Here is a 271,326-nt window from a genome sequence, read left to right on the forward strand (position 1 = left end):
ATTTAAAGCCCAATGTTTCTGCTGGAAAGTCCTTCTATCTTTCTCCTCTAAAGACTTTTTTTTGTCTTTAACTTCAGAGCACACATGAATAAAAGACATTAGCCATAGGGAGGTGCTATAAAATGTTTCTGGGAAGGGGATGTAAAAAAGGATATATCATGTTTTGTGGAGAATGCTGAAGCTGGTATTGTGGTTGGAAGAGCTGAATCACTGTTTTTTTCCATGAAGATGGGACTGTTTGCTAAAGCACTGAGATTGTGTGTTGATGATGCTTGTCCTCTAGGCTGAGCTCTAGCGAATGCTGATAAATTCCAGACTCTAATCAAACATCATTCAGAAACATTAACATTAGCAAAAAAACCCCCATCTTTTACACTTCTCTGTTCCAAGTAATGGATGTTTTTAACATCGTTTGTTAGCCTTTCTACAAAGCATAACAGATGGTCACTGCTTCTAATGAAATAATTACATTACCTAACCATTTCCTGGCAAAAGAAAAGACTTGGGCTTGATTTTTCAGTGTCTTATTTCTAGATTTCTGTCAAGTGTCTTGCATATGTAGCCAGTATTTTCTGTTAATGACCCTGATGACACCAAAGATAAGAAAGAAGGTTTTGGCTAAAAAATATATTGCCAGTTTTAAATGAAAGAATGGCTATTTCCCTTGGTATTGTTGTTTGGTTTGGTCACTCCCTCTGTTCATCAAATGTAATAGAGAAAGCTCAGTACAAAAGCCTGTGAAGAAGCACAAGAGCCAACAATGAGTGATGTGGTAGATCTGCACCATTCTCAAAGACAGATCTTGGGAGTGCACAAAAACACCTTTTTCTTGATCTGCCCATAACCCATCAACACAGTTGCTTAAAGGATTTAGCATCCATACCTTCTGGGTGTCTTCTCTCATTCTTGGTGATGGGCTAAGCCAGTTGGCTGTGTATTACTGAGGTATTGAGATAATAGATATGTTTATGTATGCAAGGAGCCATATGCAGTGGAAACTGTCCCCTAATTTAGGTTGGGTTCAAACTCCCAGGTCCAGTGTTTGTACAGAGATGGAGAACTGCCTGCTGGAGAGGTTATTCTGCTCTCTGAAACATGTTTGTCCTGCTGAGAACCTGAGCCCACTTTCAAAACAGACACACTGGGAGTGTTCAGGAGCACACTGGTAAGATGGAGCCTCCCTGCAGCACGATCCCTCCTGCCTGTGCCCGTGAATGGCAGAGTGAGAACAGAGACTCCTCACATTCAGAATATACTTGATTCCTAAACATTTCAAGAAACTATTTGGCCTTTGACATTGATGACATACCATAGATTGCTAATAATAGCATGCCTGAACTTGTGTTAGAAAAATAAGCACATCCCTCAGTAATTCCCACACTCCTAAGTTAAATCACCCCAATATTGTATTAGTGCCAGGACTGCTGAAATACAGAGGAATAGCAAAACCTCAGCTGAATAAAATTTGTTCTCCTTTGAGGAGTCTTTTTTATGAGACTGAAAAGAAGAACAATAAGATGTCAGATAATCATTTGTCAGCACCACTGCTCTTGGACACAGACAGGGGTGACAGGATGCTCTTGTCCTACCCTCTTCACAGGTGTCATGATCTTGCACAAAGCTGCTGATGTTCTGCTGAATTATTATTGCAAATGCAGTTACATTAACTACCCCTAAAATAAAGGAAGCATGAGTAAGAGTACGAGGAGGAATTCACCAAGTTAAGATAGAGGAATTCCTGGAAGGAAATACTATGAATAGATGAGCTGAGAGAGGAAGCTCAGTCTGAAGGTTAGGTTGGATTGGTTTTGTTCAGGTTTTGTAAAAGGAATAAAATCTGTCTCCAAGAGGAATTCAAATGTGAAATTAATTCTAGGTTGCATGTTTTCGGAACACAGAGGTAAGGACTCAGCCTGCTCATGCCCACAAATAGTAGGAAACTGATTATTCATGAAGAGGGAAATAGTGGGATTTGTGCCAAAATCTTGTAATATTTACTATTCATGCACCTAGAAAGAAATGAGTAATGGAAATCTCTGAGTACAGACAGGGATAAAAGTTCATTTCATTATGAGGAGACCTGATTTTTGCATGAATCTTGCAGGATGTAGTAATTAACAGAATAACATTGTGTCCGTACAGTCATTACATATAAAATAGATGCCCTGGTATTAAGCTAATTTTTCAACCTGCCTGGATATGACATTCAAAACAGTGTTGTTTGATATGAAAATTCAGTGTTTGGGCTTGCTGAGTTCGTGAAGGCAAACAAAAAAAAATTATGTATTAAGCAAGGAAAGACAGAAAGAATATGAAAATGAACAGGATGGATTGATATCCACATAATTTTGAGTAGGATGGCTTAAGTTATCCTGAGGTTTACTTGCTGGTGTTTGTACCCCCTTTATGCTGACTGTCAGGCTCTCTGCCTTGATGGTCAGAGTGCAGTGGTTTCACCTGTACTTTCACAAGCAGAAAACTTGTCCTCAAAAAACAAAAAATTCACCCCAAGGGGATGAATGCTGGGGAGAAAACGTATCATAGATGTCAGCTATGCAAACTCCGGTGGGCTTTAGACGGTAACTATGGAGAAATTACAGCGTAGAGACTGCACGGTGGTTGTGGCGCTGCGGCACGAAGTGTTAAGGTTGCGTACCTCTGGCGGGCAGCAATTAGCCGGGCTTTCTCCGCAATCATTCAAACTGGGAGAAAAATAGCTGCCATGTCGGACCTATGCTGTCTTACTTTGGCACGTAGCGATCACCTTCGTGCATCAGAAAGGTTTAGAAGCAGAACTTATGTCACACCTCAGGAACAAGAAGACTATCTTACGATGTTACAGGCGGCATTATCAGCAAGAATCAACAGAAGTCACTGCTGTACAGAGTTTTGTTTTGTTTTTTTTTAATTTATTGTACTATTGCTGAATTCGGATCCGAAGCCCAGCTAAGAAGCAACCGGAACTACCAGAGCTTCGGCTTTTGCAGTTCCTACAAGAAACCGGTGTCACGGCTGCCTCGAAGGGAGCCCGCGGCGCCTTCTCGCTTCTTTCCCAGAGAAATCGGGTGGGAAATCGAGAGCAAACCCTGCGAGCTGTCCCCGGAGGGGCGGGCGGGCGCTGGGCAGAGACGGGGGGAGCGGAGGGAGGGAGGGGTGGGGAGGAGGCCGCCAGGGGCCGCTGTGCGCCCGGACACGGGGCGGGATGGGGGCCATGGGCTCCAGGAGTGTGCGGCCTTCGCCCCTCCTGCGCTCTGCTCACACGGAGATCTCTCCCTCTCCCTCTCCCTCTCCTTCTCCCTCTCCCTCTCCCTCTCCCTCTCCCTCTCCTTTCTTCTCCATGCTGTGTCTGTGCTCTCCCCCTCCCGCCTCCCACCCTCTGCTCTCCTTCCACTAGCCCTGCACTCTCCTGGGGCTCTCCTGTGGGTTCTGCCCGCTATCTGGTCAATGGTGTTGGTTGGGTCAAAGAATAAGCGCTGAAGAGTCAATCCCAAACCAGCTCCTTGCTCCTGTAGGCTTCAATTTCGCCTGCTGCACTTTCTGGGATGTGCAGGGCCACAGAAGGGGTCAGAGGGCTGGAGCAGCCTGCCCTGTGAAGAGAATCATAGAATAATAGAATCATAGAATCAGCTGGGTTGGAAGGGACCTCAGAGATCATCAAGTCCAACACTTGATCCACTACCCCCGCAGCTACCAGACCATGGCACTGAGTGCCACATCCAGTCTCTTTTTAAATATCTCCAGGGATGGAGAATCCACTACCTCCCTGGGCAGCCCATTCCAATGTCTGATCACCCTCTCGGTACAGAAATTCTTTCTAATGTCCAACCTAAACCTCCCCCGGCACAATGTAAGACCGTGTCCTCTTGTCTTGCTGAGAGTTGCCTGGGAAAAGAGACCAACCCCCCCCCTGGCTACACCCTCCTTTCAGGGAGTTGTAGAGAGTGATGAGGTCTCCCCTGAGCCTCCTCTTCTCCAGGCTGAACAGCCCCAGCTCCCTCAGCCTCTCCTCATAGGGTCTGTGCTCGAGTCCCTTCACCAGCTTAATTGCCCTCCTTTGGACCCGCTCCAGGACCTCAATCTCCTTCCTGAACTGAGGGGCCCAGAACTGGACACAGGACTCAAGGTGTGGCCTCACCAGGGCTGAGTACAGGGGCAGAATCACTTCCTTGGACCTGACTTGCTGGCCACGCTGTTCCTGATACAGGCCAGGATGCCTGAGGGATCTTAGGGAGTTGGGGTTGTTTAGCCTGGAGAAGAGAGGGCTCCAGGGACACCTTACAGGAAACTTCCAGTGCCTGAAGGAGGCTGACAGGAAAGCTGAAGAGGGGCTTTTCATAAGGGGCTGTTACAATAGGATGAGGGGTAATGGCTTTAGAATAAAAGGATTGCAACTAGATATAAGGAAGAAAGTCTTTACAATGAGGATGGTGAAACACTGGAAGAGGTTGCCCAGAGAAGTGGTAGGTGCTCCATCCCTGGAAACATGCAGGGTCAGGTTGGACAGGGCTCTGAGCAACATGATCTACCTGAAGGTAACCCTGATCAGTGCAGGATGGGATAGGACTAGGTCACCTTTAAATGTGCCAACCCAAATTATTCTATGATTCAGTGATAAGAGAAAATTTTGTGGGGGTTGTTTTAATGAGCTGTGTCTCTTTCTGATCTTCTAATAGCTTTTGCAATTTTTATGTACTTACGAGTTCACTGCTCTGTTTTAATATAGATGTGCTTATTTAAGGGAAAACTTACATTTCTTTCTTTTCCCTCTTCTCTGTCTCATCATTTATCACCCCATCCACTTTTTCATGCTTATTCCTACAATCATTACGTATTCTATAAGTGCCTTAAGTACCCAAATACTGGAACAAGTGACAGAATCATTATGATAGATGATGTCTGCCTTGGTAAACAGAAGGTTATCTGTAGGTTTGGGAACAGATTGCCTTCAAATTGCTAAGTCTTCAGGTGTCTGACTTCACCGTCACCTTCAAACTTTACAGACAGGTTGACGTGCTGAGTAGCAAGGAGGCAACAAAAGAGATTCTTACACTTTGGAAAGGAGCCCAAATACGGACTGAGTATGGATGGGTTATTTTGTGGATAACAGAAGTGGTGATTGTAGAAAAAACATGACAATTTTACCTCTGCTGACTGCAGCACAGAAATGGTTCTCGCTGAATGCTTATTATTGTATTTGCAGATTGACTTCATATGTACCACATGTGTGTATTGTTGTTGCATCGTGATTTCAAGGTTTTATGAAGTGATAAGCCACATATTAATAGTTATAACAGAAGGTGCTCTAGTTGTTAACATGGTAACACCTTGCAAGAAGAATATGTTATACCCATTTTTGATTCTAGAAATATGCAACATTCTGCATTTCAAAATACATAGGGTAGGTGCCTAGTTAGTACTTAGATCTGCTCAATATATTATCTTCCACAAATTCCTACACTGTTGCTCAATCCTGCTATAAAAGTTTGCTGCCCCAGACTGCAAAATATTAATTCATTTCCCAGGAATCTCGTCGGGTACCAGCTGTGAAAGCGGATCTGGAAGTTGCAAGCACATTTGCTCTTCCTTCTTCTTACTCAAAAATGAACTGATTACTAATACTAGAATAGAAACAGGTGTTCAAATACATCTAAGTAAGTTATAACCCTAGCTTGGAGGAATCTTTGGGGTTTTTTCCCTGATCACAATTAGGTTATTAGTAGCATATAGGTGAAACCCCAGTCACGTTCAGCTCAGTGAAAATTATTTTGTTATTACTGAAAATGAGTTTCATAGCAGCAGGTTTCCACCTATGACTGCAGCTAATATCAATGAAAATTTTAAAAAGAAACCATCAGGTATATCATGGTCACAGTGGCCCAAAGAATGTCAGTGGTGATTTGACCATAATGAAAAATTGGTGGACTTTATGTTTATTTACGTGCTGGATATCTGAACAAACAAGGTAAAATTAAAAGATAAAGTATTAAAATTTCATTTAGCTGCATCACAAAGTGGACAGACAAGAATATAAATACCAAATTTCGTGTCTTTACAGTAACTCTTTTCAGTTTGCCCTTCTGAGTAGGCAGTGCCTGAAAGCTCTTGCCCATGAGTAATGTCTTATTACACTGTCATGATTTGATGTGACACATTTCTCTCCTAATTTGCATGCCCGATAATAGACTTCCTAAGTATCACCTTCAGGTCCATTGGAAAAAAGTGACCCAACCGAAAGAAACGTTGGATCAAATGTTGGTGATGGGACAATCTCAGGGCCCTGTCTGAATGTGAAACAAAGGGTCCAGGTCATTAAAAGCTATATGGTCTGTTGCCATGCTAATGTTGAGTTCTTTGTGTAGTGCAGGCTTGTTGCCTTGTAAACACGTTTCCATGACTCATTAAATCCTCTGAAGTACCTCTCACGATTCCAGCACAGTGGAGCAGTAATTTTTCGATTAATTATAAGCAGGGTAGGTAATGAGCTACCTAACTCGTCCCCTTTTTTTGAGGAGAATTGTTAATGACCTCTTGTTTCTCTAAACAATACCAAAATACACTTGATTTGAAAGATGGAGTGGAAAGTCTTTGAAAAAAAAGAAAGTTCATAAGCAAATGCTAGCTGGGCAACTAATATTTTACATAACAAGTAAGAATATTTTGTGTAAGAAGGTTTTGTGAACCTGTTTAGTATTCAGCTTAAGAGATTATAGTAACCATAGCAATCCCTTATCACCTGTTTGAGACACTGCAGCATCTTAATGAAATGTGAACCAAATGCCTCACTAATATTTGTGAAATGCTGACGATACTGTCTTTTAGAGTGAGCTACACTGCAAGATAAGTGTGTAAAAATGCTTGAGATTCATGATTCCCCTGTCTATTATCTGCTTTCTCCTTGCCTTTCTACTTTGCTTGAATGTATCAGTTTTATTTATCAAAAGGGGAAGAGTAATGGGTACAAGGAGTCACTGGGGAGAGCAGGGTGGTGGACACACATCACTTTTTACCCACAGCGTGCCTTTGATAAACCAACCTGTGCTCTGAAGGCTTTAGGGGTTGTGGTGGCCAGAGGCAACATAAAGGAAAAGGTTTTCAAAAAAGGGGTGAACATGGCAACTGATAGGAAGGCACCCAAAATTACTAGGTAAGCACAGATCCCTGCCTTCAAACAGTTACTAATTTACAAAGGCAGTTGTGTCCTTCACTTGATTGGTAGGCTTCTGAATCACATAAAACTAACAACAGTTATTTTTCTGGCTGTACTGACAGCTTCTGCCATTGTAAACTTTGTATTTCAGGTGCTCTCGCTTAATTTTCATCTTCCAAGATGCTTCAAATGGTCAGGGCTTTACACTTCTGAAGTTTAAAATATGGGTATGGCAGGTAAATTTTGGGGGGTTTATTTCTCTGCCCCATAGCCCCAAAGCTAAGGATGCTGGGACGACCTGCAGGGCTCCCCTGCTGAAGTGTCATCCCCTTTTCCCAGAGAACTCTATCTCAAGATCCCAAGATACATGAAAACTGGCTTTAGTCTCAGAAGTCTTTTGCTTCAAATATTCAATATGATTCTTGTTTTTCTCTTCATTATGAAGGGCTGTACACTCTGTAGGCTTCTGAGCACACATGTAGAAGGAGGGTAGCAAAACTGGTGCTTACTAAGTGGTTTTGTTGTCAGGTAACACAGCTGGAAAATTCAGTCTAGTTCCTCTCTATGTGCTGTGGAATCTTCATGTCCAGTTTTGGTCTGCAGCACTATGTAGTACCAAGTTCTTCACACTTAATTGCAGGTGGTAGACAGCAAACTGAGACTTCTGAAAGTGTGAGTGGCTGGAGCTGGAGCTGACAGGACTATCAGGACATTATTCCCCATTACCATCAAGGTAAGGGCCTTCTTGGTGCCCCAGAAGTATTGAAAAAGGCCTCTGTGAAACAGGAGTTAGGACCTTCACATATCATTGCAGCTTCATGGTGTATTACAGCAAAATGTGAGCTAAAGAAATGTTGGAACAAGAGAGAAAGAGAGTATGACAATATGTGACAAAGTATGGCCCTAGGGATTGAAATCCACATTAAATAGCTTAGAAGGCATGCACTGACTTCCACTCCTGGGGTAATGTGCAGCAACAGATACCTCTTTAATTCGTTTTTCCTGCTCTTGGTGCAAAATAATGTTGTCAGTGAGTGTGTTGCAAAGAGGCATTGGAATGGTTGGATGTACCTGTAAAAAACCCACATGTACCCATTAATATTTGCAATACCTGCAAATTTCAGCACTGACATGACAAATACTGCCTAATAATAAACTGTGGAAGTAAGAGATGCAAAAAATTAAAACCTAGTGGTAAGCATTTTATTTCTGTACTAGCCTGCATATGCCACAAATCTTACCTAAATCAGATTTTCTTCTTTATTGGATCTTCATGAAAAAGTTTAACACCAATTAAGGAAATACTGTTGTCATAGACCAGGCTGGTTTTTTTATTTTAGTATTTTCATAAGAGTAGCTAATGAAATGAGAATCAAAGGACTGGATTATAAAACTGGTTTGCCTGGAACCTGTAGAAGTATACTGTCTTTGCAGTCATTGTCTTTTATTGCCAGTGCCATGTAACAAAAAGGGAGGCCTGAAGAGGGGCCACATCTGGAAATGTGAGCTAAATAAAGTAAAAATTCTTTTGGAAACTGGTAAACCATAGTATATATGTCTGTAATTAAAAGGAACGATGTACTGTGGCTCATAAAAGTACCATCTGAAAATGCTTTAAAGGTTAAAAAAGGGCTGCTTGGTGCAGCTGGGAGGGTGAGACCCAACCAGACCAGTCCTCCCAGGGCTGTACTCCCAATGGGCCTATTTATAAGAGTAGTGTTTCAAACCCCTCCTTAGCTGGTGGACACATAAATAATTCTAAGCAATGCTCCCTGAGAGAAAAAGTCTTAATGCGACAATTTCTCTCTGAAACTGTCTCTTATTTTATTGCTGTGACTAATGCTTTCTGATATCTGCCCACATCCTTGAATTACTTAATTTAAAATTCTCAAGTAAGAAGGTTCTTTTGATTTTCTTCTAAATTCTTTGCCTGATTTTCTCATTTAAAATAGAAGAATGTGGGGGTTTTGTGTGTATGTAAAAATTCCAATGTAAATATATTGCATATTCAGTACCAAGGGCCTGGGCAGAGCAGTAGAAGGGATAGTCATTTGGTATTTCATAGGTAATCTGACCTTGATAGTAACCCCAGTGAACACCAGAAGCTTGAATCCAATTCAAATCATAAGTCACATACATTAGCAAATTCTCAATTGTATGAAGAGGTTTTTCTGGGCAGAGTCTAAGGACCAGATTTGGGATTAGGCTCATTGTTGTCATTCCTCAGCCCACCCCCCGCAGACCTCATCTCACCACAAACATTGCAATACATTGCTATCCTGTATAGGGAAATATTTAGCTTAGTTGTAGGGGGAGGCAATCTGAAGACTTCTTTCTTTTTAACAGAGAAAGTCCAAGAATATACATTTATTTTTACTTGGAAAATTTGAATATGTTTCCCTTACACATTCACGTATGCACACACAAACACGGTTTTCTAGTGTAATAATTCTAGTGAATTCATCTAGTGAAAATAATTTCAGTAGTCTACTTGTACTGTCTGATTAATACTATCTTTTCAACACTGGCTACTTACATTTAGCCCAAAATCTTGTATTCATGTCTACAAAGATTAGTCTTTTTTTTTGTGTCTGTTATTCCTGCTTATGGAATGCATATGGAATTCCTGCTTAACCATGCCTGTGCTGTCCTGTTTACTATTGTGTAAAGATGTGTAAAGATGTTTTCTTGATTTATTCTCTCAATTTTTATTGATTTATTCATTCCTTTATTATCCTCAGGAAAATAAAGGCAGCTTCAATATGCATTTGAGAATTAAAATGCAGGAGATTAAATGCCTTGCCAATGGACACACAAGCATTTCACAAGTTGTAATTTCTATTACTGCTGTTTAAGAAACAATCCCAAATCACTGTATTTGACAAGGTGTCCATCTGAACTTGTAGCTCTACAGCTGACAAATAGGTGACTTGTACATCTTTTGTCCCAACAGGCTGCCTGCTTCACTGAAGCCTTTTTGTCATGTGGCAAGCAGCTGGGAGGGGTTGCTGGGGCACTGGAGTGAAGAGATAAATATTACTGGGGGATTTCAGCTGCAAAAAGTAATTTTCTCATTAATTAGTTAGGTTTTGTGAGAAACTGCAGGTTATTGAAAACAATTTCTGCCTAGAAAAATGAAGCAAAATATTTTTGATTGACCTGAACTTTTAGACAATTTTGACAGCTTTGGCTCTGTTGATATGAGCTGAAACATCTGATTTCAAGTCAGTAAAATATTGGTTGGTTGCCCCTCCAATGGCAGCTTGCTTCATGCTATTTGTAGAGAGATGCCTGAGCTCCATTTTCATTTCAGTGTGACCCAGCCTGTGAAGTATCATCCCAGGGAAATACAGAACTTTGAAGTATTCAAAAATTTCTGATATCAAAACATGGAGGAGAAAAAATGGTGCAGAAATAATCCATTTCTTGCATTTTAATGCCTTGCCTCATCTCTGGGGTTGAAAAGATGTTAAAATATCTTGTGTCTTGGCAAGTTTTTGAACACAGAGTAGATCTCTCTAATTTTCCTGAACATGGCTTAGTCCCAGCAATGTTTATTATAAGTAAATATAAATATTATTATTTTATTATTATTTCTCACATCTAGAACAGACCTCTGAGTGGGATATGAAATATCTAACCTGATGTGCACAGGCTGAAGAAAAATTCTCCTTTAGAGCAGAAAGGCTTAATTGTTAGAATGTTACACATTTTTGGTAAACCTGTGATTGGGGGTTTTCATTTGGTCAGGAGGGGATTAGTAGGGTTTGATGGTCTCACTAATACATGGATAATGGGAGTTTGAGTACTTACCTGCTTGCCTCAGGTGACAGTTTATCAGCTGGGATTTTAATTTGTTTCAGTGCAATTGTGACCAGGTGCCTCTTCATCAAATGTGTGTGGTTATACCTTTGGATATGGCTCCTGGAGTAACAGAAAAGTGTTGGTTTTGACAGCTACTGCTTGATGTTTGGCTGCTAAAGGCAAACATTATACAACTTTTGCTCTTTGCATGATGTTTTATTTACTTATCTGGAGTGATTGCATGACTGATTTTTTGCAATTGGTCACTAATTAAGTAGTTGGTACAAAATGCAATTAAATTGCTTTTTTTTTTCTGTTCTAATAGGGGTTATAGACACATAAGGTAACTTCTGTCTTGTTACTTCATCATTCTTGTTTTCCTTAACTATTATCTATTAGTTTTAAGAATAAGAAGATGTCATTGTCACTGAAGTATCAAGTAATTGTAAAACTCTAGGAAATAAAATGCACAAACATTGGTAAACTAATTATGATTTCCATTTAGTCCTGCATGTGTATATATACAATAGAACAGATGTTTTAGAAACTCTGAACCCTTATAGCATCCTATTTTGTCAGTGCTTTTAGCTTACTATACTTCCATATGTTATTTTGGAGTAGGCCATCAGAGCCTTCTTATCACCGATTTGTTACACATGAATGTGCAACAACTTGTTCAGCCTAACAGATCAAGCATCCACCTTGTATATAAAAATGAAAAAACAATTCTTCTTTTGATTAGATACCTTAATCAGTGCTGTCATTAAGGCTACAGCAGATGTATTGTTTCTTATTGCCTGTTTGAGATGTGGATTACTTAGATTGCAGAAGCGATGGAGGGAGAAGTTTTTCTGAAGACATCTCTCGTGCCTGTGACTGGTGCAGCCCCAAGTGAGATCAGAGCAGTTTGAGGAATGCTGCAAATAACCAAGTGAGACTGAATAATTATCTAAGGACCACTCCTCCAAGAGGACTGTAGGATACTGTGACCTTTCTAATTTCTGCTTCTTTTGGTGATATCCTGCCAAAAAGCTAAATCATCTTGCTTCAAAGGCAACAAATTTTCCAGAGGTCTGCCTTAAGGACATCTTTGTGCTTGTCACTTTCAGTGTGCATTTATAAATGTAAGGATGTCTGTCTGACATGGCTGGTCTTATTTTTAAACTTCTGTTGGAAAACATGTGCATTTAAATACCCATTGAGTCAGACACTCTGCCAGGGTAATTAGTTTATCTTCATTGCAGTCACTGCAGCAATGTTGATAAAAGCAGTTAAGTACTGTTTTGTGAGACCCAGCTCTTCACGTTCTTATATTTAAAAATACTAAGTATATATTTTAAAATTACTCTGTGGCACTATCACATCTTTAGAACATCTTTTTTTCATGTTAGCACTCCTTCAGAGTTTTTACATTTTTTTATACTATCTCCAGAAATCTGTCTTCATCTTTCTACGTCATACTTTGTGCCAGTTCTTCTGGACATTATTTTTACATTCCAGTATTACCTGAGGTTATGAAACAGTATTTTGTCTTCTGGACATCCTGTTCTCCTTGCAGGTGCCAATTTGCAACTGCCAAGGGAAGGACTATAAAAACCATTAGAAATTAATATCAAGACCAATATGAACCAATATGCACTTCTCAAAGTGCAACAGTTTAGCTGCTTGTTTAGTTTAAAAAAACATGTCTGTATTTTTATCCGTTGTCTATATTGCAAATTCAAGACAATCTCTTTGTGATTGACTTCACGCCTGAAGATGCTGATTTGCAAGCTAGGTTTTTTTCTTCCTAATTTATGTGCTGGTTCATATTTTTACTGCTGAAATTCTTTCACTCCTACCATACAATCAGATCCTGTGGTCTGGTCTGTCTCTGCACAGCTCAGTAAGGACACAAAGTGGTTCTTCTTTATTTAGCATATATTGAATTCCCTGGGCTCAGAAAGATTTCCATGGCAGCTGGAATTCAGCTAATGAGAGAAAGTCCTTTGCTCCACTTCCTTTTCTGCACTTTCCCTGCAGCTGGTGCAGACCTAGCTTGGTCTGGACTACATAAAATTGTGTTGCAGTGAAAAAACTCCAATAACTGAATAATTCTGCATTAGGCAGCTCTGCATCTGGTCCACTGATTCAAAATTGTTCCTGTGTTTGATATGTTATTGGAAAGAATTAAGGAATTAATTAGAATTTACTGGAAACTAGTTAAGGAAGGCTGGGCTAACAAATTGGAGTATGCAAAAGTTTCAGGTTTTGAAACTGTGGTAAATTTTTGATATTGATTGTGGTCTTTGACTTATCGCTACTTAAAATCTTCAGACTTGCCATCTGCATTGATAAGCACTGAACTAAGTGTCATCCCACTAAACTTAGAGGGAATTTTCCAGAATGAGAGATGACATACATGCTGCCAGACAATGCACAACACCAAGTTTACTCTGTTAGTACAAATATACTTGTACATAATGTAAAGTTTGTAACTGGTATTGCACAGTGATGGTAGTATTTGCTGCACTTTTATAAGAACTCCCAAAGCTTTCTGGCTCAGGATACATGCTAAAATTACCACTTTATCTTAAGTAGAAATAAGACACAGGATTGTGAGTTAGCACCCAACACCCTGAGCTTTCACAAGTAGCTGATAACTACTTTTACAAGGTCAGGAGGGGAGCAGCATGGACCATGCTGAAGTACCTGCTGGCCAATGGTGCTGCTACTGGCAGCCCAGCTAAAGTTATCCCACCTTACCTCTGCTTTAGTGAATGGGGCAACGTGGTGTTTGAGGTGCCAGGCTAGATGGGAAGCCTCTGTGTCTGCCCTTTTTGCCTGGGAGGTGCTTGGTGTGTGATAAGGAATGTGGCAGAAACCTGGAGCAAGCAGCAAGGGCACAGCTACTTTGGTGCTTCTATGTCTGCTCTAGTCACACACAGCTCTGAGAGTAGCTTAACCTGAGGATTGATAAGGAAGATCTGATGATTACTACCACTAACCAGACTTCAAAGATCATAAAGCTGTCAATGATTTGGTGTACTTCTTGGCCATTGGTCTTTAATCTTGAATTAACCCCATAAAAATATTCCAAAACTATCAGGCTCTCAATCAGGATTTTGGTCTCACTTATCTGTGCTCCCAGTGATGCCTGAATTTACATCCGGCCCCACCTCCTCTGCCTGCACTTGCCTCTGTAGTTTCTCACTGGACAGACTGTAGAAGTTTCCTGCTTCAGGCACAGATTCTTCTTTCACTTCCCCAAAGACAGTGTGACCTTCTCATGCATGCGTGAGCACCTGGGTTATAGATGTGAAACTGGATATTCAGAGGAAGGTGTAAAAAAAAAGCATCCACCTTTTCTTGCGACCCAAGTGAAAGCTCCTATTCCTCACAGCTAGCTGTACCATTATGTCTTTGGACACTGACTGCCTTCAAAACCAATTATTCTGTGGACTCTGTAACTTCCTCTCATGCCACTCAAAAGACCTTAAAATGATAAGTGCAAAATCTGGTTGTCTAGTCTACCACACATGGTATAAAATGCTCTCATGGGGGCTGAGCACAAAGCACATTCTTCAAAGGTGGAAAGTGAATGGGGGAATTAGAGTGGGGGCTGTGACACTTGCTTATTTCAGTAAGGAAAATATTACCCAACACACCCTGAACCTGTGTCAGTGATGAAATGTTTTTAAAATGTTTCTTTTTTTCAACACTAAAATGAGTTTTCATCCTGTAAAACAAACTCATTTTTTGATGCTGCATTTTTTGTTTTCAGAAGAACACAATTTCTGTCACATCCTGTAAGGAAGTCATGTTGCATATGCAAAGGTGTGCATTTATAGAAAAGTTCTGAAACTCTTTATAATAGTGTTGGTGTTCTTACTGAATCTTTTGTTATGTTTCTATATGAAACTCTGAAACTGTCTGCAGAACCCCCTTCTTAAAGCTCTGAAACCAAATGCAAAGTTTTGGGGTGAATCCTTCATAGTCCTTCTTAATACTGTAAGTTCTGCAACCTTTTGCTAAATCACTTTCCCTGGGGAAGTTTATCCGCAAGGCTCCAATTATGAAAAACATTTTTATGTTTTCTTTGAATGCATCCTGGAGAGGGTTCTAGATTCGACCACGGTAAAAGTTCTTCACATTCCACATACTTGTTTCAAGTGACACGTGTCCACTGGGCTATGTTTCAGGAACAGAGGGACAACATTCCTCTTAAGTGCTCTTAATGCACCTCACTCTGTGCACTGCAGCTGCTTTGAGCCTTTGTGCAAGTGTGCAGGACGGGACTGTCACTGGAGGATCACTAAGTGGTCTCCACATTGGCTCGTGTAAATGGCTGGTCTTACCCCTATGCAATGGGCTGATTTAATCCCTGGAGATAGTTGGTTTCTCTTGTACATTAGGCCATATAACTGGATCCTTCCACCTGGGGACACAGACCAGGCAAGAGCACATTCTGCCCTGGATAAGTGTAATAGTGCTGTACCTTGCACTCTCTCTCCATCTATGCTTTGCTTCTGAGCCAGACTGCCAATATTACACAAATTACTTTCTTTGGTTGCACTTGCAAGAACAAGCATTCTTGTCTTTAAAGGGAAAGCAACTGAATAAATTTTTCAGACCCTTTCTTCTTCTCCCTGTGACATACCCAGTGCTGGGGCTTATCATAAGTTAAAAGGAAATATATTTTAGGAAGCCTTTAATTAAAATGCTGGCAGCACATCATTGTAATGTTTTTTTCCCTGCAACTCAATTCAGTAAGATTACTTGTACTGATAGGAATTTTTCTGGATGGTGACTACTTTTTTTTTGCCTTGATAGATAAATCCCTTGCAGAAGCAAATCCATGGTACTGGGGCTTTTCTTCAGACATCAGATTCGTCTGATTGTCCCCTGAGATCAAAAGACAGATTTCCATTTAGAGTGGAACAGAGAGACAAGGAGGCTTCTGAACTGATACTAAATTAGAAGCAAAGAATTTAGAGACAAGTGGGTTGTAATATTTTGCAGGTTTGTCTTTCTCTACATTTGTTTATATTTTTTGTTCAAAAAAGGTGTAACTCAAACAGCAATGGCACTTAAGATTTGGGATTTTTCTTTTTGGCTTTTGTTTGATTATTTTAATGAAAGCCATCACGGGGCAGCAGATAAAAGCTGATCTCATACAAATCTGAAAAATAAACAAACAAACATTTTTTCCTTAAGGTTGCATTTGGGGTCCAGTATTATCTTATACCAGTAAGCAAGCTTCAGGAATGAGGAAATCACCCTCCTTAAAAAAGGGAAAGCAGATAACACTGCTAGCTAAGGATGATTAAACATTTGCCACTGAGACAAATAAAGCTTTTCAACAAAAGATTTCCAAAGCCTATGGGTTCACACACATACTTCTGTTCCTTCCGGCAGCCAGGCACTCGCTCCTGATGTAGAGGGCAGACAGGATTTTACTACTTCCTACTCATGTCATTATGTAATTTACTTTTTAATCTGACGTGAGGAAATCGGTGCTTCTGGAGTGCATGTGGCTCCGACTAGTAGGGGATATTACCACTTTACCGGGAGGCTGAGGAGTGTTTCTGCGTCACTCTGATGTTCGTTTCAACCGGACATTTACATTTTCTTGCTGAAGTCCTGGGAGCCCGTTAAGCTTTAAGCAGACCCAGAGCAGTTTAGAAGAGAATGGGAATAATCTCTTACACCGCAAATTGACTTCCCTCTTTGTAGCCCTAGACACTGTTTCCAGCTGCTTTCAGTCTTTTAAATCCCTGAAAGCTTTCCTAATCCTCATGTAGGCAGCCTTTATGTTCTCTACCTCCCTCCCCTTCCTCCTGATTGGCGAGGTTATTTCATGGCCTAATTCAGCCAACTACTACATCCCTGAGCTGCGGTTTGAAATAGGAGCCAGGCGGACAGTTGCCTCCCCGCTCCCGACTTCTAATAGGCTGGGGAAGGAAGGTTGGGAAACTTGACATTGTCTTAAGAAGAGTTGTTCCCCCGTCCCTCTGCCCCCCCCCCCCCTCCCCCTCTAGCAAAGGTTAAAAAGGGGGGAGGAAAAAAAAAATAATAATAGAGGGAGAGGAGGGGCTGGGGGGAGAAACTTGCTTACGGTGGGAAACTTGATGGATTTCTGCCCTGCCGACAGCAGAGCGGTGGGAGCAGCCCCTTGCCGGCTGGATGGATGATGGGAATCTCACCATGAGGCAGGTAAGAAGATGTTGGCCGTCGGGGCTGGACGGGCGAGGGGAGCTCCTTCGGGTTGTCGGGGCTCCCCTGGCCCGTCCGGCCCCAGGTAGGATCGATACAGGGCATGAAAGCGGTTCTGAGGGCTGTAAATCAGTTTTGAGTTTGCCGTGGGTTAAAGGCATTGTGTAGGCTGTCTCTCAGCCTCTGCTTGTGACATGCGAAAGGAAAGGACTCGGCTGTGTTGTAAGCCTAAATATGCCAATAATTCAGATAATTCAGACCGGGGGTAATGTATTAAACAGCTCTGCATGAGTTCCTTGCCTGCCAGTGCTTTAATCTCCTGATTGTATTAAAAAGTAGTACTTTCAATCTTACAGCTTCACGAAAGTACTTTTAAGATGGGGGTTCTAGGGAATCCCCCCCTTAAGATGAGGTGGGTTTTTTTTAAGGCTTCTATTCACCTGAGGAGACAAAAGGAGCCTTTATTCTCTTCCTCGCAGTTAAAAGGCACGGTGGCAAAATGTTTTTTGATTCTCGTTCATAGTTTCACAACAACAATGTGTGGTTACAAGAGCCTTGTGGGAGCAAGGAAAACTGGCTGGGCTGTATCTTAAGACTGAATCGGAGATCTCTCCCAGTTTAAAAAAAAAAGCCTTGCCAATCCACTTCCGAAACTTGCACTTAATATGCTATTTTCTAGGTAGGCAATAGGTAAATATGAGGAAACGAAGGACGTTTTCTAGGTTCTTTTCTGTGGGGTTGTTATTCATTCAGCTCTCAGTGGGACTTCTATAGTCCGTGTCCAGGGAATGAATGTGTGAGGATTTTGCACCTGTAGTGCAAATAGAGCATTTGTTTTCCAATCACTTTCTGAAACCCTGGTGAGAAATCCCGGCTTCCTTACACCGGTATTCTCTAAGTTACGGGAGGTGGGGAAGGGTGAAGAAAGAAAGAATATAGGTGATGGGAGGAGGAAAAGTATTTTTTTCTCTCACTAGGGAAAACAATACTTTTATAACTCTTTAAAGAGAGAGAGAGGAATTCTTGCCCTTGCAAAGCAAAAAGGGCATTTTATATACTGTATATCTCAAGTTGGTCAGTTGGATGCACGTAGTCATCAGGAATCATTATCACCACAAGAGGGTACTTTGGCACAGGGGGTTGCCAACGAGGGACGAGAAAGCAGCAGCAATGTTGCAAGATGGCAATAATAAAAAGTAAAATGCTCCGTCAAACATGCGCTTTACTCTCCCGAAATATTTCTACCTAGGGCAAAAGGCTTCATGGGCAATGAAGAGTCATAGACAGCGGGTTAAAATAAAAATAAAATAAAAACTAATAAAAAACAAGAAACAAACAAAACAAAACAAACAAAAAAAGCAAACAAGGCAGAGAAGTCAGGATAGGGGAGGGGCGGGGTGTATGCGAATGTTAATGCCCACACGTACCTTCCTTCCCCCCTCCAAAAGGGGAGGGGAAGGAGACATTCCAGCCTCAGAAGAGGTGCAGGCACAGGCGGGCTTATTCCTGCAGGGCCCATCCCTTTCCCGCCGGAGCGCAGCGAGGGCTCCGCGCCTTCCCGAGGCGGGCCCACTCCCGATCCCCCCCTCCTCCCACCGCACCGCTGCCTCCCGGGGCGGGCGGGGGGGAGGCGGCTGAAGCTCTGCCAGAGTTTGTTTAAACACCTGTCTGTCAGCGCGGGTTTTTTTAACCCCCGTGCCAAGTGAACAATTTGGAAGTATTTCTCCGGGTTCGGTTGGTTTGTTGCGCACAAATATTTTGGGTTTGGCAGGCGCGCCGCCAGGGCCTGAGGGGCAACATCCAGGGAGGTGGCACTCGGGGAAGGAGGGGGTGGGGGAGGCGGTAGAATTACGGGGTGCATGGGCCACCGCAGCAGACTTCAGCTTTTGGTAGGCACCGAGCATTGTGATGAGCTGTGAACTAGCCGTACCAAATGTTTAGGAATCTATTACAGCAGACTCTTAGAAGCAGGGGAGTTACGTGCAGCTAGAGGCTTTGCTCCTGCTTCTGGGTTGAAATTGTTCCGGGAAAAGAGGAATATGCAGAAGGTGCATTTTCTGTTGGCTCATTTATTGCCCTCCTATTCAGAGAAACAAAGAATTTCTTTTTTTTTTTTTTTTTTGCCTCATTCCCCCCCACAACTTTTGCCCAGCAATCCTCTATCTCCACAGTTTCCTTTCTGCCCGTCCTACCCTCCTGGTGCTCCCCCATCTCTGCACTAGGCTGCTATAAGGTAATGAGGGACCGAGTTAACTCCTTGTTAACTCCTGATGTATCTCCTTTTACCAGCGTCTGGCAGCAACAGCTCCTGGATTGCAAGGCTCTTGGTAGGAGCTGTAGCTCAATTTGGGGTTGCAGACTTAATCATCAAGCAGGCAGAGCATTGCAGGTGTTGGAATGAAGCCATGTATTGGGCTGATGACTGATGTGGCCAAAAGGTACTGAGCACAGCAAGACAAATGCATTTCCCTATTAGAAGTGCAGGACTTACTATAAAATTGTAATATGCAGCCTGTGGAGTTGGTAAGATTCAACCTACCAGTGCCACTATGCTGGGCCCATAAGTCTCTAGCAGGTAGCGGGTCAGTGTAAATGTTGAGATTTGTTAATGAGATGGTATAAATAAGGAAATTTTATGTAGCATTTGAAAACCTTGGCAAGAGGTGTCTTCTTGCTGTCTGATAAAATGATGTTTCATATAAACCTCAGTAACCAAAATGGGGAAATTTCTGTTCTATTGCTGTGCATGAAACATCAGAAAGTACACCTGAAAAAGAAAAGTACACCTGTCACCCTGTAGAAGTTTAAGCAATCACAAGAAGTACACCCATTTGAGTGTTCTAGGGTGCTATAAGACTAGCGTTAGGAAGTAGTAGTGCAGGTTTTTAAAGCTATCTAGCATGGTCACAAGACAAAAAGCCCAACTTACCTGACAAGAAAAATTCCTTTGCAGGTAAAACATTTTCTGCTTTTCAGAGTACTTGGTACAGTTTCTTACTTAAAAGGAAAATCCTAAGTAAGGAAAACTGCAAGTGACAAAACTCCTGAGAAGATGCCAGTTTCATGTGGCTGGTCATGGTTATGTGGCTGGTTTCCGTTTGCTGCAGAACTGGAGAGGGCACTGTGGGCTCTGTTTTAAATTCCTCCTGTGAAGCCTACTTCACAGAAAATAAAATGTTTGAATTTTAATACTTCATTTTATTCACTTTTGCCCACAACATATCCCTGATGCGCAGCTTGTGGGAATGTCATTGAAGTCCTGTTGACTGTGATTGAGGCATGCTTGAGCCCTTTGTCACACAAAGAGGTTCAATAAAATGACTGCTAACTGACAGGCCACATAAAAATGAAACACTCTGTTTGTAAGGCACATAAGGCCATTACAGTTATTTATCATGACTGCAGTCGTATAGCTTTTATCATGCATATAATTCACTCAGTGAATAAATGCTGCATACAATATCAGTGCAAAACACATGCAAATTTCAAAATCATCCCCTTTCCTTACTGCTGTCTAGGTATCTAGCATGTGTTTCTTATTTCTTATTTTCTTTTGCATACAATTTAAAATTCTTAACGTGTTCTTCAGTAGAAAAACTGTATTCCAATCCTGAGGTACTGTATGCCTTAGCCTTGCTTCAGAAAATTCTTTTTTAAAGTTCATCCTGAGATGTTTTGTTGTTTGTTTGGCCTGTAAGGGAAGAATGTGCATCTTGGAGAAAGATGCCTTTTTTTGTGTGTGTACTGGGCAGAATAAAGAAAACAAGTGTACAGAGTCCGCAGGCTGGGAGTGTATCAGTTAATTAGTGGCTGGACATTGCTCTGTAGGAAGCCTGGCATGGTTTTTTGTGCGTGTGTGTATGTGTGTTGTCTGCTCCCTTTGATCACTTGTGTGGTAAATAGACATGCAGGGTAGCTATAGCAACATGTGCTGTAGGTTGGTGGGAACAGAGGGGACGAGATCCCCGGACAAAGGGTAGTTTGTTAGAGTGGTTGGTTCTGATTAGGAAAAGGTGGCAACAATCAGGGCATTTACAAACATCAGTTTTGCAAAACGCAAATGGATGTTACCAGTTTCAAAGTGACGTTTTTTTCTGTATCTCTGAAAGACCAGATCAGATGGAAGACTGGGGAGGAGGGGGGAGGGATAATAAAAAGCAGAAGCAAAACACTGTAACACTTCTGAATGTAAAAATGTGCACGCTGGATGTGCTTTTTCTGGTGTTGCTGCACCACCTTTGCATTTTGCAAGGAAGCAAATTACCTCAGATGATGCTACAAGTAGTAGTGTTTTTTAAATCTGCCTTTAAAGATGGAACGGTGATAACTTGATGCTATGTTGTACATCTGATCTATTACCTTTCTCCAGTTTCTAGAGGTCCCATGTACCATTTGTGATCAAAAGATACTGTACCCATTTCAGCATCCTACCTGTAGAGGTCAGACTTGAAGTTCTCAAAGTCGTCACTCAGAATTTCAACCTAAAGCGAATACTATACAAACAGCCATAAGCTACTTTTCCCAGTAAGCTCATTTTGAATATTCTTAAAATAATCTTGGTTTGTCAGAGTCAGGGTATTAAGTAACAGCGTTGTGCATTGATGGCAGTCTGAAATACATCAAATTTCAGCCTCGCCTCGGATCTTGAACAAAGCCAACCTAAAGCTTTTATTAGTGCCTGAATTATTTAGATGTGTATCTCCCTCTCTCTGATCCCCACCAGGTCTCCTACCTTTGATGAGATCTGTCTCCAGCTCTCTCCCTCCCTCCTGCCCGGGACTCTGCTGGGCTGGCTGCCGGCTTCCTCCCGCTGCCCAGTCCAAGGGCTTCCCCATTGGGGAGGGACTGGGAGGCAGGCAGGCAGCGGGACAGAGGGCTTCAACAACTTCTGAGCCCTGCAAAAAGTTGTCAGACCTCACAGTCCCTCGGCAGAGTAGCACCAGAGGTAAGGGGTCTGCTGCAGCCCGGGGTCGAGGAGAATGAACTGCTGGGAATGAGGAGCTGGCGGTGGTAAATGCTCAGGGGGTGTGCAGAAACTCAGTAAATGCTTCAGCGTGTGGAGAAACAATTTGATTTGGCTGAGGGTGAAGGCTGAGCTGTGGGAGAAAGGAGCAGACCTGTGTTCACATACAACCATGTGAATAGCCTTTTGAATGTGGGCTGGAGTTTGTTTGAACTGAATTGCAGGCTTCTTAGGCTACTCCTTTCTTTAGCCTGGTCTTGGGTTTGAAGTCCTTTATTACAGTTGTGCAGCTTAGAGCTTGTAATGCTTTAGCAAGCTGTAAGGAATTACTGTATATCCCCGAGATCCCTGGCTTGCAGTGCAGAATCCACCCTGTCTGAAAGCTGGGAAAGGCACTGAAGGGTAGGAAGCAGATTTTGATCTCTTTTCTAAACAATAAAAATAGCTCTTAATTCTTTAAGATCATTTTCCTATTTGCTGTCATGGTTGTTTATCGTTATATTTTTGTATCTTCCCAGGGAGATGAGAGATGCCAGAAAAGCTGGCAAATAGGCAATGTTTGTTCAGCCCTGAAGTATGATGAAACTTTTTTGGTTGCATAAGTGTTGAAATAGTTGAGTGCAAGAACAATTTTAAGATAGCAAAACAAATAAAAGAGAGTCGAGGCTTTTATTCCTGGCTTAGTGGGACAATAAATTAGGAGATCCATGGGGCTGATAAGATTTTTCATTGTGGTGTGATAGACTCTAAAGAAAATACTTCTGGAGGGGTATTTCATCGACCCAGGAAGGAGCTGGTGACAAGCTATGACAGTCTCTCCACATTTTGGGGCAGGGGGACCAATATGTTCCTCATGCTTCTGGTGGTGCCGACAGCCTCCAGTCACACTGCAGCCCCTGCACCTGCGGGCCCAGGGCATCTCCCCCCCTGCCTCTCTTCAGCATCCCAAGCAGGTGCTTATGAGTAATGGCATTAAAATGGCTCTTCTGAGCTGCAGGTATTTAATTACTGAACAGCTGCAGAAGGAGCACTAAGGAACCCCCCACCAGAGCAGTAGGTCATACTCATTTGTGATACTGGCAAGCTAATGCACTACTTAGATCCAGGTGAAGAGAGAGTTTGCTCACATGAGACCCTTCTCACCATCTCTGGGATGCCCCTTTCTATTGTTTTTCTTTTGTGTGTGTGTTTTTTGGCTGGTTGGTTGTGATGTTTGGTTTTTTTAATTATATTTTTTTATTAGAACCTTTATTCTGAGCATTACCCGAGACTGATGCTTTTCTTCCAAAAAATACTGAGAAATCAGCATATTGTATGGCAAAATGGTTCTTAAAAAATTCTATTCTTAATGGTTGTTTGATACAAAAGCATGATCCCTCTTTTTTTGCTGGTTTTGGTTGGTTGGCTTTTGTTTTGTGTATTTTCTTTTTTCTTCCTGAGAGGTAATTGGAGACCTAAAAAATGGAAGAAGAAAATAAAAAGATAAACACTACACACGTTCATATTAACATATATTAATATATATTTTTAGAATTGGACTTGCCAAATCCAACTCCTCTGTAAGAACATCTGTCAGCAGCCCAGTTTCAAGGCAGTCTTTATCACCAAATAAGATTCGAAAGTGTCAGAAGGGGTTTTATCACTGGAACATAATGGGTTTTCCCCCCTAAGGTTATGCTGCTATTGCAGATTCTGTGTGTTCATCAGAAAGATGTAAAATCTAGTGAAAACTTTGGCTTTTTGGACCACTGAGGTTTGCCTCTTTCTCCTCCCTCATCTTTTTTCCTCCTTCCTGACCAGCCTCAAGCTCTCAGGCTGGTCTCTGGTCCCACCTCAGCTCTAGAGGCAGGGATACAGTCCAGTACCACTCCTGCTTCTCATGTACCTATTGAAACAAGTGACTGTAAAGAGTTAATGGGTTAATTTCTAACTGGATAACCTCAGAAGTGTAGTCTAAGGCAGAGATTTCAAACTGGCAGTTAAGCAGTTCAAAAGTGCACTATATTGTTTTGGTCTAATTAACACAACATGGTGATAAGACATTAAAGAAGAATGACAACACTATACATTGATAACAGGGAACATTAATGCCTGCAGACACAGTCTACATTGTAAAAAGCTGAAAAAAAGAGCTTATTATGTTAGATAGGTCAATGTGATTTGACCTAGTTTTGCTTTGCTGCCTGGAAATTATGTCAGTATTCGTTATGTCATCTCCTTGGATGAGCAATTTAACATCCTTTTTGCATTTCGGTGTTGTCCTAATATTTTATATATATTTATGTACTCTCTAAATGGATCCTTCAGGCTAATTCTAGAGACCTGTGAAAAACTGATTCAAAACCTCCTGAAACTGGCTTTCCTTTTATTTTTTTTTTCCTCTGTGAATTTAGTCACAGAAAAATTATAGCTATAATTCTGAAAAGTATCTCATCCCTTTTGCATGTAGGAATCATTAAAGTTAATGAATAAAGAATTACTGTATTAGCTTACCTAGCCATGTATACCTTTCCCATGCAGGTTTTGCGTTGCTAGAAAACAGCATTTTTAACTGTACCTGGATGTGTATGTAAAATAGGGTGAATTATAAGAATCATGCTTTCCGTGTGAAATCAGTATTTCTCTTGGAAAAAATGAGGTATTTTTTTTTTAGTCTTCAACAAAATCGAAAGGACTTTCCTTCATGCTAATGTTTATGCTGGTTTTTTGTTTTTTCTCTCCTACCATCTGGAATTGTAAGGCAATACGTTTTGGTTGCCAGGACTCAAATTGTGGTACATCAGGGAACAACTAGAGGATTAAATGCACTGTTCTTTGCTCTAATGGAAAAATAATCTGTTGCTGTTACACCTAATTATAGTATTTTGGTAAGTGCTAGCAAAGGAAAGCTCTGTCTCTTCCTTAGCATTACCTATCTGTCTACAGCTGTGCCCCTTTACTGGTGTGTAAGGCATGTAGGGTATTGCAACCCTCTATCTTTTGCTTCTTAGATTTCCTTGATCCTAAGGGGAAGATCTGAAAACTGATTTTGCTTTTTCTGAAGTCAGTTCCAATGGGCAGGTGGGATAGAATCCTCCTTCAAAACACTGTGTTCATGTGTTTATCCAAGAAGTATGCCTGGGAGTAAATTCACACTTGTGAAGAATGCTAAACAGACCACATCGACAGCAAAACCAGTCTTTATTTCTTGGGGCTTTTTTTTTTATAATTTTTTTTTAATTAGAAATTTCTTTTCGAGTTTCAGCATGCGCTTGTTTCTTGCAGTGTTGAAATATTTTAATGAGGGAAGAGGTGTACAAGTTCCTCAACATTTCTTCACAAATACATCTGCAAAAGGTCCTACTTACTCAGATTTTTCAGCTCAAGTAAAATTTAAAATTGTAATAGCTATACTTTGGATGCAAATGCTTTATGTCCCTTGTTAGCCAGCTTAATTGGAACAAAAGCCCGATAAGAATGAGTGTTCAGAGGTGCCTCTTCTGTGCTATAACATTTACCCTTGATCCCTAATTAAGCCTCCTTACTGAAGGTTAAAAAATCCTCCCATAACATACCTCTCCTTGAATGTCCTGACTGCATAAGAAGCTGTCATGGGGGAAGTCTGCTATTGCCTCCCGTACTCCTCCACCCTTTCAAGCAAACTGAAGTGTGAACTGCTTATGAAAGTTTAGCAATGACTGGAAATAAATATCAGATATCCCCAGAGCAGTAGAAGCCTCATGCCTGTGGGAGAAGATGGTTGTGGACTGATATGACAGCCAGCAAGACTGTGCATGGATATAGGGATTCACAGAGTTCTGTTTGGACTTCGATGATTACCTGGTCCAACCTTCTCTTCAATACAGATCACTAAAGTAACTTAGAATCATAGAATTGTCTGGGTTGGAAGGGACCTCAGAGATCATCGAGTCCAACCCTTGAACTTAATCAAATCTGGAGCATTTCCAGCACACAAGAGTCCACCACTTCCCTGGGCAGCTTCTACCCATCTCCAGCTGCTCTCATGGGGGAGAATTATTTCTTTTTTGTGTCCAGACAGAATTTCCCTTGAAGCAGCTCATGCTGACTGCCTCTTGTCCTGTCAGCGAGCATCCTTGTGAAGAGAACAATTCCTTTTCCTCTATAACTAATTTTTTAGATATTTAAAGTGTGATTAGATCCCCCTTAAGCCTTCTGTTTTCCAGGCAGAACAAACAGGGTTCCTTCAATAATTCTTCATACATGAAGTTCCATCATCCCCCTGATAATCCTGGTAGCCTCTGCTGGATCCTTCTCAATTTCTTCAACTGGGGGGACCAAAAATGGCCACAGTATTCCAGGTGTGGCCTAGTAAGTGTCAAGTAGCCTGAAACAGCCATATTCCTTGATTTAATGACTGCTAGTGCAGTCTAGGAGACAGCTGGCCACCCTCTCTGTCAGGGCACACCGCTGGCTCCCGTTCAGCTCACTGCCTGACACTATTCCCCCCGGGTCCCTTTCAGCAGAGCTTCTCCTAAGCTTATCAATCCCCAGGTTGTGCTGCTGCTTGGAGTACTTCTTTCAAGGTGCAGGACATCACATTTATCTTTGTTAGAGCTCAAAAGCTCATGTCTGAATTGTGAAAGTTACTTTAGGGTCTCCAAGAGAAGCTCCCTGGCCAATGTAACAAAACCAAACCAAAACCAAAACAAAAACCTCCAAAAAAACCCAAACCTCAAAACCCCAAACAAATAAAAAAAACCCCACACAAAACCAAACTAAAACAAAATAAACAACCAAACAAAAAGAAACCAAAAAAAAATCAAGCAAACAAAAAAAACCCCACCAACCAACCCCTCCCCCAAAAAACAACCCCAGAAAACCCAAACTTTTTCTCCTTTAGCTTGGTCTTATTGCATGATTGGCAACAAAGGGCTTTAGTTGTTTCTCATGCATCATCTGTCTTTCTGGACCAGAAATCCTGAGGTATTAGATCATGGATCTTGTCTCATTTATCTGTGTCCATGATTTTTTTCTATTGTCTGTTTCTATGAACTTGTACCTGTAAATATTGTAGAGGAGTTAGCTTTAGGAAGGCAGATTGTGTCGTTGTGGTCTAGAAAATCTGGAAACTGTTACTGAAGGAAAGAGGTTTGTGTAGAAGTGCACTTTATTTCCCTGTTTATCTTGAGCTGATGGAGTAGATATGCCCCAAGAGAATCAATAACGAATGCTGATGATATTTCCCTTAGGGTTCCCGTGAGTTTTCAGACTAATTCCAGTACATTCTCCTAGTCCTGCAATTTTTTACCTCTTCGGATCAAGCCTTGCTGCCCCAGCCCTGTTGCTGTTCTAGGATTTCTATTACAGATGCCTCACTTTCCTGTCCCCAGTTTTTGGCTTCCATCTTTAACCTCCTACTCCTTTCCCAGACATCTGGACAACACCAGAGCTCACAGGAGCTGTAGGGAAAGCCCAGAGGGAGGAGAAGGGTCTTGAGGAAAGGGGAAATGTCACCTTAATCCCTCTCCTTTTTGAATGTGTTTTTAACCTCATCAGGGAGGTAGGTTTTGCCAGCCAGGGACTCTTGTGCAGATCAGTGTGCAGCTAGAAATTTGAGCACGACAAAGAGGAAAACTGGTAGCAATTTTTTTGTCTTCCCTTCCTTTTAACATTGAACTGGAACAGAACAAGAAAATTTTGCTTGAAAATATTTTTGAGTCTTGCAAAACATCTTTTTTTCTGATGTTTGTGCCACTGATTGTTGCTACACTGGAAGATAACTACATGGATTAGCCTTTTGAAGGTACTTGAGAAGAGGTAAAGAAAGGGTAGCTCTGGCTGTGTGTTACCCCCCCATAACAACAGCTTTTTTTTTTTTTTTTTTTTTTTTTAAATACCAGGGTGCATTCCTGAGACTAGACTGGGTTACTCAAAAATTGCAGAAGACAGGGACAGAGAGAGGCCCAGAGGGAAAACAATTTGTGGGAGTCAAGACCAGGAGGAGGAAAGGACAAGGACCAGGAAAGATTGCCAAAGTTTCTTATAGCTGTGTTACAAAAGTAAAGGAAGGAACTTTTATACATAAATCATGAATGAAGCTTTTTTGCAAATGTTGAGGATGAAAATAGGACTTTTCAGTGCTACGGAATCAGATGTTGCTTTGGCAAACACAGATGCAAAAAAAGAGGAATAGTCCATGAACTTAAAGAAGTTGGAGGCAAAGAGAAGGAGGGCACTAGACAGAAAGGTAAGGAAGATAAAGACCCCTGAAGGCATGCAAAGGAGATTAAACACAACAGCTGCTGCAATTTTCCATTCTTTTCTCCTTTAAACTGTGATCTATCTCTTCTTGAAAAAACTATTCCTGAAGGTACCTGTCCTTTATAGACCCCTTTGCTTTGCAGTGTAAAAGTGTAATGGGATGATCAAGGGAGTATTGTTTTATAAATCCTCTGGAAAAACATTTTCCTTGCAAGTTTTTCTTTCAAATGGCTATCGAAAGCCAGTGCAGTATTCTGGGTTGTTAGGTTTTTAACATCTTTAAAAGTAACTAAAAATATGAGTTTTCTGATCTAACTGCACAGTTTTTGGCTTTTTCAATCTTGAGGTCATTACCTAGTAGGTCTAAATAGATGTTTTCTACCAGGCACTGAAAATTTGCACATACCTTGTTAGAAGGCTACATAATCTGATAAAAAGTCAATGTACCTATAACTGTATGCATCTTCGTTTCTGGAGTTTGTAAGCCAGACTTGTGGAGCAACATTGCTGTAAAAAATTCTACATTGCTGTTAAAAAGGGCTTCATTCCACTTATAAGACCATTACCCTTCGTGTTCTTGTAGATCTTCCAGTGTATGAAACAAGACTCATCCTGCACAAGCGACAATCTGCCTGGACATAAAAACAAGCCCATGTTGCTTTATTTTGCAGAAGTTTGAAATTTTTGCAGAAGTTTGAAATTTTTGCAGAATTTATCTTGGTTTCCAAAACCAAAGTTTGTTCCACACAATGTTATGACTGCACTTATGTGGGAATACTTTTTATGACAAAGACATTTGATTTTGTGATACATCATCTCAGTAAAAAGTAAGATGAAAGATGTGGCACTAGTTAGAGGCTTATATGGCGTGGACCAGTACTATAGAATGCTGTTCTTTGGGCCAGGCATAAGTCCAGCAATTAGAGTTGAAAGGTCACTGACTTAATTATTTTTCTCAGCGTTGGGCTGTTTCATTTGAAAGTGCTGCTGAAAAGCTGTTTATTAGAGATTTTAAAAGTACATTTTAATGTGCTTTGCTGGGCAGATACTCACTAAGTGGTATTAGGATGGTAAATGCACTGTAGCAAATCAAGCGACCTTGAGGATTTAGTACTATTTACAATAGAGTTTTGTTTACTTACTCTTTTCTCTTTCTTTTGTTAGGTGAAAAGGTTATACATGTCTTCAGGTGATAATGGACAAATTATTTAATTTAATAGGGGTGGTTTTGCTCCAAATCGGAAGGTCAAGACTCTTTCCCTAGTGTGTGGGAAAGAATGATACTCAAGAGTGATTAACACTCGGAGGAAATTTCTCAGAGTTTATTTTGGCTGGTCTACAGTTAACTCCCTTGGCTAATGGTGTGTCTGACTCCATGTCAATCACCATTTGCAGAGCTTAACTCTGAATAGAAGTTATTGGTCACATATGTTGGCCTGTCGATTCTTGTTTTGGAAACTGGGTGCAAAAATGGCACATGGGTAAATTGTAGCGTTTCGGGGATTTTGTTTCTATTTTGTTGGTGTTGAAAGACTTCAATTTTTATAAAAAGGAAATATACTGAAATCTTGGTGGAAGTCTTCTTATATGAAGTAGGAGACTCTCCGTGCCACACAACTTTGTTTTGAAGGCAGGAGAAGTTTGAGAGAGGGGTTGGCAATAACTCAACAGATTTCCCTTGGCTGTTGCCACTTCTGCCTTGGCTGACAAATGGGTGCCATATGAGGAGTCTCTAATGTTATTAGAGATTGTATATGGATAAAAGTTATGACCTGACATCATACCTTTCATTGTTGTTGATAATTACTGTTGGCTAGGCTTGTTTCTGTAAAGAACTGGAGAGGAGGCTGCTTTTTTTGTCAGTAGACCATTAGCTGATGTGGGGTGAAGGGCAACTATGACATTCTGGTGTACTGCTGCCAAGAGAGTCTCAAGTACCACAAATCCTGTTAATCAGGAAGAGGAGCTGGACAATGACATACCGGAGAGCTTTTTTTGAAAAATTTTGTCATGCCTTGGTCTTATCTGAAAAGGGATTGAAAGATGTTTTGAAGTTTACTTGCGGTTTTATTCACAAAAATAAACTTGTGATATTGTTAATTTAAGAAGGCACTGGAGACAGCTCCTTACCATGGGGTTGAAATGTATACTGTGTCTTTATGGAATATGATTTTTTTTAATGATACTCTCTTCCCTAGCAATAGCCATTCTTTCTGTTCTCCATCAAAGGAGGAAGTGAAAAAATTCACATTAAAAAAAAAATTGTGAAATTTTATGTCAGGCCAGATAATATAAAAGAATCTTTATAAAACATAAAATTGAAAACTTTTTAATTTTATTAAAAGTAGAATGAGTTTCATTGTTGAAAAGCAAATCTCCAGTAATTAAAAGTGCTTAATCTGATTGGTTCTGCTGACCTCAGAAATAACAGAATTGGTCTTTTTTATAGCCACGGGATTACTATTCTATTTTAGCTATTCTGAAAAAAATCATAATGGGGTGGATTAACATCCTTAGCCTAGCCCATAGTGAGGATCTTGCTAGCTACCTTAAGGTAAACATTTCAGGTACCTTTGTTTATTCATAGGCTTTTATAACAAGATAGTTAACCTGTTTATATTTTACTTCTTCCCTTATGCCATCCCTGTGCAGACAGACATGCACATACCTTTCTAAGAAGTGAAGAAAAATGGCTTTAAAAGTTTCATGAAGCATTAACAGCAAGCTATGTTCAGATATCATTCAGTGTTTGTCCTGAAGCAGCTATCAACACAACATTTAGTAATGATATGTAGATAAGAACAAGGGAGCAATTCCAAACTGGAATGCAATTGCTTAAATATTCCAGCAATGATGTTCCAGTAGTTCAGAAAAGTACAAAGAACACCTATTCTCCAAATCCTCATTTTACAAGTAATGAAATGAGTCATAGTACCTCATAAAATATTTTAAGGAGATGGTATAAAAGATCAAAAGCCATAAAAACCTTAGAATGACTCAGAATGAGGGAGATAAATTACTACTGTCCTTGTGCTATTAGGAAATTCTTTTGGGGCAAATTGCACATAATACGAGGAGGTGGACTATGCTTATCCCAAGAATGGTAGCTCCACAAAATACACTCTAAATCCCCAAGTCTGTCCTGGGGAATGATGCATTATGGATTTAACTCTGAGAATGTAAAATGCGATGATCACATTTTCCAAATATTCAGAACATTTCATTTCAGTGAATGAAGTAATTCACAGATGTTTTATTATGCCCAAATTTGGCTGTGGTTTAAAGCATCATGTTCAAGGTTTGGTGCGTGACTGTATTGTTAATATTTTGCCTGTTTATCTTTTAAATGCAAGTATGCTGAGACAGGAAGCCTGGACTGGGTCAGTGAGTGGGTCTGTTACAATTTCATGTCTCTGTATGTCCATACTACATCTGAGGAGTTACTTATTCATGTTGTTTTGGTGGTGACCCCAAGATAACAACATAGACGTAGGTGTGAAGTTCAACATAGACCCCCAGTTCTACTTTCAGATCAGCCACTATAAATAACGTGTAGTGACCCCTGCTACCTCATGATGTTCAGCAAGGCCAAATGCAACATCCTACGCTTGGGTCAGGGCAATCCCAAGCACAAATATAGGTTGGCTGGAGACTGGATTGAGAACAGCCTTGAGGAGAAGGGCTTGGAGCAGCTGGTGATGAAAAGCTCAACATGAGCAACCAGTGTGTGCTTGTAGCCAAGAAAGCTATCTGAATCCTTGGCTACATCAAAAGAAGCACAGCCAGCAGGTCAAGGGAGGTGGTTCTACCCCTCTACTCCGCTCTCATAAGACCCCACCTGGAGTCCCGTGTCCAGTTCTGGAGTCCTCAGCACAGAAGGACATGGAGCTGTTGGAGTGAGTCCAGAGGAGGGCCACAAAGATGATCAGAAGGCTGGAGCACCCCTCCTACAGGGACAGTCTGAGGGAGTTGGGGTTGTTCAGCCTGGAGAGGAGAAGGCTCCCAGGAGACCTTATGGCAACCCTTCAGTACCTGAAGGGGCCTTCAGGAAAGCTGGGGAGGGACCTTTTACAAGGGCATGTAGTGATAGGACATGGGATAATGATTTTACACTGGAAGAGGGGAGATTTAAGTTAGACATTAGGAAGAACTTTTTTACTGTGAAGGAGGTGAGACACTGGCACAGGTTGCCCAGGGAAGTTGTGGCTGCCCCCTCCCTGGCAGTGTTCAAGGCCAGGTTGGATGGGGCTTTGAGCAACCTGGTCTGGTGGGAGGTGTCCCTGACCATAGCAGGGAGGTTGGAATTAGATAATCTTAAAAGTCCCTTCCAGGTGATCAGTGATCTGATTCTGTGATCCCCTGGTGACCTCAGGAGAAAAACACAGATTCAATGAGTTTATGCTGGTAACTCTCTAGTACCTGTCTGTACTTCCATCCAAGTGCGCAGAAGCTCAGGGATGCCTTCTGGTAATCAACTGGGAAGCATCATGGAGGAGTTCAGCTTCAGCTGGAGAAACCACAGAAATCTTAGAAACCAGACAATCTTAGAAACAGAAACAGGAATTCCAATCTGAACATTGGTGTGAAAAACATAGACTGAAAATTGTAAATACCCGAGTGAGCCCAAGTTTATCTACCATAGTAAGTGGATTTTACATGGCTGGCTCTAAATCTGTGTCTTTATTATTTAAACCAAGGAGTGGAGGGGATACATAAAAGACTGCTTCCAGAATTAAACCTTTCCCAACAAAACCTTGCATAAATAATCTTTATCTTCTGTGCATTCTTCAAACTATTTATGGGTTGACATCGTATGAGTTGAAGCATCCTGGTGTTATGTGGGATGTTCACTTTTACTTAAGGAAGAAAAGTGATGGGAAGCCTTTTAAGATATTGTGGTGAACTATTTTTTTTATTAAGCATAGGTGTGATCTAGGCAGAACAATACAGAATAATGGGAATAATATGAAGCATTGCTTCTGTCTGAGAATTCAGTTTTAGTGAAGGAGTGATGTGTTGGTGTTTCAGCAGCATCTAATGCAGTATGAGGGGGCAGGGTAGGGGAAAGGCATATCGAGATTTTTAAGAAAACAATAAGAAATTCATGCTAGCCTGAAATCCAATAGTATTTTTAGTTTTCAATGCTCTCCCCTCATACTTTTTAAAAAGATTAAAATTGAAGTGTTTTTTAAAAAGAATTTTTATTTAAAGAATTTGTTCTCTATATTTTTAAAAGAAATATTATTTACAGGAGACAGCAAAAGTCTTTACTGCCTATTAAAGACACTTTTAAAAACTGACAAACAGGAAATCTAAATGTGATCTTCTGTAGGTTTAAACAAAGCCATTTTATAAGCATTTTCATATAATTAAACATTTGCAAGAGATTCAATGAGCCATTTGAGGTGCATGAGGAAAGGTCAAATTCCCCTTGAGAAGTGGGCCAATGGGAACCTAATGAAATCAGGGCAGTGCTTGTATCAATATAAATTGGGTGATGAATAGATGGAAGGCAGCTCTGTGGAGCAGGACTTGGGAATGTTGTTGAATGAGAAGCTCAACATGAGCTGACAATGTGGATTTGTAGCCCTGAAAGCCAACTATATATTGGGCTGCATCAAAAGAAGCATGGCCAGCAGGTCAAGGGAGGTGATTCTACCCCTCTACTCTTCTCTTGAGGCCTTACCTGGAGTACTGTGTCCAGCTCTGGAGTCCTCAGCACAGGAAAAACATGGAGCTGTTGGAGTGTGTCCAGAGGAGGGCCACAAAAATGGTCTAAGCAATGTCTTCCACGAAGGCAGGCTGAGAGAGGTGGGTTGTTATGCCTGAATAATCGAAGGCTCCAGGAAGATCTTATTTCAGTACTTAAAGGGAGCTTATAAGAAAGATGGGGAGAAACGTTTTACCAGGGCCTATAGTCACAGGAATAGGGACAAGTGACATTTTATTCCCATACTGTCCTCATTCTAGCCAGAGCCTGAGGACTGGATACTCTCTAGTGGCAAAAAGTCATTATTAAGTGCTCATCTAGAGCTCTTCATCTGGTTACTTTCATCTGATCAAACATCACGTGCACCAGCATCAGTTAGCAATGTGGACTGAAATTTGAGTAATGGAGTAGATTGATAGATTGTTTAAAAATGTTCTGATCACCTCAACAAAAGCACTAGCAGGAAGACAAAACAGCAAGCACAGGAGCTTATGCTTTGCAAGTGCACAGATATCCTTGAATTAGCATATGCATTTGAACTGCTCATTTCCCTAATACTGCTTTCCAAACCAGGCTCATCCTGAGTACTGATGTTAACAATGCAGGTACAGTTAATGAGCAAGTCATGCTCAAACAACTCCTAAGGCACAATCGTTGTGATTATCCCTCAAACGAGGAGGTTAAGTTATATATGAGTGAACTTAGGTATTCTGAGCACAGTAAAAATCATGAAGGGCAGACTTAGCAGGAGGAAGATGGTTTGGGGTCATAGGAGTACTAATGCTAAACAGTGTTATAGTGCTAATCCTTTTAACCTACTCTCTGAGCTTTGTTGCCAGGCCCCTATTGCAGGCTGATTATTCAGACTTCTCTCTGTCTTCCCAGGCATCCATTTCGAGCAGAGCTGCCTCTTTCCATAGTTATCTGGGACCTGAATGGCAAAAGGCAGCTAGTGTTTCTTCAAGGTGGCAGACAGCTTTTTACTGTTAAAACGCTGTAATTTAACCAAAGGTACGGAATATCTGCTGGCCAAGCATATGAATGTCTTTTGGGAAGCTATACTGCTCAGAAGTATGGGAGTATTGTATCTGTGTTGCATTCTTTCTTATCTCTGCTAACCATGGAAGGATCTCTTCTATAGAAAAGCTCAGGAGTACATAAAGGCACCCTTGTTTCTTGGAGTTAGTGAAGCTATGAAACGCATGAACTTTACCCCTTGCCTCTACAAAAGGTCTGCCAGTTCTATGAATTTTAAATCCATGGGAATTTTTTGTTGCCCTCGGCTGTTGAGTTTCAATGGCTAAAAGTCTTTCTGAAGTGATGCTTGAATGCTGTTTTTCTTTATAGCCTCCAAAATGACACCTCATGCTTTTCTTGCATTCATAACACTGAGAAAAAGATCAACAAGTGTTCTCTGTTCAGATAACCATCATATATAATCTGGTCTGTTTGGCTGTTTGAATTGTTTGAATGTAGTGATTTAATGCCAAGTCCAAGAAGTACTAAAATGTGTTTAACAGTCTGTTGTTTTAAAATCTGGGGATAAAAAAGCTGATGTTATGATCCGTGAAGGAGCTGCACATACAAACTGGGCACAAGAAAACTGGAACTGTTTCCTGTGTAATGATCCATGCATGGCAAAGATTGTAAGGAATGGCTGGCATCAAAGAGCTATCTGCAGTGATGGAGTCATTTTATGTTCCATTAAGGCCTTGTTGTTTTAGTACTTCAGCAAAGTTACACTGCAGGAAAAAGTGGATCTGGTTGCATAACTTTGGGAAGGAAGAAAATCAAATTTCAATGTGTTTGGCTATCATTTAGAGGAATTGCATCCAGCAAATTCTGATTTTTAGCAGAGTGTTTTGGAGATGAAAGGAGGGAAACTTCAGTTTGGTAAAGAACTTGTTTCATACTTAGCACTGGAAATGTCAATGCACATGTTGGCAGATGCAAACACCACTTCTTTGGCTATGTGACTGCAATTTCATTTTTGCTTACTTAAGATGATGAGCAGAACAGCCAGTATTTCCAAAAGTAACTAGTGACACATTAAAAAGATCTAAAAGATTTAAAAGAGTACTGAACACTTATTCCTCTAAAAAACCGGTCACAAGCTGGACATAAAAAATGTATACTCTTGTATACACTTTTGAAAATGTAAGTCACAGTACAAAAAGGGAAAGGGAATGAAATCTGCTTTCAGTTTCCCCATCTGTATTAGAAAACAGTATCATAAAAAAATATTCCAACATATATGCAGGCTACTGCATCAGAAAACCAAGGATTCTAATTTGGAAGCTTAGATAGGTCTCTCCTACCCATATTTTCTTGTACAGGGAGTACTGTGACTCATGTCAGACAATTTATCCATCAATTCCCCATTGAGAATCCAACCTTAGTATTATGTAAACTGTCAAACATCCTTTAAATATATCCAGTAGAACCCAACAATAAGCCTTGTGTCCAGATTTCTTTATGCAGTGATGCATCCAGATTGAAGAAGTATCTTCAAAGAGACTGCTGAAACAAAAGTGTAGTTAAACACCAGACTGACAAAATGTGCAGGAACTTCTCCCCTTAGCTTCCTTCCAGGTTCCTATTGCAACCACAGCAACATCTTTCCTCGGCCAAGGAAACAACAGGTTGGGCAATGCTGTGGTCACTGGCTGTGTAGGTGACCCCGAGCAGCCTTTTCCTGGTGTAGATTGGAAAGACTTGATGTGAATTTGACCTCTGAACGTTTAGCTTTCAAACTGCTAAAGGTGTGATGATTAACTCTCACTTGTGTCTCTCACTGTGTGGCTTTTCAGGCTCCGGTTTCATGCAGAAAAGGAGCTGGGCTTTTTTGGCAGTGCAGAAATCCTTATGACTCCAAGTCCAGGAAGCACATTGAAATACTTCGCTATTTTATGTCAAATGTAATAAAGCAATAGCTTTTAAGTAATTTCTCTAACTCCCATTTCTGACTTCTGTGCATGTAAGGGCTGTAATAATGAGGCTCCTGTTGGCCTAGAGTGCTTGCCCTGCTGTTCTATGATGGGAAAAGGTGAATATCAGATTAATTCTCCCTGACAGCACTCTGCTAACTAAGTCACAAACCAGTTGTCCTGGAAAAGTCAGCCTTTTCCAGGTGCCATGTACCATCACACAATTCTGTTCTGCTCACTAAACAGCTGAGAGAGGCAGATGGGGAGCTAAAGGGAGGCTTGCTAATACTGACCATAAGGACTCCTCTTCCCCGTCTGTCTAAACTATGTCTTTTTAGTAAGTAATTTTTGGATATAAACAAATATCTGCCTCTGACATAGGTAAAATTAAAGGAAGACTGTGGCCCTGATTCTTTAATATATAAAGTAACAAAATAAGAAGATATATGTGAGATTGCTTTAAAAGATTGTGTTTTAAAAATGTTTAGTCCTAAGATCAAGCACTACTCAATGTACCAGAGATCTTTTCCAAACAAGCAATCCATCGTAAGAATTGGTATCTTTCATCTGGTACAATAGGGTGATATTTATCTTCAGACTAGACAGAGCAAATCTTCTTTCTAAGCCCTTGTGGCTCTTTGAGTACCAGCCTGACACAAAGTAAAGAGAGATATTTATTGCAGATTCTCCTGTGGACGGTGAAATATTATGTTACAAATGGTTTATAATGTCTTCTCTATTCTCTATGTTATTTTAAATTCTGTTTTGCTTTGCATCTTAAAATACGATGGTAGGATTTCCGTGTTCCCAATGCAACATGAAGGTATGTGACAGAGTGTTTTGTTTGAGTGTTTTGGGGGAGGGGTATTACAAAAATGCTGCTGAAAAATTATCATCACTCACTGATTGAAGGCTCAGATTTCATATGTCTGATTTTCACTGTTGGGTCCATTAGTGGTGGCATAACATGAATAATTCTGTTCATAATATTGTCAGAAGCTTTTTCCTGTTACTTGGGTAGAAAACCTGAATAACGTAATTTACTTCATTGGCTTCTAGAAGTGAAAATCATTCTAGGCATTGTGGTTGCTCACTTAAATTTGAAAATTTTCACTGTGTCATTGAGTCATTTTAACAATCTCATGCTTTTTTCTTGTATGAATGCTAATGTATTGAGTTTTCCACACAAATTATAGAGGTAACACCTAAAGAAGGGCTGATAATTAATACCATGTTGCATGGTGTTACACGGTAACATAATTCTAAACAATCTTGACCACATCTTGATTGCATACAAAGGGTCAGCCCACCTTTTACCTAAAGACGATTACAAACCTCAGTTTCACTTGTTATTAGAGCACTCAGAAAGACAAAGACTCACAGAGTCATGTTTAATACACTGGTTTCCAGAAAATGCTAATTCTTATAACTTCATAACCCCAAGTGTAAAAAGCCAATGCAAAGCCACAGATCTTAGTAACATACGTTGGATTGTTTTGAGTACTAGCACCTCAACATTTCAAAATAATTTACAGTAAAACAAGTGGTAAATGTAGCAGTTTCTCTTCTAAAGGCACTCTATCCTCAGCAGGTGTGTTACAAACCCAGCATGAATGCACAGCAAAATGAAGTATTAACTTTCTTTTCTTCCTAAGTGTTCAAAACGTTTTGCTCCTGTGGGATATAATGTAAGTGATTCTAGATGCTTAGTCCACAGTCTCCTATTCACCTTTGAAAAGCCTAGGTTGTAATCTGATTTAGGTGACAATTGAAAGAGCTCAGTGGTCTCAGTTTAGTTCCTTATTTATGAAACCACCTTCAGACATTTACCATGGTGCTGAGCATGGCAATAACAGATCCATTTTGAGGCACACTGGCTCAATTGCAGGGCAAGAGACATGGAGGATAAACTTGGCTTTTAAAAACATCCAACCAATTGATTTCCAGTGAACAGCACAAATTACTGAAATTGTGCAATGTTGAACTCACACCACTGGATGGGATGCCTTTATTCTCAGAGATGATAGACTATTGTGTATTACAAATGGCACAGCTTTTTTCACCTCTGGAAAAGAAATCCTCAAGAGAAGGAACAGGAGCTGCATTATGGTAAAAGGGATTTACACTGTTTTATTGAAGGTATCAGTATAGCAGAATCTGGCCAGATGGTACATTGTTAGGTGGCCACCAAGTCAGACACTGTACCAGGTTAAAGAGATGCTGACTCTGATCTACATCTTCAGCCATCTGTTTACATCTGTTCCATCCTGAAGTTGTAACAGACATGATAAGGTAGTACAAAACTCTGCAATAATAAATTGATTAATAAAATAAGTTTATAAATTAAAATTTGGCTCTAAGTGATAACATCGTCAAAAGAATTTCTTTATGAAAAGGGTGTTTCTCATCCTGCATTATTAAATTCTGAAAAGAAAGCTCTATTGTAGCTTCTGTAAAACACCATGACAGTTAATTTCATTTCTGTAATGAAGTATGGATGAAAAACTCAACCATCAGTAAAAGTTTTTGTGAGATACAGAGTAGACATAGAAGAAGAGGTCCAGAGTTTAGCACTTCAGGGGGCTAATGTGTGTTAAAGCTTCTTCTCGAATGGGCCATAGCTTAATCCTTGTGCTGGCAGTCAAGATAGTGATTAAAAATCACCCATCCAGGGAATTGCTTCTGGTTGTTGGTGTGCTGGGTTGTTGTGGTGGAGTTAAGTGGGTGGAGAAGAGGAGGGTTTATGTATGTATGGCTGATGATTGAGCAGCTGAATTTCAAAAAGAGGGAGGGGAAGAGAGAGAAAAACTTGGCTGGCCCCAAGAGGGAGAAAAGAAAGAGAACAAAGCTTCCTTCAGTAAATTCAGCCAGTCATATAATCATAATTTCTGAGTTCCTTCGAAGAGAGCTACCCCACTGCCACTGCTCTAAAGAGGAAACAAGATCGTGAAATCAAAAGACAGCACTGGGGAAAAAAAAAAAAAAAAAAGCAGCTTGTAAATAAGGCAGGATTTATGCTGAAATAACCTTAGCAGTGATAGCAAAGCTCCTGGTGAACCACTTGGTGGACTTTTACATCTGTCTTCTCAGATGCTGAGTTCCTACCATTTTTAAAGTAGGTGCTTTTTGTCAAAGGAGCTCAGCATTGGTGACAGAGTAACATATTCTCTAATGTGAATAGGAGGAAAAAAATACCTTCCCTCCTCTTTCCTTTTGGTAATTCTAAAATATAGATAATATCTCTATATTGCTTGCATGCTTGTTTTGTAGTCTGTTGTGGGGGTTTTTTAATCCAATTACTACTAAATGACTTTCAAAAATCAATGTGGAGAAAACACATTTGTTTTCTTGTTAACTAAAACAAATGAAGATTTGCCAAGGACAGCATTAAATCTTCTTTCAGCATTGAACATTTAAATAAGTGATGGCTGTGCTGCTGCCTTTTGAATTCACATGTGGCTGATAAAATATTTCATCTCTCAGGCTTTCTTGCACATCTCATCCATGCTAATGGGAGGAAAATGTGTTGGGTTTTGATCTTTTGCAAAGAATAGTTCATTGACTGCCTGGTACTCTCAGCTCCTCAGAGAGGGTAACATATTGCTGATGGCTTTAGGCCGATAGATTTACTTCAGATTAGCTGAACCACATGGAGTCCTTAAGGACCATACATTTTTAACAGAGAAAAGCAGCAGCATACCATAACTTTCTTTCCTCTGCCCTTTAGATTAAATTCCTTCACGAAAAGGGAGAAGAATTAATATCTTGCAGAGTTGAAAGCCTAATTTGGCAGCAAAGATCATTCAGAATATAGGATATAGTTGAATTTAGGATTATTGATAAGAAAAAAACAAGTCCTATCAGTTCTATTTCTCCCAGATTCATTTTTTTTTTTATTTGGTTTGGGTTTTAATTTTTTTTCTTTTCATTTGGTATTACTGCCTGAGAAATGGGCTGTATGACAGCTTCAGGGTATTCTACACATCTATGGCTACAAATCTTGACAGTTTACACAGGGTCTTTGTAAGAATAACATTTCAGAATATGGTCTTCCTTCCTCTTTATGAATACTGTTGTTTAATTGCTAAATTATAGGCACCTCAAGATGAGCTGGAAGATCTGTTAGGCTCTGCTGCTACCACTTTATCTTCCATATCTTGCTTCTCTGTTTTGGACAGGAGACCTGCCATGCTTCTCACCAGAGTCCTTATTTTCTAGAGGTTTGGAAGGAAAGCACCCCAGAAAATATCATACAATCAGTGTTTTAAAAACCAAGGGATTTATATGTGGCCTTTTGTATGTATGTTGCTGACTGAGTTGAAAGACAAGTGAAAAAATGGTAATGGCTTCTAGGAGGGGTTTTTCAAGACTTGGTTCTTAGAAGCTGGAAATGAGAGCTGAGGTTGACTTAATCAGTATTTTAGACACTGTTCAAAACTGGGCTAGGTAAGTTACTTAAAATGAACTTAATTTCTTGCCTTAGCTTGTGTGAGTACTTTTATATCATTAAGATGGGAGGTCCCCTCACCACTGCATCTGAGCATCTTCCAAGTGAATTTGCAAGGCTAGTGAAAAGGGGGAACATGCAGTGGAACAAGCTCTGCATGGATCTTTGTGGCTTAAGTAAATCCAACTTTTGTGAAAGTCTTGAGAGAATGCTGGGTCATCTATCTGTCATCCTGCTCGAAGGCAGGAGGGCTCTGCAGAGGGACCTGGACAGACTAGAGAGCTGGGCCGATTCCAACGGGATGAGGTTCAACAAGGCCAAGTGCCGGGTCCTGCACTTCGGCCACAACAACCCCATGCAGCGCTACAGGCTGGGCACAGAGTGGCTGGAGAGCAGCCAGACAGAAAGGGACATGGGAGTCTGGATTGACAGGAAGCTGAACATGAGCCAGCAGTGTGCCCAGGTGGCCAAGAAGGCCAATGGCGTCCTGGCCTGTATCAGGAACAGTGTGGCCAGCAGGTCCAAGGAAGTGATTCTGCCCCTGTACTCAGCGCTGGTGAGGCCACACCTCGAGTACTGTGTCCAGTTCTGGGCCCCTCAGTTTAAGAAGGATGTAGAGGTCCTGGAACAGGTCCAAAGGAGGGCAACCAGGCTGGTGAAGGGACTCGAGCACAGACCCTATGAGGAGAGGCTGAGAGAGCTGGGGCTGTTCAGCCTGAAGAAGAGGAGGCTCAGGGGAGACCTCATTGCTGTCTACAACTACCTGAAAGGAGGCTGTAGCGAGGTGGGAACTGGACTCTTTTCACAGACGACCTTCAACAAGACAAGAGGACAGTCTTAAGTTGTGCCAGGGGAGGTTTAGGTTAGATATTAGAAAGAATTTCTTCACAGAGAGGGTGATTAGGCTATGGAATGGACTGCCCGGTGAGGTGGTAGATTCTCCGTCCCTGGAGACATTTAAAAACAGACTGGATGTGGCACTCAGTGCCATGGTCTAGCAACTGCTCCGGTGGGTCAAGGGTTGGACTAGATGATCTCTGAGGTCCCTTCCAACCCGGCTAATTCTATGATTCTATGATTCTATGATGGCAATCAAGGAACCTGAGCAAGCTTTGACTGAAGTAATAAAGGATCTCAGCTATCTTTTCACTGTTACACACCTCTCTCTCTTACAGAGAGGACTGGTTTAGCTGTCTGAAGGTCAGGAACTCAGGACATCCTGGCTTTCTGTGAGTTTACAGAGGAAGAGATAGTTACTTACAAAGGGGCATTCATGCTATCTCTTTTGGGCATCTATCTCCAGAGGAAGATTTATCCCATGCTGGGGTGCCCGATTCACTCCATTTTCTAGGCAAAACCTAAACAGCTGTCTGAATTTTTTTCTGCCTTTCCAATGGCTAAGGTTTAATTTTTGTGCTCCGTCATGTCTAGAGGAACTTACCTATCAACCCTTTGACACAGGAAACCTAACTATCTATCTCCCACCTGCCTCTTTGCCCCATTTGCCCTTTCTCACACCTGTTTCTTGACAGTATAATCAGACCCATGAGAATCAGCTCATCCTGTCTGTGGCACTAAACATGACTGAGGTTACCTTCTCTTGACTGAAGATGGGAAAAGAAGCTTAAAGAATTCTAATCATGGAGTGAATGGGCCAGAGCGTGGATTTATATTCCAGGTGTGTGATTCCATGGGAGGTGATTCTTCTGCTGCAGCTGAGTGCCTGTATCGATGCTGGTGAGGAACTTGTAAGAGGCAGAAGATACTGCAAAAGAGAGTGGAGTAGCAGAGGTTTCAGCAGATCAGTCTTACAAGGCATACCAATTATACTTACTCTAAATTCCAGTAGCAGCAAAAATATTCTTTCTGCCATACAGCATCTACTTCTTTTCTACAGTACCTCAGGTAATGTAATTCTTCTTCATCATAACTTGTAGCTGGAATGAAGATGATGGGTGTTCATGTTCTGCTAGGGGATTTTCTTGGCTAGGACAAAAGCAAGCAGAAGAAAATCCAGCAGAAGAGAAAGGTGGTGAGAAAATGAAAGAATGTGACATTTACATTGTCACACTTACAAGTCTGTGGTTTTAAAACTGATACAGTCTCCTGCAGGGGAAGGGGGGAAGTTAGCTGCCAGCCAGCTTGGTTTTCCAGAAAAGAAGTTCCTATGGGCTAGCTGTGGTTTAATAAATGCCCTGTAGCCATCATTCAAGCTCCTGAGCAGATTTGTTTGTTTGTTTGTTGTGGAAAAACTTGAATTATTCTCTTTGTTACACAAAAAATCATTATGATTGTGAATTTACAACAGATTCGTGGAAGTTAGTGTGGAATGCTGCAAAGGTGGGTTGTTTGGCTTGGGTTTTTTGTTTGTTTTTTTTTTTTTTTTTCCAAGTCATTCTTGGATGTCAGGTAATGCTCAACCGGTTCGGTTGCTTTGTGAAACGTGGATGGACACAAGCTGCCATCTGGAGCAGCTACCTGGAGCAGCTGCTGTTATGTCTGACTGGCTCACAAAGCCACATTTATTTTTGTTTGGCATTAATTAGATTGTGAAGGTGGTATAGAAAAAGGGAAGAAAAGAGAAGTTATTGCATTCCTGAGCTGATTATACATACAGGACTGACAAGTGGAGAGGAAAATTGCAGAGCATAGCTGCTGTCTCTACTAGCAACTCAAAACTGAGCTAAGTCAACAAATGTGGCTAAAGAATGGCCTAATCCAGCCCATTATTTGCAGTGCAGTCACTTTATTTTTTCAAGGGACTTCTGCTTTGTCAATTTGACCTATAGAGAGCTAAATAGAATAAGTTAGTGATAGTTGTGGCAAATGTTACCTGGAATGGAAAACTGAAGTGGTAATCTATATTAAAATGCCATCAAATTTCATTGCATAGAGTACAACCAGGCATCACTTGTGCTTTTTTTGTTAAGTTATTACTTAGCAAGTCTAATGCTTAAAATGAAGAGTGTATCCCATTGCCATGGGATTTTATGAAGGCCCAAACTACAAAAGGACTCTTCCAGGAAAAACTTATATTGGATGGGCATATGGATGGTTGCCTGGTTGCCTGCTGTCAGCAGTAGAGTGGGTATCCTTGGGAGGGGTTCAGTCAGTAGCTGGCTGGTTCCTTATACATCTTCTATGGTAGATAGCCTGTCCATGGCAGTGGTGAAGAGGGACATTTGTTTAATTCATAGCTGCTTCCTATGAAAAAATATGGCAGAATTAAAAATCTGATGTTTAAATAGACTAAAATTATGAGCTGTAATACATATTATACTCAGCTGGTCAACTGGTGTTCTCTGTAGCATATTAGTATCAGTCTTGTATGACCTTCAGCTTTTGAAACATATTATTGAGTGTGTGATGGCTTCTTCACTGACAGAAACTTGAAATTTAACACCCTTGCTAGTTAAAGAACCTTGTCATTCCCGACTGGAAATTTTCATGCTCTCAACCTGGACATTTCATAACAATTCCTCCTCAAGGATATCATTTACTGCTTAAATAACAAGCTGTTTGTTTTGGGTTTTTTTTTTCCTTGAGTCACTACTAGAGTCTTTTTTCTTAGATGTATCTGCTAGACTTTGTTGTTATTTAAGCTTTTTCCTTTTATCTTGCCTGAGAATAAACGCACCGTTTCCTATTCTGGAACATATGCTTTTGGCTATAATTTATGTTGCAAATTATGATAGGTTCCAGTAGCAGGAGATTGTCTTGAAGACAAGCAGAAAGTAAACAGTATTGTATTTCTTTCTTTGTCTCTTGTTCAGCATTACTTTTTTTGGGTAAATTCATTTCCGTAGACTACCGTGATAGTAATACTGAGAACTGCAGGGGCCCTGGAGAGCCTACAGGTTCAGCAACAGACTCTTCTTTCAGGCTGACGGGAGCAAATACTTATGGGAGTCCTTAATCTGTAATTTGGCAAAGAGCTGTGTTTCTTTCTGTGTAGATGCAGGTGCACCACTATGAGGAAGATGCTTAGCAAGAGAATGAAGAGTAAAGAGGACAAGAGGAAGGTTGCCAAAAAATTAGAGATTTAATAATAAAAAGAAAAAAAAGGGTTGCTCTGTTACCCAAGATTGGTGCTCATATAATTTCTTGCAAATCATGAGTACTTAAAGAGGGAGAGTGATTGATGGGATAATTAAAGCTATATGTTTAAGAAGTGCTTCTAGGTATAATGGCCTCATTAATTAAAACCTGAGCTTTGTGAGAAAACTCTTTGCAATCTACACTGGTTTATGAATTCTCTCTTTTTTAGTTTTTGAATGGAGGGAAAATCAGATGAACAGGTCAGTGGCAGATAATATGTAATGCATTACAGTGATTTATTTTCTTTGGAGAATCAGAAAGACACAAATAGACACATAAATCAAGCATAATCAGCAGGACCAGCCTTTGTGGAGGTATTTTCTTTAGCAGTCTCTGGAGGTCTGTGTTTAAATTCACCTGTGATCTTCCATAAACCACTCTTTGAACTAAATGTAGACTAGGTATATCTTTTATGTTTCAGGCAATTTGCATTTCACTGAGAACGCTGAATATCCATAATCTTCTTCTTTTACATACTTGCAATGGTAAACAGTTATTTCTCTTCACTTGATAAACTCTTAAGAAAATAATATAAGGGTGTATATGCCTCTATACACATCTCAATCCTCTGGTCTTTTGCAAATGTAAAATCCACTTAAGTCACTCAACAGGCTCTATGCTATGTGAGGATTTGTGGTCCCTGATGCCTTACTTTGCATGAGTCAATGTTCTTTATTAAAAAGTGCAACTTTCTTTTACTAATACATTTCAAAGCCATTAATTTCAATTTGCCAGTGGTCCTAATTCATTTTTAAATATCCCTGTAAGACAGCAGATGTACCCTCAGGACTAAAGACTGTCGTAAGCATACACTTGCCTTAATTTACATAGACTACAGTGATAGTAATACTGAAAACTGCAGGGGCTCTAGAGAGCCTACAGGTTCAGCAACAGACTCTTCTTTCAGGCTGATGGCAAAGAGAAATGTAGCTGGACTTAAAAGTGAACATACAGTGTGTGCACCACTAAGGATAGCATACTATCTTTTAATACCAAGTCTAATTAGAGTGTTTCCTATGTCTGTCTTGATCACTTTTCTGAATTTTTTTCAGGAATTTTGAGTTGAATTAATTTTTTTTTAAGAAACCTTGACCTAATTCTGTATTCTTTGTGTGACTCAAAACTTGTATAATTTTCAACAGTGATGTTGGCTTAAAAAACATCAACTTGGTGCTTGCTAAGGCACTAGGACAGGGAAATACTAATTGTTTCCTTATTGTGCACAGAGCCCGAGCTTGCAGAGCTCTTAGAGAAACTCATCTTTTGATTTTTAGCACTGAAACACCACTGTTGCCTTCAGAAAACTGAGAGTTGGGCATTAGGCTAAAATATATATTTAATTACTGGAAGTGTAGATTTGTAATACGACTCATTAATACTACATAATCTTCCTGTGAGAATAAGGGTTATGTTTCAATGCTTAAGAATATAAATTGAAACTGGGTCCCTAATACAGTTCATAGTGGCTGCTTTATGAAAACGTGAAGAGATTCAGGCAGTGTTTCTCAGGTTTCTTAATGCAGTATTTGTGTGCCAGTCTTCTGAATCAGCAGAGCATGTAGAAGTCAAGTCTAATCAAATACCTTCTTTGTAAAGCACCTCCACCAAAGAGATTAATCTGCCTGTTATGCTAATTTTTTTTCTTTTAATGTGAAATACCCAGGGATTTACATATAGCCAGCAGCCTCAAAATCAAGACTGACCTCTAAACCTCCCAAAGTCTTAAGGCTTTGTAGGTTTACTGTCTCATTGTCCTCTGCAACATTTAGGATTGCCTTTCCAAATACTGTAGCAAAGACTTTTACTTCAGAAGACTTCTTTTGAAACTTCAGGCTTCATGTTTAAGAAGTTTCAGATCAAGTTTATTTTGGCATCACACAGCTAAAAACGGGGCTTACAACAAAGCAAAAGAAAACAAGTTTCATCTTTTAAGTACCAAACCTTTTCTGTGTGATGAGTTTGAACAGGTAAACAATCCTTTAGACTGTGCTGGAGGAGAAGACAAAAAAGAAGAAGTTCTTGAGGATTTGGATGGTGTACTTTGTCCCTGGTTTTAAGCATACACTTGTACAGTGACATACAAATCTTATTTCAGTAATTTGGTTCAACTGATGTTTTCATACTACTGGTCTGATCATTCCCTCAGTGTCCTTTGAAGGGACAGATTATAATTTAGTGCTATATCATTAATCTAAAAATTTGGAACGGAGTAATTAATCTTCTCTTTCTCTAGTCAAAACCCAAATTACAGCACTGAGCAAATGGCTTCACTGATCACCAGGAATTGTTAAAAGCAAGTCTAGTGTAGCAGTGAAATGGGATGGGAGTAGCTTTTATTTTTTCCTCTCCCTGTCTCACCTACCCTCCAAGACTGCAAGTAGCTGCTGTACATTTTAAGCAAGGGGATTTTTTTTTTGTCTGTGGCTTACTTGTAGTTTATAAGGACACTATTTTGTCTGAATAAGGGAAATCTGTCATTTGATAGTGCAATTCATAACCTATTCATCTGATGTCAATAAAGTACTAAACGTTGCTCCTCCAGAGAGGCACAAAATGCTTTGGGATCACATGCTGCTGTTGTAATTGCAATTTGCTTTTCTCCAGAGAAAATTAATGGTGGGTCATTTATTGTACAACTTACTGGGCCAAATGCAAATATTATTTAAATACCTTTGAAAAATGCAGATGAAGCATCAGAGGGGGAAATGGCATACCTGCCTACAGTCACCCATGGTTGTCTTAAGATTTCCATCAGTGATAACAGACATTTTGTAGCTGAAAGAGGAATTAATATTAAGCAAGGATGAGAAGAAGAAATGATACTCAGCATTCATATGAAACTGTTTCCTATTAAGAAGCTGTCCATATTGTATCACATGTTGCTCTTGCTGACATGATGTTTCCCAGTTTTTCATAGAATCATAGAATTGGCTGGGTTGGAAGGGACCTCAGAGATCATCGAGTCCAACCCTTGAACCACCGTTGCGGTTGCCAGACCATGGCACTGAGTGCCACATCCAGTCTCTTTTTAAATATCTCCAGGGACGGAGAATCCACCACTTCAGTGGGCAGCCCATTCCAATGACGGATCACTCTTTCTGTAAAGAAATTCTTTCTAATATCTAACCTAAACTTCCCCTGGCACAACTTAAGTCCATGCCCTCTTGTCTTGTTGAAAGTCGTTTGGTAAAAGAGCCCAACCCCCACCTGGCTACACCCTCCTTTCAGGTAGTTGTAGAGAGCGATGAGGTCTCCCCTGAGCCGCCTCTTCTTTAGGCTGAACAACCCCAGGCTGAGCTGAATTTTCTTTCCTTCTCTTTCCTTCACATGAAAAGGGAAAGGTGCAGAAAGTGACTAAAATCCAGGAGCACCTATACTTTCTCCACTTCTTTTACATCCTTAGGCAGAGGATGTGACTAATCAGTAAGGTCCTGAAGGTGTTTGCTGAGAGCAGGAGAGCCCTGACAAGTTGTTCGAAACAGCACTGAGGCTGCTCTGTCTTCAGCCCTGTTCAGCAAGAGAGAAAGTCACCAGTGTCTTTTGGATTGACCCATCTGTGCTGACTGACAATATAGCAAGAGAAGAAAAATAGAGAGATTCTATTTTTAACCAATTCTCTGTTATTTTTCTTGGCCAGAAAATCCTATAATAAGCTGCATAGAATAAGTAATTTATGCAAGTGTGCTTGCCTGGGAGAAAGGTACAAACCACAGACGTATTAACATATTTGTTCTAATTATTAACATTACATCTCCACTGTGATCTCATTATACAACGCTGTGGCATCTGTTTTCTGTAGACACTAGACTGATTGTTTGGAGTATCAGGTGCCTGGTGCCTGCCACCAGCACCTATCAATCTAAAAATGTTTGTCACCTGTCCATCAAAATAAGATAAAACAAAATTCCACAAGTAATGAGCTTTAGAAAAAAGGTTTATATTTCTGTTCTGTACATGAAATGAGTGGCACAGAGAATTCTGGGTTTTGAGAGGATGGCAAAGCAGTAAACCCAAGATTTTGAAAACTGCATATTAGGATTTTCAAACTGAAAGTAAAAATTCTACTTCCCAGCTTTCTTATAAACACTTGGACTGATTTTCAAGTCCAACTGCTTTTACTGAGATGTTTTGCCCAGCAAAATTACTAGCAAGACAACTGAACCCAGCAAAAAGCTGTACGGCATGCTTGTGGGTCAGTGAATTCCAGGTCTAACACTGGACTAGAATTTTGTGCCCCATCCAAGATGCTTCTCCCAGTCAATCCTAGTATTATATTTTTCTAGGACTTCGAATATTTTGTGGGAAAAGGTCTTCCTGTAACCTAGCTTGAGACCTGCTTCTTTCTGTCCTACTGTTGTTCTGCCCCATCTCCTAAGATGCTCTGTTTCATGCTTGCAAGGAGCACCGTAGCCAGAGTTCTGCTAGTTTCCTACACAACACAACTACAAGGTGTGCACAGAAGAAATCGTGGTACTTGGCACTCCCCTACACTGGATAAGCTCTTCCCATGCAAAGATGGACTCTGAATTTTGTAGAAGCAAATAGCTGCACAGCAAGCAGGTAAATTCTTGAGATTCTATCATCAGTAGTACATTATTTCCTAATGTACACATTCTAAATTATAGTTTTACAGTGGTTCAATAGATGAATACTTGTCAAGTCTCTTAGCCTGAATCTATGTTAAATTTAGAAATGTTAACTTATCTCGAGTAAAATACTAGCTTAGTGTCTTAAACTGAATTTCTTCACAACCTGAATGAGCTAGGATATTGCCAGTTGAAATTTACTGAATCTTTTGGGCATAACTTAAGAAGTTACTGTCACCAAATACCTGCTCCTTTCCTCTGCTGTAACTTACTGCAACCATACTCCCCTTGAGAAATCATTTTTTGGTTTGTACCTTGCAAAGAAACTCATGGGCTGTGGTGGGGCACATAATGTGTTGATTCTGTGGTGAAGGTGCTAACTCGGCAGAAAGGGGCCACCGGTGACTGATACATCTTGTGTTTCCTTAGTAAGATTGACCAGAGCTCTTAGTGGGTACTGTAAGTATGTAAATGCATAGCTTTGGCTCTGAGCTCTGGTGGAACTGGGGTGATTTGATCATATTCAATAGTGTATCTCAGTCCTTCTGCTACATGCAAACCTAACTCCTTATTCAGAGAGTTTTCTAGTGGGACTTGTATGAATTTCAACAGATAATGCAGAGGAGGAGTAACTGAATCATGGAATCATGGAATAATTTGGCTAGGAAGGGATCTTTAAAGGCTAGAAGTAATATATTTTATACTTGATACATGAGTTCAGGAAGTGGAGGAAGGGAGATTAGTATGATAGAGGATGTGGATATTTGTCAGATGCATTCTTTATCTTAAGCTAAGGTTTTTGAATGGTCCCTGGAACAAGCTACCGTAGCCAGTACCACAAGTAGAAATTTTTGAGGCTATCAGTTTAAACCCATTATTATCAACTTGCCACACCTGTATGTGGATAGTCATTTATGTGCAGTCAAAAGTGCACTGAAGCCTTTGCAGACATCATATAGACACACTTGGGTAAGTTTTGAAAGCTTCTTCCAGTGTTGTCTAGTAAAATATTCAAACTGAAGAAGCATGCATGCAGAAATCAAGGCAGATATATCAGTAGAGTTAAGATTATTGGAATTGTTTTGCATCACTTTTTTGACTGATTAAAAAGATTTAAATTAAAAAAAAAAATCTCTACTGAAACTCTGTTTCAGACTGTAGCTGGCTGTCTGCAACCAAAGAGCATGAAAAATTCAGGCTAACAGTAGTGTGGGCAAACAGAGCAGCAGGGCAGCATTTCTTAATAGTACTTGTCTTTGGACTGGTAGGTCCCAAATGCATCTGGATGGCTGTGAGCTGGCATGGCTGGAAGAACAGTCCAAAGAAGCTGCATGATGCTGTTTAATGAAAGATCAAGGGCAGAATATAAGCTGAGAAATCTAAAATCCTTCCAGCTAGGACTTGTGCCATGGCCCCTCTGGGCTACTTGTAAGTTGACTTGACTATAGATTATCCATGGATGTTTAATATAATGGAAAAGTGTTCCAATAGTGGTTATTCCTCTGCACATCTGTCTTGCTTTGTGCATGCTCATTTCGCCAGTTATGAGATGTCATTCCACACACATGTTGACAGACATTGCCAGCAAAAACCTTTAAAAAGACCTTATGAAGAGTGTTGCATTTGTGATGGTTCTGGTCTGTTCTTTCAAGGAAATTAAATGAATGGGAAATTAAATAATCACAACAGTTGTTTATTGTTTCACTGAGAACAAAGTGCAAGCTCTTCCATGAAAGAAAGACCAAAGACAGGGTGGATTTGCAACCTTATGCTCAAATGTCTGAGCTATGTTTCGTTTCACTTTGCTGTGTTGCCATTGTATGAAAGAGGGCATTGCAACATGAAAAGCAGAGAACACAAGGAAGCAATTCTTTCCTGCTGTTTCCACTTTGAATGAATTTTTAACACCTTTGTTGGAGACCAAATGTCTGATGTGACTTCAGTCAGGATTTCTCCTGGGCACTATGCTGAAGCATTTGTAGTGTTCTCTTTCAGTTCGCTGCTTACACACAAGCTTATCTTTAAAAAAAAATATATATCAGTGAAGCAACTGTTACCATCTTGCGTTTCACCTGCTGAATTTCAGAAAGTGGGGTGTCTGTGGTGTTTGTAGGTAGAAAAGCCTTTTCCTTGGGTGCTATGCTCTTTCAGACTGTCTCTGATTTTGGTAAACTCCTGGTGGACCTGTGTTGTTAAGGTTTTAAGTAGTATTCAGAGAAAACAGCAAAAGCGAGTGAACCGCTTCCTTATCATGAGTCTATCGGGCAGACTTTCTGGAGAACTGCAATTTCTGAGATGCTCATTCTGTGTGTGACAGGTCTGGCCACTCCAGGTCAGCCTCCTGTTAGGGGCCTGGGCATTACCAGCAGGTCAGCACTCGGGGGTAGTTACCCCCGGGGCTAACCTTGCCCTGGCCAGGGCTGCAGGGATGCTCTGCGAGTGGATCCCTTACTGCCGGCCTTCTCTCTCTGCTGAGGCTGGCTGGAGGGAGGGAGGGAGAAAGGAGGCATTTTGCTGAGTGTGGGAGCAGAGCTGAAGGGCTGGCTTTGGGAGCGCAGATCCTGGCGGAGGCAGTTAGGTGGAGCGGGTTTTCCTGCAATTGTAGGGGAGATTTTCCTGTTGTGTTTCAGCCGTGACTCCTCTGGCGGTTGCAGACACAGTCAGAGCTGCCACAGGATTGCTGGGACAGTGGTGGCTGCTTCCTCCTGACCCAGCTGGACTGCTGGTGCTTTCTGAGAGGGGCAGCGTGGTCCCTGGCTCCGCAGAGATGTTCCAGCCAAAAGATGCGGGGCGGGATCCAGCGGTGGGTATGCGGCTGAGTGGCTTCTGGGGAGCTGGAGCTGATGTGTAGGCTTGCCAGTGCAAGTAGTTTAGGAAGTGTTTTGTAATGCATTTAGCAGTCGAAAGGGAGGAGTTGAGGTTTGTTTGCTCTGCTTTGTCATGAGTTATCTTTCTGGGACTGAAAGCTCAGGGAAAAAGGGAACTTTAAGTATCTTGTGTTTTCAGATAAGGGCTTATTCTTGACTTCTTAGTTGTGGTACAGTTAGATAAAGGGGGCATTAGCATCTTCATGTTGTTAACAACATCCGGAAAATTATAATTCTATTTTCAAAATAACAGCTAAGGCTGAGATACATGTTTACATGATAAGAATGAAAAAAATATGGTGATTCCCTAAAGCCTGCTCCACTCCTTTTGCAAAGTCTTTCAAATTCTATATATTTATGTGTTACCAATGAAGCTACATAACCTAAAGTGATGATGTGTTTAAGTATGATGCTGAGAGATGTTTTTTTCAGAGAATGTACGTTTTGGCACTGGTACGCTTCAAGTGATGGTCTGGTCACTACAGTTATTTTGTATGTAAGTTCTGTCTCTGCAATAGTTCACAAAATGTGCCATGCATGTAGGAGAATGAGAAGCATGTATAGTTTACAGGTACAACATTTCTAATGTTATTTTCCCAGTAGAATATTTCAAGCCAAGCAATTGTCTGAGAACAAGGTATGCTGACATTCAGTCAAGTTTGAAAGAAGATATTTAACAAGCTCTTGGGGAAAAAAGCTTGAGGCTGGGGGTTGTGCAATGCATGCCAGTAGGTCTTTAACAAATAATACAGTAATGGTCACCTGCTTGCTAGCTAACAGGAAACACACAACTTATTCTAGTATTTTGGGATAAACTGTGAGACTTCATATGTTGTTGATGAGAAGCATTTCAAAGGGATGTAATTAAGCTGTTGTTTAAAAGCTACTAAGCTATTTTGTGCATGATACTGAGAGTCTTTTACTTGACAGACTGTTACTCAGTCTCATTTTAGATCGTTTTAGATGGTTTTTCCTACTCCCTTTGAAGGTATTCTGAAGACTATCTGCTTGGCAATAAATTGGGCGATATCAAGTAAGTTAATAAGTAGTCCAACTACCAATGGATCCTTTGTGTGTGCACTTGTGTGCATGTATACCTGTATGTTTTGCAAAACAGCCATAGCTGGGCAGTGAAAAAGCATTTTACATTTATTTCATGAGAAACTCAGCAAGGCCTTTCCCAGGATCAGGATCTCCCTGAGCATGGGAGAAGAGCTGTACAAACCAAACACTACCAACATTTCAGGGCTGGAGGGAACTAAGATTCAAAGCAGCAAAGATAATGTTAAAAGCCCTTTCACTGAACAGAGTGAGCTTAAATTTGATACTGGACCTTTTGGCTATTGTACAGTTCTCTGGCTGATGTCAAGTAAAGCACAGACAAATTGGATAATTATCATTTCACTATCTGGATTAGAAATTGTTGTTACCTGGTTTCCATATTTACTTCAGCTCCCATAACATCTCTCTGGTCATCAGTAGGGTTTAATAGGGTGGCAATATTTACCCCTTCTATTTCTAACCTGCAAATCACATTGCTGATACAATGCAGCCCTTTATTTCTTAGCTTGAAGCAATGAAGTTTTGCCACAGTGTGGTTACTAAAACCTTGTGAGGCAGGATTATGTGGCTGCGGTTAATGTTTGCTTTTGTCTCAGGTCTTTAAAAAGACTTTAATGAATAACATTCTTGAAGGATGTCAGCACATAGAAGAAAATACTTGGGATCACCAGCAGTTATTGTAATGTGTTTCTGTTACATAACACATTTCTCAAGAAATAAAACACACATGGGTGTGCCTCTGGCAAGCGATACAGCATTACTGGTTCTTTGCAGAAAGCACCAGCTGAAATGACTTAGAAAGTCCTCAAGAGAGGTTAAGTGGAAGCTTGCCACCTTCTTAGGATTTAGCATTATTAGCAAGGAATACAGACTAGGACTTTGCATCTCATTGTGAGGGAGGGAGGGGTGGTACCTCACTCAACAGTCTGGGTTGCCATGCCAAAGCCTTTGAATGTCTTAGGGACAGAACATGCAGCTCTTGTTAGGTGCCACATACAAGTCAGTACATATTTCTTTTCTCAGCTGATTTTGCAGTTTTTGTTGTATTGGGGTCAGAATTTTTACTCATGCACAAGCCATGTAGTGTTATTTGGCTTAATAGTGCCATTTGGTAATGCCAAGCAAACTCAGGACAGGACTAGCAAAGTACTTGGGGCACTCTCTGCTAGTATGAGTGGAGAAACTTAAAACTTTGAAGCCTGTTAGAGAGCTGCAGTGGGATGAACAGTTGGAAGGACAAAGGTCTTGCACTTGGTTCATGATCTGCAGTATAGGAAGGCAATCTACTATTTTGTCAGAAAACTATGAATGAAATACAGAGATTGAAGTTATCTTTGTCATGACAAGCAGGCTTGTCTTAAGGCTTAGTGTAGCACCCTATTAATGTTTTTGGGAACTGTCCTCTTACCCTTCTCATACAGTAGGGACTGGAACCACCTGAATTGAGGAAAATCCCTGCTCAGTAGTGTCAGTTGGAAATGGGCTGCTTTGGGATCATCTGTCATCCTCTTAGATCTTTAAATACAGAGAATGATGGAAATAAGGCATATTGCAAGACAATCATTGGAAGCAAATTTGGCTAAACAAGCGATCGTTGAACCAATAAAAATAACAAAGAATAGATGTAGATTCTCCATTTTCTTTTTCTTTTAAAGCTCAAGAACACTGGAAGTAGTTACTTGTTAGTTGATGTAGTCTGAATTTCTAATGTTCTTTTTATATCTGGAATGAAAAAACATTCTAGAAACATCTAGAAAGCACAGATAACTTAATTATAACGATAATCTAGAATAGTTTCAACAAGATGCCTTTAGAGATGCCAGTTTCTTTCTATTGACTACCAAAAGACCCCACAGAGACCAGTTCAGATGAAAGCCACTCTGTTTAGCAACCTCTGTGTAGCAAGAGAGAACTGCTATTTCTGCTAGTGATTTGCTTTGAGGTATTTGCAGATTTTTGTTCTTGTCTACAGAGCCAAAGAATGCTCCTAAATAGTCTGCTAATGGAGAACAGGAAACTAATACCCTAAGGTGGGGTGGCAGAAACATGCTTGTAGTGGCCATGGTGATACCAATAGGATGGGAAACATCTCTGAGCAGACCCAGGGGTCTGGCAAGAACCCATGGAGGTTTCTGCTCCACAGCTGGAGAAGTAGCCCTGCCCGTTCTCATTTTGTTATTCCTGGGCCTAAGAAGCCTAAGCTGGCTGTTTTCTGCACCACTGATAGAGGTTTCTGTCAGAAGTCTAAAATAGATTACCTTCAAAGCACAGATATAATTTGTTCCTTATCCTCCACCCTCCCACAGTCCACAGCTAATTTTGCCTTCTAATTACCTGATTACAATCTTGGTTTTTAAATACACCATTGATCTTACGAAGTTCATTGTTCTGAGAGTGAAACAGGCATAAATTATGAGCTCCTCAGTGTGGGACAGTGGGGTTTGTTGCCGTTGCCAGTGTCTCTTTGTAGTCTTTGCATATGTGCACACTGAGAACGTGTGTTTGCTCTTAAAAAAAACAAAAACAATAAAAAAATCAAACCTTTTATAGGCTTTTTTTAACAATCACATAAGAGAAGCATAGACCAAGACAGTAAGAGGCTAACAGCTGTAATGCAATAGGGGTAGCTTTATATACACAAGGAGCTTTACTTAGTCAAAAGTGCATCTAGCAGGTATTTTAAATTTGGAGTTCTATGTGGCAGGTGAAGGCATTCTTTCATACCTTGTTGCAGTCCAAAACAGGGACCCAGTTTGATGCAAACAAATGTCCAACTTTATTGAATCAGAAGGCGATATTTATACACTAATCTAAGAGCTAATGCCACGTATACATATTGCTGATTGGTGATTTCTACATCTCGTTACACACGTTTTAACTTGATTGGTTACAAAGCATTTAGCAACAATTAACTAACAAAGCTTGTCTTTCACACATTTGAGCTTCTTTGTAGACATAACAATCGTGCCGAGTCCCTTAATCTAATCGTCTTGCTTACTCCTTAACCTTCGAGTGTTCTAACGTACTGGTCCCTGCGGTTACAAAAGTTGCTTTACGCAGAGCTGTCCTTGCGCTTAGCCCAGGGCCCATGGTCGAACCGTTCCATCAACAATTGCTCGGCACCAACAGTTCGAGATTGTACTGCCTCAATAGCTGCTGTAGTTCTTGGGACATTTCTTGATGTTAGTTTAAAGGCTCTCTGTGATCAAGGTCAAGCAGACCTTGAGATTCTTCCTTGAGAATTTATAATGTCATTACCCATGTGAAGGCAATAATTATGAATTCAAGCAGTATTTAAAATTCTTTTTATTGAGATGCAGGGAAAGAATTCATAGGGCAACTTGGTGGAAAGAAAACACATTTAAGCCACCTCAAGGTCTTCACTGAAAACCTGCAGTAGCTTAAGGGCCCCAGTGTTCTCAAGCTTCATGAGGTTACAGATCTGTGTATGTGAACACAAAGGACTAGAAGGAATGTGCTAAAATATTTCTGGCTATTTCTTTTGCTGTATCATCTACACTAAAGATCAGGGAATACCATGTCACCTAAGACATTACACAAGTGAAATTCCCAGCTGTGGAAATGTGAGAGTTTTCCAGCTCTTCTGTGGAACCTTTGTCCTATAAAAACTGATGGGTTTTGATGCTTACTATTTGGTTAAAATTATTTTACCTTCCTTTTGTTGCAGAGTAGCACCCATCATCTCTGAAGTTCCTATTTTAAAATGAGGGGGGGAGAAAAAGTGAATGGCATATAGCAATTTGTCCCCTTTGGCCAATTTTTGGGGTTGTTTCAGTCATTGTTTCCCATGCCACCAGTATGCAGATCAAGGTGTGAACTCAGTTCCTCAATAATTGTTGTGTGGTAGTGATATACCCCAGAACAATTACCAGTTCCTTAAATGAAGAGTGTGAGTGTAACTGAAGAGGTTTTTTTAACAGATCTTCAGCCATCAATTTGCTATGAGGGCACTGCTGATGCCTGTAGCCCTCTGCTGATTCACATGGGCTAAAGATCAAACAATCTCTTGTTTTCTCTCCCCTGAAGCATTTTGAGGAATTACTGAATCTTGTATCTAAAGAATGTAAAGCTACAAGAGTTGCAGGAATATAAAAAATAAAGGTCAAAAAGCATTCCAAATATATACCAGTATAGATTTATACACATGTGTAATAATGTATCTAATATTATAGATAATATTAAATCAGGTATTTATTGATTGCTCTGGGATTTCATTGCATGATATTTTTTTTCTGTTGCCTTTTAGCTTTTGAGGCTCAGTCACAGTTCTAGCTCCAACAAGGAGTATGTGATGTTGTGCCAAAGACCTTAATTCTGGAAGATGTTCTTGTCTCACTGAATAACTACAGGATTTGGGTTTCTGAAAACGTATTCTCCTACTAGCATAAGTTTTAACCAAGGAGGGATGTTGACTAGGCTTTTTAAGACTACAAACAGCATAGCAGATGTGCTTTTGCTGGATCAATATCCCTTAAATGCTGCAAACAACTATTTCAACACTACATGGAAACACTACATGTAAGTTCTAGACAAGGCAGCTAATCATTCCTCTGTCAGTGAAAATGTGTGACTAGGATGAACTAGTAATTTTCTTTTATGCAGAGTATTTGCACATCAGGAGCTGTTGAGCAGCACTGTCTTTTGAATATTTATTAAATATTCAAATATTCAATATTAAAGCAGTTTGCACTGCTTTGATAAAAAACAGTGGGAAAACACATATTTCCTTCCTTCAGGATGTGTGCAGCTTGCTTTTTCAGCATTATAAAAGTTTTCACTAAACATTGATAAAGAAAAAATTCTGACTTTAATTATTATTTCCTTTTTATGTTGCTTAGACAAATTACACTACTTACATGAATATCTCACTAGCCATGCTGCTGGCAATTCCTAGCATCACAAGTACTCACAGACTTCAGGGCCTGTTTTGCAGGTGGTTAAAGGTACAATGGACTTTTGACAAAGTAGGCCACGAAGCAATCCATTGGTTTAATCACATTTACTGAATGAGATGTGAAACAATCACGTTCATTTATTAGATGGAAAAGTTTCTCCCAAGATAATTTTGTGTATATCCTATAACAGGAGAGGAAACGGCAAAAAGAATAACATTTTTCTTTTTTTTAAGAGCTAACAGAAGAAATTGCAAGTGGGTTTTTTATTGCCCGCGGCAGATTTTATTACAAGAACATAAATTTAAAGTTTTCCGTTTATAGTGCACTGAACAGAAAAATACTGCCACTTTGAAAACTACAGCTTTATCTGATGATAGCAGCCTGCTTAAGCAGTTGCCATAGTGTATTCAGGAGTTTATTATTGTAATTCTTGTGCTATAAGCCTAGGATGCATGTATGTGTGCAGACACATGCATACATGCATGCCTTACACTTTTTATTACTTTTCATACCTGGATGATCAGATTTCATACCAAATTTCATTTCATATACATCTAATGGAAGTTTAATCTATTTCATTTTCTAACTTTAAAAGTTGGCAAGTATTTTCTTGATAATCACTTAATCTACAAGTGTTTGGACTTTAATTTAGTTTGGAGTCTTGTATCCATTTTTGACCATGCGCTTACTTAATGTAGAGGGCCAGGGTGCAGATACCCTTCCTGTAGTAGGCATTTGGTGGTAGCCTTTACACAACAAAATGTTAGAAAATAGTGTTATGAAAAAAACAAAACAAACAAAAAAAACCCGCTATCCAAGCCTGCTTGGGGATATTTTGGCCCTAATTCACCAAAACCTGACAAACTGTAATTTTGCCAGAGAGGTAACACATCAAAGATTTTTGGAACATGGCACAATTCCAGTTCTTTTCTCCAGTGCCATGTGTTCCTAAGAGATTTAAAATGTGTAGAATGGCATAGAGCTGTTTCATCCTCCAATGTCACTGAGTTCACTAGAATTTAAAAATTCACCTTAATTTATTTAAAAAAAAAATTAATTCGTACTATGTGCTTCACCTGGACTAGATTGGAAAGCAAAGCTTCATAGTACATCCTCTTCTGACACTTTTTCACTACTGGCAGACCTTCTTACCTTCCTGAAAGGATGCAGGAGTAGCTGGAAAGAAAAGGAGGAGGCAACACATGGCCTGCTGAAACATTGCCTCCTAACTTTATTTATTTTATTATTATTTATATAGATAGTGAATTATTCTGTGTATGGAGAATTCCGTATTTTTTTACTGATAAAAAATGACCTTAGTTTACTGGAATTTCTAACATATTCATTTTTAAGTGTAGTTTTATGTTTTAGTCATTTAGCCTCAGATATTATATTAACACTTCAGAAATACCATGTTCTAGATTGGATGTACTGATGGTGAAAAATGTTCTTTGCCAATATCATGATATAATTACTTTGTTAATACACCAAATGTAAATAATTATCAATATTATTAATCCCTAGTTAAAACCAGTGAGTTACAGATAAATGTAAAGGCCATGTCAAGTCACTGTTTGCCCCTCTGGTAAGTGCTATTAGTTAGGCTGAAATTTTTATTACTGTAGTATCACAGGTCCTGTGGTTTTACTGCTAGGTGTTTGGCTTTTTCCTAGGAGGTTAGCAGGATAATTGTTTTGCAAATTACTGCAATTTTCTGGTTGTGGTTTATATGCAGAAGGAGTGCTTGCTAACCTGTGTACAGGAGCCAGAGTTTCTGCTGTGAGAACAGCAGCAACATGTGGCTGACAGTATCTGTCAAACAGCAGGTGATTTCTTCAGAATATAGAGGTGTGGTGCTTCCTGTGAGGAAGTGCTAACAATTCATTTTCATGGAAATTTTACCCCAACAACACTTTCTGGTATTTTTATCCTGCTGCTTCTATACCCCACTGTGTGTACTTTAAATATAGGGACATAGAGATATAAATATAGGGTAGCACTGGAAGTCCCAGCAATGAAAATTCAGGAGTCAGCCCTGATTTCAGAGACACCAGAGCAGCAGATTTTCCTATAAATAGGAATGTTTCAGAGAGTGGTGAATTGCATCTTTTATGTCCTCCTCAGGAAGTTTATTTTTGGATGTTGGTTACTAGATTCTCATTTAGATCAGTGGTAACAGTCTTCTAGACTTTAATAGTATCTCTTATCCGTAATTTTTCAACTACATAACAAATAGAAGGTATAATACAGCATTTCTGCAGCGCAGCATTCAGTTGTGAAACAGCTTGACAGATTTTTTAATTTATTAATCTTAACATATGTTTCAATATGTTTAAGCATATTGACATGTATCTAGTTCAACTTTAGTTTTAATTTCTCACGTCTCTTCTGGAAAGTTCTTGGGTGTTCTTCTGTGCATCTGAAGGCAATCATTCCACCAGTAAACTATTCTGTGCTTAAAAAAAAGAACTAAAAAGATGCTAATTCCACTAGGGATAGTAGAAGTCCTGCCATGAGCTACAGTGAGATCAGGATTTCATGTACTGCCTTGCTTACCCCATAATGCATAACTAATTGTTATGTGCTGGGGAGATGTCACAAATCCAAAGTTACTTAAGTATATTTCTCTTATTTTTAAATATTTGCCATTCGGCATTCACTTTGATATCCATTCTTAAAACAACCTTTTGTGGGTAGAAAAGTACTACTTATTTCAATGGCTTTTTGGTAATAGTATAATTTTCTGCCAGTAATTCTGTATTTTTACAAATATGAAATTCTATACTCAAAATTCCTTCTTTCCTTTCTGTGTCTGGAGACTGTGGCTTTCAATTTATGGGCCATGTTAAGTGCAGCATAGAAATATGTGCATATATAAAACATGCATATTTTTGGCCTCATCTACCCGTTTCCTCTAGTTATGGATTCTCTACCAATCTCAAGAAAAAAAATAAATAAATTACTGATCATGAAAGTTTAAGGCAAGGGCCAGTGAGTTTGAAAGATTTTGTAGCTGAACCAGCAGGCACCAACCTAAAAGTAAAAACAGAATTGCAGTGGATTAAAGAGTAATCACTGGATTGCCCAGAAAATGCAACCCTTTAAAGGATTCATTATTCAGTCCCAGATGTGTGCTCAGCTTTGATTACCTTGGAAGATAGGCTCTTATTCCAAGATGTTTACAGTCTAAGATCAGATTTTGGCACCCTTGCTCATACTGAATAGCATTAGTCAGGGCTGAGCTGCTGCTCATTCAGGTCAAATAGATCAGAATTAGTCATCAACTGAGATGGTGGTATTTGTGTAGAACCATGACAGGGATTCAAACACCTTTCCGTAAGGCGGTGATGCAAATGGGGGCTTTTTTTGCTGTTTTTATCTGGTTTTAGCATAAAAACCCCTTATGTTAAAAAATACCTGTTCCTTTAAGAAGGAAACCTTTTTGTTTAAGAACAAAAAACTGACTGAATGAAATCTTTTAGGCACATGCAGGAGCAGGAGGGATTTTGAACAGGAAAGATAGCATAGAAGAAAGCCCCATATCCCAAACACAGCCCGAGGAAACAAGCCTGAAATATTGGCAGGTTTTCACTGAGTTGCCAATAGATGAGCAATGTTTAGTTTGCCTTTTTAAAATGTATCCTGCCAGCCTCAAATCCCCTTCTTCTATATCCAGCACAGCATTCAGCCTGCAGGGTGAGCAGATGATGAGCTACATAGTTGTGATGTGGAAGGGATTCCAACAACATGATTGAGATTTTGATCTGGGACTTGTGGGATTCAAAGAGTGAAGAGAAGGAAAGACAAACTTCTCTCCATTTGTAGAAAAGACTTTCATCTTTTCCATGCTGTGTGGCTAGGCTGAGGAGAGACATGGGGAGTTGTCTTCCTACTTATATCAAATTGCCAGGCTTTTCATTTTGACCAGATGCACCTTGCAATTATGGAAGCTAATGAGCAGTTATAAATTAATTAGTCTTTGGCAAACCAAACTTTATTTGAAGATCAGCATCATAGAATATACAGGAAGGCAAACCCTGTGATGAGGGTCAGTGCGTTTTTTAAATTCTCTGTTTTCTTGGCAGAGTGAAAGGATGCATTGCTGCAAAGAGGTGAATTATCCTAATTTTTAAGCATACATCTGGAAGAGATGCCTTTCTGCTCTTCCCACAGAGCAAGCAGGATTAAATACTGATGAGCAGTCTGAACTTTCCTTTCTGCCATGGTTCATATTGGGGTTATAGGTAGCATTCCTGTCACTGCCACTGCACTCCCCACACTAATTGTCATGGAGTACAGAAGGCTCAAGCACGCTTGGTTCCCAAGGCTGCTAATGAGCCCCTCGCTCTCCTCACCCTTAATGAACAAAGATTTAGTGAGGGGGTGGGGGGCGGAGGGGAATGTGTGTTTCTTGTCCATGCTTCCTTTTCCCTGGTGAGAGGAGGAGGCAAGAGTTCACACAATCGAACAATGACTTTACAGTGTAAAGACGATGCAGCTGTGCCATCCGAAGCCATCCTCAGTTATGAGCAACAGAGATTAAATAGACGGTACTGTGAAGAGGTACAGCCCTGTGAGTGTGAAGCATAGCTTTTGCTTCTGCTTCACTGACCTGTCTGCTTGCAGCAGCGACGAGTCCTAGACAGGAGCTTAGGCAGGGAGAGCTGCGTAGGGCGACTCTTTCAAAACCTCTCTCTGTAACGCTGAGAGCAGGAATGGAAGCAGAACAAAGTTTTAGTTTATCTCTGATGGGGGTGTGCTGCTGTGGTCTCCAGAAAATCTCATGCCCTCTGTTTAAAAGTCACTGATTCCTGATCCGCTTCAGGTGATTCAGAAGGCCACTAAAGCAAGGGTAGTTCAAAAGCGTTAAAAATAGAGAGCACCCGCTCAGAAGTGTGGGCACATACACACGTACAAACTCCGAAGTAAACAAGGCATTACACTATCTTATTCTCTTGACGCTCCTCTTGATGATTAGGATCATCAAAAATTAGGATCACCCAAAAAATTTGGGCTAAACCATTGTTTGTCATTTGCTTCATCCGTCTCTGTGCATTTCAGTTATGTCACTGTGTGATCCTGTGGCTATATTTATCTCCCTGCAAATATGCATATGATATATGTTTGTGCTTATGGGCATATATGCGTATATGAAGAATACATGTATATATATATATATACATCTATTTATGTTCTTGAAATACATAGATATGTATTAGTGTATGATATATATATTATTTGTAATATAGAGCTTTTTTCTTAGAAACAACATTCCTTTCAGGTATAGAGTTACAGTGGTAAACACAGACATACTCTAAATGCTGTACTATTGCTATGTTAGCAAACAAAAATTTTGCTCTGTGAAAATAACTGTTAATTTTAATAACATTGAGAGAGTCAGGGTTATCAGGTATAATACTCTGGACTAATCCTTGCACAATGCTTTACAGAGGTGAGGGTTTTTAAAAAAAGTTTTAATGGTAGATGGTTAATGGATAGCCAAAAGCAGCATCTGCAGGAGGGATATAGTTTTGCTGTAATAAGTTGTTTGAAGGCCATCATTTTCGTTTTTAATAATGCACAGAAGCATCTGCTGTTTTCCTTGACTGCATGAGAGACAAAAGGAAAGACAAACTAAGGAGCGCGTATTTTGCATACTTAAGTGAACAGAGGCGAGACAACAAAATAAAGCAGTCCATGTTTAAATACCTTGATGTGTGCATGTGCAGGTTCAAAACTTTTAGATTGCTCGCCCACCTGCCCGGCGTGTCGTGTCGATACCCCAGGAGCAGCGGCGAAACTTGACAACCCCCCACAGCTGACCCTTCGTGTTCTGTCCTGTCCTGCCTAATTGAACTTTCTGTGCGTTTCCAGATAGCTGACCGGCTTCCCTGGATTTCGCTGACGCCAGAGGAAAGCTTTGCCTGAAGATGGAAACACTGGAGTCGGAACTGACCTGCCCTATCTGTCTGGAGCTGTTTGAAGACCCGCTGCTGCTGCCCTGCGCTCACAGCCTCTGCTTCAACTGCGCGCACCGCATCCTGGTCTCCCACTGCGCCACCAACGAGCCGGTGGAGTCGATCACCGCCTTCCAGTGCCCGACCTGCCGCTATGTCATCACCCTCAGCCAGCGGGGTCTAGACGGGCTGAAGCGCAACGTCACCCTGCAGAACATCATCGACAGGTTCCAGAAAGCCTCGGTCAGCGGGCCCAATTCCCCCAGCGAGACCCGCCGGGAGCGGGCGTTCGACAGCAACAGCATGTCCTCCTGCGAGAAGGTCCTCTGCCAGTTCTGCGACCAGGACCCTGCCCAGGAGGCAGTGAAAACCTGCGTTACCTGCGAGGTGTCGTACTGTGAGGAGTGCCTGAAAGCCACTCACCCCAACAAGAAGCCGTTCACCGGCCACCGGCTCATCGAGCCCATCCCAGACTCTCATATCAGGGGATTAATGTGCTTGGAGCACGAGGACGAGAAAGTGAACATGTACTGTGTGACTGACGACCAGTTAATCTGTGCCTTGTGCAAACTGGTCGGGCGACACCGTGACCATCAGGTGGCAGCTTTAAGCGAACGCTATGACAAGCTAAAGGTTGGTGCTACCTTTCAGCCTTTCTAGTATGTGGTTGGGAAGGGAAGTGTCCTTTGGTTGCATGCTAAAATTCCTCGTTTGGGCAGGTGCTGGTAGAAGGAGATTCATAGTCCCTAATCAGACAAGATACGTGTATACAACTATGTGTGCATTTGCTCATCTGTGTTGAAAAGGTGTGGGATTTTGCGTAAGGAAAGGTTCCTCAGTTGGATTCCTCTGTGGATATCATGAGGAATAAGCAGCATATACTACTGTTTAGATGAATTTTCTTACCTACTTACAGCATTGGTGATGGCAGCTGGCAAGGTTTAATGCTGACTGCACATACACAGGCGCTGATGGAAATGTCAGGCATTCTTTGCTCTACTCATGATTACTTTTCATTTGGTTGCTTTCATTGTCATAAGCCTTTGCATTGCTGCTAACAGGAGATGCATTTACCCGTGCTGGCTTCAGGGATGCCAGCTGCTGCCCCTCCAGACAGGGAAACCGAATGCTGGCTCCCCTCTTCCTGCCCTACCTTCTGCCTGAACTTGGAGGTCATGCAGTCCAGGAAACAAAACCAAAATTGTTTCTGAGCTCCTTACGGCATTCCTAGGGTTGGATGAGCTTCTGGCACATCCGCTGCCAGGTAGCTGGGTGGCTGTGGCAGCCCCTGGTCCCACACAGGATGCTCTGGATGGGGTGGCAGCAGGCAGGCAGGTAGGTCACAGGGTTCCCTGGGGGCTCCCCAGGCTTCCAGCAGAGGCAAAACTCACACTGAACAGTGAGGCCACAGCCTCCAACCCTTCTGGCTGTCCTCTCATGCTGATTTAGCTATGGCTTCAGAGAAAAGGCAGGAGTTAAGGATCCCATACTTGTCTCCCTCCTCTCCCTCCTGATGGTATGTTTGTACCTGTACCTGGCTGGGGGGGAATTTTTAAAGACGGACTGCAACCGAGAAACCAGAAATGTGGAGGGCAAAGCTTATCTGTCAGCTTTCGTGTTTGGAATTTTGGAGGCGGAAAAAGAATCAAAATTAATAGGTTTAAGTAACTGGAAGGGTTTTCTTAAATATCTTCAGACAGAAATATGTGACTGCACATGTTTATGATAACTTTATCCAAGTGCAGGTAAAACCTGCATATACATGATGTGTGGATTTTGTGCGTCTCTGCATGTGCAAACATATAGTTCATATTCTGTAATAGTATTAATTAATTAAAGGTATTTTTTGTTTGTTTTTGATTTTGGTTTTTTTTTTTACCTGGACCTGATAGCTTCCTTTCATCTCTTAAAGACTTTTGGTTTTACTAAGGAACAGCTGTTATTTTTGCTTTCTGAATTGATTTGGTATTTTTTGTAGGCAAGGTTTTTGCCACTGATAAAATGGGACATGGGCTATAAATGTGAATAGAGAGTGCATAGACTTGCAGTACTTTTCAAGAAACCAGTAAGTTTCCTTAACAGGTGCTACTATTTATAAGCTAATAGCATGTTGCTTATAAACTTTTTATGAGGAGGAATGCACTACTGAACGTGAAATACCTTTAACATTAAATACTCGATAAGTATATGTTTGAAGATGTTAAAAAATAGTGAAGATTTCTCAGTGTTCATGTACAGACATATGACAGCTCTTGAAAGAAGACTTAGGTATGCATCTTCTCTCAAGATCTTTGACTTAACATTGCAGAGAGGGAAAAAATAAAATATTTTTGCCGAATCTATGACTTTCCTATGCAAAAATGCCTAGGCAAACTCTTAAAGGATTTCTCAGACAGACAAGTCACATATACATTGGATGTTACTCAGTTCAGCTACCTTATCAGAAGCTTAATAGGATACTTTCTGCCAGCCCTCCTGAAGAGTGATTCAAGTACTAATTTAATGGTTAGCATAGGCCAAGGTCAAATAACTCTTTCCTTGTAATGGCAATTTCTATCGTTTATAATATCTGTACTTTTTTTTTTTTTTTTTTTTTTTTTTTTTGGTGTGGACTTTCTTTGTACCTAAACCATCTAAAAGTAGTTTACACAGACAATTATAAGTCTCTGTGAATTCCAGTTACTATCCTCTTTGCTATGAGGCAGCCTGTTTTACTTTGCTAATGCCAGCGATTGCATCAGTAACTCCAATTATGCCAGTGATTATGACACGTTTATTCTTTGAGCCCAGGAACACTAAGCCTAGGTAGTTCCCATCCAGATCCAGCGTCCACCTTCTGTTCACAAGAAGGCAACAGGAAAACTGTGTCTTTCTTTCCTCATTGCCTCTTTCATCTCAGAAATTTGTGCTGTTTTCTGCATCAAACTCCAAGAATGAGATTTTCATGTCTGTAAATTGGCACTTACTCTTCAGGAGTAAAAGAATGATCCCTTTTCACATCAGCATGTGGTAGCTGAGAGGCAACAATCTCAGGTCCATTTTCATGTGTGAGTCTCCTTCATAAATGGCAATATGACCTCTTGAGTCACTGGCTATGCTGACATAAATCTTAGGTAGGAGCTTACAGATGGTCTTCATTAAATTACAGATAATGTGCATGTACCATTGGCAAATTCAACTTTGAACTGGATCAGAAAATCTCCACCTGAAAAAATGGGTTGTTGCTTGCCTTATTTCTGCTGTGGGTTTTTAAAAGACATATGGGGTTCAATAGGTAGGCTACTTAAATCTTTTTTTTTAAATTATGGAAGAATGAGCGTGCAGTAGCCAATAGTATAGTGGATTCATTCAAAAATGAGTGGTTAATTGTATCATTAAAGAAGAAAAGCAAAACTGCTTAAAGTGACACTTTTTTTTTCCTTGAGATTTTTCTTTTTAAATCAACACATTGTTGATGCTAACAACAGCCACTGGTTTTGCTCTGGGTGTCAACCTATGTTAATTACTTGCATTCTCTTCCAGCACTGTTACTAATTATTTAAGCAATAGCTCACCCTTCATTAAGCAAAGGACAAAAGATGCCATTACAATCTAGCTCCTTTTGTGGCAAAAATGAAACCCCTTAATTAGGAGTCCTGTACACTTGTCCAAGGGAGGCGTCTATGCTGAAGTGTGTTTAACAGCCAATGTAACAGCAGTTGTGGATGTCTGAAAATGAAAAAGTGTTTTCCTTTGCAACTGTGCCTCCAACTCTGAGATGCTTTTCTTTCTCATTTTGTGCTGAGGTAGAGGGTGTTGTGTTCTTCCAGGATGGGTCCTGTCTTGGATACTGACACAAATCCGTGATATACCTGCACACTTACAGTTGGTTTAGTGTTTATAGATTTTTTTGTTGGCATTTTTTTAAGTAGACCATAGAGAGGTGAATATTAAAAATGGAAAACTGGTAAACGCTCACCAAAACAAAGAACACGAAATAGCCTGGTGATACACTGAATTTATCAGGTGGTGGTCAAAACTGAGGTATAAATTAAAAATACTTTTTAGTAGCATAAACAATGAGACCTTTAAAGACAGAAAGTGTAAATTCTTATGCTTAGCCCACCATATTATCTCAAAAAATATCTGTGGCTAATTACTTATGATACTGATTCATTGCTTTGTCTTGTTGCAATGAAAAGGAAAAGACAATTTTAAAAGACATTCACTTTTTTCAGTGAAAATTCATAAAATTGCTACTATTATGTACTTTATGTACTTGTGTATTCTCAAGTAAGTGATAGGGAAAATGAGAAAATTTATTGTGAACAAGAGAGACTCTTCTGGGAAGAAAGAATGACAAGGTGTGGATGCAAAGATACCGCTCATATAGTACTAGTGAAGAGGCATAAAGAGGTGTAACAAAAGAGGAAGATAGATGGTAAACTATACTTTTAAATGGTGTAAACCCAGTGTAACTCCATTGAAACCAATGGTTTTTTACTTCATTTTTACTGAGAGTATGGCTGCTGATGTGTATGTTCTTGCAAAAAAAAAAAACTTTAGCACAATTTTTGTACTGCTTAGTCAAGAGAGATCTTTTGTTGAAATTAACTGCTGCAGGTTAGCTGTGGTTCTCCATGTTTTTGTTTGAATTTTATTAGTGCTGACATGAATTGGGAATGTCTATAAAGGCAAGGCAGCCCTCTGAAAGGCACTAAGCAATTTCTAGGACAAAAGGGAGCCGCTTGTTTGTGTGGTTTCTGTGTAGTTTTAGTGGTAGAATCCATACATACCTCTTTTCTGCACTGTTGCTTCAGGATTCAGGATTTGGTTTTCTGTGGTATGTCAATTCAGTTTGTCACAAATATTTTTTTGGTGGGAAGCAGCCATAAACTCTTTCCACTCAACTCCTATAAGCCTACTTTGGGTAAAGATAGAAGACTTTGTTAAGTCCACAGCTTCCTCAAAGAGAACAGAAAAATAAATCTGCTTTCCTGATATGTATATTAGGTATTTTAAAACTTTTAATATTTAAATATCTTCGCAGAGACACTGGCAAAATATGTGTTGATGAGTTCCAACCATTTTTATTTCGCAATATCTTGTTGGTGCAGCTTGATCATTAGTTGGTGTACTGTGATAAGAACCCAGCACTTACACTTTATATGTTTACATATAAACAGCTGGGTTGACAATCCAGAAATAGTGGTTTCTGAACATGTTATGCACATACACATAAATATGTGCCAATATAATTTTCATTCATTTTATGTGCATATTTATAGTACTGGTGTTAGTATATATAGGCAATACTGCAAATGTTTGTATGAAATACATGTAATTTCTAGAAGTCTTTAAGTTCATTAATAGCGAGAATCTTAAGTTTGAATAAGTACACGTATACCTACAATTTAACTAAATTATATAAAGTTTCATATGTGTGTAGGTCAGTAAAAGTATGTATCTACAGTTCCAGTTATGCAAGTTCAGCATACACTTAGAACACTCTAACCAACCTGACAAAACGTGGAACTCGTGGACTTTCATTATTATTAGATTATTATTACATTAGGTGCAACTTGATATTATTATTAGATTAGATACAGCTTGACAGATCCTTCAGCTTGCTCATTTTTTATTAAATTAAAGTGATGGATGGTAATCTCTATTAGTGTGGAATATTATCTGATATTACTTAACCCATAAATCTATGCAAAAATTTAACTAGCTGGCTGTGCTTCAGTTTATGCAAAGATCCAGAAATAATAAGTTGTTTCATAGGAGAGGTTTAATGTAGGAAGGAAATATTTTACTGCAAAGGTTTTACAGCAACACTTATTTTTTTTACCCTAATGTATGTATATTAAGGCAGACTTCAGACCATTCTCTCTTTAGTCTAGTGTTATCTCAAGTGAAAGTGTTTCCTACATTTGGTATTTCTGTGGTGGAATTTAGAAGGATAATAGAAATTTTATATGCAGTAATAACATCATTAGTCCTTTTCCAGGCAGGATTGCTTTTTGTAAGTTTTGGGGTTTTTTGGTTTTTTTTTTAATTTTACACTGTTCTAGCCTAGTTTGAAGTTCCTTGTGTTTATGACTGTGGATAATGAATTAGGACTTCACAACCTTACAGTAGTTATAAGTACAACGTGCCTGGTTTTATTCTATCTATCTGTGATTCTTTAAATAATATAAGCCATAGTTTTTAAAACTTACTTTCACAAATTTAAGTTAGTAAGTCTTTAAAAAACATTACTTTACTATTTGTTTCCTTTTTTAGTGGAAACGATGGTGTTGAAGACATAATCTGTTCAGGAAGAACAAGAGAATTAAATAAAATTTTAAAAGCAGTACTGCATTATTACTCTGTTCTCATGATTGGTTTCCAGAGAATTCAGTCGACTCATTAAGCAAAATGCATTTTCATACTTTTCCATGGCTCTGGTCCAAACCATTCAGATAATTGACTTTAAGTCCTTGTTCTAGCTCTGAATTTGCTTATTGTAATGACCTCCTGAATAATAACCCCTTGAATGGCCCTTCACTGCTTATGTGTTTTTAGATATAATTCTCATGGGCTGGAGGTGGATTATAATGAATGACAGATCTTTCCTCAAGATGAAAAGTTGTGTTTAAACAATAAAGAATAAAGTGATAAAAAAATTAAAATGAAGCAAATAGTTGAGTTTAAGGGCAAGTAATGGACTTGTTTAGAACATTTGGTGATGGACACAGGTTGTGCCTTTGTTTAGGAAATGTAGTGTCTGCCTAGCAGGGTAGCAAACATAGTTCCAATAACAGCAAAAGCTAGGGATAAATGGCCTTGCAAAGGCAGAACATCTACAGGTTCTAGCATAGCAGTATGTTTTCTTAAAGCTTATAAATAGAATGAGTAAGCTCAGTCTTCTAGGGCTTGGCTGGGGAGTGATAAAACAAGAGAGTACGGGCTAATAACACCATGGACAGCAGGCTAAACCTCACACTTTGGTGCCATTGAGAGGTGTGGAAGAGTCTGAATATGGATGTCTATAAATCAGGTAATTATATTATGAATTTATCTTAGTGTATATCCTTACCCTATTTAAAGCAAATACCTAAAAAAAATAGTGTTACAGTATATACATTTTCAGACAAAGGTGAAGGTAGATGCTAGTATGCTGCAAGCAGGAAAAAATCCACCCCAAAACCTGGATGTAAATATCTCTCAAATAATATTTGGCTTTCTCCCACACTTTAATTTAATATGTTAAATTACTCCATGAAGAGAAATTCAAATTAGGTTAACTCTGCCCTGTAATGACATACAATCATAGGAGCATGATTACAATATTTTGTTTCTTTTTTTTATGTTGATCAGCTTTCATAAGTGGTTTTTTTTCTTCTTTTTTTTCTTCCTCATATTGTCTGAACTTATAACACAAACCTAGCAATGATCTCAGTACTTTACATTTCACACTTTACAAGCGTACATCTATTATTATTTTCTTTGGCCCTCTTATGTTTTTTTGGGGATTTTGGGGTTTTTTTGTTGTTTTTTTTACAGCAAAATGTGTGATTCCTAGCAAAAAATGATAGTACTTGTATGTATCCTCAGCACTGTGACCCTATGCATATGGGCTCATATGCATATGAGATGCCTAATTTGGAAAGCCTGAACAGTCCATGGAGAGGGAAGCTCCTCTGGGAGGTCATGAACTACAAAGGTGTGTTGGGCTTTTAAAGCACACTTTGGACTCAAAGCCTGATTGGAGTGATACAATTGTGTGTTCCTTCTTTCTCCCATCTGTATCCACCTCTCCCCAAACCCAGCCATCCAGCCCCTGTTTCCTTCAGCATCCCTTCACCCTCCCTCCATGCTGAAAACCTTTTCTATCGTTGGGAAGGATGTTGTTGCCCCCAGGAGCAAACACCCACACTGAGGACATGGGGCAAGGGGGTTCCTGCCCTTCAGAGCTTTCATGTCTCCTTTAGTAAGTGCTCTCTCAAAAAACACAGAGCCTGCTCTGGTTTTCCAGCTCTCTAAAGTCAGTGAAAAAAGGAGGAGAAAAGAAACTGAAAAGTAGATTATTTTTGCCATAGTGTGACTATACTGAGTTCCTAGACCTTCTGTCAGTGCTTACTTAAGCAAGTTTTACCTTTTAGCAGTATAAATGCTTAACTGAAAGGGCATTGTCTTCATCAGTAAAAATGCTTAGAAGAAGGTTACTAGCTAGTAAGTTATTGGATTATATCATTGGATTTCTTGATAGTGTGCCTTATGGTACCAGAAGGCTTGCTTTTTAAGATCACCTTTCTTTTTTTAATTTATCTAGGCTGAAGTGGAAGCATCACTTGTTTTGCAAATTTCTCCTTTGTATGGGCTGTTGGCCCTATGCAATCTCCCAGTTTGTGACTGCAGAAGGAGAAACACTTGCAGGGCTGTTTTGCAGTATGACACTATTGCACTTCCAGAATTTTTGGCCTAGTTGTGTGTTTGCATTGAATGAGTGTTCCAAGTTGTATAAATTTTACTTTGCAAGCAACAGAGTTTGGTGTGGGATTGTTTGGGGATGCTTTTTTACATTCTCACAACATTGGCTTTTTTTTTTTTTTTTTTTTTTGAGAAATTAAAATATCCTTGCCAAAATGTAAATCTGTCTACTCTTTTGACAGTTTGCAATTTTAGCTTCCTTACAGTATTTTGGCCATAATAGCATAAAATAACAGTATAATCCTTTAATTAAATAATGCAGCATGAGAGGGATCAAATTCAGCACAGATGAGAGATGTAACTGGAGTGCCTATGGCTAGATTTTTCTTTTCACAATTTATCTGATCAATTAGTCGTGGTATTTAGAATGATCTTTTAAACTATGACAGACCCCTCATCCATAGCCTCTTAGTGGCCCACAGAACATTGGCTGCAGAAACCAGGTGCTGACAATTTCAAAAGGCAAGAATATTTTAGTGGAGTAATATGCAACTTCATATCTATATGGAAGGTAAGGGTTTTTTTAAAGAGGAAATCTATGTGCATTTGTGACTTTGGAATAGATGGTACTCCACTGTTCTAACATGTCTACCAGGTGCATCTGTACAGTATAGAAATTATTTTATTTAATTTTACTATGGTAATTCCCAAAGGGTCACTTAAAAAAAAGTCCTGTAATATAAGATCATGTACAAGTAAGTGAGATGTAGTCCCAGCTTCAACAAATACTCATTCAACTATGCTTAGAACAAAATATGAAAGCAAGCATGGCAGGTACATAGAAATTCTATATGGTCACAGTAATATTCAGGCAAGCTCTTGGCTTCATGTAAATGCATAAGATGAAATAAGAAAAAGTTTTAAATTAATATGGGCTAGTTCTACTACTCAGCAAAGAAATTAGTGTTTGATTTCTTAGAATTATTCTGGTTTGAAATACAATAGCCTAACTCCCCCTTGTCACTAGACTGAAAGTGATGTCTATACATCCTGTCTAATGTGCCAGTCTGATAAGAAATTAATTCTGATGTCCAAGATGATGTTAGCATAGTATTATAACAGTACTCTCTACTGACTGAAAATTTACACTCCTTAAATTTGAAAAACAAACTGAAATGTGAGAGACTCCAAAATACACGAGAATGTCTCTATCTTATCATATAAGAGTTTCTCCTCTATCTCATAAATGTTTGAGATTTTATTCTTAATGAAATTAGGTTTTTGTTATCACATTCTTTTTGTAGAGGGTATTCAAAATAAAACGTGACTAAAAACCTGGTAGAATGAGAAAAGATCTTTCATGTAGCAAATGCAACAACTCATAAATTACAATAAATAGTAATAAAATGTATAGTCCTTTCTCAGAAAGATGAAAAATACAAGGAATTATATATATATATATGTATATATATATCTTTTTGATGCCGTTACTTCCTAGTCTCATACCGCACGAATCATTTCATAAACTGTAACTTACTGTATGCTCAGCAGTTGTTGGTGATAAACCATCATTGTTAATATCAGGACAGATGAGGACAGGAGCAGCAGTCTGTTGTTAGACTGAGTGGAAAGAGGGGGATGAAGCTCTTGTGTTCCAGGGCTAACATCAGGATGAGATTGTCAATATACTCATTGTTCAGAGGTATGCCTAAAATCATAAGCTACCCCAGCATTTTTTTCTGTATTGTTTCCTCTAATCCTGTAATCAAGCATTTTGAGTTACATGCTTTAAGGGTATTTAACTTCAGTTTTGCTTCAGAAGATAAACACAAATAGGCAGTGCTGAAAGATTTAGCATGCTCGAAGAACTAGAGCTGGAGGAAGCCATTGCTCATTTGAAGCTGATGAAGAAAAAACAAATGATATAAGTGCTTCCCTGATCAAACTAATCCAGTTTTTCTCTTTTAAGGTTTGTTTGCACATATGTGGCTGCCATTACCACTTGCCAAAGTCTCCTGTTTTCCCCATGCTGTTGATACAGAGATTTCTTGCTACCTGCAAATAACGTCAGTTCAGGCTTGTAATGCATTTGAATGTCAGAGAAATCTGAATTTCCATATGTAAGTCAACTTGACAGGTAAAATTAGTTAAAGGTAAAAAAGACGAGACATCATCCTTCAGGAACTACTAGAGGAACAAAAACCTTCTGTGCCAAAGAAAAAGAGAAGAACCTGCATTGCTGTATTGTTTATATGGATGGGGTGCTTACCAACAGAACACCAGAACTTTACCCAAAGGCTGCCTGGCAGTGTCTCAAGGTTCCCACGTTATAGTAACCATCCCACTGAAACTCATCTCTCTCCTTCTGGAAGTTAACTGGAAATTTGGAAGTGTGAGGTTTTATTCCCAAGTTTTGTTATTTGCTATGGTACAGTCAAACTTAAAAAGAGATTAAGGGCAGGCAGCTGTTCACAACATACGTGTCTCATGGTAGAGGCATTAAGCAGACTCATTAGGCTATTGCTAATAACAGTGTGTGCAGACTTTAGTCCAGACTGAGCCAGCAGCATATGGCTCAATCATATAACTCATTCAAACTGGATTTGAACTATTTCATTCTTAATAATAAGATACTAAAGAGAAGAAAACATTCTGATCAGTGTATGGATGATGGTTCATTTGAGTAGGTATTTAAAATGTTTTATGTGTGGCTCAAAGGCTCTAAATACATATACGCAAGAAATTCCATCAGAGGAATAATTGAATGACTAAAATATTGCAAATATTATTTGATTGACATAATCAGTTTTTTAAAAAATAGAACTTGTCAATCCAAAAATAGATGTTTTCAATGCCTTTCCCAATGTACCTGATTTGTCTATATTCTGAAAAATATAAAAGATGTGTGCAGATACGCAGGAGATTAATGGATGTAAATGCTCAGGAGAGAAATTCCCTGAATTTTTCCAACAGTTGCGGTCCTCTTGGTGTCTGTATGGTCTTTCCTATGGTTCCTTGCTTCCCCCATGTAGGCAGATGCTGGGGGCTGCTGGTGCAGTGGGTCACTCCAGTGCTGGGGCTTTCCCATTGCACAGGGTCATTGATCTTCAGCTTGGCTGGAGTGAGCTGTGTTTGCTTTTGCTGAGAGTTGGTGCTTGCTGCAGGAAGGCTGGCACTGAGGGTTAGAATGCATCTGTACACTGAAAACTACACCGTGTGAGGGAGCTCCTGCATTGAGCCCCTTTTTCACCCTGAGGGGTGATAGGTGCCCATTTACCAAAAGGACCCACTTGAGATACCTGGTGAGGTTATGAAAGCTTTGGGTGAGGTTATATGATGCTGCAACAATTTATTTCATGTGCCTTAAGTATGGGCAGGCTATTTTCTCTTCCCTCCAATTGATTACAACCTTCAGTTAAAAAAATTGTGCTGCAGTTTAGGGGGAAAAAGGCTTTATATTAGATGTACAATAATGTTTTCACCCTTTTTTCAGCATTTCTGAGGATCACTCTTGAGAAAAAAGTGACCTTTTCACTCAGATCCAGCAGATAGAGAGGTCAGCATGAAGCCTTTTTGGGGTTTTTATCTGGTCTCTCGCTCTTCTGAATTAGCTTTCCTTTCAGACTTGGTAGATGTGCTCCAGCTCTCCTGAAATTCTGGCACGCAAAAAGTCTTATGCAGGCAGGATGTTATGAATTACTGTAGTTCTTCTTGGGTAAAAATATTGTCAGAGCAACCTGTTTTCATCCCTTTAATTTACTTGATTACTTCCAGCTTTGTCTGTACTTACACAAATTGAAAACCTTTGTCTGAACATATAGTGAATTACTCTCAGCAATACCACCTCTTTAGGGTAATTAATTTAGAATCTTGTCTTTTGTTAAAAGAGGCTGGATAAAAGAGAAAAAGAAAAATAGAAAAGTGAAAAGCTAATTAAACATGTTAACACCTGAAAAATATAAACATCTCAATTTTGAGCCATTCTAAAGAGGTTCTTGTTCTGCCTAAAACAGTTTGCAAATTCTTACTTGAAAGGAATGTAATTTTTCTGTCAAATAAATTAAAACTACTCTTTAATAAAAAAAAAAATAAAACAAGCAAACAGAATTGATTTGGAGTTCTGCTCTTAAATCTCATAATATTTAATTTCAGCACTGTTAAAGTCAGAGAAGGCTTTAGATTTTAATGTCTCCAGTATGAAAATAATTTTGAATAAATTAGGAGTCTTTTTTAGTCTATTGTTGCCAGTATTGTGTGCAGAGTTGAGTGTTTGCAGTATAGGGATAAAAGTAAATTGTTGGGTTATGTTTGAATGATTGTCACAAGCTGCAAATTCAGATGTGTGAGGGCTTATTCTGTAATGACTCTGCCCACAGTTAGCAACGAAACTGTCACTCCAAGGAGGAAAGCAATGGAAAAGTAAAGGAGAGGATACCTGGGTTTTAATTTTTAAATTTTTTTTTCCTAATGTATACTATTTATGATAAGAACCCCTTTTCACCCTGAAGGTCAAGGCAGCAGTGCCTGAGTGAATGACTCCAGCCTGCAGAACTGAATCGCCTGTCATGGGTTTTCCTTGGAGGAACTCGTTTCCTTCCTGAGGAGGGCTGCGAGGTCAGGCAAATATCCGATCTTGGAAGCTGCCTGTCTCAGGGCTGCTCTCTCTGAGTCATTATTTCTACAGAAAAAGTCATAGGGAAAGTCTGTCAGAAACCCCGGAGTGCAGCTAAGTGCTCCAGTAACGCGAGGCCATTTTAAACTGGGCATGCCAGTAGGAAAAGTATTTCGAAGCTTCAGGGGGTTTTGCTCTTTTATGCAGTATAGACATCATTTCAGCATTCTTGTTTGAGAGTCAGAATTCATGTAGCTGTTTTGTAGTGCTGTGAAGCAGTAAGAATTTGGTAATACAAGTAAAAGGCCTCCTGCCCAGTCTTAAAAGTTCAGCCCTGTTACTACATTTGCTTTATGTTTACAGTATAGACCAAATTCTGGCCTTAGGCCTACCAGCAGAATCCCACACTGCTTCAGCAAATCTTACTGGATTTTTAAAATTATTCTTAGTAATTATTTACTTATTTTTTAAGTACTTACTATTGACTATTCTGGGTTTTTCTTATTGATACCATTAGCATGGAGGGTACATTATGGTATCACTAAACTGATTTAACAAGCCTGCTACTGCCAAAAAATGGTTCATCCTCTTACGTTGCTCTCCTTCTCTCTCCTTCCTGCCTGCTGAAGCAGCTCGAGCACTCGTGTCCCCCTTTGGTGAGCTGATTCCCTGCCTTTCCTGCCAGCATTCCCTGGCAATGCAGTGCTGCAGGCATGGGTAAAGCAGGACTGCTGAGTCTGCTCCATTTCCTCCCTCCTCAGACTCCCAGGTGCCTTCACTAAAAGCACGAGTGTGCTCTAGGAAGGTTGCTGTGCTAGGTGCTGGTAGTAGATACACAAGATGGGTGGCCAAAATACAATTTCCCACCAGCCAAATCAGTTTAATGGCTGGCTTCTGTGGGTCCACCATTCCTGCCTCTGCTGCCCCAACCCACAGTGATATTTCCCTGCCTCCTAAGCATCTCTGCCATTCTTGTCCAGTCCCACCCATCCTGAGCCATGCCAGCTCTCAAGGCTGGTGTAACAACAGCCCCACATATAAGTGAATAATTTCCTGGATGTCCTCAAGGCTGGTGAAACAACAACCCCACATAGTAAGTGAATAATTTCCTGAATGTCTAGCAGGTTGAAATAACTCAGTGATGGGTCAGACTTCTCTGGTTCTGGCACAAGGTAAAGATTAAGATCTTATAGGGAGTAAAGTGATTGAATGCACTTTAAATACTTTCCTAAGCAAGGCGGAGCAATTCCAATTTTAGCCTTTAGCTGTGTATAAAAAGGGGATATAGCAATTTCTCTATGTCCAGTTCTTTTAAGGGTTGCTCTCTTTATGACCACAGGCTGCTGTTCAGATGAACAGATGTGACTCTTGACATTGAGTCAGCCTCTCAGAATTTGGGAAAAGCTGAATAAAGAAAGATTTTCTTTTTTCCTTGTGTCATTAAGTGGTCAAGAAGTATTTTTGCCAGCTGTATAAAACAAAGCAAAATAAACTACAGAGGTAGAAAAGTGCTAGAATTATACCTATGCAAAGACGTTTTTCAGAACAAAAAATCCTCACAGAAGTTACGCCCCACACAAGATGTTAGCATTCTGGCAAAAGCTCCTGATGTAGCTTCTAATGTGAAGCTGTGGCTTTTGTTTGGAATAGCAGCAGGAGAACAAACTTTGTCTTTGGAAGTTTTTACCCCCCTACTGCAAATTTAGCCAGAAAATTAAGCTTTACGTCACCCCCTACTATGTGCTTAGAACTTAGTGTAAGTCATCCAGACAGTTCAAAAAAAATGAGCAAATACTTCATGAATCTGGCTTAAAATTTGGGCTGGAAAGCAGTCACAGGAGTAATTTGTTTTAGATTTCCTTGAGAACCCTTACTGGATTTCTAGGAGGGATATATTTTCTTCTTTGAGGAAAGTTCAGCCATGAAAAATATGGACAAAGCTGAGGGATTTGTTATTTATGTATTTATTTTGATTTATACACATGACTTTTAAAATAGTCCTGGAATATTCCTTGAAATACGGTGGAATGGATCTGTCTGTAATTCCTTTTTAACCACAAACCAGCAGGACTTCAATAGCTGAGCTGCAGCAGGTGTAGATATATCTGACTTGTAAGAACTCCTGTCAGAGATCTCCCACTTTCTCACAGACTGCAGGATCAAATGGGCTTGGGAGTCATGCTCACTATAACAGGCTATTCTAAACTAAATAAAGACCAAATTCCAAAACACATCAGAGTTAATTTGCCATTGTGCTCACCATATACTGTAATGAATCCTCATCAAATGAATGCAGCTGTTATGGTGTTGTATCCAAAATAATGTAATTAAATTGCTGCTTGGGGAATTTTAGTATATAAATTTGGCAGAGACTCTTTACTGGCAATTCATCAGTGAAGTATTTATAATCTTATTCAGAGAGGTGATCCTGTTTTCTGTCATTCTAAGAACAGAGAGAAGAGAAACAGAACCAGGATGACAAATGGCCAGACCAAAATCTGAAACAAGAAACCACAAGAATATAAGGCTAATCCAAGCCATGCTGGAAAGCCTATTGGGAAGGCAAGGGGAGGGCAGGAGGAGAAACAATGGATGGGTTATATTAGAAAAATTCTCCACCACAGTCTGTGGTGACAAGATCAATGAGGGAAGAGAATCCACCAAAGGGAGCCTTGCAGGAGCCACAGCTTTGCCACCATCAGAGTAAGAAGGGTCCCAACCCCAAGCTAGATGAGCAGACTCATCCTCCTCACCTGCTCCTCTACAAAAACATCCTCCTGCATGTTGACAGTGAGCTTGTGGATGCTTGATCACAATGTAAGCAGCCTTATCTGGAGGAAAGTGGTGACACGGGGCAGCTTGGTGTCTCACATGATGAATTCCCTTGGAGCTGTCAGGATCCAGACTGGCATAGGAAGATACTACACACAACTCAAACATCTGTAAAAGCTTCCATGATGAATGTGTGCTGAGCACACCAACATTATCTTTGCTTGAGCTGTTAAGAGCAAACAGGCAGTCACTGGAGTGCCAAGAGTTGGGATGAAGTATACTATAAAATAATTTTCTTGGTTACAAAGCTGTAAAACTAAGAGCAGTGTCTCCTCAGATTTTATTTGTACTTCATGTTAAAAGTGGCCCCAAGTTAAATTTCAGTTTCAGGAGAGAGAAATTTGAATTGGGGCCAAATCTGAACCTTTAAATGTTTATGCTTAATAAGCCTTACCATGCCCATTTTAATTAAGCGTATATGAAATATTGCAGCTTAAGCCATACTTCAGTTTAACAGCTATGCTTCTCTTCCTTAGCATGTAGAAACACTCCTGGGATTGTGTTTCCAATATGAATACTCAGTATCATGGTGTCAGAATTTGATATACCTGAATATTTAACATTGCATGTTCCCAAAGGAGTTATCTAACTGTTCAGCTTAGGGACATCTGGTAAAATGAAGCCAACAAAGTTCTTCACATTATCTTCTATTTTTTTAATATTTTTTGTTACTATTCCTTAGTGTGTAGGGGTTGCTGACAAAGTTGCAGAAGCAGCAGCTGGCAGTAGTGTCAGCAGAAGTAATTCAGAGTACAATTGCATGTGGTGGTAAGGACAAAGAGGAAAATCCCAGGCTTTTGATGAAAAATAGAAAAAAATCATTTGCTAAAAGAAAACTGTAGAGATTGAATGCTGAGATTAGTGATATGTTCAACATTAAAATCCACAGAACATCTTTGATGTGGAAAGAACATTTTAAAATACTAAGAGCGGGGAGTACAGAGTAGCTGAGGGTCGCTACAATATATATATACTTGGAGAAAAACTATATTTTTAGGTTTTATATTCTTTCTACCTTAAGGTTTAAAACAAGAAGACTAAATGAGCATGCTGTATCCTTCTGTTGCTCAGCATTGGCCAGTAAACAGTCTTTAGGATGGGAATAAAAAATAGTTGTTAGAGCTAACATTTGGCCTCAAGGTAAATGTTCCAGCAACATAAATCTACTCTAGCAACAGACTAATGTCTCCTGATTTTGAACTGCCGGAGGGGAAGTGAAAAGAGAAACAGGCAGGGTGGGATTTGTAGGTCAGTCACGGATTTCATGTAATTCATTTGTTTATGTAGCTTTCCAAACCCAAAGCTGTCTGAGATTTAGAAAACCAAATATTCGTGTCTTCTTAGAGGTTTTCCAAATGACAGAGCGCTGGCAGTCTTAGAGAGAGGCTGAAATCATTTGTTACCATGTTGTTTCAACTCACAATAAGCTTTCCAGTTATCCTGGATTTCATATGTAATACCTTCAACATTTGCTGAAGGCAGTTGGGTGTCCCTATCCCATATCATACCCAAAAAATTGTCGTAGCAGTTGCTTAACAAATCTACTGGGATTTTTTTTAGCAGCATTACTGGATGATGATGTTGGGTTTTGGCCTATCTTGTCAGGTTAATTGGCTGCTGTAAAGTTTTGCAAAGTCACTGAGAAAATGCTGGCATAACTTGGAGCTTCTTGGAAGGATCAGACTGGCTTTATCCTGCAATTTAATCAATGGAGCTGGGAAACATTTTTAGTGACCGCAAATTCAACACAAATGGGATTTTGATCCTAAAGCTGTTTCCACTTTTGAGTAGGATTGCAGAATCTGTTTGGGGTGAGGAAAAAAAATAGCCTGGAGATAAATTCTAGTCATGTTGCCCCTCTTTTCAGCCACTGACTTGGGGATTATTGCATTTGATTTCTGTCTCAGTGTGAGAGTCTTGGAAACCGCACATCCCTCTGCAAGAGGACAGCATCTCCAAGGAGAAAATGAAGGAATTTGGAATCTGCTCTTCTTTTATTTTTTTCCTCTTTCTCTTCATTATGTTTTGTGTCTTTCACTTTTGAGGGTAGAAAGAGATTCTTCATCTCATACTTTTTCTGGTGCCATGCATGGAGTCTCTTGTGTCTGGCCAGCCAGAGGTGCTGGGCTCTACCATCCCTGGAGTCTGCAGTCTGACTGCTTTGGGCAGCAGAGCACATGGCCTCAATACTCACACCACAGCTGAAACAGCTTTCACAGCAGAGACATCATTGTCCATGTTTACCCTCCTGCTTAGTTGTCCTGGAGCCTGGAAGTTCAGTCTTTCTTAGAAAAGGAAGACTTCCAGGTCCAATTTGTTCTTCTCCAGTGCAGGGTGGGGACAAGACCAAAGGGACACAGTCACTTTTCTGATTCCAGTGTTTGGTTGCTAACCCAGAAAATCAGTCATAGTCATAGTCCTACACATGGTGCAGAATAAGGTAATATTCAGTATGACAGTGATTATGTCTGGCCTCCATGGAGCTAAGATGCCTGCAGAAGCTGCTTTCCATGTGTTGGCTTGTTTACCCCTTTTTACTTCTTTACATTCTCCAAAGAAATGCTGTATTCTGTGTGAGTTTATGTAAAATAGACATGCAATTCATTAAGAGAATACTGACTTTTTTTTTTTTTTTTTGGCACAATAGTTCTACAGAGTGGTCTTAGATGAAGTTCAGCTAATTTATATATACTAACAATAGTGAGCTGATACTTCCTCTGATACTGATATTTGGCAGAGAGGACCAGAAGGAAGTGTTTCAATCCAATATATAAGAGAACAGCAAAAGGGAAAAAAGAGACTTCCTCCTTATTATGTGAAGAGAATAATATAGTACAAACAATTCCCACCCATTAAAATGCCCTTTTATTCTTCCAGCCTGATTTGGGATTTGTAGTCAGTTCTATTTTGATCATTTTACTCTCTTTGCAACATCCCCTCTTTGCTTCCTCTTATCCATGATTTGCCTTTGTGTGTGGTGCATCTAATTCCAGCTGTTAACATTCAAAGATCATTAACCAGGACACTTATTACTTAAGAGTAGTGGCCAAAGTTTAGACTATTCTGGACCAGCTGTTGTGGCTGGATTTTTGTGGTCCTCAAATCCTGTTATTTCTGAATACCTTCATCTTTAATCAACTGTCCAGCTATAATTTAGAGCACCAGTGCAATAGAGAGCACCAGTGGGCCAAGTTCTCTCAACAGGGATATTTAAATCAGCTTTCAGTAATTTTGCAAATCCCAAGGTTAAATCGCAGGTTGAGAAGCTTCCCACAGAGTTTCTGAAGAAAAAAAACTTTGTTCCATGCTGGCAGCTTTTTGAGTGTTTGCATAAGTAATCACCGTGGTTAGTGAATGGTGTGTTTTTCCATTACAAATGAATAATAACTGGAGGGGAAAGAAGGAAATTTTTTTTTTTTTTTTAACTCAATCAGTACCATGACAATGTTTTCTTCTTTCATGTAAGGGAGGTGTTACAGACTGAAGCACATGGCTTCTGAGGCTGGTTTTGTCTTATCAGTGTTAGGAAACTCGTTGTTGGGGACTTGTCAGTGCTATTTCAGCCCCAGAGTGCTGAGGGGCTTCTGTTGTTTGCAAGCCACACAGTGTAGAAGAATTGAATTGTTCAAAGAATTTTCCATCAGAAACATGTCACAAAGCCTCATGTGAATCTGACTTGGAAACCCTGGGGCAGTGTGGATTTTAACAGCAGAAGGGACTTGGGGAGATGCTGCCAAATCTGGTGGAACCCAGCACCAGGTTTTACAGTGTGACAGAAAGAAGCATTTCTCATCCCAAACAATCAAAAAAAAAATGGCAGTAAGTTCTGTGATGCCTTGGGAAAGACTGATTTCCAACCGCAGGACATAATAAAGCAATAAATACCAAAAGAGTGATGTTCTCTTCTGCACTTACTTGTTGGTTGCAGCTACAATCCAGAAGCCTGGAGGCTTAACATCTTATGGATGTTAAAATTATAATTTAAATTTGGATATAATTGAATTAAAATTATCCAATTAATAAGCAATATAGGAAAAGCTGATTTGGTCAAAGTTTTAGTTGATTTATCTCCATTAAAAATAACAGCTATCATAGTGAACCTTTCCTTCTGAGAATATCAGAAGCTGAATTTCTTGATGGACTCTCATTCATGAAGTTACTCTATAGCTTAGTTTTTATTTAAGTATAAATTTGCAATTGCAATTTTTCAATCACAGAATAAAGTTAGAATGAGCAATTTTTTTTTCTGTGGTTGTTGAGTATGAGCCAGAGGTTCATTGCCAATGAGGCAACTTGTTAAGAAGGTGATGTTTTTTGCAAAAAACAAATACTGATACTCCAGTAGACAGCTGATGGCAGCAAAAAAGCACTTATCCATTTCTGGAAAATAACCCCTTGTTAGTTGAACTGAAATTTATTAATGATGGACAAGCAATAGTATTAGTTTTTACCCAGCTTTTCAGCTAAGTTTAGCTTGTCTACTGACAACACAGCTATGCTGTGTGAACTCTGCATCAGACCAGAGGGATGCTTGCTATTAGCTTTGTCCATTCTGCTCAAGTGGACTTTGTGGGAGAGATGGGCAAGGAAACCTACTCTGGTTCCCTGATTCTGGCTGACGCTGACTAAATTTCAGCAGTATTAATTGTTATGATATATTTTTACTCTTATCCCCAGCAAGCTTGTAATGAAATTCTTCCATACACTCAGGTTTTCTTGCTTGAGTTTTCTCTTTCAGGACTTTGCAAATTTTAAAGGCTGTAAAAGAGTCCCCAGAATTTTCAGATGGTAACTCTAACCACATGCTTCTAATCTGGCCAATCTTCATTTGCAATCCTAAATATCTTTGGGATTTTCAGCCATCACCACCCAGGAATGTGCATGCTGCTCTGTGCCCATACACAAGAGTTCTGATACTCTTAGGACATCCCAGCCTTCCTGAAATTGGATATCAGGTATTCACTTTCAACCACATAATAAGCTTTCAATAGGTCCTTGGGAAGTATCACACTGCCCAGATGGCCTTTGAAGCCCCCAAAATTCTATATGCTCTTAATACCTCCAATTTATTGACTATACACAGCCTTTTAATTAGGAAATCTTGCCTAGCAATAGGAGAGGCCTGAATGCCTCCCAGAATGTCCCACATGATGGTAGACATAGGTGGAAACAAAACCACCACTGGCATTCTAACTGCAAACAGGTTTTTGTGTAGTGAGAATGGTCTGTTTTACTTTTATTGATCAACTTAACACTGTGTGTTGATGCTTTATGAGAAAAACTGACCCTGATGGGGTAATATCTCTATTGACTATTTAAAGTTTATATAAATGCCTTGCAAGCGTATTGGCTGTAATAGTCTTGAAGGTAAAGGTATGCTGAGAGGTGCCAGGAAACCTGTCACCAGGGTATTGTGCATTTCATCTTTATTTCATTCTTTACTTCTCTTCCAGTCCTCTTTATTTTCTTTATTTCATCCATAAATTTGTAGCCTACAACTGATGGTTAAAACAGTGGAAAAATATGTTCTGTCTTTCTGCTATCATTTCCAATTCATGCAACATTATTTCAATATGAATTTGAACTTCTGGAATGACTTCTTACTATATCTGCTTGGTTTATTTCTGGTCACAGAGTCATAGGACACACAAAATAAATTAGTGTCTTCTTTAAAAAGCAAAAATCATATCTCTTGAAGAGACTTTTTTTCCTTCTGAGACAGTATTCTTTCATCCTGAATTAAATACTGCTATTCAATTACTTTGATTTTTTAAATATGTAATTATCCTTTGAGTATCCTAATATATTTTTTGCTTTCAAACTGCATGTGAAAATGAGGGAATTGCTGTGTCTCTGAAATTCATGCTTCTAATATGTTTTAAGATATTTCTGCGACAGATACTCAGTGGGCCTGTTACTTATTTGCTTCTTATTTTGGAGAACATCACCATTTGTGGTCTCATAGTTGCTGATCTCTCTGAACATTATGTATTGCTATTTGCCTGAGAGGAAGGGCTGCTTATTTTCATGATGTATAAATTAGTTGCTGAAAATACTGCTTTTAGTATAATTTAATGATTACAAATCTTTCAAGGCTGGTATATTTACTCAGTCACTTTGTAAAAAACATAATTATACAAGAGAGGAGATAAAAGAATGAAAGTTAGCATAGAAAATATGGAAGAAAAGGCAAATAAAAGCTGTGTCCCAGCTGTACAGCTGGGATCTGGAACTTGCTCTTTAGAAAAATTACTGCTTACAAGATACAGGACTGTCATGATATAAAATTATTTGGTATATTTACTTAATTTTTTTTCAGCTCGTGGAGAACATCCAAGAGCTAAAGACACTCAGGCTAGCATTTAATGTCTAAAACAAGTTTAGTACACCTCTTACTTTTTATTAGCTATCTTCAATCTCTTGCAGTTCTTCTTCTGCTGTCAAAAAAAAGTATCTTTATTGAGGTAAAACATGACCTTTTCATGTCTGGGGACTTGGCATAGGATGAACACTGGAGTCTCAGTTTGGTATCAGATGTGCAATAGGTGATTTCACAAAGCACCTTTGCAATTTGGCAGCCTTGTTTGCTGAAGAACTCGGGCTAAAATGAGCCTATAGTGAATTACTTAACATGACCCTGTAGAAACCTGTCTCTGTAGGTCAAATCAGAAGTTAATTCACTACAAATACTGTAGTTGATTCTTTCTGTGCCCTTCTGGGCCTCAGAGTACAGCAAGAGATGTCTGGTTCAACTCAGTATCTACTTCTCCCTTTAGGTATTGGTGTGAAATGTATTTACAGATCTGAAATACACTGAAGAATGCAAGGAATATAGATTTGACACTCTGTGAGAGACTTTTAAATATTTTTTCACTTAAAATATTCACTTAAATATTACCCAGAATCACCAAATTAAATCATTCTTAAAATGTGTGTTAACTCTTAGGGAATTAGAGCTAGTCTTACCCTGCTTCTTTCTACTGCCTGTGACTCCTTACAACATACCATTCAGTTTTTATTATCCATTTTTAGGAGTGCACTTCAGTTTCTGTACCCTCCTCTTTCAAAAACGGTATTGACAGGTTTTTGGGGTGGCAGGTGTGACTCTGGGCTCATGGGCATCATCTGAAAAGGCCGTGATGTCTTCAGATGTGGCTGCACAAGTACCACAGGGAACTGATGGTATATACCCATAAAAAATTTACTAGGCTTAGTTTGAGTGTTTTGTCTGCGTCTTTAGTAGTCAAGTGTTAAGTGAGGTCCACGGAGTCAAACTGTGTATAAACCATTTGAAAACACATCAGCAGAAACACTGTGCTTTGACTGAGTGCTTAATCGACCAATTAAATGCCCAAGTATCACGAACTTTGTATTGTGAAATAGGTGTCTGACTGCTATTCATTGACTCACTCCTCTACAAGCCTTAGTAATGTCATTGTAAAGTATTCTCACATATCTTTCATCTCGCTTCAAAGAAAATACATCTGGAAAGCTTTAAAATACTGTGGTTTTCTAAAAATATTTTTAAATGTTTGGTTTTGAAAACATATATATACACACACAGATACTTTCAGATTACTCTTTATTCTGTTTGCTCTGGTTTGGTTAAAATTACACAAGGCAGAGATCATATCTCTGGTTGGTAAAGATCTGTGGGTACTTTTACCATGCATAGGTGTCAGAGGGTCTAATTTCAAGAGTAGCATTTCATAGGTAAGGTTCTACAGGAGACCATGAAACATGTATTATTAAACCAAACAGTATAATTGCCTGCAGGATCGGTGTCTCATACATGAATTTTTTATTCAGGCATTTTTAATCCAAATGTTGCATCTAATTTTTTCACTTTATCCTTCTAGTCTGATTCAAGTTTAAGGAGGTCAATTGACTTCCCAAGGTTTGTGGGGTTCCTTGACTCAGTTCCTCAGCAGCCAGACTGAGTGACCTCCTTGTGTCTTTCACAAATTATAGACCTCTGCTTTGAGGCTCTTAGAGATGGATGTTTACTAGGAATATTTGTCTGATAGGTTCATAATTATTTCAGATACCATTTTATAATGCAATTGTATAACGCAGGAACCTCCAGGATTATAGTTAACCTAGGATATCTTAAAAAAAAGGCTGCTTTCAAATTAAGTAAACATTTCTAAATAAATACATTGGATAAACAACAGCATTTAGCTGTTGGCCTAGGCTAGGGTTAAAGAAGGCTGCTTATTCCACCCTTGTGGGTAACCTGTCCTTTCAGTTTGCTTAGGACTCAGGAGTGGGATGATTGTGATGGGACCACTACCTTGAAGAAGTCACAGCAGTCCAATGCACATTGCTTGCATGTAAAAATTTTCCTCAATTTTGTAGTACCATTTGGAGTAGAGCCTTTAAAGGATGCTCATGTTATCTGAAAGCTTTTAGGAAGGGAGAGGCATGAACAGTGAAAAACAATATAGTGTATATCAGCCCCATGGAGTGGAAATACATGGTACATAGTGATCTGTTAGTGTCTCCAGTTTTACTACTTGCAAGAATAAGGGTCACTCATGGGGGCTGATGGGTTAAAATCCAGGGATGCCTTTTCAAAGCACTGAGCAGAATTGATAGCTAATAGTATTTTCCACAAATGTGTCCCACTGTTTTTGGGTTTTTGGGGGGTTGTTTTTTTTTATGACAGTACTAGAAACAACAAACTGAAAGCATCCCTTTCTCTTTGGCATATTTTCCACCACATGACAAAGCAAGCTAGACATATTAGAAGAAAAGAACTTACTCTTTTAAATGCAAGGCTGCATAAAGCAGGACAGATTTACTTGAAAATTATAAATAACTGAAAAATAGAAGAGTCTTTTTTTTATCTTCTAAATTTCTTCATATCCTGAGTTTTAATAAAAAGTTGCTGAGCCTTAAACATTGTCTAAGACAGGATACATTTAGAGCATTACAGATGGTATTACTGTGTCTTGTAAGTCATCATTGCAAAGTGGGAATGTAGCATGTCCCTCATGTATAAACAACATGAAAATCAGACATAACCTGATACTGCAAGTTGTGACTGTATTTATGCCTCTCAGTAAGTATCCAAGGTTGCAACAGAGATCACAGAGATCATCCAGTTTATCTATTATATAGTGGATTGCACCTGAAAATCAACTCTTGGACAATATTGGAGACTGAAAATTATTTTGAAAACTATGACAGCTGTAGCTATGATTTATTTTTTTTTAAATTTTAAATCTAGATTATTTATCTGAACTTTTGTGTTAAGGTACTAGTATAACTTGGGCAGGATAGGAGAAAAGCTTTGTTGGAACTTCAGAGAAAGCCACAGTGTGAAGTGGAAGCAAGGTGACAACACAAATGTTCTTTCATCACTTCTATTGTGCTCCTTCCTCTTGAAGCACTTCAAAACTGTATCTACTCCCACAGTTTCTTTGTGTGTACCCTTAATTTAAAGGGAGAACAGAAAGCATTATGTTCTTCTCACCTACAGCTGTTGCCAAGCCTTGAGATGGAATCTAGTTTTTTTCTTCTATCAGTAGGCAAGTACAAGTAATGTGCTCATATTCTACATAGTAAAAAATGAGGTTTCAGGTAACTGAAAAAAATTTTCACAGTTCTTATCTAGGTTTCAGACTTGGACTACCTCTTGTATTCCAAATATTTTAATGTTAGTTTCAAACAAAGAAGCTGAACATATGTTTTATTTTTAATTATGTTAGCCAGAAGTATCTTAAAAGTCTGACAAAGCATTGTGTCCTAGTGGAAGAAATACTTCACAAATAATGAATGCTGCAGTGTGACTTCCAATAGAAAATCTCAGTATAGAGCACAGGCAGATCAGACAAGGTTTATCTTTGATCAAGAGCCAAAACCGTCAGGAAAACAATGATAGTATTTTTGTATCCTTTTATTTTCACAGAGGACATGAGTTAAGAGGTGGAAACAGTTATTATTTATGTTAAGAGGGGAATTCATTGTTAAATTACTTTTTTCTATTTGAAACAAACCTAAGACTCAGTGAAAGAAAACTGCAAAGCTGCATGCTCTCCTTCTATCCTTATTCTTTATATTGAATATTAATATATTGAATATTGAATAATATTGAATAGGTAGGCTGTCTAATCTTCTGTCATCTGCTGCATTATATTCTGTTCCATTCTTCAGTATGCAAGAACAGAAAAATAATTAAATTCAGTATAGTCTAATGCCTGGGCACAGAGCCACTTTTAATGCTGTTGTTCACTTCAACAGTTTTTGGTCATTTCAGAACCAGTAACTGAATCTCCTGTCACACACATTGTTAGGCCACAAAGATTCAATTTCCACTCTGGTCTAAACTTTCAAATAGAGATAATTGTGGATTTTTTCTTCTTCTTCTTTTTCTTTTTCTTTCTCTCTCTTTTTTTTTTCTTTCTTTCTTTAGTTTGTTTTGCTTTGTTCCATTTTCTTTTTCTTTGTTGTCTTGTTTCTTTTTTTTCCTTAATTAAGGCATTCAAATCTGTGGTGCAAAGAAAATAGTTAGTCCAAACTGTTATTACAGAAATCAGAATGATAGAATTGTGTATGGGATTGGGAGCAGGACCTTTTGGGAATCTGGGGATGAAAATCCTCTTGTGTTGTGGTTTTTTAATGTAAATTCTGGTATATATACTTTTTTTTTTTCTCCAGGAGCGATCAATTTTTAATAGAATATCTGGTGAGAGAGCAAGAAATTTCTTGAAGGAAAGGCAAAAGGAGAACCATTTCAGGATAACCTTTGTATTCTCCAGTAATGTTCAGGGAGAATTCCCTCTTGGAAGTTTGTAACTGTTTCTAGAAGTGAACAAGGGAGAACTACAAATGTGGAAGGGGGAACTTTGTGAAAGAGGGTGATAGGAAATGCATGTTCCAGCCAGCAGGCTGCTAACTGACATTTAAGGCAACCTGCTTAAATCTCTTGTATGGGATACTGAAGATGAAGTTTATGTTAAATATATGTCCAACATATTTATAAACATTGAAATCATGGCAGGAGCATAGACTTCACACACTAGTACGTTCACACACAAAAAGAAAATTGTGATTCAGGAAAGAAAACATAGTTCTTAATGTGTAACTATGTCAAAATAGTCACCTTGGAGCCAAAAGTCAAAGTAGAAACTCTCTCGTGCTTATCTCCTGAAGTTTCTGACCAGTGTATTCAATTGATACCATTATCTTTCTACCACTGCATTTACAAAGCTCTGCAGTCTTCATTCCTTTTTTGCTAGAATCTGTTCAGCCAGCTGTGATTTTCTTCATATATGTTTCCCTCCCTGTGCTCCCACACTTAGTTCCTTAAACCACATGGCCTTCCTTTCTCAGTCACTGCAGCTGTTTCCTTGTACCATCTGTCAACTGTTCTCTTTAAAACTTTCCCTCAGAGAATATGAATCTAAGAAATCAATTTTTTAAGATTTCTGGCACTCTGACCTTTCATGACCTTTGTGGAGTTTGATGTCTTTCTTTGAGAGTCACATCTCAGCATCCTGTACACTCAGGCTTCTCATCGGCATGCTTCATTTTAGCTTATTTCAATCTTGCCTCCTTATGACTATTGATTCCAGCATTCCTTTACACATCCTCATTGTACAAGGCACTACTGTCAAAGTTGTATTAAAAGCTGCAGGGAGAAAATCTAACTGTTAGTTTTATGATTGTTTCACTTATAAACATCTGGGATAGCTGTCTCATCATAAATTGACAATTTTGAACCATAATCTGTAGTATTTACATAGGAAGGGGATAAATTAATTTAATTTTTACCAACCATCACTCATCAGTAATCAATTCATCATCTGTGAGTCGTGGATAATTATTATTGTTAAATTTTTAGCATAAGTTCTTTAACTTTTAAACAAGACAGTATTTGAATAAGTGTCCCTGGAGGGAAAGTTTCAGTGCTCAGCTTTGCCTTGAATTACTACAAATTTCTTTTAACTTCACAATTTTTCATTAGTGACATTTTATTTACAGATAAATGACTCCTGCACCAAGGATGGAAAGGGTTCCTAGCAGTCTCAAACACTCTCAGTGTTGATAATTAGTACATTAACTGTTTCTCTGAATATTGATTTATTCCATATGGGGTTTTTTCTTGATTTGTTTTGTTGGTTTTGGTTTTTTGTTTTGTTTTGTTTTAATAATAAGAAGACTTGCTTTAGTCTCTGCATGTTGGAGAAGTGGTGTAGTTCAGATGGATTCCTAGTGCTGGGTAACAGCATAATTCCCAGGGAGCTTTAGAGTAAGGATATACTTAGGCAGCCTGATGCATTCCAGCCTAAGTCCTCTGAATCTTTCCAGGAGTTAAGAAAAAGGCTCCTTTCCCACTAGCAGATGTAGAAATGAGGCACTGTCACTGCAAATGGTAATGTTTACCTACCCAGATAGGATGGATTAGCTGAGTGCTCAGTATTAATCTTTTCAAGGAGTTAGCTAAAGAACAGCTTTTTAGGATAAACAGCTCTTGGTAATCTTTTAAAAATGTACTCAAGTGGAAATGTGCCAGACTGTAGATATAACTGCGTTATTTTGATAATTTAGATCTTTCTCATTAATTTAGACATTTTTCCCAAATTTGACAGACCCACAAATACTCCAAACATGAGTGTGATAGTGGTAATACAATAAATGTGCTAAAGTTGTAAAGCTGTTTTCACTGTAATCCTATCCAGGCTGAGGATTATGCTTTTACTCATCCTACTCCAGCAAGTGATACTGCAGCAGTATTTTGGAATATTGTAATATGGTATATACCATGTAGCAATGTATAATATACAGTATCATATATATTTTACTTTACTATATAATTCTATATAGCTGTACCCTGCAGTATTACTGGTGACACAGCTGGTATTATTATAGCACTTTCCATCTGAGACTCTTTTCTTCTTTGAAAGTGGTGAATGCTCAAGAATTTAGCCTATAATTTATTCTTTGCTTTTAGTTCTCCTGTGGCCAGAGGTGAGCCTTACCTGGTGTGCATTACCTACTCCCAGTCCTGGCTGGAGCCTCTTGGAAGGCAGATTATGAAACAGATTTTGTTGGTGGCAGGACTGACAAAGCTACAAGCAGAGCAGTGCAGGGTCCCTCCAAATAAGCCAAATCTTCTCCCATGCTCTGTGGATTCGGTTTTCCTTCCTTCGGTTCACAGCATGGTGTTCCTCCTCTGCAGGGTCACTAACTGAGTCCTCACTCCACTACTCAGCCACATCATTTTTTATGAACTTTGTAGGCATATATCAACATATCCAAAACTTCTATCTCTGGTTTTTTGAAGCTAGCCATTCAGTTTGTAGATGTGTCAGCTAGCTGCCTGGAGGTATAACAGGTAGGCAGGTCAAAGTTAGAGAGAAGGAATAATTTAAATGAAACCCTATTGGGCTTCATTTAAATTAAACCATTTCTATAAATATATATTACCTCCCTCGAGAGTTCTAAAAAGTCACTTTTTCACCCTGCTTTTCCCTCCTCCCCCAGCACAACTCTATACAGTTAGTTAGACCAATTTTTTGCATGGAGTGGCTGTTGTATATTTTCTGTATTTTTCCTCCCCCATGCCTGTGGAGATTCATATTCTGAGGATAGTCACCATGCTACATTTGGAACCTACTTATATAGAAAGGTAAACATGCTATAATACCATGCAAATATTTCTGACTAGCTGAAATGTGACTGACCCTTTGCTTGTAGAGCTAGCAGTAATATACTTCTTTGTGTTGGCAAAAAACAGATTTATAACAAGGGATGTAAATCAACTATGTTAAGTTTATCCAAGATTTGCTACAGTTAATCAGGAGTAAGGGTGCCCAGAATGCAGTGCTTCATGGGAGAATGATTTTTTCAGTGTTTTTTAAAATGCATGACTTGTAAATGTGTCACTCAAATTCACAGCATCTGGAAAAACAAATCAGTAACATGTCTAAATAAAAGTAGCCTGATTTTCAGAGGGTCTGTAGGAATTTCAACAGCCATAAGCCTAAATAAAATAGTGTAGGCTCTAAAAACATCTGAGGAAAATGGCCCTTACAGAATTTTTGTGAGCAGTTCCATCTGATCGGAGACCTCATCTGTAGGAGTGTTCTGCTTCACAACTTGCCTCCAGGTAGCTTGTTACTCACTGCCTCACTGCTGCTGGCTGTCATAGTCATGGACCTTTGGGAAGGATTTGTTTTCAGACAGATTAATATTTTGATGCTTTTGACTATATGCTCCCACATGCTGTAGTGCTGATGGAAGGGTAAGAAAAGGAGTACCCCTTTCAACAATAGCACATTCTGAAGTTATTTTAATAATTTTTGAAATAAAATCACTAGCTGCCCAAGAAAAAAAAAAAAAGGGTCAAGAGTCCTTCCTCTACTCAGGGAAACACTGTGGGGTTTTGTATGAGGGAGTCTTTTCTGGAATTTTAGAACCAGTCTGTGAGTCATGTAGCACACACTTGACTTTGTTATTTAATTCCTCTCTCTAAAATTGCACCGTATGTAAACAAAAGATTCAAGGATGCCATAAGCTCTCTCTGTGTCAATTCATTTCTTTCCTCACCAAGGAGCTAAACCTACCTTGGTGTCCAGAGCTCGCTGGGAGTTCAGAAGCTGTGACAGTATCTCTCTTTAGTGCCATGATAGGCCAGGTAAGGAAACCTGCATTCATAATTCACTTTCTGGAACACAAGTATGTATATAGCCAGTAATGAGAATGCTTTCAGAGGTCATGTGAAAGAAATGGTGTCAGGCAATAGAAGTAAATGAGGTCATTCCTGTTCAGGCTTTAAAATAGAGCAAGTCTTTTGGCCACATGAATAAAATTAAAATAGATCTTAGAAGGGAAGTAGGTCACATTCATAGCAGGTCAAAATAAGTAAATATATTGCTAAATTATTAGGCTTAGTGAGTAAGTAATACAGATTTTGCAAGTGGAGCTGACTGGCTGTTTTGCAAATTGAATGATGTTTGACCAAGAGAATGTAATCACACACCACAGCTCATACTCTTCTGAGAACTGGCACTGGTTACTCTATTCTTTCCCTTTCTCTTTTATCGTAACATGTAGTATCAGATGCTGACTTTACATTTTTCTGTTGTAAACTCCTCCCTCCTTTTTAGTATAACAACGCCAGTAAAAAGTAGGGGTCTATATGTTTTTATTTTACAGTGTGTAAAGGGACTTTGTGAGTCAGGATTACTTTTTAGTGAACCCAGGAGATGCTGGCTCTGGCGTGAAGGCTGCCTGGCAATTTCTGACCCATCAGCACCTTGTTCTCCCTCCTCCGTTACAGCTCATCACCTCCTCAGTATTTCTGCTACAACTTTCTGTGGAGCTGTGTTGCAAACTGGATCTCTTATGTTGGCTGAAAGTGTATTCTCATTCTCTCCTCTTTCAAAAGTTTGTTTTTAAACCAGACCTGGCTGACAGTGCAGCTGCACAGAGGGTGGCAGTGGGGCCAGAGCAGTGGGGAGGGCAGCCCCATACTTCTTAAACTGGCCTAAAGGACAATATGATGCAAAAGACTCCTCATGATCAATGTTCTTGTAACATTTGTCTCTAACCAGTCCCCATCAGTTGACCAGTGCACGCTGAGAATTAACTCGTCCAGGCTGCCAAAATATTTATATCAGCTGCTCCAACCCCACAGAACCAGCAAGTGCCTGTGGAAAGCCTCTGGGTACTGCCCTGAGGCCAGTTTTGCATCGTCTCGTTAAATAGAGCTAGGCCAGCATTACTTTTGTTTTTTCTTTTCTAGACGAAGGAATTGAAATACTCAGTGATGTGAAGTGGCAAAGGCCAGAGAATAAACATCACCTCTGGGAATAAAAGTCAAGACAAAATGTATGTGGAAAACTTGCTTTTGAGTTTTTTTCCTAGGAGCCTCTGCTCAACATAATGTGGCTGGAGTGTTACCACTCAAGAATGTTTTGCTTAAGACAAGAAAGTAACATGGTAAACCTGTTACATTTAAAAGCATGCTTACAGTGCACTACAGCTATCTGTCATTTCCAGAATCTCTTAAAGAAGTGGTAAATCTTGTTTTGCTCAAGTTTGGTTTGTTGTTTTTTTTTGACAAGGAGATTGGAATTTGCTGAGATATCTCTCTATAAGTTAAGTCAGACATATGAGCTCTACATTCAAAAGCAGTTTTTCTTCCAGACAGTGACTTACTCCTTGAACAAATAGCTGTATCCAGTAGTTTAAAAGAAATGGCTAGCACTAAATAAAAATGCTGAGGGAGAACATTTCACCTTTGACATATGGCTAGTGTTGGATGAATACTTAAAGATATGCAAAACAGTCAGCAGAGTCAAGCTGTGTCTTAAGTGCTCTTATCTCTGGATGTAAGGAACACAGGCAGGTTTAGCTATTGCCATATCGCCACCTGGCAATTATTTTTTTGTCCATTGTGTAATCATATTTTTGCCAGATTTGGCCTCAGTGCAAGATATGGGAAGATAAACTTTCAGTAGAGAAACATGGATCACTTAGGAGAACGAGATTTTACCTGATATTCTTAAAAGTCCAGAATGGGCCTTGCATTTAGGAATCTAAGTTCCTTTAAAATGAACAAGTGATAGGTATGAACAATGTTTCTCCAGACCTGTACTGTAGATGTCTGCTTCTCTAGGCATTTATGCATATCTCACAAAGTGCGTATCTGCAATTGCAGCCCACATACCTTTGAAAAATGTAAGTCAACACGTTGAGCCTACTTTAACATCAGCTGTTTCTTTACCTTGGTGCAACCCAAACCAGGGCCTCAGAACTGAATGTGCACACAGATCAGAAACCAGTGCAGTTCAGTGCTGGAAGTATCAACCCTGGTATATACAGGTTGCAGGGACAGCTGGGGTGTAATGGCATCCATGGATCATATCTGGTAATAAAATTGGAATTGGAACTCAGTGAACCCCACATATCCCTAATTAACATCTTGGCATGCTTTTGAAACACTAAGATAAGCAAGAATTTTGCTTCTTTTTTGGCATGAAATAGTGTTGCCAGCTGGCTGGGCACAAGTTTTGGATGCTGATGGTTGCAGGACCACAAGACGTAGGGCAGTGCCAGGCCAGGGTGACTCAGTCAGGGCAGTGTGGGCAATGGGGCTCACCTGGGGACGAGTCCCTGCAGTGTGGCACACAGCTTGGTGTCAGGGCAAAGCAAGATCTCTTCCTCTGCAACCCCAGGTGCCAGAGACAGATGCAGCCTAACCCAACTTAAACCTATTTGATGTGTACACCATGGGTAACAGAGTAAAAATATTCCTTCTTTAGTCTTCCGATCTGTTTTCCCATTCTTATGAAAAAATTAAGCCACTGCTTTGCTAAATCCTACACTTCAGATCTGTCATTATATTTGTGCTTGACAGTCCTGTATTAGCCTGAAAACTCAGTGATCTTCATGTTTTTAACATAAGCTTTTAAATGGCTCGTGTGGAAACTTAAGGCTTGTATGTCAGAATAAGCAGCATAGCATCAAAAATATGACATCTGTGGAAGACTTGTAATGGTAAATATAATAAGGTACCTTTTCTGTTTTTCAAAATAAATGTTGGCAGCACACAGTTAGGTAGGACATATTCTCAGATGACATGAATACCTTTGTCAAAGTCACAATTTACATCAGGAAGGATTTGCTCCCTAAAAGCAGATGCTTAAAATTCTAGACACTTTCCAAAGCAATAGACCAAAACCGTCACACATTTTGTGACAAAACACCTTTTGTGAGCTAGTTGTAATAAGTGAAATCAAACCACTTAAAATTTCTTCTTTGATTGGCAATGTCAAAAAAGAAGGGGAAATAAAAAAAAAAGCAACCTACAAACTTCTCGGAGTCTTCTGGTTGGAGGGCTTAATAAAAAGAGCACTTAAAAAGCAGCCTACCTAAAGCTGATGACAAGTTGTGTTGTATTACACATCATGCTTGGTAGCAAGTAGAAAAAAATTATTTTGTCCTCTATCACCCTGCTGACTTGCAGAGTAAAGAGTTCCTTCCACTGAAATATCCTTAACGAAAATGGAAACCAAACACTCATATTAACATTGCATCCTTTAATTAATTAAAACTGGATTAGGAGAACAAGTGCTTTATTTCAGTTTCTTTTCAAAGAAAGACAAATCCCACCTCAATCAAATAAAAGGTAAAATCCCACCTCAGTCAAATAAAAGGTAATATCCCACCTAAATCAAATAATTGGCAAAATCCATAGAACCAGAAATCACAGGTTGGTAATTTAGAAGAGTAGAGAACCCTTTGATATTTTCCATCTTTCTGCAAAAAAGCAGCATTTTCAGATCAACCATTTCACTGATTATGTTTTTAACTTTTCACTTTTTGAATATAAGCAGAATTCCCTGGGTTGCATAAGAAGAATTGTGAGAAACAATTAAATGCAGAACATTTCCTCCATTGGTCTCATTTATGTGATTTCATTGTAATATATTATTACATTTGTGCTGGCAGATGGAAATATTTTGCTAAACGGGAAAGTATAGCTGATATCATAGTAATCATTTGAGAATTACAAGAATGCTGTCTGGAGCTGACCTTTTTCTCTGTCAGTATAAACCCCCACAAAAGCTTGCAAAATTATTCACCTAGAGCCCTCTTCCTCTGTGGGAAACTAATTTCTAATTCCCATCTTCTTTCTGCAGACTCAATCTTTCACTTCCCTGACACCTAGTCTCAGTCTCCTTGCCTTCTCAGATCCTTTTCCAGTTGCACATGCTCAGCATCCATGTCCCAAGAGTGTCATTTCCTTGTCTCTACATCTGTATTTATTATGAACCTTTTCCTTTGGTTCCCAGACTGCTTGGATCTCCATGGATGCTCATCTGTCTTAGGTAAGCCATCCCTTCCCCCAGACCAGTGTTCTGCTCAGGGCTCCACCCTCCCTGGTCTCTTGCCCCGGTGGCTCTGCCCTGCAAAGCTTTATTTTCCCAGTCCCAGCTATTTCTCCATCACAGTAATTCCCTAATGTGGATTCTCATGTCACACGTGCTGATCTTAACCTTGTCCTGCTTCTGCTCAGTTTCTTTCTCCCCTCACCTTCTCTTTCAACCATCCCTGCCCCTTTTTCATTCCTGGGGTTCTTAGTATCTATCCTGCTATTTTGCTCTGTCCTTTCCAAGCTGTCTTGTTTGGCTGTACTTCTAAACCACCTGACTCCCAGTCTCCACATCCTTTCCTGAAGTCCCTCTTTCCTCACTCTGCTTTTTTAGCTGCCCATCCTCGTTTCTTCCCAGCTCCCCCTTCCAATCCAGATCCTCCTGGAGCAATTTTTATCCATTGCTAGTCTCCCATGACTTTGTCAAACTCCTTTATCTGTCTCTAATCAAACTAAAGCACTTACTTCATTTCAACTTTCAAATTAAAAAAAAAACAACCAATCAACCAGTCAACTTCTTTGCATTAACTACTGGGAAAGGAACTGAAGGCACAAGAGAAAAAAGCTCTCTGGTTTTAGATCTGGGATCTGACCCTGCCTTGGATTATCAGGTGGGAGAGGTCATTACAAGAATATTGTAATTTGATATTTTGGTAGCCCTGACCTGTGCCTTAATGGTACATGTACAGTCTGCTGAGATGGGAGTCTGGAGCTAGGCGAGCGTGGATGATCTTCAGAGCTTTTAGTTCCAAAACTGTGGTGTACAGCTGTTTTTACAGATCATGCCTGAATTTGGGTGCACTGTCAGCTAGAGGCATATAGCTGTCACAGAAACCTCTTCTGACAAGTTTAAGTCCAGCTTTCAAAACACTGAAGCAAAAGAAAACGACTTTTTATCACTGACAGCAGCGTATTTCCCTTAGTCTGTTTTGTGAAATTAGCTGGTGGTTTTATCTGGCTTTTTCATAATAAAAATGAAATAAAATCAGGCCAAGGAAACACTGTAGCTGGAAAATTTGATCTGGAATAAATCAAGCTTGATAATCCTGTATCTAGAATCAGAGTCTAATAATGGGGAATATCAAATGTGCATAATCATAGGTGAAAATACAATCACTGCCAATATGCTTTAGTATGTGTCAAATATGTTCTGAATAGTTGAGGATAAATTATGACCTCAGCTACGTCTCTGGAAGTTGGGTTACGCTCAACTAATGCCTGAATTTAGCCCTCAGAACTTCTACATTTTAAAACTTGCTGCAGGCAGACATTACAAATTCTCAGCTTTCTAAGACTAATATGACTCTGGTAACTGCAGAATCTGACCTTGTGTGCAAGGGACACCATAACATTTTCAATACTAATTCCTTTATTTCACCCAAGTCTCAGAGTTGAACCAGAAGATAGCCATTAGGGTATCTAAATCCAGCTTCAATGTGCTCATATTTGGGGGGGTGGGGATGGGGGCTCTTTCCTGGATTGTGTTCTAGAGAAGAGCCTGAGCCTAATGGCCATAATGACAGGACTGTATCTTAGTGGGAATACACCACTAGCAAAACATGCCAATTAACAGGGGATGTACTGAGCTGAAATAAATGGTTTTAAGTGCTGATCATCCTGGTGTGAAATTATAAACTCCATTGTTAGTATTAAAATGACTAATTACAACTCTGATAGTTGCACTCAAATTTTTATATCGGTGGGACTGAAGAGAAAATGTTCTCAGCATTTTGCAAGACCTCCAGAGAAAAATGAGGAGCATGCAATTTTTAGCTTGCTTTTTAAATTTTATTTTATTTTATTGCTGCATTATTTCAATACAAAGTGTTATATAGTATTTCTTTCCTCTTCTCCAGTCCTATTTTAAACTGAGTTTCCACAGGATGCCCTAATTACAAGACCCATACTGTATGCCTTCAAAAGAATTAAGGACTTTATTTCAGCTAAGTGGCATTTTTGACTGTGGGGGAAAAAAAAAAGCCAACAAAAAACCCAGCACAATTTAATGGGACAGAGGGCAGCCACATTGTTCAGGGAAAACTTATTAACAAGCTTAAGTTTTATGTAAGGCTTTGTAATTCATTTAGGTGGTGGCTTTCTTTGCAGTTTTCTGAAACTCCATAGTACTAAATTCTCTTAATTTAATTTTACTTCTGTGTAAAGCAATCTACACACATTTTAAGGCTTTTTCTTCCTTTTGCCTTATAGCTTTCATATCAAGCATCCAAATGGTAAAAGCAGGCTTGAATCTGTTCTCTCCATTGATGGGATTTAAAATGAGAGCTCTATGAAACTTCCATGCTGTCACTGCAGCCTGGGAGCACTAAACCAAAACTATCTGGTGCCACTTGCTGACTGAGCAGGTCTTGGAAGAAAAAAGTGGTAATTTTTCTACCCTTGCTTTGAGTGCCCAACCAATGCTGCATGGAGGAAAACAAATCAGATTTTTATTTTTAGTTGAGTGTATGAAACAGTAAATGCTGAAGATGCCTTGGAGTTCCTGTTCTGTTCTATTTATCACCTCCCACAATCACCTTAAAAACGGAATACATCCCTTAATAAGTTACAGCCTCTTTCTCTGTGACAGATTCCAGGAGATGTAGAAAGGGTGTGATGTTTCTTTAATAGTACACTACACAGAAAGTGTATTATTCACTGGAACTTGATATCCTGAATAAGATAAAAATTCAAAGAATATATTAAATTAATAGAACAAGCTATGTAGCCATATTATTCACTCATGGTTTACAACATAATTTAAATAGATTAATCAAATGTACAACAAAATTTGGCACTGAAGGAGCTAAAATTATCAGCGTATTAAGCACATCTGATTTAGCTCACAAGTTTATCAAAATCCTAAAAGCTGATTTTCCTGAAATCTGTCTCCTTGAATATTTGAAACAAAATCTTAAATTCATAGCTTTTTATTGGTTCCTTGCACTTTTATAGAAACACATTACCTTACTTTGTATTTGGATACTATAAGTCTCGTGGTCTGATGAAAGACAAAATAGTATATAACTAAAATTCTAAATTAATATACTTTGTTAAATTATTTTTGTAAAACTTATGTAAGGCTCAATTATCCAACTTAAAAGATCTTCAGATTTTCACAATTTCAGTAAAATTTATGATTTCTGAACATAAGCATCTTAGTTACAGAACTACAGAACAATTTAGTTTGGAGGAGACCTCTGGAGGTTATCTAGTCTAGCCCCCTGCACAATGAGGGCAGGTTGCTTAGGGTTTAACTCCTTTGAATATCTTCAAAGTTAGAATTCCACAGCCTCTTTGGGCAACTTTTTGCAGTATGTGAAAAACTTTAGTGTGACAAAAGCCACCTTTGCTGCAAGAGCATGTGGCCAGCTTGTCTTCACCAAGGACCAGCGGGGGCTTTTCTGCAGTCATCAGGTTGAGCAGCTGTTTTAGCAGTTACTGTGTTTCCTTAAAGAAAATCACCAAGTTGTTCTAGTAGATGCATTTATTTTACAATTATCTCCTTTCTTGCATTCACATTTGCTTTTAGTGGTAGCTTTTCAACCCTGAGTCTCAAAAGCAATTTTGATGTACAACTTTCATTTTGTACCTAAGACATTTCTGAAGGTACCTGTAGGTACCTCTGCAAAATGAAGCAAACCAGACTTTTACTTAGTTTGAAGAGCATCCAGCAAATAAAATGTCATGCATTGGAATCACACCACAGTGCATATTTAGTGATGGGGATGTATGTAGTGTAATGAGGCAACCAGGTGCCACTAATTGCCAGGGAGTGAGCATGAGCTTGTGTCAAGCCCACCTGTGCCCAATTAGGGTGGGCCCCCACTGCGCATGAGCAGGACCGGGGGCCAATAAAAGGTGAGGCCTGAGACACAAGTGGGGCTCACTCCTGAGTTAGCCAGCAGAGAGATCAGTTGCTCTCAGAGCAACAGCACCGATCCAGGCTGGTCAGCCCTGTGGCTATAGGCTTGGAGCACTGTTCATGAGACTCTGCTGGAACACCTGGTTGGACCTTGAAGCACCGTACCCTAAAAGAGGTTCATCTTGCTACAGATGTACAGCCTCAAAGGTCTAGACAGAGCCATCAAGAGCTTCTGGAATCTTGATTTTTCTGACTTGCAATTTCAGAATTACCTTCAGCCACAAAAGATAATTTTTCATAAAGTGTTTCTGAGTTGCTAGGTTTAGAAGTCTCAATTGGGAATGTTTATCCATTAGGTTTTCAATTAATTCAAGTGTTGGACTGTGGCAAGGGCAATATAGCTTTATTATGTCAAACTTATGCATCTTTGAATAATTGCTTTTGTCATCATCAGTAATCATGTATATAGTTTAATATCAATAAGTTTAATATCAAATACACCAATACTACTCTGACAGCAAAGTAATAATTAATCAATATCTTGAGTGCCCAGATTACTTGTCTGCACAAGCATGTGTTACCAGCACATGGGATCTGTGATGAGAAGGACCTTCTTAACTTCACTGGCTTCTGATGAATCTCATTCAAAGCCCACTGCCAGTGCAGCCTTCAGTGGACTTATGGATTAAAGGCATTTGATTTTAGGGAAATTGAATAATCTGTACAAGAAGGATTATAGAGCTTCTCTTTTGTAGAAGTAATTGAAATTCATAGAGGGAAAGTACAAAGCATGCATTATGACTGTTTTATCTCTATTAAGAAAATTGGTTTTATCAATTTTTATTTCATTACATAAATGCATAATTTAAGGCATTTTAAAGCTTCATGTATTTGGTGTTTCGTTTGTTTCTTTCAACTGAAACAAGGTGGTTACTATAGAAACAAAGATATTGCAAGAGTTGAGTTGCTGTTAGCTTTGGGAACAAATACATTATTATAAAAACCAAAACCCCTGAGGTATTGAACTATAAAATAGAATAAGATCCATATTGATTAACAAATCCGGGGAAAGAGCTAATTTTACATTGTGTGTAGAAAAAGACCCACTATGGCAAAAACAAATGAAAAAAGTGGAAGGTAATGGAGCTGTCATTTCAAAATCCAATAGTTTTATCTAAAAACTGAATTTCCCAGGTGTAATTCCCATATCCTGCATGAACAGTTGCAACAAAGCGAAAAGCTTACAGATGCTAACCTGCTTTTCCTGCCACAGTGTAACTGCAAAGTGTAAATGCGTCTGGAAACAGCAGAGCCATTGGGAAAATAGAGCTGCTCTCAACATCAGTTACACAGGAATATATGGCATAGTCCTCCCGACACCCCTTCAGCTATTTGCACAGTTGTTTTCTTGGCCATCTCACAGACTTGCAAAGAGCTGTGTGTGCAGAAATCACCCAGTCAACGCCTCTCACTAAAGGAAAGCCTGGCAGCCTAAAGGTTGGCACGTGTTGACAGGCTTTGCTTTCCAAATTCCTATCCTGGAGATAGGAAAAAGTAGACCAGACTGGTAGGAATTAGAGAAATGTCAGTTCTCCTTTCTCATGCATAGCTTGTTTTTGACTGTCAGTGACCCTGTAGTGTTCTAAATTGGGAAAGCGTTGCATAATTGAAATGAGCTCAAAACTGGGTAAAGGAGCTCAAAATACAGGCATGGAGCCCAGTGAGCTAGAATAAGAGCACAAGCTAACACAGAGGCTGATTTCACTGTATTTGATAAACACACCCATATGCATGTGCACACATGCATACGTACATACACGCAGAGCGACACATTAAAGAATGATTCAGTTATAGATATAGCTCTTTAACTAATAAATATATTTAAGAAATCATCAACCATAGAACATCTGTTTGGAAGAGACATTGAAACGTGATCTGTTTCAGTCTTCTGTGGGAAACAGAGCCTAGATTATGTTATCTAGAGTACCTGTCAAACTGCATCTTGAGAACTTCCAGTGATGAAGACTCTACCTTGACCCTGGGGAGGCTACAGCAAATGATTTGTAAATATTTCTCACATCAGGGTGAAACCTCTCTTGCTGCAACTTGTACCTGTTGCCCTTTGTCTTCTGCATGTGCCTTCTTGTGATGAGAGAGCCTCTGTCCTCTCTGTACTTGCTCTTTAGGGACAGGAATACTGTCATGAGGTCCTTCCTGAGTTTTGTGTTCTGCAGAAAGAAAAGACCTAGTGCCTTCAGTCAAACCTAAGTCTTTCAGTCAAGGAAAAAAATAAAGGAAATTAAAAAGCCATCTTTTCATGGAGTGTTTGAATGTTGAGAGTAGTAAACTAGGACCAACCCACAAACAGTGTTGTGTGACCTTAAAATGCTATTGTCAGTCATTCACAGAAATACCAGAAATGTTCTCTCTCTACCCATTTAGCTTGTTGCACAGCTTATTTTTCCCATGTTACAGAGCCTGTATGAGTAGCTATGCAAATCCATGCTTGTTAGTGTACATTTTATATAGCTAAAGAGGAGCTATTTCTCACAAAGTTAGTAGTCCTGACTCTCATAAAAAACAGATGTAGAAAGTTCAAACCTAAAGTAATGTACTGGGTGAATTAAGTCCATGTCTTTTCTCCAAAGAAAGCTTTCTCTGTGATCAAAATCAAAATTGGTTAATTAAAGGCCCTAGATAATTACTTCCATGGGCTTTACAGTTTTTGTATCTTCCCAAAGTGCCATGAAAATCATATACTTAAATAATCAGCACTGGCTCGTGTTATCAGTCAAAAAGTTTACCAGCTGTGATAGCAGGGAAAACTTCAAAGGCTGTGATAAATCATATGAATAATTTGTTCAGAGGAAGTCTATATAATTTGGTCATGTTATCTAAATGTGTCAAATAAAACATTATGATCTAGCTCTCTCTTTCTCTAGGAGTAATTGGATTTGCACGTATCTCTAAATTGCTAGTATTTTCCCCAGAATGTAGGCATCTACAACTTTTCTTGCCTGGATGCCTGTCATAAATGGTTACAGAAAAGAGGCCAAAGGTATATGGTAGGCTCAGGCAGGTTGGTTCTACATTTTCATACTGCTAGCTCACCTGCTGGGAATGTGATCTGCAGGCCATCTAAGACTAGTTGAGTTATGCATCCCTCATCTAGATGTGCTGGAGTGGATAAGATGAAAGACTCTGAAGTTCTTTGTAAATCATTCAAAGGTAACTTAGAAGGCTTCATTACTCACACACAAGTTTCTTTAGAGGACCATCATTTCTGCATTTGGCATTCTGAAGGAAGAAGAAGTAACAGGAAAATAGCGTTTCAAAATGTCCTTGATTTTTCTTAAGGTTCTAAGGCTTTAAAGAAAGGTTGGGTTATACCTATCACTTGCTGTTCTTATAGAAAAGGCATTGTGGATTCAGGTGTTCTATTCTCTGGTATTCTAAAGTATTTTGTTCTTAATTGGGCATTTATTAAACTGTAGCATATATGTGTACTTAAAAATTGTGCTTTTATGATGCCAGATTTACTAATGTGATGTTGGATGTTTAACGTTGAGGCCAAAGACCTCCTTTTTGACCTTATTTTAGTAGTAAAATGTTCAAAGCCTCTCCCTATTAGAGCATGTAGATCTGATTCTTCTAGTTATCTTATAATGAGAACACATAGATCTTTCCTTAGTGCTCTGCTTTTCACCTGAGAATCTGAAATATTGAAAAAACAAAGAAAGTTCTAACTCAGAAGCTGCAGTAAAAAATAGTGCATTTAAAATTGAAACTATGAGAGATAAGTTTGTGCTGGAGTAGTTTGAAAAATTGCTCATGCTTGAGCAGGAGTTTAAAATCTTACAGGTGCAAGTATTTGGACTTCTATTTACACCTTTTCTTTACTCTAAAAATGTCCTTTGATTTCATATGATGTGAGTTATCACATTGCCAAAGTACAGCAGACACCAGAGTTCTGTGGCACTACTAGGAGTGTATTGGCACAGCCCACTAATTCTTACCATTACAAGTTTTGCCCCAGATAGGCTTTCAAGCTGTGTGTAAGCTGAGGCAAAAAATGGAGAATAATGACTGGAACATAATCATGGGATTTCTAATATTGATGAAGTAGAACTGGCTTGAGTTACGTTTCTGGTTTGGCATGCTTCATGTGATTTATTATCATAGGAACATAATAAAAATAAACTACAAAAGTACTTGCAAAGATACTTTGTTGAGCCAAAATCACTACTTTGAAGTGTCCTCATGCAATTGTTCATATTAGTATGAACAATCCATTAGTTCATACTAATTGACTACTTCATATTAGTAAAATGAAACACATCTGTGATTATCTGCAATGTTGAAATAAGTGAAATACACAATTCTGCTGTGACTACACATGGGACATTTGCTTTTGGCTTGTTGGTTTTTTTTAACCATTCCATATTGTCAAGGGCTGTTAAATAATAATCTGTCTTTGAATTATTTGGGCCTCAAATGATAGTTGGCGTAACATTGAACTGATTATTGCATTTTAATTTGTATGAATGTGCACTCCAGTAGGGACTAAAAAAATAACATCTTAGCAGGGGAAGGAAAGGAATTTCTTCGGGTGCTCCCATGGCTGCAGCACACAGCCCTCACCTCCTGAATGTTTCCTTGAATATCCAAGTTACTTTCAGGCCTTCCACCCAGAAACTTGTGGCACCAAGCACTTCTGGCAAAGCAAGAGCCTGCGACTGGGTTCAAGTACAACTCACGAAAAGTAGCAGGAGGTGAGAGGTGCATTGAGGTAGCAGCTGGGCACGTCAGACTATGACCAAAGAAAAAAGAAGCAAAAAGAGTGGTGAGGGAGATCAGAATGTGTGGGGATGGAGTTGGAGCCAGTGCTGAGGAAAGGGGAGTAAAAGTTTTTGGTGTTGTACATTAAATGACAGATGTTTGTCTGCTAATTCCTTGGTGTACTCTTCTTCCAGTTTTTCAGTTGCAAATATAAAGCAAAAATTATATGTCCTTTCTGTTGTCATTATATTCCCAGTGCGTCAGTGTTTAAATTATGGTCAGACCTGAACCTGGGTTTCCAACCAAAAGCTCCTGTCTTTTTTGATTTTGGACTTTTTGTTGTTGTTCTTGATGAATTTGAAATCTGGAGTTGATCTCTGATGAAGTATTGGCAATAAGGGTTAGGCAGATCAGAACAGAAACTTCACCCACCATAGTATGACAGAAATACAAAACAAAATCTGATTCCAAACCATGATCTGTATCTTGCAATTTATACTCACTGTTTAGTTTAAACTCAGCTCATTACCATCAGGTTTTTTTATAAAAGTCCCTAAGCATATAGTTCTACTATTATTTAATATTATTATCTGGTTATATCCATAGCAACTTGTAAAGTCAAAGACTTAAATACAATAAGAACTCTAGCTGAAGTGAAGGATTATTTTCCTAACTCCTAAATCCAAGATACGATGGTCAAAACTTGGTACAAAGTTTATACAGAAGAATACTGATAAATTATATTATCAGGACAGGTTGACAAATATTTTAGATATATAAGCTTACTTTTCAAAAAAATACTTAAGCCCATGTCTGAACTTGAAAACTGAACTCAAGTTCACCATACCAGATGTATTTTGGGGCATTTACTCAATATAGTATAAGGGTTTAATTTACTGCACAGGAAATCGAGCAAATGAAGAGAAGAAAACACAGAGAGATTTACACTTCTGTCTAGACCAAGCTCTAACTGTGGGTAGGAAGGCAAAGAGTGTGTGTCAGAATGAGCACTAAACTCCACTGGACAGGTGCCAAGTTATTTTTATTTACAAATAACCTCCTGCAGCTGGAGCCTGTTCACTGGAAGGAAAAGGCAGGGCCATCAATGACTTGAGCAATGCAAAACTAGAGCACTCCAGAGTGAACGAAGGAGCTCATAGGGTACCCCTTGGCAAAATCCCGGAGAATTTATAAACACACACACACAAAAAAACCTCAAAACAAAACAAACAAAAAAACCCTTAAAAAGTAATTGTAAATGGTCCTTTGTTTAGTACAATTCACCTTAAGTCAGAGTTGGGTCTTTCTGGTTGACCAGATGGTTGATGCTTGCCTCATGCACCATGCCTCTGGACGGTGGGATCAGCATTTTCCAAGAGCTGCTGTACTCTGGCTTCACTTGGGCTTACTGATGACTCCTAAAATGCTGCCAGAGGAGCAGCTAGGAATATGTTGTGCTCACAGATACACCTGTTCTCTCACTGTAGATGAACTGCACAGAGATGCTCCCGTTTCTTGGATAAATTCCTGCAGTTTAGCCCAACTGCAAGATGCTGCACCAGTTACAGGCAAAGCTCTTGTGTACCCTGGGTGTCCCAGTCCTCCCAGGTGTTCCAGGAGATGGACTTTCAGCTTCATTCTCTGGATGGACAAGTAATATCCTCTGGAGGCCAATCCTTCAAAATACTGTTTGCCATGCTGAGAAAAATCAATGCAGATGGGTGCAGCTGCCTCAAGTGGCAGCTTTGTTACAAGCCAGCAGAAAGAGCTGAATTAGGTTTGCAACAGCTCCACTGGTCTGCTGCCTAACATGGACCAAAGCACCTTGTTGACCTTCTATAATCCTTGCCTATATAACCATCCTTCCTAACCTGCCAGTTTTGCATTGTATTGAATGGCTTTTTATACAGACGTGGTTAGATAAGATGAAATTTTTCAACCGCAAAATGCAGTAATATCTACTGACTGATTAGAAACAGATTCTTTTCCATAATACGACCTCTTAAATAAAATGCAAACTTTCAGAAATGTTAGGCAGACATCTGTAGAAGCCAAGACTTTAATAACACTGCATAAATTGTGGTTCTTCAGATGATCTTTTTGCTTTCTCTTCATATAAATGTCTGTCATTAGTTATGTGCAAACCTCAGAACTTCAGTTTTTGGAATGAGTACTTCCCAGATCTCACTTGCAAAGGATTAGATTAAGCATCTCATGAGCAGGAGTGCTTATTGAAGTCCTGGTTTCAAGTATGTTCCATGTCCTGGGAGGCTGGAAGTGGATGCAGCCAGAATGCTGCAGGACAGCTGTGCAACAGTTCAAGTTCTCCTTAACCCCCTCCATTGCAGTGGATTAGCCCCTAGGGAAAAGAATGAGCTTAGAAACCCTCTAGCTCTCCAAAATAAGTTTTTAATGACACGCTTTAAATGCAGGGTGTCTGGTATTTATTGTGCTCTTTTAACACTTCAGCTTCCGGTCTGACTACTGCATAAAAATAAAAATAAATAAATTGAATATATATTGGGACTTCAAATATATCTACAGCTTTGCAAACCTTTAGTGAGTCATTTATAAGTCCAAGACTGGTTTTGGTTTTTAATTTACTCAAAATACTTAATCTAGTCTTTCTTGATCCTTGAATCCTATTTATTATTCTGGTCCTTTGATTAATGCCTCATAAGAAATAGGGCTGAGCCAACCTCCCAGATCCCAGCCAAGCCAACATAGTCTAATTGGAATGGGAATCTCAGAAAAAAAATACTTGCCCTATACATTCAGTTTTGTTATTGTCTATATTGGAACTTAGTTCTTAAAACATGTTTGAAAACCCTCAGAAATCAAACTGTTTTCTCTATTTAAAAGATAATATTATTTTCTTTCCACTTTTTAATGTCCATTTCGTATTATGATTATGAAAACAACTAAGCAGCGTCAGTTCCATTGTCTGCTGTGCTTGGTAATCATGGGCCCTGCTACAGGCAGAATGGTTTTTAAGTTTATATATTGCACATCAAAGGAAAACTTCTGCTGTAGTGTACATCATCTGGCTCTTGTCCTGTCCTTTTTCCACGGTGGCCCCAGAGCTGATATTTTTCTTATGCTCTGAGGAAGGGGGAAGCAGCAGTGAAGGAAGTCTAAAGAGCGTGGCAGCAAAGCTACTCCCAAGACAAACCAAGGTAGTAATTAAACCAAAGAGAAGAGCAAGGGCTGCAAGTGGCAAGGAGCCATGGTATATTTGAGGGTATGGCTTTGGAGAGAAGTGAGAACACAATTGTAGGTTTTCCCTAGAATACTGTCCTATTCATAATTAGAGATTATGTATGGTCAAGAACATGCAATGCTTGGATTTCCTTTAATTTTCACAATGCTACTTTTTAAGTAAGGGTTGATAAAAAAGTGGCATTCCTATTAAATATGGAAAAAGGCCCATTTAGTTAATGCCATTTAAGTCATTGTTGCTTCAAATGCAGCTATTTTTATTGCACTTTTAGTAGAAATAGGCCTGAACAATTAATTAACAGTGCTGTATCTCATGGGTCTGTCCTTGTGATACACTGTAATCACTTGAGGTAAAATCGTAGTCCCCAGGAGTGTATCAACATCATAGCTGTTATTTCTTCTCACACAGAAATAGAGACTGCAGTTGTCAAGCTCTGCACATTTGAGACTTGAGGTCAATCATTCTTATTAACCGCAAATGTTACCATTTTCTGGCTGGAGAAATGCAGGGTCAAGCGTGTGTATCCTATGGAAGGGTAGTCATCTGTTTCAGGCCAAGAACACAGAATAAAAATTGGCTTAAGTTTTTCCATGTGCACCTGGCATGCCCATTTGAATAAAGAACACCAAAGGAAACATTAAACTCTCATACACCCCGAACCTGGCTTAAGACCACGCTTGATATTCTGGCAGTTCTTCTGGAATTGATTGGCAACTTTTCTGAAAGATTAGACACAAGTCCTGGAGGCAACAAGCCCAGTTCATAGGCTGTGTCACCACGACGAGGTGGAAACGTAACTGGAGCAGACGCAAACATAACTTAATTGAATTAGCAGGAAAAGCAGTTTCAGCAAAGATGTGGTTGCATAGACTTTTTTAGCAATAGGATGTACATTTATGATCTCCATCCAGCCTGCATGTACTAAAGACTGATCTACCATGTCAGCACCATCCTGGTTGCTCTGCTAGCTTGAGTAAGTTTGGGTACAATCACACTTCTGCTTTGTGGTGTTTTATTCCTCATCTCTATTTTACTGCAGTGTAGCTGTACAGCTTAGGGTTACAAGTTTAACCAACCAAATCTGAAAATACGTAACCTCAGTTTCAGTTTGACCATTTGAGATGTTGGGAGGGTGGCTGTGGTTCTCATGAAAGCTATGTAATTCCTTAACCTAATTTCCCTATATACAGCTCTTATAAGCCCTGAGGGCTCTCCCATGTTTTTTTATTTTTAAACCAGGAGGCAGCCTCAAAATATGCCTTACCCTGGTCAGTTCTGCACCAGGAGCAAAGGAAATGCAAACTGCTGTCAATATTTTCTGTCAGAGGGCTTTGATCATGATGGATTTTATGTATATGTGATCAAGGCTAGTGTTATGAATGACTGTTCCTCAGTCAGTTCATCTTAGCAGGTGATAGTTTCAGTGGATTTGTTCTCAAAACCTTTCAGTGAGCACTGAGTGGAAAATACAAATGTGTACTTATACTTAACAATGGCAGGCAAAAGAATTATTTTTAATGAGAAAAACACAGAAAAACACATACTTCATATGGAATTTAAAACCTCATGGTAGCTGATAGCTGTATGTTTTATCTTCTGGCCCTCGGAATAAATATTTTTTATGAATGAGGAGAATGCCTCTGAAAAGAAGATGGCTGGGATGTCACTGTTTGCTTTGCTTTGTTGTAAGGCAGGAGCACATAAGTCAGCATTTTGCTTCCTAAGAAGCTGACATTAATTTATTTTGACAACATTTTCAACCCATATAGTAGCTTAGGACTATGTTTGTGCTACCTTCTTATTTTAGACAAGCAATGCTTTGCGTGAGACTGTTAATTTGGTAAAGGGCATGGGTTCACATTTGGTTTTCATAGACTGATAGATTTAAAGGCCAGAAGAGACCATTATGATCATCTAGTCTGACCTCCCACTTCAATTGGGGCACAAGCCTCACGCAATCTTTACTGCAACAAGATCATGGCTTCACTGGGAACTAGACAGCAGCTTAAAGAAGGCATCCAGTCCTGAGTTGCTTTCCTCTAATTTTTACTATTACTTTTTTCAACTGCAGACTCCAGTCCAGTCCCTGGATCATATAATTTTTTTGGCATGCAGAGTCAAAATAAAACATCACCCTCAACTGTCCTTTTCAATTACATGTCTGGGATTCCATCTACTTGGATTTCTTCCAAGATCATAGGAATATTTATGTTGTGTAGTTGTCAGGCCATGCTAAATGGACAGTAAGCATTCTTTTCTCTTTATACTGGGTATTGTAAAAACAGTTGCAAAGCACGCATGGAATGTCGAGATCTTGGGCTCAGTTTGCATTGATAAGTCAGGAAGCATTCAGCCTGGCTTTTGGTTTTCATGAGCAGTTTGCATCCACTGAGTTAGCATACATGAAGCCTGTTCACAGAGCAAATGCACAGAATCTATTGTCCTTCTTTTAAAACCCAGCTCCTGCATTTCTAAGATCAGTCTTTAATCGAGACAATGACAAAACTGACAGTGATGAAAAGAAGAGAAGAGAAGAGAAGAGAAGAGAAAAGAGAAGAGAAGAGAAGAGAAGAGAAGAGAAGAGAAGAGAAGAGAAGAGAAGAGAAGAGAAGAGAAGGCAGCTGAAAGTGTTTAAGCAATTATGATTTATCTAAAACATTTTTTAAACTACAGTTGCAATTCAGTTCACCTAAGAATGGCAGTAGAAGATTACACAGGATGAAGGCTTATTCTGCCACTCATCATAATGCAAGACCAAATTTCTCCAGCCTTAAAACCTGGCTAAAATTCACTATAGCAGGAATTTTGGTCTGCAGCACTGGATCAATTCTTTAACATGGCCAGAGCTCCAAAACTGAGGTTGAAGTTTTACAGAACCTGGGAATTTTCAGGTGTGGATGTGAAATGAGTATACAGCACTTTGTAAGGTCTTCAAATTAAAGTACTTTTGAAATGTAAAGTCTTTCAGGACCTTTCTGGCTTCCCCTGAATTAAAGAAAATCTGCAGGGCTTGGACTCCACTTCTGGTACATGCTATTATGAGGTAATCAAACCAGTCCCATGATCTGTATGGGAATGGAACTGGGAAAAGAACTGGAGCAAAATATGGCCAAGAGAAAATCTGGGTAAACATGCTGCAATAATTAGTCAAGTCTTATGACCTTTAAAACTTCCAGGTTTGGCCAGTTTTAAGAGCTGCCCTTCAGTACTTGCTCTAGTGAAAATGGAAAGATTGACATCAGTTTCAGAAAGCCGCATTCATATAAACTGATGTTTTTCAAAATTCTCATCCTTCTTGACTTAAAAAGACCCTGATCTCTTGCAACCACACTGCAAGGAATCAAAACTCAAGGCTTCCCAGTTTGAAAGTGACACCGTTGAAGGAGCTAAACCTTCAGGAATGCCTTAACTCTAATTTTTTGTTAGGCAACTCACTTGACTAATAGTTATTCTCCCTTTTTTCCCTTGGGAAATGCAGAGGACATCAAGAGACCTGTGTGAAATCATTATAATATATATAGGTTTACATCTATATTCACTGGATATATAACATTCTATAATTTTGTTCTACATTGAATATTTGAAAATATCCTGGATGTAATAATCTATATGTGTAATCCATAAGTAAATAAATTTCCGTTTCAGAGAAGACCACTTGCTCTTCACATATTAATGGCCTTAATTGGAGACAGGTTCCAGGTTATTTAAAATCCTTGCAGTATTCCATAATAGCTTTAAGAACATTTTTCTTCATGTATGGTTCCCTTCTTCATATGTCTTCACATAGGTTCCAACTGTTAGCATTTATTGTGTCCCGTAGTATATTTGAAATTAGGCAACCTCAATCAAGAATTGGGTTTGTCCTTTAAAATCTTTCAGTATAAAATATTAGAACATGTACAAAATTAATATATGGGTGATAAGAAGGTATATAAATATATATTTGAGAGTATTTGCACATTTGGGCCCCCTGAACAAACTGTTATCTGATCTGGTAACTAAGTATTTTGACTTTGTATGTAGTCTCAGCTCTACAAAGGGATATCTAACAGCACAGCAAACATGCCTTGGCAATTAAGTGGTTGTTCACAGTACATCTTATGGAAATACAAGATATAGCTCAAACTGTTCAATAAAGAATGCTCATTCTTTTTACTCTTTGTTTTAATGGGCTATAAAATAAATGCAGCGTAGAAGGTATTTTTGCAGCCAGAGCTTGTGATACAGCATATGATATGGTTGTGCTAAGGAGAAAATGCCAAAATTATGTACTTGAGATACCCATTGTGCTTTTCAGAAGGGTTATATATGTGAAGCCATCAAAATCCTGTGCTGTCTTTAATGAAACAGGACTGACTGCTCCCCTGGTGTTGCTGGTAAATGCCAAAATATGTAGGGCTCAACAGAGAAATACTTCGTTTGTAGCCGTATATGAGAAGGAGTAAGGAGACTGTGGACACCATAAAGGGAGGGCAAGGAAGAAAGTGTTTGGGAAGAGTATGCCATAGGAGTAACAGCACCAGAAAGCACACACACGTATGTATGGATTAATTGAATGCATTAAGGTGGTTAAGGGTGGAGGAGGAAAAAAAGGATGTTCTCATCTCACATCAGGTGAGTTAACCCTAACTGAAGGGAATTAAGTGATGTAACAGATAAATTGAGGAGGGAACTAAGAGTGTGAAGCCCATTAATAAAAGATGAGGAGGGATTATATTAATAACAGCTCTGCAGAGACACTAGAGCCCTTACAAGGAGAGAAGCACAGGGCTTGGTTCTGGTATTTTTGCTCAGTACTTCTGGGATGCTCAGAGGACAAGGTACAGTTAAAAGGCAGGGACTGTCAGGAACACTAAGCAAGGGAGTAGTGCCACACATTTACATAGATGAATAACTATGAGGAGCAGCTTGCCATGGCAGCAGTCCCTAGGATTTTCCAAATGCAATATATATCCCTCAAGTCATTGAACTAAATGACTGTTTAAGGTCAGGGCTCTTTTTAATGGTTTACTTCTTTTTCTTATTATGCATTTAACTTATAATGTAAAGGGCTTTTTTTATCTCTGTGGAAACCTTGCATTTCATGTAAAACCAAGGACTTCTTTATGGCCATGTACTCCCAGAAGATGGAATTTCATGTGAAGCAGCAACTATAATGGGATGTATAGTAAAAAGCAAGGAGTTGGTAGTTGCATGGTGCACTGCAGTGTTCCTGGTCCTGGAGTAGGTCACAGCCATCACAGACCTCCTCCTCCTCATGCACTTGGATTTCCTTCATATGGAAGTGTAGGGAGGGGAAAAGGGAGGCTGAAACATTTGTCTCTAGATTTAAATCTCACATGTAATTGCTGTACAGTGGCCAGGATATGTCCTCAGAGCTGGAAGCTGGGAAGCACCCCTGGCTCCCACAGTTGCAGATGTTTATCACAGCCCAAAGTAGCTGACGGACACAAGCCACAAGGTCTGCCTCACAAACACTTAGTGAAGGCACATTCTGTGAATAGGTATTTCATTCTAATGTGTAGAAAGAATGGTTTTCTTCAGAATTGTTTAGTAAAAAAGGTAACTACTAAACTGGACAATTGAATCAATTCAATCAGTTCCCCCAGCACCATGAATCCCAAGAAGAAAGTGCTGACCCATCTACTGTGTCCTTACAAGTACAGTCCCAAAAGGTCACATGCTTGGACACTTGAGTTAGCAGCATTCTTTTGAATTCAGATATTAGACTGAAAGCAGGAAATAAGAAATCAAAAAGTGTTCTCAGACAAAATAACCCTGGGGTTTTTGGTGAAATGCTTTTACCTTTGCCTTACTCCTTTCTTTTGACCCAATTAAGATTTGTTGCTTAATCTAGTTTTTAGTAGCTCCTTAAAAACTGTTTTCTAGAATTCACTCTTATCTTAAACTTTTCTGCTCTCTTATCTTACTATATTTGAAGCATAGACAAAACATGTAATGGAGCATATAAAAATGAAAGTCTTATGTTGATGCCTGTGTAATTACAAAATTCAGTAAGGTATATCAGTTTTCCAACAGTTCACCTAAACATTAATTTCTTCAAAATGCTAATGTGTACTTTTCTCTTTTTGACAGCAAAATTTGGAGAGTAACCTCACCAACCTTATTAAGAGGAATACTGAACTGGAAACTCTTTTGGCAAAACTCATTCAGACATGTCAACATGTAGAAGTGAGTACTGACCTCCATGTGAAATACTTGTAAACTTAATTATATTTGCTTCTAGTATTCAGGAACAAAAGTTTAAACAAACAAACAAACCAAAAAAAGAACAGAAGTAAATTAGAAGAGTGGTAAACTGATTTGGAGCTTTTTCACTGATAAGTGTTATTCTCAATACTGGTGACCTTTACGTTCCTACCTGTCCCCTTTTAATTATGATGTGTTTTCATGGTCCCCATCACTGCCAAACTTGAGCACATCACTCACTATCTGTAACATGTTTGTATTTTAGGGTCCTTTGTGAGACGGAGTAATATTTACAGGTGGAAAACTGAGGCAAAGAAATAGTAATGCCCAGATCTAAAATGATGCTTAGGTTTCTATTGGCCATTGTTTTGGTTTTTTTCATTGGACTTAATGTATGGACTCATAAGTCATCCATTAAATATATCTGTTTTCAGAAGAAGGGAGATGCTTACAGGCCTTTGACTTGCCTCAGTTATGTATTCAACTTCGAGTATCACAAAAAAATAGAGCACAGATGCTCAATTTGAGCAATGCTGAATCCATATTTCCCCCAAATCTGGGGTTTTTTTTAGATGGCCCCATGGGGGCTACTGCTCTACATGCAAAATAATCACAGACTAATTCATCCATGAAAGCTGACAAAGGAGGAGATCAGAGTCTAAAATAGACAAGCAAAACTCATATTTTTTACTAGCTGTCATTCTGTAAGATCTTTTTTGTTCCATATAGGACATTCAGGTCAAACAAAACTTGTAAAAGGCAACATGAGTTTATGTTTCTTTCAGTAAATATTATACAAACATCCCCATGTCATCAAACCAGTGCTTTACTCATAGTCAGTCTGAGCCATGAGTCCCAGGTGACACACCAGAGAGAAAACATTTTCACCTCCCTTCCAGGTAAATTGTGGCTGAGAAACCCTGGAAAACTAGGAAAAGCTCAGTATCGTGAGACACACATGCTTTTTGACAGATAAACTGGACTCACTGAGATGCATCAAGTTCAGCATTTGCAGAGCTATCAGTTTTTGTAAGTTCTAAATTTGGTTTAAGGTGTCATGGGAAAGTTAATGGGGTAGGAATCAGAAAAGCTGGTACAGCATAAATACTGCTGATTTAGAGTGAAACAAATTTCAGATATCAATCACAGAGAAAAGGTATTTTCAGTTGAACAGCTAATTACTAGCCAGATTGACAGGGAAAACTTACTTTCTGTCTGAAATATGGTTGAGCTTCCATTTACATCACAATGCTGTTTGTTGACAGGCTTCTGCATGGGACAATTTCACTTCTGACTGCATTGCAGTTCCTGTCCCAGCCTCCTTTATTCAGAGGAGGGTTCAGCCTGTGTTCCTAGCAGACAGACAATGTTAAATAATGATAGTGTTGTGTAGAGCAGGTATTCCTCTTTGAGTACAGTTGCCTATATCTGTGAAAGGAAGCCAGGTTTCTTCATCAGTGCTATCTAGGGAATAGCCCTGGAGAATTTGAGTGAGCAAGGCAGACTTAACCAAAAGCTTCTGAAAAAAAGATACAATTTAAGAGAAAGTTAGATGTGATATACTCTGCTGTAACGTAACCACCTGCTGGCCCTGCAGACAGGCACTGTCATTCTAGAGAAACCTCTTTTTCTTTACAAGAAAGTCACATGGAAATTATTTGTGGAATTCTTTGGCATCTTTTTCAGACTGAAATTGTCACCTCATTAAGCTCAGGAGCAGCTTTTCTTGTGAACAGATTCAAAGTCACATCTAGAAAATCTGGATTTGTTTCAGGGCCTCACTGACTGTGGCAATGGCACGGGGCACAGAAAAAAGGGAAACCAAAATAAAAGCCACCCAAAACCCCCAAAGCAATGAAACCCAAACCAAACTAAAGCCAAACCCAAGCAACAACAACAACAAACCCCAAGACTGGTCTTCAAAAGAGATCATCTCATGCATTCCTCTGGGGAGCCTCACTGACTTCATGAGTTTCAACAAAACCATGGAAGTCTGTCCAGTGTCAGATTTGAGGTGAATGTTTGAGATCTTTGTAAAGGGCAGCGATAACGTCAGGCAGAACAACTGCAGTATCAGCTGGAACAACTGCAGTAGGTAATGAGAGACAGAGACAAGGCATATTTTCTTCCTCAGAGCAAAACCTGTGAAGTAGATGGACTTAGGTAGCCAAGAAGGCCAATGGCATCCTGGCCTGTATCAGGAACAGCGTGGCCAGCAGGTCCAAGGAAGTGATTCTGCCCCTGTACTCAGCCCTGGTGAGGCCACACCTCGAGTACTGTGTCCAGTTCTGGGCCCCTCAGTTCAGGAAGGAGATTGAGGTCCTGGAGCAGGTCCAAAGGAGGGCAACTAGGCTGGTGAAGGGACTCAAGCACAGATCCTATGAGGAGAGGCTGAGGGAGTTGGAGCTGCTCAGCCTGGAGAAGAGGAGGCTCAGGGGAGACCTCATCACTCTCTACAGCTCCCTGAAAGGAGGGTGTAGCCAGGGGGGGGTTGGTCTCTTTTCCCAGGCAACTCTCAGCAAGACAAGAGGACACGGTCTCAAGTTGTGCCAGGGAAGGTTTAGGTTGGATATTAGAAAGAATTTCTTTAGAGAGAGGGTGATCAGACATTGGAATGGGCTGCCCAGGGAAGTAGTGGATTCTCCGTCCTTGGAGATATTTAAAAAGAGACTGGATGTGGCACTCAGTGCCATGGTCTGGTAGCTGCGGGGGTAGTGGATCAAGGGTTTGACTTGATGATCTCTGAGGTCCCTTCCAACCCAGCCAATTCTATGATTCTATGACCCACGACAGGATAAGACCTCTTCTTCATTAATGGCCTATATCCAAGATGGGCTAGATCTGGAACATTTAAAATTGCTTCTCCATCTTCCTCTGCAATTCCACAATGTATTACATCTCCAAGGTTTACTATTACAAAATAATCCATCTTATTCAACTGGTAACAGATGCTCTACTCTCTCTGGAGTCCTGCTTTAGAAAATTTCTCTGTAGACATAAAGCAATAGCAGTAAAGTTGGTAATGAATTCCTACCACGTTTTATTCATCAAATTAGTCTAATTAGCATTTAAATTAGCTAAATATTAGGAAATGAGCTTGAGTCAAAACCCTGGACCTAGGCCGCACTGGAAATCAGGCAAATGGGGGTATGGAAGTAAACTTTAAAGCTATCTCTGTTTCTCAGAGCTCGATGAAATCTTCAGGTATGTGAGTATTTCCAGAAGCTGTGGCTTGAAAGATTTTTTTAAAAGTCGGTATGCTGTCTTTCTTTGTGCTTCTTTGTGACAGAAATTCACCCCAAATCAGGAACCTGAATAAAGGGGACAGTATATTGGTTGTAATATTAATGTTACAGATTTAAGATTTCAAAATATTAGAATAAGTTTTCAATTACTGTATTAGTGTTGCCCTATAAGCTCACTCAAAGGTTGAAACTGAGCAGGTGACTAATTGTATTGGAAATGTGTTTCAATTTTTGGTGCAATATATTACAGGTAATGAAGAAAAATATATTGTATGCAATTTATAAACATGTAAAACTAGAAACAGTACACTTAACAACCTTATGTTACATACTTTGATTTTCCTTACCTAATTTTAAAACACCTGATAATGTTAACTCAGTGTCTATTTAGATTTTTAAGAGCTTAAAAGCAGCTAGGAAAAAAAAAAAAAAAGAAGAAAGAAGCTCTGGGTTTCACACATAATTTGAACTTTGAAAAACAAGGAAGGAGAGGAAATTATTATTCCTTTTGTTAATGTTATTGAGTTTTTACTAAGAAGTATATAGAATTTTAAAAAATGTTAATTAATATTCAATTGTAGACATAAACAGTAACAATTCTTAAAGCCTTTGTCATGTCATAAACCAAAATTTCAATTTTACATGAAAAATTAATTGGCTTTCGATGTGGAGCAGAAGCTGATGTTCTTGCAAATGAACAGCAAACAGGCTTCATGATTTTGAATAAATGAATCCTCACCAGCCAAACCAAATGCTGTCCCAGAGCCACTGTTTCTCATCAATGAAGGGAGCTGTCAATGGCTTCCCAGCAACTGCCTTCACTGCATATTAATTACCCACCCATACATCCTTCACATCAGGCAATTATAACTTCAGCAATAGCAAAGGCCTAATCCAAATCTCTCCTCTGTTCTTTAAACTAATGTTTATTCCCTTCTGAAAAAGATTTATCTTCCCTTTTCACTCCCATGAGCAGGAGAGGGCTGGTTGGGTTGTTCAGTATCTGGAAGCTGGATGCCTTCCAGCCACTGCAGAGAGGGGATCTGAGGCTGCCTTTTGTCACAGCAACAGAAGCATAAATCTTGCCTATTTTTAGATAGAGCTTATCAATTTATGGCAAGATTTATCCTGATGGGGGTCCTGATCTTAGGGACTCCAGAAGTCAACTTTCAGTCTTGCATTCTTGTGGGTAGTTCTGGGCATATTGGCAGGAAAACTTTTGGGAGTAAATAAAACCAAACTTACACATTTTTACTGCTTTTAGTTCAGCAGATATTATTAAGCATTTTATAATATGAAGAATTTTAATATCTGAATGTCTGGTATCATGCCTAGTATGAAATCAGAGGCTTAGTTTAGAGTACCACTTAAAAAAAAAAATCCCATTTTCTCAAAGAAAACTACACCCTGAAAAGTCAATGCTTAAGACTGTAACATTTCTTTCTGTCCCAAATCTTCCTGTTTCCCTAGGAGTACCCTTGGATACTAGTTTTACTCATCTTTCAGACATATCCCTAACATTTTTTTCATTTGACACTCATCTTCCCATCTTTCCACTCTCTTTTCCTCTGTAATCCCATCTGTCGTTTCGTGGTTTTGCAGAAACCAAGGCTGTTAATCAGGAAAGTTTTGTCTTCCTTCTTTGGTGACAATGACAGGTCTACAACCTCATGGCAGGCTGCTTTCTGGCAGAGCACCCCTTGCCTGGAGCAGTTGGCTGGGTTGTCCCTGGTGATCCAGCTCTGCTCCCCTCAAGGCTGTTTAGGAAGGGTGGCTGTGGCTGCCTTCCCAGGGACAGCTTCCCACTGAATGAAAACCTGATTCGTATGACAAAATTCAGTTTTCTCCACAAACTGAGAAAATTGAATACAAATGGCTACTAATCTGATATGTGTTTATTTGGAGCCCTAGCTCACATCTTTCATGCATCTCATAGTAACTGCAGAAATTGTTTTTCAAATAAAAAAAAACCAACAGCCTGAAGAATTTTATCTTTAAATTCTATGAGCGTTCACCCAAAGAGTGAACCCCATAGTATGTGGCTAAATCATCCAGTGGTCCTTAAAAGTCCATAAAAACACCCATGCGTGTCAGGAGAGCATCTACTTAGTTCTGGAGCTATTATAAGGGGAAGATGTTGGAGGGGGAAAAGAAAGTAATGTAATTATTTATATCAGTCTAGGTACAAGCCCTCTACTTCATCTGAGGGAGAAGAGTTTTTAGCTGGATCCAGTCCCACTGGGTGAAACAAGGCTCCAGTAACTTGCTTTTAATAAATGTGCTACACACATTGCTCGTGTGACTACTTGTAGATACACCTTCCAAAGACAGTATTGTAAAACTGGGGCTTGACAGGCCTAGGATATGGAAATATAGATTAATCCCAGAGTGGTAGCATCCCCATGGTGGTACCAACCTTTTTCCAGGTCTCCCTGCCTCCTGTTGTGTGCTGGAAAGCCATCAGTACACTGGAGACACTGGAGTAGCCTGTGCCAAGCCTCCCCGACCCTGCAGCATTGCCACCCTCCCTTCCTCATCCTCCACCTGCCAGGATATGGGGCTGCATCCTTCTCTGATGAGCTGTGGTTTTGCCAGCTGTGTGCAGCTCTGGATTTAGAGGCTTCTCAGTTGAATCAAGGAAGGATTTAATGCTCTAAGGGCTTAGGTTCTCCCCTTGGTTTTAGTGTCACAGGTTTGGCTGGCTGACAAAGTTTTGTGTCACAGCAAATTTGCTTCTTTGTCATAGTTTCCAAGGCACATTGCTGTTGTGAATATGTGAGGCTTCTGCAAATGTGTTTCAGATCATGACGTTAATTGGCATAAGGCACAAATCTGAGCATGAGCCTTTTTTGCCTGTTACTTTTCTTCCAAGCAATTGGAGTTTTGTTTCTGGACTTTTTTCTCATTTCTTTGAGGAAATATATGATTAAACGTCTGTTATGTAGTCAATAGCATGAAGCTTCTCTCATCTGTTAGGCAGAAACATAATCTGAACTCAGCTGGAGGAAAAATAGGAGCAATTATCTAGGGGGGAGGGGAAAGGAAATAGGTTTTGCTTGTAGACAGCTTTATAACATCTGTATCTCAGTCTCTCTGTTTGTTTTGTTTTGTTTTCAATTCACCCAAACGTCATAGGAAGCAAATTCTGGACACTGCTGCAAAATCATTTTTGGTTGTATAAAGAAGGAAAGGAATTTTCCTCTAACTGTGTAACCCTTGAACTGCTGCATCCTTCACGTTCTGTTGGTAATGGAGATGCTCAGTTTCCAGCTCACTTCTAAAGATCTGCTGCTGCCTAAATCTCAGCATAACATTCCCAGTAAAAAATTGTTTTTGTGTGTTTAAAACAGTGGGGTTTTTTAGCTCTCTTATATAATCACCTGGAAAAAAACCCCAATATAATATAATATGACATAATATAAAAATAAAGATGGTAGCACCTGGAAAATCCTTCTGAAACCTGGTTTTGTGTGACTGATCAAAAAGAAAAGAGGCAAATTGGAAAATTATAGATAACAAAACATCAAGTTCCTGTTAAGACTTCAGCTCTGGGATAGCTTCTTCAAATTTTACAACAAAATGTTTTAATCAATGTTGGTATAAGATACATCTAGCATTTCTGATTCTTGAGGGACAGCTAAATCAAAACTTGACTTAGTGTGATTCCCTGAGGATACTCAAACAATAAGGAGTCTTTGTGACAGTAAAAAACATAAGTACTCTGTTTTCGGTAAGTTTCATGGTTCTCACTCAATCTTGAGATTTGGGAGCACTTCAATCAAAACCCAAGAAACACAAGAAGATAAAATTATGGAAAAATTATGTGAAAAACCTGAATGTAAATCCTGGTGTCTGAAGTGCAGGGAATGGCCTTCATAGTCATACATAGGTTACTATTTGGAATAAGCAATCTACTTTGCTGGGTGTTTGTTTAGGTAGTAGTAAAGGGGCAATGAGTTAAATATGCATTTACCATCACTGTGAAATACGTGGGGCAGATAACCTGGAAAATAGCTCCACTGAAATTTGCTCTTTCCTCTGCTCTGGTATTTTCCATTTTTAGGAAGATGGTTGTTCAGCAGCTAAATTTATTTGCTACATTAAGTGCTAGAAGAACCTGACTTTTTTTTAGTTGTGAAACAGACAGGAAAATATGACTTGAAGGAAACTGGAAGTTCTTACTCTCAATAAAAGAATCATTAGCAAACTTCAGGATGTGCATAAAACCCAAATGAGGAGTTTAAAGCATTTGCTTCCTAAGACAGTTTCTAACAAAGGAGGGTACAAGAGGCACGTTCTCTATTAACAGCATTTAGGTTAAATACATGGCATGATCTACTTTTGATTTCTAATTACTTGAGTTCTATGTTTAATTTCACTCTCATAGAAGTGTATTTCATTGAATTAAAATCTCATGAAAGCTTTAGTCCTGGGTTAGTCTTAATTTTATATAGAATTAGAGAAAAGAGAAACTGACAACACATGCCGCATGGATTATGGCAATATGGAATATTCATTCAATGATGTCCTAAGTTGCATAACCAGTAGACCCTAGCCTAGTAGTAAAATATTATTTGCATAAAGAATTATTTATTATTGACTATTGCTTTCACAAATTGCTAACTAAATATATAATTTGCCCTATATATATACAACTCCAGCACTCGTGCATACATTTTATGTACAGGTTAGGCACGTGATAGAATACATCAATGCACCTGTTCTGTGACTTCTGGAAACTGGAGTTTACCACGGAATGATCACAGCTGCAAAAGCCCTCTAAGATTACTGAGTCTGAATGTCCATCCAGGAGAAAACAAAAAAATAAAACAAAACAAAACCCACTATGCCTACCGAACCATGCCCTGAAGTGCCGTGACTACTCAGTTTTTTAATACCTTAGAGGATGGTGACTCCACCACCTTCCTGGGCAAGCCCATTCCAGTGCCTGACTGCTTTCAGTGGAGAAATGTTCCAAATATCTCATCAAATCCTTCCCTGGTGCAATTTCAGGCCATTTTCTCTAGTGCTATCATTATTCACTAGGGAGAACCAACCCCCAAGTCCCCACAGCCTCCTTTCAGGTAGTGATAAGGCCTCCCCTCAGCTTCCTCTAAACTAGACAATCCAAGTTCCCTCAGCTGTTCCTCAGAGGTCTTGTTATCTGGACCCTTCACCAGCTTGGTTGCTCTTCTCTGGATTCACTCCAGTGACTCAATGTCCTTCTTGTAGAGAGAGTCCCAGAACTGAACACAGCACACAATAATGTATGATAACAGGCATCATAGATTGCTTATAAATCAAAATTAACTAATGCAGAAGGTAATACTTTGTGCCTAACATCAGAGAGTATAATGTCAGCCAAAATCTTGGGTTTGGAACCTTCTGTCTTTGAGACATTTACCTTTATGTGACAAAATGGTTTTAAGTTCCTCTTTTTTTCTGCCTAATGTAAATAGCTGAACAGCAAATAAAGCAGCAAGGAGACCAAAGGCATTGGTCCTCCACAGAGCTAAAGATTCCAGATCCTGGATGAGAGTTTTAGGTACTGAACTTAAGCCAATGAGGTCATTGGCTTCAACTTTATCAGTCCTTTGAACTTCAGAGGTCATTTAATTGTTTTTGGTTTTCTACCCAAAATGAAACACAGCAAGGGGAATACTTTGCTCAACATGGAACAAAGGCTTAATGTGAGGAGGAAAAACAAAACAAATAAGTCAATATAATTCAAAATATGTTTTCATTTTTAAGTTAAAAAAAAAAAGACTAACATAAAGGACAAAAATAATGACTGAAAATAAAGAACTAAAATGTCCATTTTACTGCATCTTGAAAAACAAACACCTCCTTCTTAGAGGTCAGTTTCACAGTTTAATCTAATCTTAAACCTCATTGCTGCCAAAAGTCATCCCACTTCCCTCCCCACTGTTTTTCTTTACCTGCTTCCCTCATGTTCATGCAACATCCACATCAGTCAGGTGAGCTCAGCCTGGGTGGCCACACCAGTTTTTCATACAGATAGAAAATGGGGAACATCTTTTTCCTTTTTCCCAGTATGATCCCAGAGCAGTTTAATCCAGTTATGAAACTGTGGTTTGTCTCTCTGTGAATTTCTTCTTTCCAATGTGCTTTCTGATCCTGGGAAATGTCAGCTCTAGTTCCAAAATGATGCTGCATTTGTGTTCTGTTGTGTTCACTGAAGAAAGATTAGTCAGTCCATGGACTTCACAGCTGTCAGCATGAGTGCCTCTGGGGCACCTCTTTATGAGAAGTTTCCAAATCATCTGAGTTTATGATTTTTTAAAAAGTTTTTAATGGAAAACTTAAAAAAACAATTTGTTTTCCATGGAACTTCTGGAGTTGTTCTGTTTTATTTTGTGATTGGATTGTAAATGTCACTGGAGGACTGGTAGGTATCTTGCCACTTGGTTTCTCAGCAATCTACTTCAAAGCACAGTGGGACAAAAATTTTAAAGCAGAATTTTAAGGAGTAACACGAGTATTTAAGACTTCTAAAAAAGTTTACTTTTAGTCAAGATTGGGACAGATAGTCTTATCAGCTTGACCTAAAGTGGTTTAGTTATCTTGGCCCAATCAGTTCTTCATTCACAGAATTCCTAGGTAGCCAGAATAAGTTGCTGTATTTTTTGCACTGACCTTTGTTTAACCTGCTCTGAGACTGCCTCTAGACACAGGTCTCCTGGTTAGAGATAGATGTGGAATGCAAACAAAAACAAAGCCTCTGGCACATTTGAAATGGGAGATGACCACTCCTTTTTCTCTTGTGCCAGTTCAGAACAAAGAAGTTGTAGATGATCCATTCAGATGGCAAGCTGATTAATCTTTCCAAAGGCACAGTTTGTCATAATTGATAAAATCAGTTTTACATTTAGATTAGATAAGGTCTGAAAAAGCTTTATTGCAAGTGTTGGGTTTGCTCTATAGATGACTGAGTTGAATAACCCATAATATTAGGCAGGGACAAAAAATGAAAGAAGTTTGAATCCATGACTCTCATTCATTCTAGCCATCTATAAAATGAAAGGGAATAAATGTTTTCCGAAATGCACATTAATCAGTATCCTTTGTATTTATATTGAATAAATAAATGTAACATGGATGATGTTAAAATATGACTTATTGTTTCTCTTTAAAGAAATGGTATACACTTTACACAGAGTCATTAAGAAATAGATAGGCCTCTCTCTTGAGATTAGTATAATCCTTTAATTCATCTAGAGTTTCTAATGCCAGAAAGTATGCTCCATATTTACATGACAATGGAGATAGTTTTCACAGAATAAATAGGTATCAGCTTTTATATGTCAACACATTATTTTTTTCTTAATTTCTGGTTTTGCTGTAATTCAAGATCAAAATCTGGAATGAAGTACATTACAAGAGTGTTACAGTTGTTAAGTGGAATAATTGCAATTTGCTTTTCTTATCTTTTTGTTTATTTGGGAGTATGTAGTGATTCTACAACCACCAACTCAAATCCATAAAACAAAAAAACCTGGTACCTCTTATTTACCTGTATGACCCCAAGTGTAAAGAATTTTTTCAGGCACTGAAGTGATTTTTAAATAGTAAATCTGAAACTTAAATACATACCTCACCTTCCAAATCAGACTCTTTCTGCAACCTACTTTCTTCTACTTTGTATAACCAGTAAAGCACTAGTGAGTAAAAATTACTCTGGTTTTGGTGAACTTATTCCATACAGTGTGGTTTTAAAAAAGCAGACTACCTCTAATTTAGGGTGTCTAATTTTTTTTGTCATGTAGAGATTATTTGCTGATAGAACTGAAATAGAATAGAAATGCTGATGTGCATTTCTATTTGTGGACCAAATTGCCTCACCCATAAAGAATCCCAAAGGAAGAGTTTTGCCCCTGCAAGGAAAATTCTCCTGAGACACTAAATCCCCCTTCAATTCCAGTATATTAGATGGGGAAGTTTTCATGGGTATGAATCTAGGTCTGTTTGCCTTTGAATTAACCAGAGAAGCTCCCCTCTAACCCTGAACCTCTAGCTGTGCTGTAGTTCTGTGATTTCCCAAACATCTGCTGGGGACTATGAAACCACCACATTCATTTTCTTATGACCTAAGATGCAATTTAGCTCAGGTCTCTGAAGATGAAAGCCAAGGAAGCCTTTGCAGAGAGCCGAACACTTTCCAAAGCAGTTCTCAGCTTTTGGAAAGTTCTCAGCTTTTTCCCTCTTCCCTTTGGGTTGGGAAGGTTTGTTGTTTCCAGCTCCCCATCAGACATCTGAAGAACCTCCATTTTCTGGGTTTTTTCTACACCCACTCCCTGAGGCAAAGGCCAGCAGACCCTATCCATCTGCCTGGAAAAACTGGAAAGAACCCTGAAATTATTTTTTTTTTTAGTGAAGTGAGGTCATCAGATATTTCAGCAATAGGAATTAATTCCCCACAAAAGCAGCAGGACTAGAATCAATTCTTGCTGGTTTGTTTGCAATAGAAATGTTATTAGTTTTACAAATTCATAATAAAACCTCCTAGTCGTTTTTAAATCTGTTTTGTGTCATGGAAGAGAAGTTTATACAAACAGAACACAAAGCCTTAGGTTCATAGTAGTTCTGGATACAGATTTCTAAGGAATTTGCTGATGCTAATATTAAATGTATTGATGTCAGTGAAATTTGCTATAGAAAGGTGTCCTCAAGTCAAGCATTAGCTCTCAGATAATAGATATCTCAGGTTAAGGAGTCAACATTCATCTGTGATGGAGGAAGCCCAGATATAAGTCTGCTCTCTGCATAATTCAGAACCTCCCACAACCAAAGCGAGCAACACAGTCTCCAGACTTTTCTAATGCAGCTCTCAGTCTCCTTTAATGAACTCCTTGGAAAGAGGGCTTGTTTTAATGTGGAAAAATGTAGAACATAAAACCTCAAATATTTTCACTAGACAGAATTCGCATTCCTTGGCCAGCCCCAGCTGGAAGTTATTGTCAAGGTTGCTGTTCATCAAAAGACTCAAGCAGAAGGAAGAGCCTTTTTTTTTTTTTCTGTAGCACCTGTACAGCAGAACCCTGTTCCATGCCTCTGGCTCTTTTGCCTGACATATGACTCCTCAGAAACATACAAGTAAATAATTCTCAATGCTAATCTCACAAATAGCCCCTTTAGGGCCACAGCTAATATGGTGCACTTAAAGTTAGGCATGTGCTCAATTATAAAGTTATTACTGAATCACAGGCCTTGTAGGCTGAAAATTTGATTAAGGAGTACTTCAACTTGAGAAAAAAACCTAGAGTAAATGATTGCTTTTTTGCTTTTTTTTTCATGCAAAGCTCAGCCATATCAAATACTTTTGGAATATTCTTTTGACTTTTAATAAGCTTGTGCAAGCTATAAAGTCAGAAATGTCTTCAGATGAAGTTTATAAAAAAATTAACTTTTCAGAATTCAAAGAAAAAGAGAAGCCTGCAGTCAGCGTGTAAGAAATCCAAATTTTTTTTCAAAACATTTTGTTTTTCTTCTTCTATTTTTTTTTTTTACGTTTTGATTTAATTAATACTTTATTATTCAGAGCAACCAGAGCATTAAATGAAACAATGTTGACTTAACCTTCCTTTAACTCTATGTTTCATGATGGTTACTCCACAGATAAATTCGATAATACAGCCATAGAATGGTTTGGGTTGGAAGGGACCTTAAGGGTCTGCTCGACAGAGCCAATTTGTGATGTAAGTGGTGATAGAAGTAACCCTTTGAGTGGAAGGTACTAAAAAACCCTGTGAAGTAGGATTACAGGTCATTAAGTGCCAAAGTTGGCTCTGGTGTGAGCAGACCCCAGAAGACATACAGCAGGACCATGGGCAAAGTGAACACACTTGTTGCCACTAACTGAGCCTATTTAGGATTCCCTGTTTTCTGGTGGAATTTCAAGCCACTAATGAAGCTGGAGCTGGGACAAGGGAACCTTGCACACTGCAGGACTCACTGGACACAGCTCTGCAGAGTTTCACACCAGGGCACGGTGCTTGACAGGAGGTGTGGTGCAGCAGGGGGGTGATGGGGTGATGAGAACTGGGGGAACAGGAGGGATGGTGTTGATTGCCTGGTTCTTCTAGACTTCCTTAGGGGTCAGTGGAGAGACACTAACACTGCCACAGGCTTTGGGTAAGCTGCTCCATGGTCTTGAAGGCAGGAGGGCTCTGCAGAGGGACATGGACAGACTGGAGAGATGGGCTGATTCCAATGGGATGAGGTTCAACACGGCCAAGTGCCGAGTCCTGCACTTTGGCCACAACAATCCCATGGGGAGCTCCAGGCTGGGCACAAGGGAGAGCAGCCAGGCAGAAAGGGACCTGGGAGTCTGGATTGACAGAAAGCTGAACATGAGCCAGCAGTGTGCCCAGGTGGCCAAGAAGGCCAATGGCATCCTGGCCTGTATCAGGAACAGCGTGGCCAGCAGGTCCAAGGAACTGATTCTGCCCCTGTACTCAGCCCTGGTGAGGCCACACCTCGAGTACTGTGTCCAGTTCTGGGCCCCCCAGTTTAGGAAGGATATCGAGGTCCTGGAGCGGGTCCAAAGAAGGGCAACCAGGCTGGTGAAGGGACTCAAACACAGACCCGATGAGGAGAGGCTGAGGGAGCTGGGGCTGTTCAGCCTGGAGAAGAGGCGGCTCAGGGGAGACCTCATCACTCTCTACAACTCCCTGAAAGGAGGTTGTAACCAGGGGGGAGGTTGGTCTCTTTTCCCAGACAGCTTTCAACAAGACAAGAGGGCATGGTATTAAGTTGTGCCAGGGGAAGTTTAGGTTGGATATTAGGAAGAATTTCTTTACCGAGAGGGTGATCAGGCATTGGAATGGGCTGCCCAGGGAAGTGGTGGATTCTCCTTCCCTGGAGATATTTCAGAAGAGACTGGATGTGGCACTCAGTGCCATGGTCTGGTAACTGCAGCAGTGGTTCTAGGGTTGGACTCGATGATCTCTGAGGTCCCTTCCAACCCAGCCAATTCTATGATTCTATGATTCCTCATGGAACATGGTGGAAAGCCAGGCAGAGCAAAAAAATAGGCCCCTAGAGCTGTGCAGTGGGAGGACTTTCTGCATCTTCACCTACTGCCTGCAGAGCTCCCCAGCACTTTCAGTACCATCTGACTCCTTCCAGAAACAAATAGATTTTCTCATTATACTCCTGATACCTTTATTAATAACAAAGCCTGTAAAATATGCAATCAAACTTTAATTTTATGAAGGTTTGAGAAGGATAATCCAAAACCTTAATGAAAGCAGGCCTTCGTAAACAAGTCCCTTGTTTGCCCTGAGGACACAATGTATTTCACATAAGAAGATTATTAGTAAAATTGGACCTGGTCCAAATTTAGATATATAAGAATTTGCTTAATCTTAATGAGCTCCATAATATGCTTACAGATAAATGCATGTTTAAACACATTGCTGGAAGGAAAAAAAAAAAAAAAAAAAAAAGAAGAAGGCCAAGGCAGATCAAGGGGCTCATCAGACTGAAAAATAACCAAGGGGGGGAAATACAGTTATTTCTCATCTGGAACTGTTCCCTGTTGCTGTTCACCACTAGCTCTTACTGGCCCAATGGAAAGGTGAAGTGGCTCTAGGAGCAATTGACATGGGCTGAAAGCTGCTCTACCCTCTTAGGAAAGTGCATATGGAAACACAGCTCTGCAATCAGTGCTTTAAAATTTTTTTTAGTCTAGATATGAATAGAATTTTTTGCCTTTTTCTCTGACTCTTTCGGGATACATGTGAGCTATACATATATGTTCTATGTATTGCTGATGGAAAAGCACATTTTTCTTATCATACAGAATGCTGACTTTTCATTGAAAGGAATCAGTCTGTCCCAGAAACAAAACATTTTCAGCTGAGAACCAAAACTTTTCCTGTTTAAGTTTTCTTAGTTTTCAACAGAAGTCAACATTTCCCATAGAAAAATAATATTCTATGCAAGGGGGTTTTTTGAGTGTCAGAAAGAGTTTCACAGGCTTATATATTTTTACTGTAGAAAACTCCATCAGCACAGGTATCGTTTTCTATTTCTATGCAGAGGCAAAGTGGTAATAATAAAGCTTGTCAATACACAACTTGTTAATTTCTCTTGGATCTTTGCTAATCTGAAACTTTCAGGAACCACTATGTGGACACTGAAAATAATAAATAATATGTTCAAATGTTAAATTCTTCAAATCAGACATGAGGAATCATTATGAAAGTAACCAAGATGAAGCAGAGAATATATCATGCTACTACTGTATGACTCCATAGATTGCACCATGAGTATTTAGTACACATCAAAATGGAGATGATAGACCTGGCAAAGTTTCAGAGAAGGAAAACAGAGATGATTAAAGGCACTGTATGGCTTTCATACAAGGAAAAGCTGAATCATTATACAATTAAAAAATTAATCCCTTTAAAATTAGTAGAAGTACGATGAAGACTCTTCAATGTAGAAATGGAGCCTTGCTAGAGAAAAAAACAGTGTTATATAAAAGCAGAGGCAGCACAGTGTTTGTGGATAGGTTTCAGTAGTTCACTGTCCTTTCCAGTAGAACTTGAGATCATTTTATAGAGCTGGAAGGAAACAACTTCAGAACCCCCTAAAGGAGGCACTTGTTAATTTGACTGTGAGTTAATCTCTGGTGCTCATTGCTGTAGGATGGCAAGGATACCTAAAATTTGCAGGGGTTGAGAGGCTAAATAAATCCACAGAAGAGAGCTCTTCTGAGGGTTAGTAATGGTATAGATATTGTGTATGGGACAAGAAGACTTTGCAAATGACTTGAGGATGAGAAAATATTCATGTTGAGACTTCTCCCTAAGATGCTTTACGAGCAGATGCTGGCATGAGCAGCAGGGAGAGATGCTCCTATAGACCTATCCAATACTTCTCTTATGTGTATTCAGTGCAGCCCTATATATGGCTTGAATCTCTGTGACGTGTTAGACACCTCCTGAAGAGCCTTCATTTCTCACTGATGTGTGCTATAAGTGACATCACTCAGTACTCACAAGAGCTGGCTTTTCTCACTTGAATTACAAATACCTAATGAGTATCTATCTGCAAGTAGTTCTCCCTGCAAACAAGAAGCTCAGGCTCAAAGACAAGGAAAACAAAATAGCACATACATTATACAGAACAATGAGCAGAAAATGCCAAACAAAACAATCTGCAAATTACAAATTTTAAATTAGAAAAAGGGAAATTGCCAAAGAGGTTTTACTAACCAAAATTATTTGCTTTGTAGGTAAATGCATCCCGCCAAGAAACCAAACTGATGGAGGAATGTGACCAGCTCATTGAAATAATCCAGCAAAGACGACAAATAATTGGAACCAAAATCAAGGAAGGAAAGGTAAAAACTTTACTCCTTTAGATCTCAAGTAGGTCAACACTGCTTCCTTGTACATACTGCTTTTTGACCTCAGTAAAAGGTCAAAATTACAATTTTGTAAAAGTCCATATGTAGTCCTGGATACTGCTGCTTCATGTAAAGAGAAATTAAATATGTCAAGATTAGTATGCTAGACCTCAACAGTACATTTGGCATTTCTACTACTACATGTGACTATGATTTTGTAGGATAACCACAGAAATGGTGTCACCATCAGTAAATGATAATTAAATTATGTCTAATTAATGATTCCTTTACTCTGTTATATGTTTGACAGTGTTTCCCTTGACGTTTTCACTTGCACAAAGTGTCACAACTTTTGGTGTCATGGCTGGCAGTTATCTACATGAATATGTTAGTCTAGGTATTTTAATTATTTATGAAAATATCACATAAAAATCATTTCAGTCATTGTCAGTCTTGAGAACAGGACATCTAATTTATTTACCAAAAAAAGGATTAAAAAATATGCAGGAAGTTACATGCATGTGCATCTGTAACTACTGAAGTACTGAAGTACAATGTTTGTATGTGACAAACATACTGAGTGAGAAAAATCTCTTCTATTCAAGTTTCAGCAAATTTGGCCAGCTACCCGTTAACTGAGAAACACATTTGAGTTCAAGTACTGTTCTCATTTTCTAGGTACATGGTGTTTACTCTTTAACTGCTAAACTAACTAAGCCAGATATAAACTCTACTTGTGTGGGAAAAGCTCAAGAAAGGGATAAAGTCAAGAGCAGGTTAAATGGTTCATGCAGCTGTCAAGATATTCCAATTAACTTGAAATAAAAAGCCTGTAGGCAAGGGCTGACTTAAACATGTTTGAAACCACAGGTCCTGTGCAATATGTGGCAGAACCTGAATTTCCTCATGCTGTTAACAAAATAGAATTCCCTTCAAAATGGAAAAGATGACCTTCTGTATTACTGTTTCAACTCTATTTTTCTATGCAGTGAGACCAGCTGCACTTCCAATGAAGTAGAAAACTCTGTTCATTTGGATTTGTGCTAAATACATGAGTTCCTTTTAAAAAATCTATTGCTTGCAAAGATGTATTCTGATGTCCACTGGAGCATGGAAAATTTATAATACAATTTAGTCCAAATTTATTTGAATACAGTTGATACCAGAATTCGTTGCCATTCTTTGTTCAATCAAGTTTTATCAGTTGAGGTCCAGTAAAGATCCGCAATACTTTACCTCAGATGATGAAGGATTTCAAAGTTTCAAGAGATCATTATCAAATGTCACAGAAAAATCTGCCCAGTGTACCTTCTTTTAGGAGAGCCTGTGGCTAAGAGTCTTTCTGGAAGGTAGGGCATGGAAAATCTGTCCATGGAACTACAGTTACGGCTACAGAGCTGGAAACAATCAGGTACAAAGATCCTTCTATGACTTTAAGGTTGCAGGGACACACAAGTCTGACAATATCCTTAATTGGAGCTCTATCCTTAATCTTATCTATGACTTGAAATCTTTAAGATCCCACAGAGCATGTAACAGGAAAGAAAAACAATTAAATATCAAATAAATAAGATAGTTTTACTGCACATGTCATTCCTGCCATTGAGGGGGCAGGAATGAGGAGCAGTTGTCTTCTTGAAGACGATGATATAAAAAAGAATCAAACAAACAAAAAACTTAGTTCACATGTAGACCTCACTAATTACTACAGGTCTTCTGACTGCTAAAAGCTCTCAAGGTAACATTTATTTCAGTTTCATGTTTCTTCTGTTAATTAATAAATTCATGAAGAGATGAGCTGCTTATTCCTGCAACGAACCTTTTCCTGGTTAGTCTGATGTAGACCAAATCCTAAGCTCTGCAAATGCACAGTTAGAGAAAATATTAAGGCATTAGTTCAGCATAGAAGCTGATCAGCTCATTAGCATTATCAAAATCTTTGTTTTTCTTTAGAAGAAATACCAGTGTTACAGGGCAATGATAAGTTGGCCAGTATTTTTTCTTTTTGGAAGTTTTCCAAAAGGTTTATTTGCTTATTGGTTTCTGCTGCTGGGTAGGTGCACTGAGGTATCCTTGTCACTGGTTAGGATGCAATTCAACTCCTCAGGTTCATAGCTTGTGCCCTAATTGCTGATGCTGGGAACTTTATGAGGATTATAAATTCAGGTATTTCTGCCAGTTTAAACTCTACATGAGTTTACTCATTTTCTTATGTAACTGGGCTTTAATGCCTTTCTAAACTCCAGAATTATTTAATTTCCTGCCAATTTCTTACTCCTCTTCAAACTATGATCCTGATGTGATAATAACAGCAAGGACTCCCAGACCTTTCAGAAACTAGAAGTTTTGTTAGCCAACATTGTCTTTAAATGGAGGATTAACCATGCCTCTCCCTAACCTTTCAGCTAATGATTACAGTCACATCTACTGTGTTTATCTCCAGCACGTATGTTTGCAGTAAAAATAACCAGCTCTCCTGCCCCACTCTGCTTTTGTCCAGTTAAAAATATCCAACAAGAAAACACCCTGTTTGACCAAAAAGCACATAATGAAAAGGGCAGGCATGTATTGTTAGCCAAATTGAACAGTCTTTTTTCCGTCAAGTTTTCTTTTTTTCTTTTTTTTTTTCAGATTATTTTTTATGAAGCTTGTCTCAGCAATAGGGAAAAAGTAGTTCATCTGTAAGATGCCTTTAACACAGATGTCATCAGTTCAGGGAAACAATTATCTAAATAGCCCTTAGTTATCATGTAAGCAAAAAGTACCAGGAAATTACATTTCTTCTGTTGGAAAATAGGCCAGCTGTGCTTGTTTTGGCTCTCTCCTGTTGTTTCCCATGTGGAAAATATTCAGGCAGAAAGGCTGTGCCTGTCCCCTTGTTAAAAATTTTACGTGGCTAGATGGGGCTCACCATTAAGCTAGTGTGAAAAAATCTCCCATCAGTGAAGCCATTCATCTTAACTCCCTTTTTGCATTCCAGCTTTGCCTCGGAAGTGCAAAAGCAACCGTGATTTGTGACCTTAGAGATGTGACTGCTTTCTTATGTTTCCACTCAAGGTGGTGAGGTTGAGGAAACTGGCTCAGCAGATTGCGAACTGCAAGCAGTGCATTGAGCGCTCCACGTCCCTCATCTCTCAGGCTGAACAGTCACTGAAGGAGAACGATCACGCCCGCTTCCTGCAAACTGCTAAAAATATCACTGAAAGGTAAAGAAGAGAGTCTTCTTCAAAAAAACAGAACAGTCTACAAGAAGGGCAAGAAGGAGGACCCGGGTAACTATAGACCGGTCAGCCTCACCTCCATCCCTGGAAAGGTGATGGAACAACTTGTTCTTGTCACTATCTCCAGGCATATCAAGGACATGGGGGTCATCAAGAGCAGTCAGCATGGTTTTATCAAGGGTAAATCATGTTTGACTAACCTCATAGCCTTCTATGAGGAAATTACTAGGTGGATAGATGATGGTAGAGCGGTAGATGTGGTTTATCTTGATTTCAGTAAAGCATTTGACACCGTCTCTCACAGCATCCTTGTAGATAAGTTGACCAAGTATGGGTTTGGTGATCAGGTAGTGAGGTGGATCAGGAACTGGTTGAAAGGAAGGAGTCAGAGAGTTGTAGTCAATGGGGCTGAATCTGGTTGGAGGTGTGTGACTAGTGGAGTCCCTCAGGGGTCGGTACTGGGACCGGTGTTGTTCAATATCTTCATCAACGACTTGGATGAGGGTATAGAATGTACCCTCAGCAAGTTTGCTGATGACACTAAGCTGGGAGGAGTGGCTGACACACCGGAAGGCCGTGCTGCCATTCAGAGAGACTTAGACAGGCTGGAGAGTTGGGCAGAGAGAAACATGATGAAGTTCAACAAGGGGAAGTGTAGAGTTTTGCATTTGGGGAAGAACAACACAATGTCCCAGTATAGGTTGGGGGCTGACCTGCTGGAGAGCAGTGTAGGTGAAAGAGACCTGGGGGTCCTGGTAGACAAGAGGATGACCATGAGCCAGCAATGTGCCCTTGTGGCCAAGAAGGCCAATGGCATCCTGGGGTGCATTAGAAAGGGTGTGGTTAGTAGGTCAAGAGAGGTTCTCCTCCCCCTCTATTCTGCATTGGTGAGGCCGCACCTGGAGTATTGTGTCCAGTTCTGGGCCCCTCAGTTCAAGAAGGACAGGGAAGTGCTTGAAAGAGTCCAGCGCAGAGCTACTAAGATGATTAAGGGAGTGGAACATCTCCCTTATGAGGAAAGGCTGAGGGAGCTGGGTCTCTTTAGTTTGGAGAAAAGGAGACTGAGGGGTGACCTCATCAATGTTTTCAAATATGTAAGGAGTGAGTGTCAGGGAGATGGAGTTAGGCTCTTCTCAGTGATGACCAGTGATAGGACAAGGGGTAATGGGTGTAAATTGGAGCACAGGAGGTTCAAGTTGAATATTCGGAAAAATTTTTTTACTGTAAGGGTGACAGAGCCCTGGAACAGGCTGCCCAGGGGGGTCGTGGAGTCTCCTTCACTGGAGACATTCAAAACCTGCTTGGACACGTTCCTGCACGATGTACTCTAGGTGGCCCTGCTCTGGCAGGGGGGGTTGGACTAGATGATCTTTCGAGGTCCCTTCTAACCCCTAGGATTCTATGATTCTATGATTCTATGAACATCAGTTTAAGGCAGATGGTTTGTCATAGTTGCTGCGTGTCTTGCCCCACCACAGATGTGGCCAAAGCCCAAAGCCAGGGGGAGTTACTTGACTCATTGCCCCAAAGCACTCCTTGGTACCGGTGTGAGAAGGACCTTAATGCAGTGCTAAATCTAAACATCTCTTTGAAAAGAGGAGCAGTCAAAAAAGGGTGCAGAATAAGATTTAGAATGGTAATATCATGCACAAATGAAAGTGGTTGCCAAGCAGATGTCTGGTGCCTAAACACACTAAAAAAACAGGTTTCTGGAGGCTGAAATTTCTATTCCATGAAAAATTCTGAGATTGAGAAAGAAATGAGGCAGTGAAGATTTTTGGAATTAACTTGATGGATTAATATTCTACACAAAAGAAAATGTGGCAAGGTAATGAAATTCATAACGTAGGGAACCTACACCATGCACCTCTGAGGTGGCCCATTTGAAGAGCTGGGGATTCAACAGTCTGGGTATAAGGAAATTATGGCAAGTGCTGTGTTGAGACCCTACATGCAGGGAATTTCTACTGCTTCTAGGACCCTATCTCCTCATCAGCATGCCAGATACATCACGAATCCAAAGAAGAGGGAACAAATGTTTCCAGGAAGCTGTGCTGTCAGAAAATTTGGTCTAGTTTTCAGTGCAACACAGTGAATGTTGAAACATTCACATCGAATTTCAGCAGTATTTTCTGATGAAAAAGTGTTCTGCTGGAATTGTCTGTTTAGCCATCTGCCAGGAAACAAAACAAAACAAAAATAAAAACAACAAAAAAGGAGAATGCGTGAGGATATTGAAAAAGAAAAGTATAGTAAGTATGCTCATTTGTTCAACTATTTTTTATTTCTGGGTTCGCATTTTATTTTCACATTGTCCAGCCAATTTTCACCTAATTCAAAGCATGAAGTTCCCTGTTCTTATTATATATTTTCTTAGGTCTGTCAATTACTCTGGAATGCCATATGCAGATTCTCTGAATATCAGAATTTGCTGTAGATATTTACTCAACTTACAAATGAGCCAGGAACACTAGGTTGATCGTTACAGGTTCAGAGAATTGAAAAGTCTGTTGAAAGGCAAGGAAGGGCAAAGGAAGTCAAGGCAAGACAATGGATTACATTTTCTCTGTCAGACTTGGCTCCTGGTTTGTATTCTGTCACCAGCCAGTGTTGTGGCACTTCTTTTTTCCAGCTGAAGCTGATAGTTGAACTACTACATGAGTATCATGAATAAAAAGCTGAAGGTGAAGGTCTGCTCCTTTTTCAGGATTTGGTGGAACAAGCAGCGAAGCAGAAACCTGTGGAGACACAAAATTTTTTAAGTGACTACTAGAGAATATTCAGAGTAGCTCCATTTTGAACTTGTAGGCATGAACGATTGCATCATAAATACAGCCATGGGAGAGACACTTGGAGAGCAGAAATGAGACCAGCTGACATATGTGCCCAATCACATCTAATTCTTTGCTATCACAGATTGCTGTCTGTAATGAGATGGCTATGAATATCCTGAAAATCAGACAATCATCTCAAAGGGTGAATAATATTGAGGGGAGAAAAACACCACGTGCTTGCAGAAAGATTGCAAGTGGAAAAATAGACTAAATTTGATTAATAAATTATTCCCCACAAGTAGCTCTCTTATTTCTCTTATGGTGAGTAATATTTTGTTTGCCTCTAGACTGCTCGATGTAACAGTCTCACCATGGCCCTGAGCTCCAGCTGCTAAAACAGTCTCCTGGAATTACACTCATTGCATTTCTTCATCCACATATTTCAAAGTAATTGCAGTCTAATATTCTCTGTTGCAAGCACAACAGGTAACTATGTATAGCAAAGACATTACACACACTACAATGATTCAGGTCATACATTATTTACAGTGGATGGAATGCATTTATCCTAGAAAACCCTTTCCAACCAAGTACAGGGTCAGAGCAGGCAGAAGTGAGAGGGGAAATTTAATCCTCTGAACCTACTGAGGTGACACAGTGTCTGCAGCTCTGAGCTGCTGAGCTCATCAAAAGCACACTGGAACCTTTGCACCTTTGGCATAGCCTCCAACAGCAGTCCTAAAGGGCCTAGTGTTACAGTCTTCTTCACAGTAAATATGAGCTTTATGTAGATATTTAGAAGAAGCTCCTAATCTTAAGAGCCCAATTGCTGGTTTATTAGCAACGTCTCTGTTAATTTTGTAGAGGTGTGTGTCACCCTGAGTTTACCCTAACAAAGGCCTGACAAGAAATGCAGGTCTTTTTCCTGTTAGCCATAAAACACCATAATTGCAGATGGGGGTGGGAAAGGTGGGGGAGAAAAAAAGAAGTGAAAGGACTCAGGGAATTTTTCCGTGAGTACATGGAGCAAAAGGCGCTTCAATTATGCTCTCTGAAAGCATCATTTGTACTAGGATCTGCTTTAGCTTCTACAAACCACAGTTGCAACAGAAACAGTGTTGAAAACTGTAACACAGATTATTGACAAGAAAACCTCTTTAGCTCAGTTTTTGAAAATTGTGCTGCAAACAAAGAGATGTACAACTCATTTTTTTAGTTTCCTAACTGTATTTTCTTAAAATACTACACAAGAAGTATATGAAAACAGTTCTTTGTAAACATTTGGCCTGGAGCCATTTGAGTCCTGTCTACAGAAAAATACTTTAATTTGGGAAACTGGTAATTGAAACAATCCAAAAATTTTGATCTGGTTTGTGTCATGAATGACAGATAACTGACATACATTGTGTGCATGGCTGTGTGTTTACCTCCAAACATGAAAAGTTAACAAATGAGCTTTAATAACCTCTTTGCTTAAATGGATCAAACTTTCTAGAAATGTATCTGGTATCCAGCTCTCCAGTAAGAGATGGAGATGTGTTTTGAGATATAAAGCTGAAGGGTCTGAAAAACACATCTTGATGGCAGTTTTCTTGTGAAAGGTCATCTCTCTATCAGTATGTCGAGATGGATAAAAAGTGGATGTAGCTCTTGAAATGAGGTAGGCAAGGAACCTTTTCATTTTTGGAGGATATGTGAGTATGCTCATATGTTTGCAGGGAAAATCCTTTCAAAATAAACCGTGCTGACATCTGTTTGTTTTATCTTCCTCCCATGCTTTTTGAAGTTAACAGCAGCATGGTGTTGCTGAACAGCTGAGGAGGTGCGGGGATCCAAACCAAGCCCTTGGGAGAACAATTCCAAGGAATGCCTGGAGCAAAAAGCTGCTGGGGAAAGCACAGATTGTGAGAGATGCAGCATCTGTCAGGACTACTTAAAACACAAATAGAAACGGTGCTGTTGCTACTTTGATTCAGTGGGTGACTGGAAAGAACAATTCAAAGTATATTTTTGCTTAACCAATATTTTGTTACAGACTTATCTATCACTGCCTGTTAGGCAAAAGCTAAGTAACAAGGGATTTTTATTGAAGATTGTACTCATGAAAAAAGAAGTGTCAGAAGCCTCTAACTTACACCATGTATATAAAATACATGTAAAAGTTTTTGACAACCTTTCTGAGAAGTTATAACGATTATGATGATTAGGTCCTACTTTGATATGAAAGTTTTCTTGTCTTGGGTGCTGAAAGACTCTTTTTCTTTTCATTATAGGGTTTCCATGGCAACTGCATCCTCACAGGTTCTAATTCCTGAAATTAATCTCAATGATACTTTTGATACATTCGCACTTGATTTTACAAGGGAGAAGAAATTGTTGGAATGCCTTGATTACCTTACAGGTAATTTTTTTTTTTTCTCAAGTTGCTACTATTATATGTTCCTCCTAAAACAGTATTTATAGGATTTGCTTCCTTCCCCTCTGTCATCAGCTTACCTTGGCTAGTGCACACCAAGATGCTCTGTCACTTTACCTTCTCAGCAAGGCAGGGTAGGAAAATAAGATGAAAACCTCACAAAGATAAGGTCAAGATAAGAGAGATAGTTCAGCAATTACTACCCCAGGCAAAATGAATCTACCAGAGGACTAATGTTATTTATTGACAATTAATTGTAACAAATGGATAGGGAGAAACACAAATAAAACATTTTCCTTCCCACCCCCCTCATCTTCACAGGCTGAACTTCACTCCCAACCCCTATAGCTCCTCCCTCTGAGTGGCACAGGGAAACAGGGAATGGGATTATGGTCAGTTCATTGCACCTTGTCTGCCATTCCTCCCTGGAACAGCTGGAGCTCAGCCTGGAGCAACCAAAAGAGGGAGAGCAGGGACCAAATCCTGTTTCCCAGGAGGCAGATGCTCCACCTGTGACTCCCATCACAGAACTGGAGGACCTCACTGTGGCTGGGACCAGAGAGCACAAGGTGTGCTCTGCACCAGGGTGTGGGATGGGCTCTTCACAGAGCAGAACTCTGGCTTGCTTGAGTGCTTTGACCTGAAGAAGCCCTCAGGATTAGATCCTTACTGAAGGCCTGAATAATGTGCAATTTCAGAGTATTTAATGACTCACAAAGAGAAACAAATTACTGTAATTTAGAGTGTTTTTATTTCGATGCCAGAATTAGAACAATTCATTCCACTTCAATTGAAAACAGAAGAGACACAGGCTAAGTTTTCATTTTCCAAGGTCTTTAAGCATCTGCTTTTAACAGTGAGAATTTGCAATGAATGGCACAAAACACTATTATAAAATCAGTTGAAAACACTTCCTGGGTCCATTTTCCTTGCCCAGTTTGCAGCAGATACACCTCTGTCATTTCAGAAGAATGTGAGACTGCAGTCTCCTCACTGCCAGCCACTGGACCTTTTCCATGCAGGGTTCTGGCTTCTGGCTTTTCTTTAGAGAAAAGGCTGAGAGAGGTGAGGTCGTTCAACCTGCAGAAGAGAAAGCTCCAGAGAGACCTTATTGTGGCCTTTCAATACTTTAAGAGGGCTTTGAAGAAAAATGGGGACAGATGTTTTAGTACAGTCTGTTGTGATAGGAAAAGGGGTAATGGCTTTAAACTAAACCACTGTTGATTTGGACTAAATACAAGGAAAAACAAATTAGTGTGAGGGTGGTGAAACACTAGAACATGTTTCCCAGAGAGGTGGTAGATGTTCCATCCCCTGAAAAATTCAAGGTGAGGTTTGACTGGTCTCTGAGCAACCTGATCTAGTTGAAGATGCCTCTGCTCACTTCAGTGGAGATGGACTAGATGACCTTTGACAGTCCTTTCCAACCTAAATCATTCCATGATTTTATGAATCAGTCAATAAGAGAACACATAAATAGCAGGTTTTTAATTAATTTATTTATAAGAGAACACATAAATAGTGGGAAGAGAAAGGCTCTCTGCAGGCAGAGAACAGTGCTACCCTTATCTTATTGAGCTGTGGGATTCTTGCCATATCTGAAAGAGAAATTTTATCTACAAGAAAATTCTGTGTCACTGTGTGACTGGTGAATCAGTGTTCATACTCAGGTAAATAATACACAATCATAATGTCATGAGTGCAATTTGAACTTTTTATACAGCCCCAGTGAAATGTTATGGCATGTTGTGGTATGTGCCTTACCTCAAAATCTGCTGGGATTTTGTCACATTTTGTCATGTTGAATATTCATCTCAAGTTCATCAAAAGCCAAAGAAATGAAAGGAAGGCTTAAGGAAATGCCAGACTTTTTTGACTTAACCTAGGAATCTACCTGTAAAATAAACAGCCTTATCTTCCTTTATAGTTTAAGAGGAATAACTGCCTCAGTTTAAGACACATGTATCAAGTCAGTTGATTTCATTCTGGAGGTGCCTGTTCTTCCCTGTTGACTCCAAACCGAGGGTAGAGATACTCATTCAAATGTAGGTAATTGTGCTGTAAATTTTTAAAGTTACATGAGATGAATTCTATCTAGCTGTCTGCTCCCTCATCTGCCAAGTCTTCTTCCATTTGTACATCATATGTAAATACGACCAGCTTAGTTGGTCCACTGCAGAAAATGAAGGTTGTATCAGTACGAAAATGAAGGTTGGTCTTGCTAATCCTTTCTGTGGTCCATCATACTCGATGTGTCATTTACACAGCTCCTTCTCTGTTTTCTTCTTACCTCATCCAAAAACTTGAAGTTTGCTCACAATACAGTCTAAGGGAACTTGCAAATGTGTCAAGCACTGTAGCTATTTTTTCCTAATCTGTCATCTTTGTCCTTTCCCTTGATGCCCAGTGAAGAACAGTTTTTAGGTGACTCTGACTTTACACTATTTTCCTTCACATTAATAAATAGCATATGGCTATGTCAAAATCCAAAACATGTGTCCAAAATATTTGACCATAAAATACAACCTATGCAGACAGTTAAAATAAGTTTATGTAAATATATGTGTATATGTAATGTATATGTATAGTCCCAAGAGTCAAATGCACTTAATTTTTCTATATTCCTGTTCAGAAACTCTAGAGGAAGGCTTATTTTACTTTACCCTTTTCAGATTGATGAATAGAGTCTTCATATATCTTAAATTGAAAACTGTGACAGAGTGAATTGGGCTTTACTTCATAGTAGCATATTTCACAGTTAAGTAAAATGAAGACCATTTGCAAGTCCTAGTGGTACATCTGTGTTGGGAATCAAGTAAAGAATCCTATGTTATATCTATTGTCTGTACTGCTTCATAACAAAATGTCAAAGCCTGAATTACAGCTTTATTCTCTCTGCTCTCAGTTGCCTCAGAAGCAGTTGACCTTGGTTGTCCTCTGGAGATTTTGGGTCTCCCCAGTGTACTTTTTGTCAGATCTTTATCCTTCATCTCCTGACTGCAGTTTTCTATCTGGCACATTTAAGTTCGCATCCTTCTTGCTTCCTAAGCTATTTCTTTCCCAAATATAAATTTAGCTAGTTTGTCCCTATCATTTATACAGCTGTCTGTCCAAAGCTTCTGTTATCCAAATGAAAATCTCTGATACCTCTCTGAAATTTGTGAGCCAGACATTGAGATGTTGAGCTCGGTACAGTAAAACAATACCCTTAATCTTTGTCTGGCTGTTCTATCTGCTGTATATATATAGCCTCATGTCTCCTGAAAGCTTTCTTATCTCCCAGTTACTCAAACTTTTCATCTGGAACTCATCTTTTTCTTAACATGCACCTAGCGAAATCCAGGCAATGCGTATGATTTGCAAAGTCTCTGTTCAATAATACTGACATAAGGACTTTTTTTATCTATTGTGAATCAGAAATACTTGTTCCATGTCTTAATACTTTGAAATCAATTGCAGGAACAACTGTTCTTTGACCTTGCAATTTACCTCACTTCAGAAATCGCATCTGAAACAGCGATACATTTTCTTCATCCATCACTTTAGCTATGACTGCACAGAGAAATATGCTTTGCCTTGCATATGCCAGCAGTTTTTTTCACATTAAAACAACTTCATTCTGGAAACCCTTCACAACCCGTCTTTCCTCCTGACTCTTTCAGTATTAAAAGATCAAAAGCTGCCTCCAAAAAGCTCTGTCTCTTCCTCATTCTGCTGATTTTGAACAGTTCTCGTCTACCCAAAGACTATGTCTAGATGGTTGTATAACTGAGCTCTTGATGCCGACTCATGTGTGAAATGTTACTAACACACCAAATTTCTATCCACATATGATGTAACAGTGCCTTTCAAGTCCTTGCATGCTGGTTCAGTCTAGTGCCATGATACACCGTGGAGCCAGCAATGAACATCTGAGAGTTTCAGAGAAGCCTCCTCAACTCCCTCATGTTCATACCAACAATATGAATGTTTCTAACACCATTAAGTCAAGGAGTTGTCTTAGATCTTTGTTCTTTAATCAGTATCAAAATCAGTAAGGAGCCTTTACAAAGTCAGTCACCTCATCTCAGCAGGAAGGCGGATTCTGAGCAAACAAAAGGAAGTTGAGGTAGTTTTAGTCAATTTCTGTGAACCTGAGCTGAAATAATTTGGAAATAGACTCAGTAGTCTTCAGGAGCCACTGCATTCATGCTGGGCTTCTCCAGTGGGATGTGGCAGCTTTCCTAAACTGCCTCTCAGTTGAACAGCCCTCGTAGATGCTTTCAGCTTGTTCAGAACAAAAGCTGTGCAGAAGATATTGGACTGATGGTGCCTTGTTTAAGAGGGAGCAGGTCAGTTACTTCTGGAAATAAATTTAAGAAACTGCTTTTCTACTATTAGTTACTGCCTTTCAGGCACTTCAGATGTGGTGTCTGACTACTTAAGTGTGCCTGGTCAGTTTTGAGTCAAAGTCAAACAAATGAATTAAAGTAGCCTTCAGCAATGATTTCCACTCTTGTCAGAGTGAAATTGATTCATGAATGCAGGTGGATGCAAGTCAATGCTATTGAAGCAGTTTCATTTCCAAATATTTGCCCTGATCCTCTATGGAGGTGGCCAACCCATGACCAAGGAGAGCTGCAGATGTTAGGAAGCAATTTCTTGAACCACTGCAGCTCTCATTGGGCCTTGCTAAGTGCTGGCTCTGATTCCAGGTTCCCTCATTGCTCAAGGATGTAAATTTGGGACTTCAAGAGCTGCTTCACTTTTGCTTTTCATCTCTCCTTGACAGTGGGTAGCAGTTTGTATCCAGAGCCTGTCAACAGCTGAAGATATTAGCAGAATCAGCTGTCAAACTTAAGTCTTGTTATATTTGAAAGTCGGTGCTCTGCCCTCACCCAGAAATGGACTGGGAGCTCTTGGAGAATCTCTGCTTCTCCACCAGGAAACAGGACTAAAGGGTGGATATGAAGATCTCTGTCTTACAGAGTTTTACAGATCTCTGTCTTAGAGTTTTAATATCTTACAGCATTAAAACTTTGCAGAACTGATAAAGACACTTCTTCCACTGCTGTGCTGGAAGTATGAAGCCCTTGTCTGTGAAGGCCAGTGATGGAGCATGCCCGAATCAAGACCACATAGGGGAAGGTGCTGGTAAAGCCTTGAAATTGCTCTGGGATCTCCATAGAGCTTTCCCTGTGGCACCTGAACCCTGTAGCAATACTAGTAAATGTGATAAGGATTAATAGTAAGTGTGATAGTGAAGATAACTAATTCAGACTTCTGCATTATTTTGAAATTTATAGTAAAACATTTGCATTAGGACTTCCCTGCCTGTCTGCAGAAGGACATGTATTCTGTTTTATTCTGAGTGATTTCTGAACTGAGCATTGCTGAAGAGCTGAGTTTCATGGAGTATACTGTCAGGCATGTGTGGGTTAATCATAAAAGCAAGAGAAAAGATGTCCTGCTTTGATCAAATATCTTTTCTGTTATTCTTATTACATGAAGTCCTGTAAATCTCCAGCCATAAGGCCAGCCAGGTGTGCATATGAAGAGAGAGCTTAGGCTGTCATTTTCAAAGGAGTTGAAGACACTTATATGCCATTAAAATGCAGTTTACAGTTCATTAAACTTTCAGTAATTGTTGCTTTCCATAAATTAATATTTATTATCTGTGTTGTAGTAGTAACAGGTATGTTTCTCAAGTAAAAGGGTTTGTTCTGTTAGGTGCAGAAAATGACTGGAGAAGACTTTAGCTGAATACTAGCACACAAAAAATAGATCCACTTGAATCTTTGTAATTATTTTTTTCCTATTTTTTTTTCCTCTGAAAGACAAGAAAGACATAAAAATCAAGTCTCAGCTAGGAAAAAAAAAATAGTTCCAGTAGATTTTTCTGCTGATTACATTTTTGGCACACAGCTGATATGACCAGTGAAGTACTACATAGCACTCACAGCATTTAGTTGACATCAGTACACAGCCTCTAAACTGCAGCACTTATCTTTCCAGAAAACTGCAGAACTTTTTTTCTCCTTCTTTTGTTTATATACCCCTCATAGATGACTGTTCTTATTTTAGTTCATTTCTCTCTCTCTCTCTTTATTAATACTCATCTGTCCCAAAGGTTCCTCTGCTGAGAAAAATAAAAAGGCATTGGTAAGCTTCCGTGCTGTAATATTTAAAGCATCACAAATCACAGTCATACCATAAAGCACATTTGAATGCTTCCTTATGCCCCTTGCTTCAAAGAAGTTGCTTGAAAATGCTTTGTACTTTAATCTTTGGGAACATACACCAATAAACCAGGGACGTGAACTATAAAAATTCTTAATGGAAAGTAAAATAGATGTTTCATAAAAACTAGTTGCAAGAGTAAAGGTGGAAGTCCTTCAGAGGGAGTTTTTTCAAGGCCATCATTTGTGTCTAACGGGAGCTAAAGAGCTGACAGCAAAAATACCATTCAGAGTTGCCTTCCTCTTCCTTTAATTCAGGCATATTGTGGTCGCTTGGGTCCCCTCCTTCCTCACCCCTAACAGCTGGAAGGAACACTACAAAGCAAAAGGACTTTTTCTTTGCCTGATGGTGACAGGGAGGGAAGATGACTAAGAATGAGGCTCCCACTGAGAGAAGCTTGCAGGAAGGCCCACTGGTCTTTCTAAGAAAGACTCCTTTGTTTCTTATGTAGGTGCTTGACTTCAGAGACAATGCAGGAATACAAACAAGGAAAAGGTAGACCTAAGAAGTTTGTTTTGAATTTCCTGTCTTTAAATAGTTCTTTAAAATAAACCTGTGTGCTAGTACAGGAGAAGAATGTATAGCCTGCTACACAGAGGTTGTTTGATGATGGGGGAAAAAAGCAAAAAAGATTAAAGGAAAAAAAACCCCACATCCAAACAAAAAAACCCAACCAAACCAAAATAAATAAAAAACCAAACAAAACAACCAAACCAAGCCAAAACACAAACAAAACAAAACAACAAAACAAAACCAAAAACACAAAAGAAGGACCAGAGGGACAACTTTAATAAAAAATGTTTTGATAGTAAGTAGCAATGTATTTGAAGTTTAGGTTGTAATGGTCATGACATTATGATAAGAACTCTATGCAAGGCTGAAAAAAATCAAGTTGTATAGCCAACAGAAATTATATGCAACACTAATAGAAAGGATGGCTAGGACATAAATAGGAATTACCTTGATCTTTCTTATTCTCAATAAGAATCACTGAGCATGAATGCATGAGTGTTTAGAGGCCTCCCCAAAATTGTATTTTTTAAATGCCACTTAGCCAGTGTCTGGTAGGCAAAGTTTACTTTCAAGTGAACAGTGAAGGCTGTCAATTCTTCCTATTGATATAGCCTTCAGTGGAACTTTGATAACTTAGTGTGATGGTCAGGAACAAAACCAGAAAGAGTAACATGTCAGTGGTAGCCAGTAATTAAAGTTTAACATATTGACTGATACATCACATGTACTAGGACATCGGAAACTAAAACTGCTTAAATACAAAATATTTTCAAAATCTGAAGTTCCTAGGTGGTTAAATTGATAAAAAGAATTCCTCAGCAGTATTTTTTTATACTCTAGGTTACTACTCGAATTAGTGAAAAGTTGTTGAAAAGCATTGTATGGCATAGCCACAAACTGATAGATCAGATACATCTCCTAATCTCACGTGAGAGGGGAAATGTTGTACTGATTGTGTCAGTAAGCCTCCTCTGTTGTATCTCACAGCTCCCAACCCACCCACCATTCGAGAAGAGCTCTGTACAGCTTCCTATGATACCATTACTGTCCACTGGACGTCGGATGATGAGTTCAGTGTGGTCTCTTACGAGCTGCAGTACACCATCTTCACTGGACAAGCTAATGTTGTCAGTAAGTAGAAACATTCTCTTTTCTTACATTTTTTCTGTAAACCAAGTGCCTTTAAATTTAAATGTACTGATGAGTCAAGAGCAAAAGGAAAACTATTTTCTATGTATATTTAAAGCCAACATTTTAAATCCAAGCCAGTAACAATTTGAAGAATCATTTGAATTTATAATTTAAAAGTCATTCAGTTAAAAGTTCTTTTGTGTTTTCTGGGAATGTCACGTCATGAGGCTCTGAGAGTTCCATGAAGTGTTTTTAAAGACTAAAACCAGTACATATTCCTAAAGGCACATACACTGTTCATATTAACAGTACCTACAGAATCATAGAAAAAGTTTAGGTTGGAAGTAACCTTGAAAGGTCATCTAGTCCAGCTCCCTGCAGTAAGCAGGGGCATCTTCAACTAGATTAGGTTGCTCAGAGCCCCATCCAGTCTGACCTTGAATGTTTCCAGGAATGGGGTACCTCCCACTTCTCTGGACAGCCTGTTCCAGTGTTTCATCATTGTAAAAGTTTTCTTTCTTATATCTAGTCTGAATCTACACCTTTTTAGATTGAAACTATTATCCCTTCTCCTATCACAACAGACCATACAAAAAAGTTTGTCTCTGTCTTTCTTAGAAACTCCCTTTAAATACTGAAAGGCCACAGTAAGGTGTCTGTGAAGCCTTCTCTTCTCTAGTCTGAAACCCAACTCTCAGATTGTCCTCACTGGAGAAGCACTCCAACTGTCTGATCCTTTTTGTGGCCTTCCTCTGGACCCCGTCCAACAGGTCCACATCTTTTCTGTGATAAGTACGCCAGAACTGGGCACCAGACTCCAGATGGGATCTCATGAGAGCATGGTAGAGGGGCATAATCACTTCCCTGGGTCTGCTGGCCACACTTCTTTTGATTCAGAGAAGGATATGGTTGGTTTTCTGGGCTGCAAGCACACATTGCTGGCCAGCTTTTCATCCATCAGTATCCCCAAGTCCTTCCCTGCAGAACTGTTCTCAGTTCATTCTTCTTCTAGTCTGTATTTATACCAGGCATTGCTCCAACCCACGTACAGGACCTTGCACTTGCTAAATCTCACGAGGTTCACGTGGACCCACTTCTTGACTTGTCTTTTGCATCTCAGGTCCCTTGTTGCAGATGTAGCCATGGAGACAAAAACCTCATTTCCATTGCTTGGGCTGATCTGGCACTTAGAAGGCTGCATTGCTCTGGTTGTTAGAGCTGCAGCCCTTTTGTCATTTAGATGCCCTTGGTGACTGGACCTTTGTCAGAAATACACATTAAGCCCTTCCCTCTGATTTTTAGTATCTTCAGTGCTACAATGTGCAGGTCTTAGAATACTGAAGGCTAGGAGAGCAGACATCAGTGTAACAACAATTAATATGATAACTTTTTTCAACTTATAATGACATTATCTATCATTGTTTTACGTTTCATAATGTAGCACTTTTTGTTCTTGTTAAATATCCTCTATGTTTTGGACCTCTGACTTTCTGGAATGAACAAGCTTACTGAGTATTCCTTGAATTGTTTTTTTATTAAATAATTATTCCTCCGAGGAAACAATATTGTCTAACCTTTGGCCAGGAAGTCAAAATTTTTCTCTTTTGATCAGTGCATAGTAACTATTGACTGTGGGAGAATATAATTAACTTCTTCCTGTTGCCCATATGTTTAATGGAAATATCACTAGCTGACTCATGAAACCTTTATGAAACCTAAGGATTCTGAAATGAACCAAATCAATCAAAAGATGGAGTTTGTTCAGTTAATGTGTATTTAAATTTGGAATTCATTGCCACAGAGAGTTGTTGATTAAAAGTCTGTCTGAGTTCAAGAGATGACTGGCTAGATCATGCAAGAAAAATCCACTGAAAACAATGAAGTGCAGAGACTTCCTCCTGGCTCAGGAAGTCCCTGAGCTGTAAGCTATTGGACTCTGGGAGAATGTGATGAGAAATGATTGCTGTGTGCTTTCCCTGTTCCTTATCATCTTCCTATGGTCTTGATTTCTTGATTTTGTTCACCATTAGATACTCTAGGTATGCACTGAGCTAGATAAGCTTGGATCTGCAACGGTGCAGAAGTGATTTTGCTCTTAGAAAAGTTGTTGAGGTGCTTCGAGAAAATGAGCATCATGGGCACGTTTACATGGTTTATATTGTTGGAAAAATGGTGTGGTCCATGCCAAGTCACAATATTGAGCCAAAATCTTGCACTGACTCATCTGTTGGTGTGAGTACCTCGTTTTCTCCATCACTGAACAGGAATTAGTTCTCCAAGCAATCTGAAAGGTTATCTGAGGCTTCATGTGCTGGCATTTCAAAACCATTTGTAAGGAGCGTACTGTGAATATATCATGGTATTAAGGATTGACTGCAAAATCAGGTGGACTATTGAAAATGTGATGAGTTTTTTACTGAAAACTCCATTTAGTATTTCACTAAACAACCTAATTTTGGACAACACATTCTAAAATTTAAGGCTTCTGCAAAGACCAAGTAACATTCAACACCTTCTCCTACGTTTGAACAAGCTGAATGGCGAAAGGGTCTAATAGTAATTTGGAACAAATTGGATAAGGAAGGAAAAGCTTCACTAATTAAGCACTACTAAGCAGACAGCTCCTAATGATAACAGCACATTCCTTGTTTTCTGACCCATTTTTGTCTATGGCTTTATGAAAGGAACTTCTATGTAAGTCAGTTATAGGACTATGTGCAAACACAGCAGCAGAAAGGTATCCCATTTCCACACCTCTGGGGTATGGGGGTTTACTCTTTGCTTATTAGTGAAAAAATAGCAAGGTATTACATTTTTAAGCTGTATTGCAGGTTTCCCATGTGAAGGTGAAGGCTTTAATCTGCAAAGCGTGTATCAATTAGTCTCCTTTGAGAGATACAATATAATTTTGGGTTGTTGCTTGAAGTTCTCAGTGTGCAGTCTGAACTTGCATTTTTATCACTTTGCGAAAATGCTGTCATGAATATTTTGACTAGAAAAAAAAATCAACACTTTAAGAGACTTTGTTTATAAGATTCTCTGAAAACATTAAGTAATAGTAGAAAAAAATGAAATAATTAAAGAACTGTCTCTTTTTTTTTTTAATGTAATAGCTCTTATACAAATATCCTTGCTGTTAGTTTCATTTTATAGAGAGCTATAATGTTTAGCCAAATTAAATACATGTATATATAACTTAGATGTGAAAAGGTTTTCTAAACATTATAAAACTTTTAAATTTTTTTATCTCATTATTTAACATATATTTTAACACCTCCAATGGAGATGTTCCTCTCAAATCTGTCACAGACCTACCCAGGTTCCTAACACACAGGACACAACACAGAGTTCATTCCAACTTCCATTGGTATGGGAGATTTGCCCACTAACGTTCTCATTTTACTCAGGACACTGCTGAAGTGTGTGTGGTGTTTGTGTGTGTTTGGGGTTGTTTTTTGGTGGGTTTTTGGTGTGTGTATAGTTGGACTCGGTGATCTCAGAGGTCCTTTTCAACCATGACTGTTCTGTGATTCTGTGATGTTTCTTCACTTTGGTAGAACTTTCTTTGTCCTGCAGAAGGGTCTAGTATCCCATCTTTTACAGATGTCTTCCAAGATTATTCCTAGAATATCGGACCATATCTTAGTGGTATGGTATGGTATGGTATGGTATGGTATGGTATGGTATGGTATGGTATGGTATGGTATAGCACAGCACAGAGAGTGCATATAGTATATATATGGTGGCATTACCAGGCACTGCACTGCAGTCTTCATGTTCTGATGAAGTTAGGTGATCATATTTTTCTTTTTGTTTTTTTTTATTCCTGTTCTAATGGAATCAATTTTTTAGCACAAATTTATTTCTATGGCATTTGCTTGCTGTTGCACATAATATCTTTTTAAGTTTATTTCTCTGTCATATCCCAAATTATTTCCACTGGTATTATGTGTTGCCTGTGGCAGATACTCTTAGCAGGTCCATAGCTCATTGTGAGTTCTCTGTTTTTGTAGCTATGAAATAGTCACAAGGGAATAGCCAGGGTAGTGCATTAAACCAATAAGCTTTTCTTTCCCCTGAGACAATAGGAATCACTTTGCATGTGTACCCACCTACCATTCTGATGGAGGTTGTTAGTTTGGAATCTGTTTCTTAAAACCACATCACCAGACTGACTGCATTTCCCACTCCTCAGTACATCTTCCCCACCAGAAGCATATATATCATTCAGAGTTTGCTAAGCATTCAGTAACAAAAACAAGCAATGCTATGTTTTTCTAGTGTATTTTCTATCCAACATAATCAGTTGGATTCTTTTTATTAACTGAAAAATTGGAAAGTTAACATTTGATGGAAAAAGTCCAAATAGAATATTTCATTTTGAATTCTGTTTCATTCAGGAGATATTATTTCCAAATGTGGCCAAGCTGCTTGGCTATTAAATGCTTGGCAGCCTCATTCTGTGCATAAGGGCAACACAGAACTTTAAATTAAGCAGGTTTTTGCTACAGCAGTTGTTCTCAGTTATACCATTCACACATTTGCATTTCTGAGAGGCAGCTAATCACCTGCAATCTGAATACTGTAAAGGATTTAAAAATTACTTTGTCATTATCTAGCTAACATGCATTATGATTTCATTATCCCATTTCAGTAAATTTTCGAGTACTCCTTCATGCATTTTTAAAACATCATGAAATTGCTTTAGTGTGCTTCAGGAAGGTTAAAATTTGAACACCCAGCCTTTTACTAGCTGCAATACAAGGTGTCTTTTTGAAAAATCACCTCTCTCTCTCTTGAAAATAAAAAGTAGTAAATATTTCTCTCTTTCCTGGTAAATGGAATCTAGGTTAGTTAGTTTCATTGGCTAAATAGTAAAATTCACTGTATTAAGGATAGTTTATTGTCAGAATCTTGCCAGTGTTACATGGTTACTCTTCATATACTATAGAATAACATTTATAAGACACTTTGGAGCACAAGCTTCCATGAAAAACAGTAAGTTTATGATTCACCAGTTAATTTTTTAATATTCTAGCTTTTGCCTGTTTCATGAAGTTCTAATTTATTAAAAAAAATATTTCTTACAAGCTTTGGATTGCTAGAGAGGCTTTTAGTGAGTATGTTTCAGTGGCACACAAAGCAAAGTTTAAGAGAAACCCAAGAAAACTTCTGCCTCTTTAAAAGTATGAAAAATCATGTTTGGGTTTGTTTTTTTTTAATGGATGTGTTTGAAGAAATGCTGTGTATATTATTTTCTTTCACATGGGACTGCAGAGTGAAGGAGGAGTGCTATCTTTTACTCTCGCCCACTATATTTGTTCTACCAACATGAACTGGTAATAAGTTATTTAAACAAAGTATTGTAAAGTAATTAAGTACTCAAGAGATTAAATAACCTTCCTATGACTTTTGTACTCCTCTTCCCATTTTAAAGATGATATATTTTACTAAAATCTATGAGTGTAAATTTTAGTAGGATTTACACCTTGGGATTTTTCCCATCTGCTTTTTAAAGTGCATCAACAGCCAACACCAGGGAAATTGCTCTACAAATTATTACCTCCAGACTACAAGAAGCTTGTTTTGAAAACTCACACATCCTGTAAGGACATCACTGTGCTCACTGCACCACTCCAGGATGTAATTTAAATTCTCTACATTTTTGTAGGCCACAGTTTTAAAATACATTGTTTTACCACCTACGTTACCCTGTAAAAATCTCTGGGTTTCTGAAACAAGAAACCTGAATGTAACCTGGATTAGGAGTGGGTGCAATAGGACACCTTTAGCTCCTGCTGGTGCACCAGGGAGGAGATGGGTGCTTTTCCACTAAACCTGCTGCCACCAGCAGGGAGCTGAGGGGGAAAATGCTATCCCTGGGTGCCTGTGTTACCAGGCTGCTTGTTCATTTCCTTGAAATCATCTTCTTTTGTATTTAGAGAAGAAAGGCTGTACTGACAGGGCATAACTGGAGAAAAACTCTTCTGATGCAGAGACAAAGTTTTCTTTCACACCTAAAAGCTGAACTTGGCTGCCAGTAGTTACCCTTCTCTGTTTAGAAGGATTTGGGACTTGTAGTTTGACACCATGAAAACTTAATTTCTAATATTTTTTATTTGAAGTTCCTCTTAAAGCTTTTTATCTAATACCTCATACTCAGGAAGGACATGGACACATCACTGAGCCCCTTGGTGATGGGACAGCAAGGCTTGTCCAGGAGAGTGACCCAGTCTGTCACTATACATCAAACATTTAACACATGCTGGGGTGGCTAAGGCTGGAAAGACAAAGAAAAGGAATGCAAGGTATCTTGTGTTATCAAAGAGGATACAGCCTTTGACAGGAATAGGAGTCAGGTCAAACAGAAGGTTCCCAACTCTCTCTATTGACTGTGCAGAGTTTAGGGTAGGTAAAAGCTAAACTCAGGAACTCTTCTCTTCGTTCAAGGCCAGGTGGGATGAATCCGTATCTGCCTGAGACTGTTTTGCCATTAGCCCGCAGCAGCAGAAGCCAAGATGTAACAATGCCTAAAATTATTGTGCCTTCTCTACACAGAAAATAAAATTAATAGTTAACTGTATTTTTTTAATAATACAATAATTTACCCTGTGTGAGTATCAGGTATGTAAAATCCACATACAGAGGAGGAGAGAATAAAAAGGAGAGGAGATTAATGGCAATGCAGTTGAACCTTTACATTCCTTCATATGCCTATTTAGATCCAAGCTTTACACTTCATTAAGAAGCAATCAGCTTCTAGAAGGCAAGACAAAAAAGGTGTAATGCAAGCCTGAAAATGTGCCCATTTGAGAGTTGTAGTGACTAATAAAAACCTATTTTTGAGATTATTTAGCAAAAAGCTTATGTATGGCCCATGTATGCCTTTAATACCTGTGGCAAATTTTTATTGGGAAAAAACCCAAAATGCCTCTGAGCAGTCAGTGGAATATTTTATGCCAGGAAACTATTGCTTTTCTCCTCTTAGGAAACCCATTCACACCCTGCCTAAAAAAATAAACATAATTCAGTAGGTATGGATTAGTGTAACAAGATGTGGACTGATGTTGCCAGAGGCAGTTTACTAGAGGTGCTAGGCATTGCTGAAGTTTTCACGGGGTATAATACTGGGTTCTTTTTTTGCTTTTTCAGGAAGTAGAAAGACAATTGCTGTCATGTTCTAATTTTTCAAAACTCTTGAGACAAATACTATTGCCAGGTTGCTACTTCTATCCACGTATAGCAAATGGCTTGAATCCCTTGTAGCTGATATTTAGGGATATCACATGTGGTCAGGAGGCTCTCTGAGTGGAGCATAAGGAACACCCTTGAAGTCTTTTCTCCCACTTTATACCAGGAAACTGCAACAAACAAATATTCTCATTCTGGTAAATTGTGGTCCAAAACCTATAACCCAGGTGTGAGTTCATCCACAGGCCTAGACTTCCAGACTTCAAATCAGGGTGGCTGGAGTTGTTCATCTCCCCTTATTTCAGGTACCTGAAGTTAGAGATCTCACCTAGGCTGGTCATCCAGACTTCCACTGTAGCCAAGAAGAGTTGCACTTGTGGCATGAGGTTCCCAACTGGAGAAGTGATAGAAATGATTCCCTGATTTCTACCTCTCCTCAGGGTCCAGAAAAATAAGTTAGGCACTGAAGCTCTTTGGTAGATGACAAGGTGGTAGGAGTCCCACCTGAAACTTAGTTACCCACTTGCAAAGCAAGATGAACAGCTTCTCAAGCATGCCTCTCAAGCATGCTATATAATAAAAGAGAACTTGGAGACAAAAGCTATGGAATTCTTTGATTGAAATTTGGGATTTGAGTTCTATTTTTAATGATCTGTTGACATGGGAAGTGCATCATGCCCAATTAGGGAGGTCTTGTTTATGAATTCTTTATGAGTCTGTAAACCTGTATCATAGGCCTTTTTCTTTCAGGTTTTCTCTCTGTTAGCCTTCACATAAAAGCTTTGCATTGCCTAACATGCAGAGCTGAAATTGCTACTGACTTCTAAAGGATTCTAAATTTGTTATTTATGTGAATATTTACAATAAGAGAGCTGTAAGACTGGGGAACCCTTAGACCAAGAGCTGTTCAAACAGTCCAGTAACTAATACGGGTGAATGACTGCCACTGCAGTTATATCACAGTAGGAAAAAATTATGCAGATTAATAAATTCAAATCATTGGAGGCTTTTCATGTTTTGCAGATGATATTACTCCTGCCTCACTTACTTTCTACATGTTATACCTCTGTGGTAGGCATCAAACGCACCCCAGCTGACATCTAAGAATATATATCAAAAAGTTGCATTCATTAAATTTACTGTCTTAAAATACATCCTGGCAAAGACTGAAGTGCAAGAGCCAATGTACTTGCACTTGAAGTGCAAGAGATTATAGGTGTCCTTCTTTGGCTCCCCATGGTTTGCTTCAGATCCTGAAGAATGCATACCTGGTAGCCCTCCCCAGCCCTCCTACCTCTGCTGCTTATGTTAGCTTTCTGAGACTTCAACTGAGTTCATCCAAAAAACATGAGATTGATGGCATGTCCATAATCCTGTAGTTCTTAAGCAAGAAAGAACTACTTGTGCTGTGCTGGGACAGGAAAAAAATCTCAGCTTGCTCGTGCCTCTACTGAGTCATTCCTTAAGTGTCCCATTTCTTATGGTTGACTTCACATAGCAAGAACTTAAAAGATACCTTGGCCAAGGGCTAATGACATAAGTTAGTGGAATTAAATAGTGATTTGGTAAATGTAACAGCACTTTTAAAAGGTACAGAAGCAAAAGTCACATAGGGTCCTCGGGTACTTGGGAGTGCTCTACTCCTTAGTCTGTTACGAAGTGCTTAATACGTTCTGACTAATGTGCCCTGTTTGAAATTGCAGGTTTATGCAACTCAGCCGACAGCTGGATGATTGTTCCCAATATCAAACAAAACCATTACACAGTGCACGGGTTGCAGAGTGGCACTAAGTACATCTTCATTGTTAAAGCCATTAACCAGGCAGGCAGCAGAAGCAGTGAGCCCGGCAAGCTGAAGACAAACAGTGAGTAACAGGAGATCTGGCACACGTGCCTTCTCCTTTCTTACCCTCCTTTTTAGGTCTGATCTTTGGAAGACAGAAGAGCACAGAGCAGCTTAACTTGTTTAAAGTGCTTCCCATCAACAAAAGGCACTTGTTTAATTCAATTCAAGACTGCCAAAGTCTTCAGGACAGCAGAAATTGCTTTCTTTTCTAAGGGATGCATCTGCAGTTTGGGAATGGGAAATGTAATTTAGGAACAGAGCTATCAGAAGTGAAATGATTGAAAATACTCTTCTGTGGGTTTTTTTTAAATGTCCTTTCTATTATTTTTTTCTGTGCAAAGCAGAAAAATTTCTTATGTTTGCAATAAAACATTTTATTTTTGTATAATGTTCTTAAGATAATTGCTCGTTTAATTTTATCCTCCAAAATTATCCCTCTAAGACACTTGAAAAATTTCTTAGCTCCATGCCCCCTCATTTTGTTACGGAATGAAACAAGGTGGTAGGGTAGTCAGAGATCCCACTTCAAAAAAACACTGGCTACACAAATTATTAGCAGATGTAGTATAGCAATTTTAAGACTGATTTTCAGCCTTTTTCTGTGTCCCAGCCAATTCCTCAGTCATGCAGTCATCAGAGGCAGCTCTGAGCACTGGAAAGGGAACACTGGGATTTCTTGCACCCTCTGGAATCTGCTTATTGTAGAGGAGGGTACTTGAAGAGGGGTAATACTGAATGTTGCAATAAAGAGCCTGCAGGGAGTAGCACAATCACATTTTGCCTTTCCCCCTTTCTGCTGTTGATCCAGCTTGCATATCTGTGTAAAAGCTGCTCATACAAACCCATCTGCTACCAAAAGTCTGCTTAGTGTTAAACCTGGTTACCTACCAGCATAACCAGAGGACCTGTGTGGAAGTAGCAATCTTTTATCTTTTTCTCTTCCTGTGACCCAGTGTGGTACAAAAGCAATTTCTCAGGTGACTCTGAATTGATGTGACCAGATAAACTTGAGTACAGAGAAAGATGTGGTTTAAACACTGCTTCAGCAGCACAAAGGTTACAGACAGAGAGAAAGGCCATATAGACTTTATAGCTTGCTGCCAAGCAGTAAGAAAAAGCAGATAAATATGCTAAAAATGTTTTCCAAATGGTTTATTTCATACTTGATTATAATACATAACTAAATACACGTTATGAAACTAGATGATAGCTCTAAAGCTGAAGTACTCCTTATCTAATTCCGGACCCATGTCTAATGATGTTAGTTGAGAATTAGCGTTGCCTCAATCATATTCTGTTTCAAACGTCTGCATTTTCAAATTGCCAGCAGATCTGAACTAACAAATATTGACTGTCACTGCTCAGATGAACCTAATTTCTTCTTACCCTCCACATTAACGCTTTCAGGTTTACTGCATGAGAAATGCTGAGCTGTTTCTTCATAAACTCTCGTCAATTTACATCTTATTTGAAGTACATGTGTCAGTGGCTGACACAGGCCTCATGAGAGTCCTCATTTCTCTTTTCTGTGCATGTCAGCAAATCTGCTTACTTTTCTTTTTTACTTTTTTTTTTTTTTCTTTGATGTGAAAGACAGTCAGAAGTGAGAAGGGCTTTGCTGGATCTCTCATAGAGTCATGGTTTCTTAGTTGTCTCCTGGTAGAGGTAAATTATTATCCCACTTTTTGACACAATAAGCAAGCCTGTCAGAATTGTAGGAGGCTATATATATCTACTGGGTTCAGATTACCAAAAACCTTCCTGTCATTGTCTGCAAACCTCGTGGTACAGCTGAAGATGCTTCCCAAGAGCAACAGCTTCAGTAATGTTTTTACACCATATTACTTGGACCAAGGTGCACTTCACTTCCTTCTTTTTAATGCACAGCATCCAGCACCACATGGGCATCCATCCTTCCAGTGCCATCCTGCATTATTGACTGTGCTTGTCATAAATAAAGCTGTTAATGAAGTGACAGAAGGCTAGTGCTTCTTCTTATTTTCAAACTCAATTTTGTGGCCTTTGAAATCATACTTTTTTGTAATAACGATGAAGATGTCATTATGGAGCCTTATCCCTAGAGAATTAATAGAATGTAAGTTATTCTAAATCTAATACACTGTGAAAAAAAGCAACCCTCAGAGCTTTATTAGCATGTATATTGGTTTCAATTACATGCAAGAATTAGAGTATTCAGGTTACCTCTGGGTCAGACATAATGGGCACGATGATTATGCAGGGTGCTTTTCAGGGATTATTGATGCAGGGAAGTTAGTGCACAATGAGACTGACAGTAAAGTGACAATATAAACTAGCTGTTGCAAGGAGCAAAATAGGTTAGTCTATCTTGAGAGCACTTCAGAGTAGGAGATTAATGTGGTTATGTCATATTGTGGGCTCCTCAGAGGCTCGCTAATCCACTCGCCTTCTCAAAATCAAAGCCAAACTATTCTTCTGCCATCTTTGTCTCTGCCTCTCTAGGTCAGCCATTTAAACTGGACCCCAAATCTGCTCATAGAAAATTGAAAGTGTCTCACGATAACTTGACAGTGGAACGTGATGAAACCTCCTCCAAAAAGAGTCACACACCGGAGCGATTCACCAGCCAGGGGAGCTACGGAGTAGCTGGCAACGTGTTCATTGACAGCGGGAGGCACTACTGGGAAGTGGTTATAAGTGGTAGCACGTGGTATGTATGTAAAAGTATATCTGAAAAGAATTACTAGTTCCTACTGTGCAGGTCCTGCCACAGTTTCTCTGATAGAGACCACTAGCAGAGACATGGGGAACAGTACAAGAGCAGGACAAGCATGCACTTTCACCTAGTTTGTCAGACTATTTTCCCAGTCTCCAGCGCTTTTGGACTCTGGAACAAGATCTGCCAGATAAAGAATCTTTATATTTAGTTTCCCTCACAGTACTTTTATTCTGTGGCTAGAGATGGCTGGTTTTTGAAGCCACATACAGTGCATTTTAAGATCCTAGTGGACTGAAGAGCTTCAGTTTCATCTTCTTTATACAAAGGGTGAACTTTGTAACTGGGATCATTTCTTTACTAAACATGAAGACATTAGCATCCTTTAGTAAGAAAAAAACAAATAAATATAAGGAAAAATTAATGATCCAGTTTCACAAGGAGAGAGGTCAGAATTACTTCTGTGGGAGGGATGCAGAGTAGCAGAGCTGTGGGTCTGTGCCCCAGGCTATGAAGTAAGGGAAAGGAAATGGAGGATTGCATTCCTCCTCTCCTGAATGATCCTCTGTGTCCTACAAGGGTGGATTTCAGAGGCCTTTTAGTCAGTGGAAGAGATGTCATCCTTTGGGATTCAAAGGCAACAGTCATGATGGAGGTTAATGGAGTGGATGCCCACTGTCTCAAACAAGAAAAATGCTGTTTGCCTGTGCCAACACTAAGGAGTGGAAATTGAGTAATTTATGGCACATTAATCTCTGTAAGTTGAAAACCCAACCCTACAGATACTGCAGTGTCTCCAGAACATGAGGAACTTTTACATTTCTGTTATACATGACAATTCATGTATTTGCCCTCAGTGTCCATTAATGAGAACATTTTTACAGTCCTTTTACCCTGAACATATTGCCATAAATTATGGTTTGCAGAGCAAATATCTTCACCTACAATTGCTTCTTGGCCCAAAACCCAGTTACAAAAATGCTCATTTGAATCTAAAAACAACACCAACATCTGGCAAAACATATTTGGGAATGGCAAAAATGGGTGTTTTAATGTGTCTTTTGATGTTTATTCTTACATTCCTTCTTCTGTGCCACACATTAAAGGACCAAGGAGAGATCAGATTAGCTGACAGATAGCAATGTGTTTTAAAATCAATTAATAACTCTGTATTCATCTGTTTGGAAGTGGAAATTTGAGGCCTAGTGATTTAAACTCTGAGTTACTGCGCACTCAACAACCTTCCCTTTGAATACCAGAGGCGAGTGCTCCAAAAAATTACCATAGCAGCCAACCTGTAGATGATACAATAAAGTTTCTCTGACCTCTCAGACCCAAAGAAGAGAGAAGGAAAAACATTAATTAAGCCTGTGCAGATCTCGTGGTGAAACATGGCTTAGTTAGAGTTTAACCAGGGGAAGTAAGAGGCTGGGGGGACTCATTCCAATGAGCTAGCATTTGACTTCACCAAGGGAGAAAGATGGAAGGAGGCATTTGTTTCCTTGAGTTGTTTTTGTTTCGCAGGTATGCCATAGGTATTTCCTACAAGTCGGCACCGAAGCACGAGTGGATTGGGAAGAATTCTGCCTCCTGGGTGCTTTGCCGCTGCAATAACTCCTGGGTGGTGAGGCACAACAGCAAAGAAATCCCCATCGAGCCTGCCCCTCATCTCCGCCGTGTGGGGATTTTGCTGGACTATGACAATGGTTCCCTGGCTTTTTACGACGCTTTGAACTCCCTACACCTTTACACTTTTGACATTACGTTTGGGCAGCCGGTGTGCCCCACGTTCACTGTGTGGAATAAGTGTTTGACCATTATAACTGGCTTGCCTATCCCTGACCACCTAGACTCCTCCGAGCAGCTGGCATGACTGCTAAAAGCCACAAGGTAGGACAAAGCATCATCCCAGGGCAGCCAGGCAGCTGCCTGCAGGAGCTTGCCCAGAGCTGGCAGACCTCACCGCATCCCGGCCCTCGCTGCCGAATCCAGACAGAACTGAAAAGGGGAGAACATCCCTTTGCTGTGTACTTTGTATGGAAGGACAAAAAGTGGCTTTAATAATACCTTAGAACTTTCTCTTGAAGTTGGTTTTGCTTGGTTGGTTTTGTATTTAGTCTCTTACAGGAAGATTTATAAATTATTTATAATAAAAAAGAAAAAAAAAAAAAAAAGAGAGAGAGAGAAGGGAAAGCCTAGTTTGGACACCTGGAAAAAGACTTCTTTGGACACCTGGAAAAAGACTTCTTTGTTTTGCACATTGATGGTCCTATTAATTAAAGTTTCATCAACCCTTGACATCATTTTATTTTACAGTGGATAAAAGCGGGAGATTGGAAGAAAGAAAACTGTGCAGTGGACAAGTCACTATACTGCAGGTTTTATTCATTCACACCAATGTTAGCACTCTCATTAGCAGTCTTACTGAGTGCAAGATCTCCTAATTTCTACATGGGAGTGTGCAGACCAAAAAGAACAAAAATTAACAAGTAAGTGCAGCTAGCCAACACAGCAGATGAAGAAATTTTAATTTACTTCATTTCACAGGGCAGTGCTCTCTCTGTTCATAAAAGAAATGTGGAATATCTCCTAGAAATGTGAGTGGATAAATCATCTAGCGATTTATTTTATTGACGGCAACATTCCCATCTACCAGTGCTTCACCTTCATCTTTGGGAAACATTGGAGAATCCCCAGGGATATGAAAGACTAATCCCATCTCTGAGAATCAGCAATTGGAGGAGAGCAGCCAATCCAAGGTCTGACTGTAGGCAAATTTGGTAAAGCACGGCATCATTTAAGGATTGATTGTAATAGAAGATGTCATGGTTCTGATGGCAGACGTGAATTCTTGTTGCTGATTTTACAAGGTTCAACACAGCAAGCCCAGCCAACAACTCAGAAGTGAGACATGTGCCACTTTATCATTGATTTTAAATTAAATACAAATGTTTCATTGTCGTACACTATGTAGTCTCTATAACAAAGCAAGGAAATCTGTTTTACATGTGCTGTATGGGGGAACACTGCAGCTGGGGTTTGGTTATATTTATGTGATTGTCCTGGGCTGTTTGGGAAAGCACAGTTCTCTTTGTGAATGAGGAACAAATAATGAGTTTTTAGCAGCAGTAGGAATCTGCAGGGGCAGGCCCTATGTTCATCCTGGTGTTGGTGGGTGAACTTCAGAGAAGGCAACACAAGTTGTACCTTCTTTATCTCAGTGCTGGATCAGGTGCATTTTTTTTCTCTTTTCTTTCTACGTAATAGAAGTCCTTTGTAAGTACTACAATGATAATGTATAAATGATCGTTTTGGGAGATGCTTGAGACATGTGACAACTTTAAAAGAATGGTTTTCCTATTGTGTTTTGTGGTTACTATGCAAGTGGTGAAAATCTGCCTGTGTAGAAAGAGGATAGATTAAGTAACAGCTTTAAGAAAAGATTTACTAAGTAATTTATAACCATGCTTTAGGTGTCTTTTGAAAAGAATGCCTTAGTGCACTTTGTTCACTAATGGGACCTAACTGAAATGGTCCTAAGCTCAGCTTCAGATTTTTTAAATACTGATTCTCTATATACCAAGCTGTGCTACAGTTTGCCTTATGATGATGTTGAAAACTATGAGCAAGATGAGGAATACATGCATGCCTATTTGGTTTTTCCATGTTTAAAAAAAAAAAGAGAAAATAAATGGCTGCCCATGCTCCTTTGATTTCCCTTTTACTAAAAGCCCTGCTAAAAGCAGTAGCAAAAAACTACTGTCAGAAGAAAAGTCTGACAGTATGTTGGTGGTACCATGCCTTTCATATGAGGCAGTATCACATGATTCAGAAGTAGGAGCCACTGATTTTTCCAGAGGAAAAATGTGTACATATATTGAACTGCAGTATTTATCACAGTCTCTTCAATAATACAGGAATGTATACCCTCAAAAATTAAAAGGTAAATAAATCCCTAAACATTACAGTTTATAATTGATCACAATGCTACTAATACAACCTGAGGTACATTGCCAGAGGATCTGGCCTGGGATGTTAGGGATGTAGCTGAGATGACATGAAAAATACTGAGTTTGCAGATGACTGATGCAAAACAGTGATAACAAGATGCAGGAGGAAAGGAGTTTTCATGTAAAGTTGTTGCCAAGCTTATGCTGAAGAGGAAAGGATGTATTTACCACAGTACATGTAGAAAGGCTGTGTGTCTTCTCTTTTGCCAGAAATATTAAATCTAGAAGCTGATTTCAGTAGTGGACAAACTTAAACACTGTTCAGTGTTTGATCATACGACGTTGTCAGAGATTGAGCTGGATGGAAGTAATACCATGAACTTGGAAAGATCCCCAACGATCTCCCATATATTCATTGTACAGACTGTGAGTCTAAAGACCCATCATGGTCTGGGCCAATGTAAAAAGAATTGTCTGTTATCTACAGACCTTGCTGTATCATTTTTATTTTAGCACAGAATATTTCATTTGGAGCTAAAACACCTCTTGTGTGGGCTATTCATTGAGTCAGTCCTCTTTGTGCATATGTGTTTGTGTATATCTGTATACATATGTATGGGTACACAGACACCAGTGTATGCACAAATGTGTGTAATTTGTCTATATGCATATGTACACATATACACACACAGACTGACAGTAATTAGTCAGGTGTTCCTTTTTTGCTTGTTTCTTGAATACTTTCATATTCTGTATGACTATGAGGAAACAAGTTTGCTATGAATGGTATTCTTCTGGACATTTTTTAATGAAAAGTCTGTTTATTTTGCAATACTTGATTCAATGCCTGATAATCAATAAAAACATCAATTTGAAAATGTAGCTTCTGTGATCTGTGGCATTTTACATGGTCCATAGTTACCAGTTGAAATCTGGGCGAATGGTGATCCTCATGTAAAAATAAAACATGGTGCTTTAATGTAGTGTGCAATCTTAGAAGAAGGTTTTTGGAAGTTTTATGCTAGGAATGAAATAGCATTGAATAATGCCATGTTTACCAAAGGCAGATTTTTTAGGTAATAGTGTGCTGAGATGCAAGCACTGAATGTAGTAGATAAATCCAGTATTGGTATAATGATTGTTTCAAAAGTGTATTTAAAACCCAAGCTAAACAGAGTTAGAGCAGATTGTATCATAATCTCTTTAGAAGACAGTAGCATTGGCTCAGAGTAGTCAAAGTTCATGTCTAGCTCAAGGTAGTGGAGCCTTTTTTTGTCTCTAAAACCAGATAAAATTTTCCATGTGTTTGGCTCTGGTGTGTTAGTGCACACCTAATGGAGAAAAAGTAACTCAGGAATCTGTGGTATGTCATAAATTATTCAGCAGACTGTCTCAAGCCCACTGCAGTTTCCCATTGTTGGTTTTCAGAGAGCAATGATAGAGCAGAAGTTACTGCATTTTCAGCTATTATTTGAATCTTAGTCTGGTTTAGATAAGCCATTTCTCAATTGCTCAGCAAAGGAACCCCCACTGAGCAGTGGGTCCCAAGAGTAGAAAGCATAAAAATTCCTCATGCATGTGTACACTGAAAATCTGGAAATCTGTAAGTATAGGTGCAAATACAAGCACGTTCTTTGTTACAGAAACAGTAGGACAATGAACGACAGCGTGCATCATCTGTTTTAGTCCTGCACCTTAATTGCAGAGACTTTTCTGTCTATGTTCAAAAATGCACCAGGACACCCTTGACAGCACCGATGAAAGTGTCAACTCTTTAACTATTTCATTTTGAAATGGCCAGCATTTGCAGAACTGTGACTGTGGGAGACTTCATTAAACTATTACTTGACATTGAATACAGTGTAATTATTTCTTCCTTAATAATTCTGATAAATCAGACACCTAATAATTCCAAGATTCTGGTTTTAGTTACTACAACACAAATTCCAGATAAGCCCATGCACAATAATAAAGTGAGAACTGCCAGTGGATCTTATCCCTGTCTCGAAAACTGAGCCTGTCTGTTTTAATTGGAAACACTGTCTTCATGTCTGGTTTAAGAATGAAGGTGTTGGATCCATGCAGAAAGTATGCACTGGGCCATCTCATTAACTCATAGTCTGAAGGCCACTGGTGAGACAGCTTAGGAAGTTAGAGATAAAAAACATTCACAGGTTGATTAAGTAGCTATGTACTGGCAATTTTCTTGTAAATCCATCTCTAATGTCTTTTCACATGCTAATCTTTCCAGTAGGAGAAGTGTGTATGGAGATACAAGAATGTAGAAAGCAGTCTTTTCCTGTGTTACTGGGTTGGTTACCCCATTAGGAAATAGCAGCTTCAGCACAGTGTTCTGAACTTCAGCCTTTATGTTCTCCACTTGGAGAAAAGCCCTGGTCACTCCCAAGTGCTGATGGTGGGTGTTCCAGATTATGTTGACCCATTTTGGAGTGAAAGAAACTCTTTACATTTTCACCTTTCCTTTAGCAGTTGATTTTCATATAGAAAAAAAATTAAGAGATTAAAGAGCAATGAAGTTAAAAATGCTTCTTTATGGGTGAGACTCTTAGTCTGATCCATGAGGGTTAAGGCACCTGTGTACATAAATCTCTGTGCCAGGATAAACTGATTCATCATTCATGTGGGAGCTGAACACTACAGATCCATGTATTTTCTTCTGAGGGAGGCTTTTGCATTAATTCCACTGTTGGAGTGAAATATTATCTTTAATTTTTTTAAATTACATTTGTGATTCAAGTGCAGACCATGTTAGTAAGACTGTCAGATAATCTTTCACCGTATTACATATTTTGGTATACTCTAGAGCATCTCATCCCTCTGAACCTGTCAGCTGCAACCATAACCTTTGCAACATCACTTCTAATGTGCAGGACGGTGCTAAGTCATTGACCAAATACTTAACTTCCTCAAGTCAGATTCACTTTACTGTGAGTAAGAAAGTCCAGCACAAATAGTGATGCCAGTTCCGTGCAAGAGGCTTATATGTTTTACAAAGATGATATAGGAAAGAAATGGGCTTGAATACCATCAGCACTGAAGCAGTTCTGGTTTAGAATCATGAGAGTGTATTAAGAAGGCATGAAGTCTTTTTTTAGCCGCTCTCCTACATTGTCATCAACAGTGTCACTGTTACTGCTGTGTGAGAGAGGGATGGAGGCAGCAAAAGAGAGAGTTTTGGATAAGTGCTGAGAGAGATGTCAGAGTGACAGGACAGCTGGAAACTTGCCACTCTTACCTGCCCTGGCTCCACGCTGCAGTTCTGCAAAGCAAGCCTGTGCCTATTCTTCCTTTGTTATGGCCCAGCCCCAATCCACATTCCCAAATGACAGGAAAAAAGATATTGCAATTATATGTTTGAAACCCTAACCTGAATAGAAACAGCAGGGCAGGGATGACAGCCCCAGGCCTTGATTCACTTTTATTCACCTATGTGCTGACTTCAAAGGAGATAGGACTGATTTACATAGAGGTAGGTACAAGCCCATGAATCTTCAAGTTTCCAAAGGGTCAAACTCAAGTGGAACAGGAGCCCCTGTGCAAAGAGCTCAGCATTCCTACTAAAGCATGTCTTTGGAGAAAGCATGTCTGTTAGCTGCTAGCAAAGCTGAACTTTCTCGTGAGCTCTTTCCCAAGGCCAGCACAGGTGTGTTTCAAAAGGCATGGTTCTTTTAAAATGTATGGTTCAACAACATTCTTTTTGAGTGAATTGTTCAGGCAATGCTCTGCTGTTTCCTCCAAGCAGGGTGGGAACAATTCCGTAGCAGGTGCTGTGTTGCTGTTCTAAAAATCATGAGAACTGCAAATACATAAATTATTATATAATGCAGCAACATAAGACTATTGTTCTCAGGCTTCCATTTAAAAATGGGTAATAACTACAAAAAGTTTAGAAGTCTATTTCCTCTTAGCTGTTTTGTCCTGATTTGTAAAATTATTTCAATGTATGGAGATGTTTCCTGGAGTTGTTTCTTCTCAAGAAATATCACTCAATTTCCTTTTAATACACATAGATGCATAGTAATTAGGATTATTCCTGAAAATCCATTAATTCGTAGGACACCTTATACTCCAGCCTTTCAAAGACAATGCATGGAGTCTTTGTGTTTTGCATAATGTTAATCATTGAGGAAGTCATATGGGGAAAAAGCTATAGCCATTTGGATCACTGAAACATTTAAAAAATGACAGCCAACTGCCACAGTAGATGATGGGAAAGTTTTCATTAGCAATTTTTTATTTCTCCCTCATTTTAATTTTATATGCAGCACAAATCATTCAGCTTGAAAATATTTCTGTTATCCTTTAATTTCTTCACCTTTCTTTTCTGATTTCAGCCTCATTTTCAGATTTCAAATAAATTGCAAGAAGTATTTTAAAAGTGGGATTTATTTTTGTATTTCCTAGAAAATTACTTTTTTCAGGACAATCACAGAAAATGAAATAACAAGTTAAAATACTAATACAACATGGCTTTCTGAAAATTGAGTATATATTTATGAAGTAGAGGTTAAAGAAGGAATGCATACAAGCCTGTCACTCTTCTACAGTTACTGAATTATTTTATTTCATTAATCTCATCTTAATAGTATTGCTCTCTACTTAAAACAGAGTTAAATGACCTGATTACATAGCACAAGCAGAGGAATAGTATATTTTAGGATAACCCTAGAATAAGCTTCATTTAATAGCAATATATCTATATAAATGTCATTAATGTCATCTTGCCAGTTGGTTGTTGGGTTGTTTTTTTGTTGTTGTTGTTGTTTCATTGGTTTGGTTTGGGGTTGTTTTTTTTGTTGTTTGTTTGTTTGTTTCTGTTTTTTTCATTTCTAGATATTCTATGTCTTCTCTAGCAGTAGTTCCAAGCTTAGAAGAATGTGTCTCTTCTTGGGTACCATAGGATCTAAATCCTTACGGAACTGGGAAAAAAAAGTCCTCCATATAGCAGACGCGAAGGTAATGCTAGCACAGTAAGAACATCTCTCACTGCCAGGAAACAATCTGATCTATATTTCTGTCATCTTCTTTATATGAATAGTAGTGATGGCCAAATTGAGGATGAAATATGAGTGTTTAGATCTGTGGGGGTTGGAAGAGGTGGGAGGCCACTCTGGTGAACAGTAACTTGTAGTTACAACTAGTGGTGGTTAGACACAAGTCAGAATTACAAATTAGCAAATGGAGATTCGTTCCTTTTAAGCCAGTAACATATCCTTTTAATCTCTTAGGTGACTGCGACCTCTCTCTCAGTTTATCCATCAGTTCGCATCCACCACTGAACATCTGTTAAAGCTGGAGCTGAAAGTTCTTGGGTTTTACCTGTTAGTTTTTTTTCAAAACACCTTGAAAAATATCAGCATACTGATACAATGTCAGTATCTTATGGCAGAGGGTAGAGGTAAAGAACAACGTAGGAGCTAGAGAATGAATACAGGTGCAGATTGAGTTCAGAACAGCATAATACTCCTTGTAAAGATAGTTTCCATAAATCCTAATGGAAATTTTTCATGTAGGTGAGGAGACAGAAACACCATTGAATGGAAGCTTGGCATTAGCATGAACGTCAGTCCAAAGTTGCACAGGGGCTGAAAAACTTGAAAAATAAATCTTTCTTGTAAAATTAATAGTTGATATTGTTTCTCGTCCAACAGTTGGGTCATGGCATTTATGAATTGCATAGATTTAGAGAGACAGGAGCTATTATTGAGAAAGTACCTTGAATTATGCTGTAAATTCTTATAAATGCAAGACAAATTGGGAAAACTAGGATAAAATTTGAATGACATACACAAAAAAGAACAGAAAAAAACCTTATTTATTCATAATTAATAATTAAAACAAATGAACTCAAACCATCTTTTCTTATTAGAATCCTGACGCTGCCTTCCTGCAATTCTCCATGGAGAGGATAAAACAGGAATGCTTTGTCTTTGTGTTCTTATGAAGTCAGTGCTCCATATAAGTGATACTTGGAAATCTCTCAGGATGAATAAATTCAGTAGGAACAAGCACAGAGTTCTCACTAGTCTTAGAGCCTGAATAAGCCATTAGCCAATTTCAAGGATAAATTACCACCAAGTTATGAATGCTCTTGTGTATTTTTAACTGTGCAAGAAGAAATATGTAATATTTTTTAAAAAGTAACCAATTTTATATAGATGTGGGAACAGACGTCATTTTTTCCAAATACAAAATTGCTATTTGGTAGAGAGACAGGAAAAAAATTTTACAGACTTGGTATAAAACACCTGCATTTGTGCTGGTTCTCATGTGCTATAGCCCCAGGTCCTGACACCCTCTATCTGTTTGGGCAATTCAAAAGCTCTGCAAGTCATGTTGAGGAGTGGGTTGGTGTGCATGGGTACAACTATTCCTAAAAATGCTCTTAATGGCCCAGAAGTCAAAAAAGAGGCAAACCAGCTCTCAAAGTTCATCAGTTCTAATCCTTCCTTGACCTCTTTCATGTCAGGAATAGTGAGGCCATAGGCTGGCCCTTGTCTGCACCTCTTGTGCGGCAACAGAATTATGCAGTGAAGCTTTAAGCAGGATGCTCTAGCTAAGGACCTTCATGTCACAGAGAGGTTAAACTAACTCCACTAGCAAGGGCAAGACATTTTTCCACCACCTTCCCCAGCTTCTCCTTTAGTTGAGAAACGCACAGGAAATCAGCTGCAGGACATGGCACAAAGCTAACACATCTCCTAAAGTCATGTCAAAAGGCTTAAGGAGCAAATTTTAAATGGAGAAAATTTGAAATGGTATTCACCCTCATAGCAGGGTCTGTCTGAAAAGGCTGGGATGTATTTCTTTGTTTCCATTAAGGCATGGAAAACCACCCCCTTATGCCCAATGTTTGGTATTCCTTGGGGGCAGACAGGCCTCACAGTTAGTTTGGAAGAATGGACAATCATTGTTCCGTGTGTTTCTTCCCACTGCCCTAGAAGTTTGAGATAAGAAAAGAATTGCCAAATTCCACTGTATGAAGGCTCATACCACCCGACTTTGTTGCCAAAAGAAAGATAATGCAAAAAGGGGCAGCCAAACCTGTGTGTGCAAAATTATTTGTTACAACTGTTTCATCTCTGATACAATTTTTATTAAGATATTATAACAGTAATAAAAAAAAGAGATGTGTAATATTTATCAAGACAGGAACTCTGATAGTGAAAGATAGAATTAGAAACTGAAGATATATAAAGTAACTGGGAAGTGCACCTGGGAGGGCAAAACCAGAAAGAGTTGCAACCATGGTGCAATGAGTCAGGTTAGAAGCTCACCTGGAACATTGGAAAAATCTGTTCTACCATAGTCAAGAAAGGTTATATTCAGTAATATGGAGAAAGGGTCATCAGAATGGAAAGCCAAGGGAGACCTGTATGTGGTTTATGTAGTCCAGCAATTGAGGGCTGAAAACAGATAAGGTCACTGTGTTTAGAGGTAGCACCAGGAAAGGAGAATTACAGTTTTAAATAAAAGACAATATTAGTATTAGAATGAATTCAGTCATTTTTTATGGGCAGCTAGGTCCATAGAAATAAAGAAGGTTACTTCACAGGACAGTGAGATGGAAAAAGGAACCTTGCTGCTTCTCTGATGAAGCTCTGTGGGTGAGATTAATCTCCCTTCAATATGAATGCCCACATATTAGTTAACCAGGTCTTAGCATATTTTCTAGACATCTTTGATAGTGAATGCAAAACAAATAGCAACTCCAGAGGTGTATTTATCCCATTTCTTCTAGCAGCCTATTTTTGGAACAGGGAGGATTCCTCTCCATGATTAATCTTTCACCATTTGCCATTTGAGGAGTCAACTGCAGCAAATGGATATATTTAGCAAATGGGATATTGATGGTTTTATAGTGGTGATTACAGAGTAAATCCATTTATTTGTATAGAATATAGAAACTTACAGAGAGCTTCTGATCTAAAATCCTTGCTGTGCTGAAGTAAACAAGCAATTTTTTGTTGCTTTAATGAAGCACAGCTTTCTTATCTTAAATATGGACAAGGTAAAGCATTTTAAATCAAACCCATTAAATGTAGACATCTTCCTTAATCAAACAGTGTTCTGGTGACTGAGTCCTTTTTTTTTTTTTTTTTTTTTTTTTTTAAAGCAAATTATTTATAGTAATGCTTCAGTAAAGCAGCCATCCAGGTGAAGTCAATAAATGAACACGCATCTGTTTAACCACATAACACTATCATATACGTGCTTGTACACATTCTATGGCATTGATTGTATGCACAATTATTTTATACTCCAAACTGGGTAGGTTATCTAATGCTGCAAAATGCTTTCTCTTAAAAGTTAGCATCATCCTTTCCTTATTATTAAAGTTTATTTTAATAGATGTCACAATCACAGCTCCTCTCTCCGGTGTTTCCTGAATTCATTCATTCTTTATAATAGTAAGCCTGTGTTGGTCTGATAAACCTACTATAAGTTTAAAAATCACAGTGCCTGTGCCAAACAGGCTTTGTTTATGGAATCAAGAAGTCCTCAGCCTAATTCTCTTCTAATGGAAAAGTAGGCAACCATTACAAGTTAAAACAAATGTGTAAGAGATAACTGGGAAGTGATTGCTCTTTAACATGTAAGTAGGATGCTGAGGTCATAAGTACTTGACTATGAAATTTATTTGCATCTTCTACAAAGGAAAAAGGGCTTGTTCTCTGAAGGATAACTGAGAGTCCTTTTGATATTCATGGCAGATTGTTTTGGATGGCTACCATCCAGAAAGTCTTAATGGGGAGAGAAAAATATTCAGTGGAGGGATGGAAATATCCCCTTCTCAGGGGGGGGAGGATTTATCTTAGATTCACCTCTCTACACTTTATTGGTTAGTTTCAGAGGTTTCTTTTATCTGTTTCTAAACAGCGTGAGTATTTCTCTAAGATGGTGGGGTAAAGTATGATTCATCCTTCAGATTAGTAGAGTGCATAGTTGAAAAAACCCTTCACATGCAAAGTATTGTCAACTGCTTCTTAAAAGGGAAGGAAATGACTCAGGCTGGAGAAATGTTATAGTGAAGACTGTTCATGGTCTTCAGGCTGATAGAAAAAGAATTTCTCAAACAAAAGGTGAGAGTTTCTACAGGAAGAACTTTCTGATATGAAAAGGATTAACTCTCCAGGAAGGATAGCTAATGAAAACTGACAGAAAGCCACCCAAACTAGACAAACAATTTGGAAATTGCTTAGATTTAATGGGGTTCAAGTTATGGTGAAAAAAGAAATATGGGCAGGACTGAGATAGTCTGGTGTGCTTTGGAGGGATCAGTCTGAGGATTTCTGTTTGCAGAGAGTTTGAGTACAGCTTGTGAAACTGCACTGGCCCATCCTGATTAGAAGATTCAGAGACAGAAACAGCAGCAGAAAATAAAGGAACAGAAATATGTCACAAAAGTGGTAACGGGGATAATTTGTTTTTCCTTTGCTCCTTGCTAAAAAGAAAAAGAAATTTGAAATATCCAACATCAGGAAACAACACTTCATAGAAAAAGCTTCTAAGCTTCTGTAAACTTAACAGTCTTTCTCCTTAGCTCTGTGATGTGTAACATCAATGATTATTGAACTGAACACAGCTTTTAAGCCGTAGCTTATTTGCAGTGGTTGTGGCAACTTCCTTCATGACTTTTTTTAAAATTTTCAATTTTTGAACTTTTTTTTTTTTTTTTAATTATGAAAATTGATGTTCTTTCATTTCTGCTGCCTGAAACTCAATGGGCCTATGGTCCTGATTCAAGTGCAAGCAGGGCCTTACCTCCCCAGGTATTTCCTAAAATGCATACAAGTGTGAAATTAATCCTACCTCCTGATAAACCCTGAGCCCTTCCAAAAGCAGGTGGGTACGTTGAGCCACTTTCATTACAGCTCTGGTTGTTCCTGCCAAGGTTTTTGGTAAATCCTGTAAGTAGGCAGGTTTTGTGCCTGTGAGGCCTTTAGGTTTGAGAGCTTGGTGGGTTGATGTGACAGAAGTCGGGCTAATTTGCCTTTTACACAGAAGCAGGCACTAATTGAAGCAGTTAAAAGCTGCCATGGATGGTTTTGTGTGGAATTTCTGGAATGGAATGTGTCTGAAGGGTGGTGAGAATGTTTGATGCTGGATGGTAAGGAAGTTTTGCCAAGGGAGCCTCATTGTCAAGAATGTTAATGCAATGTAACTACAGTCACTGTAATCCAAAAGGACTCTGACAAAATCTTTATAAGGTTATTGTGTTGTAAAAGGTGTTAAAATACAGAATTTATGTATATATAAATTAACTGATGTTTAGTTATTGGAATAAGATACTGCAGATGTATTGTGGTATATATAAAAATGAATGTGTAATCTAGACTATTTCAGTTATAAAAGATAGTGCTTTGGCCACCTATTGGTGATTTTCTTTTACCAGGCAAAGGAAATTGTGGAGATGAAAAGAAATAACAATTAATTAGCAAGTTTTGGATTGTATGAATGTTTCTTGTTTTTTGTAATAAAGAATGTTAACTATACCTCTTAATTTCTGCTAAAGTAAACCTGTGACTTTCAGTCCCTATTTTAGTTTGGGCAGAATCTCGTTTAACAAAAGTAAGAGTGGTAATTAAACTTCACCTCATTTCAGTGTAAGACAATAGTCAACAGGCTAGTAATTTGCTCATGAATCACTGCCTTGCTAAGGAGTGAAGTGAAATCACAGGGTGTATGCAGCTGGAGGCAGCTTTTGAGAAATTTCTCTCAGTGACAGCCTTGAGGAAAAGTTAAACTTGCAGTGAGGAAAAACATCAGGTCAACACATGGGTGGATTGGCCTGACTTTTTTCTGACAATAGAGAGCAGCCTTCATGGCAAGGGGAAGAGAGGGGCTCCCAGCTTCACACTGTACATTAGATCAAGATGACTCCCTGAAACCAATCCACTCTTCCCAGCTCACATTAAATTTCTATTCCATGTAATTTTACAGGAACAGAAAGAGTTGTGGAGTAAAAACATTTCATGGTGCAGAACCATTCAGGTCAAGGGCCATAACAGCAAAGCTAAATTTGGATGGGTGCACAGGTAAAGGAGAGAACAAAGAGGGGTTTTACTAGGAGTAATGAGGTGTGGACAAGTGGAGCAAGGCAAAGCTCAGAGGATTTTTTTTCTGTCTCTGAATCAACATAGTTTTTGAGATTGTTTCTGAGTCACATATTCCAGCCAGTAGTATAAGAAAATGTTTAATTCTGGATGAAAGACAGCTTTCCATCACATTCCCACACCCTTGCCTCAAATATACTCAAACTAAACTTGCTCAGAACTGCTCACTGAACTCCTGCTAGAAAGATCACACCTATTCAGTCATTTGGTTTTATTATCTAAAACCAAAACAGAATATAAAGCACACGAGCCAACAACAATACAGAGTTTATAAACACTATGTTTTTCTCCTGGCAGAGGCATGACGTGATACACAGCCAGTGGTTCTCTGAACTGGCATGCTTTATAATCTGTTTAGTCAAGGAGATCAAATGCCTAAAAAAATTGATGCCTAAAAAAAAAATTCACCCTTGGTGAATGCAGTGTGCCTGCAAATGTCACGGGCCTGTGCTGGTCACCCCCTCAGCTCTCCCAAGCAGGGCCAGGCCAGGCCCAAGTGCTGGGCATGCTGAAGAGAGCATCATTTTCCTTCTCAGAATGTGTGTTCAGCCCCATTATGGTGCTGTGGCATATCAATACTGGTACAGAGGCCTCACTGGGGCACACATAGGCCTGCTGAATGAGCTTAACTGAAGGTAATTCTGACACTAGGATCCGTGAACATCCATATATAGCAGACAGTGTTTTGCTTGCTGTACTTCAAAAATGATATTATACCTCCCACATTCTTGTTTGTGCTTTTTAGTTTGGATTTTTCCTCTTGTTTTATGTTTAAAGTCCCTAGTTGCTTTGCTCTTTTCTCATAAATCATGTTTTTCGAGATTTGTCATCATTCCTTTTGCTTCCTTGTGGATTCTTTTCCATTGATCTACATTGCTCTTTCTATAAAAGGCAGTACCCAGAACTGGATACAGTTGGAGCAGAAGGATAAAAACTTGCAAGGACACTGCCAGTCTTCAAACTCTAATATGCCTCTTGGCTTTCTCCTAACACCTTGGCAATGCTGAATAATCATAGAATCGTAGAATCGACTGGGTTGGAAGGGACCTCAGAGATCAAGCCCAACCCTTGATCCACTACCGCTGCTGTTACCAGACCATGGCACTGAGTGCCACATCCAGTCTCTTTTTAAATATCTCCAGGGATGGAGAATCCACTACTTCCCTGGGCAGCCCATTCCAATGCCTGATCACCCTCTCGGTAAAGAAATTCTTTCTAATATCCAACCTAAACCTCCCCCGGCACAACTTAAGACCGTGTCCTCTTGTCTTGTTTAATGTAGCTGTCATCATCACTCCAGTCCCTGTAGACTCTTCAGGAGAGCTACCTCCAGTCTCTCTTCACCTGGTCAGGACCATGTCTGGTTTTAACCCCAACTTGTTTGGGGATCATGTTTGTTTTCAGTCCTGTGCCACAACAAATTTACAGTCGAACTTCATGTCAGCTACAAACATAATAAATACATATTCTGTGTCACATCTTTGGGGTATCTGGGAGTTAACCAAGATGGGTTCACCCTGAAACAGACCCTCCCTTCCTCTGAGGAATACCTACCAGTGCCACTGTTGTCACAATGAACTTCAGGATAGCTGCTCTCTGGGCAGAGCTCTTACACCTACTTGTGCTGGTTTCAGTTTGATAACATTTCCCTTGCTCGTTTCTATGATCATCACTAGATAGTGCCAGAAGCTTCACTAGCTATGTGCCAAGTGCTACCTCTCTCTCCCCAGGCCTATAGAAGGAGATAAGGTTTCTCATACATATTTGTTCTTGACAAATACCTGTTAAGTTCTACTCATTTTGAAGTTATTTTCCGAGGTGTTTGACAATCTATTTTACATTAACAGGCACATAAAGAACTGACAATGATGACTGTTATCCTAAAAATAAATAAAAAAAAAAATGTGATGGGTGATTCTTTTTCCAAAATATGCTGAATATCTACTCCATCTAAATTAATATATAGTATAAAACAAACAAAAAAGCATTTCAGAGCAAATGAAAATGGAAATAGATATTCTGTGGGATGTTTGGTTCAAAACTATGTGGACACCTAGATTCTAACATGTAAGTGAACAGTACCCAAGCACAGGCCTCTAGTGCCATTTGAGAAATCCCAAGGCATGAGACATAGCTACCGGGGCTACTGGGGCTTCCAGATGTGTCACAGGACATATGGGGGCCACAATCTCTCTGGAGCAGCATGCAAAATATTCTAGATACATTAAATGGCCCATAGTTAACAGATGGGTCATTCCCAAGTTGACCTAAATTGATTTGCCTTAATTTTGTCTTTTTAATCTCAAATGGAATCTCTGCTCATTCAGTTTTACATTACTGCTGAACTTTGATCCCTTGTTTTTGGTAAACCCTCTTGGGCATATCACCTTGAGCCCTCAGGCTAAAAGAAAAATAAACCCCTCTTTTTTTCCTTTATTTCTTTTTTTTTATTAATTTCCTACCCTTTTAGAATACAGTTATTTTTAGGTTAAATGGGAAGGAAGAGGAGAATCTTTTCCCTTTGCTCTATCCTCCTCATAGCAGACTTGCCAGTAGTTCTATTTCACTGCTTTTGAACCAGTAATTATAGTGAGTCAGAAACCATTCCCAGCACTGCTACTTGCATTTGAATTACTGGTGTTCTGTCAAGTTTTGAAAAGAGGCAGGGAGCAAAGAAGGGGGATTCACATGCTGGTTTGAGTTCAGAAAAGTCCTAAGTGAATACAAAAATCATTAGCCTACTCTAGGAAGAGAAGAGATCATATGAAAAAAAAAATCTCCCTTCAGGGAATCAGGATTGCACTGCAATGCAAAAGGAGAAACTGAAAATCAACACGGAATATGCATAAGGGAAAAGAGTCAGCTAAAAGTTATTTTTACTTGCACAGACGAAGTTAACAGGCATCTTTTATCGTGCTTAAAGTGTATTGCAGAACAGGCAAATTCCTTCTTTTACATCATGTGATTTATTCTTATTTAAAGCCAGATCTGCCTGCTCCCAGAAGGACACTTACTGCAGTGGCTGGGGGTGCAAAGAGCTTCGGTGCTGCCTCCGTGCTCCCCACAGAGGAGTTGTTGCAGAGGGGCAGATGGGTTTGCATCTGCTGGAGGACTAGAGAAAAGCAAAGAGTCCTTTTGGTACCCCTGACAGAGGCCACTCACGATGCAGCTGGGAGATCTCTGCCTGGCCTGGGGGGAGCCACATCCTCAGCAGCAGAGGCAGAGCCATGGGGTCAGCCCCAGCCCCAGGGCTCTGCTGACCTCCCCCTACTCTGAGGACTCTCACACTTGGGATCTCACCCCCACCCCCACCCCCCCATAGTCGTGTGGGGATCAAAAGCACTGATGGCAGCATGATGTTGCCTTCAGCATCTGCAGGGAGACCATCTGTATGGCAAGGACCCATTACACACAGAATTGCTTTCTCTTCTTGGTACATCCAGTTTGGCAAATCCCCAGTTTTTAAGCTGGCCGTAACAAGCCACTTGTGGTCTGGAAGCTGTAGAGCTGTGTTAGCATTGGACTCTCCCAAGTTAGCACATAATGTTAGGGGGTAAAGTGGAAGAAGTGAACTGCTCTGTTGCAACACAACTCCCATGCTAGCAGAGCCATATACTTCCCAGCTGAGTCAGGCTTACAGATGGCTTTCTGGAGTGTGGGTCTTCTCTATCCCCATGTACATCCATGCTTCGACCACTTAACATCTCATCCATCAACATAAGTGAAATACAAGCTAAGTCTTCAGAAAGTGGATTTGAAAGAAAAACATTTTTTTAAGTGTCCTGGCAATGAGACTTAGCAGCTTTTTTCCAAATATACTTCTTTTTAAAAAGTCATAAATTTGTAGCCTCACATTTTTTTCCAGAATTACGGCAGCAAATTTAATACAACAGCCTATCTGTTTTGGAGCTGCCTTCTGTCTGCTTGGAAAAACAGACTAGCAAAAGTTAAATTAAAAAATGCATTAGAGAAATTTAAAAATTGTTCAATGTTTGTTTCAAGATCAACTTTAATTTAATACTGAAAATTGTAAAATCATGCAGATGCTGTGGTTTCTGCTCGGTGAAGAGCTATGACATGGGAAGCAATCTTAAATGTGTTCCAGTTATATTAAGATACTTCTTATATTAAGAATCTCATAATTTTCATTGTGAACCCATTTATATTACAGAAGGATCTCTTCTTTTTTTCCATTTCTCCAGGACAGGTGCTCCCAGCCTTCCTGAAGTTAGCCCCTCATACCCTGTGAAGTGCTCTGTATCAAGCTTCAGCTTCCAGGGGAAAAGCCAGAGTAGGGTAAGTTATGTCTAGCCAGAGAAGGTTCTTGCAGAACCTTGATGAGGGTCTTAAGCCATTTAAGAGACAGTATTAGTCCACCATGCTTGTGATTCAGGGCATAGATTCATTAAATAAATGTATATATATTCACACCATATATGACCTACCTTTACTATTTTGCCTACATAAATTAAAGGTTCATCCAGAAAGGTTTCCAGACAGCTGGACTGGTAGTTTTTAGCTCAGGTAGGACAACTGGGCTGTGAACTGGTTAGAGGAAAGAAGTCAGAGAGTTGTGGCCAATGCGACATAGCGTTGGAGGCCTGTATCTAGTGGAGTCCCTCAGCGGTCAGTACTGGGACCAGTACCACGCAATATATTCATCAGTGACCTGGGTGAGGGACCAGTGTGCACTGAAAGCCAGTTTGCTGATGACACAAAACTGGGAGGAGTGTCTGCCACACCAGAAGGCTGTGCTGCCATTCAGTGAGACCTACACAGGCTGGAGGGTTGAGAGGGGAAAAATGTAATGAAATGCAGCAAGGGCAAATGTAGAGTCTCTCATCTGGGAAAGAACAACCCCAAGTACAGGTTGGGGACTGAGCTGTTATAGGGCAGTGTGGAGAAAAGGACCTGAGGGTCCTGGAGGACAGAAGGATGAGCGTGGGCCAGCAATGTGCCCTTGTGGCCCAGAAGGCCAATGGCATCCTGGGGTGCATTAGAAGGGGGGTGGTTAGTAGGTCGAGAGAGGTTCTCCTCCCTCTCTACACTGCCCTGGTGAGGCTGCATCTGGAATATTGTGTCCATTTCTGGGCACCTCAGCTCCAGAAGGACCAGGAACTGCTTGAGAGAGTCCAGCACTGATCTGCAAAGATGACTGAGGGAGCAGAAAATCTCTCTTATGAGGAAAGGCTGGGGGAGCTGGGTCTGTTAAGCTTGGAGGAGAGGAGACTGTGGGACAATCTTACTAATATTTATAAATATGTAAAGGGAGAGAGCCAGGAGGATGGAGCCAGGCTCTTCTCAGTAATGTCCAATGACAGGACAAGGGGCAACGGGTGCAAGCTGGAATATAGGAGGTTCTGTGTAAACATAAGGAAAAGCTTCTTCAATCTGAGGGTGACAGAGCACTGGACCAGGCTGCCCAGAGAGGTTGTGGAGTCTCCTTCTCTGGAGACATTCAAAACCCACCTGGATGTGTTCCTGTGTGACCTGCTGTAGGTGACCCCACTCTGGCAGTGGGGTTGGACTCAATGATTTTTTTTAATGTCCCTTCCAACCCCTAATACTCAGTGACTTTGTGAACTGGCTTCTTCTCTCTTTTCTAACAAGGGTGCCCAGACCTTGGCCTGGGGGATTGCCCCTTGTACAGAGCCCACCGGAGCTTGGCAGTAAGAGGGAGCAGAACAAGGCTGTGTTGGAGGACATCAGGCACTGCCTGCCAGTGAGCTAGGGCAGCCTGAAGGTTGGCTTGGGGCTGGGAAGGGAACTGCCATGCAGGGGCAGGCAGGGCACACCACAGGACCCTGGCTCCCTCTGAGTGTAGTGGCACAGCTGTAACTCCTCTCTATGGGGCAACCTCTCCAAGGGGTAAGTATTAATATGCTGCTGGTGAGGTTCTGCTGGCCCTGCAGCCACCAGGCAGGCAGGGAAGTGCCTCATGGCTATGGCTCATCTTACTGAGATGCCACCATCTGCCTCTTTACCTCTACACACACACACACTTAGTCTGTCTTACATCCTTCACATCAGTATTTCTATTTGAAGTCCTGCACTCCCATTAGAGACTCGCTCCCACTTTTATTTTCACTTTTCTTTTCTCACATGGCTTTAGCATAGGTGAGGGCTTAGGACCTGCTGGGGGCCATGCTTGTGGCAGCACCAGGCAGAGCCAGCCCCGGGGCTGTATCTCCCTTGGCATTAAAATTTAATGTCATTTAGTGATTCACACCAGTACTTTCCAGTGTGAGTTTGCCTCCTAAGCTTCCACCCAAGATGGACTCAAAGATTTCAGTAGATGGAGAGTTTTTCTATGGAAATTTTTTCCAGTGATTAATATAACAGAATTATTTTTTTTTTAAACATAAATATTACCTTACTTCCATATTTAATATACACTTCCACTTTTAGTTAACCTAGTTTCAGCTACACATGAAAACATTCAAGATTTAAACAAATCAAAAATCCCTTCTTGAGCAATAGATATAGCTGAAAGTGGAAAAATTCATAGAAGAATGATGGTTTAGAACTTCGCATTATACACATGATCATTTGGAAAAGGAAAAAAAAAAGCTTTTGTGGGGAAATTATCTTTTCCACCTACTGTTTAAATCATCAGATAATTCAATAAACAGAGGAGCAGCTCTCTCAACTTGTCATACTCTCAGCTTTAATCTCAGCTATGAAAATCCAGTCCATTGTTACGACTTAAAAACCTCTGCTGTGAAAGGGAAATATAATAACCTTTGCTGTATATACACCAGGTGTCATTCCCTAACAAGCACTGTTGACAGAGTGATGTTTAATCTTTGATGGTAGTATCTAGGCTGTATTGAATTGCAATACAGACTTTCCAGAAACATTATCTTCCAGGATTATAAAATCTATGGACAAACCATATGATTTTGTATAATGGCATTAAATACTATCTAGTCCTGCCAGGGAAATTTGGGTAATACTGTAAGTTTGATCTCTTATGTGGGAAAAACCCAGAGTGTTTAGCTTCATTTAAGTGGCAAGATTTTGTTCCTGCGTATCAGGTCAGCAATAAATTCTTATGTTACTGCTGTTATAAAACTCAGTAACAGAAACCTGAAGCTGTGTTACATGACCCTCCCCTAGGAAAGGTCAGTGATTCACTTCTCTCAGTGCTGCACAACTATGGTAGGAAGAAGCAGATTTACACCAAAAACTAGGAAGAAGTGTCATTCAAACTCAGTAGCACACTATTGCAATTTAATGTGCCACTACTTAAAAATTCATTTGACTCTCATGGTCAAAGTGGATTCTCACTGAATGTGGGAGACAAAAAATGTTATTAAAATGCACTGAGAATTCTGCACGAACTGAGAGTGACAGGGAAGAGTGTGAGGAAAAAAAGGCAGAAGGTAGAGTGATTTGCACCTATTCTCATGTGATGTTCTTGACCAGGCATCTCACTTTTTAATAATTTGAAAAAGCCTGTCTCTATATAGGATAATGTTTAATACTTATCCTGCAAGACAGGTTGTGGCATTAAATGCCTCTGATTCAGTCTTGTATCATGAAGAAAGCAGGAAAATCACCATTCTGCTCAACATTAAGTCCCTAAGTAAAAGAACCCCAGCAAAAAAAACCCCAACAACTCTCATGCCTGTTAGGGTCTTTGTGTCTCTGTGAGACCCAGCTCATTGCTGCCAGTAAAAAGTAAAATCTGGGTTTCAAACCATACATGGCCACAAACTGGAACTCAGGAGAAAGCTGAGCTAAAAGGTTTAAAAAAGCTCCAGCATCTTAGCAAAAGGTGGAGTCTGCCTTGGTGTTCCTCAGTGTTCCAGAGCTTGAAATGTGCCTCAGTTATACCTCTAGGCAATACTGAAGCACACTACAGAATCCATAGGAAGGCATTAGGCATGGTGTAGCCAGGAAAGTTTTAAAATGAACTGGGATTAATCTTTCCTCCCAATTAAATATTAATCATTTAGCCTAAACCAGCACTTGCCTCCCTGCTATATCCAAGGGAGAAGGACAGAAGACTCTGAAGAGTGATTATTCCACCCTCTACTGAATAAACAGGGTGGGATGAATCACCTTTCATATAGGTCTGAAGATCTCTACAGAATACAGGGGACTAAATGATTAGCTAAACTCACAACTTTATTTTGAGTGATCTTAAACTACATGAGTTTAATTTCACTGCTGGTGATTAAAATTAGGCATTTTTCACTGCAAGCATCAATTGTCCAGACAATTGTTTAAAACAACCACTTCTGTCCAGTGTTGTAAATAGAGGAAAACATGGAAATGGAGTAGGGTTTTTCAGCAACCCCATTCTCCCAGGTAGCACTATTTAAGTCTGGTGTGGAAAGTCCAATTCAGCATCTTTTTCTTCGGATGCTGATTCCTCCTCCTCGGGAGAAGAAATCCTACAGTGTTGCTAGCTACACCAGAGCAGCTGGTCCATGGGCCTGACATCACATAATATGCCATCACAGTCCCAAGTATTATCTTTATATTTTGAAAAGATGAAAGAAGCAAACAAACAGAAGATTTGGCCTAGAAAGAGTGTTGTATACCATGCAGTCACTGACTTTTGTTAAGGAGGAACAATGAAAACCATGGTAATGCCAATCACTCCAGGTGTGGTAACTCTGTAATTCAGACCCTGCAGTTTCACTCCAGGTCTGATAATTCCATAACTCACCATCTGAAGTTCTGGAGCTGTAGAGAGATGAACAATAGGAACTTTAGGATGTGTTTGGTATTCTTTGTCCTAAGTAGTGTTATAGGTCCTTGAGGACCAGTTCAGCCCAGTTAGGAAGTATAATGGGAGATATCTCATGCTTTTCATTTTCTGCCTCTCACAATTTTCTCAGGATGGAGATAGGGAAAGGGGTGATGTGGCTTTCCTAACTTCCTCATGCTTTCTGGAACTGTGGCTGTTTTCAGGGAGCCTGACAAGCTAGCTTCTTTGAAGAAGGTGTTGATAATTTCCATTAGCAGCAGACAGTAGTTTTTCTACTGGCTTTCACCAGTCAGCCAGAGTACAAATCTGCTTTGTAGGAGGCAGCCCACATAATCCTAGGGGCTTCTAGAATTTCATTGTGTTTGATGGAGTTTCATTATGCTGGGGTAGTGAGGTGGTTAATACCAACCAGACAAACTCAAAGTTTTATGCCCCTGTAAGTTGCTGTCACATTTGGTTTATTTCTTCTGCAAAGAAAGTTGAGACTTGTTTGCAACAGATTGGTCTCAGGTTTAATTCAAAGACAGTCTTTGAATGTCAGCTGTAACTGGGCTTTACTCATTACAGATGACACTACGCTTAAGCAGAAAAACCCCACAAATAATAAATACATAGGCATACTAAATATATAGAGATGATAGGGAGCGAGATTGGTAGGTATGTACATACATGCAGATACAGAGGCAGTCTTTACACACAGATGTCACAAAGAGCATTCAGCAGTCCTAATCCTTCAGCTTCATGCTGTATCCCTAGTCATCACACTGCCAGAAATCAGCTTTTTTAAAAGGAAAAAGTGTTGAGTTAGCCCCTTAACTAAGCAGCCACCCACTGAATGTGCACAGAAAGAGACTGGTGTTCCCAGCAACAGCCACAGTCATGTTTGGGAAAGACAGCAGCCCCAAGGAACTGAGATGTCCCCATTTTGTGAGGGGTGATACAGCCAGGCAATACCAAGAGCAGAAAGACTTGTGTGGTCCTCTTTGGGGTTTGCAGCTGGCGTGTGAGATTTAAGCTGGAGAGGAACTGGAGAGGATGTCTGGGAATCTGTGTTTGCCAGGACCATGAAAAGCTGACTATGAGAACAGGCACTGCTGGGAGGGAAGAGAGCTTTTCTAGCAGGGAAACCCCTGTGCATGTTCAGGCAGGCAGCTTGGAACAGGAGTATTAACCCTGCAACAGAAGAGGGCTTGGTGTCCCACAGAAAGAAGCAGAAATCAAATTCAGCTTCAGCGTCAAAGATGAGGAAGTCTGGGTCCATTGTTTTTTTTTTTTCATGTGTACCAAAAAATGAACCCAAAACAAATTAGGCTGGAGTATTGTTAGGAAATCAGCACAAATTACAGAACTGCTAAGGAACACACCAGGATTTTGCCATATGCAAATGGTTGTCTTTTTGTGATTTAAGGAGACAATTATCCATCTAGATAATTTTAGCTATCATTTATTTTTATTACTATATCAGCTGTAATCATAGAGCTAGTTGTTGGCATCATGAGGAATTAAACCTTGTTAGCTTTGTTAGCATTTGCTAAGATTTTCTTGATCTTTTGCACCCTTTTATTATTTTGGAAGGACTTCTTCATGTTGAAAACACTGATTGAAATTACTGTGAAAGAACCATCCATTCTCCCAATGAGACAGACCACAGGGCATACACATAGTAAAAAAATCTGCCTAGTGCTCAAAACTAAGAGGCATTTCTCTCTACAGGATACCACATCTAAATCTAGTTACTGTCAGCAATGGCTACTCTTTATTGTTACCCAATGGCTCTTTGCAGCTTTGATTGGGATTTCTAATAACTACATTGTAAATCTGTCATCATTTTTGTTTCCGAGTTACTTTTCATCTGACAAGATGCCTTAGAGTATATCATGGACCTTTTTACAGTACCAGATAAAAGGCAGATGGTAATAATTCTCTTTGTTAGTTCCCCCTCTACTGACAACTCTCTTCCTCCTCAAAACGTGTCCCCACAGACAACCCTCATCCCCACAGGCATTTTTTTTTTGTTAATCTTTCTGCCCTCTTTTTTCCCCCATATTCTCACAGGACCCCCCATTTCATTAAGTCTTGAAGTTCTTACTCTTTTTTTTTTTTTTTGTCAATTCTCAAAGTGGCTGTATAGTACTTTTTTACCACAGAGCTCCTTATGCTGGAGTTTCCCAAATACAAGCACTACCTCCACATAATGCAGAGACCTCAGACCCAGAGCTGGGCAGGTGTCAACTTTTAATTTGTTTCTTCCAAAGCAGGAAGAGAGGGGGTCACAAAGGGGCTTCCAATTCATGGTCAAAAAGTTAAAGATACTGCATTAGGCCTGGACAGGATCCAGATGAAAATAGGAAGCTTAGCAGGTTCCTAGGTTTAATATAAAGTTGATACTATGGGAAGAAGGGAAGAAACAAGTAATGAGAAAGCCTTTGCAACACAACAGAAGAAAATAAATGGAGCTGAGCACAGATCATAACTAAAAATATAACTACAAATGAGAAGAAAATGCAAATAAATAGTAAATGGGATACAGAGAGGAAAGAAAACAATGGTCACTGCTTCTCTATCTTTGATACTGAAACAAATTTTCAAGGCTCCAAGTACCTGTGTTTTTTAGAAAGTTTTTATATAGGCAAGTGCTGGAAAACAGATGTTTTGAGACTTTGTGCATTTCTTCTGGCAGTTGTCAAGGACTGAAGTAGCACACTGGTTGGTGAACTCAGCTGAAATATAAGCCCCCTGCTACAGACCAACCATTCACTGCTGACACGAAAATGGATTCTTTCTTAGCCAGTGGAAAAATTCCTGCCAAGTAAGATTGGATTGTTTGGCATTCTTTAAAAATTGCATGTATTCATTTTTTCCCCCTCACTTCTCTATGGGGTATTAACTGGAAACTCAATGACTGAACCAGAATGGTATCACAAAAATATTTATGTGCAAAAATGTACCTTTTAGCATGCCTCTCAATTTTAGCAAAAGCATCCGTTGCAGTAGTGCATCAAAGAAGCATATGTTGCCAAAAACCAGAGGTAGTTTGTAAGTGCCTGTTGCTGTATGACTTCACTATAGCTAACCCATGTTTTTATTTATCACTGGATATAGACACCTAACAAACATTAAGCTCCATTGTTTTAGGCAATATACAAGTTCAGGATAAAAAAAATGATCTAATAAAATGTCTAGTGTGTGTGTCTGCATTAGTTGTGAGCATATCAGTCCTTCCATTTGTCCAGTATTTCTATATGGATGTTTCCATGTGTGCATTTAAAAAAAATTTAAAAAATCACATACATCAGCAAACAGTTTTGTTAAGGAAAAAATTGTCATGTGGCATAAGGCTTTATTACAAGCATTTTTAATGACAAAATTTCTAAAATATTAGCTCTTCTTGACTTAAAGAGGCATACCTCAGGGCTGTGGAGTTTGAAAGGGAACTCTAGAGAACATCTCATCCAACCATTCTGCTCATAATGTGGTCAGCTGGAGCAGGTGAGCCTCTTCATAGACAGAGCATCCACAGCCTCTCCATATAGCCTGTGGCAGGCTGTATGTATGATGTATGCCCATCTTCCTCAGGGGAAGAAAGTGACAATTTGCCTAAAGAAACTGAGGATGCTGGTGGCCCTTTTTGTCACTGTGGCTCTTGGTCACCTTGATGATCACCATACTAGCCAGGTCCTCATCTACCAAGCTGTTTCCCAGACATGAGGCCCCCAAGTTCTTGGTGTTATTCTTCTCCAGGAGGAACAACTGCAGGACTTTACATTTGTCTTTGCTGAATGTCATACCATACACACTTTTTGCCCATTTCTCCAGCCTATAAAGGTCAGTCTAGATAGCAGCCCACTCACCAAGGCTACCAGCCATTTGTCCCAGTTTTGTGACACCTGCAAATGTGCTGAGAGTGCACTCTGTCCCAACATCCAGGCCATTAATGAGGATAATAAACAGTACTAGTGCTTCCAGCCAGCCTCCAGCTGAGCTTTCTGTCACTGGTCACAATCATCTGAGTCTGACAGTTCAGCCAGTTTTTAATCCACTCACTTGTCTAGTTCAGATATATATTTTTGATGTCCTCTTAGTGCTTCCTTATATGCATGTGCTTGATCAGGGCTCCTTTGGACCCTATATGTTGATTAAGAAGTCTTTCACACACATCACCCTTCATCTGCTACCTACCAACCCACTCTACTATTTTCTCTCTTGACTGTGGGTCATTTCCAGCCTTCATCATTCCTGCTTTAAAGATCTCATGTTAGCCAAGCTGTTGGCACAAATGCATGTCCTGTTTGGTCAGCTGGATCCTATCTCTTCTAGACAGTCCCCATCAGCACAAGAGGCACCACGAGGCATTGAGCTGCAGGATCTGTCCACTCCTCCTGAACCAGTTCCCTCTCAGTGTTAGAATGCAGGAGTAGATGTGCATGTGGATCCCCAGGCCTTTCATCTTTGCTATGATAAAGTAGACAAACTGATGCTTTCTGCATGTCCTCTGGTGGTTTTGCCAACATGGAAGAACAGCATGGGATCAAGGGGATGACCGAAAGTCATTCCTCCAAGCCCCTGGCAAGCAGCAGCCTCCTCAAAAACGAGGTCAGGCTGGCAGATGAGGGCCTCCCTCCCCAAAGGCAGAAATATCCCATTTCTCCCACTAGATGCTTCTTCCAGGAGCTGCCATGAGGCTCAGGCTGAGCAGCTGGGTTTCTGGGCTGAGTAGAGCTCTCAACCACTCAGCTGCTACCAGGGCACTGAACCCATTCAGTAGGTTCTGACCTGTAGGCAGAGAAGCAGTCATTGCCCTGATGGCCAAGGTTAAGAGGTTTGTCACAGTTCTAGACAGTAACTGGGTGACAGATGCTCTGTTTTTCCCCCACTACTCTGCCAGGGGAAGATGAAGAAGGGAATAAGGGAGAGATACTTCAAAGATGGAAGAAAAAACTAGGGTAGGTTTAATGAAGTGGTAACTCTCCTCAGTTGGTAATTATTCCCAAACCAGAAAAGCCCCACACCAGACTGGGCAGCAGATGAGGGTGCCCAAGTCCAGGGTCCCAGCAACAGCTCACCACAGTCTTAGAGCAACCAAGCTGGTCCTGCTTCAGAAGGCAGAAGGTGACCTGTCTTGGTGAATGATGCTCTTCTCCAGGGAGAAAATCAGGAAGAGCAAAACAGACCCCAGCCCAACTGGCACACAAGCCAGAGAAACCTCCAGAGGGCTCTCCTGTGAGCCATTTTATACTGGGTACCATGGGAAGGAATACTGTGACTGGTCCATTTGGGTCACCTGGCTCATCCTCTCCTCCTCATAGGCTCAGCTGCTCCACATTATCACTGCCACAGCAACAGGTTGAAAGCTACTGGTGAGGGCCCAGGCAGGATCTTTTTTCTATCCAGGTCCTCTCAAATAAGGACACATTTCAAGCTATTGTGTATCCATTCCCTAAACTGATAGGCACAGAACCTGCCTGCCCCTCAGGTTCTCCTTGCACCCACAGAGATGCTCCTGTTGCTCTCCTCACCATCCCTGAGGCCATTCAGCCTGCTAGCTTCCTCTGTGAGCTTCATTCCCCATTGACAGGGGATGCTCTGGCCTCTGATACACACACACTGGCTGCAAGTGAGGAGCCCCCTTTCCCAAGCCCACAGAAAGAGGTACTGTGCATCCCTTACTGCCTTAGATCTCTTGGGCAACCTTCCTGTGGACCTTGCTCTGGGTCAGAGCCTCTGGTGTGCCAAGGGTAGTTGCCTCCCTGGGTGCTGAGAACTGTGTCTTATGGCATGTCACTACCAAGTACATGTGCAGGGCTTCTGTCCCTGGCTCTTGCACTCTTCTGCACCTGTTCTTCAGCAAGCACTGTGGCTGTTGTATGCCTTTTCTGGCTGCATATTTTCTTCATGGTTTGATCAGTCACCATTCAGGTCATCTGACAAATCCCATTCTGTAAAAATCTCTGTTTTCATAGCATGCCATCACATATTTTATGCATGCCTACAGAGAAATGGACTCAATCTAACCTGTTGAAATATTGCTCATGGTCTTGCTCTTCTGTCTCTACATAATGTATAAAGGACAGGTTAAAGTAGTTGTATGGGTGATACTTTTGTATATAAATAAATGATTAAATCACAGAATGGTTTGGGCTGGAAGGGACATTAAAGATCATTTAGTTCTAACCCCCCTGCATGGTCAGGGACACCTCCCACCAGACCAGGTTGCTCCAAGCCCCATCCAACCTGGCCTTGAACACTGCCAGGGAGGGGACAGCCACAGCTTCCCTGGGCAACCTGTGCCAGTGTCTCACCAGCCTCAAATTAAAGAATTTCTTCCTAATCTCTAACCTAAATCTCCTCTCCAAGTTTGAAACCATTTCCCCTTGTCCTCTGACTACACACCTGTGTAAAAAGCCCTACCCCAGCTGTCTTGTGTGCCCCCTTCAGATATTGGAAGGTTGCTATAAGGTCATCTCGGAGCCTCCTCTTCTCCAGGCTGAACAACCCAACTTCTTTAGCCTGTCTTCATAGGGGAGGTGCTCCAGCCTGATGATCATTTCAGTGTCTCTCAAGGAGCTCTGTGTCCTTCTTTCGCTGGGAACTCCAGAACTGGATACAGTACTCCAGGTGGGGTCTCACAAGAGCAGAGCAGGGGGGGAGAATCCCCTCCCTCTCCCGTCTGTCTCTGCTGCTTTGGATCCAGCCCAGGACCTGGCTGGCTTTCTGGGCCCACACTGAGGGCTCATGTTGAGATTCTGGTCCACCACCACCCCCAAGTCCTTCTCCTCAGAGCTCATTTAGGGGCTTGAAGAGCTCTGGACTCAATATGAGGGACACATTAGGCTTTAAGACCAGAGTTTGGCATTGCCAGTGCTGTGGTGCCAAGCATCGAGCCCGAGTTTCATGCCTGGCTCTCCTAGTTCCAGTGTTTGCTGAGGGAGCTATGTCTGTGGTAGGTGTTCTGGGAAAATGGGATTGAGTGTCTGAAATAATTTCCTTAATTTGGATGACTAGAGGAGTGATTATGTGATTTGCACAGTAAATGGAGGGCTCTGGAATTACACGTGTCCCCCAGGAGAGCATCTGGCCAGCTTGACACACACAGGAAAGTGTCCAATTCCACTGGATCCTGCACCACCTTTCTCATTGAAGTTAGGCTGGCATGCAGCCAGTAAAGACAAACTGTGGGACTCACTCCTAGGTTTTAGATGAAAAAAAAAAAGAAAACAAGCCAAGAGAATTTCCACACACAAGAAATGGAAATAAATGTTATTTCCATCAAAATATTTCATCATGGTAAATAACTTCCAACGCAATGAAAGTTACCATTTTCACAGGCAGAAGAGAGAAAGAGCTTAAAGAGAAAAAAAAAATCATTCAACTAGAAATGACTTGCCCTACCAAGACGTGCAATAGACTTTTGTGAGTAGGACTAGGCTAGAAATTTTCTTGGTTCTTGTTGTGTGCTACTGTCATGTACAAGCAGTGTAATGATGAGCCAGTAAGTGTTATTAATTCAGTCACCACTAAAATAATCTTGAAAACACTCTAGGAATGTCAGGTTGCATTAAAATTCTGTGAACTTATTTTTATTTATTTTAAGGCTTTCCCTGGAAAGCTTCACAGTTTCCTTGCTGCTTTACAAATCTAAGAAAAATGTCTCATATGTGTTTTCTGAGTTGTTTTTCAGGAAAGAAAAATAATTAAATAGCAAGAGAACAAAGAAAACAGATGCATAGCCACACAAATGTGCTACAAAAACCCTACCTCTGAAATTTATGTGAAAAATACATATAGCAAGTGAACACAGAATTGGAAATTGTCTGTCATGTTTTCCAAAACAAGATGGATGTTAATTACCCAGTAGTATACCTAGGGACTCTATGATGGGTTTTTTTTTCTATTTTGGGAGTCTGAGATTTCCAGAGGTGTCTGTATTCTCTCAGAAAGCCTGAAATTATGTTTCTGAAGCAAATTTTTTACAGCAGTCCTGAATCCTTAAAAGCCATTGACAGGAAACAGTATCTCTGAAAGATATTGCTGAGCTGAAGCTAAAGTCCAGTCCAATTAGTCATTTCCTTGACTGTGAGTGACTGTTCCCTATGTACCCTTTTTAAAATTCTATAGCTGCCAGTTGCTTTCAAGTGACCTCAGAACCTTTAAAAAAATCTTAGTGACAGAGCTGATCAGTGCCTTAATAGAAATACATCTCAACAGAAGAAAAAGTTTATTGACCTTTTGAATATTCAGGAGTATGATATTACAATATGTGGCTTAGTTAAGATGAACATTTACGTAGAGTTAAACATGCTTTAAGTGTCCCTGTTGGGAGTCTTCATCAGTTCAAACCCAAACTAGTTTGTTGATATATTTATTGTCTGGCAATAATACATGCTTTGGTCAGGTAAGGGGATCAACAGCTAGGGAATTCATTTTTAGAATGGGGAAAGATTATTCGTCCATGCTGCAATGGGCCTAATTTAAGTGTTTGCATTGTCAGGGAAAGAAACCATGTTTAAAATTCTCTTTCTTATTATTTCAATGAGTCATTCTGGATTCACACCAGACTCAATTTTTTCACATTCTAAGCCTGATAAGAAGCTCCCATTATGACTGAAACAAAGCTTTTACAATCTCCAATAGTTCATTAAAATTTATGCTTCTTTTTATGGTCTTTCCTACCATCCCTTAGCATACGTTGACTTAAACTGACCATTTGTTTAGTGTATAACCAGGTTAATTTGAATTTTTAGGCCAGTTGCTGCAGGGAAACAAGGATCTTAAGTGACATTCTATGGATTTTCTTCAGGTTTGCTCAGCTGAGCATCTGCCTTTGGCTTTGCTCCAGCAGCTGTCATCTGAGAAGCTCCATGGGTTGGGATGAGATCTTGGGTCTTACCCTATAACCACCCCTTCGATGCCACGTGCTGATCAAGCTTTTCTCAGTCTTAAGCTCTGTGGGTGTCAGTGAACCTGGGGGCTCTGTCCTGAGCCTTTCAGATCTTTCACTGAATTTAAATCCCCTTGAAGCATTGATTGTGTCATATGGCTTTCATTATCATAAGCACACTGATGATATTCAGATTTGTGGTTCCCATTAACCTTTCCTACTGAGGTCAGTAACAGTATCTCTGAGTGTCTAACAGCTGTCTCCCTGGGGGTGGATCATAATTTTTTGACATTAAGCATAGGCAGTAGAAGGGTTTGTTAACTGGGCCTGACAGTTTCTATTCTTCCTTTGGTTTTCAGTTCATGGAATCTGCTCAACACCCTTTAGTTGAGAACCTGGGTCTTATTCCTGGCAATAATTTGTCATCTACGGCTCTTACTTTTTTCTTCAACAAACATAATTTCATCTTAACATCTCATAAATTTGCTTATACTTAATAATTACATCAATGTATGCTTATGGTTTTGTGTTTAGAGCTCGCCTTTCCTCAAAAACATTTTTTTCATGTCAACATACACACAGTCTTCTGACTGTAGTATTTCTCCTTCTTCTGAAGGCATCTCTTATTAGACTGGATCTGCCAAGGCCAGTAGGTAGCACATACTTAGTGACCGTGTGTATGAGCTTGGGCACAGTGCCTGGCTAGTGCCTGGGGTATTTGTCTTCTGGGATGGAGCATATTTGGCCAGCTTGGAGCATGGGCAAAGGAGCCAGTCAGAGACCAACGTTTTCATAATTTAACAAAATTGCCTCTGTGGGCATCAAAGGAGTGTATGGTCTACTCCCTGCTTCTCAGCAGGGGTTTGGGCTCTCAAGCAGGGTATTAAATGAAACAGAAAAATCATTCTCTGATGGTCCTTGAAGTGATTAGAGGGATGCTGTTGGGTCCAACCAGCAGGTCCTCTCTTGAGTGACAGCGATAGGGCAAGCAAGAAGCTTCTTTTCAAGAGGTTTAGCAGAGGGAATACACATGTGGTTTTTCTGTATCAAAGGTTAGAAAAAAGGTATTAAGTTTTTTATTTGGTGGTTATTGAGAAGTGACAGAGATGTTTTCTGGTTTTGCTCATCTTTAAAGAGCTTGCCAGTTAGCTTGCCACAGTTAGAAAAGTATCCTCATGTGGTCAAAGACCAGCTTGTACTTCTTTTCATGTTAAAACCAGAAGAAACAGAAATATGACCTTCAGCCTATTATGAAAATTTTAAAAATCAACCATTTGCTAAGGGTCTGAAAGTCTGGAAATGGAGTCACTGTATATAATCAGATAGGACAAAATAATGGTGATTATCAGGTAATGATTATGTGAATTTTTTGGTATTGGACAATTTGGGTGTTCTTTAAAGTGGTGAGACCTCAGATAGATGCAGGAAAGAAGTCTGCCTGGTGATAACAGACATAGTAAGTTTCTTCCAGTCAGTATTTTGCATCTCTGCACTACTTAGCTCTCTAAGAAGACAGATTTCACCTCTTGGCTGTGTTGTCCCTCTCCAAGCAGCTTCCCTGCAGAGAATGAAGGAAAACATCAAGTCTGTATGAGTTCTCCAAAAGTTTAGCTTGTGTCAGATTGGAGTGCATGGTTCAGGGCTGCCACAACAGTTCTGTTGGGCTCTCTGCTGCCCACTGGCATTAGTAACTTCCCTACAGGTGACTTCCTGCCTCCTCAGTTCACAGGGAGAGGGTTGTACCCAGGAGGCAGGCAGGTAGGAAGAAACAACCACCAAGAAGGTTTGGTTGTGCAGGATGGCTCCTTCCTGCTGAGAATCACAGAATCACAGAATTAGCCGGGTTGGAAGGGACCTCAGAGATCATCTAGTCCAACCCTTGACCCACTGGAGCAGTTGCTAGACCATGGCACTGAGTGCCACATCCAGTCTTTTTTTAAATGTCTCCAGGGACGGAGAATCTACCACCTCACCGGGCAGTCCATTCCATAGCCTAATCACCCTCTCCGTGAAGAAATTCTTTCTAATATCTAACCTAGACCTCCCCTGGCACAACTTAAGACTGTGTCCTCTTGTCTTGTTGAAGGTCGTCTGTGAAAAGAGTCCAGTTCCCACCTCGCTACAGCCTCCTTTCAGGTAGTTATAGGCAGCAATGAGGTCTCCCCTGAGCCTCCTCTTCTTCAGGCTGAACAGCCCCAGCTCTCTCAGCCTCTCCTCATAGGGCCTGTGCTCGAGTCCCTTCACCAGCCTGGTTGCCCTCCTTTGGACCTGCTCCAGGACCTCTACATCCTTCTTAAACTGAGGGGCCCAGAACTGGACACAGTACTCGAGGTGTGGCCTAACCAGCGCTGAGTATAGGGGCAGAATCACCTCCCTGGACCTGCTGGTGACGCTGTTTTTGATACAGGCCAGGATGCCATTGGCCTTCTTGGCCACCTGGGCACATTGCTGGCTCATGTTCAGTTTCTTGTCGATGCAGACTCCCAGGTCCCTTTCTGCCTGGCTGCTCTCCAGCCACTCTGTCCCCAGCCTGCAGCACTGCATGGGGTTGTTGTGGCCAAAGTGCAGGACCCGGCACTTGGCCTTGTTGAACCTCATCCCGTTGGAATCGGCCCAGCTCTCTAGTCTGTCCAGGTCCCTCTGCAGAGCCCTCCTGCCTTCGAGTTGGTCCACACTTCCTCCCAGCTTGGTGTCATCTGCGAATTTGCTGATGATGGACTCAATCCCTTCGTCTAAGTCGTCGATAAAGATATTAAACAGAACTGGGCCCAATACTGATCCCTGGGGGACACCACTAGTGACCGGCTGCCAACTGGATGCAGCCCCATTCAGCACCACTCTCTGGGCCCGGCCCTCCAGCCAGTTCCTAACCCAGCACAGGGTGCTCCTGTCCAAGCTGTAGGCTGACAGCTTTTTCAGGAGAATGCTATGGGGGACGGTGTCAAAGGCTTTGCTGAAATCCAGGTAGACCACATCCACCGCCTTTCCCTCATCCACCAAACGGGTCACCTGATCATAAAAGGAGATCTGGTTGGTCAGGCAGGACCTGCCCTTCCTAAACCCGTGCTGGCTGGGTCTGATCCCTTGCCCATCCTGCAGGTGCTGTGTGATTGCACTGAGGATGATCTGCTCCATAACCCTGCCAGGCACTGAGGTCAGGCTGACGGGCCTGTAGTTTCCCGGGTCCTCCTTCCGGCCCTTTTTGTGGATTGGCGTGACATTCGCCAACTTCCAATCGTCCGGGATGTCCCCCGTGAGCCAGGACTGTTGGTAGATGATAGAGAGAGGCTTGGCGAGCTCTTCTGCCAGCTCCCTCATCACTCTTGGGTGGATCCCATCTGGTCCCATAGACTTGTGGGGGTCCAAGCAGCTCAGGAGGTCACTGACTGTGTCCTTCAATATTACAGGGGGGCTGTTTAGATTTTTATCACCTTCTATAGGCTCCAGAAGCCTGCTGTCAACAGGATAACCTGTCTTTCTGTTGAAAACTGAGGTAAAGAAGGTGTTAAATACCTCAGCCTTTTCCTCATCTTTGATAACTATATTCCCACCCATGTCCAGTACAGAATGAATGTTTTCCTTGCCTCTTCTTTTGCTATTGATATATCTGTAGAAGCATTTCTTATTGTCCTTCACAGAAGTAGCAAGATTCAGTTCATGTTGTGCTTTTGTCTCTCTGATTTTCTTTCTACATGATCTGACTATATTCCTAAATTCCTCTTGAGAAGTTAGCCCTTTTTTCCATAATTGATAGGCCCTCTTCTTAATCCTAATTTCTTTCAGAGTCTCCCAGTTCAGCCAGACTGGTTGCCTTCCCCGCCGGCTCGCCTTCCGGGACTCTGGGACAGCCTGTTCCTGTGCTTTCAGAATATGCTCTTTGAAGTATGTCCATCCCTCCTGGACCCTGAGCACACCCCTGTGTGCTCAGGTCTGCTGCCCATCTCCCTTCTCCCACATCTTAAGGCAGGTCGTTGCTTTCTCAAATACACTCACAAAATCACAGTCTCACAGAATTGTTCTGGTTGGAAAAGATGTTTAAGATCATAGAGTCCATCCATTAACCTAACTACCAAGTCCAGTGATAAACCGTATTTCTAAGCAGCACATCTACACATCTTTTAAACACCCCCAGGAATGATGATTACACCACCTCCTTGGGTAGCCTATTTCAGTGTTTAATAAACCTTTCTGTTAAGAAATTTCTTCTAATATCTAATCTAAATCTCTCCTGGTGAAACTTCAGACCATTTCCTCTTTTCTGCTGCTTGTTATGCGGGAGAAAAGACCAAACCCCATCTCACCACAACCTCATTTCAGGTAGTTGTAGAGAGCAATAAGGTCTCCCCTCTGTCTTTTTTTTTTCCAGGCTAAGCAACCCCAGTTCCCTCATCCTCTCCTCGTAAGACGTGTGCTCCGGACCCTTCACCAGCTCTTTTGCCCTTCTCTGGACTTCTTCCAGCTCCTCAGTGCCTCAATGTCCATCTTGTGGTGAGTGGCACAAAACTGAACGCAGCATTCAAGGTGAAGCCTCACTAGTGCCAAGGACAGGGGCACAGTCACTTCCCCAGTCCTGCACACACTATTTCTGATACAGGCCAGGATGCCATTGGCCTTCTTGGCCACCTGGGCACATTGCTGGCTCATGTTCAGCTGGGTGTCAGCCAGCAAGCCCATGTCTTTCTCTGCCACTCTTCCCCAAGTCTGTGGTGTTGCATGGGGTTGTTGTGGGTGAGGTGCAGGACCTGGTACTTGGCCTTATTGAACCTCATCCAGTTGGCCTCGTAGGGCCAATCTCATACGATTGGCCCCACTTGGGTGTAATTGCAGGTCTGAGGATTTTCATCTTCACATACACTCATTTTCCTGGCAGTCTGGGAACAATGGTTCCCTGCTTGATTTGAAATTGGGATTTGAACCTTGGTGTGTCCCCAGAGTGCCCCAGCTCCCATGTTACTCTGATAAATGTCTCCTATTTTCGCTAGGCATTCATTATAAGCAGTCATTATCCCATGACACAGTACAATAAAAGTGTCTTGTCCATCAGGAAGTGATAAGCCTTACATTTTATGTCTTCATCTGCTCAGTGAACAGGAAAAAATTCTGACTTTGAGAATCAAGAAAAAGCTTAAAAAATAAGTATTCTAATTTGTTGCACAAAGGAATATTTCATTTTTTAATAAATTTATACCTATACAGCTGCGAATCAAAAGAAGCTTAGATACGATTCCTTGTTCAGTAAAATACTTTGTGGATGAGGATGGAAGAGAAAATTTGGGGAGAAAACATGATGCATATTTCTCTTCTAATGTAATAGGTTTTTTAGTTAGAAATAAGTTTGATTTCTTCACTGCAAGGATGGTAAATGGCATAATGAATCTTTGTCTGCAAAAGGCTGCTTCAACATGACCTGCAAAGGGAATGAAAGTCATTACAAACTGAAAGAATGGAATCAGACATATTTTTAACAGCATTATGCTGCAGGGAAAAATAAGTTTTAACAAGCCAAATACTTTCTAGGGGAGCAGGAGAAAGATTTGAGAGAATTGTGTAGGCAATTTGACTGAGAGCTGGTTGAAGGAACAGGCAATAATAATGGTTTTATTTCCTAATATCATAGTATTTCTAAAAGTATTACTAACTGCAATCTAGAGAAAAGAACAGAGAAGAACTTCCAACACCAGCTGTGAAATTAGTAACCACAGAAAAAAAGTTTATCTGAATTTAAATGCCTCTGCTTCATATAGCTAGATCATCTACAGTCATTTTCAGTGACTGGTGTAGATACATTTCTTTCCCTAATTTTTGGATGAAACTTGCCTTGCCTCTCAGAAATCAGTATTTATGTCTGTTAGGGAAGTAGAAAAGTCATATCAAGATATAATAAAACAGCCAGAGTGGATTAATCTATGAATACAGGTTTTGAGGATAAAAAGTACAAACAATTCTCCCCACTTATTTGCTTATCTTCTGCATATTTCACTGATAAAGGTGTTACCTCAGTCCTGGACACATTTATTAGCTTGAATACTACGAGGATTTTCTTTGCCTAGACTCCATTTACAACTAGATTCTAGGGCAGTTTCCCTTATCAGAATATTTAGATATCTTGGCCAGAACTCCTAGAAATAATTTTCCCATTTCTTCATTTCTAAGGTCATTCCCTGTTGGGAATACCGAATAAGAGCAGGATCAAGCATATGGAAACAAATGTATCTCCAAACTTTCCCTGGAACAGAGTGATTTGAAGATAGATGTCTGCTGAGAAAGTTCTTACAACCCAGTTGTAAAGTTTCCTAACCCCAGTACTGTTTTTTTGTTATGGCAAAAAAAGCTCTTAAGATGATAAGCAAACCATTAGGGTATACGCAAAACCATATAAAAGTACAGATCCAAGTATGCTGTTCCAGTCTTCTGTAAAGAGCTGTCTTCCAAGTACAAGCTTATACGTCTTTTACTTTCCATATTAGCTCTGCACAGCTGCCCTACCTGCTCTGAGCAGACAGTGGTTTGGAACGAGCTGGGAGAGGAAGTAAAAACAAGAATTCCTCTTGCAGTCGCTATGGGTTATGTCTCAGTGCTCAGTGCTAATAAACATAGTTCTTACAGGGTTGTTGCCCTGGTTTGGGCCAGGATAAAGGTGATTTTCTGTCTTGTACTTTTGCTTTCAGCTGAGTCTCTTTAAGTAGTTGCACTTGCTGAAATTAGCAGCAAGTTTCTCAGACAGTGTGTGTTTCTAGGACTGATAACACTTGATGTTTATAGTTACTGCTAGAGACTGGTGTGCAGAGCCAAGGACACTGCTCAGCTCTGAGGAAAACTTTTACCCTCCAGAAGGAAGAAAGAGGTCCCACCTGCAGCCCTCCTTTGGGGAGGAATGGATAAGATAGATGCCAGAATTGACCAAACAGACTATTCCATCCCATACACGTCATACTCAGTATAAATTTGAGGCATCACAAGGGTCAAGCCAGGTTTCCAGCTACCGGCTGCCTGCCCTTCCTGCTTTTCCTGCTTCCCTTTCTTCACCCGTTCCCTGTTTCCTTTGGCATCCTGGGAGAATTCCGTCCATTCGTCTGCCTGTGGTTCTGATCCATGCCAGCCCATACCTGTGTGTTCCTGCCTCCAGTTCCCTACTGCTGCAGACTCCAGGAGTCCAGCCTGGACTTTCCTAGGGCTGCCCTACAGCCTCGGTGGTGACATGAGAGTTATTGGTGGGAAGGAGGGAGGAACATGGTATCAGTTTTCTTCTATATTTGTAGATATTGAGTAATTTTTCCTATTTATCATTACTGTTTCATTAAAGTTGTGTAGTTTAGTTTCCAACCCATAAGTCTCTCTCTGTTATTCTCTCTCCTTGCTTTATCAGGAAGGAGAGAGAGATTAATAGAGAGCATCTGTCACTCGGGTTAATTGCCAGGCCAGTGTTAAACCATGGCAGTTGCAAAGGGCATATCAGCACAAGATCCTTGTAACAGACTGCTGAAGACAAGGTAGTATTCTTACGACCTTCATTATATGGCAATGCATCACAGGCAGATGTGTGACCTTGAGCATCACAATAAACACGGAAAGCAAACTGAAACTAATCATGGTCATGTGACTATTTATGCAATCTAAAATATCATTGCCATCACTCCTGTTACACCAGTTTTGCTAAAGAAAACAATGTATGGCCAAGACTGTAGTTCATATCTCAGACTTTTCACATTTCTTTGCTTCTGGAAATATTTTCCTTCGACTTTTTTTTGTTCCAGTAAATCTTTATAGAGTAATTCTTGCCACTTTACTAAAGCTAAATTAGAAAAAGAAATCTAAAGTACATCATCCAAAACATTACACATATAAAAAATGTCAAGTTAGAAAAATAATAAGCTAATCCCAAAGAGATTTTATTTCTATAAAAATAGTCACATAAGAGCCTTTAAATTCAAGTTAAGCTAGAGTTTCCAGGAGTAGTTTGGCCATTCTCATAAGACTGACAAATCTTACATATGGGATCTATAAAATTTGTAAAGAAATTAAAGGCTAACTGAGACCCAATTTGTTTTATTTGACTTGACCATATAAATTAGAATTGCATTTTCCCCATCTTAGTTGATACTCAAAACTACCCTCTTTTTTTTGTCATGTAAAATATTTTGAGTATATTCCTTTAGCATCTCTGGTCTAGGCAGGGGCAGGTCCTAAAAGCACACAGAATTTCAAAATAATGTAATGTGTAACTGAACAAAAAAACCCAAAACACATTTTGCATGTGTTCCAGGATGACTTGAAAAATCTTTGTATAGGAACCACAGATGAGGAAGGGTCAGTATCATTAAAGACCTAAAGCATATACAAGTTGTATAACAGGTTGCTTATATGCTTATATGGCTTTCAGACCATGATATAAAATGTAGAGCAAGGAACTGGAATCTCTCCTCAGTGGATGGGTAAGCAAGATACTACAGCGTTTTCCAGAGAAAACCATGCACTGAGTGAAGAGGTGCTCTGATTTGTCACTAAGAAAGCTGAATATTGTCCTGCAATCTAGCAAAATTTAATTTACAGAACAGATCTTTAGGAAGTGACTCCCTCTGACCAGCTGCAACACTCAGCCCTGCAAAGAGCCCGACAGGCATGGATGTGTTTCCTGCATGGCACATGCACCTGGTACACACCTCTACATAAATTTAGTTTGCCATGTACAGATACTTCTCATACACAGATATTCAAATAGAAGAGCTCTACACTTTTGAACTCCTGCTGTTCTGTCTGCTCTATGTGTTTTCATGTGTTAGAACACGTTTAATTAACCCTTGTAAACACCAGTCTTTTGCCATATTCTTCAGAGATGCAATATAATCCCTGCATTGCTCAACTCTCCTTAAGAACACTATAACCCATCCCAAACACAGCAACTATCAAATATTGTCATATCCTCTCTTTTTTTCCCAGTTATACTCATTTCTCTTCACAATACCTGTGGTACCCTTGCTTTCCACCTTCTTTTACCCATGAGTTCTGATTATCAAACTCAGGTTTTAAGGGGACCTCTTCAGTTTATTTTTTTCCTGATAATTTCCAGACGTTTCCCATGGTGATTTGTTCTGTGATGCAGGAATTCCATCTGTTCCCTCCTATGCATTGGCTCTGCTTTATTTTGCATCTGCATCACATTGCATTTCAGAGGGGTTTAATTAGTACTTCTTATTTGCTGTACCACCTATTTAGCATAAATTCTGCATTGGTAGATTGTCTCTTCTGCTTGTCTGAGTTAATTATTAATTGCTGCAATAAATAATAAATAATTTATCAAAATGTATTGGGCACTGATCTATACACTTCAGTGCACCTCTGAACTCATATTTAAAACTCCCAGCAAAAGCCTATTCCTTATCTTAACAAAGTTACAAAGATAATGGGTACTTGAAAGGTGATGATTCATGAAGACAATTAGGGTAGCATTAATATGTAGATAAGAGAAACATAAAGAGTCTTGGAAAGAGTTAAAATTTTCCATTTGCCTATTGCAAGAGTCAAGAAAGTACCCAACTTCTTGCTAGAAAATCAGTACTTCTCAGTAAATGTACTTGTGAGTAGCACCTGGAAGTAGCAGGTCAGTAGCCAAGCATCAGACATTTTATTTAATTTCAGTAAAAAACTGTGTTCACCATATGATGAGGCAAGACCTGTGGTTTGATCCCAAAATTTTTTCAAAATATCTTAACAAAGAAGAGAAGGTGAATTCTGATGGTCAGTCAGCAGTTTTAAGATGTGGTAAAACCAACACCTTGATAGGTAATCATAAACTCTTCTGAATGAGAGGATGTTTGCCTCTGTGTGTAATCCTATTTAGAACAAAAGAAATCCCACTGACAGCTGACAGTTTTTCAGTGAAATGGCAGTAGGAAACCCTCACATAGGTTATAAAGATCCAGAATAAACAGGCATGTTTTTTACCAGTCCCTGTGTGTCTGTCTTTAAACATGATTGTCAGAGTGGTTCCAAAGAATGCTTATCAATATGGTGATGGGTGCTTTATATATATAAATATAAATATATAAATATATATATATACAAAAAACTTACTTTCTGATCCTTGAGATTGTTATCAAGTTATTTAAATTACGTTTTTCTCATGTTCAATATGACTTCAGGAATTCTGGCTAAACCTGAGCAAATTTCTTCTCCAAAGGAGTGTTTCTAAGGAGGTTATTGGTCCTTTCTTGTCATGTCCAGCATCCCAAAAAGGCTGGGCAGCAACAAGCTCTGGGATGTAGGAGGTCAGTTCCGTTGTGCAGAGTATCAGCCTACACAAAGCATTTCCCCAGAGTGAAACATCTCTGGTAGGAAAGGGGAATGTCTAAATCATGGAAGTTTTCTTAGTATTGTAAAATTAGCTTAGTTCCCATGCATATTCTTGCAGTTATGAAGAATGTAAAACTTACATTTTAAAATTAACTTGACTGGTTAAAGTCAGTCAGAACTATGATCAGTAAATGATGAGCAAGTATTGACTGAAATCGCATATTTAATTATGCAAGGTGGTTGCTTGTGGGTAAGAGACAAAGAAGGCATTCAAACCTTTAGAATGCTTCTGGATAATTATCTTTTACAAATTTTAATGTCTTTATTTCATGCAATGTCTTTATTTTCATCAAGTTAGACACAAATTTGCAATATTAACCTTTTATGTAGAGGGTCCTAGATTTCATAATCGAAAGTGTGAATTGGCAGCAGTGGCAGGGTGAAATCTTGACCCTTGTGCTCCACCACAAGACTTTGTGCATCTGCTCTGAACTAGGAAAAAAAAAAAAAAAAGTCAACCAGCCAAACCCTGAGAATCTGCCAAAATTTATTTTTAACTGATTGGCTCCCTAGTAGAGCTCACAGTCTATCATTCAAGAAACTATGCAAGTGAACTCAGGAAAAGTTAGCAGTGGGAATACCTGTAGCCAATATTGCTGCCAGAAATTTCATGTTGTGGAACCACAGGTCCTGCGTGGTCCTGAGGGCAGAACACCTAATTATCATACTTTGGATCATTATATTCCTTATTAAAAGGCTTAAGTTGTGTCCTCATGTTTTCTTTGGAATTCTCGCTGGTTTAGAAAATAATATTCAAGAATTAGGTTCTTAGATTTGGTGTGTTACCAGTTATCCAGTTGTCACGGTCCGTAACTATTAATATTATATATTTTGTTTGTGAGGAAATAGAAGCCACTGCTCATATAAGTCCTACAAATTGCAAAAGCAACCAGGTTTATGGTTTGAAGGAATTACAACGGGTTATATCAGAGAAAATGACACCACGATGAAAGGAGTCTTGGGAAGGAGTTAATAGTGGGAGAGAAACGCAGGGAAAACAGGTTTTTAAACAAATTAATCACCCCAGGGAAAGGGCTATTAAGAAAAGAGAGCAATTAGCAGTCTTTCCACCATCGGAGGAAAATCACCGCCCACAGCCACCTGGCCACTGTCACTGTGTCACACAGCCACGGTGTCACTGCTCCTTCTCGCTGCTCTGGCTGGGGCTTGATGCTCCTTCACTTCTTCGCTGCTGATCGCTTCTGTTTTTCTCCTTTTTCCTCTGAATTTCTATAGTAAAAATTTCCTTCGTCTCATCAGTTATTGCCAGAGGTTGCAAACTGGTAAATCGGGGTCTTCCCTTTGTATTCAGTTTTTCTGGAATTCTTTAATTCTTGTATCTGCGACCCGTTTGCATTAGCTGTCTGGCGGCTTATCAGGAGTCGCTCTGATTAGCATTTTGATGAGATTAGTCCTGATACATTGAAAGATTGTAAAACAGGGAAAAGGATGTGCTGGGGTAGAGGGGGCTTTGCTGTTGGAAATAAGTTTGATACACTTTAAATAGTCTAAACAGAGACGATGGAGAGCCAGGGTTTTGCTGATTCAGGAGGCAGTTTTTCTGTTTTCGATATAACCACATTACATTTCACCCCGTGGCTCTTGAGTCAGAGTTCATACTCATATCCCATTTTGTGTGGATATTTTGTGCCTGCATTGCGTGGCTCCTTTTTGGGAATCTGTGCTCTTTGGGCAGCTCGATTCCATCTCCGAAGTTTCCACTCAGGGAGCAAGCAGGAACCGCCCCTCTGCCTGGCACCATCACCGCCCCAAGGCGCGGCGTGGGGCATTGAGCCACACCCTTCCCCCACTGTATGTCCAGCCTCTTTCCTGGCTCAAAAGTCAATAAATTTCACGTGGGGGGGAACACAGTCCTTTTACCACATGTTAAAAACGCTGACTCCATGTTTCAACAGTAAAACTTTTTATTGAGAGAGATGTAAGTAAAGCAGCGCGCTGGGCGGCCGCGAAGCCGAAGCTTCACCACCGGCTCGCAAGTTCGATAAGGTAAAACCAGTCCTTTTATACTTTTCGTAAACCCCTTCCCCTTAGTCTCTTATCAGTTTATCATTGTTTCTCGTTTCGCAGGCCCTCCCAGCATCGGTTCTTGTTTCGCGGGCTTCGCTCTGTTGCTGAGGGGAATGGTCACCTGACGTCCCTGTTTCTCTGGCCCCCGAGGTCAGCTCCTCCTCGTATTTTCCTGACTTTTCTTATAAGTACGCTTAAACACACACCCCAAAACAACAGGATACAACATGCTACCTCAACAAACAGCCCAAGCAAAATTTCAATTATTAAATTGAAATATACACTCAACAAAGCAATAAATTACAATTTTAAACGCTTATTTTTCACACCACACATGTACCACACCAGTTCATCAAATCAGATTCACCTATTCATTGACCCAGTATTGCTGTCAGAGCCAGCACTCTAATATTAACATTTTAATGTCTCTCTGGAATGTATTACTGTAGAATGATGTAAGGAATTTTATATTTGTAGTTTTTAAAACTTCGAGTTTTTACCATGTCCCAGTTGGATTTTAATATGTCCAAAAGGTCACCTGGAAGTTATCTCTCTTTGGTGAAGTCTATTGGTACTAAGCATGTTCTCCTTTATTCCAGGAATGCATTCTCGAATGCATTGTGTTTTGCACACTGCCAATGCAGTGAAGAGGAAACATTTGGACTGTGTATATAAATGTGATTTGTATGACCCATGTTAAAATAACTTGCTCTTACTAGCACACTACTGGTATGGTTATCCAGAATCTAGTCTGCTTCCAAATATTTTTAATTTGCATTTAAAACACCCTAGTGAGTTGCTATCATTTCTGACTGCGATGTATAATCTGTTTCAGACACTCATATATGGCTGACCTACGTACAGAAAAAAAATCCACAATTAAAAAAAATAAACAACCCAACAAACCAACCAAACAAAAAATAACCAAAAAACCAAAACATCCAATTTCCCCCCAAAAAAGCCCCAAAACCCTGAAGTGTAAGTCCCTGAATATTCATTCAAGTTTTGAGATGCTTTCTTACATGTTCATCTTCACCATTATGCCCTGTTTTCTTTCACCCTAACAAGGCATAAAGCCTCCTTTAATCCTTCTTACCCTTTTCTGTGGAGAGATTTCATCAACAGAAACCAAATACAGCCATTCCTGTCAATTTACAACAGAAATCCTGTCTTTCCTTCTTTCCTTCCCTCTGTTCTTTTGTTGCTTGTTTGTTTGTTTGTTTTCATGTGAACTGTTTAGAAGTTAGAACTGTTTCATGTCAACTGCTCCTTGAATCAGTAGGCACCGCTTTCCCAGGGTGATGGGCTCATTTTCTCCTTTTCTCCTCATAGCCTTGCACCTTGCTAGCACTGTCCTGAGAACAGGAGAGTTTGCTATGAGCATCCTGAAACAGTTTACCTAAATCTTCATTTGTATGCCTCAACAAGTGAAAAGCAGAGGGCTAAAACTGAAATGCACAAGGTTTGGAGCTTTACTGCTTCAATCACTGCAAATCAAATCATCAGGGAGAAAAATTTAGCGTTTGGGGCTCTAACACTAATATTTGGGGCTCTAATGTTTTGCAAGATTTAAAGAGTTAGTTAACTATAAGGTTTTGAGAAGTATATGCTTAGAACTAGTTTAGGGGCATTTTTGATAAAAGGCAGGGAATCACACTTTCTGGGGAACAGCTGTGGTAGTAGGCAGCAGCCTGACAAACTGGCACGGAGTGGCTCTTCTTCCCAGCATCTCACAGTTGGGTTTGGTTTCAGTTTCTGTGGCAGGACATCAAACTGACTGTTGGGAACTGAGCCAACTGAGGAACAGAGAGGAGAAGACATGGCTAAGCACAAGAGCACTGCAGTTGGCTTGGTCATTCCAGGGTGTCAGGTACCAAATATTACCAGGTCCTTGCTCAGCTGTGAAACCTGCTGCAGAGAGGGATGCTGGGGCTGAGCTGGAGGGCATCTCACCAGCTTCTCCTTGGGGGCAGGTGCTCTGCTCTCTTGAATTCCCCCATGGAGAGCAGAGATGGAAAGGGCTTGCCCTGTCCTGCTGGCACACGGTGCAGTCTGAAAGGCCACTTGCTCTTGTTACTGGGTGGTTGCTGTGGGAAAGAAAATAATGGGAAAGCTTTGATTTCAGCTGCTGCCTCCCCCCAGCCCCCATTGTGAAGTCCTTTGTCGTATTCAGATGAGTAAAATGAATATTTAGTCTGATTGGAAGTTTCACCTGAATCATGAATCTATTCCACATAAAGATTCTCCTTGTCCTAGAAGCGAAGGTGCCAATTTTCAGCCAGATCCTATTGCTAACTTCCTTTACTTTTTATTCCCTTATACTCATATTTTAACATATCACAAACATATTCTCATACTTACTATGCCCTCAGCATGAATACTGTTTCAATTTCACAGTACACTGTAGTGAGTCTTACTGAACATCACCGTAAAGCCCTTAACCTGTGCACTAATGTCACACTCCTTTTTGATAAATAGCATTAAAAATTATGTATCTGATATCAACTAAGTGTGCTTCTCAACTAGTATGACTATAGCACAAATATAAATCACTTAAAGAACTGTTTTGGAAACATCTTCAGTCAAACAGTGTGAGAAATACTAAAATACAGATGACATACAGTATTTTTACAGTAAAATCAATAGAAATCTAATATGGCATGCAGAGGAAAATTATTCAGCACAGCAATTTAAATTAATTTACTATAATAGTACATACTGATTTCTTTTATTTGCTTCCTGGTACCTAGAAATTGTGTATTTCAGGTAAGTAAGGACACACTTCTCTGTTTACAGTGACCCACTGCTCAGATGCTGAAGAGCTGGAATAATTTTTTTTAAAAAAATCTGTATCTTAAGAAAAGAAATGGAGAAGGTATTTTCATGCAATTAGTGTCTTTTTCCTTTTGTGTGTGTATGTGTGTGTGTGTGTATAAATAATGAAGGAGAGAAAATAATTTCACTTTCCTGCTATAGTTCTTGTAAGGGTGGCATGTAATCAAAATATGGCTCAGTAGCAATCACAAAATTAGCTTGCCTGTTTTTATTTTTAAAAGCAAAAAAAAATGAATAGCAACACACTCCACAACAGTTTTCATATGGTGGCAAAACAGTTGCTGTCCTGAAATTGTCTTAAAAGGGTAGAACCATCCTTGCTTTAAAAATAGATTATTATAGATTGGCAACAGGGGAAAAAAAAAAAAAAAAAAAAAAGGCAGGATTCTGACTCTGACTCTTCTGGAGTGAGACCTGAACATGCAGAAGAATTTTCCTCTCTCTGCAGAGAATTTCTCAAAATACAGCAAGAGACTGCAGGGGAACACAACTGGCTGATTTACTTTCCATATACTTTAGCCTGTATAAGGACACAAAGGCAAAAAAGGATTCAATACCAAAATGTGGTTCTGTTAAAATTGCCCAGAAATTCAATGCATTGACTGAACAAGCCCACCAAGCATTTCACTTAAAACAGGTGGGCTATAAAAGCAGAGCAACCTGGCATATTATTACACAGAATTCCTTTTAAGTTCAGTCAATTGAAGTCTCTTTGGACCTACATTTGTTCTCATTAAAACTTAAAGATTTTTCTTTGAACTCAGTAGATCTTATCCAAACCAATAAAAAGGGAAGAGGCTGATGTGCTGAAATAATACACAATATAGATGGCATTTTTCTCATCTCTGCTTTGTTGTTTTCCTGGAAGTTTTTCCTATAGGTGCTCTCTCTAAATCAATACAGTGGCTGAGGTTTTTCTGCAGAAAGGTTCCTTTCACACTGAAACAAACTCCTAAGGCAAGGGACCCTGGGAGGGAGCACCTCTCCCTGCCGACTACAGAGGGAGTTGAGATAAGCACAGGACTCATCCAGAAATTCAGTTCCAGATTCAGACTCTTGTGTTTCTTTTACAATCCATGAAAATCAGCAGCTCCACTCAGTTGCTCTGGCTTAGCACCTGCTGCCTTCTAAGATGCTTTAGGTCAGATATTTAGTTTGCCTGTCATCTGCCAGACTATCACAGCATAAGGTCTAACATAAAGCCTGACCCATATCTGCCATACTTAAGTAGATTTTCTCGAAAACTTTAGTCCTCTGACATGACCTATTTTCAGGCCAGCCCTATTAAGGCGACTGAATTGAGCCTCTAGTAGCCACAGTAAACAAAAAGTGAGCTCCAGTGGGCAGCTCGTACCAAATGAGGTGCCCCAGTGCACTCAAAGCATCCACTGCTTAGGGCTGGCAGATCTGATCTGTGACTTTCTAAAGGAGTGACTGCAGCCATGTAGAATAATTGAAAACGTCTAAACAGAGCAAAGATTTCCTACCCAGAAAGACCCATTCGGGCAACTGCACTTACCCCCTCCCTAGGTCTAAAGGTCTGATGAAAAGCTGTTCTAGATACTGAGTTCAACTCACTGTAGCACCTCACTTGTATCCCGAGTAAGGTAGACACCCAAACACAGGTGTCTGAATGTAGGCCTCAATCTGTAAATTAATTAATTTTTGATGAGATGAAGCCCACTGGAGTTGCTTTATGCAGATGAAGTTATATATAACCTTTGCTGATCTGGCAGTGATTGCCATGATTAGAATTTGCAAAGTACACGTTTCTAGTGTCAATTATAAACAGAATACCTCACAAATTATGCACATTATTTAAAGCCATTTTACTCTCTAGTGCTGTGGTAGTTACTGTTTGTCAGCATTTCTCTTTACCATTTATGAATCTGACTTTTCTCAGTGAGTTTTACAGCATTAGATTAATTTCTTTTCAAATTAAATTGCGGCCTGCTTTGCTTGTCATCGGCCTAAATACATTTTTAACCAAACATTGTAAATCAGGGAAAACATTTTTAATCTCAGACAGGTTAGTTATTCTAGACATACTTTTGGCATGCTATGTATAACATTTGAGGCTAGAAACAGAAATTTGGCATCATAGTTCTAGTTCTTCTTGGCGTCTGGATTCAGCTCAATGACCATTTTAGAGTCTGTGATCAGGACTGAGTCAAAACTTCCTTTTTCCACCTAGGTTTGAAATACCTGGGGTATAGATTCCTTTTATCAAAAGCCAAGGGTATTAGTCTGAGAGTTTTACAACTCAAACTAGTACCACTTCTTAGAAAGAGTTTTTGCAACTGGAGACACTTTTTTAATTTCATTGACTAATTTCTTATTCCAGTTTTATTTCCCATCTTAATCTTGCCTTAGATGTAAATGCACATGCCCGTGTGGCATATATTATTTTTTTGTTACCAGGTTGGCAGTCCTAGTAACAAAAAGAAAAGTAAGAAAAAAAATTATTATAGACACTGGAAGGGGAAAAAAAGAAAAATAAATTGTGTGAACTGCCTCTAGGTACAGAGTAAAGGTCTAGAGTGTAAGTACTAGTCACATACCTAAATCATAATGACTTTGCTTCTAGGGTTATAGAAACAAGTATCTCAAATCTCCTGCTTTTTGGATGAATTGGGTAAAGATCCTGGCTGTTTTCTCTCATTAGGATGCACAGCAGATGTGACATGTTAACTTAATTGCTGCAGCAGAAGCACAGAAAGATGCCAAAGGGAAATCTGCTGTCTTATTTTCATCCTCATGTTAAAAAAAAAAATAATTTTTTTGACGTGACCAAAATAATTACCCCTGAAAATTGTACCCTGAAAGCCACTTATTTTTTTTTCTTTCTTACTTTTTAATTCTTACTGTGTGGCTTAGGGCAGGCAACCAGCATGATACAAGTTTACATATGCCTAATAAAATAAAACTGATCCAAGAAAGTTCACAACACCCACAGCTATATAATTCTGTGTCTTTACTTAGATAGCCAACAAGCACTCCCAAGGGGTCCTGAAACATTTTCTGCTTCTGCATTTGACTCATCAGTGGATAGGAAGAAAAGTCTCGGTGCTTACTGAAGTCCTAAAGGAAGTCCAAGATGAGAACTGCTGATCTCCTTGGAAAGGATGTGGCTGCAAGTGCTGGGAAGTGTCTCCCTGTATGTGGTTTCTAGTGGATGGGGTCACAGTTCCCCAGCACCAGATGGTCTCTCTTTGCTCTCCTTCTTTGGAGACCGGATCATTCCAGCCTTTCCCTCAGCTCTTCTCCCCATCCAACTTGCTGCCGGGAACTGCTGGCAGCTTGCATTGTAGCAGCATCAGGCTTTTACAAGAACAGATAACCCTGTGAATTGAACTTGCTTTTTCCTGAAAGAATGATACATTCAGCAGTAGAAGTGCACTTCCAATCTCTGTAGGTAGTCGTGTTCCCTAAATGGAATAAATGGGGCCTGGCCCATTTGCTTAAGTGCTGCATTTATTCAGCACTGGTTGGAAGAGGCAGAAATTTTGCAGAAGAACCATGCTATCTGCTGAGTAGTTCAGAGTTTTGGAGCTGAACCTCACCTCCTCCTCTGTATATGTATTTATGGTCTGTAATATGCAACTGTATCAGCTCTTGCTGAAGATCTTAAAAGGTTGGTAAATAAAGAGTCAAGTTAAATCAGCTTCACACAAGTGAGATGCAGGCACATAATTTTTCAGTTACTGGATTCTGTACTCCTGTGTGTCATTTTTGTATTCTGGGAGGCTGTTTTCATTATATGGAGAAAAACCTATCCAATCTAATTCACTGCAGTATGTAGAAATTGCATGCTGCAGGTAGTGAATCTAATCAGAATGACACCTTTTCTATCAAACCTGAAACTCCCCTGAAAAGTCCACAGCTCGTATTACCTCTTATATTTTATGCTGCTTTAAAGTAGCTCTAATTTTCCTTCTGATTCCTGGGGAATTTTCATGAGCACTAGAAAACTCTTGGCTGAATCCTATTTTTGTTCTTCTGAGATTCAGTCTGGGTTTTACTGACATTACCAGGAATGTTTGCATGAGTAAGGCAGGAAATATTTTATGCTATCCCCACAAACTGTGCGATAGGGAAATTTGTCAGCCAGGCTTTCCAGGAATGATTGCATTGATTTATCTTCAGCATGGTACGTCTCAACAAGATTTCTTCAAACACTTCATTCTTAAAGCTATTTCCCTTTAAGATACCCCTGACATCTGCAGCTTTTATAGCTTGAAGTGCTAGAAGGTTGCTCCTCAGATGGTCATTACTTCACCAACAGTCACGCTTTTGACAGCCACGGACTACGCACTGCAAAATCCCAAATCTCAGCCCCAGAGGCTGGAATTCTTCTTTTAGAGAATAATTCTAACTTTCTCCAAAGCTTTCTTGGTTCTTTTTTTGCTTAGTTTCTTGTTATACTTTCTGGAGTCAAAAAGGGGCTCTTTATCCCTTCCCATGAGCTCCCTTCATGTCACACTGGTGAGCGCGCTCTCTCCTGTCCTTGGCCTCCCGACAGCTTCTCTGCCATGGAAGTTGGCTATGTTACAAATGAAGGATAAAGAATAACTTCTGACTCTGGGGTAAAACCAGCATGGCAGTGACAGTCACTGCTAGTCCAGGAGAGCTGCAGCATGACAAGAAAGGAATGTGGGTTCTGGAAAGAGCTTCCACAGGAGGCAGGGACACCCACAGAACTGGAGCTCTAAGAACCAGGAGGGAAGCACCTGAGTTATTATGTTCTATGCAGAGCCACCAGAAAACAAGGAGATATCCTAATTTCACAGTGAGTTCAACTTTTTTTCCATTACAGCTTGAAACAGTTTTAATCTGAAGCCTTCTTCAGTAAGACCAGAGCAGCATCCATCCTGAGCTGCGAAGGAAGACCTGAGCTGAGGAAAGCTCAGGCTTGGCAGCTTTGTCTGGAAAAGCTTTGCAGCTGCCAATAATGCCCTGAGAGAATGACAGAGAAAATGTAGGCTGCTAAAAATTAAAAGGATGAATAATGTAAACAAGGTGATTAAATTCTGTAACCTCTTCAACTTCACAGCTCTCAGGTGACTTATGTCCTGTTAAAATGAATGGGTTCTGCAAGCTTGGAGAAGGAAATTAGAGTTGGTTAAGAGACAAAAAAATCCAAGCATTGTGCAGTAAAAGAAGGTACTAATCGCTAAACAGAAATTGCTATTTTATTTTATCCATCTGTTCTACACTTGTGGTCATATGCCTCATTGTTTTATGGGGTAGAAAGTGGCTACAGACAAGGCTTGACAGAATGAAGGTATTCTTTCCTACCTAGTTATCTGATCCTGTTTAAAGCAGGTCTGAAGTGTACCATGCCCTCTCCAGGGTAATTGTGTCCAACCAAATCTAAAATACATTAAGATACGATAAGAAAAATTCCTACTGTGTCCTATTTCAAAATTTCTGAGATGTGAAGTGTCTTTAAAATTAAGAAAAGTATGAAGGATAAAATTTCCTGACAGTCTGTCCTTTATAGCAGAGTCATTGTCGTGAAGATTAATGAGTATTACTCCATCTAATAAGGTACGGGAAAGAGAATAAACATAAACTACTAAACATTCCACAGGTTGTCATTTTTACATGTGGGAACTTAGAAGAGGCAGGGGATGTTTTGTGTCTCCATCTGTTGCCAAAAGTTTTGTCAGGTTGGGAAGCTTTATCTTTTCTGGGGTGTCTCAAAATGCATACATACATAATGGCAATCCCATGAAGCATGTCCTACTTTGGCTGCATCTGGACACACAGAATTGGCTAGGGAGCTGTCTTTGGTATTATCATTAACATGCTTGATAAGTCCTGTGGAGGACAACATAACAAAAATACATGGTCAAAGATTCCCTTGGGATTCTTGAGGTTCAAAGCTGCAGTGCAAGAGGACACATGAGCCAGTAAGGATGCAGACAGGCAGCTGGCCATGCTGGGTACTGTAAGAGGTTCAGGTGAGCATCTCTGAGCATGTCAAAATGAGATATGTGTACCCATGGCAGTGGAATAAGAGAGGGAGAACTTCCCTTCTCCACAGGAAAATGTGGAGGAAATCATCACTGACAGAAATCTGTGCAAGTCTTGAGCTTGTAATGTCAGTAGCATAGGAAGAAGTCAGGCAGAGTAGAAATGTACCAGCAGACTGACACCTAAGTAGTGAACACAGCTCTAGAGAGACACATCAGTGCTGGAGAAGCACACACTTGACTATGAAAAAGGATCATGAAGTTACCACTCTTGAGGTCTTGGGTCAGAGAGGAACATGATGTGATGAACTGAAATGTCTCATGAAATTATCAGTCCTGATACTTCTCTCTCATATCATGAACACAGTTAGTGTCCCACATGAGGACTCCAGGCCATGTGTAAGAACAGCTGAGAGGTGCTGAAATATTCTAGTAAGAATTAAAGCAGTAAAAGGACTTCAGTGAGTTCAGTCCCCTGTCATCTTTGGAAGTCACATCATGTAACCCCATAGGTTTATAATTGATCAAGCTCTATTATGCAGCTAATTAAATTTGATTTTTTTTTTCCTTTGCTTAATGCCTCCAAGTAGAAAGCTATTCCAAATCTTCACTGCAATAATGTCTAGAAATCTCCTAATTATCATCATGAACTTCTTTCTGGCCAGGCTAGTTCCTTAACCTTGATACCATGTTCTCCACAGTGAGTTTTCCTTCACTAATACATTTATAAAGACCAACTATTGCCCCTTTCAGACACTAATAGGAACCTAAACAAACAAAGTAAGTTGCTCTCTTAATTATTTACACGTTATCCTTAATGAGTGGAAGGAAGGGAGGGCAGGAGGGAGAGGTGGGAAGTTGGGGACACAATCTGCATCAAACTTGATATGAGTGAGAGGATTAAACTTCTGCTCATCACTCAGAAGAACCACCGGGGTCCTCCCTTTCTAAACTTGTAAAAGAGTTAAATAGTTCCAACAAAACTCTGATCTCCAATAGACTGAATTGTGCTAGATGCCTAAATATTGCCTTTGATATAAATTAAAAATGAGCCAGGCGATATTACCATTATAAACTCATGAGAATGAGCTTGCTTACATGTACTGTGCCTTCTTTTATTGATTCTTTCTTATTCTGTTTTTTTGGTTTTGTTTTTTTTTTTTATTTTCATTTACTTGTAATATTAGAATGTAGAGAAACTTGTACTGGTTTCCCTAGTCAATGTTTAAAATGTTTGTACAATTTCAAGTACAAGAGATAGTACCATATTTTAAACGTGTGCTTTCATAAATTCTTTGAGAACTAGCCTAAGTAGCATGGTTTGGACAGTATTGACATAGCAACATCGTTTGGTATAATAAAATAGTTAATGGAAGATGCAATGAAGTAAAATCAAATTAGAAGTACAATACAAAATTGAAATAGCCAGAATAAGTGAGCTTTGGAACAGGTGATTTAGAATACTGGGAGTTTCTACAGCAGCATCAATTTTAAAATCAAGGCTGCATGCTTTTCTCAAACACATGCACTATCTTAGAGAAGAAATCAATTCAATGACATATTTAGCTTACACTAGGTGTTCATAGTAACCCAGTCTGTCAATAAAAACTATTTATTTAAAAATATTGGACTATTGTATTATTCAAACTGCTCTAGGCTAGTGCTGTAAAAAATTGGTAACTTCATTGCAGAGAGGTGAAGCTCTTAGCTACCTACTGTAATAGAAGTTAGAGTGGCACCAAAAGAAAAGCTTATACACAAATATAGAATAGTTATACGTCCTTTCAATATCAGGTTCCTGTTAAGATTAGTAATTTCACTGGAATAGTGAATAGGTAAGATATTCACTGTTGGAGGTGGCAGGGGAATCAGTAAAAATTGAAAAGCCAGCTCCCATTTGTGCTTTAAAGGAGCATTTTCTGAAACTGAAAATCCTTGTGAAAGCTCTCCATAGGTGTCAAGGATGCTGGGAGAAGCTGACTGGTAGCTCTCGGCTACACAAATATTGGACAAAATGCCAATAACATGACAGGTTTATATTTATAGAGTACAAACACATCTCAGTACAGCAGACCTGCCCTCTCATGTTCAGCATGAACAAAGTATTGCCATATTGTAAGCAAGATTAATTCCAAGAAAATATATTGTGATGCTAAGCAGATGCTGCCCTTCAGTCTCAAAAGCATACAGCTGTAGAAATGTTGTTTAGAGGAAGTCTCTGGAATTGTCTAGTTTAAAAATCTGGGTTGCAGCCAGAGGTCAGTCTTGGCATTGTCTTGTATGTCTTAAAAATCCTTTGGAGAGCAAGATGCCACACACCGTCTGGGCACCTGTTCCAGCACTACACTTCCCTCCTGCACCTCTCATCTGTCCTGCCTTCCAGGGTTACCCTTAATATCCAAACTGAACTCCCATTGTGGGGGCATTGCCCTCTGCTTTAATTGAGAGGGCTTGGGTCCATCATCTTTGTAGCAACCTTTCTGTACCAGGATTGCCCCTTTGGCAAGCTTTGACTTAGTTGCTCTCCACTTAAGGTCATACAAGTTTGTCTACTTCTTTATTGCCTCCCAGTTATCAGTTAAATTTTTTGACACTCCTCTATTCCAAATTCTATGACCATTTCAGTGTTTTCTGATGGGTAAAAGCATCACATTTCCCCTTACCTTTTGATTTTTCAATGCTGTAATTCTCATTTCTGCTTGTCTTACAAACAGGGGACAGTCTCAAGCTTCAGTGAAATCCTATGGGAAAGATCTGAAAAACGCTGATCTGATTTCAGCTGCAGGTGAGTGATTCTTACCTGCTTCAATGTATTGACCAGTCCAGAAGTAAAAGCACAGTAGGACTTCAGTTTTAGAAACATAGTAGTGAAAGAGTAATGATTTTGCCCATCTGTCCATGTAGGGATGAAACTAGGCCTTTCCTGTTTCTCAGCCAAGTGCAGAACAGGCTGAAGAGTGGCAAAAACATGAACAATTTGCTTTTTAATGTTAAAGTGATAGAGTTTTTTTACAGTGAGTATTAACTGGTTTCATGATTCTCTTCTGCAATATGAGGAGAGAGAAGTATGAGACAAATTTTTTACTAAGTGCTTACCCCATGTACAAGGCATATTCTTTTGAAGTATCAGTGCCCTTTTAGAACATCTGCTCTTCAAAGGAAAAAATGACAACTGGTTTGAATAGGAATTCCTAAGCCCTAAGCATAATAGATAAAGAATGTGAATGCCTTTTGATGTAACCAAAAGCCTTTGATGTATTTATAAAATCTTGGAACTCATCTTCTATTTTCAGGCAGTTAATATATGGATTAAAACAATTAGTTATAACTAACACATTTTACGATGTTTTGAAGATGTTTTCTTGGATCTTTCCTTTTCTTCTTGCACTGCTAACATGCTTGCTACTTTTTGGGAGCCGTATCACTGTTTTCCATAGTCAGAGGCAGATGTGCTAATACAGAAATGCTTAATGACCCAAATAAAGCTTCCTTAATACAAATGAAAATTAAAAGCAGAGTGTGTGTTGGATGAGGGAAACCAGGCTGTTGCTGTGTGGCTGGTTTCATTTATGAATTTGACAGTTCCCTCTCGTAACAGAGCAAGAGCCAAACTGTACTTCCGTTTCATGACATGGTAGTATAATCCACACTAGCTCCACTGAGGCCAGTGAATTTATTCTCAAATTATCTCTTGGGGAGCAGTGTCTGGCCTTCACTAGAGTGGGATTTCATTTGCCACCTTATAAGATAAACATGTTGGACACGTTTAAGAAAAAATCTAAACCAAAGTATTTGTTCTGTGGAGGTACCAGTGTTATTCCTTTTCAGTGACTCTTTACCATGAAGGAAAAATAACCTTATCAGGGGGTTGGGAATTTTGTTTGACCAACACTCACCACTGCTCCTGTCCTGAAAAATGAGAATAATACCTTCCCTGGAGCCCTCCTCTACTGTCTCCAGACTTCTCTGGTGCTTCTATCTCATAGAAATATTGTTGCCCTCAGAAAATATCAAAAGCTCTTTGGGCTTTTTGACTCATGACTTTATTTTTCAAAATAAAATCCATTGTTTTCAAATCAGCAGAGTGTAATTGCATGTGTTAAGGCAGCATTTGTGTCTCCTCTGCCATAATGAACGTGTCCCAGGGCTATGGTATCTCTCTGCCCTTTCAAACTGCCTGCTTAATTTCCCTTGCAGCAACCCAGCACCTGCTGCTCATTTCACCGTGGGGATTGGTGGTAAATTTTTCTAATAATATTCATGCATCTGCCCTGCACGCTCTTTTATGTGAACATCTCTATTACTCTATTACTTTCCTTCAATCAACCAATCTTCCTTTCTGTGACCTTTCTTTTATGAATAACTAGGGACTTGGTGGTATGTGAAACTTTTTTTATCACACAACTGCCAACCTGTCTTCAGAGTTCTCCATATATCTGAATGGCAGATGTGATATACCAAACACCAAAAATGCAGCAGAAAGACTCCTCATCATTATTTATGTATTTTATACTTTCAGAGAAGGTTTTTATCATAAAATCATGTGGTTTAAGGAAAAAAGTTAACAAAATGCTCTTTCTGTTTTATATGCAATGCTACAGGCTTGGGGAAGAGTGGCTGGAAAGATGCCTGGAGAAGAAAAATATGGGGGAGTTGATCAACAGTCAGCTGAGCCAGTAGTGTGCCCAAGTGGCCAAGAAGGCCAAGAGCATCCTAGTTTGTATCAGGAATAGTGTGGCCAGCAGGATTAGGGAGGTGATTTTCCCCCTGTATTTGGCACTGATGAGTCTGCACCTCAAGTTCAGCTCTTGGCCCCTCACTATAAGAACACTGAGATGCTATAGGGAGTCCAGAGAAGGGTCTGGAGAACAAGTCTTATGAGGAACTGCTGATGAAAATGGGGTTGTTTAATCTGAAAGAAAGTAGGCTGAGAGGAGACCTTATCACTCTCTACAAATACCTGAAATGAGAATGCAGTGAGGTGGATGTTGGTCTCTTCTCCCAAGTAACAAGCAATAGAGAGGAAATTGGCTGAAGTTGTACCAAGGGAGGTTTTAATTGTATATTAGACGACCCTTGTTCATTGAAAGGTTTACCAAACTCTAGAACACGCTGCCCAGGGAACTGGCTGAATCGCCATCCCTGCAGGTGATTAAGAGACTTGTAAATGTCATACTTGGGCACATGGCTTAGCACTGGACTTGGTAGAGTTAGGTTAATGGTTGGACTTGATGATCTTAAATATCTTTTTCAACCATAACAATGCTGTGATTCTGCACGATACCTCTTCTGCCTTACACTCTGATTACTTCTTATCTTGTAGGCCAGTGCAATAGCTCCAGCTGAATGACTGTGAATCATGACTGCAGTTACCAAGTAATACTTCTGCTTTTTGCTTGATTTATTGTTTTGCTACAGCTCCACAGGTGATGTCACCATGGCTCTTTTCAAGTGATGTACTGGGCAATGTGGTGGCTGGAGACAGAGACAGGTTTTTTAATTGAGGTGTCTATGGTTGAGATACACAAGAAAATCAGATGTTAAACTCAGCCTGAAGGTAGGTGCCTCATGACAGCTGAGACCTGCTGGGTCATCCAACATATCCATCAAGGACAAGCAGGCATTACACAGAAGTCATGGGAGATCTTTTGGAGAAGCAGGTCCTAGAAGAAGGCCCTGTAACATTACAAATGGTGCTTGAACATCTCCCACCAGGCAACTGCAAGCCCATTATCAATACTCTCTTTTAAAGTGCCCCTGTCTTGAACTATATCCTAACTTATGTTATACAAGAAGAGACAGTCCAGCACACTTTTCAGGCAAAAATTACTCTGCAGACTGATGAGCTTTTGCCTGAACAAGGACAGCTGGGCTGGGTTTCTGTGCATATTTTTGCTAATGCACTATCTACTTCAAATACTTTATTCTTTTTGTTTGGTTTAAAATATCCTCTGTTAAAACCACTTTTGTTACTTTTTTCCCTAAAAAAAACCCCAGGTGAAAGTTGCCAAATGTGAAGGTTTTCTTTTCCATTGTCAAGCAGTAGCTGTCAATTTTTGCTCCTCAAGTCTAGCACAGAAATTTCTCATTATTTCCCTTTGAGTGGCTCCCAGACATGTAATGCATCCAATTTTAATCTTGCTGAGCAGGCTTCATGAGCAAAGGTTTTTGCTCAGTACTTTGCTGCATCAGGCCCTGTCTTTACACATTTTACATGGAAATTCAACACCTTTACTGTGCTGTACTGTGCATTCACTGTGCTGTGATCAGAGAAACAGGACGAGACATAAGTGGTGTGAAAAGGGCACTTTCCAAGATTTGAGTAGTCCACAATGATCCCGCTGATATTTTTCAGACTTTACCATGTTTTTATCCCAGCTGGCCTCTTGCCTTTAGTTCACATCAGAAAAGGAATTGCTCCTCATTGATTCTGGAGAATGATCTAAGAAGAGTCTTCTAAACTGACCTCTATCCCACCATTTTAAGAAGTTCCCAGTTTGCACCACTTCAGTACTGAATAATAGTAAATGAGAACAAGAATCTGGAACAATCTCCTTTGAATCGTTCAGATCCCCTGTCCTCTATCTCTAAGCCCCTAGAAAGAACAGGACTGTTGAGAATTTTAAAGCAAACTCTTTCTCTGGAGCCTCTGCTTGACTTCACAGCACAAAGGGCTGAGCAACTTCACTGATAGATAAGGTCCTAATACTTCAGATTGTCTCTGGGAGAGTTTAGTTTACTTTTGACCTTACAAAAAAAAATTTATCATAACTTTTGACATCTGATTTTTACCAGGAATCCTTCTGTCTCCTGAAAAAAAAAATAAGTAAAATAAAAGTAAAAAAAATAAAAGTAAAAAATAATAATCCCAGAGGCTTGGTTTTAATAAAAGTGACTTATCTTCTCTTAGATTTTCTTTATGGATGGGACTCTCCTGGTTTCACAAACTCCCCTTCAAATATTCTGCTTATGTCCCATGCACATATATCAGGTGGATGAGTAGAAGAAGACAGGGAAAAAAATTACAGTGAAAAAAAACCTGCTCAAGAGGCATTGTATTTCATCTCCTCCAGATACATAAGCAATGCAGTGAATGAAAAAGGAAAAAGTACTTGGTGAAAATGAATGAATTAATTAGAAATAAACAAACAGCAACCCAAAGAAAAGGACTAGAGGTAAGGCAAGGAACAAAGAGAAGACAGCTCAGTGAAGCCCACATTTAACCTTTAAACATATTTTCCTTCTTTAAACAGAAATAAAAATCTAGGAAGGAAAATGCTAGAGACCTCCTGTAAGTTTTAAAAAGACCCTAGTCAAATGGCAGGAAAAATGAAAGTTTGCTGGGGAGTAAAGGCTCGGAAAAGGCTTCCTGGGTCACTAAGTCTGATCCTCTGTCGTTTCAGACAATCTTGTAAACTGAGCAACCACTCTCAAACTTGCTGAGCTTTCTGTCCCTTCAATCCTAAAGGGAGACCACTGCAGCATTGCTGATTTCATGCCTAAATTTGTCCAGATTAGTGCAAACCAATGAATTCTTTTGTCAGCATTACTAATTACTTCAGTATCCTCTTTTATTCACCCTATATTAGTAATTATTAATTAGCAATACAAAGCAAACTTTTTAAAAAACAGGTAAAGTTTCCCCTTTATGAACATATTATGATGATCATTGAATTTAAGTAGTAAGCATTATTTTGCACGTAATACACTCATCGAAGATTGTAATGGAATTAGAGGAATGTTTAATAAAACTCTTGATGAAGAAATCACTCCATAATCCAGAAAAGGAAGAGACACAGGTTAACAATGCATGTTTCTGAAAGCAGAAAACCATGGATGATTCAGCAAAGGTGAATTACAAGTTTTCCAGTGCCCCTATTAGCTTAAATTTCCCCTGTGCCTTTGAGGTGTCACTTAGCCAGCCTATGTTCTGCTGTCCCCCTATTCACTCAAATGGGGATAGCAATGTGTCACAGATCTGTCATGAGAGTAAAGGGCTTCATATCCTATGCTAATGCCCTGTTTGAGATAGACTGGCAATGGGTGCTTATTGTGAAAGAGCTGCACCCTCAGTTCCTATATGGGACAGACACACATTTCATAGCCAGTCCATAAAGTGTGTGTCATATTTCATGCAGCAGCACTAAAAACTGCAGTATATTAGAGCTTCTTTCATGTAATGAGTTACTCTATGATCTCATATAAATTTGATCTGTGAAACACTTGCAATGACTATAGTGTTTGTAAAAGTACTTGCACTGCATGAAATACAGTCTATTCTACCCAGCAGAGAGCATGTAGGATCCTCTTCACATCATGGCACATAAACCTATTAATAACCAGAAAATTCAGTCGTGGCAACCTAGAATGGATTTAATACTGTTGGTGAGAGCCTGAACAGTTTAATAACACTGAATATATATATAATTCACAAATTAGAACATCTACTTGCATTCCCTTGAAGAATGCATTCAGCCAAATGAAAATGTGAGTGGAAAAGGGGAAAACCTATAATTTAATTTCATTAAGGAAAATTAAAGGAATTTAATTATGCCAATTAATCATGGAAAGTAACATTCATAGAATGTTACTTCACAGAAAGTAGCATTTGACTCGGCCAGAAATTTCACAGATTGCTCCAATTAGTATGGATGCTAAAGTGTAATGGAGTCATGTCATGGAGTGACATGTCATGGAGTTTGGTGTTCACACATTTCATAGTCAACAGAGAGAAAGAGATCTTTTGGGCACAGTTAACAGCTTTTGAGATGCCATCTTTAGACTGGAAAGGCTCCTGCCTTCAGTGAGTTCTGACAGCTGGCTATAAAGTGAGGTTAGACACCCAGCTCAGAGGGAAAAGTATGCTGTGGATTGCTGCCAACACTTATAACAGGATTCAGGTGAAGTGTTTGTTGCTTTAGGCACTGTTGGGTGTCTCACCCGTGTCCTGCCATTCCATGGGTTTCCCAACAGGCCCATGTCACATCCCCTGTTTCCATGCGTGTATCTTGGATAAACTGCATCACCTGATACAGAACTCTGTGCCTGGATTTAGGCAACAAATGGGTGTCCTTGCCTTTGGAAGTAAAAGGGCCTCAGTTTAGATACAGAATGTCAGATCTCACTTCAGACCTTCAAAGGTCCCTGGCATTACCATTCAAGGAACACATAAAATAGAAACAAACAGCACAGGAGAAAGTTTGTGGGGGAGGGAGGGAGGAGGGAGAAAAGAACTTGAACAACATCAAAACTACCATATGCACTCAGCATTTGCAAAAGGATTTCCTGTATACTTAAAAGCCTCAGTGATTTAACATGTCCTACATCTGGAAGTCTAAACCTTTATCTTGATTAACTTGGACTACACTTTGAGCTCTTCATAGGTTAAAAAGCAGCTGTTTATCAAAAAGTGGGAACTTTCTTCAAAACCGAGATGTAAACTTTGACGACTCACAGAAAGATTAAATAATTCTTAATGTTTTACAGAAAAGGAAAGGTAAAGCAAGAACATATAAACCAAAACACATGGCAATATTGCTCTTTGCCTGAAGCAGTAATTATAACACAAAACAAATTGTTAGGGCTGCAATTTCCGACACTCAATATGAGAGTTTGTCTCTTAGCAAAGGGGTATGATGCAGCTACATTTGAAAAGCTCTTTTTATGGGAAAAAATTCTGTGTACATATAGATCTGTATGCCACGAACATGATTTTTGGAGGGGTTTATTTTACAGGCAGGCAGTGGAGGCTGCTTCTTGAGATGCATAATGAAAATACTAGCACATGCACTTTGTGAAGCAAGATAAAGGGACCCTTCATATCACTTTCTTATTAGAGAGTAAGGTACACAGCAGTTGAAGCAAACAATTAAAAGGATTTTTCTTATCAAGACTTTTTGATTGTTGCTCCTCCATTTAGCCACATGGGCATAGGGCATTAAAAACACTGATCTTCTGTGGTAATGAAACCTATCCCAATGGCTTTGCACGGATTACCTTCAGGCACTTGAACAACCTTCAGAAGTCACCTAGCTCTCTCCAGTGATTAAACAGGAATGTATGCTTCAATGTAAAGTACTCTGACTCATATGCAAGCTAGATGTCTAAAATCATCTTCTCACAAGTGTCCTGAACCATTATACTCCATCACAGATACTTCTTTTCATCTTGACCTACCCTGGGTCACCAGTGGTCTTCTCCTTCACTGATTTATTAAGTCTCTTTGTGGTCATATTTACTACAACATAAGTTTCACCTTTCTTATTAAGTATCGTGTGAAAAATGGTTTTGCTCTTAAGATATTCACCTTGGCATAAAGGAGATGTATTAAAACCAGACTACAGTCCTCCCTGTGTAATGTGCATTGCAGTGCTTACAGACAGGTGTCTCCTTTGAGAAGATGCCCACATAAATTTTCTTCAGGACTTAAAAATTAAATGACAATTTTCTGTTGTTTCTTTAGAAGTCTTAAAATGAAGAGTTAAATGTACACTTTTTTTTCCCTAAAGCCTCCAAGAACTGTACAGTACTGGAACCTCACAAGGATGAAATAACCTATTTTTCACTGTCTACAGCTAAACTGCATGAAATGTAAGCCTGCTGAGTTGCAGACAGTCTTCTTATTACAAGGGTATACAGTGCCTACCACAAGGGAGAAATAACTCCTGGCTCTTCCTCTGTGGCTTTTTTATTCTCCCTGAGCAAATATGTTCTTGTCAGCACTGCATCTATGGTTTGGCTGGGTGTAATAGGATGGCTTCTGTATTCTTTCATTGGTTGGCCATTTGTGTTTGAATTAGCATTTGTCTCGTCATCTGAGACACAGTGGCAACATCTGGAAAACTTCAGTACATTGGGGACATTGAGTTTCTGCTTTTCCCTATGCTTATAACACTGCCTATATTGCCTCTTAATGCGAACTATTTTTGTTGCATTTTTAACATGAATTGATTGTATGTGCTGGTAGATTGGGAATAATTCTACTTTTTCATTTTAGATGCACATATAGATAAAATACTGTTTTAAAGAATTTGCTTCCCAAGAGTTTATTTCACCTAAAGTTTTAATTATGACAATGAGCTGATTCTCAAAATAGATTTATAAACATTGTGGGTGTTTGCCAGGAAGTTTTTTGTGACTGGCTACAAGAATCACCAAAGCTGCAACACTTTACTCAAAAAATAAGCTCAGAACTAAGATTTCTACTTGACTGAGAGCATTTACTGGATTGAAACTCTGAGGCATCTCATGAGCAGTTTCTATTGAATTCCTAGGTGAAATTTTAGATCACTTAGTATTTTAGAATACATAAATCTTTCTCTCTTCCTTTTATACTGTTCTGTTGTCCACACCATTGTTTTTTTAGGTTTTTATAGGATGATTTTATAATTTGTGTATAAATACTGTTTAATTTTTTTTAATGGGAACCAGACTCAGTTTCTTAGCTCTTTTTTTAGGTGAATTTAAATATTAATTATTTAGATACCTTTAGCAAAGCTTATCTGTCATGCTTAGCATGTTAGAAAGTCTACTGGCAAACTTTATGTCTATATATCATACATATATCATATCAATACTGAATGAGTCACTTTTCACCTCTGTGCTGTAGTTATCTCAGCTATCAAACTAGGGACAAAAATCCCCACTGATCTCAGAGAGATAAGGTCGCTTATGTAAGATGTTGTACAGCTCACTAAATATATAAAATATAATGTGTGATTGTCACTACTATTAAAGACCCCCTATTTCAAAGTTCATCAATTTTCAAGTAGTATCTTTTCATTGACAATAAAAACTTATTTTTTCTGTTTCTAAACTTAACTGCATATAGAACTGAACTGTTATTAAAGAAAGCTAAATTGTCTTAAACTATGAGGAACGACACAGATAAATATAAGATTGGAAAAAACTCAGTGCTGTACTCCTGTTCAAACTGGTTTTAAGCCTCATGCTTTCTTCAGTCTTCAGAGAAATGCACCTGAATCTTTCATAACAGGCTCTGTAGGCTCAGAGTAAGTACTCTCATATATGCTAAACTTCTTTTTCTTTAAGAAAAAAAGAATTTTTTTTAAGCCAAGCAGCTGAGTAATAAAAGAAAAAATACAAGAGACCATAAAATCTTTTTTCCTGTTTTTCTTTTTATGTTTCTTTGGTTTTTGTTTTTGTTTGTTTGTTTGTTTTTTCCAGTTCATTCTACCTCCAGGCCTCAAACAACAGAGTTTTAGTTGTTTGCCTATGATTCATGGCTCTTGTTTTTAAACGAGAGAAAATCTGCTTTGATTAAAAGTTTTTAATACAGGGGATTATAGGCATGAAGCCCTCCCACAGATCCTCAGGAAACTGTCCCACCATGCTGGCTAGCTGCAGGGATCTCTCTTATGATCCCATGCAGCAATCGCGGGGAAGAAACTCTTGCTCATGACCTGCAGAGTGGAAATCTCTCTCTGTCTCTGTCCATCCAAAGAAAACAAACCAAAACAAACTTTTGGATGTGCTGCTTACAAAAAAAACCTACTTCTTCCACAGAGCTCTACCTGCATAGTAAGCTCAGGGAATCTTTACAAACATTCCTTCTTCTTCTGTGGCTATCAGCTACCTGAAAATAAAGAGTAACCCTCAAGATCACTGGCTTCTCAAATCTGTGTAGCTTTTGGCTCTTTACACATTGTAGGAAAAGTCAGTCTTGAGTCCTACAGAAATGACTTATGGGGAGGTCAGGGTGTGTTGGCAAAGGTGGAGGATGAGATACCTCTTCCTACTCTTTCCTGGAAAATCTGTGTTCTCTGATGGATGATAGTAAATGACAAAATAAGAAGCCCAAATACCTCAAAGAAGCTAAATTCCAAAGAAATAAAAGGAAAGGAATGACTCAATGCTGTGAAGAAAAGAAGCTTTTGAAGTATGATGTAAAAGAGGATTTCTTGGTCCAAGAGCCTAGATACCAATTGCAGATGAAGCAGCAATGTAAGGGTGAGGCTTGGAGTGGGCATCTAATTATCCCTTTATAATAAGGTCACCATTTAAGAGAACGTAAAGAGAGAAAGTAATACCAAGTGTGTCTCTCTTGGATGATGAAGGAATCTGAGCAGGTTCCAAACCAGAAAATGGGGACAAAGAATAGTTGAGAAATACATTGCATGATATGTGAGAACCCATCTCTCTGAGTAGGCACAGTGGGTTTTTCATGGGCACAGTGGGTTTGCATGGGCAGGATGCCAGCAGCTTCATTCTGTAATCTGTTAGGCAGTCCCATGAGGAGGAAATAGAGGAAATCCTAAAAAAAGCTGCTTTGAAGAGCTCACTTTCTGAGCCCTTATGACTTGTTGGAAGATATTTGTAACATGAAGTCTGCAGACAAATAGTGTTCCTTTGCTGGAAGATGAAGAAAATATTTAAATCCAGATAAAGAAAAATTCATATACTTCTAAGGAAGCATATCAAGTAGTTTCTGTATTCCCACAGTAATCAAATAAAGGAATGTACACTAAAAAGGCTGCCCAGTTGAGTCACCATCCCTGGATGTGTTTAAGGGTTGTTAAGATGTGGTGTTGGGGGAATATGGCTTAAGGGAGAACTTTGTAGCATGGGGATGATGGTTGGACTCAGTGATCCCAAAGGTTTTTTCCAACCTGAAAGGTTCTATGCTTCTATGGAAGGAAAAAAAATTTAAGGGAGGTAAAAAGGAACAAATCTGGAGGGAAAAAAATAAGGGTGAGTGAGAAAAATTTAAAGGAATACTGATCAATCACATATGCATTGACGGACACTGTTCAAAAGCAGGCTAGTAGTTTTTTGGTCAAGCATGCAGATAAGAGTGTTACTTTGGTTTTGCTGTTAGATTTTTCTCCAAAATGCTGTTCATCTGCATGCTGTCTGAAGTTGAACAGAGTCATAAAGTATGAGGGACTAAATAGGAAGCCAGGCTCTTGGTGTTTAAATAAAATCTCTGGCTTTTCTTGTAAACAGATAAGTGTTATTTTTCTGGGTTTTGGTTGGTTTTTTCCAAATAAATAAAAAGGAAAATATTTCACTCCTTGAGTTTAAGCACCTAAGGCAGAATTCATTACTTCATCAGGCATTTATCTAGGTAATAGTTAACTATTTTAAGAAATCATTACTAAGAACTCTCTGCCTTAGCTACCTCTCGTGGCTTAAAAACTGCCTGTAAAGTCTGCAGAGTGTATACACATGTAGAAGGCACAGGAGGAGGTAGGGAGAAGTACTCAGGGAAAATTATTCTGGATAAACATCCAACACCCATGATTAGCTCAAAATGCTGACATAAAAATAAGCATGCTTGATATTTCCTAATGTAAAGGTTTTCAGTTCAAGTTTTCATCTAAAAAGTTTAAATTTGGTTTCTCAGCTGAGATAGCAATCCAGAGAACTGTATTGCTTTTACTATCACTAGCATCATAAAGCAGAGCAAGGATTCAGTGAGATACATGGTACAATTTAATTTGGTGAACTTAAAAATAATAAAAAAAAAAAGCCACCACCCTTCATCCAAACCCAAGCAAACAACTTCTAATATTTTGCACTTATATCTTTTACTAACAAAGACACTGAAAGGCAGTAGGACTGCCTGACAGTACGAATCAACCCTCCTCTCTTAATCTTACTCTAAAAGATCCTATGCTTCAGAAACATTAAATCCCCAGGACATTAAATGAGATGAGTGAATGTTGATCATAAAAATCAGTGCAAACAATCAGATTTTTCTCTATTAACAACTACTAGTGTCAGTGTATTATCACCCTCTCCTTCCCTCATTTCTCCATCCACTCACATATTAATTCACGATCAAGTAGCCTAACTAATGTTAAGATTTTTAACTGCTTTGTGCTCTTCCTTCTTTTCGCGTATCCTAAGGGGTCCTAGTCTCACACTGGCCCCTAAAAGACATGAAACTCATTTTATTTTAGAGAAATCTCTAATAACTTTAATTATATTTATCAGACAAAAGGCACTGCAGCCTCCTGTAGTGTCAGTGCAACTGATGCTGACAGCATCTCAGCTGTCTTGCCCTGGCATGGGAAATCACTGGTGGGGTGACCATGAGACCCTGCTTTCTCTTTCTGAAGCCAGCCTCTAGCACTGCAGTGCTGAAACTTTGTTGCTGTCAGAAAAGAGCTTGTCACAAGCATCCAACAGCTCCCACATCTCTTTGAGAGCACCATTTCAAATCCACATGTATTTTTCTCCCAGTGTCAGCTGTGCCCTGATTCCTGCTGGTTAAAAGACATGTTGTTGCAGGGTTGTGCTGCAGAAACAGAATAACTAGGCATGAGTTGTCTCTCTGATTTTTCTAGCTCAACGCTAGTTTAAAATAGACAAGTATATTTTGTATGCTCTTTGCTTTTACCATTCTGCTTTCTTTTTTGACCCTTTGTGGCAGTGTTATTTACACTTGCACACTTTTCTTCCTGAAGCACCTTAGCTCAGTCTGCAACAGCAAAGAACTCGTTCTTCTAGGCCAGGTCAGTACCTCGTTTTCAGATGGCTGAAAAAAGGTCCTGTGCAAAGCCAGAATGATGAAGAGGACCTCACTCTTCAGAGTAATTTTTCCTGTCTTTTTGTTTCTGTCAAAAAACAGGTAGAATGTATGGGTGATGGGGAGGTTGTCTCACATTGCCTGAAGGAAGCAAATTTAGTATGCTAGACCTGAAAGAAAAGAAGGAAGAAGGAGGTTTTACAAAATATAAACCAAACTGCCTTGAGTCACCATTTGCCTTCCATCCCCTTCCATCCCTCCCATGCTTCATCACCTGAGAAACAGTATTGTTGTCTGTCCCTGTGTAGGGAACAAACTATTATTAGATGTTGCAGAGCACTGCCTGGGTCCTCCATGTTTATCATCAGTTTTCCTGTTATCTTTCCTGATTGCAGAAACACGACTCTGCTTCTTTTCTAGATTCTTGTACTGAACTCCCAGGGCTGTTGAGCTCAGGAGTGACCCCTATCATCCTGTTCTTCTTTCCGTAATCAGGGCTGAGTCTGGTTGCTCCAACATGCTCCATGGATCATTAGCAAATGGAGCTGCAGAATTTCTAATGTGACACTCTGCTGAGCCTTCATAAATATTCAATATGAAGTTCTGAAGGGCATTATTTTTCTGGTGGAGGGGCTGCCTGTGTTGCAGCTGTATGGGAAATTGCATGGTCACTGCATCTATCAGAGTTCTTGGGGATTTTTCTTTACAGTTTGCAAAAATAACATGAAATACAATATCTCAGGAAGTTTCTTATTAAGATGACTGCAAAGAGTACTGGTGACTAAATGTGTTCCAGCTTGTTTAAATGTTGAAAAGAATCCCAAAATTGCTGTTTTCTTCCCTTTCCCCCTGCTTGCTTTTAGCTTGGACAAAACATAAAGGTAACCCAGTCCACAGAGTATTTCAATATTAATGTCAGCCCCTGAAAATAAGATACTGAATCTCAAAAGCCTAAAGCAAACACTTTTGTTCACTGAATTAAAACAAAGAAAGAGGAACTCTGCAATTATAGGTCATGTGCAATTACCCAGAAGGTCAGACAAAAAGCTATTGAGAGAAACTTGTAGGCAGTGTGGGGTGCTGGGGAAGAAATCCCACTTAATGGAGCCCTGCAGCACAAATGTGTGAGGCTGTTTGTGATAACCCTGGGAGTGCTTGATAAGACATGTATGATGCCTTAGCTTTGAGCTTCTTCTCCAGCTCTCCAACAGTTTAACATTAAGTCGGTCCCCCTGCAAGATGGGTTTTACAGTTTTGCTATAAATGGCACCTTTTCAGAGGTCCCCTGAAGCCTATCTGTGTGCTCTCTTGGGGATTTCAAAGTGCATAGCACCAAGACCTCTGTCTCCTTTTCACATACTCTTCCCTAATGCTCTCTGAAGTAGGTTTCCTGACCAGTTAAGGGATAAAAGATGAAGAAATGCAGAGACAACCAACTTTGTCCCTGTTGCTTACAAGAGGAATTCTCCAAGCAGCAGCACATACCATCAGCCAGGAAACGGGAGCCTCTAATGTCCAGTATGTGGTGGGGTCTTACATACCAAGGAATCCGAATTATTCCACTCCAGTAACATGTCAAGCATTTTCAGTGCAATTAATCCAACCCTATTTACCTGAAATACTGCATACAGCTTTGTAGCCCCCAGCACAGGAAAGATATAGACCTGTTGGAGAGTGTCCAGAGGACCACAAAGATGATCAGAGGGCTGGAGCACCTCTGCTATGAAGACAGACTGAGAGAGTTGGGACTATCCAGCCTGGAGAAGAGAGGGCTCCATTGAGACCTTATAGTGGCCTTCTAGTACATGAAGGGGCCTACACAAAAGCTGGGGAGCACATTTCACCAGAGACCACACTGACAGGACCAGGGGTAATGGTTTTAAACTGAAAGAGGATAGAGTCAAGTTAGATATCAGGAAAAAAATCTTCACTATGAGGATAGTGAGATACTGGAATGGGTTGCCTAGGGAGGTTGTTGATGCCCCTTCTGTGGAAACGTTCAAGGCCAGGTCGGATGAGGCTTGCACAACCTGGTCTGGTGGGAGGTGTCCCTGCCCATGCAAAAGGTTGGAACTACATGATCTTTTAGGTCCCTTTCAACTCAAACCATTCTATGATTCTATGATTCTATTCCAAGAGTTAATGGATTTGGCATCTTGGACTTGGATTCTTTAGCATACTCCTTTGAAAATGGCTTCTTTTACCTGGTGTGGTACCTCATGAGATGGGATGCCAAGCCATGGAATACACGAAGGAGGATGATAAATCAGGGCTGTATGTGCATGGGATTTGTAGAACATTCCATATTTCCAAATGCTTGCCAAACTTGGCTGTGTGGGGACAGAGATTCCCTTCTCATGGGGGAAAAAAAATCTTTCAATTTAATAGTTTTTTTAAAAAATACTTTCTTCCAGAACAGCACCTATGGGAATCTGAACGATTTTCACTCAAATTTGACTTCTTTATCAGATTTAATCTCAATGATTCTTTATTTTCTTACTTTTTCATAGAAAAGGAAACCCTTACTGGGATGTGCTTTGGAGAAAGAAGACCTCAACCAGCTGGTGAATAGAAGAACATGATGTGCTCAAAGTGCTCCAGAGTCACCATTGCTGCCTTGGATTTTTACAAAGATTGCTTAGTACCAGATGTACTATTTTAATATGAATTTTCAACAGACATAAACAATCAACAGTTTGCTTATAAAAATATACAGATTAAAAATGTTCATCTTTATTTCTTGTGTAATAATAGCTTTTTAAGGAAACTTGTACCTCTTATTGAAGCCTTTTCTTTTTGTCTCACTCTCCTACAAATTGTTCCTTCAAGATGTCAGAATACATGGCCACAACATGGCTGCATAATTCCTGTATGATCCTTTGAGAGTAATAGGACTCAATTGCTCTGGGCAGTTCTTCACCCTGAGGAAGTGAGTGCTAGGTGGAATGAAGCAGAACTGTCTATTTCTGGTGGCTCATGTGGGAAAATAAAGTGAGTGCAAAGTTGACAAGACACCTGAGTGCACCTGATTTGTCCAGAGACTCTGCTGCTGTCAGGTAGCTTCCACATCAGTCAGTCTTGCCTGCTCTTACAAGGTTGCCATCTCATTAATCTTAATAGGGTTGCTTGCTTGGCTGTGGGGGTCAATGCTGATTAAAATTGTTTCAGGCTGTTGCTGATACACTGGAGCCCAGCTGTAATCCTAATGAGAGGTCAAGAAAGGTCTTGAATCGGATCTTACCAGTTTTGGACAATTGGGCCAACAGTTCTCAGAAGAGAGAGGAGTGCAATAAGCTTTACAAGTGACCCAGTAATCAAAATAAAGGAAGGCAGAAGAAATAATGAGTCCAGTACAGAAATATCATACTCAGAAGTATTAGTTATGAGGCCTGAAGTACCAGTACTAGCCTTTATGTTATGAAGCATTATTCCAACAGGACACCTCTTTCTTTCTCTCTTTTTATGATACAAGGTGTAGCACCAGATAATAACACCTCAGGTAAACATCCCAGGCTCACTTTGCAGTCAGTGGAGGGAAAGATCTTCTTCTAAGTGCAATTTATCATTTTGTAAAATCTAAAATAAACCTGATTAATTGCACCCTAAAGGTTTTCTCTGTTTTTCTGTTTTCAATTTCAGGTGAGAGTCTTTTTGTTGCTACTGTCTGCAGTCAGGAGAGACGAAGCTCACACAGAGGTACTGTACTTGTAAAGATGCTCTGCTTTCATTATAGGAAAGGCACAGACTCAAGGAACATGTTCTTGATTGAAAGATGTAATTTCTACCCAAACCTGGTGATCTGTATAAACACTACATAGGGAAACATGTAAGTGCAGGTCCTAATTTGGTTCCCCACTCACAGGCTTTTGATAGAAATAGACCAAGCTGTTGGAGGAAAAACAGTGCTCCTGGATGCCACCTTTTTGTACATCCTGCATAGAAAACCATAGAAAACATCTGGTTGAAGGAAGAGAGACCTTCGGTGACAACCCTATCAGGTCTGTTTCAACAAAAAGGTCTGCCCAAAAGCAAAGACATGTAAAAACTAGAGGACAAAAATATCTGACATTGGTATTACTACCCAACTGGCTCTTTTTTGAAGCCCATTGTTTTAAAGCTGAATCTAAGCAAGCTGAGACCTACATGTGTAACTAATAAATCAAAATGCGAAACAAGACCTTATTTTAGAGAGAAACTGCTAGTGATTAGAAGGATCACAAAATCAGCACCCAAAGTAAAATATATATTGCTTCCTTTTTTATTTTTTAAAGCCTAGGAAATGCAAAAAGTGATGGATGAGCTTCCAAAGGGCACAAGGCAAAGTTTTGCTTGGATGTTTTTCATTGCTGCTAATTTTGTCTTCTTTGGCTGGAGAGTCTTGTAAAATATGGTCATGGAACAAATCTTCTGATAAGAATTCTTGACCTATTTGTCTCTGAATTTCTAGTTTGAATTTTTTTTCTTGTGGAGTTGTGATACTATTGCCTCTGATCTCAGTGAAGTCCTGCTGAAATCCACAGACATTAATTAGATGATTTTGAGCTTTTAAGAAACTACATCTTGAGGCTTCTTACTGAATGTACATATTTCATTCCTAAAACAGGGACTCAACTTCTTCAGGTGGCTGAGCATTTTGCCAAATCTCTATGGTCTCAGCTGAGATATTTGCTTAGTGACTGGGCTGAGCTCCCACTTGCTCAGGCCAGTGCTGGTAGCATTTTTCTATAAACAGAGTTGTGAAGCTAAATGCAAAGGTGATGAGAGACAGCTCCAAACAGCTTAGATATGTGCATTCTCCTTATAGTTGAAGTAAAGCTTTAAGCAAAAAGATACAAGACAAGGGGGATACCACACATCTGACTAGTGAGTTACTTTAGCAGAAATTGAAGATGAGGTCAAATATTGAAATGAGCCACAAGACTACTGGTGGTAACTGGTGATATAACTCATACTGCTAGTGCTGGCCAGAAAAGCTCTTCCATTAAAAACTTTGATAATTTCCTAAACTTTCTGCAAAATAAAAAATAAAACAGTCATAGCAATACCATACGTACAAATAGGGTGCCTGGTCTAAACAGTGCAACTTTTAGTGGCTGACCAGTTAGAAGTCCAGACTGAACTACCTCAGAAAACATATCTTGTACTAGTTTTCAAATACTCATCAAATATAAAGACTTTCAGATTAAAGATGACCTCAACATATTGAATTTTCAAATTATTTTTATTTTTAATTGGAAAGTTTCCACATAGTTCAGCATACAGAATTTCTCTTAGCTCCAGAGAACAACTGGAAGCAACTGTTGAAAAATCTCTGAGGAATGCAGCTGGATGTTCAAGGAGGATACATTTCACTCCAATCAACTGAATAAAAAAAAACCTCCCAGTGTTTGACCTTTTTCTCTGTCCTTACTCTATACTTCACTGATGAGCTATCCAAGTCTACCCACCTATCCCAGAGCTATCCAAGTGTATTTTGGAAGTGACAAACTGCCCCTGGAAGTCACTGTCTCTGAAGTTAGGTAACATGAATTAAAATCTGGAATGCCTCTTGCTAGTTAGCAGCAACTTAGAATGGCACATTCCATTTATTTAAATCTAGCAGTGTGCAGTAATTTATCAAACCTTGACCACACCCTCATTTTTTCAGCCTCATTATTCTCTGTCTTTCAGTAGACACCAAGTGCTACGGAGGTTTGGTCCAAGAAACAATTTGTGGTCTTAAAGGCAAAGATATTTGGACTCTGATACCACAAATAAGAGCAAGTGGTCAAAGCCAGAAGAATAAGGGAAATGGGAAATGTATAAGCACAGTAGCTGTGCTTACATTCCTTGTGGTTGCCAGTGTCGGATATTCACTTGTGAAAATGATATTTAACATGATGATTTGCAAGACACTTGCAAAAATGAGTTTCCATAGTACTGCTCTAAGCTGTGATGAGGCTGAAGGGGGTCTAAGAAAACTGACCACTGGCAACTGGCCACTGCTAAATGGGAGGCAGACACTTGTGCACCAACTCTGCCAGGACAACCTCATGCTGACCAGGAGGTGGTGCTCATTCAGCGGCATGAATAGAACCTCAGGAAACTCAACCAAATCGGAGCTATTTTCTAAAAGTAATGTTAGAGAAATGCAGTCATAAAACATAAAAAACAAACAAGCAAAACTTGGAAGTGATGTTAAACAAATGCACTTTAAAAAACATCAGCTTTTAAAAGTGAAGTTTGGGATTGGGACCTGAAACAAGCTGTTTGTGATACTTTTGATTGAGTCACCTTCATATCATAATTTTTTTTTCCTTACTTTTGATTAAGTTGCCTCTATCTCATAGTTGATTTTTGATGTTACAAATTGTGTCACTCAGACTTTTGAACTCCCCTAAATATACAGAGTTTCCTTGGAGAAATCAGAGCACTATGACCAGAACCTTCTGCTCCCCAAGATTCTGCTTATGGTTCTCACCAAGCACCACCTGCTGATCAGCATCCAGTTGTTCTGGTGGTGATTTGGATGTTTAGAAGACCCCAATGTTCACTTGGTGGAGTTGTCAATAATCAGCTGTCAGCAGTGAGGTGGTGGCTTCCAGATGGTAGCACCCAGTTGTTCTTTTCCTATGCTGGATGTACCAGGGAGCAGGATGATGTACCAGGGACCTGAATGAGGACTATCTCTTAAACATGCAGAGTCTCATGCTTTGCTGTGGTAGATCATGTAATTTCCATGCATGTGGGTTGTTTGTCCATGGTTTTGCCCGCTTTCAAAGACTACATAATTCAGAAATAAATCCCCATTCCCTAACATTTGATTCCCATAGCCCAAACTGGTCTTGGCATCTTATAGCTTAATAGAAAACCCAGCACCAGAGTTCCTCAGATCTTGTCTTCCACGTCCTTTCTTTTGACAGGTTTATAAGTTTTAGTTATCACAAATACACACAGCCAAAGTCAACACAGCTCTGTTCTGGATGTCTTTTCAACATGCACAGATTCTTGCTTTAGAGTCCTTTCTTCTCCCTGCCAAAGAGAACTCCAGGTCACAGTAGACACACACAAGGTCTTGCCTCAAAGTTAATCCCTTGATCTACTGTGCACCCATGTGAGATTGCTCATGGTTCTAAAATTGAGTCTTCTGCTGCAGTTTTTGGCTGCTGTTAAGCAGATAGCTTTTATTCTAACTTTTTTTTTATTATTCTTCATATTTTCTTTCACATCAGAATTCACATTTGAAAGACCTTTCACCTAGTACATTATAGGATAGAGGAAATCCTGATCAGAGGTTCAATGATTTCTCATCTGGGTTGGTTTGGGTTTTGGGTTTTGCGGTTTTTCCTCTTTTAAAATGATACTAAAAAAAGAACACCCTAGACTTCCCTGCATGATTTTGTAAAACTTTTACTGGCACTGAAAACATATTATGAATTCCAGCGACTAATGCAATATCTTTGATCTAGGACTGGGACTACTCCAATAAACACATTCTCTGTGCATGATTCACAGTATTTCTTTTTCACCTGGTCTAATGTATTTAATATTTTCCTCTCTGAATGGTGTTTTTTAACATTAATATCTTAGCCAGTCCATATTAATTTTTTTTCTGCTTCTTAATAGTCATATAAAGCAAGAAATGGTACAAAAAATTTTGGGGAAGATATCAACAAAATTGGTTTGAGACTAAAAGAAAAGTAGCCTGAATCTTTTGAGATTTATTTTAGAAACAAGTACATATGCTTTTTAGTAGTGAATGTTACATCCTAAAGCAGTGCATTGCTATAGCAAGAAGTCTCAGTGTAGAACTCAAGCGACTCAATAAAAAGTGTGATAAAACTGAATAAGGGTATCATGATTTGCTTCCAATAGTTTCATGGTATGACACAGCACCAAAACTGCATTCTAAATGTCAGATCTAATATTAGACTCTCAGAAACTGCACCCAATGGATGCAACACTGACCTATCAGTTTTATCAACCATTTGCCTACTGCATTTGGATTACAGGTTTTGATATTAGATGGTATTCAGAAATCAAGGTTATCATGCAAGAAGTCAGGCACAACAGAAAGCTGTAGGAGAACAGGTGGGCTTTTGAAAACAAAAATTGCATGAGCAATTCAGGGGCACAGGAGCCACTGATCCATTTCTTCTTGCCACAATCCACATTCATTTCAAAAACAGGTTTCTTTCTATGGGCTTCCATTAAAGAGTGACATGTTTACACATGCAATCAAATATCAAGGATAAATAAGGTATTTGGAAAAATGTTGAAGTGCCTTATAACAGGAAGGAAGACTTGTTTCCAGTACCTTGATTTTATACCCCTAAATGAGGTAGGCATATTTAAAAATTCCACTTACTTTCTAAAATCTTTAATATTCCTGCAGACTTCAATGCATTTTTTCCACACTACATTAGGAATTCAATCAACAGGACACTTATATGTGATTTATCTGACCAGATGCAGATGTTCACATTCAAGACACTCATCTGGCTGATTACCTAGCAAGGGACCTAACATGTGAAATTCATCTATAAATAGGTACTTTCCATTGGGTTATGTTTCTATGCACATTATGAGACCAAATCCGAGGAATGCCTCTTCTTTTCTCTGACTCTGAAAACTTCCATGGGTGAGAAACCTGGGTATAAACATTTCTATGGTAGTTTTTTCAAGTCAGGTTTGATGAATCCCAGTTCAAGAGTCAATTCTAGACAATACATCTACATTACCTGTATCATACCATAAGGTCACCATAAGTCTTTATCTCTTGTTAAAAAAAGACGGGAGTCTTTCATCCCTGTCTTTTATCATTCTAAAGCAACGGTGACGATGCCAGGACAGAGTTCAAACAAAATGTATGCAGTTTTACAGGAAGGAAGGCAAAAGCAATGTTGGTTTCAAATAGAAATGCCTCTTCTCTCAAGAGTTTTCCTACCTAGTGTGTCAGAGGGCCAAGGGCAACAAAAAGCAATATATTCTAGCTCACTACCTTTTCTTCAGGCTGTGATCTTTATTTTTTGCATTTGTGACAAGAACTGCACATTTGACCAAAAAGCTCAATCATAATAGGCCACCCTTTTGTTCAGGTTTTTTTTGTGTCTTTTATAGTAAAGACATGTTAGCATCAAATAAATCCTAGCAGTTAAGGAATTTTTTTTTTGTCTTCTGAGACATCGCTACAGTTCCCAGCTCCCTCTTGGTTAAAAGGTGTTCAGCTGCATTCATTGCCATGTCTGCCTCCTTTCTGCTAGTATTCCCAAACGTGCTGCCTTTTAAACTTCTTCCCTCTTTTACCACGCTTGACAGCACTGTCTCTGTTTCAGCCTCAGTGCATTAGCAAGGCTGTCTTGTGTGATACAGTGAATTTCTCTCTGGTTTGGGGATATTTCCAGGGTAAAGCATAGGATGATTTGTCATTCAGGCTGTGCTGCAAACTGGAAGCCTGATTATACCTGGCAGCTGTTGAGGAGAAGGGGGAGAGCTGCCTGGTGTCCCAGGCTGGCACAGGGAGGGACTCCAGGGCCACTGTGCACACATGGTAACAACTCACACCAGGACGATCCAAGGTGCTCCCATCACACAGAGATCCTGTGCTCTTTAACCTCATCTCTTCTAATGTATTAAGCTATGGATTCTCTTTCTAACAAGTCAGGGAGAAGTGGGAAATACTCTGGAGTGTTTTCTTTTCAAAAGGCACTCCTTTTCCAAACTCAGTCCTTGGTTCATAAGATCCTGATTCACTTGCTAGATCCTTGTTAGAGGATAAGCATTTTGTCTCTTTCCAGAGTAGGAATGAACAATACAAATGCAAAATCTTAATTTCCTAGTCCTGTAAAGGGGCTATAAATATAATTCATTCCAAGTATTTTCACCCAATACTTTTTTTTCCCCTCTGCAATAGCTCATAGGAACGAAGCTCATACTTCTGAGAAATATTTGTGGGAAAATACAGGTCCTTGGAGTATCTTTAGAATGCATGGTGAAGCAACTGGGGAACTGCTGTTACTCTTACATATCTCCTCTGGAACACATTCACTTCTTCATGCATGGCTGCTTTTATAGGGACTGCTTGTGAGCTTGATTTTGTTTCCATTAATTTATCCCCTGTTCAGAAAACATGTAGACATTACCACCTGGCTGAGTCTTAAATATGTAGAATAGAATAAAGCTAAATGCAAAAAGATAGACCTGAACAGAACGAACATGTCAATTAATTAATAGAGGATATTCTAGTATTTAGTCCTTTTTAAAGCTCACTTTGGTCATATGCATATTTCAGCTTTTCTCTACAGTGTTAATGGATAAAATATGTTCTCTTTTTTATAAAAACTCTTGCATTCTGGATGATTTAAAGACATTTATAAGTAGTGTGAATTATCATGAGATCTGTCAGAAACTGTGAAAGTTGGCAATACTGTTCAGAACACCAAGATTTGATTAATTTTTTTCATATCATAAGAAATAAGATTCCCTCGTTCTTTTTTATTTATTTGGAATAAGAAGAAGCAAAAAACCCACAGGATTTCATTTTTAATAGTTTATACAGAACTTGTCTAAAAATGTTTAGATAAAGATATTCCTGTGGGACTAGTAGTCTTTATTCCCAAATCCTTTGTCTGGATGGCTGAGAGTTGTGGTGCTGGGTACCAGCCTTTTTTGCAAACACTGAAGAAATAAGATTTTTGCCTGGCTGATTTCTTCTGATCAGCCTTTATCTGTCTGGTCTCCCCCTGCATTCAGCAGAGAGAAATAATTACCTCCAGGCACATCCTATCATGTCAACTGAAATGCCATCTCTAGGTGCCTATGTGTCTCCACAGAGGGTACCTCAATGATTACTGAAAGTAGATAGACAGCTTTTATGGAGGGGGAAAAAAAAAAAAAGAAAGATTATATGGATCCCTCCTGATTGATCATGGGGGGAAAAGAACCCTGCCCCCATTCTGAGCCAGTGAATCCTGCCACGATAACTCATCCAGGCTTTAAACAGTCAAAGTGCTGGTGATCCCACATTCCTCACTACAGGATTCGGAGAGCTTCAAAGGGAGCTTGCTCTTCACTCAGACTTCGGCAAAAATACCAGGTCAAAGGTTGAGGGTTTGTAAACTAATAATCCCCAGATGACAGGAGAGAGGAGCCCTTACAAAAATTCTTTCCCTCTTTCTCTTTTTTTTCTTTTTTTTTTTTTTCCTCATTTCTTTTCTTCATGGGCACTACATCAAAAATGGTGGGAGGAAGATAATTTTTAACACAAGCAGCAGAGCTAAGAACATCTGGGGTAAGAAGTGGAAAAATACATGCACATTTATTTTAAAAAAGGAATATGCATGAGCCGAGAACAGGCTTATGGTTCAACTCACTGATGACTATATTAGCATTTTTACAGCAATGTTTGGTTTTGGTGGTTTATTTCTGTCCTTTTTTATTTGCCTTGGAGCTACTTGAATTGTGTAACAAAGAGGAAAAAAAAAGTAATTCAGCTGATGTTCCCATTTTTTGGTAAATGGATTATTTAAAGCCACAAAGGAGAAAGCAGATCCTTGATGCAAATGTCAGTACTGGGTCTGTACATGGGTCTGCTTTACTAACACAAGGTAAGAATTTTCATATGGGGTCTTTGTAGGCAGGGAATATGAGTGGAAGTTTTGCAGTGACCTGAGGTGCTGAAATAGCCTTGGAGAGTGATCTCCAGCCAGAGAGGCATCTGTTCTCTCTTAGCCAGCAATCCTGACCTGCTGAAGATGAGAATTTTATCTCCAGCTCAAAGTCTTGCAGCTCAAGTACCCCCATCTCAGAAAAAAATGAGACAGAGAATCTCACTCTTTCACTCATGGTCCCCAACTACTTGGTCTGTGAAGGAACTTCATTACTAGGGTTTCTATGTGTGAATATATATAATGAGGACATTTACAGCTATGCTAAAAAGGAGGAAAGAAGCCAGGGAGCAAGCTGTGTGAACAGAGCTCCCTTCCCAATGCTCTGCCATGCTTCTCAACACATGTAAGATGTCACCAAGAAGAGCAGAAGAGAAGCCACTACAGTAGCTGAGGTCAGGGAGGTATGAAATTTCTTAAGGCCCTACACCACATGACACTCTGACAGCAAATATTGAAAAAAACACTGAATTTCCCACACCATTGGTCTTTGACCCCCACCACAGTTTTCTTGGACCATGATAGCCCTGGTCTGAGAGAGATATGGTCAGATCTAGCATGACAGTCACTCTGCATATGGAACTCACCAAATCAGATCATTGGCTTTCTTGCAGCTAAAAATATGGATGAAAATGGACATAACTGTATCATTTCAAAGGTCAGGTGAGCTCAGAAGTAATGCTGGTCATGCTGGTTATCCATGCTCAACTTATAAGGAATAAATAAAGAATTTTGTTAGCAGCTTCTCTCATCTGGGAATTGTTAATTTGCAAGCCTTCATACTTAGACTATTTACTAAAGTCTAAGTGGAAAATAACTGCTTTGAAGCTCTTCTCAATCTCATGTGCTGTGACAACCAGATCTCTATAATTCAGCCTTTCTGAAGCCCAGATAAATTACTGTGGCAGGTTTCCCCAGCTTAGTACTGCTTATTTATATCCATTCTACTTCCTCCAAGTGGGAACCATCTTCACTTTCCAGGCAGATGGGCTCCTTTAACTTTCAGGTTCTATTTAAAAAAATTCTACAAGCTTTTTGAGGGTACTTCAGCCACCTCTCCTTGAAACCTGTTTTAGGATCAGCTGAACTGCCCTCTTGAGTTGCATCTCTCTCTTTTCCATTGCTGACAACTGGCTTCCTGTGAGCCCACCAGCCCAGAAAATTCACCTTCTCCAAGGACTCCAATGAACTACTCAGAAAACATGGCAAAAAGAGGTGGAGGGGGTGGAAGGGAAGGACAAGAGCAGTGGGCATAAAGGTAAAGAATAAAAGGGTTATGGCATGTAGGGCTTCACAGGAGGAAAAATAAACCATGCGTTCATTCATTTAGCCACATACAACTGCTTCCTACACAGAGCTTCTGGGGTTTTGTGGGTTTTTTTGTGAGGCTTTGGAGGGGATTTGTTGGTTTTTTGTTTGTTTGTTTGTTTTTTGTTTTGTTTTGGGATTTTGTGTTTTACTTGTTTGTTTAGTTTTTTTCTGTTCGGGGTATTGTTCTATCCTCCCTCCAAAGAAAAATACTTCAGTTTTTCAGAAAAGTAGCTTTGTCTGCAAAATTGTTGGCTCTGTGAACAAAGACCAGAAAAAGTGGAAGGTAAAGCCACACAATGATGGCCCCTGTCCACATATTATACCTCAAATGTAGCCAGTGTGGTTTTCCTTAAGAATAGAAATTTGTCATATAGCAAATATATGACATGCTTCATATGGCTTATCATAGCCAAAAATACATGACAGACAAAAAAAAGAAAATGCTTAGTGTTACAAAACCAACAGACCTCATGCTCAGAAAAATGTAAGCAATTTATTACAAGTCTAACTGGAATAATTCTGTATGATAGTAAGAAAGCAGGGGAGTTTAATTGTTGGGGAAAAAATAATCAATCTTTCACTGGAATCCCATGGATCAAGGCAAAACAGGGCACTGAGCCCAGCTTTAATAACCTTCAGTGACATATGAACCTTCATTTTCTTCAGTAGAAAGATTTTTTTTTTTCAGATACATTTTTTTCTTTTGGACAGATACTTGACTACTGTAAAGCACATAATACACACAAGAGGCTTTCAGTTTCTTTTTACAAAATATGTGGTGTCCAGTTCTGATTTAAGAAAATTTCTTGAACAGGAAATTCTTGTTATTCATTATTATTTATTTTTTATTCATGTTTTCAAGTATTCTCTAAGCCTTCCATGGTAAAGCAGATGAACTAATTTAAAAGTTGGTATAACTGAATTCTGCAAAAATAATAAAGTTCTCAGCTCTTAAGCTGCTTTGCCCTTTAATATAAAGATACTCAATATTTGATAGATCTGTGATCATTAATTATTTTTATTGTACCTGTGTATATGTCCCAGATTTCCCTCGTATATTTTTTTTCCCCACTGGCTTATCTGCAAGCAAAATTCCAGCTGTTGTTAAATCCAAGTACAACTGAAAAAAACAGACCTTTGAATTTTCCCACAACACTTCTGCTTCTGCATTTCCTAGATGATGGATGAGGATTGGTTTGAGTCCAGGAGCTTTCCTGTGCACTATGCCATGAAAAGGTGGGGGTGAAACAAACCAGGAGAAGTCTCAGCTAGGTTTTGCTGGTTTTGACCTACCTTTCCTTCTTGTACTCCTATTGTACATATATATAAATATTTTACCATTAAATTCCATTCTCACATGCAGCCAGTGAACCATACTAAAACCTGCTGAAACTGGAATATCTCTATGAATATATGTAAAGTTAAAATCTTTCTTTTAAGCATCTATAGACAGAACCAATTCTACTGAGAGTAATTAATACATCCTTTATCACACATTGGATGCTGGGAAAGGTTAGAAAGAGCCCAGGGAAGAAATTTTGGCCTTAACATTAGCTCTCCCTGTTGACATTCCTAGACTCATCATATATATATAGGTGAATTATTAATCAGTCAGATGATAACACGATGTTCTGGCACAAAACAGAGCTGCATCCAGTTCTGGGATCCTCAGCACAAGGAAGACACAGAGATGCTGGAGCAGATCCAGAGGAGGAATCATGGAAATGATCAGAAGGATGGAGCACCTCTGCTATGGAGGCTGAGAGAGTTGGGGTTGTTGGGACAGCGAGGAGCCTGGAGAAGAGAAGGATCCAGGGAGACCTTATAGCAGCCTTCCAGTACCTGAAGGGGCCTACAGGGAATCTGGGAAGGACTTTTTACAAGGGTGTGTGGTGATAGGACAATGGGGAACGGTTTTAACATGAAAAAGGGTAGGTTGAAATTAAATATAGGAAAGAATTTTTTTTTTTCAATGAGGGTGTTGGTGAGACACTGGAGGTTATCCCAGAAAGTTTTGGATGTCCATCTCTGAAGTGTTGAAAGCCAGGCTGAATGGATCTTTCAGCAACCTGGTTTAATGAGAGATGTCCATGCCCACAGCTGGGTGGTTGGACTAGAAGATTTTTAACTGTTCCTTTTGACCCAAATCACTCTGTGATTCTATGAAAACATGCTTTGCCTTTTCACATTTGTGTCAGTATGCTGGTTCAATTTTATTGCCATTTTTTTAACCTTTCTTTTTTCCCTCTTTCTTCTTCCATCCCTGCCCAAAGAAAAATACATCATGCTACTGGACAATATAAATTTTAGAGAATGTGATTCTTCAAATTGGTTTTGGATAGGAAACAAAGCCAAACCTTACAAATGGTCAGAAGACTGGGAAAGACTTTCTCAGTTCTGTTGCTAAGTTATATTTGACGCATTCTTAGACATCTTAATCCAACGATCTCTGCACAAAAAGTTTCAACTGATTTTAGAGGGGGTTGTTCTTACATCATATCCTACAGTCACTGATCATCTGAAAATATGATTCTTAACTGCAAAGGATGAGCAATTAGTCATTAGTATTGATCCAGATGTCACTATTTTTACTCTTATCTGAAGGTCCTGCAATGGAAAAATCTCATAACCGACACTATGTTATGGTCAGGCATATTTATTCTGAATTGCAGAAAGACCCCAGCATCCTTGGTGCTGCTAAACTGCAGAGCTACTGCTACTGGGTTGCATGCAGCTGAATGAATTGCATTATACATTTAAGAGAACTTAGTACAAATACCAGTGTCAGTACCCAAAGGTATCGTTTCTGGTACTCTGTCTAACACTGCCAAGCACAATGCTACTTACACAGGTGCCTCAAGTGACTTGTAGCTACATTAAGTGATCAGAGTGGAAACTTGATGAATTTCAATCAGCTAGAAATGGATGGTCTCTGACCTGCTGTTTTGGTTGGTTTCTAGCATTAAATCAGAATGTATATGAGTGACTGTATGAAGATTCCCAATAAGAAAAAAACGTAATATGCCAAAGAGGGCACGAATGACTCATAGTTATTTTTGGACAAACTTGCTGTGACAAACTTAAAACTCTTATGATGAATTTATAACTGCATGTATTTTCATGTAGTACTACCTCCCATTATAGAAAGGTGCAGATATTATTTCATCTCCCTCTTGCTGGATGAAAGACTCACACAAACAGGGTAATTTTAAAGTCCACAAAAACAGAAGGCAGCACAAAGAAAGGGAAAATGTTTTCCAGTCATAATGGGTTTTTATGAATGACTTAAACCAAGTGAATTCAGCTGACAGTAAAGTCCAGTGACATTAGCTGATTGTATCTCTGCTCTGTTGCAGTAAACTCCTACCAGTTTCACATAAAATGACCGCAGTTTGATAGCTTTGGTGATGTCATATTTTGAAACCAAATCCTCAGAAGCTGTTTTACTACCACTTATTACTGCCTTTAAATTTTACTGGAAAAGTTACATCATGCTCTCTTAGAGGCAATTATCAATGTTTGCTCTGGAAACCTTTGACTTTGAAGAGAACTAAATGATATGGTTGTTTGCATGCAAATATCCCAATATTTGCACAGCCTACATATATTTGCAGAGGGCTGTGTTTATACAGGTTCCTCTCTGAAGTGGCTAGCTAAAAACAAACTCTTTTCTTAAAGTTATACAATCATGTCAGCATAGTAAGATTCCGGGTGGACTATGTCAGGCAAAGCACTCCATATGCTTTTTGGATCTAAGCTGGTTTTGGGGGCTCAGCTGCCTCAAAACCAGGGAGGTCTTGGGCTTGGCTGCTCTTCCTGGTGCTGATGTGCCCCAGGGCAGCATGGAGAGCTGTTTGGTGACATCTCAGAGCTGTTTGGTGGCATCTCAGCTCTCAGCTGAGTGTTCGGACTTTGTGTCTGCAGGCAGATGGCCAGGCAAGGGAGGAAGGGACAGGGGCTGCTGTGTGCTCTCGTGCCCCACTCCCAGCTGGAGCTGGGGTGCAGCAAGTGTAGACACAGCTTTCACATTTTCACGAGGGGTTGAAATTACCTGTAATGGTTTACAGGTTTAGACTAGATTCTGTAAACACTTTTAGCTTTGGGAACAGTCAGAGCCATGGCAGCAGTGGTGCTGGAGTGGCTCTTGTGCCTGCTGGCAGAACAGGGCTGGGCACTCAGGAGGGATGCCCAAGGCCCCCATTCCATCCTCCCAGCCTGGCTGCTGTTGATGATGATGAGTGAAGAAATGAGCAAAATTACCAGGAGGTCATCCCGGGGAGGTGTATGTGGGGATGCAGGATGGCACCCTGCAGTGGGGAGCTCTCATCCATCCCTCCTGCAAGCTGCCTGGCTGTGCTCCTCAGAAACAGATAAGCATCATCTTGAACTTGTTAGAATTGTCCTCATCTTTTACAGCTTCTTTGTCCTTTTTTTTCCCCCGCAAACTTTGTTTACCCTCCCCTCATCTACAAAACAAGGGTAACATCCAGTAAACTGATAACCCCTCAAGATGTTTATTTTAATACACTGGCCTTTCACTTCTGAAGAGCAGAAAGTCCTCTGGGGCCAAGAAAACCTTAACAGTGAAATTCAAAGGGACGTGGAAATGTTTTGGTTTGGATTTATTAAAAATATTACGTGTGTGAAAGACTTCTTTACTAGTTTTTCAAGTAAGGCCAACACAGCACGATGTTTGTAGGAACTGGGTTTGATCCAAGGCATTTCTTCTGTTAAAGAGATGAGTCGTAGGAAGATGGATGATGCCTCTGCTCCAAGGCCCAACACCTGGCAGGGTGGGCTCTGGCACTGACAGAGGAAAGGAGAATGCTGGGGGACAGTAGGAATCATCAGGATGTGTCTAAGGTGCTTCATGTTGTGCATCCATCCCTTGGCTCCCCCCAGACGCAGGGAGCAGCGTGGGCTCCAGGGCAGCTCTGGGTCCCATGGGAGGAGTTTCTACCCTGAGCTCCCCTTGCAGCCATGAAGCAAGGGTGCAGACTCTGGGGGTGGTGTATGGGAGCACTCCTCAGGAATTTGGGGGCTATTTCAGTGTTAGAAATTGCTCCCTTTAGAAATTAAAGCTGTAACTGTTCCGCCTCATCTACAAAGGCTTCTGCTAATGGTATTGGCAGGAGCAGATGCCCCGTTAGTCAAATGAAAGAGTGGCTGCTGGCCTCTGTGTGGAGCAGAGATATCCAGACCATGGATGCCGAAATCTGAGGGACTGACACAGTTTTGAGAAGTAGATATGAAGAAAATTAAATATATCCATAAAATTCCAGGCAGATTCTCTTCTTTGGTGAAGAAGTTAAGATTCTTTTTTGTCCTCTGTCAAAGTTTTATACTGTTTCTGTCACTTAGAGGAGCTGCTGAGATGTTTCTTTTTAAAATGTGAGATTAAGAAATCAGAGTCAAAGGCACATGGATGATTTTCCTGTCTGGCTACTAAATGGCTGTCTCAGAAAGTATGATATTCTATTTTTAAGAAGGAAATGGTTTATGGATTAGAATTCAAAGGATAAGGTAAACAATTGCAGATAATTCTTTACAGCAAAAGATGATTTTTCCCTTCAGTGAACACTAATGCTTTCACAACAGGCTGATGAAAGAAGACCTTGCTTTTTTTTTCCTTTCTACAGGCTACACAGGGTCTCAGGTGAAGTAATAAAATATAGAAGAGCAACACGAGCTATTATGGAGGAGGGAGAGAAGGGGGAGGTAAAGCCAGCAAAATTAGCTTCTGATCATTGACAATCCCAGCTGGAATTAGATTAGATCACATGTGAATATTTCATAGTTACCAGCTGAAAGACATTTAGTAAAGCAATTAAAGCCAAGCAGTGGAAGATCTGAGTGTTTTGTTTCCCAGCCGGCTAAAATGAGCCATGAGTTGTATTAACATTTTAAAGGGGAAAACAAGCAAACAAAAAGCCATATTCTTGGTCCTACTGGTCTCAGGAAGGAAATGCAGGTATGATTTGGTAATTGCAGAGAATCACCCTGCTGAGGGGAACACTTCAGGGAGTCCTGTGGGAGGCAATGTGCCAGGGGAGGGCTGGTGTTCAGCTGTGGTGTCCCGGTCTGTGAAGGGATACCTCCCTCTTCCTACCTGACTAAAAGATGTTAGATGATGTTTGGCTTGTTTAGAAGGCTTTCCCCTGAATCCCATCCTCAAGCTATACTCCCACTGATGTGAAAGGCAATAGCCTGAAAGAGGAGGCAGGGCTTTCATGTTGCAGCCTCTGGGTTTTTTCCCCCCTTTTCCTGGGTGTGGTATTAGGGCCATGGAGCAGATTGATGGCATCAGAGAGCAGAAACAAAGTTCTTGCTTCCCCAGCACGAGTGCATGAGGAGAAATTAAACCTAATGCTCATTTTTTGGAATAACCTTAACTCCTATGACAAAATGAGTTGTTCAGCTGGCCTCTTAATCCAGATGACAGTTTTATTACAATTAAAATATCACCTCTAGGAGGCCCTTCGTTTGCATTTGACAGATTTTATTGTGTTTATATAGGCTAATGAAGCAGAATGAAATTATGTTGCTTGTATTAAATTTAAATGACTGATTTATTGTATTTAAAACCCAAAATTTATCACACATGTTCTCTAATGCCACACAAACTACATTAGTTTACTGCTGGTTTCTATCCTACTTCAGTGAGTTGCCCAATCAAATAAGGTTTCGTGAGTGCATTAAAATAAGGTGAATTAATGTCCAAATACTTAAAACAGCAAAGACTGCTTTTAAGTAGTTTAGAAGGGTAAAAATATTGTTGAGGCTAGGTCTAGCCTGTGCTTTAGGTCAGTGGCTCTAATTTCATGGGTTACCATCAGTGATTTCACTGAAGGGCTTTATTTGGACCTTTGCCAACCAGGCTCAACTTTCCATCCATTCATTTTTTGTTGTTGAGCTCCCTTGTCACTTATTTTTACTGATCCAGCAAACTCTGTTATCCTTCACTGAATGTGCAGCTCAGGCAGTACCTACTGCATATAGTGTTTCATAGAATCATAGAATCAGCTCGGTTGGAAGGGACCTCTGAGATCATCAAGTCCAACCCTTGATCCACTACCGCTGCAGTTACCAGACCATGGCACAGAGTGCCACATCCAGTCTCTTTTTAAATATCTCCAGGGATGGAGAATCCACTACTTCCCTGGGCAGCCCATTCCAATGCCTGATCACCCTCTCGATAAAGAAATTCTTTCTAATATCCAACCTAAACCTCCCCTGGCACAACTTAAGATCGTGCCCTCTTGTCTTACTGGTAGCTACTTGGGAGAAGAGGCCAACCCCCCCCTGGCTACACCCTCCTTTCGGGGAGTTGTAGAGAGCGATGAGGTCTCCCCTGAGCCTCCTCTTCTCCAGGCTGAACAGCTCCAGCTCCCTCAGCCTCACCTCATAGGGTCTGTGCTTGAGTCCCTTCACCAGTCTGGTTGCCCTCCTTGGGACCTGCTCCAGCACCTCAATCTCCTTCCTGAACTTAGGGGCCCAGAACTGGACACAGTGGCCTCACTAGTGATGAATGGAGCTGTCAGTACTCAGGTTTCCATGTAAGGACTGAGATGATCACCATAAATCTGAAAACAATATGGTTTTCTAATAACGAAATTCCTCTCACTGTACTTCGGATTTCTATACCATAGATGCTTAGGACTAATCTAGTTACTGAGTGTTTTCTTCCTTCATTAACAGAGAGAATTAGCTAAGTGGTGAGATTCACTGGATATATTTTTTAGATGCTCATTTTAGTATGAGGTGGGCTGTGCTGTAATGCTTCTATTCCTTTCCATATAGAGGAAGCATATGATGATTAGTTTAGATGTAGACATCACCTACAGTGCAGAAATCTGTTTAGTCAGATTAACCTTATGACTAATACCTGAAAGGTTGCTAATTATCTTCCAGTGAATATTGGTACTTTTATTGTCAACACAAGCATAAATGAAGGCATTGGGATAAAATCATTTGTAAATCAACATTCAAAACTGGAATCTCCACTGTCAGGTTATACCAGATTTATGTCAGGAAGCTTTAAGTAGACCAGGAATTGCTATTTAAGAAGAGCAATTTTGCTGAAAATGACTTTCAGGAAATAAGTTTTCATTCATCCAGTTTGAATCTGATAACAAATTTTGGCCAGAGGAACTATGGAAGAAGAATTTCAGATAACTTTTCTTTTCTAAGAGCAGTGCTTGGTGTTCTCATGACATCACTGATTAATCTTCCTTCATAGTATTGCTATATCTTCAGCTTGGCTTTTCTCTTTGGGTATTAGCTCATTGGCATATATTGTTTCATATGTAATACTATGGGGAAAGATTTTCTTCTTGGTTATTAAAATAGCATGAGGGAGTGAACAACTTAAATGATTTCTTAAATGTATTGTGTAACAATACAGATATTTTGTGTGTATTAGCAAGCTGGACCTAGGAGTCAGCTTTAGTTTCTAAAACTTTACACAGAATAATGAGTCTCATTGTACTCATCCCTCAGTTCCCAGATGTCTGTACACAGGGTCTGTAGTCTGTGGATTTGTCTTGCCTGTGGGTGGCATCCACCAGTTGTATCAGCAGGAAGCTTCATTTTATCTCCAGAACACAACTGTGCCAATATCAGTTTTTGTTGAATGTAAGTAAAGATTCAGTAATTTGCATTCCTTTTTGGTGCTTTATTTGAACTGTAGAAAACTAAGTCTAAGCAGGAAAAAAGGTGGAAATAGGAATGATGTGCCAGGAGCCCACTTCTTGATAAATCCTTGTTCAGGAAAACACGTAGGTTCACAGACTTGTTAAGTACCAGCAGTGTGCAGGGATTGGGAAAATGCCATGCATCAGAGATAGGGAATCTCTGCAAACAGGATCTTTCTTAAAATATAAAGACCCTGATTCTGAAATACTTAGTTTTCATATCTGATACAAGGAACAGATGTCATACAACTCCAGCACTGATTTTCCTCTGCATGACTCATTTGAGGAAATAACACTTCTCTCACACTGAATTTCCAATGAGAAAAGTTAACTCACCATGTTAGAACACACAGCACCCAATACTGAAAAAATAGAGCTGCTTTAATGTATCATAGTTATTCTTCCTAGAATCAAAGGGACAGGTTATGGCCCATCCTGCAGAAAGGGCCTAGACCAAAATCCTGTGTGTCACCCCTTGCAAAGTTTCTAGCCTGAGGATGCATTTGTGTCTGTCACAGAGGTCCAGGGTCTTGCCCACAGATTGCATGAAGATCCTAGAAGCCCTGCCAATCCTGGAAAACTCATTAGTGAAGAATATGAGTTGTCATGGGAACCTTTCTTATATTGAGAAAAAACCAAAACCAACCAAACAAAAAAGGAACCAACCAACCAACCAACCAACCAAAAGAAAAAGACTAATATGCCCTTATGTCTTTGAGTGGGAAAAAAATATGCTTCCACCCTGGAGCAGCAGCATCTGCTCCTTATGTAGGACTTGAGTGGCTTCTGTCCTTCTTCACTCTATGAAAATCACAGTGATGCAATGAGCCTTATAAGCAGACTTGTTCCTGTGTGCTAATGATGTGCTTGCCCATATAGTATTGTTAAATAACACCTAGGCAAACTGTTGCATTTTGCAGCAGATATTTTCTTACGAAGCAGATATCAATTTGCAATGTAGAAAAAGATAAAGAATTTATGGGGGAAAAAAGGTTCATTTTGTAAGCTGGTATGGAGAATATGTAACAAGGAAGGGTCTTGTCTGTATGTAAGGATCAGCTGTAAGTTTGACATAGTACCTTGAAAGTAGTGGAGCTTCTCAGAGGCAGAGATACAAAGAAATCTGTAGAGATTATTTGATGTTGTAGACATTGCATCGCATTGCCACATGTACCTGGGAATAATGTGCTAGATAGGATTTTGGTGGCTTCTCTGTCATAATTTACTAAATTCCTAGTTTCTTAGGCTAGCAAAATTAAATATTTTATTGTCTATTGCTTTCCCCTCCTTTTTGTGATGTGATGGGTGACTCATTATTTTTCCCTCTGGCAAGTTTTTGGGTGCAAGTCAGGCAAGGCAGTCTCACAGAGGGCCTGAGGGTCACAGAGGACTCTCTTTACTTCAAACTAACAGGACAAGGCCCTAAATGTTTTAAATTTTTATTGGCAGCACATAATGATGCCATACTTTCATTTAAATGCTGCTATTTTCATTTTTCAGTATGCTGTTTGAATTAGTAAATTATGATGCTCCATTCTGCAGCTTATGGGCAGAAATCTGTATGTTGGTGTATTTAATTGGGCCAGAGACCACACAGTCCAGGCTGTATATGGTCAGGCTATACAGAGCAGAAGTGAACATGCCAAAAAAGCAGGCAGCTTCTACAGTTGCCAGAAAAGATGTTAATATTTTTCTCCATTCCAGTAGAAGCTCATTGGGATATGCAAAACTCATTCGTTAAGCACCAGTGCAGAGTGACAGATGCTGACATATATAACTTGACAGCTGCAAATACCAGGTACTAGAAAGTGTCATTTCCCATAAGTATAAAATAATGGGTCATTATTCCCTGACAGATTAAAAACCAAGTAGTATGAATAAATGAATCAGTAATCCTGTGTACTTTAAAAGAAAAATAGAACATTCTTTTTCTTCTCGAAATAAAGGTGATTTCCTTTGTTCTTCTCTCACCTGTGTGCATTATTGTCAATTGCCAACCCATTGCTGAGGTGGAGCAGAAGTAGTTGTTCAAACCATCTACTTAAGGTGTTCAAGATCTTCATGTTTCCAGGGGAGGGCTGCTGGTTCTCTAGGTAGCCAGGGCAGAAATGGCATGTGCATCCAGCAGAGGGTTCAGAGGAGAGGCTGATGGTGGTTTTGATTGCAAGAGTGTTCCCAGAGCACAGGCTGGCTGCCTGATAAGAAGGGTGCAAATACTTGCCTCTCCAGGGTCACCTGTCCTGCTTTCTGCTGATCAATGGGATTCATGCTGTTTCATGGCCCCACACAAGGGCTTCTGCTGTGACTGCTTCTTGCCTTCCACTCTGAGCCCACATTTCTACTGCTGGGGCACTGGCCACAGTGACTTTCCTCAGGCATACAGATAACAGCAGGAGACTCCTGCTAGGTATCTTTGTCTTCCTCAGGGATGTTGGAAATCTGCCCAGTGGCTGGAAATGAAGCACAGGAGGGGAGCACAAACAAATCACACTCAGCAGAGCTCTACTGGGGCTGCACAGGCTGGGCTTACTGGAGGAGCTGCATCTCATTGCTGGGGGCTGGAGTGATGCTCTGCCTAATGTGGCCCAAATCCTAAAACAAGCCACCAGGCACCATGCCCAGTATGTATACACTTAATGCATTTAACAGAAATCTAGTTTGTGTCAAATTTGTTTACAGTACCTGTTTGTAGTCACCAGCCTTGCACCTACAAGTATGGCTATACTGTACCCTGCAACTAGCATATACCTACATTATACCTCCTTTCCTCACTCCTACCTTATTGTCAAAGCCATCCTCAGAATAATGTTATATTGCACTAGAGGTTGTTGAGGGCCCTCCAGCTGAGGCAGTGGATACTGTCCAGTCACAGTAACTCCACTGTTGTCATGGAAAGGAGCATGGCAGGACCTGTGGCAATGCCATTGAGAAGTCACTTGAAGAGAGGCTATCTCTTGATTTTGTACCTAGGCTCTGACAATCCTTCCCAGTAGCTCTGCAAGAGCCAAGGAGCTCTTCGCTGCTTTAGAAGAGGGAAATTTTGTGCCTTTTGGGGCATTGTTTTCTTTTGTGCACTCAGTACTTTCAAAAAGAAGCATTATTCACAAATTTATTTCAGTGTCTTTAAATTTATGTGCCTCAGATGTAACACAAGACAGAGCCATTGCTGCTGACAATTATGAGCTCTTATATAATGGAGGCCCATCAGAATTTCACTCTAATTTTTCCATTAGGATCTTGCTCTTTTCATATAAGCACAGTGTTCACATAAAAGACAGACAGAATAATGCCTTCACCCATTACTTACTGAACCTGTGTCGGTAAGGTTTTTAACAAATGGTGAAATTTTTCAATTAATTTTGAAATAAAAATTGCATGATGATACCAGAGTAGCATGGAGATTTAGATGTTTGGCAAATCATGGCATGTTTAAGATCTGTTCTTTGTGTTGTTTTTTAGTAAATTACATTTGATAGTATCTTTGTGTTTAGCAGGTTAATTTGGAGCATAATAAAACCTACTGGAAAACCAACGTTGGAATGAATAGATAGATTTCCCATAATCTTTGGGGTTGAAGATGTTTTTTCACATGTCCTCTACATTTAGCACAGTAGCCTTCTGATCTGTGACTGGACTTCTAGGAACTGTAATGTTATAAACAATATTAGATGGAAGTTAAACAGCATGGTGGTACTGAACAAGTATGCATAATTACAAATGTGTCTGTGTCAGTGCAAGTGAAAGAAACTGGAAATTCTGCAAATGTACAGGTTTTAATACCTCTTTACTCAGAGATCATAAATACTCCTGTAAGGGATGGATTAAAGGCGCTCTTCCCTTTCCTCTAATTCACTTGTTTCTTCTCCTGTATTTAACAAGTGCCAGCTGTTCAGAGACCTGTGGAATTTGTTGAGGTTTTCCCATGTTCCATTCCTGGAAGATTTTATCTTCAGGCTGCCAGATATCAGGCTGAACCGGCCATGCGTTACAGCAGTCTCTGTCAACTCAGACTCATGCTATCCATGGCATAAGATGTCAGTCTCCAGCATTAGTTCTCTTTAAAGACAGATACTTGGACTGTTGTTTGGCAGTGGGGTATTTTCTTGGCTTCAAAAACATACTTTTGAAGCCTTTGAAGACAAGAAGCAGTGGAAGAAGTCTGAAGATAGAAGATTACAGACAAAGCTGTGTAGCCAGCATTGCAGAGATGAAACGAGTGCTTTTCCCAGACTCTAAAGCTCCACATTAATCAAGTCAAAAATTAAAGGCTATTAAATATATTTAATGATTATTTAGGCAGGGACCAAACTTCTAAACATTTATAATGTATGTGGGATATATGTGTTTACAGTAACATTGATTAACTTTCAGATAATATAGTCACTGGTTTTTTTTTTAATTTCCTATATCATAAACAGTAGAGTAAATGCATTTTTACCCTTCAACTGCCAGGTTTTAACTGGGGAAGAAAAAATCAAAACAAAAAGTAAGTTTAAAAGCTTATATTGAGGGAGATGGGGTGCATGCTTACATGTTACTGTTTTCTTTTTTTAGTTCTAGGTGTTAGTAATTGAAATTTCTCTTTGGTACAGAATATGTCTATCTCTAGCATTTGTTGGCAGTCTAGTTTGTTGTTTTTTATAAAGTAGAAAGGGGCTGTAAAGGCTGTAGCTCAGGATGTGTGGTGCACAGAGCTCTAGTAAAGTGGTTGAGACACTGCTGGCAGCAGGAGTCTGCAAAGAAACCATCATCTTGGAATGAAAACAGCTGTCTGCCAGCATCATAAACTTTAGGAAATGTTGTGGGTGATTAGTTGCTGCTCCTAATGTGTGAAAGTTGGCCTGTCTGCAGAAAGGCAAAACAAATTCCCTTTTACTTCTTGCCACTCATACACAGAACTCACAAGACATTATGGGATTGATTATAAGCCATAAAAGCCAGGAATTTCAGTTTTTGAGTGAAAACCATGGCAAAGACTGTCTCTTTCTATTTCAATGTCATTGTGTGAAAAGCCAAGGTGAAATGAAAAGGAAGAGGAAGCAAACCTCAAATGGAGAACGGGACAAAAACCTGTAATGGGAAAAGCAACTTGGTCAGGAAGGAATACTCAAGCATTTAATATAAGGCACCTGGCCTTTCTGAAACTTTTGGGTTTTTAAGTAAACCTTAGAGTTCCTAGAACAATAGTATGAGAATGGTCCAGCAAACATATATTCTGCTGAGTAGCATGTAGTCTTTTTCCCCAGGGAAAGACATCCATCCCATTTCCATCATCCCACTAGCTGAAATATTCTGAATAAACTCCAATGAAAGCAAGAAAGAATCCAGGTTGATTGCAAGTAAGGGAACATAAAAGGGGCTTTTTGTTATGAAACCTCTCAGATGCATTTGTCTACGATGAATTGTTTCACAGGTCATTTCAAAACTGAATCAACTGTGACTATAAATCTGTGAATTCAACATGGATTAAAATCATCCTTGTTTTGTGCTGCAAGGCAGATGAATTATTTGGTTTTTCTGTGAGGTTTTTTTTGTCTTGCTGAACTGATTATGAAATAGATGTGAAATCCAAGGGCAGAAGGTGAGGCCGCTTATTTTTTTTCTTTTATATATGTCTGAGCTTTCTGCTTTAAACAATCATAACAAAGATAAATATTTACATAGCACCTGCCAGTCTACAGCTTAAAAGCACTTAACACACTTTGATACATAACATTGCAGAGAAATAGAAAAGAATACCATTCTGGGGTGAAAGATAATTTCTAGCCGATAGCAGTGTTGGAAAACAGAAGGTAAAAAGGGTCTAGAGCAAAGGAAAACAGAACTATTCAAACAAAAAATTGACTAGAAGAGCAAAGTTAATACTTCCACATCTACAAAATTTGTCAGTAGGAATTTCAAAGCCTGATCTCTCATAAACAGGCTGTAAATCTTCGGCTGCTCAACGTAAATGGATGGTTTAGTATTCAGTATTATTCTAACGAAGGACAAGATTTTATTCTCCCCTATTTACTAAGATACAGCCTTGGAAGAAATGGTAAAATCTGACCCTAAGTGTCTGCAAAGGGCTAAGAGGGGCTGGAGAAATGAATAATGCTTTTGCTTAAGCAATAAAACTGAATTCTTGAGTGGGGGACACACAGTGAAGTATTTGAGTGCTTTTTCCTCACAGAGCTGTCATAAAACCATTTTTTTCATGCAGTATGATCCACTTCATCGTATTCGCAAGAAAAATAAAGGAAATTAAGACTTTTACTCTTGGAAATGCCATTTTTGCTTTTTAATGCTAGTCACCAGCCCAGTGATTTAGGAGTCATCCTCGGGAGAATACCAGGACTAGCAGATAATATCACAAGAAATTTATTTTTTCTATTCTTACTGGTCAACATTGAATAAACAATTAATGATTTACTAAAGAAAGCTAGGGAACAATAGAATCCCAGGCCCTAGGTATAGTCCTCAAAGGTTCCAGAAAGTCCCTCTAATTCTGTGAAATGCACACTTAGTATTCTGTGGAAAAGTAGGACACCACTGAGAGAAAGGCATAAAACAGCCCTCCCTCCAAATTCCCTGTCTCACAGGACAGATTTATTTCATAAACATAAGCAACCCGTTAACTTTTGAATGTGTAACCTCAATTATAACACATTGTCATTTTTTTTTTTCTTTTAAGCTAGTTAGGAGATTCTTCTGCTAACTAGAGAGACTATTTTAAGATATAATGTAAATATCCTAAATTATTGCATATATAAATATGTAGTACAAATATGTTAAATTTAACCTTTGAAGTAGTTCTTAGTTCTTCAACTTCTGAAGTGAAATCAACTGAATAAAAATTGTTCTGGATTAAAGAGGCATACTCTGTTTTTCATTCTTGGCAGGGAGAGACCTCAGTTCAGGGCTGTAAAGGTACATGTTTTGCAATGAGCACTTTGATCCCTAATGACTTCAAATGAGATCACAACATCTCCATCACCTCTATCAGATCCCTCAGAGTCATCAGGAACTGATTTTCTCACTGCTTGTACCAAACAAAATGGTAGAGACCAATAAGTCCTATGTCCTAAGACACTTGATCCTGGGATGTTCTATCTTTGTAGGTACAACACTTTCTGCTACTCTTCTCTACACCCTTCTTAGCAGGGAGGGTTGTTGCTAGCCTAAGCAGTAAGTTGTGTTGCCTCCTGTTCAGGAGCTCTACCTTTCAGAGGCAGCTACACTTCTCTAAATAAATGTGCTGTGCTTTGCTGTGACTCCTTGCACTAGTTTCAGCTGGGATGAAGCTAATTTTCTTCTTAGTGGCTAGAATAATGCTATGTTTTGGCTTTAGCATGGGATTTGTTATGAGAAGGATGTTATTAATACACTGATTATTTCAGTTGTTGCTAAGAAATTAAAGAGGACATCCTGAGACACTTGGGGTTGTTCAGCCTGAAGAAGAGAAGGCCTTATGGAGGCCATCCAGTACCTGAAGGGACTACAGGAAAGCTGGAAGGTACCTTTAACAAGGGCATGTATCCATAGGACAAGTCGTAATGGCTTTAAACTGGAAGAGGGCAGATTTAGATCAGATATTAAAAAGAAATTGTTTACAATGAGGGTGGTGAGACACAGGCACAGGTTGAGCGGGCAACTTTTGGATGCCTCATTCCCTGAAGTGTTCAAGGTCAGGCTGGATGGACCTTTCAGCAACCTGGTCTAGTGGGAGGTGTCCCTGCCCATGGCAGGGGGTTGGAGATGGATGATCTTTGAAGTCCCTTCCAACCCAAACCATTCTTTGATCCTACATTTCTATGACTTTTCAACTTCTCATGCTTTGCTGGTGTGCAGGTGACCAAGGAGCTGGGATCAAGCACAGCCAGGACAGCTGATCCTGACTGAGCAAAGGGATATCCCATACCATATGACCCCATGCTCAGTATGTAAAGCTGGGGAAGATGAAGGAAAGGGGGGGCACATTCAAAGTGATGGCATTTATCTTCCCAAGACACTATTACATGTGATGGAGCCCAGCTTTCCTAGAGATTGCTGAACACCTGCCTGCTGATGTGAGGGAGTTCCTTGGTTTGCTTTGCTTGTGTGCACAGCTTTTGCTTTACCTATTAAGCTGTCTTTCTCTCAACCCACAAGTTTCCTCACTTTTACTCTCTTGATTCTCTCCCCCTTCCCATTGGGGGAGTGAGCAAGCAGCTATCTGGGCATTAGTTGCTGATTGGGGTTAAACCATGCCACTCCCTAAGCTTTTGGAAACAGGACTCCAGCACATGGGAGAACTTGGTCAGTCTTACCCAAGCCAGCCTCTCGGCACCCACCTCCTGTCTTCTGGGGTTCAAAAATCTGGCCTCTCCCCAGTCTAAGTTGCTACTCTGGGCATTGCTGAAAGTCATACTTTCAGGTACCTGACTCAAGGAAGAAGTGATGCACCAGCAGAGCAGCACCTGGCTGTAAGATCCTCCTGGGCCTGGAGCTATGGAGCAGCTGCAGCCTCATGACTCAGGGAACTGCCCTGACCTTCAGGCTAGGAAAGAGCAGCTAGAAAAGCAGTCTTCACCTTTCCTGCTAAAGCTGGTCCACAGGAATGCATGATGCTCTGTCAGAGTATACAAAAAGAAACTCTCCAGACTGATTGCTGTGGCATTTACTTCAGAGTGGGGAGATTTCACTTATGTCCTTTTTCCCAAGCCTGGTGATATACTGTACATTTAAGAAAGATAAGTAAGAAAGATAAGTAAGAATAGCAGAGCTGGGAGAAGGGGTCGGAATGCAGAGTTTCCTTCTACTAACTGCACTAATAATTGCTAATTCCTACTAACTACTAACTCATTTCTCCTTCCTGCCTTTCACACATTAATGGGGAACTCATGGAGTAGGTATCAGCCTCCTGAAAAGAAGTGGGAGAAGATGGAAAGCCCTGAACCCTCATTTTCTGCTTCTTGCTCAGAGGTCTAAGCATGTGTAAGACGCTGGTCACAGCACCAGCTGCAGTCCCATAAGTTCTCAGGCATCTTCCACAAGAAAAAAGTGAGTTCTCGGAGACTTTATTCATGGGTAAGATCCACAGGGACGGAAGACTCCTGTGATCTCCTGTACAGGGAAGAGGTGAGATTTTGAGGTCTGCTCTGGTATATTTCAGTAGCTCGCATCGGCTTTTTTTCTGCTCTGTGAGCTGGCTAAAGGTTCGTAGCACTTATTTCTCATTACATTTTTAAAAGGGTACTTAAGCATCTAACTTGAGGTTGTAAGTTACACAGAAGCCTAAAGGAGCCCACAGAAGCCCACCAAGGAGCCTATGCTGTTTTCTAGATATGACCAAATGCTCTACAGATAAGGCTTTATATGCAATTCTTTAACAGTGTTTGTGTATGCTTTAGAATTGCCACTGCAAATTAAGAGATTCCCATGCTCTTAGGGCCTCTGTGCAATCCTTTAAGACCTCACCATGCCAGGGGAAATGCTCATGCAAATAGAAATGATGGTGAAGATAATGGAGAAGAAAAATATCAGAAGAACAAAACTGCATTTCTTCTAGCTCCTACAACTTGACTGTATTTTCTTCCTGACAGCAACTCTGAAACGGCAAAGGAATTCCTTCTTCCAGCTCTTCCTGTGACCTAAATGCTTAATTGATGAAAATGTATCAGTTTACATGGAAGCCCCACAGAAACCACCAGGAAAGCATTGCAGAATATTTTTTCCTCCCTTTGCCACTGTGTTTTTACAGATGTGAGATGTGGTTTTAGGAAGCCAAAGCAGACAGTCATGCTTTAGCCCTGCCAAACTGTCTGAAGAAAAAAGATTTCTTCCTTTCCTCTTCCTCTTCCTTTCCCACCCGTATAGCGAGCTAGGAAAAAAAAAAACAAAAACCAAACAAAAAAACCCATCTGTTAATTGTTATATCTAAGAAAATTAATGACGAAAGCTAAGCACCCGGGGCAATCAATAAACCATCTTTGAATCCTACAAGAGTTCGGACACCCCGATGGCCGCTGTCACCCTTTGCCATCCTGCGCAGCTCCCGTGGCACCACCCCGGCCGGTGCTGCCATCCCGAGGCTTGCATCGCCATCTTGTGGTCTCCGCCTCCGATGAATCAAGCCCCCAGCTCATTAACCTGGCGCTAATTAATGAGCACTGAGGCTGACTCCAGAGGGCAGGGAATACACGATATAAACACGCCGAGCCGCGGGTGAGGGGAGCGTCTGTCCCGGGGTGCTACAGGGGCCCCTGGAATGGTGCCTGACACCATGACCCCGCTCGCTCTCCTCTCCTGTGCCCAGGGATCTCGGTCTCTCCCGAGTGTCCTCCGGTACTTGAATACCCTTAAAACGGGTAAGCTCTGTGCCCTGAAGCTGGCAGAAAATTCTCCATATGAAGAGAGCCGTGGGGCCCTTTGGGCGCTGCAGGGAAGATGGAGGGGTAGGGGAGGGGTGTCTGGCTGCTACGGGGAAGCCGCCAACCTGTGGAGCGCTGCGCAGAGGGAGCTGTGGTAGGTGGAATGATGGAGTGGGTTTTCCATTGGTAGGGGAAAGGCCGGCTGTGTCAGTCTGTAAGGAAAAAAGCGATTCCTGGTTCGTCTGTGTAGTGTGATATGGTGAGCTGCTGCTTTCAGCAGCCTTCCCCTGGCTGTCTGTGAGATGAGAAGAGAGGAGCAGTGGGAAGAAAATGGCCAGCCAGGCCTTCTGAGGGCTGGCTAAAAGGTCAGTCCCAACAGGGAGGATCCTTAGACAAATATCACACTTCTCCACCTTTTCCTCTGGGCTTCTCTGTTCCTGGGGCCTTACAGCACCAGAACTACTGAAGTGGGAGGAGGTTTTAGCAGCAGTGGCCTCTAATTGTCCCATGGTGGAGGTGTCCATACTGATGCTATAACTTTTGTTGCAGGTTGCTCTAGGTAGAGAAGAGCTCCTGATGTTTCTGTGTGTCCCAGACTTGGTGTGCAAAGGGTGAGGAATGGTGCAGGTCACACTTTGCTTAAGGGTTTTTGTGCCAGGAACCAAACGAATTAATAAATATATATTGCTGAAGGAGAATAGAGGCTGAAGGCACTACTCTGGCAGGGGCAAGGGCAGGAAGAGTGAACCAATTGTTTCTTGTCTCTTACCTTTTGTCAATAGTGAGTTTCAATTTTCTAGTTAAGAAAGAGTATATTTCCATAAGGGGGTAGGAATAGAGGGCTCACCCTCTCGTGGTGCCACATTTTGTGATCCACAGAAGAGCAGGTTCCATACTTCTCTATGAGGGTCTGGCCCCCAAGCACCTGCATGTGCCCCAATATGCCCCTTTGCTACAGGAAAGCATTTCAGTCTTGCCTCTCACTCTCTTCGTGTCTATCAAGGCTGCATCAAGATTTTATGCTGGAGAGGATAGCCAGTGTTAACAGGATGATGTGAAGGGCTTCTGCTCCCTATACACTGTCTAGTGTAACTCTGGGTGCCTACAATGGAAATTGCAGGTGCTGATTGTCTTGATGGAATGCTGCCTGTTAGAAACAGAGGATGGATGCACATTCAACTTTGCCTCTCCACAGATCTTATTCTGGGATGAATGTCCAGCTGGATCTCACAGGACTTAACATCAGCTACTTCTCACAGTTCCCTTGCTTCCCTGCACACACAGGCTTGCCTCTTGAACATAAACTTCTCAATGGTCTCAGCAGCCCATTGGGAGGCAGGAGCCTTGGATTTAGTTGTTGCCTCTCTGTCCAGTGAGAAAATGTAATCACTGGCTAAAAAGCTGTTTTATTCCTTGGCCTCATGGATATTTTCATGAAGAATGGAGCAGCCTCAGTAGGAGATGCAAAATGTGTAATATCCTGAGAAAAAGGTATCTTGTCCAGGGATTAATTTCCCCTCACCAACTATATCATTGAAGCTTGAACACTGAGTAGCCAGCAGTATAACACAAAGCCAGAACAGCAAGTGAGAAGAAACTTGTTAATGTGGTCTTGTACATACCAGGCTATCAGATGAGCAAGCTGTGAGGAGCTTCTGATGCTGGTCCCTCAACAGCTTGTCTTTCACAATTCACCAGTGCTGAATGTTTATTCAGTGGGAACTAGACTATTGCTTAGTTAAAGACTTTGTTCCTGGCAAATTTGCATTCTGCACAGTAGTCCCACTTCAACAGAAAGAGCAGCTGTGTTGATTTGTTTGGGGTTTGGGGGGTTTTAGCTTATTACAGAAAAGCTGTGGCAGAGGGGGCTGGGACTGGATGCTGAACAAGGAGAAAGGCAGATGCATTCCAAGCAGAGCAGTGAAGTGAGAAAAGGAGGAGGAAGATAGGTAAATTGTTACCTGCCTTACCTGCTAATCGTTATGCCAAGGGGAAACTGGCACACTTGGAATGGTGCCTGTGTATCTGGAAGGAGACAGTCTGGCATGGAGAGATTCACTAAACAGGAGTTGCTGCAGCTTTTGAAAGTGGAGGGATTTCAATTGCCCAAACCTGGCTTGGCAGGGAGAAAGGGAATGGTTTTATGTGCATTTGTACCTGCAGGCTTGGCAAGGAGAGGTGCAGTAGAGATAATGACTTTATTTCTTGTGCTCCTGTGACTAGTGGTTTGTGGTAGCATTCCTTAAAAGTTGAGATGGGGTCAAAACATAATTCTGATTCAATGTTGATTATCTGTGGTGTAGAAAATCTTCAGCCGTACAGTGTTTCTACCTTTGCTCTACCTCTAATTATGGTACCACTTGAATTAGTTAATTTAGTAAATCAAAAATTAATAAACAGTGATTAACTATAGGGCAGAGTTAAAAATTATAAATTACTACAATAATCCAAACAATGTTTGATTTCAAGCAGGGAGTGCATAGATGAAGACTAAATTTTCTGTTCAATGACAAATGTTTGTTAGGTGTCTTGTTTGGCTTTGTTTTTTTAGGGTTTTTTTCTACAATTTGACCACTTGAATAGTATGTACCAGTGAAACACCTTAAGGAATCAGAAACAGTGGGCCAACTATTTATCAGTCTGGAAAGCAGGATTTTCAAAAGTGACTAATCTTACAGAATCGCATTCAAACTTTAGTCTGTTCCTGTAACTGTACTTACATGAAGCCCAATACTGTGTTCAGGCTACAGCAAGGCCTAAAAAATGTGATGGACACACACAGACACACACAAAGTCTTGTAACTATGAGTGGATAAGCAGGAGTCTAATGCCCTTACAAACATCAAGATATAAAATCTGCATGAGCCAGAACAGTAAGCTGAGACATCTCCAAGGATAATTCTACAAATGCTCCTTCTGGCCTGCCAGAAAGTCAGCCAGAGCAGAGGTTACCAAAGAAAGAGCTGCACTGGGCTAAGAGAGCTGTGCTTATATGTCAGAGGTTCAGGTCTCACTTAGAAGACCTGTACTATGTGGCTTATTTACCTAATGCCATAATTAGATCCCAGCTCTGCCACATCCCACGATCCCTCTAACCACGAGGCTACCATGAAAAAGGAAAGGGCTGGTGATGGCACCTCTTGACCTTTGTTTCTTTCTGAAACTCAATGCTGACAGGGGCCATTCTGGGGCCTTTGGCAGAGTTTGAGTCCTCGATCTCACCTCTGAATTGCAGCAGAGCTTTGGTATGTCTTTTTCCAGACTTGCAGACTTCAGGAGTCTGGTTGTCCCCTCAAATTCACTCAGAGATTTTGCTGCCTAATCTTCTCATCTGAGAGGTAAGATTTGTCTCTAAGCAAAAAGCGACTTTGCTAATTATACAATCATAAATATTCTTTATTAATCATAAGGCCTCGTAGTAGGGAAATACTTTTTCCATGTTATTTTTCACAAACTTAAGAAATGTGGTTCTTTCCCATGGCACAGTAATTTTAGCCACTCATTTCTTATGCCTTTATCACAGTAGAAACCCTCAGCTAGCATTTGACACACAGTCCTGCAGCCGTCCACATGAAATTGTGTGCAGCACACTCACAGCCAAATCCTCACTAGCAATTGTTGAAAGAGCAAGCTTACTTCAGAGGGGGGAAAAGTCTTTTGGAATACATTAGGAAAAAAAAAAGTAATATTGGTTGTACTTAATAGAAGTAGATGTATTTTAGCTTTATTTTAGGTATTACTCCCTCCTCATGATGAAACTAGCAAGTGGACACTTGACAAATGATGGTTCTGTGAGTTAGATGTTCTTGTGGACGTAACTTACTTTGAGAAACTAAAATAGCTCTGGCTAGCTAATATATCAACTAATTTCCCAAGCAATCTGCATATTTTTTCTATGTACTTTGCTAAACCTTTGTGGATTAAGAAAGGCTGGTTAATCTGTAGGGTACATGTTGTGTTATGATGGCTGGCCCATGCAGATATTGTTCTGAGTGCTATGCAGCCAGAAATGTACTGCAGGGGCTTTCCAAATCCCCACTAAGAACCATGCTCTTTTTTTTCAGGCTGCAGAATTACTTCTCAAATGAAACACTTGAAATGCCAAATATCAGTACTCCCCCAAACAGTCTGTCACATATGATAGTGTCTTCCTCAGCAGTTAACTGCTGTTCCTAGGGAAAGCACTGTACCTGTAGGAACACAGAGGTTGTTTTGACCCAGACTATAATTCTGAGAATAGCAAGGGTTGAAATCATTAACTGTGCTCAAATTGGGCTTATATTGTGCTCAAACTGAGCATATTAATTATACTCAGAATGCAAGAGAGAGTAAAGGAGGGATGCAGAGTTGACCAAATGCTGCAGCTACAGGTCAGCAGTTCCTGCTCCTCTGCCTAAGAGCTTATAACTGCTTTAATAGTCAGAGGATGCAGTTCTCACAGCCTCTTGGTTGCCTTCACTGTGAATTCACTAGATGCTGATCAAGATGGTGAACACATCTATATTGATCTGTGTAAATACAACAGCTGTTTTTCTGAAGATTCTGTCCTTCAGGTATTGCATTAAGATAGGAAGCCAAAAAGCAATAAAAAGCCTCAATGCAGTGTAGCAGTGCCAGTAACACCATGTTTGCCATCACCTCCAGTAGTGAGCAATGCAAAATCCTGTATGCTGTGAAAGGGGCCCACCCATCCAAGGTACCTTTCTTGTGTGGCATACAGTGTCTCTAAGATACTTGGTGGGCATCTGGGCCACCACAGTGAAGAGGACTTGGAAACAAGATTGCTTTTGAAATAGAAGAGCAGGACAACATGGAGGAATAATTGTGCTTGTAGGAAATTATGGTCCCTCTAAAGGAGAAAAAGGCACATAGGTGTCAAGAGGCTATTTAGTTTAGATGAAGTGAGGAGCATTGTGCACAGCTGTAACAGGGAAGTGCTGAATTCCTCTCAGCATTTTCTTTTCCATTTCTCAGCTGTGCCATCACAAGTGATGACAGATTGGTCTAAGGCTCAGTCTCTTGTCACCAACTTAAAACTGTATGGAGTGTTACTACTTATTTAAACTGCAGCACACCTGATGCCCCCTGGCTGTGTGTGCATCTTTTCTGGTGTGTGCATTGGGACATGGTAGGGCCAGAGCAGTCCATGGAAGAAGCTAGAGGCCTTGGGACTCCAGGAGCTGTTTCTGAAATGAGTAATTTACCTTAAACTAGGATATTGCTGATATATCAGTTTTAACAAACTTGTTCGATTGAGAATGTGCTTCTTTTGGATAAACCAGTGATTAATGCTTCATTTGCCCAAAGTCATAGTGCCTTTGTACTTGCTTTGTTAGTACATTAATGAGGATGAAGGCCATATTCTTTGCTGCTATCTAAAGGTTAGCCTCTAACAGAGAGTTAAGGAATCATAGAATCATAGAATCATAGAATCCTAGGGGTTGGAAGGGACCTCGAAAGATCATCTAGTCCAACCCCCCCTGCCAGAGCAGGGCCACCTAGAGTACATCGCGCAGGAACGTGTCCAAGCGGGTTTTGAATGTCTCCAGTGAAGGAGACTCCACAACCCCCCTGGGCAGCCTGTTCCAGGGCTCTGTCACTCTTACAGTAAAAAAATTTTTTCGAATATTCAACTTGAACCTCCTATGCTCCAATTTACACCCATTACCCCTTGTCCTATCACTGGTAATCACTGAGAAAAGCCTAACTCCATCTCCCTGACACTCGCTCCTTACATATTTGAAAACATTGATGAGGTCACCCCTCAGTCTCCTTTTCTCCAAACTAAAGAGACCCAGCTCCCTCAGCCTTTCCTCATAAGGGAGATGTTCCACTCCCTTAATCATCTTCGTAGCTCTGCGCTGGACTCTTTCAAGCACTTCCCTGTCCTTCTTGAACTGAGGGGCCCAGAACTGGACACAATACTCCAGGTGCGGCCTCACCAATGCAGAATAGAGGGGGAGGAGAACCTCTCTTGACCTACTAACCACACCCTTCCTAATGCACCCCAGGATGCCATTGGCCTTCTTGGCCACAAGGGCACATTGCTGGCTCATGGTCATCCTCTTGTCTACCAGGACCCCCAGGTCTCTTTCACCTACACTGCTCTCCAGCAGGTCAGCCCCCAACCTATACTGGGACATCGTGTTGTTCTTCCCCAAATGCAAAACTCTACACTTCCCCTTGTTGAACTTCATCATGTTTCTCTCTGCCCAACTCTCTAGCCTGTCTAAGTCTCTCTGAATGGCAGCACGGCCTTCCGGTGTGTCAGCCACTCCTCCCAGCTTAGTGTCATCAGCAAACTTGCTGAGGGTACACTCTATACCCTCATCCAAGTCGTTGATGAAGATATTGAACAACACCGGTCCCAGTACCGACCCCTGAGGGACTCCACTAGTCACACACCTCCAACCAGATTCTGCCCCATTGACTACAACTCTCTGACTCCTTCCTTTCAACCAGTTCCTGATCCACCTCACTACCTGATCACCAAACCCATACTTGGTCAACTTATCTACAAATGTTTCATCCAATTAAGTGGGCATGATTGAACTTGCCATTTTCAGTGTTTGAGTTTAGCTCTAAATTAAAGTGCAACTGAAAAAATATATACAAAAACTTAAATCATAAGGGCTCTGCAACATCTAGCTTTAAAGAACTGTAATGGTTATTTTAGACTGAACAACCTGGTAGGAAAAGTTTTTTCTTAAGACATTTCTTTAATAATGGACTGAACAATGCTGAAAATATTTCTCTCTGAAAAGAAAACAGCCAACTGTTACAGCTGATTCTTTGAAGTCCACTGTGTGAACTTTACCATCTCCTTACATTAGCTAACCCATAACTGAATTAGATATCCTAAATCATTCATCTGGCTTGAGTTATCATTACAACTGGGAAAAGAAAACATCAAAATCATACAGACACATTAAGTGAAACACTTCTCCAGTTAATAAGAAATTCAAGAAATGTTTCCATGTAAGTTAGTTTTATTTAAAAAATAGAGTCCAAACATTGTTTTTTGTAAGGTGCAACATATATACTGTTTTCTACAATAATAAATAAAAAAAAAGCGCAAAAAACCAAAGCAAAACAATATGCATAATTATAGTGTCATTCCAACACTGAATCAGTGGGTCTCCACTAAATCTGTAACATTTCTGTGCTTCAACAAAGCATAAGAATTAATAATTAATACCACTGTGACAGCCAAAGAGTTTGGCTACAGTCATCCATGTTCTGTACTTCAATAATAAACTTTCCAGTACAGATTTCTTCAAGTACACATTGGAATTGAATGTAACTGTAAGACAGTTCATGCAAAACAAAGGTACAATACTGAACTTGCATAATTTAAAGTTTTTATTCCTCTTGTTTATTTTGACATCTTCAAAACCCAGCTGCTTGAACACAAGGACAGAACCGAGGCTGCCTAAAGTGAGCACTATACACTGAAGTACTTACATAACTCTCAGATTCATCAGATATGTGACTATTTGAGCTCTAAAAGTTCAAACAAATACTTGAGGCTGAGATCTATGTCTCTTGAAGTCCATTCAGTAACTTCTGAGACATATTTGGGAATAAAGACAGAAAACGCTGACTGATAATGGGCTTGTTAAGGGGAAATAATAGATCAGAACTGC

The 271,326-nt window shown here is 39.8% G+C and overlaps 1 protein-coding gene across 1 annotated transcript; it reads left to right on the plus strand.

The window, feature by feature from the left end:
- Positions 1-17,109: 17,109 nt before the first annotated feature.
- MID1 (midline 1) lies at positions 17,110-164,455 on the plus strand. The gene is made up of 10 exons (XM_030450956.1): positions 17,110-17,146; positions 64,819-65,534; positions 117,586-117,681; positions 134,209-134,316; positions 137,380-137,528; positions 142,591-142,718; positions 150,453-150,596; positions 159,491-159,652; positions 162,115-162,322; positions 163,853-164,455. Exons 2-10 carry the CDS (start codon positions 64,875-64,877, stop codon positions 164,199-164,201), a joined length of 2,004 nt encoding a protein of 667 aa, XP_030306816.1. The 5' UTR covers positions 17,110-17,146; positions 64,819-64,874; the 3' UTR covers positions 164,202-164,455.
- Positions 164,456-271,326: the final 106,871 nt, after the last annotated feature.

Source organism: Calypte anna, chromosome 1 (genome assembly GCF_003957555.1).
Source record: "Calypte anna isolate BGI_N300 chromosome 1, bCalAnn1_v1.p, whole genome shotgun sequence".
Taxonomy (NCBI): Eukaryota; Metazoa; Chordata; class Aves; order Apodiformes; family Trochilidae; genus Calypte; species Calypte anna.

What these genes read in the sequence shown, in the direction of transcription:
- MID1 (XM_030450956.1), top strand. Translation starts at nt 64,875, where the DNA reads ATGGAAACACTGGAGTCGGAACTGACCTGCCCTATCTGTCTGGAGCTG. An exon ending in AACGCTATGACAAGCTAAAG is followed by an intron (nt 65,535 to 117,585) that starts GTTGGTGCTACC and finishes TCTTTTTGACAG; the next exon opens with CAAAATTTGGAGAGTAACCT. An exon ending in AGACATGTCAACATGTAGAA is followed by an intron (nt 117,682 to 134,208) that starts GTGAGTACTGAC and finishes TTTGCTTTGTAG; the next exon opens with GTAAATGCATCCCGCCAAGA.